This window comes from Oreochromis aureus, linkage group 3, assembly GCF_013358895.1.
Source record: "Oreochromis aureus strain Israel breed Guangdong linkage group 3, ZZ_aureus, whole genome shotgun sequence".
NCBI classification, from domain to species: domain Eukaryota; kingdom Metazoa; phylum Chordata; class Actinopteri; order Cichliformes; family Cichlidae; genus Oreochromis; species Oreochromis aureus.
In genome coordinates this window covers 35,726,644-36,015,001 of record NC_052944.1, presented here as the reverse complement: position 1 = coordinate 36,015,001, position 288,358 = coordinate 35,726,644, and the positions used below count along the sequence as shown (strand labels likewise).

Sequence of the window (288,358 nt, the reverse complement as noted above, 5' to 3'; positions counted from 1 at the left end):
ACTCACGAGGAAACACACAGAGGGGCACACAGTCATGAGGGAGAACGCGACACTGAACTGAGGGAGACATGGACATAAATGCACAGAGGGTAAACGAGGGAAGTGGAAGCACATGGGGAACACAGCTGACACAGATAATTGTAACAAGACAGGGCAGGAGTGAACACAACATGACGCATACTGACGAGAGACTGTCAAAGTAAAACAGGAAGTACACAGAGGTTCAGACAGGAGGGGAGAGAGCACGGGGAGCGCACGGACATAACGGGCTGGGGAAAACATGGAATAAAACACAAGGAGGGGAAACAAGGGTTCACAGATACACAGAGGGGCACACAGGGGGTAATCAAATAAGGAACATCTTAACAGAACAACCTAGAAACCAGGGCATAAATAAAGAACCAAAATACAAAACACACGAAAACTAAGAATGCTGTGCCAAAATGGCCCAGGACCATGACAAGGGGTGTGTTTATCTTACACTGTAGACTGTAAGAAGTCCACAGGAGAGATGGTCGCTGATTAAACAATTGTTATGAGATAATAATAAAATGCAATTGGTGACAGCGCTTTGAATCATAAGGCAACAGATTAAGAAAACTGTGAGAAGATGTCTGTGCAGGTTTTCAGTCATACAGGTCATCGTCGTCTACGGAGCTTGGAAAGAAAAGCGTCTGGACATCTTTAAGTTGCTTGAAGACGTTTCACCTCTCATCCGAGAAGCTTCTTCAGTTCTAGGGTCACACCGAGGAGTGTCCCAGATTTAAACCCCGTGGGAGTAACCGCCCAAAGAGGGACAAAAGGACCCCCTGATGATCCTCTACCCAATCACATGAGCTAAGGTATGAGGACGGGTGTGGATCACAATCAGCCAGGGTTTCAGGTGAGTTCATAGTGAAACCTAGCCCCACCCTATCATGTGATTTCCTGAGGTCAGATGGCCCAGGGTGTGAGTGGGCATTAAGGCGTCTGGAAAGGGATTTCAAAACGGGATTATAGATGGCAGACAGTTGGTGTCGTAAACCACCGCCTCTGTTCAAAGATGGTCGCTCACAGTGGACATAGATGGCTTCTTTCACTCCGCTTTCAAACCATCTGTCTTCTCTGTCCAAAATGTGAACATTGGCATCCTCGAAAGACTGACCTTTGTCCTTTAGATGCAGATGGACTCCTGAGTCTTGTCCCATGGAGGTGGCTTTTCTATGTTGTGCCATGCGCTTGTGAAGTAGCTGTTTGGTCTCTCGAATGTAGAGACTGTGAGAAAACTGTGAGAAATAAACTAGGCTCTGCCAATGCAACAACTGACATTTGTTATTGTTGCCTGTGCTCTTTTTAATGCAGCTTCTGAGGGATCTACTGCCTCACACAGCTGCTTTTGTCACTTTCTCCTCCTCATGTCCTCACAGGGCAACAATGTTATATCATGAGTAAAAGTTTTTTGATAATCTATACACATAAAACACACACACACACTCACTCACTCACTCACTCACTCACTCACTCACACACACACACACACACACACACACACACACACGAAGTGACATTTTATACCTTCTTCAGAATACTGTATATATTATGGCCACAGGTTTCCATCATGATGCTGATCCAGATTTATGGGACACCTAAGATTTTTAGTTGATTTAAAAAAAATGATATTAGACCCCGCTCACACATCCCCATAAAAAAATTAAATAAATAATTTAATATACACATACACAAATAAATACATAAATACAATTGAATCTTTAAATAATGAACAAACTTCTTAAATAAAGTAATTAATTTTTCACCATAACTGTGATATACTGAGGATTGTGAAGTTGTCAGTAACATTCACAACATCCTTGTGAAAAAGCTCTGGGAAGTTAAGACTTGATGCTTTTTCTCACTCGTGGGCTTATTTCTGTTGTTGAGTCAAATGATTTAAAAATTTGAAAACTTATCATATCTTGTCCTGTAATAAAATTTTATGTTATGTGTTTAATGGTGAAAACAATAGTTTTTTAAACTGGCAGGAAACACTTTCACAGACCTTTAACTTTTTGGGATTAATTTATTCTAATGGCCAGCAGAGGGCATCTAATTACAAAAAAAAAAAAAAAAAAATAGTCACACACCACTGCCGACCTACACCATGACCTCTCTCTAAATAGTTTCACTTTTTTTAATTAATGCAAATATGTCTATTGTCATTTTTTAATTACACAATGCCCAATGCTTGATATTAAAGGAATATTATTATGGACATGATACTCAGTATAGTATAGTATAGTATAGTATAGTATAGTATAGTATAGTATGTTCTTATGATTGTTGTTAATGTCAAGTAGGAAGATAAGCAAGGTCTTATCTTTCCTGGAAACTGATGTTTCAATGGCCAAAAATCATTCAGTGCATCAGTTTCTCAGTGAGATCATCTCCTCATTTGTCACATCAAGTTTTTTTTGTACCTTTATTGTGTTGCAGCTATCTGCTTTTTATTCATGCCTACTACCTACATTTGGATACACTATGCTATAAATCTCTCCTTGCGCTGGCTCCCTCTTATCTGTGATTTATATGCGTAAAAATCACCACAAATACAGCTTTCGTTCTCACAAGATCATACAGTTGATTGTTCCGAAAATCAGAACACAACTTGGAAAAAAAAAAGGCTTTTAAATATGTTCACCCTGTTTCCTGGAATAACCTGCAGAAATTGTCAGAAACAGTTGCCTTGGGGGAGTTTAAGTCCATTTTAAATGAACAAGAGAATAACTCTTTCAGTCAGTGTGACTGCATATTTTTATGTTGCTCTTAATGATCTGACATTGGGAAATTTTCAAATGTTTACCCATTTTTTTGTATGGAATACTGTATTTGTTTTTAATTGTTATATTGCTGTGTCTTCTGTGTGTGTTTTGACTTTTGCTGACATGATTCCTGGTCTCTCTTAGAAATTTGAATCTCAATTAGATTTTTACCTGAATCGACAAGGGATTAATAAAAAAAACTGTAAAATGATCACTCATGTATGAGTTGTTGTCACGTTATTGGCTTTTTCCCTATACATACATGTTGTTTTTAACTGCCTCTCAAAGGTTAAAAAATTTATCCATCCATCCATCCATCCATCCATCTTCTTCTGCTTTATCCAGGGCCGGGTCGTGGGGACAGCAGCCTAAGCAGAGAAGCCCAGACCTCCCTCTCCCCAGCCACCTCCTCTAGCTTATCCGGGGGGAACACCAAGGCGTTCCCAGGCCAACCGAGAGATATAATCTCTCCAGCGTACCCCAGCCTTCTCTCATCACTCGCGAACAAGACCCTGAAATTGAACTCCTCCACCTGGGGCAGGAACTCATCCCCGACCCGGAGTGGGCACTCCACCCTTTTCCAGCTGAGAACCATTGCCTCATATTTGTTAAAAAATTTAAAAAGAAGTAAATGGTTAAAATGGTTCATTTCATGTATTTTCAAATATTAATGCATTAATATTACTGGTACTGCAGAATCTGTAAAAACTAAAACACAATGGCATAATGTTTTATTGCAATACCTTGTTCTAGTGCAGCAGCAGGTCCAGAAGCTCTTTTTAAATTGTTGATACCAGTCAGAGGTAACTACAATGACTTCTTGACATTTCTTGTTAACCTTCATTTTTCCTTGTAGAAAAATGTATCTGTGTTTTTATTGTTTGAATGTTCCAAACAAACTGTGATGCAATTGTTGTTAGAGCTGTTTTTTTAACCAGATATTGACCTGACATCTCCAGGAAAAGTAATGTTTCAAAGAAGCTCAATAGAAAGTGAAAATTATTCTTTTAACAGAATAAATAAATGTTTTACATTTCAAACTCTGGACACTTTTGGACAGTTCACTTTTCCTCTGGATTTTCTCATGTCTTCATTCAAAACACACTGTTTATACAATAGCATGTTCTTCAAGTTCAAATTCACATTTTTTTCGTCAAATACGCAGTCATATTGCCAGGGTTCCTGGGTCCGTGACCCAGTGTTTTCAGTTTGTTCAGGTTCAGTTTATTTCATCAGTCATTCTCATTTCCTGTTGTTCTGTTGCTGTTACATCTGTGTGTCATTGGTTCGATTATGTTCAGCTGTTCACTCACTTGTCTCCAATCAGTCATTATTCAGTTGGTGTATTTAAGTCCTCAGTTTCATCCTGGTCTTTGCCGTGTCATTGATGTTTTCTTGCCATCATTCCTGTGAGTGTTTTCAGCCTGCCAGTCAAACCTGCAGGGACACCGGCCTTCGTGGACTGAGATTGCCCACCCCTGTCCTAAACCAAAGATTGTTTACTGTGATTACATTCTTGACTACCCAATTGCCACTCATTACCATACTGCTTCTAAAAGGACTGTTTTAGCCTCAGAGGTTCCCATTAAAGACTTTAATGCCACTCAGGCTGATCATTTTTCTCAGATCACTATTTCTTCACCTATCTGTCAGCCTGTTCCAGTTTCATCACCCCAGGCCATTGTTAAAAATATTCACGCACCTAAACCTGTCAGTATGGATCATCCAGTCAGGACCCAACCTGACCTCCCTAAACGCTCAGCTGAGGCTCTCCAGGCATTCTCCTCACACACTGGAGGCTCAGAAGAGCTAACATGTCCACCTGCCTGTTCACTGCCTCATCCATATCCTCACCCAGCTTTTCAGGCCCTATAGCACAATCTCTAGTTAGATTTGTAGATCTGTTTCCAGTTTGCTGGGCACCAGGTTTGCTAGCCCAGGCTGCAGCACTGTCACCATCTCTAGCCCAACTATCAGCTCAGCCATTAGCTCCGCTAGCCTCAGCCGTCCTCCAGTTACCTGTAGTGAGCTTGTCCTCCAGCCACCTGTGGCTCAGTCTCTTGTCCTCCTGCCACTCCAGTCTGTCGCCCAGTCTCCCGTAGCTCAGTCGCTCTTTGCCCTATCCAGTCTCTGGTCCAGTCTCTCAATCACCCTCCTGTTCAGTTCCCTAACCTGCAGCCATATATGGAGGACCACAAGTGCCACATGCATCGAAATAAATAATTCTGTGCTTAAATAATGAATTATAGAATAAATTCTGCTTTCATTCAAATTCATTTTTGAATTCCAATCTAAAAAACTGATTTTCAAAATGCTTTTAAAAAACTTCATTTCAAAAACCTTTTTCAAATTGCACTTTAATAAACTTCATTTCAAAAACTTTTTCGAATTGCATTTTAATAAAGTGATTTTCAAAATGCTTTTTAAAATGGCAATTCCACTCCTCATATTGTTAAAACCTCCCAATTCTTTCGATCTGTGGGCTGAAGGAAGGACAATACTCGGTGTATAAATACTCAATCATGCTCAATGTCAAAGGACTGTATCGAGACCGACTGCACCCGGATGCCAAGAGACAGTGCTTGGAAAAAATAGCATGCATTGGTAATGTGGACCCGTATGAAATACAGCAGTGGAGTAGAAACCCTGAAGACCTACCGCCTTTGTCCTACCCTGATACCTTCTCGTACCTTGTCTGTGGAGTCAGTGCATAAAGGGCGAATCATTTTCGGAATTATAAATCCCTGGAGGCGCACATCTAATTCACTTGGTGATACTTAGAGTTAAAACAACTGAGACAGACGGATTAAAATAACTGCTGTCAGTTCTCTCATTCGTTTTTATCAAGACTGGAGATCACACTACTAATTTCAGTTCATTTATTATGTGAGTGCACAGATTCATTCTCAACTGGACATAAATGATGAAAGGTTGTATATTTGATGAATTCATCAAATCCCAGCCTCTAACACAGTGCGCTGAATCTTAGCATTGAATGTCCAGTATATTCTGATCAGTACACTTTAAGCATTTATTGAACCTACAGTATCTACACCTGTGTGGCAAATGTGTGGTAAAGGCACAGATAATGACATTTAATTATTAATAAAATAAACATCATGAAAAACGAAAGCTGAAATTGATTCAGTTTAGTACTTTTCTCTGTATGCTCTGTGATTTTAAAGGCCTTAAATTCTGTTATATATACTGTAAATGATTTTCACAGAGGTCTTAAAGTAGTTAAATCACTGCTGATAGTCTGGTTATTTAAATTTTAAAGTTTTTGTGTCTGTAGGGCTGTTTGATGTTGATTTGGACTCATCTGGGAGAGGAGGACACACCCACATCTGTTCCATACTACAGCCATTGATGGTGTTACTGCTCTGAGACAGCTTTGGGGCATCAGACATACACTGGAAAACCAGCACCTGGACTTCATGCAGGAGAGACAGCCTCAGTGATGGTGGATATATATATATATATATATATAAAACCATCACAGTGGCAGATATCCAAGAAAGGGTCTCCAGTATGAAGAGTTGGACAGCACCAGGCCCTGACATGGTTCACGCCTACTGGCTGAAGAAGCTGACTGCACTCCACGAGTGCTGGCACAAATGAACCAGCTGCTAGCTGACGAGAGACACCCAAAATGGCTAACCGAAGGCCGGACAGTCCTGATCCTCAAGGACCCCCAGAAGGGACCGGTCCCCTCCAACTGCCGACCAATAACCTGCCTCAGTACTACATGGAAGCTCCTGTCAGGCATCATAGCGGCTAAGATGAACAGGCACATGGGTCAATACATGAGCGGGGCACAGAAAGGGATAGGCAAGAATACTAGAGGCGCAAAACACCAGCTACTGGCAGACCAAGCAGTCAGCCGAGACTGCAGGACCAGGCTGACCAACCTGTGCACTGCCTGGATTGATTACAAGAAAGCCTATGACTCAATGCCCCACACCTGGATCCTGGAATGCCTAGAACTATATAAGATCAACAGGACCCTGAGAGCCTTCATCAGGAACTCAATGGGGATGTGGCGGACAACACTGGAGGCCAACCTCAAACCCATAGCACAAGTCACCATCAAGTGCGGGATCTACCAAGGAGATGCTCTGTCCCCACTGCTGTTCTGCATAGGCCTGAACCCCCTCAGTGAGATAATTGACAAGACTGGCTACGGATACCGACTACGGAACGGAGTGGTTGTCAGCCACCTCCTGTACATGGATGACATCAAGCTGTATACCATGAGTGAATGAGACATTGATTCACTGATCCACATTACCAGGATATACAGCAATGACATTGGGATGTCATTCGGGCTGGAGAAGTGTAGTCGGATGGTAACAAAGAGAGGGAAGGTAGTCAGAACGGAGGGAATCGAACTACCAGAGGGCAACATTGCAGACATAGAGGACAGCTAAAAGTACCTGCATCCCGCAGGCATATGGAAACCAGGAAGAGGCCGCTAGGAAAGCTGCAACCACCAAGTACCTGCAGAGGGTCAGGCAAGTCCTGAGGAGTCAGCTGAACGGTAAGAACAAGATCCGGGCCATCAACACCTACGCCCTACCTGTGATCAGGTACCCTGCTGGGGTAATAGGCTGGCCAAAGGAGGAAACTGAAGCCACTGACATAAAGACAAGAAAGCTCCTTACCATGCATGGAGGGTTTCACCTCAAGTCCAGCATCCTGAGGCTGTACGCTAAGCGGAAGGAAGGAGGCCGGGGAATGGTGAGTGTCAGCACCACAGTCCAGGATGAGACAAGGAACATCCACGAATACATCACAAAGATGGCCCCAACTGACAGCGTACTCAGTTAATACCTCAGGCAGCAGAAACCCAAGAAAGAGGAGGAAGGCGAGGAACCATCATGGAAGGACAGGCCCCTGCACGGTATGTACCACCGGCAGATAGAGGAGTTGGCTGATATCCAGAAATCCTACCAGTGGCTGGACAAAGCTGGACTGAAAGACAGCACAGAGGCACTAATCATGGCAGCACAGGAACAAGCACTGAGCACAAGATCCATAGAGGCTGGGGTCTATCACACCAGGCAAGACCCCAGGTGCAGGCTGTGTAACGATGCCCCCGAGACAATCCAGCACATAACAGCAGGGTGCAAGATGCTAGCAGCGAAGGCATACATGGAACGCCATAACCAAGTGGCCGGCATAGTGTACAGGAACATCTGTGCCGAGTATAACCTGGAAGTCCCGAGGTCAAAATGGGAGATGCCCCCAAGGGTGGTGGAGAATGACCAAGCTAAGATCCTGTGGGACTTCCAGATACAGACGGACAAAATGGTGGTGGCTAACCAACCGGACCAAGCACCCAGGCCTCTGGTAGAGGACCCGAGCTTGAAGGATTAACCGCCCACAGGGGCGAGTGGGGATTTTTTGTTTTGTTTTGTTTTGTTTTTTATGAATCATTTAGCTTCAGCACTATTTCTATTCATCTTATGAGTTCCAGCCTAATGTCAATTCACTGTTGGAGTTCAGTTTTGGTCTTAAACTCCAGAGAATACCACCTGGTTCAACAATCTTTTTATCTGATTATTGGCAAAACTGTTTTCTTCTGAGAGATGCTCCTGAGGCTGAAATTGAGCCCAAAGAAACAAAAACAAAGTCTATTTCCTCTGGATTTTCCATGCAAAATTGTTTTATCACTCATCCAAGTGACTTCTCCAGTGTCACAGATGAGTGATGAATGTATCTCCCAGTGGAAACCATTGTGTCCAGTTAAAGTCAATCGACTTTTTTAAGGAGAGTTGTTAGATGCTGTGCTCATGAGGACAATGGGTTTTAACTTGCAGCACAACACAAAGCTGCTATATTGGATCAATATAGGACACATCACACATGACCCAGAATGCAAGCTTTCTTATTGGAAGTTTCCACAGCTGCCAGAAAGGGAGAGAAAGGGTTTTTTGAAGTGAAGTTTTTAAAAACCCATCTCCATTGAGACTGTGTCAGCTCCCAAAAAGACAAAAAACAAACCAAAAAACCAGCAATAAACAACTTAAACATAAAAAATCACAAAGAAAGAACAATACAGTATCCACATCTGAACCAAAGAGTAAAACAGTGAAATGTGGATTATTAAATATTAGGGCTCTCTCCTCCAAGTCTCTGTTAGTACATGACTTAATAATTGATCAACAAATCAATTTACTCTGCCTTACAGAAACCTGGTTGCAGCGGGATGATTATGTTAGTTTAAATGAATCAACACCCCCGAGTCATTCTAACTACCAGAAATCTCGAAGCACAGGCCGAGGGGGCGGTGTGGCAGCAATTTTTCACACCAGCCTATTAATTAACGGAAGACCAAGACAGACTTTTAATTCATTTGAAAGCCTGATGCTTAGCCTCGTCCACCCCAGCTGTAAAACTCAGAAACCAGTCTTACTTGTTATCATCTATCGTCCACCTGGGCCTTACACAGAGTTTCTCTCTGATTTCTCAGACTTTTATCTGATTTAGTGCTCAGCTCAGATAAAATAATTATTGTGGGTGATTTTAACATCCATGTAGATGCTAAAATGACAGCCTCAACATCGCATTTAATCTGTTATTAGACTCAATTGGCTTCTCTCAAAATGTAAAAGAACCCACCCACCACTTTAATCACACTCTAGATCTTGTTTTAACGTATGGCATAGAAACTGAACATTTAACAGTGTTTCCTGAAAACCCTCTCCTGTCTGATCATTTCCTGATAACATTTACATTTACAATAATTGATTACACAGCAGTGGAGAGTAGACTTTATCACAGTAGATGTCTTTCTGAAAGTGCTGTAACTAAGTTTAAGAATATAATCCACCCACTGTTATCATCTTCAATGCCCTGTACCAACATAGAGCAGAGCAGCTATCTGAACACTACTCCAACAGAGGTCGATTATCTTGTTAATAATTTTACCTCCTCACTACGCATTTACTCTGGATACTGTAGCTCCTGTGAAAACTAAGGCCTCAAATCCAAAGTCCCTGACTCCGTGGTATAATTCTCAAACACGTAGCCTAAAGCAGATAACTCGTAAGCTGGAGAGGAAATGGCGTGTCACAAATTTAGAGGATCATCATTTAGCCTGGAGAAATAGTTTGCTGCGTTATAAGAAAGCCCTCCATAAAAGCCAGAACATCTTACTATTCATCACTGATTGAAGAAAATAAGAACAACCCCAGGTTTCTCTTCAGCACTGTAGCCAGGCTGACAAAAGTCAGAGCTCTACTGAGCCAACAATCCCTTTAACGTTAACTAGTAATGACTTCATGAACTTCTTCACAAATAAAATTTTAATCATTAGAGAAAAAAATTACCAATAATCATCCCACAGATGTAATATTATCTACAGCTACTCTTAGTACCACTGATGTTAAGTTAGACTCTTTTTCTCCAATTGATCTTTCTGAGTTAACTTCAATAATTAATTCCTCCAAACCATCAACGTGTCTTTTAGACCCCATTCCTACAAAACTGCTCAAAGAAGTCCTGCCATTAATTAATTCTTCGATCTTAAATATGATCAACCTATCTCTAATAATCGGCTATGTACCACAGGCCTTCAAGGTGGCTGTAGTTAAACCTTTACTCAAAAAGCCATCTCTAGACCCAGCTGTCTTAGCTAATTATAGGCCAATCTCCAACCTTCCTTTCATATCAAAAATCCTTGAAAGAGTAGTTGTCAAACAGCTAACAGATCATCTGCAGAGGAATGGCTTATTTGAAGCGTTTCAGTCAGGTTTCAGAGCTCAGCACAGCACAGAAACAGCTTTAGTGAAGGTTACAAATGATCTTCTTATGGCCTCTGACAGTGGACTCATCTCTGTGCTTGTCCTGCTAGACCTCAGTGCTGCATTCGATACTGTTGACCATAATATCCTATTAGAGCGATTAGAACATGCTGTAGGTATTACAGGTACTGCACTGCAGTGGTTTGTATCATATCTATCTAATAGACTCCAATTTGTACATGTAAATGGAGAGTCCTCTTCAGACACTAAGGTCAATTATGGTGTTCCACAGGGTTCAGTGCTAGGACCAATTCTATTTACATTATACATGCTTCCTTAGGCAGCATCATTAGAAGACATAGCATAAATTTTCACTGCTATGCAGATGACACGCAGCTCTATCTATCCATGAAGCCAGGTATCACAGACCAATTAGTTAAACTGCAGGAATGTCTTAAAGACATAAAGACCTGGATGGCCGCTAACTTTCTGCTTCTTAATTCAGATAAAACTGAGGTTATTGTACTGGGCCCTGAAAATCTTAGAAATATGGTATCTAAGCAGATTCTTACTCTGGATGGCATTACCTTGGCCTCCAGTAACACTGTGAGAAACCTTGAGTCATTTTTGACCAGGACATGTCCTTCAACGCACATATTAAACAAATATGTAAGACTGCTTTCTTCCATTTGCGCAACATCTCTAAAATTAGAAATATCCTGTCTCAGAGTGATGCTGAAAAACTAGTTCATGCATTTATTACTTCCAGGCTGGACTACTGTAATTCTTTATTATCAGGGTGTCCTAAAACTCGCTGAAAAAGCCTTCAGCTAATCCAAAATGCTGCAGCAAGGGTACTGACAGGGACTAGAAAGAGAGAGCATATTTCTCCTGTTTTGGCTTCCTTCATTGGCTTCCTGTTAAATCCAGAATTGAATTCAAAATCCTGCTCCTCACATACAAGGTCTTAAATAATCAGGCCCCATCTTATCTTAATGACCTTGTAGTACCATATCACCCTATTAGAGCACTTCGCTCTCGCACTGCAGGCTTACTTGTTGTTCCTAGAGTATTTAAAAGTAGAACGGGAGGCAGAGCCTTCAGTTTTCAGGCCCCTCTTCTGTGGAACCAACTTCCAGTTTGGATTCGGGAGACAGACACTATCTCTACTTTCAAGATTAGGCTTAAAACTTTCTTTTTGCTAAAGCATATAGTTAGGGCTGGACCAGGTGACCCTGAATCCTCCCTTAGTTATGCTGCAATAGACGTAGGCTGCGGGATTCCCATGATGCATTGAGTTTTTCCTTCCAGTCACCTTTCTCACTCACTATGTGCTAATAGACCTCTCTGCATCGAATCATATCTGTTATTAATCTCTGTCTCTCTTCCACAGCATGTCCTTCATCCTGTTTTCCTTCTTTCACCCCAACCGGGCGCAGCAGATGGCACCGCCCCTCCCTGAGCCTGGTTCTGCCGGAGGTTTCTTCCTGTTAAAAGGGAGTTTTTCCTTCCCACTGTCGCCAAAGTGCTTGCTCATAGGGGGTCATATGATTGTTGGGTTTTTCTCTGTATTTATTATTGTGCTATCTACTGTACAATATAAAGCGCCTTGAGGCAACTTTTGTTGTGATTTGGCGCTATACAAATAAAATTGAATTGAATTGAATTGAAAAAGCATTTTGAAAATGGGCAGCATGGTGGCACGGTGGTTAGCACTGTTGCCGCACAGCAAGAAGGTCCTGAGTTCAATTCCACCATCAGGCCGGGGTCTTTCTGTGTGGAATTTGCATGTTCTCCCCGTGTTTGCGTGGGTTCCCTCCGGGTACTCCGGCTTCCTCCCACCGTCCAAAGACATGCAGTTCGAGGGGATAGGTTAATTGGATAATCCAAATTGTCACTAGGTGTGAATGTGTGAGTGAATGTGAGCGTGAATGGTTGTCTGGCCCTGCGACAGACTGGCGACCTGTCCAGGTTGTACCCCGCCTCTCGCCCTATGACAGCTGGGATAGGCTCCAGCGCCCCCCGCTACCCTGGAAAGGATAAGCGGAAGCGAATGGATGGATGGATGGATTTTGAAAATCACTTTAAGTGGAATTCGAAAAAGGTTGTTAAAATGAAGTTTTTGACCGCTCCTCAGCCAGGGGTTTCCGCACTCACTGGCCTTGGGTGTCTTCAGCTAGAGGTTTCCACACCTGGTCCTGCAGCTGATCCCACGCCATCGCCTGCAGCTGCTGTTCTGCCGCCGCCATCTCATTGTCCACCATCGTCCATTTGGCATGACTGGACTTTGTCGCCGGCGGGGTTGGCCTCTGAACCTGCGCAGTCGCCGCCACTGCCCTCCGTGTGGTCGGCCGGACCTGCTCAGTCGTCACCACTGCCTTCCGCATGGTCAGCCAGACCTGCTCAGTCGCAGTCCACTGCCTTCCGCATGATCGGCCACTGGACCTGCTCAGTTGCCTTGGCCGCTGACCATGCGGCCGCCCACCTGAACTGTTTTATTTTGGACTCCGCATACTGAACTTTTTTTTTTTTTTTCAATTTAATGAATTTCATAAATACACCCTTTTTGCACAGGCTCTTTTCTACTCAGTAATGTTGCTGTCAATATTCTTGATATTTATTTATTATCACCTCTGTCAATCCTTGATATTTATTGTTGAGTGATTTGTACATATTGTGCTATTTCTTAAATCTGTAACATATTGTATTGTTAAATAGTCTGGTTTGTCTCTGTTATTGTTACTGTAACAGAAACAGACTGTAACCCACATAATTTCATTGGGGATTAATAAAGTATGCTGATTCTGACTGATTCTGAAAGCCTTTCAAGCACAAGATGTATCAGGACTTTGAATGTTAACCCTAGAACACTATCGCTATAAATAGTAACACAATCACTAATGCCGGGTGATTTTTACCCGATATAATATAACCAATAAAAAGTAATCAAATATATCAATATATGACAACACATGACAAATTAGAGTGGTCTTCTTTTACTTTCAACTGTGCCATGTCTAACAAAATGAAAAAAAAAACTCTCCTAAAACAAAATAATGACTCTGGAAAGCTGGTCTTTGGTCCAACCATTCCTGGGAAATTTGAGACTTCCCTGGTGAAGGCACAGGCTCCTCGACACGCAAACAGCTGCAGGAGAGAGAAATCATGTAAATGTATTTGCTCGGGTGTAAATCACCCGGCGATAGTGTTCTAGGGTTAAGAAATATCTCTACCTTCTCTCTCTTTAAGTCCCAACTCAAAACCCACTTGTTCAAAATAGCTTATCCCACATAACCTCTCCATTCGACTATTTTAAATTTGTTTATGTCTTATGCTTTTATGATTGTGTAAACTCCTTGCTTTTATCTTGCTTTTTACTCTACTGTGTACAGTGACCTTGAGTGTTTTGAAAGGCGCTTTCAAATAAAATGTATTAAAATTAATGTACAAACCTGCTAAAGGGATTTTAAAAGAAATTATTTCTTATTTAAGAACATTGTATGATAAAAGTTTATTTTTACATGTAATCTTTCTGCCTTTTACATTTTAATGTAAATGTTTTTAAATAATAATTACTCATGTTTTCTCATAGGACACTTAGTTTTTACAGTTTTTCATTATCAAGCATTGTAAAATATCAATCATTATACATAGTTGGCACAGTTTCACAGTTTACAGAAATATGTGTGACTCCTTAACTTACATCACAAAAACATCCCCTATTCTTAGAAGAAGAAAAGCTCTACTATATATTCAAAAAGAAACTAAAGAATTGTTATTGGAGTTAACTCCAATAACAATTCGGATCTGCCTTGCATATTGCTTCAGCAGGATAGATATTACGGAGACAGATCCTCTTCTGAAAGTCACTGACCTGTCTTTACAATTACTATACATTTTTTTTCACAGGGAGATCAAGGAGAACCACTCATGGTGAAGAAAGGATCAATCTGGGTTCAGAGTGGAATTACGAGTTATGGTTATTGTGGTGGACTATTAGTCTACACTCGTGTGTCCCAATACCAGAAATGGATCAGTGACACCGTCACTGGGACACCACCTGATTTTGTTACCTTCACCTCCCCAGGAGCTGACAGCGACTCAAACTTCACCTGCCTAACATCACCACCTACAACCATCCCTGCACCTTTAAACACCACCGTCTCTACCCCTTTAAACACCACTGTCTCTACCCCTTTTAACACCACTGTCCCTACCCGTTTTAACACCACTGTCATTCCTACACGTAACAATGGTGAAAATCTGACCCATTTCACTCACTTTACCTCTCTCTGTGTTCTTGTTGTGTTGCTCCATCTGTTTGGTGGAAGTGGAATATAATTCAGCACATTTACTCACATCATGTACACAAATACAAGCTTGAAATACTATTACTTTACCCAAGTCCTCAGGTTTCATAAAATTTTACAACTCTGACTAACTTTAAAAGTGCATTTATTCTAAAAGATGTGAACAGTTAAAAAACAAAAGTATGGTGCTTTCTTCTACATTAAATGATTAATAGATGCAAACTAAATGAAACAGATAGCAGAAAAAAAGTTCTTTTCTTCTTTCCAGTTTCCTAAATATAGTGATTTGCTATCATTTCTTTCAACCAATTTGTTTACTTAATTTCTAATCATTTTTAAATTTTGACTACATGTTGGACAAACTGAGGACTAAGAAAGGGATTGCTAAGTTTGTCATTTTTATTAACAAATCAAACCCCTTTTTTAATAATTCTGGAAAGTGAACTGATTTTTAAAAAAGTTGTTATACACCAGGACTTTTGGTCATTTCTGATACAATCTGATGAAAATCTTCTCAAATCTTGTTGTGGTGAGGGATTTGTGGGGTCCAAATATTTTTCGTTATTAAAACATGTATCATTTTAAAGAAGAAGATTTGATTGTCATGTATTATTTTGTTTTAAATTTATACACTTGCAGACAACAGGAACAAACTCTCACAAACCATAAACTAACTAAAGTGCACACATTGTATGTTTGTGTATCATATCATACGCATTTGTAATGAACCTTATTCGCAATCTGTAGTCACACATCAGTCTGCTTCCCAGGTGTTTGCGGCTAATCTAAGTTTTACATCACTTCCACTTTCCCACCTTGTCAAGCTGATTGTGAAATAACTGGTCCAGTCCAATCATGTTTCTGCTGGCCTTCACAGGTCAATCAGCCTTCACTCTGCGTACTCACTGTGCATCTATCATTCTTCCTTGCAGACACCTTTGCGCAATCCACCTCCTCCCCATCACTGCCTCTCCTTCATCACTCAGGTTTCATTCAAGCCTCCATCTCCTCCACCAGCATCTAGACTCCAGGGGGCCCTACTCTAATCCCTATCACCACTGGGATTCCATTCTGCTTTGAATGGCCCTCGGAGTCTAAGCACCAAATACCTCAAATTGAATTCTGAAGATAAATGAATCATGTTCAGCTCCTAATGATCTCTCCTTACTGAAATTTCTCTCCATACTCTGCTCTCCTGCTTAGGCCTGAAATCTGTTTTGCTGCTGTGCTCTGGATTTCACTCAGTCATGGTCCTCAAATCTTTCTGTGTGTTTCCAACATTTCTCACTCTCACCTCTTTCATTTACCTCTCTCCCTCACAGGCTACATCTACACTAATCTGGATAAATTTGAAAACTGCGTTTTCGCCTAAAAACACTCCACATCCACACTATTGTTTTCAATCATTTTCAAAGAGTTGTTCATCCACACAGACACGACCTAGAATGCAAAGGTTCCAGTACTGGGCATGCATGTAAAATAAGACGATCCGACCCCTGCCTCATTTCTGTCTTCCGTTTATTTACTTTCCAGTTCTTTGAAACGTCGCAGCAAAATGTCGAGGAAAAGCACCGAGTTTTTTAAATGGACTGACAATACACTTTGGTGCCTTAACATATGCTACTTAGGGTGGGGATACTCCATTATAGCACTTCGTTTCCAGTGTGATATTCGCTCCTTGTTTATGGTCGGGTTTTCCAAAATAAGTCAACCAAATAGATGAATCAAGCGTCGATTTACATTTCTCAAGAATTCTTGGGTGTTTACCAAATATATCTGTAGATGATGTTCATCGAATTGTCGATATTTTTTTCGACAGACAAAATGAGAGAAAATGAGAGAAAGTATTAAAATTTTATATTTCTCAGTATTTGTATACAGTAGTCCCTTGTCGCAGGTGTTATGTTCTAAAAATAACCCATGATAGGTGAAATCATGAAGCAGCAAACTTTATTTTTACAGTTATTATAGATATTTTAAGGCTGTAAAACCTCTCACTACACATTTTAGACACTTTTCTCAGACAGGCATGAACATTTTCACACTTTTCTCTCTTGTTTAAACACTCTCAAAGTTCAAACCTAGAAAAATAAGTCCAGTATTATAGAATTAAACCAAAGATCAAACCTGTTTTCAGGTCCAGAACGTGAGAATATGGCAGCTGCGAGAGAATTCAAACTCACTGAATCATTAAAAAAATCAATGAATTTTTTGTGTGATGGTTATCTTCCTCTGCCTTTTGGGTGCTACTGCAGGTGCCTTTGATGGTGCAAAATGTTTCGTCGAGAAAAGTACAGCACTTCAGAGTCACACTACTAGCGATCAATGTAGCGATTCTGTACTGCACAGGAGAGACGGCACGGAGGAGATCGGCAAGCCGATCAGGACGGAGAACACAATGCGCTCTAAAAAAGTCATCATGCATAACTGCACTAAAAGAAATCTGCGAAACAGTGAGGCCGTGAAAGGTGAACCATGTTATAGCGAGTGACCACTGTCATTTTGAAGGTAAGTCACAACATACCCTTCGTAAATACTAATATATAGAGACCCTTACAAGCAATCATTCATTTATTTTTTTCTGGCTTTTTTTCACGGTTTGTTGACATTCTGTGTAGGTGTGTACTTTAGCTGACATTGACATAACGGGGGAAACCTTTGACTATTGTTCACCTGTAGTTTGAATGCTGAGCATTTGCCTGTTCTGTAACAGTAACTATAAAGAGATGTGCTTCTGAATGTGGATGATGTGTCTTCTGATTTTGTAATGCAGTTCTGCTTGTGTTGAGTGATGTAAACAACCAACCCATCCACACTCTTCAAATGTCAAAATTGATCATTTAATTCTCTTTATGACACAGCAAGGGTGACTGTTCCCACCCTCTGCTCTTTGTAGAGCATTGTTAGTCCATTTAAAAAACATGGTGCTTTTCTTCAACATTTTTCCACAACATTTCAAAGAGGCGGAAAGTAAATAATCGGCAGACAGAAATGAGGCAGGTCAAGCTTCTTGCGTTTCACGCATGCGCAGAACCTAAGCGTTTTCGGCCGCTTCAATGTGGACACGGAACTCTGTGAAAACGACTGAAACTGCTGGTGTAGACGTGGAGCGTTTTCAGATGAAAACACCATTTTCAAATCTATCCGGGCTAGTGTGGATGTAGCCTGAGCCTCAGAAGCTCAACACGGTGTCTGTTTAGGGCTTCCCAGCCCTAGTTTTCACCTGGGTCTTGTCTAACAGTGGTGGTTTTCTCTTTGGCGTCTTCATGAGAAGATTTCTAATGTCATCAAGATTTTTAATTGTCCTTACCTCTATTAAGGATATTTGTTTGTGGAAACACTGGAGCTCTGGAAAGCCTGGATGCTTGGAATCAAACCCCTTGTTGGATTTTATAAATAAAAGACTCTTGAGCTGTGAAAAACCAAAAGACTTTTCATATAGCACAATTCAACATCATTGTAAATAAAATCACTTGCACAACAAAGTTATGCGTTTGAGTTCGACCACACATATTACAACACGATAAAATTTTGGTGAAAGCTTACATATGACTGTACAGTGTGATTTTGAAACTGCAAGAACCACAGGACAGATGAAGTTTGAAGATGAAACTTCATAAACCAATGTTTAATGTTAAGTTTGTTACATCCCTATTAAATTGAAAAATATACAGTTTTGTTTGTCTTTTGCTGCTATTTATCAGCTGAATTGTTTGTTTGAAAAAAAAAAAGCATTTATTTTGTTTAAAACAGACATATCAGAAAAAAGTTTTTTAGTTTTTGTTTTATTTTAATCATTATGAGATGTTTATGTTCAGGGCCATGCAGAGATGTTTGAAGGGGCTGGTGCTCAAAGTTAAAAAAGGGGGCACATAGAACCAGGTTGAATAAATTATATGGAATCGCATCATACTATATCACTGTCATCAGGTGGGGACAACGCAAAGCTAATATAGCCTATGTTTTACACTAATGGGGTAAAATGTTGCTGTTGAGTGGTTACCGCTGATAATGCTGGAGGGCAAGGGTGTGTTAATCTGAGACTGAGACAAAAAATACATTTGCATTTTAAAACAGGGCCATCCAATTCAGTTTACCGCGGTCATCTGGCCTTTAGAGCCTATCCTAGCTACCACAGAAGGCAGAGAACACCTTCGTCAGGTCACCAGTCAGGGCTTGTACAAACAATCAAACCTTTTCCACCTATGTGCTACATTCACCAGCTATGGGCAGCTAACCTAACCCCACTAACTGTATGTGTTTAGACTGTGGGAGGAAACTGGAGAACCTGGAGCACCCACACAAACTCCATAGAAAGGCCCCAGCCAGTAAGTGGATTTGAACTCAAGACCTTCTTGCTGTGAGGCAGCAGTGCCAACTCAAAATGTGAATTTACTGTTTCCCAGTGGAAATGTTGCTCTTCCTGTTAAACTTAATCTGGACAATAACTATTCCAAGAATCATTGACAAAGTATGTACATAACACTGTTATGTAAACAAACTGTGTTTATATAAACTGCTGGACAATAACTATTCCAAGAAGCATGTGTGTGACCTCTGCAAAAGAAATGTAACACTGAATCCAAAAATCTTGATTGGATTGAAAGTAAAAAGTAAAATATTAAAAATAAAATCTTCAAACTGTGAAGAAGATAACTCTTTTGGGTGTGACAAATAATATTTTAAAACTGATATATTATGATATTGTTGTTAACTTGCTCATTATAATATTGTGAAAGTTATAGGCCTACTGTGAATCTTAAAAATTGTCATTTAGACATTAGGTAATTTTATGTAATCTATTATGGCACAATGTTTTATTGCAATACTTTGTTGTAATGCAGCAGCAGGTCCAGAAGCTCTTTTTTCATCATTGATACCAGTCAGAGGTAGCTAGAATGACTTCTTGACATTTCTTGTTAACCTTCATTTTCACTTGTATCTGTGTTTTTGTGGGTCAATGTTCCAAACAAACTGTGGTGAAATTGAAAACAAACAGTAGGAGGATGTTGCAATTGTTGTTAGACCTGTTTTTTTTAACCTGATATTGACCTGATATCTCCAGGAAAAGTAATGTTTCAGAGAAGCTCAATAGAAAGTGAAAATTTTTCTTTTAACAGAATAAATGTTTTACATTTCAAACTCTGGACACTTTTGGACAGTTAACTTCACTATTCTTGATATTTATTTATTATCACTGCTGTCAATCCTTGATATTTATTATTGAGTGATTTGTACACATTGTGTTATTTCTTAAATCTATAACATACTGTACTGTTAAATAGCCTAGTTTGTTTCTGTTATTGTTACTGTAACAGAAACAGACTGTAACCCACATAATTTCCTTAGGGATTAATAAAGTATGCTGATTCTGACTGATTCTGAAAGCCTTTCAAGCACAATATGTATCAGGACTCTGAATGTTAAAAAAGGGCCGATATGGTGACTAGCCACTATATTTCCATCTAAAAACTTAAGTCCAGGGAATTAACCAGGGTGGGAACTACACATAACAGGCAACTTAGCAAGGAATCCATTTTTAACTCCATACAGCCTGTACAGTTAAAAACAGATACTTTGTTACCAGCAGAAAGCTGCCTCAGAAAGCTCATGGAAAATGCTCAACTGCTATCACTTTAACGTGGACCAGAGGGACACACTCTTGCCCAACCACTCGACCCAGGTGAGTCACAGTTGCCCTGTCAAACGATCAAACAGTGCCCTAACTCTCTGTATATGAGAAACCCAAGAGTCACTGTAGGTCACCAAGTTTTTATTCCTCAAGCCAAACAGCACCACTTCGTAAGAATACAGCCCTGATGGACTAATAAATGTTTGCCCTTTCTGTTCTCTTTTTGACAGAGGAACCTGCCAATAGCCTTTCAGCAGATCAAACTTACTGACATCAGGGGCGATTCTAGGATCAGAGATTTGGGGGTGCTGAGAGAGAGAGCTGACCAGCCAGGCAAGAAACTTTACTCATCGGAGTTTGAGACTTCTTCCCTGTCTCTTTCAGTTCCTGCATCCTTAAATGTCTCCAGTTGTCCCGAGTTCCCTCTGACTGTCTCCTTGGTTTATTTAAACCCCTGTTCCTCCCTGTCCTCGTCATCTGTTGTCATTGTCTCTGTTATCAGTCATCATAATTTTACCATCTTTGTGCAAGTCTGCAAATTTCTTTATTAAATCATAAGATTCAAGTCAATTCATCAAGTCTCTCTGTGCCTGGGTCCTCGTGATAAAACATGGCATCACTGTTTTGTACATTTTAACACAATTTAATCCCCAAATTTTGAAAAGTCTGTAACAAAACCATCAAATCTGATAAAGGTTATTTAAATGTTGCAAAAGAAGAATGGATTGGAATAAAAAAATACAAATCCTAACTTTAATTACTGGGGGAGAATAATGAATGATGCTCATAGTGAGTAAAAACTAAACTGAGTGCATTTTTGGACAGAGATTCACTTTTAATGTGTGTGTATAATATAGTACAGATACATAAAAATACACTACAAAAACAGAAGAATCCTTGAAATCTACAAATGTACAAAATAATGATAAAAGAATTATAAAAATGGAGGCAACTCTGCCTATGGTACAATGTATACAATGTATGGCTCTGCAGAGTTTTTATTTTATTTTAACCAATGTGACTTTTCATTTTAGAAACAGATTGGAATTTTTTGTTGTAAGATTTATGAGTTTCATGCTTTCATAGTGGTACTTGGGAGAGCTTGACATTTTCTCAGGTGGCACACACTGTGAAAAGTTAAAGAAACACTGATAAGTGTATGTGTGCTTTTGGAAAACATTTAAAGCTGCTGTACAGAATCTTTGAAACAAGCTCGCTGAAAACATTTTTAGAATATAAACTGAGCACTCTGCTTCTCTTTACAGCTCCTCACTCCACCAGGGCTGTTTGGCACTTTCTGATAGTGTGCAAATGTGGTGAATGTACTGCGGCAGTCATACAGACAACTAGATGATCCAAAAGTTGGCCTACTTATTATTGGCTGAGGTTTTAGAGTCGTCGCTGAACCACATAAAAATATATAATTAAATTTATTCTCCCCAATCAATAATAATGTTATGTTGGAATGTTGTTAAAGCGGGTCAAAATGTTTCAACGAGATATCTATACTTTCGTTGTTAAACTATTACGTCTCAACCAAGTACTGTATGGTTTTTATATTTTTAGTAGTGTGTCACACAAACAGCAAATATTGTCAAAAAAGTAAGAAATGTTTGGGGGTGCTTTGATTCATTTTGGGGGTGCTTCAGCACTAGACAGATAAATAAAATTGTGTCAGAGAAGTACAACACAAAGTGAAGAAGATTGTTTACCAGAAAGTTTTAAAATGCAAACAATTCAACACAGAAAAGTTGAGTTGTGTGAATTTAAAGTAATTAACAGAATGTGGCTGTGATAAGAATCAGGTGAGGTTGATTGCAGCAGAATATCGATGTATTACTCATATCTTTAGCAGTGATGTTGATTGATGGTTGCAATCATGTGAAAACCTAGGGTGTGCCTTTATCCCTTAGAATTACAAAAAAAGCAGCCAAATATAAGGGATAAGGATAATTTGAAAAATAGCTTATTTATCCCTTGCTCAAGCAAAATTTCATTACCACTTGCCTGACTTTTTTTGGAAAGGTAATGCGACAGTGACAGGGTGGAGCTCTGGGTGGAGCTGAGAATAATCTTCAGGTACTTTAATGTAATTATACCATGACAGAGATTCAGTTAACAATGGCTCTCCATCAGTTTTTGTGCTGTATTGCTGTGATGACTATTCTCTCATGGAGAGGTGAGAAAGAAAGCTTTATTTTTCTTTAAATAATTTTGTTATTTCTGAGTTTTCCTAAGTTGAAGAAGTATTTGAGGAAGTAGAGGTATAAAAATTACCTGAAAACCCACTGGAAATTAATGGATTAATGGATGGTATCATGTATTGTCATATATATTATAATATTGTTATATATTTTTGATATTTTACACATTCATAATAGTAATAATATTGTTTTTGGACTGGATACTGAGAAAGGGTAGATTTGCGAGCAATGATTTCATTCCTTCAAATCTCTAGAAATCCAAGTTTATATAAACACAGTTTGTTTACATAACAGTGTTATGTACATACTTTGTCAATGATTCTTGGAATAGTTATTGTCCAGCAGTTTCCTGCAGTTTCCCATAATTTTTCTGTAGTTTGTTCCCTACTTTCAGGTCAAAAATATAAATTGTGTGGTTTAAAAAGTAAAACTGGGAGTGTTGTTTGCATAGTCACTCATTAAGACCAGGTTGAAATACAAATGTTAATTCTCTCCTGCCTGTCATCACATGGAGTCTTTCCACCTATAACTAAATAAATAAATACTGCGGTACATGTACCAGTTGTTGGATTTGGACTGTCCCTCTCACACCACTAAATTTTTGAGCCAGAGTGTTAAAATAAATTGCAAAGGTACCACTATGACTCTTAATTTATTTGGAAAGTGTAAATGCAGAGAATTATCATTAGTTTTATGCACAGTGCCAGAGCTTCCTGGTTAACAGCTATAGCAGCATTTTGTTGCTCCATTTGCGCGTTTCTCTTTAGTAGATGCAACGACAGTACCAAAGCTTTCCCTCTCCTGCACTACAGTAGCATTTCACTGAGGCCTAAAAAAATTTATAGCTGAGGCTAATGTATTTCTTGCGTATTTCATTATAGCAATATGCCGAAGCACGCACATTGTTGTGCTGTCATGGTGCTCTCTGTCTGACTTGCGTTTTTGTATCACATCTAACATACTTTGCTTAATTTGCTTTTACGTTTGATTTTCATTTTTGACTTAAAAAAACCTTGCAGTGCCAATTTGTCAGTGCAGAGCTGAAAATCTGTCATCAATCCACCAAGTATCTGCCATGGTCCTGTCAGGAATGAGGCGGCCATCTGGCTGTATTTGTATCGTTTTTTCAGTTGCAAGAAATTAGTGAAACTAATTTGAAGTATTTTCTTTCTCAGCGATGCAAATCATCACCTGCTGTTTTGTTTAATATGTTTATCTTAATCTTCTCATTTTTTAGGTTGTCAGTCACAACAGCCTGGTAAGTAAGTGAACGTAAATGAAAAATAAATAAATAAATAAATGAAAGCTATAAACTGAAGTAGTCGGCATATAGCTAGATACAGTAAGTTAGTATCTGTCAGAGATGATCAACATTATCGGTCACCTCTGAGTGGTTTTAATGTTGTGGCTGATCAGTGCACTCACTGTTTAACTGTTGTCTACTTCTGTCAGCCTGTGGCAGAGCTGTTAAAAACAGCAGAATCTTCGGCGGACAAGATGCAACACCAGGAAGTTGGCCTTGGCATGCCATTGTAGTAAATTATGGACCTTATGGATATATTCAGTGTGGAGGTTCCCTAATCACCAACCAGTGGGTCCTGACAGCTGCTCGGTGCTTACCATCGTGAGTCACTTTCAAACATTTTCAAAGTTTACATTTTTGGTAAAATAATGATGATTTCTAAATGTGATGTGTAGTGCACGACATATACTGTTTACAATTAAAAAAACAAATATTTTTTTAAACTTCTTTCCTGAAAACAGTCAAAAGGTTTTTGAATTGTTTTTCTACACAATACTAAAGACGTGGATGCTGAGGGTATAGCTACTGCAAGTAACAGACCCTATTAAGAGCTAGTATATCATGTAAAATAAAAAATGTGCTGTAATCAGATCAGTCAAACAATATGTGGAAGCAGTTTGTCTATGTCAGATCAGATCTCAGGCAGGTATAACAGCAAGATCACAGTCTAACATGGTGAATGAAAAACTGTGACATATCTGATTGTTTATTGATGAAGCGTTCGATTAAAAAATTTGAAGCATCCTTCACTTTACAATATTAAACACATTGAGACGACTGTTGCTGTGATTTGTTGCTACATAAAGAAAATTCATTTAAGTGAATAATACATTTATCATCATGAGCATTCTATTCTTAATGAATTTTTCTCTACTCTCTGGATCTGTCCCACTGGCCTTTAAGCATGCTGTAGTCCAGCCTATTCTGAAAAAAAAAACCGAATCTTGATTGTTATGATCTTTTGAACTATAGATCAATCTCTAAGCTTCTGTTTCTGTCCAAGATCCTGGAGCGACTAGTTCTTTCTCAGCTTCAGGCGTATTTAGATGCGAACAACATTGCACACAAATTTCAGTCTGCCTTTAAGCCACGGCACAGCACTGAAATGGCCTTGCTTAGAGTTCTCAATGACCTTCTTGTAAGCACTGATTCTGGACGCTCTGTGGTCCTGGTTTTATTGGACCTTTCCTCTGCTTTTGATATGGTGGATCATAACATTCTTCTACTAAGACTTGAGCATACTGTGGGTATAAGAGGCACTGCCCTTAACTGGTTTAAATCTTATCTTGCTGACAGGTCAATCTCGGTTAATTTGGGCAACTTCTCATCTTCCTCGGTACCTGTACGCTGTGGTGTGCCTCAAGGATCTGTATTAGCCCCTATTCTCTTCTCACTATATCTGCTCCCTCTTGAAGCAATTTTTGAGAAGTATAATATTGCCTTTCATTGCTATGCTGATGATATACAGATTTATTTTGAGATTACTGACGATCTTGCTATGTCTTTTCACTATTTTTGTGAATGCATGCGTGGGCTTAAAGACTGGTTCAGGAGTAATTCTCTTGTCCTGAACGAAAAGAAAACGGAGATCGTGGTGTTCGATAGTAAAATCCCCCGCGACCAATTGTGTGCTGCTCTGATGCCTTTTGCTAGCTCCCCTTCTGATTATGCCAGTAATTTGGGCATATTACTGGATAGCTCGTTTAAATTTGACAAGCAAGTGTCTGCCGTAGTGAGGTATTATTAGTGTATTATTATTATTATTATTATTATCATCTCTAAAAGCCATTTTTTTTCCTGTGTATGTCAAGTTCAAGTTACAACACTGTGGTTCATCTGGGACGCTACAACCAGTCAGGTTCAAATCCAAATGAGCTGACTCAGAAAGTGGAAAACATCGTCTGCCATCCTGCATTTTCATACAACTGGCTATACGATAATAACATTTGTCTTCTGAAGCTGTCAGCTCCTGTGATTTTCACAGACTACATTCAGCCGATCTGCTTAGCCTCAGGAAACAGCACTTTCTACAATGGGACCAGCAGCTGGGTCATCGGTTTTGGTTATGATGATAGTAAGTTACAAAATACTTATTTATTTATTAATTTAACAACAGTGATGATGGATTTGTTAAAAAGATTTTACCTTTTTATTTCCAATTAGATCAGCAATTTTCCAACATCCTGCAGGAAGTTAATGTGCCCATATTGGGAAACAATGAGTGTAGATGCTACTTTGGAGACTACAACTACTGGCTCTCGAAGATTACAGAGAACGTTACCTGCACTAGGCCCAAAGTTGGATGGAAGGGTCCATGTAAAGTAATGGTTTACTTTGAGTTGCACTTTGGTTTATTGTTTCTCTGTTTTTGTGTCAGTGATCAGCATTGTACAGTTATTGCCATCCTACACTCCAGTGGTGAGGTTTTACTAATATTTGGGTAAATAAATTCCTTAAAATCATTCTTTAAAAATTCTTTCAGTTACATCATGTAACTAATGATAATTTCATTATCTACCTTCTACCACTTGGACACATTCTCCGTAAATACAATATCCATTTTCACTGTTATGCTGATGACACCCAGCTTTATCTGTCCACTAAACCTGATTCTGCTCTTCCCCCATCCTCCCTCACCCTCTGCTTAGCTGAACTAAATTCATGGTTCTCTTCTAATTTTCTCAAACTCAATAGTAATAAATCCGAGCTCCTCTTGGTAGTCACTAAATCAACATTATCCAGAACCAACAGTTTCTCTATTACTATCAATAACTTGCCGGTCTTCGTTTCTTCGTTTCATGAAAAGTTTGGGTGTCATCCTCGACAGTACTCTATCTTTCAATTCACACATTAATAATGTCACTCGGTCTGCATATTTTCAATTGCGCAACATTAATCGTCTCCGTCCTTTTTTCACCCCACATGCCACTGCCATTCTTGTCCATAGCCTTGTTACTTCCCGGATTGATTATTGTAATTCACTTCTTTTTGGTCTTACTCAAAAATCCATCCACAAGCTTCAACGCATCCAGAATTCTGCTGCCCGTATCATCACCAGGACCCCTTCTGTCCACCACATCACTCCTGTCCTGCAGCAGCTTCATTGGCTCCCGGTCAAATATCGTATCAATTTCAAAATACTCTTGTACACATTTAAAGCTATTCATCATCTCTCTCCTCCATATCTCTCTGATCTGGTTAACATCACCGCCCCATCTCGTTGTCTCAGATCTTCTTCTTCCCTTTCACTCTCCGTCCCCTCCCCCCGTCTTGTCACCATGGGGAGCAGGGCTTTCAGCTGCTCTGCTCCACGACTCTGGAATTCCCTACCTCCTGATTTAAGAAATATCTCTACCTTCTCTCTCTTTAAGTCCCAACTCAAAACCCACTTGTTCAAAATAGCTTATCCCACATAACCTCTCCATTCGACTATTTTAAATTTGTTTATGTCTTATGCTTTTATGATTGTGTAAACTCCTTGCTTTTATCTTGCTTTTTACTCTACTGTGTACAGTGTCCTTGAGTGTTTTGAAAGGCGCTTTCAAATAAAATGTATTAAAATTAATGTACAAACCTGCTAAAGGGATTTTAAAAGAAATTATTTCTTATTTAAGAACATTGTATGATAAAAATTTTATTTTTACATGTAATCTTTCTCCCTTTTACATTTTAATGTAAATGTTTTTAAATAATAATTAGTCTTTTTTTTTTTTTACAGTTTTTCATTATCAAGCATTGTAAAATATCAATCATTATACATAGTTGGCACAGTTTCACAGTTTACAGAAATATGTATGACTCCTTAACTTACATCACAAAAACATCCCCTATTCTTAGAAGAAGAAAAGCTCTACTAGATATTCAAAAAGGAAACTAAAAAAAAAAGTCTCTTTAGTTAACTCCAATAACAATTCGGATCTGCCTTGCATATTGCTTCAGCAGGATAGATATTACTGAGACAGATCCTCTTCTGAATGTTACTGACCTGTCTTCACAATTTTTATGAATTTCTTTTCACAGGGAGATCAAGGAGAACCACTCATGGTGAAGAAAGGATCAATCTGGGTTCAGAGTGGAATTACGAGTTATGGTTATTGTGGTGGACTATTAGTCTACACTCGTGTGTCCCAATACCAGAAATGGATCAGTGACACCGTCACAGGGACACCACCTGGTTTTGTTACCTTCACCTCCCCAGGAGCTGACAGTGACTCAAACTTCACCTGCCTAACATCACCATCTACAACCATCCCTGCACCTTTTAACACCACTGTCTCTACCCCTTTAAACACCACTGTCTCTACCCCTTTAAACACCACCATCTCTACCCCTTTAAACACCACTGTCTCTACCCCTTTTAACACCACTGTCCCTACCCCTTTAAACACCACTGTCCCTACCCGTTTTAACACCACTGTCATTCCTACACGTAACAATGGTGAAAATCTGACCCATTTCACTCACTTTACCTCTCTCTGTGTTCTTGTTGTGTTGCTCCATCTGTTTGGTGGAAGTGGAATATAATTCAGCACATTTACTCACATCATGTACACAAATACAAGCTTGAAATACTATTACTTTACCCAAGGTTTCATAAAATTTTACAACTCTGACTAACTTTAAAAGTGCATTTATTCTAAAAGATGTGAACAGTTAAAAAACAAAAGTATGGTGCTTTCTTCTACATTAAATGATTAATAGATGCAAACTAAATGAAACAGATAGCAGAAAAAAAGTTCTTTTCTTCTTTCCAGTTTCCTAAATATAGTGATTTGCTATCATTTCTTTCAACCAATTTGTTTACTTAATTTCTAATCATTTTTAAATTTTGACTACATGTTGGACAAACTGAGGACTAAGAAAGGGATTGCTAAGTTTGTCATTTTTATTAACAAATCAAACCCCTTTTTTAATAATTCTGGAAAGTGAACTGATTTTTAAAAAAGTTGTTATACACCAGGACTTTTGGTCATTTCTGATACAATCTGATGAAAATCTTCTCAAATCTTGTTGTGGTGAGGGATTTGTGGGGTCCAAATATTTTTCGTTATTAAAACATGTATCATTTTAAAGAAGAAGATTTGATTGTCATGTATTATTTTGTTTTAAATTTATACACTTGCAGACAACAGGAACAAACTCTCACAAACCATAAACTAACTAAAGTGCACACATTGTATGTTTGTGTATCATATCATACGCATTTCTAATGAACCTTATTCGCAATCTGTAGTCACACATCAGTCTGCTTCCCAGGTGTTTGCGGCTAATCTAAGTTTTACATCACTTCCACTTTCCCACCTTGTCAAGCTGATTGTGACATAACTGGTCCAGTCCAATCATGTTTCTGCTGGCCTTCACAGGTCAATCAGCCTTCACTCTGCGTACTCACTGCGCATCTATCATTCTTCCTTGCAGACACCTTTGTGCAGTCCACCTCCTCCCCATCACTGCCTCTCCTTCATCACTCAGGTTTCATTCAAGCCTCCATCTCCTCCACCAGCATCTAGACTCCAGGGGGCCCTACTCTAATCCCTATCACCACTGGGATTCCATTCAGCTTTGAATGGCCCTCGGAGTCTAAGCACCAAATACCTCAAATTGAATTCTGAAGATAAATGAATCATGTTCAGCTCCTAATGATCTCTCCTTACTGAAATTTCTCTCCATACTCTGCTCTCCTGCTTAGGCCTGAAATCTGTTTTGCTGCTGTGCTCTGGATTTCACTCAGTCATGGTCCTCAAATCTTTCTGTGTGTTTCCAACATTTCTCACTCTCACCTCTTTCATTTACCTCTCTCCCTCACAGGCTACAGCTACACTAATCTGGATAAATTTGAAAACTGCCTTTTCGCCTAAATACACTCCACATCCACACTATTGTTTTCAATCATTTTCAAAGAGTTGTTCATCCACACGGACACGACCTAGAATGCAAAAGTTCCAGTACTGGGCATGCATGTAAAATAAGATGATCCGACCCCTGCCTCATTTCTGTCTTCCGTTTATTTACTTTCCAGTTCTTTGAAACGTCGCAGCAAAATGTCGAGGAAAAGCACAGAGTTTTTTAAATGGACTGACAATACACTTTGGCGCCTTAACATATGCTACTTACGGTGGGGATACTCCATTATAGCACTTCGTTTCCAGTGTGATATTCGCTCCTTGTTTATGGTCGGGTTTTCCAAAATAAGTCAACCAAATAGATGAATCAAGCGTCGATTTACATTTCTCAAGAATTCTTGGGTGTTTACCAAATATATCTGTAGATGATGTTCATCGAATTGTCGATATTTTTTTCGACAGAAAAAATGAGAGAAAATGAGAGAAAGTATTAAAATTTTATATTTCTCAGTATTTGTATACAGTAGTCCCTTGTCGCAGGTGTTATGTTCTAAAAATAACCCGCGATAGGTGAAATCCGCGAAGCAGCAAACTTTATTTTTTACAGTTATTATAGATATTTTAAGGCTGTAAAACCTCTCACTACACATTTTAGACACTTTTCTCAGACAGGCATGAACATTTTCACACTTTTCTCTCTTGTTTAAACACTCTCAAAGTTCAAACCTAGAAAAATAAGTCCAGTATTATAGAATTAAACCAAAGATCAAACCTGTTTTCAGGTCCAGAACGTGAGAATATGGCAGCTGCGAGAGAATTCAAACTCACTGAATCATTAAAAAAATCAATGAATTTTTTGTGTGATGGTTATCTTCCTCTGCCTTTTGGGTGCTACTGCAGGTGCCTTTGATGGTGCAAAATGTTTCGTCGAGAAAAGTACAGCACTTCAGAGTCACACTACTAGCGATCAATGTAGCGATTCTGTACTGCACAGGAGAGACGGCACGGAGGAGATCGGCAAGCCGATCAGGACGGAGAACACAATGCGCTCTAAAAAAAAGTCATGCATAACTGCACTAAAAGAAATCTGCGAAACAGTGAGGCCGTGAAAGGTGAACCATGTTATAGCGAGTGACCACTGTCATTTTGAAGGTAAGTCACAACATACCCTTCGTAAATACTAATATATAGAGACCCTTACAAGCAATCATTCATTTATTTTTTTCTGGCTTTTTTTCACGGTTTGTTGACATTCTGTGTAGGTGTGTACTTTAGCTGACATTGACATAACGGGGGAAACCTTTGACTATTGTTCACCTGTAGTTTGAATGCTGAGCATTTGCCTGTTCTGTAACAGTAACTATAAAGAGATGTGCTTCTGAATGTGGATGATGTGTCTTCTGATTTTGTAATGCAGTTCTGCTTGTGTTGAGTGATGTAAACAACCAACCCATCCACACTCTTCAAATGTCAAAATTGATCATTTAATTCTCTTTATGACACAGCAAGGGTGACTGTTCCCACCCTCTGCTCTTTGTAGAGCATTGTTAGTCCATTTAAAAACATGGTGCTTTTCTTCAACATTTTTCCACAACGTTTCAAAGAGGCGGAAAGTAAATAATCGGCAGACAGAAATGAGGCAGGTCAAGCTTCTTGCGTTTCACGCATCAAGCAGAACCTAAGCGTTTTCGGCCGCTTCAATGTGGACACGCAACTCTGTGAAAACGACTGAAACTGCTGGAGTAGACGTGGAGCGTTTTCAGATGAAAACACCATTTTCAAATCTATCCGGGCTAGTGTGGATGTAGCCTGAGCCTCAGAAGCTCAACACGGTGTCTGTTTAGGGCTTCCCAGCCCTAGTTTTCACCTGGGTCTTGTCTAACTGTGGTGGTTTTCTCTTTGGCGTCTTCATGAGAAGATTTCTAATGTCATCAAGATTTTTAATTGTTCTTACCTCTATTAAGGATATTTGTTTGTGGAAACACTGGAGCTCTGGAAAGCCTGGATGCTTGGAATCAACCCCCTTGTTGGATTTTATAAATAAAAGACTCTTGAGCTGTGAAAAACCAAAAGACTTTTTATATAGCACAATTCAACATCATTGTAAATAAAATCACTTCCACATCAAAGTTATGCGTTTGAGTTCGACCACACATATTACAACACGATAAAATTTTGGTGAAAGCTTACATATGACTGTACAGTGTGATTTTGAAACTGCAAGAACCACAGGACAGATGAAGTTTGAAGATGAAACTTCATAAACCAATGTTTAATGTTAAGTTTGTTACATCCCTATTAAATTGAAAAATATACAGTTTTGTTTGTCTTTTGCTGCTATTTATCAGCTGAATTGTTTGTTTGAAAAAAAAAGCATTTATTTTGTTTAAAACAGACATATCAGAAAAAAGTTTTTTAGTTTTTGTTTTATTTTAATCATTATGAGATGTTTATGTTCAGGACCATGCAGAGATGTTTGAAGGGGCTGGTGCTCAAAGTTTAAAAAGGGGGCACATAGAACCAGGTTGAATAAATTATATGGAATCGCATCATACTATATCACTGTCATCAGGTGGGGACAACGCAAAGCTAATATAGCCTGTGTTTTACACTAATGGGGTAAAATGTTGCTGTTGAGTGGTTACTGCTAATAATGCTGGAGGGCAAGGGTGTGTTAATCTGAGACTGAGACAAAAAATACATTTGCATTTTAAAACAGGGCCATCCAATTCAGTTTACCGCGGTCATCTGGCCTTTAGATTCTATCCTAGCTACCACAGAAGGCAGAGAACACCTTCGTCAGGTCACCAGTCACGGCTTGTACAAACAGTCAAACCTTTTCCACCTATGTGCTACATTCACCAGCTATGGGCAGCTAACCTAACCCCACTAACTGTATGTGTTTAGACTGTGGGAGGAAACTGGAGAACCTGGAGCACCCACACAAACTCCATAGAAAGGCCCCAGCCAGTAAGTGGATTTGAACTCAAGACCTTCTTGATGTGAGGCAGCAGTGCCAACTCAAAATGTGAATTTCCTGTTTCCCAGTGGATATGTTGCTCTTCCTGTTAAACTTAATCGCATGTGTGTGACCTCTGCAAAAGAAATGTAACACTGAATCCAAAAATCTTGATTGGATTGACAGTAAAAAGTAAAATATTAAAAATAAAATCTTCAAACTGTGAAGAAGATAACTCTTTTGGGTGTGACAAATAATATTTTAAAACTGATATATTATGATATTGTCGTTGACTTGCTCATTATAATATTGTGAAAGTTATAGGCCTACTGTGAATCTTAAAAATTGTCATTTAGACATTAGGTAATTTTATGTAATCTATTATGGCACAATGTTTTATTGCAATACTTTGTTGTAATGCAGCAGCAGGTCCAGAAGCTCTTTTTTCATTGTTGATACCAGTCAGAGGTAGCTAGAATGACTTCTTGACATTTCTTGTTAACCTTCATTTTCCCTTATATCTGTGTTTTTGTGGGTCAATGTTCCAAACAAACTGTGGTGAAATTGAAAACAAACAGTAGGAGGATGTTGCAATTGTTGTTAGACCTGTTTTTTTTAACCTGATATTGACCTGATATCTCCAGGAAAAGTAATGTTTCAGAGAAGCTCAATAGAAAGTGAAAATTTTTCTTTTAACAGAATAAATGTTTTACATTTCAAACTCTAGACACTTTTGGACAGTTAACTTCACTATTCTTGATATTTATTTATTATCACCGCTGTCAATCCTTGATACTTATTATTGAGTGATTTGTACACATTGTGTTATTTCTTAAATCTGTAACATATTGTACTGTTAAATAGCCTAGTTTGTTTCTGTTATTGTTACTGTAACAGAAACAGACTGTAACCCACATAATTTCCTTAGGGATTAATAAAGTATGCTGATTCTGACTGATTCTGAAAGCCTTTCAAGCACAAAATATATCAGGACTCTGAATGTTAAAAAAGGACGGATATGGTGACTAGCCACTATATTTCCATCTAAAAACTTAAGTCCAGGGAATTAACCAGGGTGGGAACTACACATAACAGGCAACTTAGCAAGGAATCCATTTTTAACTCCATACAGCCTGTACAGTTAAAAACAGATACTTTGTTACCAGCAGAAAGCTGCCTCAGAAAGCTCATGGAAAATGCTCAACTGCTATCACTTTAACGTGGACCAGAGGGACACACCCTTGCCCAACCACTCGACCCAGGTGAGTCACAGTTGCCCTGTCAAACGATCAAACAGTGCCCTTACTCTCTGTATATGAGAAACCCAAGAGTCACTGTAGGTCACCAAGTTTTTATTCCTCAAGCCAAACAGCACCACTTCGTAAGAATACAGCCCTGATGGACTAATAAATGTTTGCCCTTTCTGTTCTCTTTTTGACAGGGGAACCTGCCAATAGCCTTTCGGCAGATCAAACTTACTGACATCAGGGGCGATTCTAGGATCAGAGATTTGGGGGTGCTGAGAGAGAGAGCTGACCAGCCAGGCAAGAAACTTTACTCATCGGAGTTTGAGACTTCTTCCCTGTCTCTTTCAGTTCCTGCATCCTTAAATGTCTCCAGTTGTCCCGAGTTCCCTCTGACTGTCTCCTTGGTTTATTTAAACCCCTGTTCCTCCCTGTCCTCGTTGTCTGTTGTCTTCATCTCTGTTATCAGTCATCATAATTTTACCATCTCTGTGCAAGTCTGCAAATTTCTTTATTAAATCATAAGATTCAAGTCAATTCATCAAGTCTCTCTGTGCCTGGGTCCTCATGATAAAACATGGCATCACTGTTTTGTACATTTTAACACAATTTAATCCCCAAATTTTGAAAAGTCTGTAACAAAACCATCAAATCTGATAAAGGTTATTTAAATGTTGCAAAAGAAGAATGGATTGGAATAAAAAAATACAAATCCTAACTTTAATTACTGCGGGAGAATAATGAATGATGCTCATAGTGAGTAAAAACTAAACTGAGTGCATTTTTGGACAGAGATTCACTTTTAATGTGTATGTATAATATAGTACAGATACATAAAAATACACTACAAAAACAGAAGAATCCTTGAAATCTACAAATGCACAAAATAATGATAAAAGAATTATAAAAATGGAGGCAACTCTGCCTATGGTACAATGTATACAATGTATGGCTCTGCAGAGTTTTTATTTTATTTTAACCAATGTGACTTTTCATTTTAGAAACAGATTGGAATTTTTTGTTGTAAGATTTATGAGTTTCATGCTTTCATAGTGGTACTTGGGAGAGCTTGACATTTTCTCAGGTGGCACACACTGTGAAAAGTTAAAGAAACACTGATAAGTGTATGTGTGCTTTTGGAAAACATTTAAAGCTGCAGTACAGAATCTTTGAAACAAGACAGCTGAAAACATTTTTAGAATATAAACAGAGCACTCTGCTTCTCTTTACAGCTCCTCACTCCACCAGGGCTGTTTGGCACTTTCTGATAGTGTGCAAATGTGGTGAATGTACTGCGGCAGTCATACAGACAACTAGATGATCCAAAAGTTGGCCTACTTATTATTGGCTGAGGTTTTAGAGTCGTCGCTGAACCACATAAAAATATATAATTAAATTTATTCTCCCCAATCAATAATAATGTTATGTTGGAATGTTGTTAAAGCGGGTCAAAATGTTTCAACGAGATATCTATACTTTCGTTGTTAAACTATTACGTCTCAACCAAATACTGTATGGTTTTTATATTTTTAGTAGTGTGTCACACAAACAGCAAATATTGTCAAAAAAGTAAGAAATGTTTGGGGGTGCTTTGATTCATTTTGGGGGTGCTTCAGCACTAGACAGCAAAATAAAATTATTTAAGGGAAGTACAACACAAAGTGAAGAAGATTGTTTACCAGAAAGTTTAAAAATGCAAACAATTCAACACAGAAAAGTTGAGTTGTGTGAATTTAAAGTAATTAACAGAATGTGGCTGTGATAAGAATCAGGTGAGGTTGATTGCAGCAGAATATCGATGTATTACTCATATCTTTAGCAGTGATGTTGATTGATGGTTGCAATCATGTGAAAACCTAGGGTGTGCCTTTATCCCTTAGAATTACAAAAAAAGCAGCCAAATATAAGGATGAGGATAATCTGAAAAATAGCTTATTTACCCCTTGCTCAAGCAAAATTTCATTACCACTTGCCTGACTTTTTTTTGGAAAGGTAATGCGACAGTGACAGGGTGGAGCTCTGGGTGGAGCTGAGAATAATCTTCAGGTACTTAAATGTAATTATACCATGACAGAGATTCAGTTAACAATGGCTCTCCATCAGTTTTTGTGCTGTATTGCTGTGATGACTATTCTCTCATGGAGAGGTGAGAAAGAAAGCTTTATTTTTCTTTAAATAATTTTGTTATTTCTGAGTTTTCCCATTTTGAAGAAGTATTTGATGAAGTAGAGGTATAAAAATTACCTGAAAACCCACTGGAAATTAATGGATTAATGGATGGTATCATGTATTGTTATATATATTATAATATTGTTATATATTTTTGATATTTTACACATTCATAATAGTAATAATACAGTTTTTGGACTGGACACTGGGAAAGGGTAGATTTGCGAGCAACGATTTCATAAATATTGAATTTTATAATGTATTTGAGGTAAATTACTTGGTTCCTTCAAATCTCTAGAAATCCAAGTTTATATAAACACAGTTTGTTTACATAACAGTGTTATGTACATACTTTAAGTCAATGATTCTTGGAATACCAAATAGTCATTGTCCAGCAGTTTCCTGCAGTTTCCCATAATTTTTCTGTAGTTTGTTCCCTACATTCAGGTCAAAAATATAAATTGTGTGGTTTAAAAAGTAAAACTGGGAGTGTTGTTTGCATAGTCACTCATTAAGACCAGGTTGAAATACAAATGTTAATTCTCTCCTGCCTGTCATCACATGGAGTCTTTCCACCTATAACTAAATAAATAAATACTGCGGTGCATGTACCAGTTGTTGGATTTGGACTGTCCCTCTCACAGCGCTAAATCTTTGAACAAGAGTGTTAAAATAAATTGCAAATGTACCGCTATGACTCTTAATTTATTTGGAAAGTGTAAATGCAGAAGATTATCATTATTTTTCTGCACAGTGCCAAAGGTTCCAGGTTAACAACAACAGCAGCAATTTGTTGCACCATTGGCCAGTTTGTTTGTTCGTTCTCTTTTTTATATAGCACCAAATCACAACAACAGTTGCCTCAAGGCGCTTGATATTGTACAGTAGATCGTACAATAATAGATACAGAGAAAAACCCAACAATCATATGACAAACAAGTTTGTCTACAGTAGATGCAAGGGCAGCACCAAAGCTTTCCCTCTCCTGCAGTACAGTAGCATTTCACTGAAGCCTTAAAAATTTTATAGCTGAGGCTAATGTATTTCTTGCATTATTCTTTATAGCAATATGCCGAAGCCACACATTGTTGTGCTGTCATGGTGCTCTCTGTCTGACTTGCGTTTTTGTATCACATCTAACATACTTTACTTAATTTGCTTTTACGTTTGATTTTCATTTTTGAATTAAAAAAACCTTGCAGTACCAATTTGTCAGTGCAGAGCTGAAAAGCTGTCATCAATCCACCAAGTATCTGTCATGGTCCTGTCAGGAATGAGGTGGCCATCTGGCTGTATTTGTATCTTTTTTTCAGTTGCAAGAAATTAGTGAAACTAGTTTGAATTATTTCATTTCTCACAGATGCAAATCATCACCTGCTGTTTTGTTTAATATGTTTATTTTAATCTTCTCATTTTTTAGGTTGTCAGTCACAACAGCCTGGTAAGTAAAAGAAAGTAAATGAAATGAAAGCTATAAACTGAAGTAGTCAGCATATAGCTAGCTACAGTATGTTAGTATCTTTAGATCAGACCTATTCTGTCAGAGATTATCAACATTATCGGTCACTTCTGAGTGGTTTTAATGTTGTGGCTGATCAGTGCACTCACTGTTTAACTGTTGTCTACTTCTGTCAGCCTGTGGCACAGCTATTAAAAACAGCAGAATCTTCGGCGGACAAGATGCAACAGCAGGAAGTTGGCCTTGGCATGCCATTGTAGTAAATTATGGACCTTATGGATATATTCAGTGTGGAGGTTCCCTAATCACCAACCAGTGGGTCCTGACAGCTGCTCGGTGCTTACCATCGTGAGTCACTTTCAAACATTTTCAAAGTTTACATTTTTGGTAAAGTAATGATGATTTCTAAAAGTGATGTGTAGTGCACGACATATACTGTTTACAATTAAAAAAACATATATTTTTTTAAACTTCTTTCCTGAAAACAGTCAAAGGGTTTTTGAAGTGTTTTTCTACACAATACTAAAGACGTGGACGCTGAGGGTATAGCTATTGCAAGTAATAGACCCTATTCAGAGCTCATTTAGCATCTAACATACAAGAACATGTCACTGATCTGATCACAGCACGATCAGATCAGTCAAACAATGTGTGGAAGCAATCTGTCTCTGTGGCATCAGATCTCAGGCCGGTGCAACAGCAAGATCACAGTCTAACATTGTGAATGAAAACTGTGACATATCTGATTGTTTATTGATGAAGCGTTTGATTAAAAAATGTAAAACATCCTTCACTTTACAATATTAAAGACACTGAGGTGACTGTTGTTGTGATTTTTCGCTATATAAACAAAGTTTATTTAAGTGAATAGTTAATCTACCATCTCTAAAAGAAAATTTTTTTCTGTCTCAAGTTCAAGTTACAACACTGTGGTTCATCTGGGACGCTACAACCAGTCAGGTTCAAATCCAAATGAGCTGACTCAGAAAGTGGAAGACATAGTCTGCCATTCTCAACGTCCCGATTACTACTACTACTACTACTGGCCATACAATAATGACATTTGTCTTCTGAAGCTGGCGTCTCCTGTGAATTTCACAGACTACATTCAGCCGATATGCTTAGCCTCAGGAAACAGCACTTTCTACAATGGGACCAGCAGCTGGGTCACTGGTTTTGGTTATGATAATTGTAAGTTACAAAATACTTTTTAATTTATTAATGTAACAATACTGATGATGGATTTGTTAAAAACCTTTTACCTTTTTCTCTCTGATTAGATTATCAATTTCCCAACATCCTGCAAGAAGTTAATGTACCAATATTGGGAAACAATGAGTGCAGATGCAACTTGGGTGACTACAGCTACTGGCCTCCCCACATTACAGAGAACTTTACCTGCACTGGTCCCAGATTTGGATGGAAGGGTCTATGTTATGTAATGAATTCCTTTTAGTTACACTTTGGGTGAGGGGGCTCTGTTTCTGTCTCAGTGATCAACATTGTATAGTTATTAAAATCCAACCCTCCAGTGGTCAGGTTTTGTTGATATTTGAGTTTCACTAAATTCCTTAAAATCATTTCTTCAAAAAAATTTTCAGTGACATCAGATAACTAATGTAAAAACCTACTAAGGGGACTTTAAAATATATTATTTCTTATTTTTATGATAAAAGTTTATTTTACATGCAATCTCTCTGGCTTCTATATTTTAATTTAAACATAATTAAATAATAATTACTTATATTTTTTGTTGTGAGAAACGTTTTTACAATTTTTCAAAATCAAGCATTGCAAAATATTAATCATTACACATAGTTGTCACATATCACAGTTTTCATAATTTACAGAACCATGTATGACTCATTAACTTACATCACAAAAACATCCATTATCTTAGTTAGAAGACCCAAATGCCATGTTGCAATATTACTATGGGAGCCAACGTTTCAAATGCAGGTTTGACATGTTTGTGAGTGCACACTTTATCCAATACCTAGTGACGGTTACTCATCCTTGCCAGTGGATGGCTGTAACTCAGGAAGTAGAGCAGATCACCTACTGATCGGAAGGTTAGTGGTTCGATCCCTGGCTCCTCCAGTCTGCATCTCAAGAGTCTGGATGTGTAAAAAATAGGAAGCACACAGTTTAGAGGAAGTGTGTGATTGGGTGAATGTGGAACGTTGTATAGTGCACTATGAGTAATCTGGGAGAATAGAAAAGCGCTATATGAGAGTCAGTCCATTCACTATCTGGCCAATGTGTGGGCCACATCTGACAAACCTGATCTGGGCCACCAAAGGGCCGTCATTCTTGCGGCCATGAGTAAGAACATTGTGTGGGCCAGATCCAGGCCATACCAATTTTGCTATGTGGGAGGTTGCTTCAGTGGCAGCTTAAATTTTCAGCCTTGAAAGCAGCCTGTTGGTAAAATGATTCATTGATACATTTGTCAGTAGCTTTCTCGCTGTCTCAGTACAGCTTGTAGGACAGGTTCACACTTCCTTGAAGACAATACTTTGCTTGCAGCCTTCTCTTTCATCTTGTTTCCTTTTAATGTGCTTGTAAAGCACATATACAGGAATTGCCTTGAGGCAACAGTGATGTGGTTCTGTATGAATAAAAATTGAATAAAACAAATAAGGCCAATTACACCATAGACCGAGTAATTGAATACTAGCTCAGATCTCAAATTATCAATCAATATCAATATATCAAATTTTCTTCTACCTGCCTTCTATTCAGAAGTAAAAATAACAGGTTATTTTGAAGTTGATAAGACTATTGCTTCAGCAGGATAGCTATTACTGAGACAGATCCTCTTTTGAAAGTCACTGACCTGGCTTTACAATTACTATAAATTTCTTTTCACAGGGAGATCGAGGAGAACCACTCATGATGAAGGCAGGATCAGTCTGGGTCCAGATTGGAATTACTAGTTATAGTGCTTGTTGGGGACCTTCAATCTACACTCGTGTGTCCCAATACCAGAAATGGATCAGTGACACTGTCACAGGGACACCACCTGGTTTTGTTACCTTCACCTCTTCAGGCTCAGACAGCGACTCAAACTTCACCTGCCCAACATCACCACCTATAACCATCCCCGCACCTTTTAACACCACTGCCCCCACCCCGTTTAACACTACTAACCCCACCCGCTTTAACACCACTGTCCCTACCCCTTTTAACACCACTGCCCCCACCCCGTTTAACACTACTAACCCCACACGCTTTAACACCACTGCCCCCACCCCGTTTAACACTACTAACCCCACCCGCTTTAACACCACTGCCCCCACCCCGTTTAACACTACTAACCCAACCCGCTTTAACACCACTGTCCCTACCCCTTTTAACACCACTGCCCCCACCCCGTTTAACACTACTAACCCAACCCGCTTTAACACCACTGTCCCTACCCCTTTTAACACCACTGCCCCTACCCCGTTTAACACTACTAACCCCACCCGCTTTAACACCACTGCCCCCACCCCTTTTAACACAACTGTCCTTACCTCTTTTAACACCAATGCCTCCACCCCGTTTAACAACACTGCCCCCACCCCATTTAACAATACTAAACCCACCCTTCTCAATACTACTGTTTTTGTCATTCCAACCACACGTAACAATGGTGAAAATCTGACCCACTTCACTCACTTTACCTCTCTCTGTGGTCTTGTTGTGTTGCTCCATCTGTTTTTTGCAAGTGGAAAGTAATTCAGCACATTTACTCACGTTTTGTACTTAAATACAAACTTGAAATACTTTTACTTTACCTGAATACTCAGGTTTCATAACATTTTAGAACTCTGAGGTAAATGTTAAATGTTTTATTCCAATATATTTCTGGTAACTTTAAAAGTGCAATTTTTATTAACTAAATATATCAACAATTTTTAAAAAAGGTATTGCGCTTTTGTGAACATTAAATGATTAATAGATACAAAAAGAAACAAAACATTTTTGCCTTTCCAGTTTCCATTTGTTTACTTAATCAATTTCTAATCATTTTTCATTTTTGACTACATGTTTGTAATTGTTATTAACAAATCAATTCATCTGGACGTAGCGTTTTGTGGGAAAAACGTTTCGTCACTCGTCCAAGTGACTTCTTCAGTCTCAGCTGACTGCAGGTTTCCTCAATCTTATAAACAGTACATTTGCATAATGACTGAAACCAGCCCACTGAAGGAACAATGGGCTGGGGGTGTTCCCTTAATCTTAATTACGCAAATTCTCATGACCATTGATCAACAGCCACTGATCAATGGCCATGAGTACAATTCACAGAGAGTTGGGGAATGGCTGCAATCACAGCATTGTAAGATGGTGAAAGATGTACCCTTAGGCCCCCTCCTCGATTCAGAGATGGTCTTTCCTTTTCACGTAAATGGCCTCCTTGACTCCAGCTCAAACCAGCGTTCCTCCCTGTCCAGGATGTGTACATCCTCATCATTGAAAGAGTGTCCACTGGCCTGTAGGTGTAAATAAACTGCAGAGTCCTGGCCTGACGAGGTTGCTCTTCTGTGTTGTGCCATCCGCTTCGCCAGAGGTTGTTTGGTTTCCCCGATGTATAAATCCTGGCAATCCTCCTGGCACTTAACAGCATACACTATTGTCGTGATCCTGGGTCGCTGACCCAGTGTTTTGTGTTCTTTTTGGTATCATCTTATGTTTTGTGTTTATTCCGATTTTGTATTAGTTCTTAGGGTTGGTTTTGGTTTCAGTGTTTTATCATCTCAACCTGTGTCTTTCCTCTGCGCTCTGTCCGTGTTCCAGAGTTTTGTGTTGCAAAACAGTCTGTGTGTTTCCTGTTTTACTTTGTAGGACTGTGTTACTCTGCATTATTCTGTGTTGCTCAGTGTTTCCCTGCATATCTCTGCTCTGCTTTCTTCGTGACTTTTCTGTGTGCCTCCGTGAGTTATGGTTTTGTGTTTTGCTATTATTAGTTTTGCCCAGTTTAGGTTTATGTTCAGTTCTGCCCTCACCATGGTTATTGTTCACTGTAAATAAACCTCAGTCGCACCTCCACCGCTGTCTGCAACTTGGGTCCTCATTCTTTCCACCACACGACTGCTGCCTCAGCCGTGACAACTATATTACTCTGTTTGTGTCGGGGGACCCGATCCTTGGGGTGGACCAATTTTTGGTGCAGCATGTTTTGGGATTTAAAAGTCACAGAGACACGGTGTTTAGAAAAAATGTGTCTCAACTAATCCGATACTCCTGACACATATGGGATCACTACAGGTTTTCGCTTGGGCAGCGGTTGTCCTTCTCTCCTGGATCGGCTGGAGCTTTCTTTAGGTGCCTTTCCAGCTTTGACAAAAGTCCAGCTGGGATAACCACATTTACTCAGGGCCTTCTTGATGTGCTGTTCTTCTGCCTCCCTGGCCGCTGTGTCAGTGGGGATGGTGTTCACTCTGTGTTGTAGCGTCCTGATGACACCCAAAATGACAAAGCGCTACGTCCAGATGAACAGAATCAACTTTTGGAGATTTACTTACCTGGATGATTGAGCATGCATCAAGACTCCTTTTTAAATAATTCTGCAAAGTGAAATTATTTTTAAAAAGTTGTCAGACACTAGAGATTTTGATACAATCTGATGAAAATCTTCTCAAATCTTGTTGTGTTGAGGAATTTATATTAACCAAATGCTTTAGTTATTAAATCATGTATCATTTTAAAGAAGCTTTGGTGGTCATGTATCATTTTGTTTTAATTTTATTCACTTGCAGACAACAGGAACCAACTCTCACAAACCATAAGCTCATAAAGTTGCAGACAAATCAGTGCAAATCATTTGTATATTTGTGGATCATATCATACAAAATTCTAATGAAACTTATTCGTAATTTTAAACAGGAAGATCTGGAGTCACAAGTCAATCAACCTTCACTCTGCATACTTTAAATCTCACTGCACATCTATCATTCTTCCTTGCAGACACATCTGTGCAACCCACCTCCATTTCCACCTCCACCTCCAGCATCTAGACTCCAGGGGGCCCTACCCTCCGGGGGAGGGGCTACCCTCTTCCCTATCACCACTGGGATTCCATGTTTATGTTCAGCTCCTAATCATTTCTCCTTACTGAAATTTCTCTCCATACTCTGCTCTTCTGCTCAGTCCTGAAATCCATTTTGCTGCTGTGCTCTGGATTTCACTCAGTCATGGTCCTCAAATCTTTCTGTGTGTTTCCACCATTTCTCACTCTCACCTCTTTGATTTATCTCTCTCCCACTTAGTAGGCTCTCTTGTTACTGTGTGTGTGTGTGTGTGTGTGTGTGTGTGTGTGTGTGTGTGTTTACTTACCCCACCTTACCTTACAGGGTAACACACTGACCACACCTGATGCAATCAACCTGTGAGGTATCTGTCAATCAGCTGACTACTATTGAAGCTGTGACCTGGCCTTCAGTCTTCACTAGTGATGGGCAAAGCAAGGCTTCATTAAGCACTGAAACATTCAAAGCATTCAAAGAATTGTATTTAGGCTTCAAAACAATCTGAAACCCATTTCCACAGTGACATCTGCTGGCCAATTTGGCTATCACCACATCTTGAAGATGCTGTTGTGAGAAACAATTGTGTGTACAATTCAAATCAATTCAGATAATACAAACAGGGACCCTTAAAGTCACAGCAAAATTAATAATGAGAAAGAGGGTATTGTTTTCTTTTACACATGCATAATAAACAGAAGCAGCAGTCATTTATTCAGTAATTACAAATGGTTAATTAAACACTGAAATGCTCACACCTCGCAATAACTGAAAGCAGAGGGTATGCCGCCTGTCAAAACTAGCGTGAAGCTTGTAAAAGCTTTGTTTGCTCATGGTCATGTGACCTGGGTGTTTTGTTCAGAGCAGTTTTTCAAAACAGCTGAACCTCAGAAGCTCAACACGGTGTCTTTTTAGGGCTTCCCAGCCCTAGTTTTCACCTGGGTGTTGTCTAACTGTGGTGGTTATCTCTTTGATGCCTTCGTTAAAAGATTTCTAATGTCTTTTAACAACATCAATTCAACATCATTGTAAATAAAATCACTTGCACAACAAAGTTGTGGTTTGAGTTCGACCACACATATTACAACACAATCAAATTTTGGTGAAAGCTTACGTATGACTGTACAGTGTGATTTTGAAACTGCAAGAACCACAGGACAGATGAAGTTTGAAGATGAAACGTCATGAACCAATGTTTAATGTTAAGTTTGTTACATCCCTATTAAATTGACAAATATATGAAACTATACAGTCTTGTTTGTCTTTTTTTATGTGTCTTTATTATATGTTTTTTTTAAAAAAGCATTTATTTTGTTTAAAACAGATATATCAGAAAAAGATTATTATAAAATGAGACTGAACAAAACATTTTGAGTTACAATGTCACAAAACTGTCACGGTCCTGGATCTTCAAGCATGTTTTTTTAGGAGCACCCACACAAACTCCACAGAAAGGCCCCAGCCAGTAAGTGGATTTGAACTCGAGACCTTCTTGTTGCGAGGTAGCAGTACCAACTAAAATATCAAAATGTGAATTTAGTGTTTTCAAGTGAAAACATTGTTCTTCCTGTTAAACTTAATCGTGTGTATTTGACCTCTGCAAAAAAGACTGAATCCAAAAATCTTGATCGGATTGAAAGTAAAAAGCAAAATATTAAAAATAAAATCTTCAGACTGTGAAGAAGATAACTCTTTTGGGTGTGACAAATAATATTTTAAAACTGACATATTATGATATTCATGTTAACTTGCTCATTATAATATTGTGAAAGTTATAGGCCTACTGTGAATCTTAAAATTGTCATTTAGACATTGGGTAATTTTATGTAATCTATTATGGCACAATGTTTTATTGCAATACTTTGTTGTAATGCAGCAGCAGGTCCAGAAGCTCTTTTTTCATTGTCGATGCCAGTCAGAGGTAGCTAGAAGGACTTCTTGACATTTTTTGTTAACCTTCAGTTTTCCTAGTAGAAAAATGTATCTGTGTTTTTGTGTGTGAATGTTCCAAACAAACTGTGGTGAAATTGAAAACAAACAGTAGGAGGAATGGTGCAATTGTTGTTAGACCTGTTTTTTTTTAAAAAAAAAAAAAAAAAAAAACCTGATATTGACCTGATATCTCCAGGAAAAGCAATGTTTCAGAGAAGCTCAATAGAAAGTGAAAATTATTCTTTTAACAGAATGAATGTTTTACATTTCAAACTCTGGACACTGGACAGTTCACTTTTCCTCTGCATTTTCTCATCTCTTCATTCAAAACACACTGTTTATACAATAGCATGTTCTTCAAGTTCAAGTTCAAATTCACATTTTATTCGTAAAATACATAGTCGTATAAGTACAACATGCAGTGAAATGCTTGTGTCCAGGGAGGGGGGGAGGGGGCTGCAGACAAAAAGCATTTGTCAACATTTTTTTTTTTCAATTTAATGAATTTCATAAATACACCCTTTTTGCACACGCTCTTTTCTACTCAGTAATGTTGCTGTCAATATTCGGATATTTGTTTATAATCACCGCTGTCAGTCCTTGATATTTACTATTGAGTGATTTGTATATATTGTGCATTTTCTTAAATCTGTAACATATTGTACTGTTAAATAGTCTAGTTTGTTTCTGTTATTGTTACTGTAACAGAAACAGACTGTAACCCACATAATTTCCTTAGGGATTAATAAAGTATGCTGATTCTGACTGATTCTGAAAGCCTTTCAAGCACAATATGTATCAGGATTTTGAATGTTAAAGAAGGGCAGATAGGGTGACTAGCCACTATATTCCATCTAAAAACTTAAGTCCAAGGGATCATCCAGTGTGGGAACTACACATAACAGGCAACTTAGCAAGGAAACCTTTTTTAGCCAGGTAAGTCACAAAATCACATTTCACAAGATCCACTGTGAGCTTCGCCTCTGTCAAACAATCAAACAGTGCCCTAACTCTCTGCATATGAGAAACCTAAGAGTCACTGCAGACCACCAAGTTTTTGTTCCTCAAGCCAAACAGCATCACTTCATAAGAATACAGCCCTGATGGAATAATAAATGTTGCCACTTTCTGTTCTCTTTTTGACAGGGGAATCTGCCAATAGCCTTTCAGCAGATCAAACTTACTGACATACTTGGCTGAAACAACCTGTTCCACGCAGTCCTCCATCTGAGGCAATGGAAAAGACTTTGGTCTTGTGACCCTGTTAACTTTTCAAAAGTTATTAAGAACCTGGGTATGTTATCACGTTTATGTACCAACAAACATGACGATGCCCAACTAGAGGCAGAAGGTTTTTTTAATATGTTTATTAAGATTTTTGATTTAAAGAAAACAAAACAAAACAGACAACACAACAACAAGGGCAAAAAAAACATAAGGCAAAAAAATTACACTGCATCAACAAAGATACTACTTCAACACTGGCAAGATACAAAAATAAAACACTGGGGTGGTAGACTGAATTATCAATCAAAGAAAGCTTTGTTTTAATACATGATCTAAAAATGGCTGCCACACATTAAAAAACTTACTAAGTTTGCCCTCTAATCCATCTTGCTGTGCGGCTACCGTGCTAACCACCGTGCCACTATGCTGCCCTTGTTCTCTAATGTATACCTAATTCTCTCCATATACAGTAGAGCAGTCAGTTCTGTCAGCCACATTTTGAATTGAGGTACAATGTCAGATTTCCAGACAGTCAAGATAATTTTCTTAGCAATTACCATTCCAAACAGAATTGTAGTTTGTACAGCAGAGCTGAGGTGTAAAGGGGAAGAGGAGGATCCAAACAATCCAGTTATTGGGTATGTATGGGCAGAAATCTGTGCCATCTTAAACTGAATTTGAATAAGTTAAATTCGAATTTCAATTGCTCGGATTGAATCTGAATTGTAACTTGAATAAATGCTTAATAGATTAGTAGAACTATGTTTTACTAGCGGACCAAAAGTGTTACTGACGGGAATCTACAGCATCTTGAGCTGAATTCAGACTTCAGAAGTCATTCGTCATGTCGAATGACCAGCGGATAAACTCTCAGGCTGGTAATAAATGTATTACATGTATAAGAACAAGCGTCATGTTAACAAATGATAGCCGTACTGTAACTTTTATGCTTATTGTAGCTGTTACCTAAAATGCTAATTTAGCGTAGTTTGCCCTGGATTCAGCTTTGACAAACAAATATGATCGACTGTTTCTTGTAGAATTCCAAAGTTGTCATCTTGTACCCTCTCAGAGCCCTGTATGCTTGCAGAGACCCCTACAGTAGTTAAACATGCAAAACAGTGTCCAAACCTTTGTATTTGAGCTTTATTTATGTCTTACACAGCATCAGGGGGTGGCTGTAGCTCAGGAGGTAGAGCAGGTCACCTACTGATCAGAAGGTTGGTGGTTCGATCCTTGGCTCCTCCAGTCTGCATATCAAGTATCCTTGGGCAAGATACCAACCCCAAGTTGCTCTCCGATGCATCCATCGGAGAGTGAATGTGTGTGAATGTAGTTAGATAGCACTAAGTATAGATAAAGTGCTTGTGAGAATGGGTGTGATTGGGTGAATGTGGCATGTTGTATAGAGCACTTTGAGTACTCCGAGAGAGTAGAAAAGCGCTATATAAGAATCAGTCCATTTACCAAATAAAGAAAATCAGTCCAGTCCATCCCAACACTTTAGCTAAAGTGAATAGTTAGTCTAATTCATTAGTGCAGCATTACTGGATCACCTCTGTTTGAAGTGATATAATACAACTATCACTGAAACAGCAAACTTTGTAAATAAATAAACAACACTTCTCATTCTGTAAACGTTTGGCCACAGCTGTAGATTACACTATCAGTGCTTGTTCACTCTTGACAATTTTCAAAATATAAAATTAAATTTCAATTTAGTGATGATCATTTTCAAATCAATAATTTGAATTTCACATTAGGCTAATTCAAATTCAGTTTCTGAAGGCACAGATTTCTGCCCATAGGTCTGGCTCTAATGTGCAGTTGTACATATCAGAAAAACATTTAAAGATGTCCAACCAATAGTTATGCAATTTGGGACAGGTCCAGAATAAATGGGTAAGAGTGCCTTCTCCAAGTTTACAACGATCACATTTTGGACTAATATGTCTATATCATGTCCTAATATGTCCATATCATGTTTAAACATGTACTCCACCTCGGCATTCAGATATTCATGCTTCTCAGAAGTAATCCTATAGAAATGCTAGCAAATAGCCTGTGTCTCCCCTACATTCATGGTGATCGTGGCTCAAAGAGTTGGCAGTTCATCTTGTAATCGGAAGGTTGCCGGTTCAAGCCCCGGCTCAGACATTCTTGGTCGTCGTGTCCTTCACCCGTTGCCTACTGGTGGTGGTCAGAGGGCCTGGTGGCGCCAGTGTCCGGCAGCCTCGCCTCTGTCAGTGCGCCCCAGGGTGGCTGTGGCTACAATGTAGCTTGCTATCACCAGTATGTGAGTGGGTGGATGACTGAATGTGTAAAGCGCTTTGGGGTCTTTAGGCACTAGTAAAGCGCTATACAAATACAGACCATTTTACATTGATAACATGCTCCACCCAGTCTGTACAAGAAAGCACATCACCAAACGAACCTGAATACTTGAGATAAGGTCGTTAGTTTAGCCACCTGAGCATTAGTTAAATGACCCAGATGACACCCCAAGTTCTTAAGGGTCTCTTTGTGAAGTTCTAGAAACATAATGACATTAAAGAAATACATCTCGAGTACCTTCTAAACATTTTGAGTAAATCATGAACTCTGTGCCATTTTTGTACAAATTAGTATGATTAATATTTAAAACAAGACATTTTCAAATTATTCTTGTAACATATGTACTAGTCACCAAATCTATTGCATTTTAAACAAATCATTGCATCTTAAGATTTTTTGAGATATTTCTTAAATTTTTGTAGAATACTTGAGTTTAACACTCGTGCATACATATAAACATCAGTAAGATGTGTTCTGTGTTTGTTCTACATGAAGTTCATGTCAGAAAAGGATGATTCAGAAAGATAAGCTGAACCAAAAAGCCAGGCAATTTCCATTGCTGCTGGGCATACACCTTTGTACAGACTGGAAGTCTGAACTCCTAACTTTAAGACCATCAGGATGCAACAATCTCTACCTGTCGAGCATTCAAGTTAAACATTGCACTTAGCTGCTCAGCAATTCATGTTATGTCCACTTGGATGAAAGGATCTCAAATGAATTACACAAGTGTTTTGAGTTGATCAAAGTCACAAAACCCTTGCCCAGGTCTGTTTATGATTTGAGACTCATAAACAGATGTCTTTATAAACACAGAGTCATAGAAGGTCTTTAAAAGCGCTCCCTGTACTCCAAATGACCTCAGCCGCCTCAGCAGGTAGAGTCTGCTCTGACCCTTCCTGTAAAGAGCATCGGTGTTGTGGCTCCAGTCTAGCTTATTATTCAGGTGAACACCCAGGTACCTATACGAGTCCACTATCTCAATGTCCACTCCCTGGATGTTCACTGGTGTCAGTGTGGTGGGTCTGCATCTCCGGAAATCCACCACCAACTCCTTGGTTTTCCCGGCGTTGATCAGCAGGTGGTTCTGCTGACACCAGTCCACAAAGTCCAGAGTCCACTGTCTGTACTCTGAGTCGTCCTCACCTGTGATGAGGCCGACTATGGCAGAGTCGTCAGAGAACTTCTGTAGGTGGCAGCGTGGGAAGTTGATGGAGAAGTCTGCAGTGTAGAGGGTGAAGAGGAACGGTGCCAGCACAGTTCCCTGTGGGGCCCCCGTACTGCAGACCAGCGTGTCAGAGACACAGCCCTGTGACCTCACATACTGTGGACATTCTGCGAGGTAGTCCAGTATCCACTGGGACATGTGGTGGTCCACTCCCGATAGCTCCAGCTTGTCCCTCAGAAGTCGTGGCTGGATGGTGTTGAAAGCACTGGAGAAATCAAAGAACATGATCCTCACAGTGCTTCCAGGCTTCTCCAGGTGAGTCAGAGCTTGGTGCAGGAGGTAGATGATGGCGTCCTCCACCTCAATGCCAGGCTGGTAAGCAAACTGCAGCAGATCCAATGAAGACCTCACCAGGGGACGCAGATGCTTTAGAACCAACCTCTCGGGGGTCTTCATCAGATCTGATGTCAGGGCTACCGGCCGGTAGCTGCTGAGGTCCTTGGGATGGGTGGTCTTTGGTACCAGTACCACACAGGTCTTCCACAGCGGTGGTACTTTCCCCAATGACAGGCTCAGGTTGAACAGATATCCTAGGATGCTACAGAGTTCATCTGCACAGCATCTCAGGAGCCTGGAGCTGACGCCATCTGGACCTGCAGCCTTACGCACCTTGATCTTGCAAAGCTCGTTCCTCACTTGAAGTGCTGAGATGGAGAGAGGGGATTTTGGGGGAAGGGGGTGTATGTTGGAGTCCACAGAAGCCGGGGGTGGGTGTGATGGCTGGGAGCTGAGATTTGTGAAGTCCTGTGATGAAAGACAGGCAGGCCCTGAAGATGAGGGAGATTGCAGCAGGGGGGACGATGCTGGGGGAGGGGTGGGTGGTTGATCAAAACAATTAAAATATTTATTTAGGTCATTCACCCACCCCAAGTCTCCTGCACCCTGGGGGGCTGGTTTTTGTCCTGAGATTGTCTTCAGGCTGTTCCAAACCCCTCTGATGTTATCCTGTTGCAGCTGCTCTTCCATCTTCCTCCTGTAGTTTTCCTTTCTTTGCCTTATCTTCCATTTCAGTTTCTTCTGCACAACTCTCAGCTCCTGTTTGTCTCCAGATCTAAAGACTCTCTTCTTCTCCTTGAGGAGAGCCTTAATTTCAGGATTTATCCATGGCTTGTTGTTAGAAAAACACTGTACCTTTTTGATGGGTATGGTGTTGTCCACACAGAAGTTCATGTAATCCGTAGTGCAGTCTGTGATGCTGTTGAGGTCATCCTCCAGGGGGCTGCAGAGGTTGTCCCACACAGTAGAACGGAAACAGTCCCTCGGGGCCTCTTCAGTCTCTGCCGACCATTTCTTTACTGTGCGTTTCACAACTGGTTCTCTGTGTACTAAAGGTTTGTACACAGGCTGGAGATGAACCAGATTGTGATCTGAGCTCCCCAGTGGAGGGAGAGGTGATGAGCTGTATGCCTCCTTGGTGTTGGCATACAATAAGTCCAATGTTTCATTGTCTCTGTTGTGGCAGGTAACATACTGGGTGAAGGTGGGGAGAGTGGAGGACAGGGAGATGTGATTAAAATCCCCAGAGATCAGGAAAAGGGCCTGAGGGTGCTGTGTTTGGAGTCTGCTGGTTACAGTGTGCAGGACCTCACAGGCTGCTGCAGCGTTAGCAGAGGGCGGGACATACACAGCTATCACAATAACGTGTGTAAACTCTCGCGGTAGATAGTACGGTCTCATGCTAACTGCTAGCAGCTTAATGTCCTTACAGCATAGCGTCTCTTTGATAGATAAATGCCCAGAGTTACCCCATCTATTGTTCACAAACACAGCCAGACCCCCTCCTCTCTTCTTACCACTCTCCGTTATTCTGTTGGCCCGGATCAGATGGAAACCGTCGATGTTTATGTGTGAGTCCAGAGTTAGCGCAGTTAGCCACGACTCAGTGAAGCACATCACGCTGCACTCCCTGTAGCACCTCTGATGTCGGGTAAGAGCCGCCAGCTCGTCTACTTTATTGGGGAGAGATCTCACGTTTCCTATAATAACAGATGGAATCGCTGGCCGGTACCTCCACGCGCTCTCTGGACACAGATGCCATGAAGAATGTTATAAAAAACACGATTGTCCATAGAATTCTTAGCTCCATTGTGGAGTAGTACAGTCCACAATAAAAAAAAACTGAACAAGAAACACAATAACAACAAAAAAGAGAAAAAGAAGGACTGGTCAGGTCGGAGCTGCTGATACTTGCTGCCAGCTCGGAGCGGCGCCAGAAGTGTATCAGTTTCAAATCTACATTAGTGCAAACGTTATGGGTTAAAAAAAGAAAGAACAGCCATTTTTTAACTTCAGAGCTCAGTTTGACTAACAACGTAACAGGAAGGTTACTCGAAAATGCATAGTCTAATGGTTTAAGTAAGTCAGTAGGAATGCTGTTAAAGTGGGCAAATGGCAACATGGAACAAGTTTCCCAACACTGTTTATATTCAGAACCATCCATTCTAAGTAGTGTCAGAATTGTACCTAGTAGCAGACATGAAAGTAAAAGTAATGACACAAATGTTACTAGACCAGTTTGGTGTTTTTGTTTTTTGCTTCTTGACAGCATTCCCCCCCCAAAAAAATAAAATTGTTTCAGAGAAGTACAACACAAAGTGAAGAATATTTTTTTTAAATGCAAACCCTTGGACACAGAAAAGTTGAGATCTGTGAATTTAAAGTGATTAACAGAATGTGGCTGTGATAAGAATAAGGTGAGGTTGATTACAGCAGAATATTGTATTACTCATATCTTTAGCAGTGATTCTGACTGATTGTTGCAATCATGTGAAAACCTAGGGTTTGCTTTTATTCCCTGGAAATACAAAAAAAGCAAGTCCCCATTATCCTTATAAGGATAATTTGAAAAATATTTTATTCACCCCTTGTTCAAGCAAAACTTCATTACCAGCTCTCTGACTTTTTCTTAGAAAGCTAATGCAACTGTGACGGGGTGGAGCTCTGGGTGGAGCTGAGAATAATCTTCAGGTACTTAAATGTAATTATAACATGACAGAGATTCAGTTAACAATGGCTCTCCATCAGTTTTTGTGTTGTATTGCTGTGATGACTATTCTCTCATGGAGAGGTGAGAAAGAAAGTTTTATTTTTCTTTAAACACTTTTGTTATTTCGTTGTTAGGTTGAAGAAGTGTTTGATGAAGTAGAGGTACAAAAATTACCGGACAAACCACTGGAAATTAATGGATTAATGGATGGTATTGTGTATTGTTATATATATATTATAATATTGTTATATATTTCTGATATTTTGCACATTGATAATAGCAATAATACGTTTTTTGGACTGTTCGCTATGAAAGGGCAGAGTTAGCAATGATTTCATAAATATCTAATTTTATAATGTATTTGAGGTAAATTACTTGGTTTCCTTCAAATCTCTAGAAATCCAAGTTTTTCATGTTTACTCAATTCAGTAAATTCTTTTTTTGTTAAGTGAATCATTCTCAGAGTACAGACATTTCACATTAGATAACTTTTTATTTTACATTTCCCCATTTGCCTTTTAAACTATATTTACTATTTGATAAATCATTGTTTAATTTACCATTAGCCTTTCTGTGTGGTTATTGTAAAGCCCTGGTGATGATTGTAAAACCTAATACATATAAATATGTTATTCTAAGGAGCTTGGAAAGAAAAGTGTCTGGACTTCTTTAGGTTGCTTGAAAACGTTTCACCTCTCATCTGAGAAGCTTCTTCAGTTCTAGGGTCAAATGGTGGAGAGTCCCAGATTTAAGCCCTGTGGGAGTATCCCCTCCGAGATGGACAAATGGTCCTCCTAATGATCACATGAGCCAAGGTGTGAAAATAGGTGTAGGTCACAATCAGCCAGGGTTTCAGGTGAGCTCACTGTGAAACCTAGCCCCACCCTATCATGTGATTTCATGAGGTCAGATGGCCCAAGATGTGAGTGGGCGTTAAGGCGTCTGGGATGAACCAGTTTTTGTCTGAGTGTGTTGCTCGAATGGTTTATCCGAAAGACAAAACTCCTAAACACAAACTTAACAATGTAGTGTATGCTGTACAGTATAGCGAGGAATGCCCAGACCTCTACATTGGAGAGACCAAACCGCCACTTCACAAGCGCATGGCATGACATAGAAGAGCCACCTCCATGGGACAAGACCCGGCGGTCCATCTGGATTTATAGGACAAAGGGCACTCTTTTGAGGATGGGATGGTTTGAAAGAGGAGTAAAAGAGGACATTTATTGTGAGCGACCATCTTTGAACAGAGGCAGTGGCTTACGACACAAACTGTTTGCCATTTATAATCCAGTTTTGAGATCCCTTTCCAGACACCGTAACACCCACTCACAAATGGGCCATCTGACCTCAGGAAATCACATGATAGGATGGGGCTAGGTTTCACAATGAGCTCACCTGAAACCTTGGCTAATTGTGACCTACACCCGTTTTCACACCTTGGCTCATGTGATTAGGGTAGAGGATCATTAGGGGGTCCTTTTGTTCCTCTTGCGGGGATACTCTCACGGGGCTTAAGTCTGGGACTCTCCACCATTTGACCCTAGAACTGAAGAAGCTTCTCAGATGAGAGGTGAAACGTTTTCAAGCAACCTAAAGAAGTGCAGACGCTTTTCTTTCTAAGCTTCTTAGACTACGATGACCTGGATGACTGAGAACCTTCACAGACATATGTCAGTGTTAGCATGCTGAACCCTATGCTGGACCAGCAATGGGAGTTTTTTTAAAGGTCTGATTCACCAACAGCAAGATAACTTTAAGACATTTGTCCAATTAATCATGGATGGAACTAACAAAAGGTTGGACAGCATTCAGCAAACTAAAAGAGTCTGAATTGGCAGTCAGCAGCATATGCGAGGAACACAAAGAATCAACAACCAAGATGGATTATTTATTTATTTGTCTATTTGATTGATAATTGTTTAATTATCAACCAAATATCAATAATTGTGGATGGTTAATGTAAAGCTCTGGTGATGATTGTAAAACCTAATACCAGAGGTGTGGACTCGAGTCACATGACTTGGACTCGAGTCAGACTCGAGTCATTAATTTTATGACTTTAGACTTGACTTGAAAAAAGGTTGTAAGACTTGTGACTTGACTTGGACTTTTACACCAGTGACTTGGGACTTGAATTGGACTTGAACCTGTTTACTTGAAAAGACTTGATATTTTACCCAAATCTAAAATTTAACATACATATTATATAAAAAGTGCGGACCATTAATTCACTTTATTCATTCATTCATTCTTACCACACTCCGTATGTATGTGAGCGTGGGCTGTAGCACAGCCAATCAAATTAACCAGATTTGAAAAAAACAAGAACAAAAACGCCGAGCCAAAAATGCTCCCAAGAGTAATTTCTTTCGGTACATAAACTACTAAGTAGTCAACAAAAACGAAATGCAATATGCAAAACATGCAAGAAGAGAATCACAGACGGAGATGGAACAACTTCCAACTTTGTCCGACATTTGAAGTTGCATAAAGAACGGTAGGTGGTGCTTTTTTTTTTTTTTTTTTTTTTTCTACGATGAGACAGCTGACTTAGCTAACTTCATCTTATTAGCAAATGTTCTTCGGCTACGTAGATGATACTGTTTGGCTTTAACAGGTATGATATGTTTGTCATGCTATTTTAAATCCGTCCTGCAAGCGCATCCAAGAATAACATGCAACTTGTTAGCTCAGAATTGTCGGTGAATGGTGAGCAGGGTCCGTTTCAGAAAGTGGGTTCTGTAGCTGTACTCAGTCTCTCTCGTCTCCTCCCATCATTAACCCCGTAGATTTAACCCAGTTTAGACTGACAAATATTTATTTTAACATCACATCACAATTCAAAATCACTGTGTTTAATTTGCAATTAGTGGTCGTAGTCGTGTTTAACTTTTGCATGTCTGAGCCAGGGAAAAAAAATTTTTTTGGTTAGAAAATCTGGCCCACCTTAGTGTGTAATTGAGTAGTCCTGCTATACATGGCCTTTTTTCTTCTGTCATTTATGTCAATACATCAAATAAAATACTTTGATCTTATATTATTAGCTGTTGTTTATTTGCAAAGGTTATTCTCAACAGGGATGCTAGACAAAAACGGCGTTTTCTACAGACAGCCTAGCATACGCTCTCCACTTGCGAGTGAAAAGAAAAGAAAACACCCCTTCCCTATTGGTGTTAGAGTTTACCATGTCAGCCAATCAAAAAAATGATAAGGCAACATGTGACATTTGGATGTTTAGGGAGAAGGGAAGTTTTAGGAGTGACACCACACGGAAAGCGGGCGAGCGAAAGAAAGAGAGAGAGCGAAGTTTTCATATGTGAGACATTAGTGACGTTTAGCGTGTTTGGAGGCTGTAGTTAGTTTGTTGTGTAGTTATTGTTTTGTATTGTGTGTCGGTTAGACTGCTGAATTTCATATTTGATCTAAAAAGCTGTCAAAGGCAGATTCCAGTGTAAACGCTGTCTCCACATAGAAAACTGGACTGTTGCACCTCCAGTTGTCAGACCTGCAGGGTTTAGGCCTGTGGTGTTCTCCTCTGTCTTATACTGAACACAAACTACATGTTTTGGACTGGCACAAATAATTTGTGTGCCTTCTTATTTGATGCAGCACACCTGATTGTTCTGTAAATAGATTTAAATGGTTATATAAAAAACGCCTGAGGCCTTGGCTGCATTTTTAGGTAAATAGTACCATATAACTTTGTTGTTTGCAAAACTTGTGCATAATTTTTAGAAATGCACAATTTCTATTTGCATTTCAAGTTATGAAAATGATTCGTTAAACATGTAAAAAAAATATAACTTTTTTCTACTCGGATTCTGAATTTTTTGTCTGAATTTAGATCAACTGTGCTAATATAGTATACCAAAATGAAAAAATAACTCAAATTTCAGATATTTGAGGTTGTGCTGTAAATAATGATACCAAACAAGGCAAGAAAAACATATTTTAAAGGTGAAATATAGAAGTAAAATCAAAAGTAGTCAAGAACGGCCAATTATACCCGGGACCCCAGAGGGTTAAAAAAAAAGACTTGAAAGGACTTGAAATTCAAAGTTTCGGACTTGGGACTTGACTTGAAAGTTGTCTGTCTTGACTTGCGACTTGACTCTGACTTGCTTGACTTTACTTGAGACTTGACTTGTGACTTGAGGATAAAGACTTGGGACTTACTTGAGACTTGCAAAACAATGACTTGGTCCCACCTCTGCCTAATACATTTAAGTATCTTATGTTTAAAAATAAGCAATCATAATGGGAAAATAATTTTTATCTTTTTTTTAAACATGTAATAAAGCTCTTAATTATATCCTTTAAAACTTAAGCAAAATGGCTGTCTCCAAACAACACTTTGCATGTTGACTGAAATAGTGATGGGACTTCCAGCTCTTTTTAGAGAACCGGCTCTTTCGGCTCGGATCACTAAAAAGAGCCGGCTCTTTCGGCTCCCAACTGGCTCGTCAGGTTGTTTTGTTGCTTTAATTAATTTATCATTAACAACAATATTAAAGTATGCACAAAAGGAATTACTAATGTAAAAAAAAATGGTTTTATTTATATATGTTTATATATAAATATATACGGTGGCCCCTAGAGACAAAGCACGTACAAACTCCAAAAAGCACGTACAAACTCCAAAACACATTTCTAGCATTAACTGAACTTCCAAAACAGAGCTACCTAGATCACTTAAATTACACAATTGAAAGCATATGTGTATTGTTTGTGTATGTATACACAAGCACTCATATATATTCAAATAATTTAAAAAAATGTTCATTTACCTGTTACTACCACACACCAAATCCGGTCACTGGTACTTCCTGGCTTGTGTAGCCACTAGGTAACAAAAGCTCAACACTGCGCCGAGCATCCTGGAGCAATTCTGTTGTCTTTTGTATATGTTTTGGAGTTTGTACGTGCTTCTGAGTTTTAACGTATTTTGGAGTTTTCACATGTTTTGGGATTTGTACACGCTTCGGAGTTTGTACGTGCTTTGTCTCTAGCGTTCACCGTAAATATACTTTTATTTATTAACTTCACATAAAATTTAATAAATAAATCATATAATACAAAATACAACTATTTACATTTCAACTTTTAACTATTTAAATTTTCAGCTTTTTTCTGTTAAACAAATTTAAAGTGAAACAGCACAAAACACTGCAAACCACAACACAATTAAATATAAATTAAAATATGAAAACAAAAAGAAGATGCACATTCTCTGTCATATGGGCCTGCATGAATAAACTTTCTAAATCCTAATCCGCAACTGACAATAGTTGTGGATGATTACTATACCTTTCTAATGTGGCGTTGTTGTCCCTGGCTCTCTTTCTCTCTCTTTCCCTCCGGCTCTGTTCCTGTGCTGCTGCGAGTGTAACTACTGCCCCTCCCCCCTCTTCCCAGCGCAAAGCACAAGGCTCGCGTGCGGAGTGAAGTGAAAAAAAAGTGCGAGAGAGGGTGAGAGAAAAAACCCCCCCACGTCGTTCACTTCAAAGACCCGGCTATAAGAGCCATTTCGTTTGCAACCGACACATCACTACACTGAAATGCTTTGACAAGGAGTGCTAATTGATGACCTGTGAATCACCCAATCATGTTAAAACTGCATTACAAAGCAAAAATGAAAAACAACTTTTTTATAAACATGGTCATGTAGTGGTTAGCACTGTCATTATATTATTAATGAGTGAATTGTCAGAAATTATTTTATTTATCGCATTAAATTGTAGAAGTTTTAACAAAAATCAAGTCAACTAATTAACACCGGCTGAAAAACAAGCACTAAAATAAGTAAAGCAAGAATCCCTCATTTGACCTTTGTCACAAAGTTTGGAAATATACAAAGAAAATGATTGTTTACATAACAGTGTTATGTACATACTTTGTCAATGATTCTTGGAATAGTTATTGTCCAGCAGTTTCCTGCAGTTTCCCATAATTTTTGTGTGGTTTGTTCCCTACTTTCAGGTTAAAAATGTAAGTTGTGTGGTTTAAAAAGTAAAACTGGGAGTGTTGTTTGCATAGTCACTCATTAAGACCAGGTTGAAATGCAAATGTTAATTCTCTCCTGCCTGTCATCACATGGAGTCTTTCCACCTATAACTAAATAAATAATTACTGGGGTAAATGTACCAGTTGTTGGATTTGGATTGTCCCTTTCACGGCACTAAATTTTTGAACCAGAGTGTTAAAATAAATTGCAAATGTACCGCTATGACTCTTAATTTATTGGAAAGTGGAAAGTGTAAATGCAGAAAATTATCATTAGTTTTATGCACAGTGCCAGAGCTTCCTGGTTAACAGCTACAGCAGCAATTTGTTGCTCCATTTGCCAGTTTGTCTACAGTAGATGCAACGACAGTACCAAAGCTTTCCCTCTCCTGCACTACAGTAGCATTTCACTGAGGCCTAAAAAATTTTATAGCTGAGGCTAATATATTTCTTGCATTATTAATTATAGCAATATGCTATAATGCTGTTATATTTAAAGAAACCCTGGTTATTGCAAAGAAATGCATGGATTTATGTGTAGAAAGTGATGGAACTTCCATAAGCACTGTGACCACTGGTAGATGCACAAGATATTACAACTGGTTTTCATAAGCAGGGGATATCATTCACAGATATCATGGATCAGCCCCCAATCAGCCGGGAATCCACCAAGTATCTGTCATGGTCCTGTCAGGAATGAGGTGGCCATCTGGCTGTATCTGTAGCATTGTTTCACTTGGAAGAAATTAATGAAACTAGTTTGAACTATTTCCTTTCTCACAGATGCAAATCATCTCTTGCTGTTTTGTTTAACATATTTAATCTTCTCATTTTTAGGTTGTCATTCACAGCAGCTTGGTAAGTAAATGAAACAATTTTACAAGATTTTCAAGAAACTGGAGGAAATATAGACTTTTATGACTATTTGTTTCCAAGACAAAGAAAATATGCTGACTCAAATTTTCTCAACTTTTCATTTAAAGCAGTGAAGTGGTAAAATTGTATAACTCATCTATATACCACAGTTTAATTTCACATTAACAACTGTAAGATGTAGGGAGTAAGGACCTTTCAAAGCTAAAAAGTAGTCAGCATATAGCTAGAAAAGTTTGTATCTTTGGATCAGACTTAGCCTTCCAGAGTTGATTAACATTATCGGTCACCTCTGAGTAGTTTTCATGTTGTGGCTGATCAGTGCATTCATTGTTTAACTGACATTGTTTTTCTTCTGTCAGCCTGTGGCAGAGCTGTTAAAAACAGCAGAATCATGGGAGGTCAAGATGCAACACCAGGAAGTTGGCCTTGGCATGCCATTGTAGTAACTTATGGACCTTATGGATATATTCAGTGTGGAGGTTCACTAATCACCAACCAGTGGGTCCTGACAGCTGCTCGGTGCTTACCATCGTGAGTCACTGTTGAACTTTTGAAAGTTTACATTTTTGTTGAAAATGATGATGATAGGTATTAGTAGGGATGGGTATTGATAAGATTTTAACGATTCCGATTCCATTTTCGATTCTGTTTAACGATTCGATTCTTTATCGATTCTCTTATCGATTCTTGTTTTTAAAAAGGAGAACACTAAGGTCAATTAGCTTAGAACTGTTTTATATCTTCTCTTTCAACAAGATAGAAATTTAGGAGTAACATGGCCTTACAAACCCAACAGTGAGATCTTAAGAGATCCAGCCTATGGCTCTTCAATGGGTGTCACAGGGTCCCCGGGAAAATTGTAAACGTAAAATAATAAAATAAATATTCTTCTGTAGCAATAACAAAGTATAACATAAATTATTCTGTAGCAATTACACAAGAATATCCAGTAATGTCCCTGTCTACAATTAAACACATTCACTTACCATCTGCTGTGGAAAATGGCTGCAAGGTTTTGACCACAAACTAGTCACTGCTCGGTGACATGCGGGCCTGAAAAGAGACGCTACCGGTAGACTGCAGCGACAACTGCCAGCGAGCGCCAGCCAGACTCTGTCTGTCTGTCTCATCATGGTCACCTAAATGCACAATGGCAGGTTTTGTAATAAAGCAGATCGTGCTAACATAATATGCACTGTTAGTTGATTATTTACCTGCCGCATTAACGGGAGACGACGTGCAAACGTTACCGCTGCTGCTGCTGGGTTGAGATTCATGAGTCCGGAGCGGAATTAAAGACATTCATTTGAGTTCATCGCGTGTTTTGTGAGCAAATGCTTTTGCATATTCGTAGTATTTCCTCCCTTAATGAAATATCTACTTTGCAAGTATTGCAAGTTGCCCTGAACGGATGACAATCCGTTGTCGTAAAAATATAAACAAACTTTTAAGCGCTTTGAGCCGCTTAGGCACCGTGTTTCCTGCCAGGTACGCCTCCGACGCTCCGCAACGTGGTGACGCTCATTCGGGCGACTGAATGATAAGGGAATCGTTTGCAAAAATGGCAAACGATTCCAAGGAATTGAAACAGTGGGAACCGGTTCTCAACAAGAACCGGTTTTCGATACCCATCCCTAGGTATTAGTAACTGTGAAGTATAGTGCAAAACGCTTACTGTTTACAATTAGCTTGACATTTCTTTACAGCCAGATTTTCTTTTCCTTTTTAACTTCTTTCCTGAAAACAGTCAAAAGGTTTTTAAAGTGTTTTGCTACGTAATACTAAGGCTGTGTACGCTGAAGGTGTAGCTATAACAAGTAAGAGACCCTGTTGAGAGCTATTATAGCATGAACATGTAGAATGTGCTGTGAACAGATCAGTCAAACGATATGTAGAAGCAGTTTGTCTCTGTGAGATCAGATCTCAGGCAGGTGTAACAGCAAGATCACAGTCTAACATGGTGAATGAAAACTGACATTTCTGATTATTTATATATTTATATATTAAACACCTTTAGACAACTGTTGTTGTGATTTGGTGCTAAGGATATAAAGAAAATTCCATTTGACTGAATAGCCCATTTATCATCTATAACAATTTTTTTTCCTGTCTGTCTCAAGTTCAAGTTACAACACTGTGGTTCATCTGGGACGCTACAACCAGTCAGGTTCAAATCCAAATGAGCTGACTCAGAAAGTGGAAGACATAGTCTGCCATTCTCAACGTCCCGATTACTACTACTACTACTACTGGCCATACAATAATGACATTTGTCTTCTGAAGTTGGCGTCTCCTGTGATTTTCACAGACTACATTCAGCCGATATGCTTGCCCTCAGAAAACAGCACTTTCTACAATGGGACCAGCAGCTGGGTCACCGGTTATGGTTATGATAATTGTAAGTTACAAAATACTTTTTTATTTATTAATGTAACAATACTGATGATGGATTTGTTAAAAACCTTTTACCTTTTTCTCTCTGATTAGATTATCAACTTCCCAACATCCTGCAAGAAGTTAACGTACCAATATTGGGAAATATTGAGTGCAGATGCTACGTTGGAGACTCCAACTACTGGCTTCCCAAGATTACAGAGAACGTTACCTGCACTGGGCCCAAAGTTGGATGGAAGGGTCCATGTTATGTAATGGATTACTTCTAGTTACACTTTGGGGGAGCAGGGGTCTGTTTCTGTGTCAGGGATCAACATTGTATAAACTAATAATGTCTAGTTCCATTATTTATAATAAGAAATACATTTTTTAATATGGCAGATCGAAATTGGCAATGTAGTTAAATGAAAGTTAACTTCACTGCCAATTTAACTCCTGGCGTGAATTTTTTTCAGTTTTCCATTTTATCAAATGGTGTGCTAAACTGAATGTGTGCCAGGTTATTGGCTAATGCTAACAAACATGCTTTTGCACGGTCCATCCATACACCATATAACTGGGTCTCAGACTAATGCTTCAGCAGGATAGATATTACTGAGACAGATCCTCTTCTGGAAGTTACTGACCTGTCTTTACAATTTTTCTTTTCACAGGGAGATGAAGGGGAACCACTCATGATGAAGGCAGGATCAGTCTGGATCCAGATTGGAATTACTAGTTATAGTACTTGTATGGGACCTTCAATCTACACTCGTGTATCCCAATACCAGAAATGGATCAGTGACACCATCACCGGGACACCACCTGGTTTTGTTACCTTCACCTCCCCAGGAACTGACAGCGACTTAAACTTCAGCTGCCCAACATCACCATCTACAACCATCCCTGCCCCTTTTAACACCACTGTCCCTACCCCTTTTAACACCACTGTCCCTACCCCTTTCAAAACCACTGTCCCTACCCCTTTTAACACCACTGTCCCTACCCCTTTCAAAACCACTGTCCCTACGCCTTTTAACACCACTGTCCCTACCCCTTTCAAAACCACTGTCCCTACCCCTTTTAACACCACTGTCCCTACCCCTTTCAAAACCACTGTCCCTACCCCTTTAAACACTACTGTCTCTACCGCTTTCAAAAGCACTGTCTCTACCCTTTTTAACACCACTGTCTCTACCCCTTTTAACACCACTGTCCCTACCCCTTTAAACACTACTGTCTCTACCCCTTTAAAAACCACTGTCTCTACCCCTTTAAACACTACTGTCTCTACCCCTTTAAACACTACTGTCTCTACCCCTTTAAACACTACTGTCTCTACCGCTTTCAAAAGCACTGTCTCTACCCTTTTTAACACCACTGTCTCTACCCCTTTTAACACCACTGTCCCTACCCCTTTTAACACCACTGTCCCTACCCCTTTAAACACTACTGTCTCTACCCCTTCCAAAACCACTCCAACCACACATAGCAGTGGTGAAAATCTGACCCAATTCACTCACTTTACCTCTCTGTGTGTTTTTGTCATGTTGCTCCATCTGTGTGGTGGAAGTGTAATGTAATTCAGCACATTTACTCAAGTTCTGTACATAAATACAAGTTTGAAATACTTGTACTTTACTTGTGTTCACAGGTTTCATAAGGTTTTGGAACTGTGAGATAAATGTTACATGTTTTACTCCAATATATTTAAAAGTTAAAGTCATTTTTTCTCAACTAAAAACATGAAAGCTAAATAAAATATTGGGCTTTCTTTTAAATTAAATGATTAATTAATACAAAATGGCTAAAACAGGAACCACATAAAAAGCTGTTCTTTTTTGTCTTTCCAGTCTCCTAAACATTGTGATTTTCTATTTTTATGTTTCAACCAATTTGTTTACCTAATTCATTTTTGATCATTTTAAAGTTTTGACTATATCTTGGACAAACTGTGGACTAACAAATCAAATCATTTTTAAATAATTCTGGGAAGTGAAATGATTAAAAGTTGTCAGACGCCAGGGCTTTTGATCAATTCTGATGCAACTTCACTTAAATCTTCTCAAATTTTGTTGTGTTCAGGAATTTATGATATTGAAATATATAGAATTATTAAAACATGCATAATGTTAGAGTAGCTTTAATACTCATGTACCATTTTATTTTAAATTTATGCACTTGCAGACAACAGAATAAGTATGAACACTCTCATTGTCTCAAGATGGCGTCACGGATGGCAGCCTTGGTACTGCACTCTCTCGCACTTTTGTTTTTTTTATTTTCTGCGCTTTTCGTCACTTTCCACATCGCTTTCTCCAGAGATCAACAGCTAAACATGAGGCAGTCATCTCAAAATAGTTCTTTTCCTTTTTTCATAAACCCAGAAAGTGTTTTGGAGATTTTAGTCGGAGGCGCAGTGGCTCTTTGTGGCTCTCGGAGGAGACGCAGACGGGGGACTCGTGCTGGTGAAACTACATTGGCGGGGATTCCTCACGGCACTCCCCTCCATTCACCTCGCTCTCTTCCAAACAAAGTTGGCAAATTGCTGCTTTTACACCGGATTAACAAGGACATTGCACGCTCTGCTGCCCTCTGCTTCACTGAAACCTGTCTCAGTGAGCGAATCCCAGACGCTGTCTTAAATTTGCAGGGCTTTGAACTTCACCTGGCGGACTGCGAAACAGAGCTCTCAGGGAAAACAAAGGGTGGTGGAGTCTGCTTCTACATTAACAATGGTTGGTGTACTAATGTCACAGTATTACAGAAATACTGCCGCCCAAACCTGGAAACGTTTTTCATCACCTGTTTACATCCCTCCTCAGGCTAATGCGAACAACGCACTGTGCAAACTGACTAACCAGATCACCACCCTGGTAAGAAAATTCCCAGATTCCTTTACAATTGTCCTTGGGGATTTTAACAGAGCAAATCTAAACCACGAACTTCCTAAATATAGACAACATATAGACTGCCCCACCAGGGACAACATCACACTGGATCACTGTTACACCACTTTAAAAGATGCCTATCGCTCTGTCCTCTGGGCAGCTTTGGGACATTCTGATCACTGCCTGGTCCATCTTATTCCAGTTTACCGACAACAACTCAAACATGCCAAGCCTGTAGTCAAAACTGTGAAGAGGTGGACTAACGCTGCAAAGCTGGAACTGCAGGACTGTTGACTGCACTGATTGGACTGTTTTTGAAGCTGCATCTGAGAATCTGGATAAGATGACTGACACAGTGACGTCATACATTAGTTCTTGTGAAGATGTGTGCGTGCCAATCCAGACCTTCACATACAACAACAATAAACTATGGTTCACTCCTAAACTCCAACAGCTTCGTAAGGCCAAGGAGGACGCCTACGGAAGTGGTGACAGGGCCCTGTACAAGCAGGCCAGGAACACACTGACCAGGGAGATCAAAGCGGCTAAAAGGATCTACTCCCAGAAGCTGAAAGAACAGCTCTCAGCCAACGACCCGTCAGTGTGGCCTCATTCAGGATGGTGATGAGTCTGAATACCAGCAGGAAGTTGAGCGGCTGGTACTATGGTGCAGTCAGCACAATGTGGAGCTGAACACGTTTAAGACTGTTGAGATGACAGTGGACTTCAGGAGACATCCCTCAACACTGCTCCCCCTCACCATATCAGATAGCCCAGTGTCAACTGTGGAGATCTTCAAGTTCCTGGGTACCACCATCTCCCTGGACCTGAAGTGGGAGACCAACATCTCCTCCATCCTCAAAAAGACAAAGCAGAGGATGTACTTCCTGAGACAGTTCTACACTGCAATCATTGAGTCTGTCCTGTGCTCCTCCATCACAGTCTGGTATGGTGCAGCCACTAAAGAGGACAGGTGCAAACTGCAGTGGACTGTACGAGTATCAGAAAAGATCATTGATGCACCCTGCACCTGTGGGTGTGGCCAGTCCTCCAGCAGGGCCCCACCCACCAGGCCTGAAGGTGCTTGTAACTTGGCCCACAGAGAACAGCTGCACACACATACACACATGCCTGCCTACATACAAATGTGGACAGAACAGTAGCACAGAGCAGAAGACACACACATCAAATAATAATGATGATCGTCCTAATAATAATAATAATAATAATAATCCACACTGCTCACGGACCCCGAGTCCCCGGAACCGGGTCCATGACACTCACACTGCTAGACTGCAACAGCACCTTATGTACATTCTGTGGTATTTATTCACTTCATTTCTGTAATCCTGTATTTTATGTATATAAGATTTAGATTGGTTATTTATGGTTGGTTTATACACCTTTGTGTATGTATGTGTGCATATGTGCATGTGTATGTATATATATATGTATATATATATGTCCAAATCCAAAATCCAAATCCAAATTATTTATATAGCACATTTAAAAACAAAGTTTGCCCAAAGTGCTGTACAGAAACAAAGGAGTAAAACAGAAGATAAAACCACTGACACTTACATAAAAACATAATAATACACATACTAAACATATCAACCCACATCAGTCTGAACGTATAGAAAAAAGGTGTGAATCACAATTCCCAGGCCTATTAAAATCCGATCATATTTAGGCACAATGTCAGCCAAAAAACATCAAAATTCATTTAAAAAGTCTTTGTTAACCTTCGGTGGGCGGTAGATTACCGCACACACAACGGGTTGAGAATGTCCCAGTTCAAACATCAGAAGTTCAAAACTAGAGGGGGAAACGAGTACATGGAGTTGCTTGCAGTGAAAGTTATTTTTAAAAACAGTCAATATTCCTCCTCCTCTACCTGATATCCTTGGAGCATTTAAAAATGAGCAGTCGGAGGGCAATAGTTCAGAAATGAAGCTAGACTCACCAATTTTCATCCATGTCTCAGTCACAAAAAGGAGATCAAATCCATTTGAAAAAAAGAAATAGTTTATGGCAAACGTTTTATTTGCTAAGGACTGGGCATTTATTAAAGCCATCCTCTTTGGAGCTGGAGTCTGGGCAGAAGTAGTCTGTGAAGACCAAGTTAATGGGCGCAAATTCACAAAGTTTATTCCACAACTCCCAAGACGTGAAAAACACCAGTGAGCAGGCTCACGTCCACCCGAGCCTGCGACAGGAACCAGACAAGGGGCAACAGGATCCAGGAGACGCCTTGGGATGCAATGGAAAAGACAATAATCCACTGGAGCAGCCGCTAGAGAAAAAGAAGGCGAGCTTTAAGCACGTTTACCGCGGCATGTGCGACGATGCGTCGGGGCAGGAGGAAGCGCTCTGCGTAGCAGGTAAGCGGGAACATCAGCCAGGGGTGGTGGATACCCTGTTGTTTGTCCTTGCTGATTAGTGGGAAAATATTGAAGATCCAAAAGTTTTTGGCCTTCATATACCAGTCGCGAGTTGATTTGGGTGGCACAAATTTTAAAAAACAAAACAAACAAAAACAAAATTGACAGAGACAGATGGCAAGCCACACACTCCATCTTTGTCTCCACAAGCAAATGGGAACTATATATATATATATATGTATATATATATATAAATATACATATAAATATATATATATAAATATATATATGTGTGTGTGTGTGTGCGCGTGATGTGTGTATTGTGTTGTTATTTACGTTGCTGTGAACCAAATTCCTTGTATGCTTGTATTACCTCCTCAACATGTCTTAAAGTTCCCCAGATGCCTGGTAATGAACGAATCTTTTGATTCAGGTGTGTTGACCCAGGGTGAGATCTAAAACCTGCAGGACACCAGCCCTCGAGGCCTGGAGTTCGACACCCCTGACTTACCTGGATGATTGAGCATGCATCAAGACCATCGTTAACTACAATTCGGTTGTCATAGATTTCTAATACACAAACCCTTCACCCAGTGTTGTCATTATTTGCAGGTCTACCTGTCATAGTATTTCACATATTTTTAAATATCTTATTAATTACAAATGTCTCGTTAGTTTATGGTTACACAATTAAAAGTTATTTGGTTAGAGTTGGACATTAAACTCTACTTGATTAAATTTACAAAAATAATGTTTGTCATAGTGACACCTACCTCACTTTTCTACAACAAAAAATACAATAAAATAAAGACAAATAAAACAAAATACATGTCCTATTGAAATGCATTACTTCGTAGTTAATAACAAACACAAAAAAACCTGACTATTTCACTAACTTGCGTGAGACCATACTGGAAAAACATACGGATGTGTGATCACATGTAACTTCTGTTTTGGCATCACTTCAGTGGCTTCCAGTGCAGTTAAAAATAGAAACTTGAAGAACTTAAAAAAACTCCTTTTGTTGACTTAACAAATATGACTTACCATATTTGTCAGCATGTCAATGACATGCTGACAAATATGTGAAGGGTATCAAATAATTGAGTGCTCACAGTTGTTCTCACAACTAATGAATAAATAACCTAAAGGAGATTGCATTGAAATGTTGATTATACCTTTATGTGAAGAGATACTCAACTATTTAATTAGACATTAAAGCACAACTAGAGGATAAAACACTTTCATTTCCATTTCGCAATATAAAACCTGGAAAGACATGCTCAGTAATTATCTGCTGACACACACAGTCCCTGTAGGGACTGCGTTCGTTTGTAGCTTCACTTTGGCTCCACCTAAAGGCAAATTAAAACATAGTTTAAAAGGGAAACCCCACCATTAAATAATGAACTTGTTGTTTCTTCTTTTCATGTAAAAGATAAACTCATCTAGTCATGTGTTTATTTAAATATTTATTTTGAATACATCGAAAATAAAACCTATGAAAATACTTCTCGTGGGCAGTAAGGGTGGGTTCTGGCCACAGTAGGAGTGGTGTAGCGTCATGTAATGAGTAGCTCTGAAACAGGTTTACATGCTCCTGGATTAATGCATAGCTTACCACAAATATATTGATGAGTCAGAGTCAGACATTTGATCCAGAGACAAATTCAAGGGCTGAAAATGAAACAAACACTAAGTGCAAAAGTCTGCAGCTGTTCAACTGGAGACTTGACGCAGTTCTGAAATGAACAACCTAAGACCAGATGTAAACATGTTTACAGCCTGGTATCAAATGTGCCATTAGGTGGAGCCAAAGTGAAGCTACAAACGCAGTCCCTACAGGGGTGTGTATGTGTTTGTGAACAGGAAATTACTGAGCATGTTTCGTCTTTCTAGGTTTTATATTACAAAATGAAAATGAAACTGTTTTATCTTCAAGTTGTGTTTCAAAGTCAAATTAAAAGTTGAATATGTTTCAAACATTTTAATGTGATCTCCTTTAGGTAATTAATTAGAAGCATATATTAAATTGTTTTGTGTCTGTTGTTTTAATTATTATTGAATCCAATTACACTTAACAAAAATATAAACGCAACACTTTCGTTTTTGCTCCCATTTTCCATGAACTCAAAGATCTGAAACATTTTCTACATACACAAATGGCTCATTACTCTCAAATATTGTTCACAAATCTCTCTAAATCTGTGTTAGTGAGCATTTCTCCTTTGCCGAGATAATCCGTCACACCTCACAGGTGTGGCATATCAAGGTGCTGATTAGACAGCATGAATATTGCACAGGTGTGCCTTAGACTGCCCACAATAAAAGGCCACTCTGAAATGTGCAGTTTGGTCACACAGCACAATGCCACAGATGTTGCAACTTTTGAAGGAGTGTACAATTGGCATGCTGACTGCAGGAATGTCTACCAGAGCTGTTGCCCATTGCTGTTACCATAAGCAGTCTCCAAAGGTGTTTCATAGAATTTGGTAGTACATCCAACCGGCCTCAAAACCACAGACCACGTGTAACCACACCAACCCAGGACCCTCACAACCAGCATGGTCACCTCCAGGATCATCTGAGACCAGACACCCGGACAACTGCAGCAGCAATCGATTTGCATAACCAAAGAATTTCTGCAAAAACTGTCAGGAAACTGTGCCAGAGAGGCTCATCTGCATGCTTGTTGTCCTCATCGAGGTCTGGACCTGACTGCAGTTTGTTGTCGTAACTGACTTGAGTAGGCAAATGCTCACATTCAGTGGCATCTGGCACGTTGGAGAGGCGTTCTGTTCACTGATGAGTTCTGGTTTTCACTGTTCAGAGCAGATGGCCGACAGCGTGTGTGGTGTCATGTGGGTAAGTGGTTTGCTGATGTCAGTGCTGAGTATTGAGTGGCCAATTGGGGGGGGGGGTTCTGGTATGGGCAGGCGTATGTTATAGAAAACAAACACAGGTTTCTGGCACTTTGAATGCACAGAGATACCGTGACAAGATCCTGAGGCCCGTTGTTGTGCCATTCACCCGCAATCAGCTTTGAATGTAAGAATTTTGTAAATGAAATAATAAGGCTTGTTATTGTTAGACAAAAGCAGTCTGTGCACAAGTTTAAACATAACATTCTATCTGGGTTCAGGTCGCGGAGGCAGCAGTCTGACCAGAGAAACCCAGACTTCCCTCACCCCACCACCTCCTCAAGCTCATTTGCAGGGAAACGGAGACATTCCCAAGCCACCCAAGAGATGTTAATCTTGTCAGCAAGCTCTGGGGCTTCCTCCTGGCAGGGGATGCCAGGAATACCTCACATTGGCGCTTCCAGGAGTTCTAGTAGTCAGATGCCTGAACCACCTCAACTGGCTCCTTCAGTTGTGGAGGAACAGCACCTGTACTCTGAGCCCCTGTTCTCACTGTATCTCAAAGAGAGAGACTCATAGCCTTGGCCAAAGACTCATAGCCTTGGCTAGCCTAGCCTACATTGAAGAGGTACACCAGAGAGATAGAAGGCAGGAGAATAAACCAGTTGTTCTCCACAGCACCAGCCAAGGTGTACTCTCAGTCGCAGGGGATCAATATGAGAACGGCACCACCAAGGCTGGAGACGGAGCAATACTGGAAGTGTTTATTGTTTATTTATAAGGAACCTCATTAGCTTCCACAACAGTGGTTGCTAGTCTTCCTGGGGCCCAAACCATCAAATAAAATATCACACAATAAAGTGGATGCAAAATATCCACATAATTTGGCTCTTACATCCACAGTGAGGTTTTAAAATTGTGAAACTATGAGCATATAAATATAAATAACACTGAGACAAAATACACAAATTTCCATTACAAATGGCATTGATCTCTTACAATAATTACAATAATTAAAAGCTGTGTAAATAGGCTTTTAAGGGATTTTTGAAATTATGAATAGTAGCCAATTCTGTAATTGCATAAGGCAACTTATTCCACTTAAAAGATGCTCTAAATATAACAGTTTTTCAAAGAGAGAGAGCGAGAGAGATATATACATACATGTATGTATGTATGTATGTATGTATATATATATATATATATATATATATATATATATATATATATATATATATATATATATATATATATATATACATACATATATATATATTACACACTTCTATGCGAGGAAAATCTGATTAGATGACATCCTGTCTCTGTTTGAGCCTCAAATGCTAATCCCACTAGAATCAAAATAAATGAAAGAAACACGCACTATAAACCATCTCCACTTCTTTCGCCTTGTGTTTTTTTTAAAAACTTGACCTCACATGAAAGCAGCACTTACCACCAAACCAAATATTCCAGCTCAGAGTTTCTTAGAATAAAACAAGGCCGAGAGGAATCTGACCAAAACGAAGTCCTCGTGGTCTGGATGAAAGGTGGGATGTCTGGGCATGCCCACATCTGTTGTCTCCGTCTTCTTTGATTCTCTATCACTTCTCCTTCGTTTGTTCTTTCTATTGAAACACAAAGATAGACACTCATACACACACGTGTAGTTAAATGCATTGCAATTTGGTGGCATTCCACAGCTGTGATTATCTATAGTCCAATCATTTCTGTCTGCAGGGAGAGTGTGGGAAAACTTCAGGCTACAGGGAGCAGACTGGAGACGGGAGCATGGCTGCGAGATCAGGCAAGAGCGCATTTGTACAAAATAATTGTTTCTTTTTAAGTTAAAATACAGAAACTCTGCAGAATACAGTTTGAAGTTGGGAAAGCACGTCATTTCATGTCAACAGACACTGCGGTTTGTGACTTTTATACTATTTGTGATATTTTGGGTGAATTAATGACCAGATATGAACAAATAATATAACGTCTTGATGCATTCTCAATCATCCAGGAAAGTAAATCTCCAAAAGTTGAATCTGTTCATCTGGACGTAGCGTTTTGTGGGAGAAACGTTTCGTCACTCATCCAAGTGACTTCTTCAGTCTCAGCTGACTGCAGGTTTCCCCAAACCTTATAAACAGTACATTTGCATAATGACTGAAACCAGCCCACTGAAGGAACAATGGGCTGGGAGGTCAGTTCCTTAATCATAATTATGCAAATTCCCATGACCACTGATCAGCAATCACTGACCAAAACCCACTGATCAAAGAACACTGATCAATGGCCATGAGTACCATTCACAGAGAGTTGGGGAATGGCTGAAATCACAGCATTGTAAGATGGCGAAAGATGTACCCAGTTATCCCAGCTGGACCTTTGTCAAAGCTGGAAAGGCACCTAAAGAAAGCTCCAGCCGATCCAGGAGAGAAGGACAACCGCTGCCCAGGCGAAAACCTGTAGTGATCCCATATGTGTCAGGAGTATCGGAACAGTTGAGACGCATTTTTTCTAAACACCGGGTCTCTGTGGCTTTCAAACCGCAAAACACGCTGTGCCAAAAACTGGTCCACCCCAAGGATTGGGTCCCCCGACACAAACAGAGTAACATAGTGTACGCTGTTAAGTGCCAGGAGGATTGCCAGGATTTATACATCGGGGAAACCAAACAACCTCTGGCGAAGCAGATGGCACAACACAGAAGAGTTACCTCGTCAGGCCAGGACTCTGCAGTCTATTTACACCTACAGGCCAGTGGACACTTTCAAGGATGAGGATGTACACATCCTGGACAGGGAGGAACGCTGGTTTGAGCGCAGAGTCAAGGAGGCCATTTACGTGAAAAGTGAAAGACCATCTCTGAATCGAGGAGGGGGCCTAAGGGTACATCTGTCACCATCTTACAATGCTGTGATTTCAGCCATTCCCCAACTCTCTGTGAATGGTACTCATGGCCATTGATCAGTGTTCTTTGATCAGTGGGTTTTGGTCAGTGATTGCTGATCAATGGTCATGAGAATTTGCATAATTATGATTAAGGAACTGACCTCCCAGCCCATTGTTCCTTCAGTGGGCTGGTTTCAGTCATTATGCAAATGTACTGTTTATAAGATTGGGGAAACCTGCAGTCAGCTGAGACTGAAGAAGTCACTTGGATGAGTGACGAAACGTTTCTCCCACAAAACGCTACGTCCAGATGAACAGATTCAACTTTTGGAGAAATAATATAACTGCATAATACATTTTATGTGTTGGAGCTACCAGTTTTGATAGCATGTACACTGAAAACCCTGAAAGAATACTGTACAGTGTACTATTTTAAAATTAAATACATTTTTTTCTTTTTTAAAAATATTTTTTGACCACAGATTCAATTTTTGCAATTGACCATACACAGAAATTCTCAAACGTCTGCAGGAAAAAAGATAATGTACTGCCAAAAAATTACAAGAACATTTTCTGTCAATTTTTTATACAACCTTTGTTTTTTTTTCTTTTTTGCTGTGTAGTTATTTTCACCATGTGTGATACCTTATGTAAGAAACTTTGGGGATTATTTGAGAGCACAATTATTGTCTGGGTATGGTGTCAATGAGGAATAAAAGTATCTAAATGCAGTTAATTAGTATAGTTTTACCCTTCACTTAACTTATACTTAACATGTCAGACATTTTTCATGCCTTTTAGTGGCCTCTTTGGCTGTTTTCATCGCTTCGTATGTTATCTGTTAGATATTTTTAATACATCTGACTCAAACTAACACCCCAAGACACATGGGAACATGTTTATTACATTCACAATAACTGTTTATGTATAATATGCTCATTTCAACCTTTAGATGTGTAGTTAGGTGTACTTTCCCCCAGGCAGAGCTAGAGTAGCTAACTGCCTTCTCTGAGTCTTCATGCTAGACTAGGATTTAAACCAATGTCCATGTGTGACATTTTTTTCAAGACACACTTTAACAAGATGTTAAACAAGATGCGGTGTGTTTTTCTTACACCACACCTTTGACTGGTGGTGTTTTCTCGATTGATTGTGTCTTAGTACAGCTGTTATATAAGAAGACTGGCAAGAATTTAGAAATATGCGGGATGTGATATGAAATGTTATTGTTGGCCTGCAAGCCAGCATAATTAGGTGCTCGTGTAGGTCTGCAGAGCTTCAGGGTGGAGGGTGGAAAGTCTTTGTTTTGATAGGTATAGAAGTCTGTGAACAGAGTTAAGATCTTTTCATAACAAGCCAGACTTGGATGTTACATCTTCAGCATTTGAGACTGAGCAGGAGTGTCTGTATGTCTGTCAGCATAATGCAGAAACACAACGGATAACCTGTAAGTGTGTTTAAAGTGCACTCAGAGATTCCTTTCATAACTTCAAATGACTGATGACTGAAAATAGTTTCCTCCAGCTGCAGATAAGAGAGCTTTTCAATATCTGGATTGAGTGCTAATTCACACTTTTCCCATTCCTTTAGTAAGCTCCGCCTCAACGGGAACAAGATTGTAAATTATAATGTGCAACTTTTTATACACTAAAACAGAGAAAAGAGTAGTTTATTACACATTGGCAGTTTATCAAATTATTTAAAAAAAACATATTTAACTATAAAAAAATTTCATTAAATGCAATGTATATTAATAAAATAAATAATGCATATGATTAAAAATTTACTTTATTAAATTAAATATATATTTATTAAAATAAATAGAACTTTATTAAAATATCTCAAATGTTTCCAGCAATGTCCAGACCACATAAATGAATCTTTTATAAAAATTTTATATTCACTTCATTATGGTATAAAAGATGGTTTATTATGTCACTCACCTGCCTGTGACTTTCCTCTCACATTGAGCAACTTTACATGTCACTTGAATGAGTGACGAAACGTTTCTCCCGCTAAAAACGCTGCATTCAGATGAACAAAATCAACTTTATGGGATTCCTTGGCTAGTAAATCAAGACAAATTGAACTTAGAGACGTCTGTACTTTTTCTGTCTTTCTCAATATTTGCTAAACAAAAGTGTTTTACAGTTTAACACCCCCCCCCCCCAAAAAAACCAAGCAGCTTGGTTGAAAGCCACATCCTCTATGGCAAAACAAACATTTATAGGCAGAAAACATATACATTTGTAGTAATCTTATTAACATAGTCCTTAATAAGTAGTGATTTCACTTGATATGGCTAAAATCTGCTCTTCAGAGGCCTGCAGTATTAAGTTATAGAGCAAAATTATAGTGAAGCAGCTCTCTTGCATTAAATCATGCAATTATATGTGGAGATGGCGGGTTAAAATGAGCTGATAGTTTTCGCAGCGGATCTCCTGTTTCAAATAAAAGACCAGGACTCTCCTCTCGTTCTGCTGCTTACCGCCTGATGCTGTTAACAATACAGCGGTGGGCGCCCTCACAACTCCTGCCTCTTTGGCACATCGTATTGGAAGATACTTCCGAAAGCCGCTCTCTCATTGGCTGAGCTTTCCATCGATCAAATCGATGCGTTTGGCTAGTGGAAGAAGTGCCCGCCTACCTCGCGTTGTAAAAGTTTTCCCAAAGTTTGTTGCCGTGGGAATTTTGTGAATATTAGACCGGAAATAGGTTGTGTGGATATAAAAATAAAATGTAATTTAATGGGAAATTTTCGCGTTAAAAGCCAAGTATATGAGGTGGTATTACCAAAAGATGATTGTGATACGTTATAACACAAACCTACCATTATAGCATTCGACTAGAAGTCACTTTGCGGTCATTTTAAACACTTTAACCGGAAGTAGAAAGCGACATGTCACTGTAACTGTTGCTAACTTTGAGCCCCGCGTTAAAACTTTCTGCCCTCCCCCTTTTGGACTCACTCCCTCCGTCCTTCTTGCTCAGCCAATCCATCCGTTCCTCGTTGATGTTACAGCGGTGATGGAGAAGCAGGGGAACCGCCACCGGCGCCGCTAACCTCAGTAACAACACAGAGAGCAGGACGAAGAAAACGAGAGGGATAACGGATACACGGAGCGGAAGGAGAAGGATGGAAACCGTGGAGCAGCTCGTCTCCTTCCACCACATTCAGGTCCAGTTGAGCGGGGGCGCGCCTTGGGGGTTCACGTTGAAAGGAGGGCTAGAGCACGGCGAGCCGCTCATCATCACCAAAGTGAGTGACCATAACAACTGACAGCGTATATACGTGTGTTTGTGTGTGAAAACTCCCCGTTTGGACGCGCTGAAAGTGTGTGTAAAGTCGCTTATGCTGCACTGTGTTAAATGCACGCTGCGTTCTGTGAAGTTTTCTGCACAGATTTAGACCCTTGGCTTGTTACTTGCATGCCAGTGCACTCTCATTGGATGTAGGAATTGGATTTCATAAGGATGTGGCTGTTGCAACAGGCCTGACCCAACAGAGCAGCGGTTGTGGTGGTTATTGTCGCAGGTCTGTGTAGCTGCTCCCTGGGTTGCTGGTTTGAACTTTCCACTGAAGTGATTGTGCACAGCTTAGTTTAAAGTCCTCTTTCTGTGAAGAAAATAAAAAAAACCAAGTGATTCTCCAAGGCTAAAGCAGATATCCGGTGCTGGTTGATGTTTGTCAGCTGTCACTGTCTTTGATTCCCCCAACACACACACACACACACACACACACACACACACAGAGTGTAATGCCACTGTGCTTTCAAACCTGGAGGTCAAAGGTTCCTGCCAGGGGTGCTAAAAGTGGTTCTCAGGGGGGATCCTGGACGAAAGGAGACTGTTCATCTTTCTGTTACGTCATTTAATTTGAGGTGAAGACGCCCAAGTGTTGACAGACGTCATACTTTAGGTGACTTGGCCTGGGCCATAAATAATCCAGCGTGAGGCTGTTTGTATGATGTAGGAATCCTTGTAAATGAAATCCTGTGATTCTCTGTGCTCATTGCATGTTCCTCACATGGTTTCTAAGATGCTTTTACTTGAGTTTGCACCGGTGCGGTGTGATGTTGTGTCCGCACAGATTCAAGAAGGCATCTAAAAGTATTTGGTTGCATTCCTGCATCCACAACTTGTGATATAGCCTCAGCTTAAATCACAATATTTTAAGGAAGTTTGCTACTGTGATATTTATGAGGATATTTGTATGTTTTTACAAACAAACAAAATAAAGGGCATTTTATCTTTTTTAATTTATTGCCCCGCCAGCAGCAGCAGTATGATATACAGTGATCCATCCATCCATCCATCCATCCATCCAAAGTCAGATCGCAGTAGCAGCAGGGTATTCCAGACATCCTTCTACCCTCCTAAACTTTCCAGTTGCTCCTGGCAGATCCTAAAGCGTTCTCAGGCCTGACAAGCGATATATAATCTCTCCAGTGGGTCTACCTCAGGATCTCCTCCCAGTTGGGTGTCGCCAGAGAAAAGAAAACCTCTAAAAAGGAGGCATCCTAACCAGCTGGCTCCTTTTTGACACGCCCTCTGGATATCTCTAAGGCTTAGCCTAGCCACCCTATGAGGAGGAAACTAATTTCTGCGTTACTCTCTTGGTCAATACTCAGACTTCATGATCCTCGGTTGGGGTTGGAACGAAGACGGCCTTTTGGCTCAGCTCTCTTACTGCTGCAGCAGTCCACTATGATGTCTGGTTTACTGCTGACACTGTGACAATCCGCCGGTCCACCTTCCCATCCCAAGATGTAGAAAGCTACTCTGTAAGGTTTGTGCACTGAAAGCTAATCAGCTAAGTTGAGACAGTTTAATCCATTTGCTTAGTCTTACGCACAGAACAACAGTTGCCTTTTTTTCTCCAAAGCACTGGTCCCCTCTGAAGAGTCTTAATGCACTACAGAATCTATTACTCTGTGCTGTCAAGTAAGATGAACGAAAATGTGTAATAAATGGTGGCGGGCTGCATCATTGCCGAGAAACGCCACCTATCTGAAAGAGATGTTCAGCAAGCTAAAAACAACAGTTTTACCTTCAGGCTTTCAGATGCTGACGTGACCTCATGCTGCGAGATCAAGTCGCTTGGTGGGGGCAAGGTTTCCTCCCAGCCTCTCTTCTCACAGTTTGATGCCACGGGTGGTGAGCCGGTAGAACCGAGGAGGGCGTCTTTGAATTACTGCAAGCAATTATTGCTGTGTGTTCTGCTGGGGGTGGTCCGTGCATAAGTAGGACATGCAACCTCTGCTCCCAGTGCCTCTCGTGCTCGCTCTCTCTGTCTCTTTCCCACTCTGTTGAGAAGTCGCAGCAGTGGTAGTGGTGTAAATGTTGGCTGGTGTGCGTCTAAATTGACCACAGCGGGGGAATGGAAAAGCCTGGCTCAGTCATCTGGAAACACAGTAACATAGCCCCTGGGAAAATGTGACTGAGACCGCTAAAGGAGATAAAAATCAAAACTGGGCTCTGTGGCTGTTTTGTGTCCGGTGGCAAGCTGAAACTCACACACAGATGGACACACAATAAAATCAGCTCGGAAGGTGAGTGACGGACAAGGAAGTGTGGTGCTGCAATGTGTTTGGGGTGTTTAATGATTAAGTGTTAAGTCCTTGAAGGAAAGGGGAGAAGGGCAGGCAGAGCGAAGGTAAAGCTGAGGTGAGTGTGGAATGTGTTTTAGGGTCAGGGAGGGCCTGCACACAGAGCGTTACGGTGTCTGTGTGGACCACAGATTTAGAGGGATGAGCACTGTGTGAGCCTGTGACTTTCTTTATCTTATCTATTTACTGTCTACAGATTTCTGTTTTACAAAATAATCTTAAGTCAAGGTCCCATTCCAGCTTTCTAAGATTGATACCAGCCTGTGTTGTGATTGTGCTTTAGTACAAAGCAGCAGGTTACAGGTTGATAAATGAAGCCAATGCATAAAGACAAAAACCGCAATTCTTCTAGTGGCCACTTGAGGCTGCTTTGAAAATGTATAAATCGCCATAGACTCCCATGTTAAAATGGAGCAGAGATAAGTAGGTTAACAGCCTCATGTGAAAAACAATTTGATCTTTATTGCTAGTTTCTTCCTTTGTAAGAATTCTGAAGGGGTGATTTGTTCTTTTTATTAACGCCACTTAGGTTTTGTTGAGGCTTAAAAGTTATTGATCACCTTCGCTGAACTCAACCTCTCTGTGGCATTTTAATGAAATTACCTGACAAATAATGTGCCCTGCTGCGTTGTGCATGGTGCAACTCTGGTGATCTGCTGCACAACCAGATCCAGAAGCAGGTGGAGAGCTGGGACTCGTGCTACACCGAGTTCACTGCTGGCTCCATGACGTATGAAGCGGGATTCTCATCTGTAGCATCAGAGGCTCACTGGAGCAGAACAAGGGCCGGGGTAGTCAGCTACAGTCCGGGATGGTGGAGTTAGAGTTCGTCCGTGGGTTGAGGAACTTGGCGGCGAGGCAGCTGATCATTGATTTGATATATGATGTCAAAAAGTCAAGCATGGGCGCACCTTCTTTCATTTTGCTTGCTTATATGCTGAATGCCATTGTCCCCCACTATCCTCAGCTCCCGCTCGGGGTGAGATCCCAAGGCACTCCCAGGTCAGATGAGATAGGTAATCCCTCAGGCATGTATAGGTTATGACAGAATATCTCTATTTAACAAGCAGTTAATGAAAAATGAGTGAGGCAACAATAGGTCATTAAATCATTGTTTGTTTCAGGCAGATCCAGCACACTTCTTACAGGCTTCTAACATTTAAAAAGTTCCCTTTTCTCAGGATTTATCCCTGAAAAGCTTTAATGTGGATACAAGTGTCATTCAGCAGTGTGTCTTTATGGAACAGCCTGGTGCCCTTTTCACAGTGTCTGTGTTTTGAAGAATGTGTGTGTGCTGCAGGAGGGGGAGGGTTGGCTTCTCCAGTCTGAGACAGCAGAGGGATGTAAGCCATTTGGTCAACATTTCACCAGGAGCATAACTAATTGCTACTCTCTGTGGGTGTGTGTGTGTGTGTGTGTGTGTGTGTGTGTGTGTGTGTGTGTGTGTGTGTGTGTGTATGGCTTTCCTACACACATTTCCCAGACTGGAATTCTATGGTGTCCTTTCAGCCAGTGATCAGCTGTGTGATGACACGGTGAGTTTGAGGTTTTGTTTAAAGTTGGTCGGTCACTCGTTGGCTTTGCTGCTCGCTCAGCCGTTCAGCGACTCGGTCTTTGAGCCTCTTACTAGTGCTTTTCAGCCAGTCGGTCAGTCGAGACGTAAACATGCTTTGGTGAAAATAGAGGTGAGGAAAGAAGAGTCATGGTGCATCTGGGAAAACCTAAAGGCGAGTCAAAAGCAATTTATTAGTTTGTTTTTACATCTTCATGTGTTTAATTGGGGCCATGGCACCGATGGTGATGGTTTATTGCTATGTAGGTAAGTAAATCAGATTTTTGAGAGCCTATAGCTCAATAAAGGCTTGCGTGTTTAGATTTGGATGAGACCCAAAGGGGACCTGTTTGTCTCTCTATCTGGAATCAGACTTGCAACCTTTTGCTTGTCAAGCGAATGTGTAAACCACTAGGCTATCGCTATAGCTCAATGACGTAGAGGAAAATGGTGAAATTAAATAAAAACTTAATAAGTGATAAAATGCCATGTAAAAAGCTCAACATACTACAGTAAGGAGTGAAAATACGAACAAAGTAAATAGAAGTATTTTAGTTTGAAGCTGGAAAATGTCCTCCATGTGGTAGGTGAGCTGAATCGGTGTGCCAGAGAGGAAGGAAAAACAAAAACTTGAACGGTTAAAAGCCTTTTCACCACCTCATTATTTTAATCTTTCCACTCGACTTTTAAAATAAATACAAAGCCCGTGAAGAGGTCTTAAATTAGCACCTGTTGGCTGCGGACATGATTTAACTTGGCGCACTTCAATGGTGCACAGAAGAGAGAGTACAAGAAGGCCCGCCAAGTCTTCGACAAACACACTGGTTATCCATTAAGGCGATGTATTTACCACAATAAAAATCCAACATCAGACACTTTTTCAAACTTTTTAACATGTTGACAGAGCATCGATTTAATGCCAAGCTTTGTTTTTCAGGTATTTTGAAATATTGCTTTTCAAACTTCAAGAAATTTCCTGCCACACGTCATAGTTTCCTGAGAAATGTAATAATAAAAATTCAGTTAGCGGAGATTAAACTGAGTAAAAACACATAGAACGCAGCCAAAGAAGCATGAACTTTATGTGCAAATGGTGGAAACTCCTACTTACAGTCACACAGGTGTGTTTTAGGGTGACGTATCATTAAAAGCCCTACTGGTTGTCAGACACGTATGTTGTGTGACATTTGTTATGTCCTTTGTGGTTTTGGAAGACTAAGTGATGAGTTCCTTTCATTGTTGTGTTTGACAGAGCAGCTGCCGCGGTGCTGTCAGCTCGCTTTCATGTGTGGTTTTATGATCTACTGCGAGCTGTCTGCTGTTTCTGTCTCTGTGCCTCCTCAACAGTTTTTTTTTAAGCTGTTCTGTGGTCTCTGACCGTGAGACGACGCTCCAACGGGATCGTTGCACATCTAAAAGAAATCCATCTTTGGCTTTAAAGATCTTGCTTTGGTCACAGTTTGAGGGGCGGTTTTAAGTTATAGTGACTAATTGAGTCTTTTTGCATACAGCACGGTAATTGGTTATGCTCAGAATTAAATTAAATGGCTCATGTTTTCAACTCTGCTGAGGTTTTTAGATGGATACCAGTTGCCCATGTTACTGCTGTGGTTTTTTTCCCACCGAAGCTCTCGCAGACCCGACATGTTTGCTATCTAGAACATCTCAGACTGCATTGTGCAACTTAGCATTTTTACCCAAATGCCTCCAAATTTTGACCTTGTATGAGGTGCTCCATTGCAGACTGTGTGACTGGGGTGTCAAACTCATTTCACATTGTGAGCCAAATACAGACCACTTTGATCTTAAATAAGCCAGACCAGTGAAACTCTCCTTTCTGTCAGTGCAAACAAGATTAACTACACATTCAATGCCTGAGAAATCTGAATGTTACAAAAGGAAGGGCAACAGTTCATCTGTTTTTTTTTTTATGTGATAAAGAAATCCTGCTGGAGAAATAAATCTCTCAGCACGACTCTTTGGGCTTAAATTATAAGAAACTTTTTTTTTGTACAGAAAATTTTTTGTAAAAACTTTTTGTAATTTAACTTTTTTCTGTAAAAAAAAATTCTTCTATAAAAACAGAAATTTCTATAGCAGATAGTGAACAAACATGAACTTTACTATTATTTAATTATTTATCTGCTACTTAATTATTTTGGTGTCATATGTTCGTGGGAGAGGTCTTTATCAGTTGGAAAATACAGTTAAATGGACGCCCTCTTTCACATTTTCCAGACCTGTCCAGTGGGCCGGATTGGAGCCTCTGCCGGGCCGATTCTCAACCCCAGATCTGGTTTAGGTATTTTGTGACAAACTGACTTTTCTATGTCTCCCATTGGATTACGCTTTATTTATGGCAGTGCTGAGGTGGTGAGTCCACATACTGATTGGTCTAATCCTTATTCGAAAAGCTGGATTGGATAGCATCTTTGCCTGATCCGATACATTTCATTCAGTTGTTTGTTGTTTACTACACTATACTTATTAATCTCTGGCTCTCTTTCACAGCATGTCTTTTATCCTGTCTTCCTTCTCTCACCCCAACCGGTCGCAGCAGATGGCCGCCCCTCCCTGAGCCTGGTTCTACCGGAGGTTTCTTCCTGTTAAAAGGGAGTTTTTCCTTCCCACTGTCGCCACAGTGCTTGCTCTTAGGGGGGTCATATGATTATTGGGTTTTATGTATTGTTGTAGGGTCTACCTTACAATGTAAAGCACCTTGAGGTAACTGTTTTTTTGATTTGGCGCTATAAAAATGAAATTGGTAGCTATATAAATACAATTGAATTGAAAAAAATACATCAGCATCTTGAGAGCTAGCCTAACATGGTTAGAGACCAGTTTGTGATGGGCAACAAGAGCTTGGAGGTTGTAGGTACATCATCAGCCGTGCTTTGTGGGTTTTCACATTTCCAGGAATTTATACTGAGTTTTACTTCATGAGGAGGATGTTTCGGTTCATTTATAAGGCAAAAACAGAGCAAAAATGTCAAAAATTCATTGTTTACTGCTTATCATGTACAAATATTTGCTATTTTTTTAATCCATAACTTAATCTTCTTAATGTTTCGACGGTTTTTCAGACAAATCTGTCTGAATGAGTCAAACCAGACTGGTCGCAATTTCAAAAACAATCTATGCTCATTCAGGTTGAATTTCTTGATAATAAATGGAAGCTTTCTTTTAGCCAGCTGAGGGGAAAAAAATCCCTTCAATTCCTCCAAAAAAACACGGTCACTGAGCGTGTCTTTTAGCCAGATGTACACATAGTTGTACCTTTAATAATGTTAGAATTTGGTCATTATAAAGAACACCTGAAGACCGGATTCAGATCATAGACTAAAAGCTGGTTTCAGCTGCTCCCTTATTCATAAGGGGTCACCACAGCGGGTAGCTCCGCATATTTGATTTGGCAGCGAGTTTTATCCCGGATGCCCTTCCTCACGCAACCCCCAAGGGATTTGTGTCTCCTCCCGAGATCGAACCAAGCTGTGGTCAAAGCGAGCAGACGTGATGCTTTTCTGTCTCCTGCTGTCGTTACGCTCGGTGTAACGCTAGTTTGGAAACTTTTACTGGAACATAATGTGTTGTCACCAAGGCCATTAACATTATTTCACTTCATCTGTCTCTGGTTAGTTCCACACGTGACGTATGTGTGAGGACAAGTAACAGGAGGTGCACTGAGACTGAGAGAAGGAGAATCTAGCCTGAATAAATACAGTAACAGGAGTACGCAGCAGCGGAGATGCAGGGACAAATAAATAAAAGTGAATAACATTTAAAAAAAAATTTCATTCAACTTCGTTTTCTCCCGTTGTCATTTATTATCTTAATCATAAATACCAGTAAGTAAATGTTTAAGTCGAGCCTGATGATTGCCAGTCTCTTTTCTCAGACTCAGGAGCAAAGCTTGAGTTAACACTTGCAGTGATCTGTGGTTCGGCTTGGCAGATATCGGACTAGAACTGGTAAATGTTGGATTGGTGTGCGTGGTAATGCAATGGCTTGTGCACACAGAAGTTGCACCCGTCCTGTTTATTAAAAAAGAAAATGAATAAATCAAACAATAGGAATGAAATAAGCTGCTTTTGCTGAAAGTTCCTCATCCCACGGAAGGACTTCAATTCAGTTCAAATCTGCGTTGCAGCCTTGTTGAGCACAGTGTAACCTCCGTAGCCTGCTCATCACCTTTTATAGCTAATATTCTATGGCTGTATTTGCCTACGCATAGTGAAGGATTATGGGTATGCAACCCATGCACACGTTTTTACATACAGACCTCCAAAAGAAATGCTAACGTGCAGCTCGATGTGGAGACATTGTGGGTCAGTCAAATCCTGATTGGTTGAGAAGTGGACTGGAAGATAAAAGGGAAGTACAAAATGTATGTTTTAACTTGCATGTTATAATTTCTCTGCGACTGGCTGTAGGACCAATAACAGCACAAGCTTGAGTAGCCCACAGACCGGTTGTTTGTCACACCGCCCTCTGGTAGCACTTAACAGCTACAACATGTAGATAATGGTCTACAAAACTGTGTGTAGACTCAGCACAGCATAAATGCACAGCCAGGTTTGAGCCATTACAAGTGCTGGTTGGAGTGACCCTCCAGCTCCCAGTGGACAAAGACAAAAAAGGACTGTGAAGTTGTTGCTTGTCCACTTGTCCAGGCTATGAGAGACTTGTGACTGACATCACTGAAATTGAGGACCTTCAAAGCAACAACCTAACCAGGTTTCCTTTAGTAAAACACTAAATAGGAAGGACCTGAGTGAACAGATTAGCAGTTACAAGTCAATAGCATTGTCCAAATATATTTTACAAGATACTCTTGGTCCCAAATACCTTCGTCGACAAGCACTCAAAGCACTTAACCACCATCAGGGTCCATCTCAGCCTGTCCTCCTCTGTCACACCAACCCTCTGCATGTCCTCCTTCACTACATCCATGAGTTTCTCTGTGGTCTTCCTCTTTTTCACCCGTCTGGCAGCTTCATCTTCAACACCCTTTGTCAAATATATCCACTGTCACTTTCAAACTTTGTCTCCAAACTGCTCGGCCTGAGCTCTCTCTCTGATATACTCATTACTGCAAAAAAAGAAAAGTTGTAAAAATAGTTTGATTAAAATTTTAAGAAGGACTCGTGTGAATGTCCAGCTGGGGTAATAAATGACCACAGTCTATCACTTGAAGGTGAAGCATGCCAAAACAAAGATTAATTCAAATTGCACGTTCAGATTGCTCTGGTGTTCCTTCAGTTGTCAGCTGAGGAAAAGAGTTCAGAGCCCGTACTGTTCTGGGAGCTGTACTCTTGCTTGTTTACAGTCTATTTTCATTGTGGTCCACGAGTTGCATAAAGCTGGGTCTCCATCTCCATTCTCCTCTCAGTCAGCCCGCAAACTATCGGCCAATCTCCCAGGCCGCACAACCACCGAAACCAGCAGCGCTGCACTGACCGGCAGCAGGAGGTAGCTTTGGCGCTGTTTTTTCCAACGGCTGAACTCTGACCGAGCTGTTTTTAAGTTGGGCTCCCTCAGAGTAAAATTATGCGGAGCTTTGTGGAGTCTTCACAAACCCAGCAAAGACTATGATATGAATCCTGCAATGGAGAAAATTTCATTGGGTATTTCTTTATTTTTATCTGATTATCATCCTACTGGCTGGTCATGAACTCCTGCAAATTTCACATGGCCTGTTTTTGCACTAATGTCTCACTTTTTTGTGGATCTGGATGACTTTTGAAGTTAATCAGGAGTAATTAACAAAGTTTGGCATTAGCACGTTAGTGTACTGAATCTATTATTTTCACAACAGTTGAGATCATAAGGAAATCTGGGAAGCCCTTAACTGATCCAGGATCTAGATTTAATGGATTTATCACAGGATAAATAAGGATATAAACTGGTAAAACTCCTTTAAATGATCAGTTCTGTCTGCTTAAAATTGTTAATCTAGTGCAGTGGAAGCAGAGCAGGCAATGGCTCATTGTTGCAGGGTTTTTGGCGCTTTAAGACTGTCTCATCTTAATCCAGACTGTAAATCAGTACATGTTGGCACAAAGGGGTGAGCCTCCAAAAGAGTTTGATGTTTTCGATTTGTGGCTGAGAGGGATTTTTCTCCTTCTTCTTCTACTGCTGGAAATCAAGCTGTGTTTCTTGTGGGGAGCATTCCAGCAGAATGAGTTTCAAAACAGCAAGAATCTGAGTCTCCCAGCTGATATCTTTTTTGTTTTGCTTTTTGTTTTGCTGGCGACAGAAAGAGAAAAGTCAGGGATTTTTACAAAGGCATGTTTTGACATTTGGTCAGAGGTATGCAGCCAGCTGTCTTGGGGTTGTATACAGCTGGTGTGTGTGTTTTTTTTCCCCCTGCATTCCAGTAAAGGTAGCCTCCAGTAGCAGTCTTCTCAGAGGGGGGTAGATAAAGATGCCATCAGATAGAGATGCTATTGTCCCTACTTTCTCTCTGTGTGTGTGTGTGTGTGTGTGTGTGTGTGTGTTTGTGTGTGTGTGTTTGTGTGTTTCCTGTCCACTGCCCTGCTTTGCTAACTGTCCTACCTAACCAAAAACATATGTTGTGCAGTAACATAGTGCACAGTAGAGCGCATTGATGAGAGGGCGGCAGGAAAAAATGTAGGAGTATTCATATTTCCAGCAACTTGTACTGAGCTTTACTTTATGAGTTTTTTTTTTCTTTTTTGTTCATTTATGAAGCAAAAGCAGAGCCAAAAAATCCACTTTTTACTGCCTATCAGATATGAATATTTGTTGTTGGTTTTTAGCTTTTCTTCTTAGTTTTTGGACCATTTTTCAGACAAAACAAAACAAAATTGAGTCAAAACCTGACGATTTTAAAATCAAACTCTTAACATTCTGAAAAAATACGCTATAATTAGTCAGTGAAAATGAACAACATGTTTTAATTTGACAGTGTAACAGTTTTTTTTTTTGTGATTAATTGAGTTTCCTAAATATAAATGCATGCTTTCATTCAGCCAGCTGAGAGAATAACTTTCCCTTCTTCCAACATAACATGGCCACTGATGGTGCCATTCCACCAAAGGTACACATGACATGATAACGTAAAAATCAGATTCAGATAAGGTGAGATAACTTTGGCTCTGTGTAAGCACCTGCACACACAACATGCTAAAGTAAAGCTAGCCAAGAACTCTGAGTGAGTTTAAAGCTGAGTGCATGCAGACTCCAGCCCAGCAGCCAGAGCCTGAGCTTCAGCAGGTAACAAAGGCAGAGATGAGCAGACAGGCTCTTGAAGAACTGTAGTTTAAGGCTATGTCTGTGTAGATTCTCTATCATCCAGGTCCCAGTGGTCTTAGGAACTTGGAAAGAAATCGACTTGACTTAAAGTTTGATAAAGACATTTTCACCTCTCATCCTCTCACGACAGACTGCCACATTTCTAGTGTGTATCTAATGATTAAGGTGCAATAGTAAGGACACAGCATGAGTTCACTTTTCTGTTTCCTTTCTTATTTTCTCATGGAGTTACTTCAGCATTGCATTGCTCTCTCTGATATTACGGGACGAATTCCTGATATTCACTCAAATGCTCATGCAAGAAACTGGTATAAACACCCCAATTTTCTTGCCTTTTTTCTTTGTAGGTTATCGTGTTTCACGGATGACTTGTAGCCACACTGTGAGGCCTGACCGCAGAAAATAATCCAGATGGAGTTAACACATGAAATGTTTGAGATAAACGGTTGGTTGAGGGAAACATGTAGCTTGTGAGTAGGTGAAGTTGTAGACAGCTGTGTGCATGTGTTTGGGTGGGGCTGGAATGCTTCTGTTTCTGATCTGTGGAGCCTTTGGTGGTTTCTTTTAGGCTACGTCTGGAGGCACACACACACACACACACACACACACACAGAGTTTGTAGATATGTGAGGATCCGTGCTGATATAATGAAGCCCTTACCTTAAGCATCACAAATAAGTGTCCAACAATAACCTACACCTGAATCATAAAACATATCCCAATGTAAGGGCCTGCCAAATGCTAATGAGACCAGTGCTCACAAAGAAAACCCCTGTTTGTGTAATGAAACTTGCCTTCGAGCACCCAAAATGTATTATTGCAGTTCCGAGGCTGCTGCAGTTCTTGTTATTTTTGTCAGACATTCCCCCTTTTAGCCTCTCACTTGAGGGGCAGCACACACACACACACACACACACACACACACACACACACTCAGCCATCTTTTCTTAACTCAGATTACACATGAAATGTTGATATGATGGAAAACAATTTTTGACAGCAATCACTTGAATTTTAATCCGCCTTATGTTTGCAATACATCTGTCACCTTGTAAGACTTTTAATTTCACGTCTTTGGTTTCATTTAAGAAAATGCCAGCAGGCTTTATAGCTGTAGTGTAAAAACCTTTTAAATCATCATTCTCACAGCTCACCTTTACATTCACCTTTATAGAGCTTCAGTAAACCTCAACACTATTACTGCCCTGTCACCTTAAACACATCATGCCTACAATCATGAGGAACTCACAGTAACAGTCACTCCTCTCCTGTCAGGCCCCTGAGAGCGCAGCGCTCCTCTGTTTGGGGAAAACGCATGCAAATAGATGAAGCACAAGCAAATTAGGCTGTTCTCCAGTTGCAGTGCACCCTCAGGGTGATTGCAGTCTTTATCGCTTACCTACAGCTTTCTCATTTTAGTGACTTTGTTCTTGTTTAGGATGCTCAGAGAAATAAAAACAAAATTTTTAAAGTGTGCTCTGTTATCAGAGTTCAGTCATGAAATCATAATGCAGCGCCCTGAGTTAAGCTGACTGTGCTGAGATTCAGCACCAGAGCTGAGACTGAGGTTGAAGGAGCAGCAAACTGAAATGAGTCACGTGCTCAGAGTGCATGCAAATGTGTTTCCTTGGCATCTGGATCCCACAGAAGAAGACACAGCAGTGCTGTTGGTGAAAGAGAGAGACATAATGAGAATATACAAGTGAGGGGAGCACTGAGTCATGCCTAACCTTGTTTCTAAAACAACACACACAAAAGGGCACAAAAGTATGCCCTCCCGAATTTAACCCCTCACGCTGCAGATAAACTCCAACACTGTCCTCATGCACTGTGGCCAGCAGTAAAGCAGCAGGTGGAGAGCTGTCCACCTGCTGCTCGTTCGAGTCGCTCTAAAATGACTCTAAAGTGAGACAATCAAGGATCACCATAACAACGGCCTGGCCAATGAGACAGCCGATAGGAAAAACATAAGATGGGAAGGGCTGGGACTAGCTTGTTCGCTCCTGAACTTTGAAATTAAGTGTGAGGATGGTGTCATTCTAATTGATTGATTTTTAAAAAGGAAAAAAAGTACTTAAATACTGCCTGAGTAGGTTTGGCATTTTTTTTAAAGCAAACTGTGTGTAGAAACACTAATAATCATAATAATGTATAATTTAAAATACTGTCAGCACTGAACGAGTGGACAAATATCAGGTGAACACATAGGGGGTACAGACTAATGTTCACCTGTTTTTTTTTTTTTGTTTGTTTGTTTGTTTGTTTGTTTTTTCAACTTTTTCTTTGGTGTTCTGCTCAAAGATCCACCATGTCACCCTCAAAGTGGTGATGTCACCATTACAGCAGGGCGATATGACCAAAAATATTTATCACGATATACATTTGAAAATTTGCGATAACGATATAACTGACGATATAATTGACACTAGACAAAATACTTTACAACTCCACAACTTTATTAGTGCAATAAAAAAAAACACATCAACGTATTTTCACTTAAACAAGCAGCTGTTTTTTTATGTGCATTAAAGTTATATAAAAATTTAACAGTGTAAATGCAAATTCCTTGCTGACAGTTTAACCAAAAGGCATTTCCAGTGGAAATTGGCCGACATATCCTCAGCATAACCATGTATAATATCCACAAAACTTAAAAAGAGGTTATACACACACAATACGGTAATATTATGTTGAAGCACAGTACGTATCACTCCGCGAGGCTCCTGCCTACGATAGCCGTAATGCTCCGACAATCCATCAAGCGGTGCGGCTTCGTAGCTTAGCAAAGTCGTACTAAAACATTTGACAGATTTTCGAGCGTCGTGTATCACATAAAATCGTTTCGAGGTCAGTAAACACAACCAGAATTCATACATAAGGCGTACGGGATTATAAGGGGCACTGTTGATTTTCAGAAAAATCAAAGGATTGATTTTAAGTTTGCCGTATTTTCCAAACAACACGGTAATAACGACGGTCCGCTAGCATGCGCTACCAAAAATAGTGCTTTGTTGTGTATCTGACGGATGAAAGCCAAACCAGTTCCACACCACTGAAGTTGCAGCATTTTTACAAACCAATTCTGGTTCATCCGTTTCATTCAACGATACGCTTTCGCCCTTCTGATTCTCCGTCGCCGGTACCCCTTTTCCTCCATGTGCGTATGAAAACAAAGGCACTGCGCATGCGCGTTTTACCCATATTCTATCGCGATATTTCATTTTCTTATCATTGCCCGACATTATACTGGTATTACCGTGAATGGTATGATATGGCCCAGCCCTAGTCACCATTTACTCCAATGCTGCAGTCTGCTTCCGGACGATAGTGGTCACTACGCAGACAAAACCTCTGCGTCAGCCAGAGCATCAGCACTGGTGTAGGAGGAGAAGTCAGGAAGTCAAAGAAAGTCTCATCTGTTGTGATTTAAAGAGCACAGAGATTCTCTGAGCTTCTGAACTGACATATCCTTAAAAACCAATCATACACACTGAGGTCCAGGACCAGCTGAAATGGCACCAAATAGTCACTTGGGCACGCAGATGTGATGTCACTTCTGGTATGTGCTGCTGTTCATGAAGGCGACAGCAGTAGGTGTATTGGCTTCACGGTTTACCGGTTAGTACATTCGTCGAACAAGCAAAAGTTTGAATCAGTTTGGAGACATAAATCCCATAAGTCAGGAAGGGCGTCCAGCGTAAAACTAAACTGCCAAATCAAACGTGGTGCTATCCTCTGTGACGATCCCCTGCGAATAAGGGATCAGACCAAATGCATTTTCTTTAAATCACACAGACAAAATTAGTTATTTTAACAGTTGGAACTTTTTAAAGCAAGTTTTGGCAAGCCAGTTTTTAGCTCCTCCAGTGTTGACAACTCAAGGCCCACTTATTATTATTATTATTTTTTTTTTCAGTAACATGGTTAAAAAATGTTTATTTTGGGAAACATGAACTGAAATTAAAACCTGGAGATATTAGTGACACCATTATCTGATTCTAGCCATTCATCACTGCAAACTGAACCCTTATAAATGTTGGTACTTTAAATGGATAAAACAGGATATTTGATGAGGGATATTTTCTGATCTTCAATAGACCAAACACTTGATTGACACATGAGTGAAACAATGGTCACATTAATGGACAGCTGCTTTCTGATCGCAGTCCCAGTTGTTTCTGGTTGCAGTCCCAGTTTACCTCATTTCACAGTTTATTGAAGTGGATTGCCTCGATTACCGCGTCCCTTTAATCCCACCTTGTTCCTGGCTTTCGGCTCCTTTCTATAACATTTTCCACCAACCGCAGCGCAGCTATTTTCCTCAACTCTTAGAAGCAGTTTCCGAGCTATTATGTCGGATTAAGAAGGGCTGTTACAGGATTAATTTGTGTGCGTTTCTCTGCATCTGTGTTTATATGTTTACAGTTTATTGCAGCGTAGCCATGCCCCAAACCGAAGAATGTACCCCACACACAAATTCCACCACGCAATGCGGTCCATACTTGTAGCTAGCCTGGCGAGGCGACTCCAGTTTGAGGTCTAAAATGACACAAAACTCTCTTTGTGCGATTGCTCCTCTGTCGTCGTCCCTCCTGTCTCTCATCGGTGGCGTCTGAAGCAAAAAGTCCTTTCATCCCTTCGTCTTGCTCCTCCGTCCTTGTCAGGCGACGTGGGTTACTCAGAGGGATGGTAAGTGGGATTTCTCCCCTCATGTTCTATCTTCATTGGAAATGGGACGAGTGGAACTTCTGAGCAGGGAACCAAAGTCTGTGGGTACAGGGAGGAGGGCAAAAGTGGGTGTGTTGCATTCCTCTAGGTTAGGATTTATGAGGAGTTTTGCCCAGATTGTTTATTCATCTGCTGGGTTTCAGTTGGAGTCTGGTTTCTGAAAGCTGATTAAAGCTGCTGATAATCAATATTCTGTCACTGTGCCCAAACAGAGAAATGAGAGGGATTGTGGTCTCTCAAGTCTTTCTTTCACAGTAAAAAAAACTGCCTCAGACAGCATGTGGACCATTGTGGGAGACAAAATAAATACTGAAACAACTCTTACTGACACTAAAGCTACAGCTGTGATAAATTTAATGACTAAAATAACCAAAACTAGAAAATATTGCAGGTGCTGTTGTTGTTATAGTGGGAAAAAGTGGTTTTTGAATGTTAATTAAATCAACCAGTCATATAAATACATTTTTTTAGAGGAAAAGATGAAAGACTACACTAGACTGCATCTTAAATTATGTAGTGGTGTAAAAAAAAAAACCTTACATAACTTTGAACAATATCCATCTAATGTTTCCTTTTGTGTGACAGATAGTGCAAACGCCCCAAATTTAAATTATTCCTTTTGGGAACTTGTCTTGAAAAGGGAGTTATTTGTTGATTAACTCATCATTGCAATTCTAGATAAGATTTAAACTTAGCTAACTGCCTCCATGAGCCTCAAAGAGAAGGTTTTAGATGTAGAAGTATGAGTTCAGTCATTTCACTTGACAGTAAACCTTGCACATGTACCAATTGTAAGGTTGGGCAGGGATAAGAATCATAAGAAGTGATGTATATGGGAGTGAAATGTAGGAAAGATGGATAAACTGGGACCAGACAGATGCTTAGAAATGTAAGAAGGGAGGAAGATGGTGGATTAAGGAGGATAAAAGGGTGAATGAAGAGTAAAGACAGAGGCAGGATGTGTCATGCCTACAAATATGTCAAAAAGACGTCAGCTAAGAAGAGTTGATTTAAGTGGAAAAAGGGGGGGACCGGGGTCGTTTGCGGTCCCTTTAGCTGTAGGGTGATGAATGGATAACAGACGGATGGAGAGATAATACATCAAAAGATAGAGGAGGTGGAGAAAACTGCAGAGGAAGGAGCTGAAGGTTTCAGGTTTCTGAATACACTTCGCTAAGTATCCACTGCTATGAGTCCTTGAACACATCGCTGGGAAACACATAAGTTTGGATTTGTGTCTCTGAGACAAGAGTTTTTTTGGACCTTTAACAACAATTTATGCAAACAAATACTCTTCCTAGCATTTTTTTTTTTTTTTTTTTTTTTTTTTAGAAATGTTTGGAAGCTGTTTTGGCCAAAGGAAAATCATAAGTGCCAAAATGATAAGAGCTGAGAATAAAAATAACAAATCAAACACACTCTGAATGAGCTTGAACAAGCAGCACATAAACTTCAGTATAAAATCTTTGATTTTAGCACTCAACTCATCTTTCAGCCATAGCAGCTGTACTTTGGATATTTTGGATAAACTAAGGATTAACTTTTATTTATAATGGCAACATCCCCATGTACTTTGACTGTATATTAATTAAGCCAAATGAACAAGAAAGTTGTCACTTAAATACTTTCACGTTTTACTTGTCAGAAAATTATGCAGCCACGAAACAAACAATGCTCCTTATGACTAATTTAGGTTATTTCCAGGCTGCTTCTCTTCACTGATGTGAAGTCATAAGACCAAACTCCCTTCACATAGATGAAAATCTAAAGCTTGCAACATTTGAATGTAAAATGTGTACTCAGAAAGTTAGAAGCCACATTTGATTAAGCGCTCCGTCACACAGGCATAGAGACCTGTAGGCAACCATCTGGCCACCACCAGTTGCCAGGGAAACATGTATTCCCTAACCTGTTGCGAGTGGTTGCTGTAGGTTGTTCATTGCGTAACTACGCTAAAATTCATGGAGTCCTATAGAGATGGGTCAGTTGCCTCCTGGTAACCACCAGTAGCTAGGGAAAAGTGTGGATTCCCTGAGTGGCTGGTGGAGGTTGTTAGCGATTGCTAGCATGAAGTTATCACTAAAACATATATAGAGCTGAACTGAAAACCTTCTTGTGATTGTTTTGGTCAGTTTACTGTGGTTGGCAGTAGTTTGCATTGAAGATGCTTACCTGTCAGTAAACACAAAGTACCTGTGAAGTGTGGCACCAGAACTGGAGAACATTGATCTTCAGTGGGCCAGGTCGCCCCCTGGTGGGCTGTGGAGGTACTGCAGGTGGGCAGTACAGTTAAGTACTCATTTAAGCATCAATGAAATGGCACCAATGAAGTGAATTATAGCTGGTAACAGTAGGTGGTTAGTTTGTGATATTGCTCATTATTGTGACCTAACATTAATAACCTTGTATTGAAATTTGTATTCCACATCAGGTGGGTCACACAACACTTGCATAGCTACCCATGCCTATGCGTATGACTGGCTAGCATTTAAATTTACAGCCAACAGCCTTTTGTTATTTATGTTTTTAAAAAAAAAAATTAAATATTCAAGAATGGCATCACTTGTATTTTGATGAGAGTGAAGATTTAAAATTGGATGGGCCCCAGGGGATTGTCTGGTTGGCAGAAGTATTTGCTCGTCTGCCTTTACACACATATGAAACCACCCTTTGCAGATATAACAGCTTCAACTCTTCTGGGAAGACATTCCACAAGGAAATAACCAATTCCATGAAGTTCTCTAAGCTCTCTGTTGAGCGAATCTGAAGGCTACGTGAAGTTTGGAGGTCTGGATTGATTGACTCTGCAGAAAGTTTGTGACCTCTGCACACTTTGTGCCTCGGCATCCACTAACGCTGCTCTGTGATTTTATGTGGCCTACCACTTCATGGCTGTCATTTTGAAAGCTTCCACTTTGTCATAATACCACTAACAGCTGACTGTGGAATATTTAGCGGAATATTTAACGACTGTTCTTGATGCAGGTACCACGCTGTAGTTCCCTCAGCTCCTGAGAGCGATCCATTCTTTCCCAAATGTTTGTAGAAGCAATCTACAGGCCTAGATGCTGGATTCGATACACTTGCAGCAATGATTATGACAGAAACATCTGAATTCAATGATTTGGATGGGTGAGTGAATATTTTAGCAATATATTGTATATTGAAAAAAATGACATTGATGATGAGGACTCAGAAACTTACCTTTTTAGTTCTTAAATAAAATTGTAGAGATGTTTTTTCTTACCCTATAAGCTCATGCAGCTCATGTTTCGTCAGATATCCAACAAACATGCATGTTAGGTGCCACCTTAGATATTGCTGCTACCCCTTGATAGAATCAGTGTCAGTGGTCCTGGAAAAAAAACAAGTGGAAAAACGGAGGTGTTTTTGGCCTTCAAAATAAATAAACAGAGCTGTGGCTAGCTATTAAAAAAAAATTCAGAGTAGTTTTCCATTGGTGATTTCAAAGCAGTAAGTGTTAATTGGAGATGCTTTAAATCTGTCTTCAGCTGTTAAATTAACTGGTCGAGACTGTTTTGTTGATTTTTGAGGTTTGTTTTAATCCCCTGATGACAGGTTTGCTGTGAGCAAGTTGCTGCCAGCTAATCGTTTTCATCTCCAGATAAAGGCAAACAAAAAGCACCATTATTCCTCCCTAATAAGCTGGGACTTAATACGTATAGGAACTCAATCTCTTCCACTTGCCAGATGCCAAAAAGCTTCTTCATCTGTGATCAAGCAAAATCTTTTGTGATTTCGATCTGATCGTCAGCAAAACTCCATCTCGGCTTTTTCCGTGTGACATGTTGTGACTTCTATAAAAAAAAAATACTTGACTGGCAGTCCAGAGAGAGAAGCAGCTTTGATGTGACAGGAGTAAAAACGTACACAATACACCCTCTATCTGTGGTGCTCGTAAACACACAAAGCACATCCAGTGCAGAGAGTGAGAAATCGAGGGTGGGTGGGTGTAGGTGGGGGGCAGAGGCAGGTTTCAGCGGAGAAGGGCAGGGTCATTTAGTGCACATTAAAAAGTTAATCTTTCACTCATATTTAAGTGTGTGTATGTGAGAGAAACACAAAGAGTCTCTCTTTATGACACTGATGGATCAAACCGGCCGGCCTCTGGTCCCACCAGGCCGCCAAGCCCTTTAACCTTTGCTGCTGTGAGCGCTGGTCACCGGAACTAATGGCTTCCATACTCCATCAGAAACACACAGCTGTGTGTGTGTGTGTGTGTGTGTGTGTGTGTGTGTGTGTGTGTGTGTGGACAGTATAAATATCAAAACTTCATGAAAACAGAGCAATAACTTTCCTGTGAGTGTGTAGAATAATATGACAATCAGAAGTTAAATTTATCCATACAAATACAGTGTGTGTATTTAGGAAACGTTTGAAACGGCCAATCACATTCTCCAGTAATTGAGTCGTATTTTATATAAATGTCTCTGGAATATGCAGCACCCTGCACTGTGTGTATCATTGCACACGCACAATGTCAGATTAGATTGCTGAATGAAGCTAATTTTAATCTGGTTATATGGCGGTTTATTCTGACACAGCCTACATAAATTCGTTCATTTTCTACATCAGAGGACTGGAGAAAATTCACAGGTTGTCAGTGGTCTTGCTTTAGAGGCAGAGTCGCTGCTGCGGCCCGACTAGTGGAGGGTTGTCTAATGCATGGTTGTCTTAAATCTAGCATTTAAAGCAGTCTGCAGTGTCACAGTGATTACTGAACACTACGCTGATCTTCTTATTATCTTCTTTTTTTTTCAGTTTGCTGGTGTTTGGCTCGAGGCTCGTTTTGGCGTTAAAAATTGTGTGCATGTCTTCCAAATGTCACAAGAAGAGTTGAATGACCAGAGGAGCCACACTCTGTGCTTTGTGTGTGTGTGTTATCAGGCAGTGTGAGGGTGTCCTCATAAAACCTCTGAGCTGAACTGTTTTCATTTGTTTATCTGTGTCATCCCCATATCAACCTGAGCTCAAATCCATTCCCAAAATTGACTTTTCCCCCCGTTTTGGTGTGTACATATACACACACTTGCCCCTGTCTGTTTATACATCTTTGTGAGGACCAAAAATTGGAATGCTACCATACTTGTGGGGACCAGCAGTCCCTTATGGGGACAAAATGCCCTTCCCAGGAGTTTGAAGGCATTTTTTAGGCTCGAAATGTGGTTCTAGTGTCAGGGTTACAATTAGGTTATGGTTAGGTTTAGGCTAAGGGTTAGGGTAAGCGGAAAGCATTTTGTCAATTAGATGTCTCCACTAAGATATGAAAACCTGTGTGTGTGTGTGTGTGTGTGTCTCAGCCTGAAGGTCGCACAGTCATAAAGTTTTTGCTGTTTCTTTGTGCGTGACGCTGTCGCTTTAGCGTGTGAGTGCCTTTAAATGTGACAGTTTGATTGTCAGGATTGTGGTGGATTATGGGATTTGGAGGCTTGTTGTGCTTTGATGATGTATAGATCTTGATGACGACTGAGGGTTAAAGTTCGACAGGTTGGGTCGGGGGTTAGCGTGACGCTGCTGGGCTTCCTGAGGATTGTTGGGCCGTGGAGCTTTGATGTGGTTCACAGCTTGGAGACTGTAATGAGGGGCTTGCTTTCCCAGATTAGGCGAGATTATGACGGCTTTACTGGAGTTTAAGGTGGTAAGAGCATCTTTGGTGTAAATGCATGTGGGGGAATTTCCAGAAGTCACCTGCCAGTCAAACATTATGGGCGGTGCATTTCTTCTTCTTGTCATCCTGTTTACCTAACAGCACTGGCACTTTCTTTTGTTTAGTGATCCTCTTGGTTCAGGTGATATTTTTTTTTTTTTTTTTTGAAGGAAAAAGTTCAAATATTTATACAACAAACTACATCAAACTTTAAATCCTAAAGCAGCTCTTTAGTGCAGCCTTTTATGGGTGAAAACTGTTTATAGCCTCATAAAACTGATAAGAATACAGTTTCCCCCAATTATTTATGCGCTTTTCCTCTATTTGCCCTTATAAAAAGTGAAATAACGTGAATGTTAAAGCTTCTGCAGAGACGTGGGACTTGATAATAACATTTAAACATCCTGCACGCTTTCCACTTTTTGTATTTTATTTCTCATCGTTTTTAAGCCATCGCGGCGCCTGAGCTGGTGACTGTGTGTTTTCATCCTGTCTTCATCGTCACATCTTCTTGGCATTTCTTCAAACGTGAAGAGTTGGTTTTTTTTATTTTTTTTTATTTGACTTTAAAATATTTAGTCTCCTCGCGGGAGTGCATCTAATAAAAATATACGAGTGGGGAGACCCACCAGAAAGTGGCTGCGGCACATTTTAAATAATTACTGAGAACGTTCTGGATTAAAAACAAACAGAAGAAGCCACCAAGACGGATCACATGTACATATGTTTGGGTGTAAGTGGAGGAATGTGCCAACTGGTTTCAATAAATGTCGAGCAGACACACATCTCATGGCAGGGCAGAAAGTCCACTGTGTTTTGTTTTCCACAACCTGTTACTAACGTGCTCCACGGTGAAAGCAATTTAGCTGCAAGTGCGGTTATTTGGTGGGTTCTGTGGCGTATACGGAGCAGCGTACTGGACCACAGCAGTCTTTACAAACGAGTGAAAAAATGAGCCGTTCAAAAGAGCTCATTGAATTCGAGCGCACTGCCACTGTTGCAGCAAGGCAGTTTGTGAAACTAGATACTCCAACATCAACTGTAAGAGGTATTATTGCAAAGTGGAAGCGTTGAGGAACCACAGCAACTCTGAAAAGTTACGCACAAAGTTACTACGAAGTGACAGATCACGTTAAGTCTGCAAAGCGCCAAACTTCTTCTGGAGTTAACATCTGCACAACAACTGTGTGCTGGGAGCTTAATGGCTGAGCAGCTCCTGTCTGCAATGTGTTGGTGTCCCAGTGCAATTGTCAACATTATGTATTGCAGGGGTGTCAAACATAAGGCCCAAGAGCTAGAATAGGCCCATCAAAGCCCCCAATCTGGCCCTCTGGACAGCTTTGGAAAATGTGAAGGAGTGCATAGCTTTTGAATGTTTTTACAGCTTTTCCTACTGATAAAGAATCACAGAAAGTTCCCGTTTTTCCACTATAGAAATGACTGTATTTTATATTGTCGGCCACTTCTGCTTCCTAAAAAAAGGTGAGGATTCAAGCCTGCCATTGTGGTTCAACACCGACTCTACCTTTCATCAGGCCTGCAGATGCCTGGAGTAGGTCAGCATGAGTCTCTCTGTGATTTCTGGAGGACTTCATGCTCTGCCCCAGAGACCAAAGTGCGATGACAAAGGGAAATTACTGAAGCCATAATTGAAATTGGAGCCTCATAGGATGACGCAGAACTTGGGCTTACGGAGGAAACTTGAGGTTTAACGTTTAATTTTCGTTTTTGGTGTTTTGAAGTGATTCAGTTCTTCCGGGGGTTTCCATGGTAACTTGTGGTAAATGATAAATCAACAGGTTTGAAATCACAGTTTATAAAACTCTCTTACACACTCGCATGCACAAGCAATAATTTAATGGGATAACAAATATAATCCAATAGATTCTCCCGTTTCTTAATGATAGACTTGTGAAACTGATAAGTCTGCTAACTTACTCAGTAAGCATTTTTGTTGGCTTCCTTTCCGGCTTCAGGTAAGCGAAACCTTTGTTAATGCAGCTCAGTCTTCCTGAGCAAAGAGCTTAAAGTGTACACACTTCCACAGAGCACCTTTAATCCTCTAGTTTTCGTGTCAAGCTCACTCACACGGCTGCACTTACTGCAGCAGGTGTGTCGTTTTCAGTCTGCATTGTATGTTTAATCTCATCATATTATTGTAATATTATAGTTTTATCTTCCTTTATAAACTTTTCTTCTAGAAGATGTATTCTTGTTGGGTAAACACTGGCCCCTAAACGTGGCTTGTAATTAGACTGCTTAACCCTAGGTGATGTTCACTTCCTTTGTCGTACGGGGTCTACATAAATAAATTCAGGTGCATCAGTCAATTGGCCAGTTTCCAGCTGATCGTCCGTGATTCATGATTGGCCAGTGCCTTCCAGAGGAGACTGCAAATACTGGGATGAGGATTGAGCAAAAAACACCAGACAGGGAGAAGATGAGTCTATCAGCGGATTAACAAAGATGTGTGTGATTCGCTTCCTGTCTGGGCTTCGTCAGGTCCAGGTCAGTTAACCAGAGTTTGTCCAGGACTCGAAGAGCATTTCCCCTCTAAGAGAAGCACAGAGAGAGAGACGACTTGTTCACAAGTGAGAGGGCGTTTGCTCACATGCTGCAGTTCATCCATGTGACGGAGCTCGCAGGATGTTTCTGTGGTTTCGAGTCTTAATTCAGGATGGCAGCGATTAGTCAGTGTTCGGATTTTGACTGACTTAAAAATAACCCAAAAAGGCATTGGGTTTCCTTTTTTCCTTTCTTTTACCTCTCTCTTGTTGCCTTCCTCTCACTTTTCTCTTCTTTTTCCTTTCCCCTGCTACCTTCACACTCCCATTTTGAATTTGATCCAAATGTGTCAGTGACCCAGGGGTCTCTGCTCTCCTAAACAGGCCAAATCAGTAGAACCTCACCCAAAAAAGGACGTGCCTGTCTGGGGGGGGCATTGTCTTGTTTGTGCCCTTGGGTTCTTCCATGGAAAAAAGACCATTTAAGGACAACACCACGGATCAGTGGAGCTAGACTCCTGTATACATCATGCAAACGCACACATACGTGTGGCTGTTGGCGCTTTCGGTGTGAGCGTGGGAGCTTTTTTTTTTTTTTTTTTTTCCATCCCTGCAGCTCCCCTCCTTCCCACCCTGATAAAGGAGGCCTTGTGTGAGCGTGGGTGTGAGGAAGGGAGGAGAAGCTCACAAGGCTCAGAGTGGAGGGCAGAGGTTGATGAGGGGTGTGTGCAGCTGTATGAGAATGAGTGAGAGGAAAAAATGAACATAACATGAAATGTTGGGGACACAAGAAGAGAACTCTTAAATATGCTTGTAGTAGTGCTTTAAACTTGTGGGACTCACCCTGGGGTCACAACTTGAAAAGGATGGGTCCTAGAATAAGTTTAGAGTTTTCATGTTTTCTAACGCATTTTCTCCTATTCCACTAATCCACGAGTTAAAACATTCAAATATAGATTTACTTCACACTGCGTCGTTAAAAAACCCATCAGCTGGTGTTCTCCTGACTCTAATGGCAGTTGTAAATGGAGAACAAGCTTATTGATGCTATTTGAGGGTAACTGAAGCTTCAGTGTTCCACTTCACGTTTATAGAGACAAAGAAACAACGAGAGGGCCTAAAGGGAACAAAACCGTAGAAGTTCATGATGTTACTTGGCTGATAAGGAGAAAATGTTTGTGGGTTTCTCGAGCTGCTTTATTCACCAAATCAAATCAAATCACTTTTATTGTCATATCACATGTGCAGGTACACTGGTACAGTACATGTGAGTGAAATTCTTGTGTGCGAGCTTCACTGCCTAAAGGTTAGCTAATGGTTGTTTTCATCATCATTCAGTTTTTCAGCTGTTTATTGATTAATCGGTTCCCCATTTGTCTATAACTGGAAAAATCCTCTGAAAACTAGAGGCGGACCAGGGATGGATTTTTGTACCTAAGTGAGTACATTTAATTGCAGCAACACATCTAAAACCAAAGTCCTTTATACAAAAAAAGAGGTACACCTTTAAACATACTTTTTCTAACTTCCCTTTTTTTAAAAATAGTTCAAAAACCTTCCAAAATGCACTAGAACCTGAACAATATATTGCTACATTGATATCGTAGATATTAGCGATTTTCCGATATATCCGTGTCGGCCTTTATAAAGACCATTAGATTACATTTTAAAAGAAACAGCATGGCAAACACCATTCAAAGATATTATGTTGCATAGACCTCAACCAGAGGGCACTCGGCAACGTTCCTGTGGGCAACACATGAACTTACAAAAAGTACCTTTAAAGGTGCAGCTGTTTAGCTGTCGGTAACAACTTACACCAATAAAGTGAATGCTAAATATTTGCACCTTTTCTTTTAGATCATATGGTGCAAAATTAGAAAATAGTTGCAGCAGGAAGGTTCTGGGTTCCCCTCACAGTGATCAGACTTACATGTTGGGTTAACTGGTGATTCTAAGTTGGCCACAGGTGTAGATGTGTGATTTAAAAAAAAAGCTTTAAATGGTTAGTAAGACAAGAAAAGCGCTGTATAAAAATCAGTGAATTTTCCCAAAGTATGAATAAGTAATAGTTAAAGTATATAATATGATTGTATACCTAATTTTGCACTTGTTTAAAAAGGTGCAAATTGTCAACTTGTATAGCTATTGACTGTCAAGGGTACAGGAGCAGTTCTTTGGAGCAGTGATTTCCAGTGTGGGGACTGAAAAGTCACTTACAATAAATACATTTAAATGACAAAACTTTTAATTTTCAATTCTGGCATTTAGTTGAACATTGCCAATAAATATTTTATTTTTTAATCTTTAACTTGTTATATATGTTGTCAGTATTACAAAAGAACAAAAAGAAGCATTGTCAAGTGGTAGTAAAGCTTTGAATGGAAAAATCAGCACACCAAAATGAATCAAATGAAAAAAACGCAATGAAATAAATTCCTGGATTTATCCTGTGCGGTTGCTCAAATGACAACTTGTGCACCTCAAAAGTACCAGAAAATGCTTTATTCTTTATCTTCTGTGAGTTTTGGGAGTTCTGGAGTCGTTAGCGTCTTGCTTATTTTCTTCACAGTGCTTGATCTCGTTGCGGAGGTCAAACACAGAGTGATTCAGACTTGTGGCTGTGAGAGGCCCAAATACGAGTGGAAAAGGTGGATTCAAATGTTATCATAACAGGAAATGTGGGAGAAACTGGCCTCTACCTTCAGAACTGCAGAAAGAACTGGCAGCTCCCTCCGAGTCATGTTTCCATGTTTCAAACTGCTGTTTCCAAATTTACTCCTCAGTGCATCTGCAGGCATTCGGTTTGGGAGATGGAGGAGTAAACAATAGCAGAAGCTCAAACCTGGTGCACAGCAGGAGGTCCTGAGAGGGTGTTTCTCCTCCCAAACACCCCCCACCCACTTCCAGGGTCTTTGTCCTTGGGATCCACTCAAACATGATTGGGGGGGGGCAGGGTTCATGAAGGGTCTTGTGTTTACCTGTCATGTTGATGGCTCTATTTAGGGCCTTGACACGGAGGAGACGCACCACTGAGCATCATTCAGTGCGTTTCCATGCACACAAGAAACCAGCTAACTCAGTGAAATCATCGCCTTTCCTGCCACGAGGAAGCAAAGTTTCTGCTGTGATCAGTCATGAATGAATAGAATAGAATAAAACAGAATGGAAGAGAAATATCCTTCATTGTCCCTCAGTGGGGAAATTCACGTGTTCCAGCAGCAAAGTGACAGAAAAGTAAAGAATATAAAATAAAAAACAAGAGACTGTACAAGGCAAATTTACAATGCAAGAAAAAAAGGGTACTGTAGAGTACTGCAGAGAATGTAGCACACGGCGGACATTTTTCACCACCTTGTTGAACTATTTGGCATACCTTAAGTTATTCTAATGACACAACTCAATTGTTTTTGAATGAAATCAATAAATGTGAAATTTTACTTTAAAGACCATTCCTGGTTTTTAATGTCCATTTCCATGATTGAATATGAGACTATAAAAAGTCTTGTACTTCTTTGTTCCCCCTCCTTTACATCTACGTCTGTTTTCATGGTAACAACTAGGAGAGATTTTCTGAGGTTGGGCAGTATGTCAAAAAACAGGTTGGACAGTTTGACAGATGATTATGTTTGCAGACGACATTGTTGTCTGTAGTGAGTGTAGGGAACAGGTTGATTATAGTCTGAAGAGCTGGAGGTATGCACTGGAGAGAGGAGGAATGAAAGCGAGAAGAGGCAAGAGAGAACAAATGTGTGTGAGTGAAAGGGAGACAGGTGTAACAGTGAAGATGCAAGGAGTAGAGGTAGTGAAAGTGGATGCATTAAAATACCTGGCAACCATCCGAAGCATCAGACAGTGCTCAAGAGAGGTGAAGAAGAGAGTAGAGTGGGTGGAAACGAGTGTCAATGATAATTTGTGACAGAATTATAGCAGGAAGAGTGAAAGGGAAGATTTACAAGATGGCGGTGAGTATGATGTATGGTTTGGAGACAGGAGGCTGTGCTGGAAGAGAAGAGTTTAAGGCTACGTCTACTCTAATCCAGATAAATTTGAAAACGGCGTTTTCGTCTAAAAATGCTATCGTTTTCAAAGAGTTGTATATCCACATTGAAACAGCTGAAAATGCTCACGTTCCAGCACTGCACATGCGTGAAACGTAAGACGATTCGACCTGCCTCATTTCTGTCAGCCGTTTATTTACTTTCCGGCTCTTTGAAACGTCGCGGCAAAATGTCGAGCAAAAGTTTTCTAAATCAACTAACAATGAGGTGGAGTTGTTGCTGCGAGTAACACAAAAGTACAAAGTTGCAAAAGCGAGTGAGAATTAAATAATTTGAAGAAAAGCTATCTGGAGCATGTACAGACTGATATTAATCTTTAATAGGGCTGTCGAAATTGAGAGCAAAAAAAACAGCTGCTGTATAATGCCCTCCGCTATCTTAGTTTAATTGGTCACGTGACTGCATCATATAACTAATATGCGTCATCGTTTCCTAAAGCCTGTGGTTACGCTGTCCACACTGGGACGCAAAAACGGCGTTTTCAAATGTATCCACTTTGGAGAGCATTTTCAAAACGCTGCGTTTTCCTTGAGCAAAAACGGCATCTTAGGGGGAGGCCAAAACGGAGAGAAAAAGATGCGTTTTCAAATGTAAACATATTAGTGTGGACATGGCCTAAGATACTTAGTTTCATTAGGAGTTAGAGAGGAAAGGCTGAGATGGGTTCGACATGTGCAGAAGAGGAATAGTGGATATATTGGATAAAGGGTGTTGAAGATTGAGCTGCCAGGCAAGAGGAAAAGAGGAAAATTACATGGAACAAGATGCAGAGGGTGGATGTGACAGATGCTGGGGATAGGGTGAGATGGAGGCAGATGGTCTGGTCATCATCATAGTTTTTAAAGCTATTCTTTCATTTTTATAACTCCTTTATGAAATTAGCCTATTAAGGCTAGATAAACAAGACAATTATCAACATATTGCAATTCGTAATTGGAAAAGCGACTTCATTATTATCATTATTTTTCCTCCTCGCAAAAAAAGTTGTCAGTCACATTAATATTTTCCATCTTCAAGTTAAAATAATTCCATTTATAGTAAAATTATATACAAGTTTCACCCCCCACGTTGTTTCCATTTGTGAAAGCATAAAAAACTTTTTCATTTGTCACATGGCCAAAGAATAGAAGCAAAATGTGTTGATCCCTGTCAAGTGTTAGGTTACTAAAGGAGCATGGACACATGGTTATTATTTAACAGTTAGCAAAGACTTTTAGAAAGCTGCTGTGACACTGGTCGCTGGTGTTCACCAAAAGAGGGGCAGGGGAGGAAGATGTGGGACTTTCTCAGAGCAAAGCAAATTCTTAAGCCCTTATTGCAGCAGTTTGTGACCTCATCTAAAGACTAAAACTGAATCTGAATCATTTCTTAGATTAGGAAAACTGCTTCAGTAATAATTGGGGTTTGTTCATATAAAACACAACAATAGGCGTCCCTCGAAGCGGTTTTGGCCACATTTGTAATAAAAATACTTATGTTAAACAGAAAAATGCTAAACAAGGTAACATAGATTCAAACTATGTGTTTATGTGCATAGCTGCCCCCTAAAGTGCATTTTAAAACTTGAAAAACTCCACTAATACTGATTATTATTTAGTTATCATGTACTTAATATATTCAGTACACTTAAGGGATAAATAAGGTGTTTGACGCTCTAAAAGTGGCTTATTATAATCACACAATGATCAACAGCACCACACTAAGACAAACGTTTACAGGTCATTGGGCAAAAGGATTTTGTCAGGCTCGTTCAGCTTCATGTTTGCGCCCTCATCCTCTCTTTGTGTGTGTTCTTGCATGTGAATGTTACATGCACCTCAAACCCAGCTTCTGTCACATTCAAACACATGACACATCAACTCCGCTCTCAGAGTCCTCCCTAAAAGAAAAAAACCCTAAAAAAACCCTGTTATATTCTCTCTGGACGTCTTCGTGTAAACAATTGAAGAGTGGTTTCCTTCTCTCGCTTCTGTTGCCAGCAGTGAAAGAAATGACACAGCTTTTCCCAGACTCTGCTGCTGTGTGCCAGCTCTTGTTTTTTCTTTTCTTTTCAGAGCATCTTTGCTTTTACACACAAACTTTCTTAGAGCTTCTCATTTTCTCTGTCTCGTCCTTTCTGCAATTTGAGGTTTTAAATGCACATGTTCCTGCACTGCCTCGCCCATGGTAGGCACACAGGCCTGGTTTCAGAGGACCCTGCGTTGACATCTATTTAACGGTAACCACCTGCAACATTAAACCAAGTCTTCCCCATAACAGAATGATTAACATGATGAGGCCAAAATAAGCCTCCATGACTCAGCTAATACATGTGTTTACACATGCACATGCGTCTCCTGCTGGTTAATATTGCAGTGCACATGTTTCCTGTGTTAATCATCTCTCTCACACACACATACACACACACACAAACACTGTTGCAGTTAATAATCTTCAGTCTGAAGCTAATCGTTCCAGTTTTTGATAAAGGGACTGTTGTTCAGCGCAGTCAGGTGATAGCTGAGTGATGACAACCTGTGACTAGCATGTGGGGGGATTCCCGTCTTTTTCCAGGGCACAGCAGTGGGCACTGTGCCACAGTATAAACACACACATACACACACACCTCGAGGCTGTGAAGTCACCACTTGAATCTAAATATAAAAGGGTGTGTCTGACCTGTGTGTGTGCGTGTGTGCATGTGTGTGTGTTTCAGCTCACAGAGAGGCCATTCTTCTCTGACTCCTCAGTGCCTGGAGTGACCTCACCCTGTCTGGACATCCCACAGCAGCAGTTCTCACACACACGCACACACACACACACACATTGCAGACATGTAGGTCAGACTGGAGTGAAGCTGAGCTGTGAAACAGCTGAGAGGAGGCGTATAGATACATACAAAGTGAGGGGAAAACCCTTTATCGAGCAGGGTGTGACAGATGAGAGATGTTTTGGCCTTTGTGTGCAGATTATGTCTCTGGAGCTGTTTCATTTTGTTTTGATTGTTTTTCTACTGTTTGGCACATGCATGATGGCACGCTGGATCATCATTTCAAACAATTATGCATGAGTAAAAGTTATTCGACTGTGGGTCTTCTTCTAGACCTTGTCAAAGTCTTGACAAACCGTCACCCTTGAATGAGAGGAAATTGGTCCCAATGTTCAGGAACAAAACAGAAACCACCAAGGCTTATTTATTAAACAAACAAACAAAGAAACAATAACACCTTCTGTCCATTTTTTATGAGGGAGAAACGAAAGAAATCAAAAGTGGGACCACACTATAAATGTGTATTTCTGCTAGAAATGTGGACATTTTGACATTGAAGTCTATGGAGCCTCAAGTGGCCACTTGAGGAACTGCATTTTACAGTTTCATTTTCTTCCCACCTCATACCTCATCGTTTGCTACAGCTTTGACTATTAGATGATCTTGATTAAACTGGCATGTAAAGGTCTAAATTCAGAAATAGATTGAATGTTTGTTAGTTTTGAATAAATTTGACGTTATTTAAGACAACCCAAAAATAGTATGATGATTTAATAACAGTGTGTGTGTGTGTGTGTGTGTTTTTGCCATGAAGCTGTCCAGCGGCAGTAAATGTGAGGAGGGCACAAGGGTTGGCACAGGCTCGCTTTTGTTATGTTCGGTGGAGCTGAACTAAACAGTGAGCCTGAGCTTCTGTGAAGGACTGAGAGTCACTCTCAGACAAAATGAGAGCGCCGCTGCAAAGAAAGAAGTGCAGCAAACGTCAAAGCCAAATTTGTAATTAAAGTTGACATTTGATTATAGATTATCAAGCCAGCGCCTTGTATCTCCAGGAATGTTGCTTGAGTTTGTCTTCATGAACTCTCGATTAATGTGGAGCCTGAAGCCGACGTCTTTGTGCTGTATATTTTTGCTACCGATCGTCGGTCAACCTTTGTGGAAAGTTGGCTCTCTGGCAGGATGATGTCAAGCACCTAGAACGAAAAGCTTGTCAAGAAACCCGCACTGTGTCAAGAAACGAGCTCTGGGTAATGACTTCAGCCTCCCACACATCTGCCTGCTCTGTGCGTAATAAACTCTCTTAATACCGCTCTCTAATTATGCCCCACAAACCCACGTGCTGGGGTTTAGTATGTAAAACCCACAGGTGTGTGCGGCAGATTACAGCACGCCGCCCTCAGGTCGTCTCCTCCCTCCCCTGTTTCTTCTCCTCCTGCTTCCTTTTGCTCATCCAGCTTCTTCTTCCTACCTTCCTCATACCTCCTGTCCTTCCTTACTTCTTCTCTATCTACATAACCTATTCTCTTTTTAAGTTTCTTCATTATTAATTATCCTGCTGTTATCTGTGTATTTTTCCTTCTTTTTCTTTCATCTTCTTGTTTGAGTTCCCATCATCCCATTTCTCTATACTCCTACATCCTACACCCGGCTCTCATTTCCCTTCTTCCACATTTCTTTTTTTTCCAGTCCTCCTCCCTTATACCTTCATTTATTCCTCATTTTTTCCTTAATCTTTCTTCTTTCCACCCAAACCTTCCTTCTTCCTTCTACCGTTACCTTTGTTTACATGCTCCTTAATTCCTTATTCCACTTCCAACACACATCCTTCTTTTAGTCCTTTCTCTATTCTCTTGTAAGTTCCCTTCCTCTGTTGTTTTTCCTTTTTTTTGTTTCCTCTCTTCTTCATCTTGTTTGGATCTGATCTTAATCATCTTTTCTCCCTGCCCTCCTTCTCACTTATGCTCTTTAGCCTTCATAAGTTTCCCGCCTGTTATGTCCTGCATCTTCTTTACTTTGTGTTTTTCTACCATTCCCTGTAAGCTATTCCTTCAGGTTTTCCCCATTCATTCCCATTGTGCTTCCTCTCTTCTTCTTCTCTGTTTTCCACCTCCATCTCCCTTTCCTTTGATACTTCTTTATAACCCTCTTTAAACATTAACCTCGTTAGATCTCCTTCTTCTTTCATTTTTCATGTAGATTTTTTTCCCTCTTCATCTCCTTTCTGTTTGCTCTTCATCCAGCCCTTCCCTCCATCCACCTCCTTTCACTTATTCTCTTTCTATACATCTCACTTTATTCCTCCTTAGTTCCCCTTCTGTTTTATTTCATCTGTCTACACTATTTCACCCTCTTGTATATCTCCCACCTTCCCCCTCATCTTCATCTCTATTCCTGTTTAGATTTCTTCAGGCACTTACCTTTTGGTTTATTTAAAAAAAAAATCATTTTTCCTTCCCTTTTTCAGCGCATGCTGCCTTGCTTTCTCTAAACATCTTGTCTTCTTCTTCATCATATTGCCATCCTACATTTCCCCCTCTTTTTTTCCCCCTCCTCGTTACCTTCCTCCGCTCTGCTCCGCTCCTCTTTCATCCATGGGAAAATGACAGATTACTCCTGAAGCTTAACGGCACACTGATAGTTTTAGCAGAGCCAAGCGCCGACCAGAGTGTGTTTTAATCTTCCAACAGCACTGTTTATTTCATTAGAGTCCAGCATTTATTACATTGCTGGATAATTGGGGTTCATATTATTGCTGTGTATTTGAGTTTCTAAACCATGCGTGTTGTGCTTTGGACACTGTGTGTGTGTGTGTGTGTGTGTGTGTGTGTGTGTGTGTAACAGTGATCCTCATTGTAAGCAGTGTTAAACATCCCAGCACTGCAGCCATTTCTGCCTCTGGTTTGTTTTCATAATGAAAAACTCATTAGAAACAAGTGAACAGAAGTACTGTGTCACATGGGTTCAACACAGCCTGCCGGCCTTTTTGCATACGTGTGTGTATGTGCGTGCATGTGTGTGTTCTATATTTGACATTAATGTGTGTGTGGAAATGGCTTCAGTAGACACAGTTCAGTGTGATGTACATTGCATTTCACTGCTCCCTGTGAAAATGTTTTGTGTTCTCACCTCTGTGTAGGGGTCAAAGGAAAACTTTAGCTTCAAAATGATGCCCTGAAGCTGTTATTGTGGTTTTAGCCACTTACTAATTAACTGGTCTCTGCCTCTCGTGCTCTTCATTTTTTAGTTTACAGTGGTGCTTTGCTTTGGCATAAACTCTATAAACTATTTATGTTTCATTATCAGCCTTTACAGCTTTTTATTAGCACGGTTCAAGCGTAACACAATTGAGTTTTTAACAGCCCAGGGTTTTTCACTGTAAATAATCCAGATCAAAATCTTATCTTCCTTTCATGTAATGATATTTATCTCTGCCTCTCAGGGATGCTCAACATGCTTTTACTGAGAACAGTTTAACATTCATCCTACAGCTTCCCTGTGCCTTACTTTCCTGTAACCCTAGTTTTATAGGGTTAGGCTAGTATAAATGATCTAACCCAGCTTCACTAACCATCCATCTTTAGCTGTGAGTGGTGCCACAGTGTTTGTTTGCTTTTTGGTGACTGAAGAAAAGTTTCAGTGGTTATAGGTCGGGAGGTAGAGCACGTCATCTGCTGATCACAAGGTTGGTGGCTCCATCCCTGGCTTCTCTAGTCTGCATGCCAAAGTGTCGTAGTGCAAGACACTGAAGCCCACGTTCTTGCATCCATCAGAGTGTGAATGTGCGTGAATAGAAACAAGTGCTTCCGTGAATGTGTGTGAATGGCTAATTGAGACAGGTTGTGTAAAGTGCTTTGAGTGCTCACGCTGAGTAGAAAAGCGATGTATAAGAACCAGTCAATTTATCATTTGCCCTGAAATGACTAGTAACATCACACTTCAAAAGATGATGTTAATTGAAAAGAAAAAACAAAACAATAGGACATTGTGGATACATGGTATTAATGAAGAGGCTAAAGACCAGCCATCCAACATGGACTGTTGCTCACTATTAGTACTTGCACGTACTGTTTGTCTCAAGGAAATTAAGACTAAGGTGGGGCTCAAAGTGTTTTTCCTGGCTTGCAATGGCCCTACACTTGTGAGCATCAACGGTCTGTTTATAGTTAGGACAAAAAGTCTGTGCTACCTTGTTTAACTAAAGTTGGTGCGTATTCTTGATACTTTGGCCATTTGATTAGCAATTTTTTTAATCTTTCAGTACTGTGCAAAAGCCTTCACCCACCCCTCAGGTCTGTATAGTTTGGTAGGATAATGGGAAATTACTGCAGTCATTTATTGAAACGTACATGGAAATATAGGATAACAAGGCACAAACAGAGTTTGTAGATTTCTATCCAGTTTGAAAGTCATTATTAATAAGTCAATAATACCTTTGTTCTTCAAAACAGCCCAGACTCTCTTAGGCAGCTTTCTTGTAATTTCTTTAAGTAGTCTTCAACAATAGTTCTCCAGGTTTCTTGAAGGACAGTCAAACCTTTTTTTCGGATGTTAGCAACGTTTAGATCAGTGGTTCTCAAACTTTTCACAATGAGTACCACCTCATAAAATATGGCTCGTGAAGTACCACACTTATGACCCACCCAACTCCCCACTGCTGGCCGCGACGGATTACCGCTCTCTCGCAGAAGAAGCGGATCGGATTCTCCTGGCTACCAGGAGCTTCGGCATCCAGGCAATAGTTCCCAACTTACCGACGGCAACTCCCGCCCCCCCCACCAATTCTCCTGGGGGCGTCTGACTCATCGATGGTGGCTAGGATCTCAGCACGGTGACACTGCGGAAAAGGGCTGTGTTTTTACCATCAGCATAACAGCGCCGTGCCACCTTTGCAGTTTCAAGGCCCAGGGAAATGAGCCCACCAGCGCTCCGTAGCGGCCTAGACAGCTGGCGATAAGTAAAGGCTGCTCTTCATAGAGGACTCACGCTCGGGGAGACGTTTTCTGGTCGACCCTGGCTCCCAGAAGAGCCTCAGGAGCTCTTGTGTAGTCTTTGCATACCTCTACAATGGTATATTATTTAATCTTTAAAAAAATTGGAGATTTCCTGCATACCACCAGAGAGAGTCCAAGTACCACTAGTGGTACACCTACCACAGTTTGGGATCATCTAAATCAGTAATTTTCAAACTGCTTCAATAATGTTGAGGTCCTGGCTCTGGGGAGGCCAATATCGGTCATGGCCAATCCATGACCGATAATATTTCAGTGTTTTTCTGTCCAGTTATGTTTTTTTTAATGCACTGGCAGTGTGTTTGGAATCTAATCAGATAGTTTCAGCATGGTATTACAGGATGGGTCACAATCTGTTGATGTTTTTGTGACAGGCTGCTAATAATAAAATGCCTAAAGATACAATTTGAAATTGGTTTCCTGCGAAGTTAACTGTTATGTGCAGAATTAAACAGGTTCATCTCTTGAGTTAGGTGCCCTTTCTTATCCTTGAATGATTAATAGTTAAATAATAAGTCATAAAATTATTCCTGGTCAGGTGCAAGGAAAGGACTGAAAGTGAGTGAAAAAAAGGCAGCCAATGCCAGAGCACTGTTGCTTAAGACCGAGTCCTTGGAAGCAAATACAGTGGAACCCAGACGAAATTAATTCATTCCCGAGGGTCTTTTGTAACTCGAAATTTTTCGTAAGTCGACGCACCCATCGCGCCTTTTGAGTGAACAATACTGCAACAACAATACGTCGTTCAAGTGGAACAGCGAAGCACAAGTACGAAAGCCAAGGGGGTTGTCACGTGATTCGGAAGGCATTGTGGGCATTGGCTGAGCCCAGAATGCCTACAATCAGAGCCAGCGGATTTCGCTACGCGGGCATTTTGCCGTAACATGGGCAGAAATATTGCCGTTAAGTGTCTTCGTAACTTGAATTTTTCGTTAAATGGGGTATTCGTAAGTCGGGGTTCCACTGTACAGTAAAATAAGGAGTGTCTTAAGACATTTGCAGGGTATAATTTGACAGCCAACCTGGAAAATCCTATATAATACTTACCTGAAAAAATTATGACTTAAGAGAGTAATACCTCAATCTGCCAACCTGACCCCACCTTCATCACCATTGATGTTACTGTTTTAGGTCCTTCCACAACAACTGTTAATAGATGCTCCAGCAGGGTTTTCCAGAGGGGTGTTTTTTGTCATCTGTGTGCTATAATTAGGGATGTTGATAGAAAAACAATTTTCTGGCATTGTTCCACTCAGGTATGATAAATGGACACAGGCAAATGCATATTAGAAAGACCCGACTTACTCATTATAAGTTATCATTCTTAAATTGGACTCTTAAAATAGTTTAAAAACAGCATGGAAACAGAGTGCTACCAAAACCCAAAGTTGTGATAAAAGTGTCCCTTTCAAATGTGACTAACTGCTTAAATTTTTTCACGTTTGGATGAAAATATTTAACCTTTGAAGTCGATGACAGCATCAGACCCAGGAGAGCTCGGCAGAAAGAATGAGTTAATATGTGAAAGATCTCACTTTATGTTTGAGTTGGCTCGCAGGGCTGAGTCCCCCGCTGCGTGTCTGTAAAATCCTGAAACCGTGAAATCAGACCTGTGTTTCCATGACACGCATTCCTTTGATTTTTTTTTTCTGAAGCAGTAAAAGCAAAAGAGTGAATGAATGAATGAATAATGAAAGGAGGGGCAGGTCTGCTCTCTGTTTCCACCCTGGAATATATTCCTTTGCGTTTGCCCCAGAGACATCTTTAAAGAGCTTTTATTCTGTGTTAATAGTGGAATTCACCTGGGGTTGATATCTGAAAGTGATGGATAATAACACCAGCCTCAAGCTGCCTGGTGACCTCTGACAAAGCCAAAGAAGGAAAAGGATTTCAGTCACTATTTGGCCTTCACAGTAACCATTTAAACCTACATGCCCCTGCTGTAATCGAATAATTACATTCTTACTAAACTCTGTATTAAGTGACTTTACTGGACAAAGACCCTTTTTAGAGTTTGTCAGATACATACCGACAGCATTTTATCACTTATCTCTGAAACAAAGTTTTGTGTTTTTAGATTACCCAGTATCATCTTCAGTGTCTTAGTTTAACCCTTTAAACCCTAACCTAATTTAACCCCCCCCCCCCCTTTAAACCAGGGGTGGGCAACTCCAGGCCTCGAGGGCCGGTGTCCTGCAGGTTTTAGAGTTGTCCTTGATCCATCACAGCTGATTTAAATGGCTAAATTACCTCCTCGACATGTCTTGAAGTTCTCCAGAAGCCTGGTAATGAACTCATCATTTGATTCAGGTGTGTTGACCCAGGGTGAGATCTAAAACCTGCAGGACACTGTCCCTCGAGGCCTGGAGTTGCCCACCCTTGCTAAAAATGCTGACGGGTTAGGGTTTAAAGCGTTAAACACATATAAATTAAGACACTGGTGTGTGAACAGAAATCTGTTGCCACCTTCACCTGTGGTTTTCTTTTTTTTTTTCTTTTTTTTTTTTGTTTATTTGCTAAAAGGTAAATTTCTAAAACTGTTTTAGCTCAAGAGGCAGTGAGAGAAAAAATGTTTGTGTAATGCATGACAGTGCCAAGATACCTATCAAAGATGACAGAGTGTTTGAGTTGACCGATTAACACACATCCAAAACTTGAATTCTTTCCCCTCATAAACACGATATTTGACGACCTCACCTGTGCGTCACCTGTAACAATGATTTTTGACACCTCAGCATATATCAATAAAGATGTGTTTTAATGACCTTTAGAATAGTTTCCAAGGGTTTTCTAAGTGTAGCTGCATAGGCAGAGACCACCCTCACTAACTTCTGAGTTACACCCAGTCATTTTGTTGTATAACCAGGACTAAAATATGACAGAAACCACTCAGTTCAGAAAAAAGAAACGCAGGTCACTCAAAGTAGGCTCAAAGTTGTTCAAGTCTCATGGCTTCTAAACCAAAGTACTGGACAAATATTCAATTCATTGCTGCAGAACAAAGATCAAGAGATGTATGAGCACCAACATAGTGAAGGTGGAGACTGTGGGATGAAATCCTCTGTAAAGAATAACATAACAAACAACCACACTACCAGATTGGCCAACAAGCTTATCCAGTTGAGAAAATGCAAGATGAGATAAGCGTTCGAACTTTCAAAATAATGCTTGTCCACTTAAGGTTGTCCACTGATTCTGTTCTGGCGCGTTGCGTTGTACATGATGGCTGGTCACTAAAAGACTTCCTCCCCCCTCTAATGCAGTGGTTATCTGTGAGGTATGCAGGTGGGGATGCAGACAGTCAGCTGAAAAATACGAAGTAATCATTAGAGTGCGTTCAGACTTGCACCACTTTCTGATTAAAACGAACTTGTTTTACTCCTTGCTGTGGTTTGTGTGTGGAGATCGGACAACGGCAACTGCACAGTCTCTGTCAGGTTTCGAATCTAAACTCTAAAATGGTTCGTTTATAGAGAGAACCTGGTCCAGCCTCAACTAAACTACCAGGTGTACGTCACAGGTCTGAGCAGAACAGCAGGTATGCTTTGCATCGGGGATGCCACAGAGTACTGCACACCTGGAGAGTACACACACTGCAGCAGTAAGCCATTAAATCAATGACTTCCTGTATTTGCTTTGTTCACAGCTAGCCAATAAGCAGACATTCTCATGTGGCTTGTAGTATGGAAGCCATACTGTGACTTTTGTCATCAGAAACGATCCGGTACTTTGTGATGCAAAAGTTCTGACAACTTGATGATTTGATACTTTTTAAAGTTTTAAGAGAATTTACAGTAATGTTTCTGATGACATGGGAAACAACAGTTTTATTGATGCTCCCAGGCTGCAGCATTTTTAAGTGTAGGGTAAACAGCAGGCATTTTCCATCCTGCTTTTCCAATGAGCTGCTGCCACTGGTGACACACTACCTACAGTATGTTGAAGTGCAAAGCGTTATAGTGCATTTGCAGTGACATGCATATTTGTTTTTTATATACATGAGCATGTTGTTCCAGTACTTCACTAAATGTGGGAATAAAACCGCAGCAAAAAAAAGTACAAAAAAAAGACGACTTGAACCCTCTTCTGATTTTTCTGTCATTGTTGGCCTGACTGTCTTCCTGCCGGTGGTCCGCTCAGTAAGCAGGTCATTTGCCCCGTCCATCTGTGTGTTCCTGTCTTTTATTTCTTTCATGCTTTCTCCTCTTCCTGTGTGTGTGTGTGTGTGTGTGTGTGTGTGAGATTTATGGCTGAATTGAAACCTCTCACCACACTGCACCGCACAATCGTCAATGTCTCACTTCTCTGCAGCCTAAAAAACACCCTGAAACATCCCAGCAATGCATTAACGGCACAGCCTTCACCACTGTGTGACCCGCAGTCACCTCTGTGCCAAACACACACACAGAGAGAGTCTATTACAGAGGAATGTGATGGGTTTCTGTGGGATGTTTGGTTCGGGCTGTTTTTGGAGATGCTCTTTAGGGTGAAGTTGCCAGGGGGACAAAGACAGTTTAACAAAAAATGTCTTCAAAATGGGCTTTAAAGGAGTCGTTCTGGCAGCGCTGATGTGTCTTTGAGTGACTTTTTTATTATTAGAATGATTTTTTTTTTTCTTGAATGTTCTTCTGTTTGCCTTCCAAGTATCCTCTTTCATCTCAACCAAATTGTGTCTTTGTCTGCAGATCGAGGACGAAGGGAAGGCTGCCCACTGCAAGAAGCTGAAAGTTGGTGATGAACTCATTAACATAAACGGATCCGCCCTCTACGGCAGCAGACAAGAAGCCCTGATCCTCATTAAGGGATCCTTCAGGATACTGAAGCTCACAGTCAGGAGGTAAACACTGTGAGAACTACACAGATCCATGAGAGGTTCATGCTAGGGTTAGGAGACAGAGCTGTGGGTGGAGATGTCATTTGACAAAATCAGAAGCTACACATACCTCTCACACACACTCGGATTCGGTGCTGCTGCAGAAGCAGCGATACCAGCATTCATGAGAGTTCCCGTAAATGTTTATTTAAATAAAAGTTTGCAACGGTGAGAGGAACTGAACAAGAACAAGCTGAGATAATATTATAATGTGTAATTACCTCTAACAAACAACCTCGACGAACGGGCTCACGAATGAGGTTATCACTGCAACATCGTCCAACAAAGTCCCCCTACGGTTTTGGTAAAGATAATGACTTTGCTGTGATTCTTGGCTGTATTTACATGTGAAATTATGCTGAGAGAGAAAGTCAGAAGAACCAGAAAAGCTCTTACTTTGTTCTCAGAGCAAGGGCTCCATGTGTTTGCAGCTGCTGAGCAGTGGGAAACCAACGAGTGCAGGAGATCGGTTACAGAGCAGTACTGTCAATTTTTTTTTACCCGGTGCCCCTTTTCTGGGGAAGACAGCTCTAAAGGAGAATGAAAAGGCACCAGTTGGCAACAAGGAGGTGACCTGAAGGGTCACTGCTGACTAAGGTTTGTCAAAATAAATCAAGACTCAGATACTACTTGATTTAACTAGTTTATGTCAACATCATTAAAGTACTGAACAGTTAGCACAGCTCTTAACCTGGTCAGTGCATATTTTTGAAGTCCGTACACTTCACCTTTAAGGTAAAGACCCCACAATATTAGAAAGAAAACCCCAACAGTCAGACTGTCCCCTATGAGCAGCACTTGGAGACAGTGGGAAGGAAAAACTCCCTTTTAAAAGGAAGAAAGCTCTGGCTGAACCAGGCTCAGGGAGGTGTAGCCAAATGTTGTGACTGGTTTAACTATTATCAGTTACCCGATAGCCACATTATGGTATCATTAAGATCAGCGGTCCCCAACCTTTTTTGCGCCACAGACCGATTTATGCCCGACAATATTTTCACAGACCGGCCTTGAAGGTGTCACGGATAAATACAACAAAATAAAACTAGTACCGGTACCGAAAAAAAGAAGATTTATTCATAAGACACGTGAAAAGAACCAGGAAAACCGAGTTAACGATGAAAACGATAACAAAATAACGCTGAAAACTGATAAAAACCCTGAAAACCATACATTTCACACCTGAGCCTCAACTCTCGCGGCCTGGTACCAAATGACTCACGGACCGGTACCGGTCCGAGGCCCGGGGGTTGGGGACCGCTGGTTAAGATAGTGTGTTTCGGCGATGGTTAACTGTCTTAGTTTTTTTTTTTTTTATTTACAAAGGGTCATTACAGCAGGTAGCTCCACATGTTTCATTGGGCTCATTTTATACTGCATGTCCTTCCTGATACATCCCTAAACCCCTAACCCCCTGATTTGTGTCTCCTCCTGTGTCTCCTAGGAAAATGGTGTTGAGTATTGAGTATTTTTCTGGTTATCAGTATCATGTCTGAAATTCCTACCTCTCACAGGCATTGGTGTACATTGCCCCTGTGCTTTGCAGACTGTTGTGTGCATGCTGTAACAGTGTACTATCACTAGGGGGCAGTGTCAAAAGAGTAATGCGTTTAACGCTTATGATATTGTTGGGCCTTTAGTTTAGCCTCTGTTGCAGAGAAGACCAATGTTCTTCATCTTAGAAATGAGATGATGTGAAACTCGATTTAATACGTCCATTTCAGCCGCTGTCATTGCCCTTCAAGGCACATCTTTGTGTTAGTTTTTTTTTTTTTTTGGCTTCTTTTTCTTCATGGTAAACAAAGCTGTCACTTCCTTTCTCTTTTATTTTTCAGCCATTCAGCATTCGGCCTATTCACAGCATCATCCCTGTCAGCCTCTCTGCTTTTATTTCGAGGCATGTCAAGCTCCCAAGCTAAGATTGCAGATTTCCAAAAATAATAATAATTAAAAAAAACAATCATAATACATGCACAATGAATGAATAGTCGAATAAACGCCACTCATACAAAAACTTCATCAACAAGTAATTTCGTGGCTTCACAGTGAACGTTGGTTCATTCGTCTTCTTTGACTTGTTGACCCGTAATATTGTGTTTAGTTTGATTCTCAGCATTGGTCGCTGTCCTTTTCCCCGATTCATCGACACCTAAAAGCTGCGTTCTCACACATAAGATGTTTTTCACAGGAAGTCACCTTTGACTTTCAGGGTGTCAGAAAGGAAACTGGTGAGCAGTGAGGGTTGAGTATAGGTGACTCTGCTTGTGTGTGTGTTTGTTGGCATTTAGACCAGCAGTTGTATATCCTCAGTGCTTTATTTAAAAGTCATAATTGCCATTATTCAAAAACTCACAGGACTGTGTACACATCCAGCAGATTTTAACTGACACTGGCTCTGACTTGGACTTCTGTGTTCACTTCATGGTTGTAACTCTGACGTCAACTCCCTTTAAGCACCGTTTATGGTCCTATCCAGAAAGAACAATGTTGCTGTATAGCAGATAAATCCCACCTGTGTTTTCTGTTTATCATTTAGGAGGTTCTAGCCTGCTTGTCAGAGCTTTCTGCTAAAAACAGCTACCTATTATTTCTCCTAAGAACTTTAATGTTTGATTCATGGGATGTGTGGGATTGTGTGTAGTCTAAGTCGCAGTCTACAGCGCAGCTCTGTACCCTACACTGTAGCTTGACATGCACCTTCACAGAAGTGTAACTGCAAGTTGAAGCGGTGCACACTACTCAGCAGCTTGAAAGGTCTGTTTAGTAGTAATGTACAGTATAAACACGCTCTATTGATTAACACAAGGATACACCTTATTGAGACATAGTAAAAGGGTAGAAATTTCTGCACAAAAACACACAAACGCGCAAAGGGAAAAAAACCCATCATTTGTGTTTTGGCTTTGCAACTGGAGCTAATGATGGGAACAGTTTCAGTCTGTCAGCTGAACTCCAGTTGGCATCTCAAGGTGGATTGAAAAAGTGCAGGGTGAAAAGAACAGCAGATCTGAGCTCTGACATTTAAATTGGCAGGAGCTGGACTCAACCGATTGCTACTTTGATTGAACTGTGAACTTCAGCTATTTATCAAGTTTTTTTTACAGTGAGTTCAGATATGAAATCTGATTTAATTGCGTGTCAGGTTTTTGTTTTCACTGATGTTTCGACAGCTGTGAATATCAGTATAATAAATCGACGCAATGACAGGAATTTGAACTATAATTACATTTTAATTGTAATTATTTCTAACAAAAATTCTTTTAATCTGTTCATTCTGAAAACACACCAGAGGCCAGCATGCTCAAAACTGTTTTTAGAAGCTTGCTTTTGCGCTTGTGCTGCACAGCCATCTGTCTTTCGCAAGAACCAGCAGTAGTCCACAATCACGCCCGGATCAAAATTTCCCTGATATCAGTTTTCCATCACTTTTCTATCTTACATCAAATCTGTCCTGCTCGCTAACATCTCCAAGATTTGGTGGAAAAACACTTGAGGTAAGTACATCTTCAGTGTCATTCTGGCACTCATGAGCTGATATATTTTCATTGTGTTATCCACAAGCTCAGCATAATTCTCTGCTCTGTGATTGCCAACAAAACTCTGGATAACCTGTGTTAATGCTTCCCATTGCTGCTGATTCAGGACCAACAAAAACTCCCTTACCTATACCTGGCGTCACTTTCCTTGAGACCAGACTTATTTCTTGAATGCTGAAGAGCATCACTGTTTCTGTCCAGCCATCCTAAGTTGTCCAACAGTTGGCATATCATAACTGGGGAAAAAAACAAAAAAAACCAAAAAAAAAACAAGGTGATGAAATGATGAAAACGAGTTCGCAAGTGATGTCAGCAAGTAAAATTTGTTAAAGTACAGTTGACTCCCAGCAGCAAAATGCTCGTTGATCGATCTAATAAAGTGTTTAAACAATGGGCGCTCTGTTATGGGGACTCGTTCAGGGAGGCCGAACCTGTTTCTATGACTGCAAACAAGCAATTATTTCAGAGCACACAGAATGAGTAACTGGAGTTGAGTTAATCGCTGGCCTGATACTTTGAAACATTTTGGGGCCACAGAACCAAATTTTCGAGTGACCTTCTAATCTCACACAGATTAGTAATAGTCATACAACCATTTGTATCGTTAAATGTCATTAAGAATACATTCATTTTAAACCTTTTTAACTTTAATACTTCCAACCCATGTGATGACACGTCACAGTCTTATCAGCGATTTGATTTGAGGATATTTGTTCTAGTACCTTTGTTGGATTGATTGACTCTGAGCCTACTTTGAGTAACCCTTGTTTCTCTCTGCTGACGTGAGTAGTTTCTCTCATATTTCAGGCCTGCTTTTACAACAAAATAGATGCCTGGTGACCTCTGACAAAGCCAAAGAAGAAAAGGAGGGGAGCTCATCTTTATAGGGGAAAGGGTTAAGGGCTATTTGTATAGACTAAACCTATATGTTTCATCTTAAATTGCTGCTCAGACAAATTAAGCAGCTAATAAAATCAACCAGAGCTCTGAGAATTGCATTAGAACAACAAAAATCTGACATTTTGCCAAATAAATGAAGAAACGAGCTGCATGTTTTTCCTTAACTTCTGAAAAAGTTTTAATTTTAAGCTCTAAATATCCAGAAAGTCTGAAGCTGCTAACTTGGCAGTACTATATATATTTATATATATATCTATGTAACAGATCAGACTGTTAGTGTTGCGTGTTTAGCATATGTGTGGACACATGTTGGCTCTCACACAGCTTTGGGAAAGCCCCAGCAGTCAGACATGCAACACATACCAGACACCAGCACCCACTGTGGGTTTCACTGGGAGAGTTATCATCGCCAGTTACATTCCTAAAGACATTTCTGTCTGTCCACTGGTCAATCTGTCAGCCTGAGCCTGCTGAATATGATGTACAGTGTAGTACGCATGTGGGTGTAAATACTGTTGTGTGCATGCCTAACAGAATTAATCCGCCTGCTGCAGAAACAGGAGCAGAAAACCCGGAGGTGCTGGACGGCTGATCTGGTTTCAAGGCCAGAACAAGGCGCGTTGCTGCCAAACAGCTGTCTGAAGCTGTCCAAGGAGACAAAGCAGTAGTTGTACCACTAATATCTTGGATTTACATCTTAAGTAAGTTAGGTAGTATGGAAAAATCAACGCCAGTGTGAGAGAAAAGTTGATAAAAACAACAAAGCGTATGGAAACAGGGAAAGCTTTTTCTTTTCTCTCCCTGCAAAAAAAAGAAACTATTATATATAAACATGTGTTAGATTTCAGCCTTCATCCACTAAGTGGCAACAGTAAATGTGCGCTTGGCAAACTTGCACATGAAGATGTCATTAAACTGAACAAAACCTATGAAGTAATCCATCTATCTAAAGCTCAGATCCTGCTCTTATTTGCTATGAAATTTGCATGGACAGTATGTATGCAAGCTCAGTGTGGATTGTGATTGAGACTGGATGGATTGGTCCAGTCTGGTGACAGAGAGAGATCTGAACCTGAAAAGCAAGCATTTCATCTACGTTCCCACCCTTGATTTATCATTGAAAGAATGAGATTGCAGATACAAGTTGTGGCAATGACAACTTAGAGGCAGGATGGGGAGCTTGGCCATTTGGTAGGGGCTCAGAGTCAAGCTTGTATTCCTCCACATCGAAAGGAGCCAGTTGGGGTGGCTCACGCATCTGACTAGGGTGCTTCATGGGTGAGGTGTTTCAGGTCCTGGGGCTGATAATCTCTTGGCTGATTTGGGGAAACACCTTGGCCTCCCATCAGAAGGGCTGGAGATTAATCTTGGCATCTGTTGGACTGTTGCACGTCAGACCTGGATAAGCGCAGGAAGATGAAAGGATAATGTTTACAGTGTGGGTGACGGCATAATATGCAGCAATTGGCAGGTGGAGGAAATGATCTTCCTCTAAAGGTGGTCTGTGCTCAGAATGCACATGATTTTTGCCGTTACAATGGTCACCATGTCTGAGGAAGCAATTATAGTCATAAAATATCACCGTTTTATCTCAGAGACAGACTATACATTGGTTGTTTGTTTTTTGTTGAATTTGCCATTCTTCACAATATGCATGGAGGCTTTAGGAAGGATTTCTCTGGAAATCATGTACAGCAGCTAAAAGAAAAAAAAGTTCCACCTAAACATATGTCCACCTCTTAAGGTCTAAAGGGGCACTCTCTGCTCATAATTGCCAACTTCACCGATGTGAGAATTGAAAAAAAATTGGGTGTTCAGATGTAGCGTGTGTTTTTGTATGAGTTAGAATAATCAAATGTTGTTAATAATGGCCATCTTCCACTGCAGTTTTATCATGCAGTCTGCACCCTCTATTAGAGCTGGTCTCTTAATTGGTGGGAACACCTTTATGTCCCAGAACAGCTGACACTGTGGCCAAGAAATAGGTAGCCTTCGGTTAGAAAATGGATGAATTAACTAATTAAATGAACTTTAATTAAAGATAACATTAAAGATTTTCCCCCTCACCCTCTTCTCTGATTGTTCAGGTGGTTAAAAATGTGGCCAAATCTCATCTTAAAACTCATAAAAACAACATAGCCTTGTAAAGATGACATTCAGTATTATAACCTCCTTCAATCTGTGCAAGCTCCTCTGAATGAATCAGCATTTCTGTGCCATTAGCCTGCGTGTTCCTCTGTCTGTGCCCATAAAGAGGTATTATTTGTTTTTTTGGCTGGAGTGCTCTTATTTTGGCCACCCACACATAAATTAAACCCCCTGTGATTGACACGCTACTGACACTAATGACCAATCACAGCCTCTGTATTAGGTGGGACTCTGTTGCACTTTGACCCTGACGCTGTGCCAGTCACGTCACCCGCCTGCCAGTCTGGTTTTAGTCATTACTGTACAGGAACAAGGAACCCTCTGAAAGTACTGCACACACACACACATACTGGCTGGCCAGGGATGATGAAATACTCACATTTGCACACTTGGCTCTGCTTGTATAGTTTTAACAGTGGAAAAGGGCCCTTAGTCAAAAGCCAAAACTCATTACCACCTCTTTTAGTAACACATAGGGGCTGTTGGTGCAGAGATGTAAATGGATGGACGTTCGTATTTCTTAACTACATTTTTACTGGGAATGTGTAAAAAGCGTGACATGCTGCGGTTTGGTGGGACAGATATTTTTGGCTTGGACTCGGTGATGCCAAAAAGTGGCTAGCTGGACAGAAAGTCCCTCTTTTGCCATTAGTTTCACATCAGACTAATTTAGTAGCATTACAGTGTTTGTATGAATACTTGAAACTGCAAAATGTGGAAGATTAGTTCACAGTTTCAGTTAACTCAACACCCATTTTTTGTTTGCTTTCATTATTAAAAAAAAAAAAAAAAAAGAGCAGAACAGCAGTGTTTTCCTGCACATAGATGTTGCTTGGGCTGGTCACCAAGGTATACAAAGGCCTACCATCTTTTTTTTTTTTTTTTGTGGCACTTTTGGCATTTCAGCATCTTTGTATCCATTGGTGCCTCTGGTGATGCAGTGGTTTCCACAATTATTGGTTTATTCTAGCTGGAGACACAAATCCACTTTGGGGTTGCGTCAGGAAAGTCATCCGGTATAAAAGCATGCCAAATGAAACATGCCGAGCTGCTAGCTGTGGTGACCCCTTGTAGCAAGGGAGCAACCGCAAGTAGCTTATAACATGTTTTTATCCATCAGAGTTACAGGTAGTGTCACAAAGCGGCCGGAGGCCGAGCACCAAAAATCAAACCCACGTGCAGGAAACCCAAGGCGGAGGCAGAGTAAAGGGTTTAACAAAGGTTTATTGACTAACACCAAAATGACGTTCACGTTAGTACTTGATTTAAGGCTTGATATATGGGGCGTGAGGGTCTTGGCCAGGGGAGAGGGATAAGCAAGGGGACCGGTCCAAGAGAGCAACGGCAGCTGCTGGTGATTAGGTACGTACTGGAAGAGAGGAGAGCAGTGTTAGAGCGGTAGCCAATGAGGAGTTTTGGAGAGAGTGGAAGCTATGAAAATCAACATCTTACTGTGCAGGTGGGAGATGGAAGCGTTGAGGGAGAGGTGGTGCGGTCCAGGTGGGTTAGGTGGTGTGTGGCAGCTGTCCTGAGTGGTGAAGGTCCCGAGGTGGTATAAGGGCAGGAGGGCAGGCAGGTGAGGCAAGGAGATGATTCCGAGAGCTGGCGGGTTAACCAGTTTTCCAAGATGAGTGGTCCGGTGTGATGGAGTTTTCCTGGAGTAACTAGAGCACTTGAGATTCATGAACATGAAGCGTGAGGCCTGGTTACCAACATAGGGTAGTTGACGAACTGGCGAGGAAGCAGTGTCAGCAAGTAGCTTAAATCTCCAACCTGATTGCCTCAATCAGCTTCAGGTGAGGGAGGCTGTAGGCCCTGCCCATGGGTGGATACCAGGGAGGTCCAGACCTTCAATGGAATTTTACAGCCACACACCCAGACCATGACAGGTAGTGTAAAAGCATGGACGTAGCCACTGTAACGTTACATAATGACCTTTGGACACATTTTGAAGCCTCCATGTTAGTGTTTTGGCCACACCATGTTAGTTTTTAGAAGCTAGAATTTACTATATTTGGATAAGAAGCTATTGTGCTAATCCAGCGGTTAGCTAGCTTGCTTATGCCCCAGTTACACAGACCTCGAGACTTGCTGGCAACTACTTGGTAACTACTGGTCATTAGGGAAAAAATAAGTATTGCAAATGGTTGCAAGTAGCTGCTGTAGCCCCATTTGCATGGGCTTAGAGATCAGTCAGTTGCAAAGAGGTATACGAAGTATATGTGTCGATTGCATTGAAAACGACACATTGTAAATGTGAGCAGTACTTATAAAAAGCTGTACAGGCTGAGAATGACAGCTGAATAGTTTCTGAAGTTTGTGTCTTTTTCTCCAAACAAAAAAAGATGAGGGCCTCATCAAGCACAGGAAATGCTTCAGGTTGATAAAGCCCAGCCCTATCAGCGCTTTACAAGCTGATAGTCTGACAAGGCCTGAACAGCGCCCTCTTCTGGAGCCTAAGCTTTTGCCCGTTTTGTCTTTTTGCTTGGCAACCTGAATGGAATCTTTCAACCAATCATCTTGTTTTGTAAAAATTTGGTACAACTACATTTAATTTCTTTTTTTCCCTGCCAAACTAAAGCACTGCTATGTTTTTACATCTGTATGCACATGTGTATGTGTTTAATAAAGGTGAGAAATTATCCTGCACACTCGTTCTGTTATTCTAAGCTCAATTAAAGCTCAAATGGTCTAAACGGCCTTACATGGGGAGTAGTATTGTGGATTATTATGTGCTCAACAGGTTTGCCTGTGGAAACATCAGGAAGTCACTCACCAGGGTTCCCCTGTACAGTAGTGGCCTCTGAATAAATGGTCTTTTCAGCTGATGGGGCCTGTGGGGAAAATGTACACACTGTGTGGATTTAATTATGAGATGTAAATTCAGTGGAAGGAAATGTGGAGTTGGCGAGGAGAGATGATGATTTTGAAAATAGTGCTTTTGTGCAACTTTTTTTTTTTTGCACAAAAGCACTACATCTTTTTTTTTTTTTTTTTTTTTTTTTTTTTGCTAAACTCTGCTTGAAATAGAGGCTTGTGTATGATTTACAAAAGGGCGTATTGTGTCTGACAGCTTTCCATTGCATTTACAGTAAGGACTTCACTCTCGTGCCTGTCAGCTGCTACAGAGATGTTGCATTTAGTCTGTTTTCTATCTGTTTCTCGCCATTCTTAGCTCCATTGTTTATTCTTTAAATAAAACACATTCAGATCAGACCTACTACATTGTCCTGTTGCTGAAAGAGGAGCAGGCCAAAGGAAGGCCCACAGGCTAAATCTGGCAAACCGCAGGATTTTACTGGCCTGCCCAGCAGTTCAGTGGAGGGTAAGAAAAGGGGAGTGTGTTTGGGTCCATTTTAGCTTTTATTTTCAGGAGCGATGCTTTATGGCTCCTTTAACAAGCCAGCTGAGGGTGAAAGAGACCCATGCTGTTGTTAACTAGTGCTGTATTTTCTCTTAATTAAGACAACCACTGTCTTTAAAAATGCTTCTTTTAACAGAAAGGCAAAAAACATGAATTTGAACATCACTTTATGAAGGACAGGGCAGTAAAGAGCATTTTTGTCCTTAATTACCCCAAAACAGCCCCAGAATTAGCCACACTATATAATAAAAGTCACACTAGCATACATGAAGACATGCTTATGTAGACATGATCATTTGCTACATATTATATAGGGGAGTTCTTCATGTGAATTGAATATGACTGGCATATACTTCTTTTGACGTGTCAAAGCAGGAAAATGCCAGTGTAAATAACAACGCTAGCTATCCATATGGAAACAGTTTGCTTTATAATCTATTTTACATAAATGTGAAAATAATTTTCAAAGTGAGCTCCATGTGGTAATGAAGCAGACATTAAATAAGCGATTTAGATCATAAACTCACTAGAAAGTTTTTTACTGAGATTATAAATCAAGAATGAAGCCAGTAATTTTCCCAGACTTCCATGCAACCTGAAGTCTCTTTGCAGATAGGGGAGTTGCCCCCTGCTGGCCATTCAAAAGAATCCAGGTTTAAGGCACTTCTGCATTGGCTCCACTATGTCTGTCTTTTATGAACAGTCTGTAAATATAACAGAGCCATTTTAATGTTCCACCTTCCACTGTGGAAATTACCTACGCCTCTGTAAACCTGTCTTACTGGACTTTGATGACGTTCAGTAGACATTTTGAAGCTCTAATCCCTCTTTTCTAACTCATAAATATGTTTTGCATAAAAGGTTAGCTTCATACATCTATAGGAACATAATTTCCTCTGCTGCGTTGTTGTATCTGTTAAAAAATTAAATGAACATCTCATTCACACATTTTCCTACATACATGAAACATAGGAGCTTTTTTTTAACCCTCTGTGTTCTCTGATAAGAATAGTTTTCCGTTTCTACGCTTGCCAGCCCTCTGCCCTCCTTTTCAAAGTGTTGTCACCTCGGAGTATTTTTGTCTCTTTACATATTTTGGGGTGTTTTTAAGCGAGTGATGATTTTTCCAATATATTTCTGGAAGTGAAGTTTGGGGATGTTTTGTTGGCCCGACCTGGAAATGTCTCTTCTATAGTACTTCCTGTTTTCAGAGACCTTTTGTTAACTTCAGCTGCAGTGTGTGTGAGTGTGTTTTAGCTTCCCTCAGCGGTGGGCAGCCACGGAGCTAGCAGGAGGACATTCTTCAACTTTTGGATCATTATTTCCTGTTCTTCCCAGAGTTTCCCGTCCCTGCTTCCTGTCCAGCTAATGTGTTGGCAAGATTTGTGTGTTGGCTTGTGTGAAAAGCAGCGTCTTTAATGGGAAGCGGACAAAGACCAAACAGTTTATTTACAGCAACTGATGGAATAGGAAGCTCCTCTGTACATGCAGGTGTACATGCGCCTATGTTTATGTTACGTTTGCCAGCCATGATAACAGTTACATGAACTTTGAAACCCGAAGAAGCATTTAAAATTTTAGTTTTATTCAACCATTTTTATGTGTCCAACTGTAAATGGAAGCACCAAATCTTTAGAACTTAAGTACCAAAAACCTGTTTAGGGGGCGCCAGTGAACTACACATAGCATGAATGTTAACTGGTGCGAAACAGAAGCGATTAATTCCACGTCAGTCAAACTGCTTGACTTTCTTTGTTGCATCTTACTTAAGCTATTTTGAGTGATTCCTGTATGAAGAATATGTATCTGTGTGAATTTAAGAGGAAAAATCATTTAATAAATGTGCAGCAGTAACAAAATATTTTGGTAAAAGAATTTGACTTTACAGATAAAATGTACTGTGTCTTGAAAGTCTGGATAAAACTGTGTCACAATGTAAAAGGTGGATGTAGGTAGCTTCCTGGTCTAAAAAGTGAGCCTGCATTCTTTTTCATGCCCAGCAGGGGGCGACTTCTCTGGTTGCAAAAAGATGGGAAACGTTCATTATTAGAGTCCAAGGTGTACTCACTGACTAATGAATGGTACATCACTAGTTGTTACCCAGTGAACACGCTGTGTCTTCGGTTACACGTAAACCTCTCATTCCACATGTCAGGTTTAACAACCAAGGTGGTGAAGGCAAAATTTGGTGTTTTTTGCTTTTAAAACACTTTATTTAGATTCTGCTGCTCATGGGGTGGCTCAGTTCATCCCATATAGCCTCCCCCACTTACTGCAAATCTGCAGACAGCTTTGCAACCCACCTCCGCCTCAGGCCTGCCTTTCATACAGTTAATGGCTTATCTGTGCTGTGCTCGGGTCTTACTGCTGCTTTCCACGTACAGGTTTCCCTTTATCAAGAGGAATATGGGAGGTCTCAGTACAGAGGCATAGAGCTCTTTTTCTCTATGACGTTGCAATAATGAAGAAGACTTGCAACATTTTGCAGAGTAAATACACACTGTAGAGCAGAAAGAGCCAAAGAAGTAAAGCCTGGGTTTGGGTTCAGGTCTGTAATTTGGCAGCTTCGGTTGGGTCTAGGTGCTCTGGTTTCCTCCCACAGTCCAAACATGAATGTTAGTTTAATTTAATTAGAAAGCCATTGGTGTGGATGCAGGCATGAGTCTGTCTCTCTCTGTGTTAACCTACCTTTTGCTGAGTCTCTCCGCTCAGATAAAGGTTTTCTCACTCTTTCATACCCAATTTCATTTTTATATACGTCTCTATAAATACTCTGTCAGCAATCTGGTAAATATCCAAAACTCAGAGATGAGACGACAGAACAACAGGAAATAACCACCGACTTAGCGAGGCAAAGGCTGGAGTTACGTGGCAGAAGGAGAATACGTAAGGAAATTAAAATGATAATTACAAGAGAGCCTGACATCACGTTTGACGATTTTGACAGCATAAACACAACTTTATGACAAAGCCCTTTCATCTCGACTCACCCTTTCATCTGCGCTTCACATTAGTCAAACATTTGTTTTTAACCGAAGGCCGCAGGGAGAGGGAGAGGAGATGAAAGGATGGAAAAGAATGGAAACAGTGAAAGTGGCTGGGGGAGAAAAGAATCCGGGGTTTGTGGGACTTCTCTGGTATTTAGGTGAAAGAAAATGCTGACATGTTTTGACATGATTCCTGACTCAGATAGGAACGTGAGTAAAGATGACATGTAGCAAAGCTGCAAGATTTAGGCCATTCATTTAACAGGAAATTAACTAGTAGTTAAATCAGGTCATATGAGCTCGGTTTGTGTGCATTGTCCCTGACAAATAAATGGATGGCTGGATTAATAGGGTGGCTGTCAGGAGGTAGAGCAGGGCATCTACTGATTGGAAGGTTGGTGGTTTGATCCCTGGCTCCAGTCTGCATGCCAAATTGAGCAAGACCACAGATACAGTGGGCATTAAACCAGATGCTTCCATCTAGGTGTGAATGTTAGCTAGAAAGTAAGTAAATAACTTACTCTTCTAGAATAAAGTGCTTGTCTGAATGGGTGTGAATGGCATGTTGTAGAGAGTAGAAAAGCAGTCCATATGTCCATATGTATATCAGTCTATTTACCATTTACAAGTAGATAGGTAGATCTGTCAGTAGACACATAGTTGATGCATGGATCAATGGAAAGATGTAGGGATCAATTGATTGATATGGATATAAATAGGTAGATGAATGGATGGATAGATGTTAGCTAGATCAGTTAGACCAGGGGTGGGCAATCTCAGTCCACGAGGGCCGGTGTCCCTGCAGGTTTTAGATCTCACCTTGGGTCAACACACTTGAATCACATGATTAGTTCGTTACCAGGCCTCTGGAGAACTTCAGGACATGTTGAGGAGCTAATTTAGCCATTTAAATCAGCTGTGATGGTTCGAGGACACATCTAAAACCTGCAGGGACACCGGCCCTCGTGGACTGAGATTGCCCACCCCTGAGTTAGACTGATTGTGGATGGACTGATAAGTAGGTAGGTGATGATATATGATAGGTGGGTTGATATAAATTAATAGATAGAAATATGGATCAATAGATCTAGATGGATTGATGGGTTGGTAGATAGGTTGATTGATCCGTAGTTTATGAATGGTTGTACATGTATATGAATAGGTTGATGACAGCTAGATAGGTCGATGGCTAGATAAATCAATAGATCCATGAATCAATAGATGGATTGATAGAACTGGATGTGTGGATGGATGTGAAGGTTGAATGATAGATTACTAAATATCTCTAACTGTGCAAAGAAGTGGTAGAGTGTGCCGAGCCTTTAATTATATTGTTTTATTTTGTTATTTGACTAAGCCTCTCCACAGCCGCACTGCACATCAGTTCGTTCACATTTTGAGAAGATAATGGCTTCAATAAGTGCTTGTTAATTTGACCCAACTGAAACCAGGTTGCCATGTGCTGGCTCCACTGTGGTTTTTAACGTCAGCTGTTCACAAACAGAGGTCAAGTGTGTTTCTTACTGAGGTCTTAGTTTGTCATATCAGTGGTGTACTTTCATGTACATCAGAAATGCTCACATGGGAAATGAGTGAAAAATAAATAAAAACTAGAAACTTTACAAAAATAGAGAACTGAAATAATGTTTTTGTGTTTAACTAACTACAATAAAATAAAAGTACAGAAGAAGTTTAGTCTTTGCTGGTTTCAGTTTTGTTATGACAAAACTGATGACGTGCTTATTGGACCTCACGATGTCTACTTCACTGTGAATCAACCTTTCCCAATATGCCTTGTTAGTATGGTAATATTTATTCTGAACTTCTCATGTTTCACCCTTCAGCTAATACCTTTATATTATAAGGTTTAAAAAGATTAAATCTAACATTGAAACTAATGCAAACTAAGCTTAAACTAAAACTTTTTAAACAATAAAAACTAAGCTGAAACTAGCAAACCTACCCTGGAAAGTACCTGAAATAACTGAAACTAATGTGAATTGAAAACTAAACAAAAATGAAACAAATATTTTTCAAAATGCAAAACTGTATTCACTGAGGCCTCAGTCATCCAGAGAGCCTTGACAATCTCTAGTCAAAAAATGTGTATTCCCCAACCAGTTGCCAAGTGGTTGATGGCTGTTTCCCATGACACTGGCAGGTGTGGTTGAAACATTACGGTTCCTTGTTGTGCAATACATGGATTAAGCTGGAGCTGTTAGTTTTTTTTACATGTATTCTTGGCCCATATCCTGCTCTGTCTCTGCTGTTGGTTTATTTTTCTACATGAAACCTTCAGGATCATGTAACTCCTTAAAACTTCAATATTAATACCAGAATCGATGTGCTTCATCAGAGTACAGTTAAATAATTTAATTTCAGCTCACAAAAGTGCCTCTAATTGTGAGTATTAAGCTCTATTAGTCTTGATTGTTTTGGGGGATTGTAATTGAAGTGTGTTGACGGGTAAAAGAGGGCATGATTACCTGGACATTCCCATTTAAATTAGCTGTAATGTCAGTGATATCCTGCCTTAGCTGCATATCTAGTCTAGCTCAATCAGTTGTAGTGTTGTCTGAATGTTTTACAGATTAAAACAAAATCTCAAATCAAACATTTCACTTCCTGCCTCGCTCTGCCATAATCTCTCTGATTTTGTCCACAGGCCGGCTGTTTTACCAGTGCTACTCTATTTCGCAGTTTGTTTGTTCGTGTTCATTTGAAACGTTCTTCCTGGAAGAGAGTTTCTCTTCTGACAGCCGGGCTCATCTCACTCTACATGGCGAGCGGTTTTGTTTCTTTTGTTGTTTTTCTTGTTAGTGAATGCTTGTTTGACTCTGTCACAAAGGGATTTGTGGGCCCAGACACACACACACACTCAAACATAGTCGATTCTGAGGGGGAATTTTCCACAGACAGATAGATGGTTAAAAAGTAGACTCACACACACACATACACACACATCCCGTTGTTTAGATTTTTTTTTGGTACCACATGGCCCCTGGAGACCGGCGTAAGACTGAGATCTGCGGTGCCAAGAACCATGAAACACAATAGTCTGCCCCCCATCACTCCTTCCCAAACTGAACAATAGACATTCTTGGCATTCCTCAAAAACCTCTTCCTCACACGCAGATAAACACACACATACATAGACTCTGGGTCTGATTAGAGCCCCGACTGCAAATGATTTTGGATCTGACACTGTTTAGCATGAAATATCGACACTGTGAACAGAACAGAGCGTGTGTTTATGTGCTTTAGTCTGAGGGTTACTGCTCTCCTGGAAAATGTTAAATCAACAGGATGGACACCAAGTGGAGACGGTGGTAGCCTCAGGGAGCCAAAAAAAAAAGCCAGGTTTACAGACTAATTCAGTAAACGATAAAAGGTGCAACTTTTAGGTTGGAGTTCACTTGACACAAGCAGAGTGGCATGCAGAGCTGGTACTGAAACTGAAAGGTCTTTGTGACAGTGATGGTCAGATTAAAACAATTATAAAAGTAGCACCCTGCAGAAAACTGCAGGTAATTGTGACAATCTGCCAGCAGCCCTAGCAACTGGTGGTTATATCACTATCAGAGTAGCTTTGTATAATCCACAGTTAAAAATAATCCCTAATTATCCAAAGCTTGGAGTTGTGCAGTCCGTCACTTATTCATTTGTTTGAAGCAAGTTGTTATAACTTCTCCCGCTTTGACCAAAGTATATTCTAATTGGCTGCCCCTCGCAAACAGAAGGTTTAAGCAGGAGGTGTGTGTCGCTGCTGTGCTTCAACAGCATTCAGAGTTAAGTAAAAACAGAATATTCAGAGCAGTGTAAAGCCTGATTCAGAGAAGTATGTTAATATTTTCTCTTTAACCTGTTTAGACGCCAATATGCTATGAGGCTAATTTGGTGGCATGGGTTCAGTACGCCCCATGCTACTGCTCTCTTTCCTACTTTTCCTGCCAAGGTAAGAACTATATATTAACTGATTTGAGAACCAGTTTAATATAATTTCCAACCAGTCCGAGACCCATGTTTTGGATTATATTTTAATGAGGTATTTTTTTCTTCTTCTTTGCTTATATAAAAGTAAAGAGAAATTTTACAGATCTGTGGCTATCATAGTTTCATCAGCACTATACTAAGCAGATTGATATTGGAAATAATGATTAGCTGCCCTAACACTGTGTTGTATCAGCATTAACATGTGGTTGAGTCTCTCCTAAATGCGTGTGGTCTGCTACAGTTTATCTGTCTCCTCCGGCCTGCTTTTTATTAACTGGCCCATTAAACTGTGATACATGACACCGGTTTGACTCCCCCCAACAGACACACACACACACACACACACACACAGATGTATACATACATACACAGATGGACAATGTCGTCTCAAATTAAAACAAATTCCTAGGGGCCAATGTGGACATGAACCAAGACCTTAAGTGTGATCAGCTCAGCTCCAAACTTTAATTTTGGAGATTTCCCCCAGCTTCTAAAGTTTATGTTTAGTCCATCAACAGCCAGGGAGGTAGTGGTAAAAGATGGAGAGACACTGTGATTGGAAACAGGTTAGAAATGGAAGTAGGAAAGCTCAGGTTGTACAGGAGCCATACTAAGTGAACATGATGTTCTCAGGCTTTGGCTGAGGCAGCTGAGACTCGAGTAGGTTGAGTGGTGTTCATTGACATGCGGTGACAGATGAACCACAATGTACTATGTAGTGAATTTACTGTTTTCATTTTTATTTCGTAAAATCCCTGTTTTACTTCAGACTTGGTCTAAATAAAATGAATCCAGTTAAAAACTTCACTTGATTCAATTTAAAGATGACTTATTTCTACTCATTTTCTGCTCCATATTTTTTATTCTTTCACTCTATCAGAGAAGCTTTGCATGACTCAGAGTCCAAAATAATCTGTATTCATCTTATACTGGGTCATGATGTAACTCCACCAGTTCATCCTCTGAAACAAGCCGTTCCTCTCCTTTAAAGCCACTTTCAACCTGACTAAGAGTGTCAGAAGACTCACAAAATAATCCTACAACTATTCCTAATCTGTCTGCCTAAACACTGACGTCAGAAATAAGCCCCTTATTTCAGTTTGTTGATCTGCACACACCAGAGCTGGTGTCTGTGGCATCCTGCATTTAAGCAATTATGTGCAAACTTGTTGGCTTTGAAAGTGATGGTGGAGCTGCTGTAATGTGTGGCGATAGAGAAGAGCAGCCACACTCCTGAGTGAAAAGATAAACCTGACTGTCATTCACAAGTTAGTCTGCTGCAGAACACATTAAGATAAGATAAGATAAGATAACCTTTATTAGTCCCACATGTGGGAAATTTGTTTTGTCACAGCAGGAAGTGGACAGTGCAAAAATTAGAATAAAATAAAATAAGAATAAATACAGTACACAACTGTACAGAATAGAATAAAATAAAATACTATATACAGTAGAATAAAATAGAATAAAATATACAATAAGATAAAAATAGAATACAAATGCTATATACAACTGAGTAAAAAATACAACGATGCCAGGAAGATTACAGAGCCAAATCTTTTTCACATACTCGTTAACTCTCAAATTTAACAATCTAATGCTGATTTCAGTTCATTTACATTTCCTCCTTGCCAGTATGGATATTTGCAGATATGGTGCGTTGTGTTACAGTTTGCAGGATAGCACAAAAAGTCTGTCATCAAAGCAAACTGTTTTCTTAAGAATCTGCTGTAAAGAAATATGTTTTAATTATTCGTTTTAAATGCACACCCTCCTTTACCCTGCTTGACTCTAATGGGGAGCATAATTTACAAAGTTAACTTCCTGTTGTTCACGAAGACTTAAAGCTAGAGACTGAAACCAATGATAGGAGTTAAGGGCAGCTGGACTTTTGAAACCAGAGCCATCACCTGGTCGCCATTAAAAGGAGTGCAGGTTTAATTCACTTCCATAATAGCTTTACTTTAAGATCTGGAAGCTACGTGCTCTTAAACACACATTATGCTTTGACAAATTGAAAACTACTTTTCTATTGGTTAATTACATGGCGATACAAGTTAATGTTTAAAAAGCAAATCTATATATTCAAATAGTTATTAACTGAATCCCCTGAGCATTCATTCACATGAGAAAATGGTTTAAAAACTGCCCATAAGTCTAAAAAAGAGAAGTTAATGTACAGAGCACTGATTTTGATAGGGTGCAAGTGTTTAGGTGATACATTGTGATGGAAAGATCAGAGGTGATAAAACTAGTCTCATCCTTTCATTCACAGTAAAAAACCTGAATTCGAACAGGAAATGTTCTCATTGTCTCACATGGTTGTTTTCTGATGATTTCTTTCCTTTGCTGTTCTTTGCTTGAAATATAAATACAACAAGTCAGCTAAGAGTGTTTTCTGTCTCTGAAGGTTTAGACTAGCACTACATAAGCTACTTTCAGCACTTTCATTTGAATTAACTGCTGCGTCTTTCAGTATTTTCTGATAGTTTCAGATCTTATTACCTGAACTTTCAGCGTTTCAACCACGTTTCAGATTATACTTCATCTGACATTTCGACTCTCTTTGGCACTTAAACAGTGTGAGTACCAGACAGTTACTCAGTGTTTAAACTAGAGATGGCACGATACCACTTTTTTATGTCCGATACCGATATCATAAATTTGGATATCTGCCGATACCGATATGAATCTGATATTGTGTTTTTTAATCAATAAAACTGTTTTCTTAATATCTTGCTGCATTTTGTATAAGTTCATACTCAAGTTTAAATAAACAACAACACTAAAGCTATTCTGTTATACCTGTATGCAAAAAATACACTGCACCCAAAATATTTCATAGTTCAGCAACACTGATCAATCTAATAAACTTAAACCTACTCCATCCTCCCTATTCTGGTATTTTAAAGAGTACTTAGCAGAAATATTAAGCAACCTAACTAATAGGGTTGCAAACTCCCAACAAAAAAAAAAAAAAAAATACGAACCACCCCCACCCTCCACCTCATGATGCTTAATCGATGTAATCAACTTTAATTTGATGCAGGGTGAAAAAAATGCACAGAAATAAATTATTTTCAAGAATAATTAAATAGATTCAACATCTTTCTTCAACAGAATTGCAGAATTCACAGATGGTACCTTCCCAAAGGAAAAAGTACTATAGCTTACTAGGGTATATTAGACTTAACAGTTACTATATACAGTAATGGACTTCTATACATTTTACATCAGATTAAAACTTTGGGTGTAAGATTCAGATAATTATTTATTAAAAGCTAGATATTTTAAATGAGGATAAGAAAGAAAAGTATGTCTTTGTGCCCCCTTTTCCCTGTTCATGCCCTATCGGGCCCCCTGGCTAAACTTTGCTAGATCCGCCCCTGCACAGTTACCAGCCGTCAGCTACGTAGAAAAAGATCCTGGTGTAGAAAGTATTATTAAATAAATTCTAACAACAGCTTATCAAGGTTAAACATGCTGCTGTTGTTCCGCCGCTGGTTTCCTCTTTCTGGTGAGAAGTGGGCCAAAAACAAAGAAGAGAGACGGACTCGCGACAGAAAAGCCGATCAGCTGATCATTAAGCAGTTTCACGATTGAAGTAGCTGCAGGAGAGAGAGAGAGAGAGGCAGTCGCTCCATATATCGGTTGTTAAGCTTAACGCGGGAACGCTTTACAAACATTCAGAGATGAACTTACACACTTGCTTTACTTCTCTCTGGGATAACTTCCTCGGAGATGAAATGCCAGTTTGGTAGCGAGGCTACAAATACACACAGCCGCTCTATTACGTGATGCATACTGCTCCTACATGCTACGGTTATGAGCCGAGTTACGCCGTGTCGCAAGTTTTGTGAGGTGCTTTTTTGATATTTAATGGATCGGATTACATTTTTTATTTCTCGCCGATATCCGATCCAGTAATTTACGTCAGTATCGGACCGATACGTAATATCGGATCGGTCCATCTCTAGTTTAAACTTTAGCTCCCTTATATGTCTCATCGTAAGCTGTTACTGCCATTCGAACACATTTCATAACATAAGAATCTGTCATTTAAAGTTTTACTGCGCATCAGCAGGAAGGACCTTTTACTTCTTAGTTACAAACCACAGTGATGTTCTTTAAGAAAAATGTTGCTTAACATATTCGAGATTGCTGAATGTAGTAAATGGTACCATAAGGCTGATTTCAGAGACATTTCAGCAATATACACAGGAACTGAAATTAACAGCTTTTAACTTACGTTTGATTTTTCTTTAACACCCAAAAAGGATTGCACCACTTAAATGTACATCAATCAGATAAAACCCATTTGTTGTTAGGGTGGACTTAAAATGACAGTAAAACTGATAAGTCTGCATGTAGCTAAGGCATTGAGACTGTGTCATTATTTGCCAGAAGCATATTTATTTTCATATATTTCTGAACATTTAAAAAAAAATCAAAATTTGAGTTGGCACAGTGGACTAAAGAAGTCAGAAATTAGTCAAGGACAACATTCAACTCTTAAAGCTCATTTTCTGTTCAGGAATGCATGTAAATAACTGTAATTTGGCATCTATATCAGAAAATAATGGTCTTTACTATTTTTATTCATTTTTGTGAAATTGTTAATTTTCACATTCATGAATAACATAATGGTACAGTCCCAAACAAAAGTTTAAGACCATTTGAAAAATGGCAAGGGTTAGATCTTAACAAGGTTCCAAGTAGAGCTTCAACATGCAAAGAGAAGAAAAACATTTTTTTTGAGCATGCAATTTATTGAAAACAACACTTAAACTGAAACAGGCTGTTTTACTGCTGATCAAAATGCAAAAATGTGAATTCATTGTCATTTTCTGTCAGATAGTCACACTGTCATGACATTCTGATGGCAAAGGCAAAAAATGTTTCCCTTTTTGAACGTGGTCGAGTTGTTGAACTGCATAAGTCTCTCGCAACGCACCATTGCAGCTGAGGTGGGACGCAGTAAGACAGTCATTTGGAATTTCTTAAATGATCCTGAGGGTTATGGAACAAAAAAGTCAAATGGAAGACCCAAAATTTTTTACCAGCACTGAGCCGGACGATCCAATTGGCTGTCCGTCAAGACACCGGATTATCCTCGACCCAAATTAAGGATGTTACTGATGCCGACTGCAACCCCATAACCATCAGACAGCCTCATCTCCTTGAATGCAAAGAACTGACTGTTTGGACCGTTTGGAAGAAAGTTTTATTCTCTGATGAGAAAAAAATTTAACCTTGATGGTCCTGATGGTTTCAAACATTACTTGCATGAAAAGCAGATCCCACCTGAGATGTTTTCTACGTGCCACAGTGGAGGTGGCACCATAATGGTCTGGGGTGCTTTTTCCTTTAGTGGAACAATGGAGCTTCAGGAGGGCTATGTCCAGATGTTGCAGAGAGCATCCCTCATGACTGAGGGCCCTCATCTGTGTGGTAACGACTGGGTTTTTCAACAGGACAGCGCTACAGTACACATTACCCACAGGACAAGGGACTTCTTCCAGGAGAATAACCATCCTGCATGTTCCCCTGATCTAAATTCAATTGAGAACCTTTGGGGATGGATGGCAAGGTAAGTTCACAAACGTGCACGACAGTTCCAGACAGTAGATGCCCTTCACTACTTGGAGAAATGTTCTCTCTCACCTCATGGAAACACTTGCATCAAGCATGTGGCGACCAATTTTTGAAGTGATCAACAATAATGACTACTCAATACTGAGCTCATGTTTGGAACTTTGATTTCTGTTTTGGGGGGGTTTACAGGATTTTTTGGAGGTGTGGTCTTAAACCTTTGATCATAGCCTGTTTAAGCCTGTTTAAGCGTTGTTTTCAATAAATTGCATGCTTAAAAAATGTTTTGTCTCACTCCCATTTCTTCTTGTTGCATGTTGAAGCTCTACTTGGAACCTTGTTAAGATCCAACCATGCAAAATATGATGTTTTTGCTATTTTTCCAAGTGGTCTTAAACTTTTGACTGTATTTTAGCTACTGGTGAATTAGCCATTACAGAAACATAAAATGGTTTTGATAATTAACAGTACTGTTAATTAAGTCCCACTATAGCATAAACCTTTACATTGGGTGGTGGCCTAATAAATGCTTCCATTCCAGTCACTGCTATGACCTTCATACCTTCATGTTTTCCACGTTTCAGGCCATCAGTGTACATGGCTATGGGTTGAAACTTGTAGCTTTTTAACTCCTTCAAAGCTTCAGAAGTACACGAGAGAGCTACAATCTGAATCTTTTAGGGCAGAATAAAATAAATTTAAGCTCAGTTTGAAATTCTGCTTAAAACTGCAGTCAAATAAATTTTATACCCCTCTCAGTGTCACAATCTAAAGGGGGTCACAGTTTTGTTTTTCTATGACCAGTTTTGAGTACATATATCATGGGATACATCAGGATTTCAACAGGAAACTGCAGCGGTTTAATTTCCTCAACGGAGAGTAACAGAAACCAGCATCGGTACCTTGGATGTTTTTTTTTGTTTTCTGATAGTTTCACTGGAGAAAACTTTGAGAAGTGCTTTTTGATAAACTTTGCAAGTTCATACCATGACGTGAGATGGGTTACCAGTCAAAACGAAGTTGCATCATATGAAAGGTCTCTTTCTTACCTGCATTCTGACACTGGGCTCATCTTTATTCCTTCTGTGTTAAAATAATTTTCTAATGTAATATTTTTTAGTTATAACAACTAGAGATGGACCGATCCGATATTACGTATCGGTATCGGTCCGATACTGACCTAAATTACTGGATCGGATATCGGCGAGAAATAAAAAATGTAATCCGATCCATTAAATATCAAAAAAACACCTCACAAAACTTGCGACACGGCGTAACTCGGCTCATAACCGTAGCACGTCGGAGCAGTATGCCTCATGTGATAGAGCGGCTGTGTGTATTTGTAGCCTCACTACCAAACCAGCATTTCATCTCTGAGGAAGTTATCCCAGAGAGAAGTAAAGCAAGTGTGTAAGTTCATCTCTGAATGTTTGTAAAGCGTTCCCATGTTAAGCTTAACAACCGATATATGGAGCGACTCTCTCTCTCCCTCTCCTGCCGCTACTTCAATCGTGAAACTGCTTAATGATCAGCTGATCAGCTGATCAGCTTTTCTGTCGCGAGTCCGTCTCTCTTCTTTGTTTTTGGCCCACTTCGCGCCAGAAAGAGGAAACCAGCGGCTGAACAACAGCGGCACGTTTAAGCTTGATAAGCTGTTGTTAGAATTTATTTAATATTACTTTCTAAACCAGGATCCTTTTCTACGTAGCTGACGGCTGGTAACTGTGCAGGGGCGGATCTAGCAAAGTTTAGCCAGGGGGGCGATATAGGGCATGAACAGGAAAAAGGGGCACAAAGACATACTTTTCTTTCTTATTCTCATTTAAAATATATAGCTTTTAATAAATAATTATCTGAATCTTACACCCAAAGTTTTAATCTGATGTAAAATGTATAGAAGTCCATTACTATATATAGTAACTCTTAAGTCTAATATACCCTAGTAAGCTATAGTACTTTTTCCTTTGGGAAGGTACCATCTGTGAATTCTGCAATTCTGTTGAAGAAAGATGTTGAATCTATTTAATTATTCTTGAAAAATAATTTGTTTCTGTGCATTTTTTTTCACCCAGCATCAAATTAAAGTTGATTACATCAATTAAGCATCATGAGGTGGAGGGTGGGTGGTTCCCTATTTTTTTTTTTTTTTTTTGGGAGTTTTGCAACCCTATTAGTTAGGTTGCTTAATATTTCTGCTAAGTACTCTTTAAATACCAGAATAGGGAGGATGGAGTAGGTTTAAGTTAGGTTTTAAGTTAGGTAAGGTTTATTAGATTGATCAGTGTTGTTGAACTATGAAATATTTTGGGTGCAGTGTGTTTTTTTTTTTTTTTTTTTTTTTTTTTTTTACACAGGTATAACAGAATAGCTTTAGTGTTGTTGTTTATTTAAACTTGAGTATGAACTTATACAAAATGCAGCAAGATATTAAAAAACAGTTTTATTGATTAAAAACACACTATATCGGATTCATATCGGTATCGGCAGATATCCAAATTTATGATATCGGTATCGGTATCGGACATAAAAAAGTGGTATCGTGCCATCTCTAATAACAACAGGAGGCACTGATGACTTTTTTAAATAGAATTATCCAGTAATAACTACTTGTTACTTAAAATTAAATATTGGTATCCTGTTTGTATTGCACATATTATCTTATTTGCTGTAAAAAAAAAAAAAAAAAAAAAAAAAAAAAAAAAAAAATGCTTGCAGGGGGCTTATTTTTAATCTAACTGTTCCTGTGAGTCAAAAAGTTAATTTCAGACTCAGCACGCACACAATTGAAGGGATCAGGCGGTAACAAACAGCACATTGTGCTGCAGAGGCTAAAGTGGACTTCACCCTTCCTGCCATCAGCCTCTGGTATGGGCCTAGTCTCACTGTACTGATTACCTGGTATGCGAAAGCTGTGTGTGTATGTGTGTGTTTAACCCTTTGGAATTAGCCTGCATGTTTGCATGCGTGTGTCTATGCAGTAAATGCATGCCTACGAGCGGGTACCAGTCAGAAATCCATAATCAATGGTGATGAGGGGCTGCAAGGCAAACAAACAGGGGTCTGATTGCATGCAGACACACACAAGAGAGACCCATTAAGCAAACAAATAGATTCTTATCATGCGAACACAAAGGGATAGAGGGGAGGAGGTGAGCTTGTTTAGGCTTTCTAGCATAGTTGACCCTTGACCCTGACGGAGCAGACAGGGAATGTAAGGAATCTCCCCACATGCATGTACACAGCGTGCTTTCCGTGGGGTCTGCAGGAGATATACGTCTCTGGGAAGTCCTTTGAAGCCCACAGAGGGCCTCATGTTATTAAGTATCAGCGGTTGTGTGCTTGGTTAAACTTTAACACCGTTCATGCTGGACACTCACCTCTTGCTGTTTGCTCTGCAAGCTTCATGTCTGGTCAGTATTGAGGGGATAGTGACATTGATACACTTTAAGCTAGACACTTTAAGCTGGTCTGTTGCTGCATAGAGCAAACAGTCCAACATTTTTGAATTTTGACTATAGGTGGGTTGAGTTTTCCTCACAGTATCGGTAAAAAAAATAAAAATTCTCCCCAAATCTGAATTGATTTAAAATGAAAAAGTGTCCACTTTGACCCACAAGCTGCATTCAACCTGACACTTGAGTAATCAGTTGATAGATTAATCTGAAAAAACATGTTGGAGGGTAAATCACTTTAGTTATTTTTTTTTAAAGAAAGGAAAATCCTGACATTTTCTGGCCTCAGCTTCTTAAAGGCAACCACTGTAAATTTAACATCTGCTTAACATCTGGTTTTTGGACTGTTTATAACGGCAATTCAAAGAACCTATCAGAGGTTATTCTGGCTTGTTTTGAGAATTTGGGATTTTCCAACATTTTATAGGCTAATTGAAAAAGTAATTTTGGTATCATCATCATTAGCTTTAGTTTAAAAGTATTTCAGCTGTCATGTTCTGTGGATTTTCAATTGTGTATTTCAAGTATAAATGGTCTTTCATGCTTTCCTCTAGAAGCGCATGGTTGAGAGTTGACATGAAATGAGCGATAAGGCAGTACAGTAATGACATGCATGGCAAGTTCCCAGCTAGAGTCTAAACTGGGAATGCCATGATGGGATTTTTGTGTGGTTGGTGCTTTTTTTTTTATTCTAACAACACTTGAATATAATTTAAGCTACTAGAAACCTACTGGGAACAGTTAGGTTTGTTTGTTTGTTCTTTTTTTTGTAGTATATCCAAAGCCCACTCTCCAAAAATAATCATCATAAGTCAATTTTATTTATATAACATTAAAAATTAAAAACCAAGGTGCTCTAAATGGAAAAAAAACCCCCACAATGTATGAAGATATGATTGTAATTAATGTGTTGTTGTTGTAACCCATTGATACATACTTTAGCAAATTGTAAATACTAGTATTAAATTGCAAATTACATTTTAAGTTTATTAGGTACAACTTATTACAGCTTATCTAAGCATGAGTCTGAGACAGCTGTACTCTGCTCTCTGCTTGTAGTACTCCCAAGTTCTTTTAGCAATCACAGTTTAAGGTGAAACTTACATTGAATTAGTTTGTTCTTTTACAAAGGGGCAAAATTGCACCACTGCAATGGAAAAAGGTACAAACCAAGGCAAAACTTTGAGATCATAATAGTCTTTTTTCCCCCCATTAATCCTGTTTCCTGAATCACTGGGAGCCAAAATTGAGACAGAGGCTAGAATTTGACCTATTTTTTTTCTCCTGCCAACTGCTTTGTCCTTTAAGTAACACTACAGCACAAAGTTTGAATTGCAAAGGATAATATTTCTTATCAGTAGCACAGTGTTTTCTCTCCTGTCCATCCATCACCACCTCTCATTGTGTTTGTCTATAATTATTCTGCAGACCTCTCCATCCTCTACTACGTTCCCTTTCCTTCACCACATTTTGTTTTTCTCATCTCTCTGCAAAAGCGTAACACCCCCCCCCGATCTCTCCAGCACTCTCTGCTCTCTTTACTCTTTCGATGTCTTTTTCATGCTCTGCAAACACACGTGTGCACTAACACACAAACACACACACACACAAGGAGGAAGTACCTCTGAACACCCCCTGTCAGACAATAACAGTGTGGAACTCTGGGTATTATTCTAGCAGCCGTGCACTACTTTATCTGCCCTCCGCAATACTTCCTCTCTCACTGACTCACACATCCTGCCTGAGAGGGAGCGAGAGAGGCAGGGAAAGAATGAGATGGGAGAGAGAGAGGCAGGGAGAGGGAGAGGGAGGGAAGTAAGGAGAGAAATGCAGATTACAGGAGGGAGTAATAGTCATGTTTTGTCTTCCAGCAAGAGGAGCAAGGGAGGAGGTAGAGAGGAAAAGGAGGGAGAGGGGAGATGATTCTTGTCGGTTGGTTTTTCCCTCCTGGTCAGAACCTGCCACCTACTTTACCTCCTCAGATGGACAACAAGCTCTCTGGCTTGGACTCCACTTTCAAGTCACACATCGACTCTTATCAGACCTCAGCTGGCTTGAGGACGAATTTCTTTCCAAATTGTGACCATAAAAGCAAGAGAGTGTTGTGTATGGGATTTAAAGTGGCCGAGTGTCTTTGAACTTGGACTGTGGCTGTCAGGGAAGCTGTGAAGAGACCCAATCAGTTTGACAGTGGGACGCTTCAGCTTGGGGAGTCTGGTAAGTTTGACAGCCTTTATGCAACATTATTTTCAAATTTACGAGGAATAATCTGAACGTTTGCATCCTCAGGCTTATTTTAAAATCACCACTTCTTGTCGCTGTGAATCTTTAAAGAAACTGAATCCATCCTCTCCCCAAAGCAAAGTGTCTTCAGTCAGTTTCAGTCCTCACTTGTTTGTCCGGCCGCCTGTCTGGCATTCGGTCTGTACTGTATTGAGACAGTGTGTGTGACTGAGATTATGCGCTGTGACCTTTGCGGTATCAGTCAGCTGTTGCCGTTGCTGACCATTAAGTGGGACATTCCAGCAGATCCTCTAATAGAGGCTCATTCAGAGTTGAGAATTTATAATTTCTCGGCCTTTGACTGCTGTCGCCAGCTTGTGTCCTCTTTTCATCTCCTTGCCACTTCTCTCATTCTGTCCAGCTCTTCTGTTTAAGATCCTAAAAAGCCTGCACAACTCCCAGAGAATACATTTTGAAGTAGAAGCTCGCTACGTGGAGCCAACTTGATTGAATTTCCCAATTGGTTGCAGTCGAAACGGAACAATTATCATCTATTATCTCATTAACTTTGACTCCACGTCAAGGACAAGCTGCTGTTCAGGGTGTGCCAGGGAATTATTTGAAAAATGTGCTTCATGTGATTCCTCTTTGCTTGTTGTTGCCAGTTAGGGGACAGGTAGCCAATTGGGTTACAGTGTCAGGAACGGGAAAGTGGGAGTTCTGTGGATTTATTATTAACCCTGTGTCGTTGATCCAGGTCTTTCAGTCACCGTGGTCAAAAGGACAGTAAGACCCGGGTCCTTTGTGTGTTTCCTGTTTTTCATAAATAAAAGAGTCCCTGTGGATGTTACTATAATGTAGTGCTGACAAGCACTCTAAACGGCTTTTAAATATTTTGCTGTCCAAATAGACTTTCTGATTTTGATAATATCTTTAAAAAGGTGAATGTGCTGCAGAGTTTAATGAGAAAGTCAAACCAACTCTTGAGTCTTCTGGGGCGAGTCGAACTCTAAAGTCAAATTAGGAAATGCCAGTTTTAAGTGCATTTAAAAACCAAAGGCTACTATTAACACTTGACTTATGACGCCATTTTTCAATGATGATAGAAAATGTCACATCAAACGCGACATCAGTGTTGGTTGCAAAAGTGAAAATCAAGCACAGATCCTGAACAGTTTTGAGTAAAATAGGTTAAAGTTTTTGCCTTTTTTAGCCAAAAAGTCCAAATAAAAAAAATATAAACAGAGTAGATGTGATTTCTGAATTCAAAATTGGTTTTTTTTTTAGATATTCTTTGACAATTTGACTCTGGTTCAAATTGGACCCAGTGTTTGATGTGTGGTGCCAAGCTGGGGGTTCTTTTCCCTGGGACTTTTTGTTCACTTCCTGGGTAGCCGTTTTTGTTATGGTCAGTTTCTTGTTGGGGCATGTATATAAGGTATATATACCCTTTGAGTTTTTCTGCTGTTTTTTGTGCATTTCCTTACATCCATTCCAATCGTTCAGAAACTCTCCCTCCAGGAAATAGATTACCCATAATTCTATGAAGCTGCGAGAAAGCATCTGAGAATGAACAGGAGAACTCAACGGATGCGCAACTGGCCAATCACGGTCATTGTGGGCTGCATTGATGCGACATGTAGATTTCTATGGAGGTCCATGTCAGATAAGGATGTAGGACTTCCTAAGAGTTTTCAGTTAAAACCTACCTATGGTGTATAATTAACAGCAATGTCCTTTGGGAGTTGTTTCATTTTTTTGTAACTGACATAAACACAGCTTTTAATTTAAACCCTATGTTTCAATAGTTGGTTTGGGAAACTTGAATTAAACAGTCTTCTTCATTGTAAGTAATCTTTGACCAAAATTTTATGATGAAATTAAAAAAAGCAGTTTTCGTAACAGCTTTGAACCTTTTCTCCCACTGTAACATTATCAGAAGAAGTACTTGTTATTGCTCTGCAATCGGCATTAGAGGGTAAGGGAGGCTGTGCTTTAATGGCGGCTTTTCCAAAGCTTTTTTTTTTTTTTTTTTTTTGTATTAGGCTTTTCCAAAGCTTTAGAATAGCCTCACAGTCAGTTTCTATGCTGCATGGAGACTTACAGAAATTATTCAAACATATGTTTTCCATGTTTTTTTGTTTGTTTATATTTTTTAGCGGAGATTTTTTAAATATATATTTTATTACACAGTCATCCAAGTTTTCGTACTGTGAAACATTCTGTTTTGGTTTTGTTTTAAGTTGTACAGCACTTTAGTCAGGTTTGTAAGAACACTTATGTATTCCTGTGTTGGAGGTGCAGCTCTTCATGCTGTAAATCCCCTAATTTGATCACTGCTGCCCTCTCGGCCGCTGCTCTCAGCATTTTGGAAACGCACTGATTGGCTTTGTGGTTTTGGAGAGCTTTTCCCTTCTCCCCTGCATTGCTGCACAACAGCAGATTAGCTCTCTGTTTTCTTTTAAGCTGCAAGTCCTCACATTTTTCCTTTCTTTTTTACCCTTTATCATGCATACCATCTCCATCTGACTTTGGCATCACTTCATTTGATTTGTCACAGTAATCAATCTCTGGAAGCTAAACTTGGAGAAACTGAGGAGGTGGCAGTGAGAAATGGGGGGTCTGCTAATGGTTGTGGTTTGTTCAATAATGGTATTTTGTCTGGTCAAGTTTGGATATTTCCCACACAGTGCAGCATACACACAGGAGCATAGACGCACATATGCAGGCTCTGCATAAACTTTCTCAGGGGATAATTTAAGGACATTGTCAGCAGAGTTGAACAATCAGCGGGTTCAGATAGAAATCCCTCTTAAGGAGTCAGAATCAGGAAACTGGAGTGTTTATTTTGGAAATGGGTCTCCTGCCCCTGCTTTATCATAAACAATAATATGCAGAAATGGTCCTTTCCTTTCCCTCTTGGTGCCAGGATCTGCATTCTTCTCCCAAAATTGTACCTCCCTATGTTTTTCCAAAATAGTCTCATTTTACGTTTTTTGTACTTTGTGCTTGATGACCTTAATAGTCCTCTCATTGGGGTGTTGTTAGGAATTAAACTTTGGCCCTTTTTTTGTCATAACTATCCTGTCATCCAGTTGGTTTTTCGGGTGTTTTCAGAATCACTTTTAAATCTTTTGGGACAAGTCAAGCTCTCGAGTCAAGTGACGAAATGCCAGTCAAGGTTGAAGTGTATTTGAAATCGGAGCGAACCAAGTTTAGCTTTTGTAAAATTTTAGGTTAATTGAGATGTTATTTGACTGATGATGATATGTCAAGTCAAACAAGACGAGTCAAATCAGTGGCAAAAAGTCAAAATGAAGTAAAATACAATGAAGAAAATCATTTCATGTGATGAGATTCATGAGATTTTCTTTGGTTTAAAAATCCAAAAGCTTCCCTTTGGTTCCAAAAACACTTCCTTTTTACTAAAGCTTATTAATTAATATACTCTATATTTAAGATTTTTGCACCAAATACTTGAACGTTTTGTCTTTTTTAAAGTCAGTTTCTCACTGGGTGAAGTCTCTCAGCAAATTCCCAGCTTTTCTGACTTCAGTTTGATTCACGCTCACACCTCTTAGTTCCTGTTCTCTATAGAGGAACTAGGAGTATGTTATTTCCATCCAGCAGCAGTATTTCCAAGTCAGTGTTATTCTTAAAGATATGATTACCACCATAAAGGTCCATTCTCATTCTCTTCTCACTCTTTTTTTTTTCTTCTGCTCAATCAGCCCATCTCGGCAGTCTGTCTGCAGGGGGGCTGAGCTGAATCTGGCGAGCATATGTGATCGGAAGTCTGAACAAGGGACTTAGTGAATATCTTGGGATACACTGGAATGCCTGGCTTTAGATCAGACCGGAGGGCTTACTGTACACGTTAGATGAGTTTTTAATGGGAGCGCGCTGAAGTCCAAACAGCTTGCGAGGAAGCCGTTTCCACAGAATTTAGGTTGGCAAGGCGCTGCCGCTGTAGGGATACATTTTATGTGAGCTCTTACGATCCAAGACACTTAGGCTTGTGGTTGCAAACAAGCATGTCATCTTATACATTTTGCTTATATTAATCATATTCAGACATCTTGCTTAGAAGTGGTGGTTAAAAAGATCCCATAGACATGAAGTAGATAGGAAAAAGGAAAACCGGCCCTATTAAAAACAAGGAAATCACATTAGTTGCCAGGGGAAAAGCATGTTTCACATTTATACAGACACACTGGAAGCATCCGGGCGGGAAATACAACACCACAGCAGCTTCTTTATGTTTGACCAAAATCTCAGGAGTCCCCTAAATTCAACTGGCCTTCAAGTGGTGCTAAAGGATGTTTCTGGATGTGTTTTAGTAGAAGCAAGCAGCATCCCTGTAATACAGGTACACTGCAGTAGGTACCATTGAACTGCCGGTAAACTGGCTATCAGGGCCCTGTCACTTTCCTCTCTGATCAGGTGATTGATTGATTAAACAACTGATTCTCACCTGTTTTTTTTGTTTGTTTGTTTTTTCCTTTACAGACGTAGTGTCCCTCTCATCAGGCCTCACTCCTGGCACCTGGCAAAGCTGTCGGAGCTGCCCTTTCCTCCCCCTCCCCCTCCCCCTCCTCCCCCATCCCCTCCTCCAACACCACCCTGCCTCCCCACTGCCGACTCCCCCCCTCTCCCCCCTCCTCCACCCCCTCCACCTGCCATGCAGCTCCACCCCGGCCCTTACACACTACCCTGGCACACGACTGACAACAGGTGAGCTAACGTGTAAACAAAGTTTTTATGTATCTCGTAAGCAGGTGGCGCTGTTTAATTGCATTTTCCTGAGAAGTGGGGAGTCAGGGTCCCTCCTTTTTCTGACAATTTTTCTAGCCTTTTTTTTATGGTGGGTTTCATTCAATGAAATCTTCCGAGCTCATGTGAAGTTCTGTTTGTGCTTTACGGGGGATTTTCTATATTTGATTGCAGTTACGTGATTATATCACTACGGGGAATTGCTTTCATAATTAAATTAATTATCGTAATGAATATATTAAATGTTGAATCTAAAAATAAGTTTGTGTTCCAAAGTAAAGTCTGCAGATTTCTTGCTTTGTCTGATAGAAGCCAAAGAATTCAGTTTGCAGTTATGTAAAGCAGTAAAAGACAATGGCCTTAGTATTTTTTAGTGATGCAAGTCTTACATATGTAGAATGTGAAACTAGCAGGAGTTTTGTGTGTTTGCTTGAAAGGTGATTTGAGCAATAAATCACTTGGTTTAATAAATATTTACATACTTTCGAAGTGTACTATAGCGCTTAAGGTCGAGGTAGACATTCATCATACTGACTGATATTGTTGATAGTGACATTTGGCACTGGACTACATAAGTCTTTATAGCATGAAGCCTGTGAGCGTGATGTTTATGGGCCTTTGGGCTAATGACGTCAGGGTTTCCAATGGTGCACAAACCCAGTGGTCTGCTGGGTCTGAGCTGAGCCCCGTGAGGGAGTCAAGATGTTTTTTCAGATATAAGATACAACACAAGAGCATTTGTGTTCTAGCTCCATATTTTTAATATTGCATTCGGTTTTGGAATACATCTTATAGTGAGCCTTAGTGCAGACCCTCAGTTCATCATCTAGCTGAAATAAGCTGTTTTAGCACCTTTTTTTGAAACCAACTTTTTTCTGATTGGCTCATTGTTGTCTGGTGCCGTTCACAAGTCACCTCGTCACAGGTGTAAAATGGGCCCAAGCAACTGAAGAGGTCAGACAAATTCACTTTATTTCCTTAATGACTATTAATGACAATAGACCTTTTACCGATAACGTTTATGCAAGATGTTTTGACGTAGTCTTGACGCAGTGTGTTTCACATTATCTCCATGTTAAGCTATTGTTTATATGGTGTGCTAAGTGATATGTCTGATTTTAAGGTCCTTTTGGGATTCGTTTTTCTCCTGGCTTTAATTTGTCGCTTCCTCAGTGAGAGGAAGAGTAATTACAAGCTGGGGAATAAAAGATGAGCATCTTCATCTGAATTACAGCAAATCAGGTTTTGCAGCTCCACCAGAAACATCATGCTTTATATTAGTTATACAGTATGATCCCATTATCTGCAAGTCACCGCCTGGGATTTTTGTTTTTAATTTTGCCCCCGTGACTCTGACTGTGCCCCTAAAGCCAACAATTGCCAGGAAACAGGTGACATCACTGTTTTAATGTCAACATGGCCCACACAGGACGCAGGGCTATTTTTGGCTTCTATTTAAACATTCCAAAGCAATAACCAATCAGATCTCTCTGGTGACCAGCTCTTTGTTCGTCTGCTCGCGGGGGACAAGTGGATGTTTTCTGCTGCGGTGGCAAATCCATTCAGAGCCCTCGGGGTTTTAAACAGTGAAAAGGATGCAACAACAAGTCAGATGGATTTCGTTTGGTTATTTGGCCTTCTGCAGTTAATAATTGCAGTTTAAATCAAGAAGTTTTAAGACACATGTAGAATAACACTAAAATGGGGTGGAGTGGAAACTGGTTTAAGTAGTTCACCTTTCATGTTGAGATGTTGATGAAAAGTGATTTTAATTCAAAAAAGAGTTTATGTAAGTTGAAGTTTTCTGAGTATTTTAATTTTTTGCAAAGTGATCAGGTTACCACTAATCATACATAGCATATTTTTTTTTAGCAGAGTTTTTAAAAAGTGGTGGCGTTTTGGACACCAAATATTTGAATGCTTCATGAAAGAGTCACACTTTTTCCAGTGTGGTCTTTTTCACAGCGACTAATCCAAATCACGCAGCAAAGTATTAATGGCTAACCTTGTTTTTCTGATGGGTTCATCTCAGACGCCCTCTTGGCTAAAGTTTGGTGTGTTTTCAGTATCATATCTTCCTGCCATGTGGTGTAATTAATCTGTACCAATTACAGATCTTCAGACTCCAGCAATTGTTCATTGAGCTATGAGATAATAGATCATTATATCATTAAGCCCAGCTTGCTAAACATCTAAATTGTGGAAGTATTCAGGTTTCTCTTTTTATTACTAAATCATAAAAGTCCTGAATGACTTCATTCAAAATTACTGCTAAATTAAATCCCACTTTTCATGGATTTGACGTTAAACTTATCTGGCTAAATTAAAACATGAGAAACATGCTGCTGAATTACCTTAAACTCACTGAATTCAATATCGACAGCATTATTTTACAACAGCCAGCCCAAAAAACATCGAAAGATTCCTTTTTTCTTTTAAAAGAATCAAAGTTTGCTGTCATTTTAGGTTAGCATAAAACATGTCTTAATATGGACTCCAGAATGACAGTTTTGCAATCATTAAAAGTGAATATTTGAAGTCACAATAAATGCCTTCATCTATAAAAGAATATAGATAATAATGATTTTTTAAGTAGTGATCCTGTTAAGGAATATGAACATGTACATTAAATGACTTTTGAATGTTTCAAACTGGTTTAACTCTAAAATAAAACAAAAGACTAGGAAATTATTTACTATACCGCGCAACACATTGACCACCCATTGTCCGATGTTAAAATATGCAGCACAGACAGCTTTTTATCCATCACTTGGGATCTTGCAATGTTCAAACTCATGACAGAAAATATTTGTTTGTGAACATAATTGGAATAATAGGTTAAACAGCAGTCCAGACTCATTAGTCATTCCCCTCCAAATTCATTAACATGAAGCTGCCTTTTCTTGAATTTCTGGCCCTCTGACAGTGTTTTGCCCATGTTCCCATATAAAATATCAGGTGGGAAACCAGTGTATGTAGTTTTGCAGACACGTGACGAGTCAATGTGATGTTTTCTGACATATAGATATCATGGTGCTCATGCTGACAATCTAGGATCAAGTGACTAAGCTCCCACTTACACAGGCCTAGAGACTGATCCATGACCATTTGGCAACCAAGAGAGAAAAAATAGTGTTCCCTGATCAGCTGTGAGTAGTTTCCAGAGGTTGATTGCAGTCGATGGGATTGCCCAAGTCCCAGTCACACAGATTTTCAGACCAGTCAGTGACCCACTGGCAACCACCTGCCAGGGAAAAACATGTGTCACCCAACTGGTTGGCAGACCTTCTTGTGATTGCTTTGATTGCTAACATATTGCTGTGATCATAGTTTGAAATTTCACCCAGCGAGACCCAGAAACCCCCAGGAACCACTGCCAACCAGTTGGGGACTACACATTTTTTCCCCATCAAGCACCGGGTGCAGCACATCCAATATGGTGGCCAGCTGTCAAGCAACATGTGTAAATGACTAATTATTTAGTGAAAGTGCTACTTTTTATTGAAAATTTCGCTAATCCATGAGTATTACTTCAGCTCTGAATCTAACTATGGGATTTTTTTCTGCTACTGTAATACATCAGTGACAAATAATTGAATCGGCTGGTCAGGTTGAATAAAACTCTTTGTATTAGAGTGTGATCTCACCGAGCTACACTGTAATCCTTCAAAGAGCACACGGAAGTCCCCTCCGCCTGTATATTGACTCACAGTAAAAATAGCCTTTATGTCTTTGTTTGTCAGTTGTTCTCCTTTTGATAGCAATCAGTGATCTAACGTACCACTGTTTTAATAGTCCCACATGATGTGTGCGTGTTTGTGTGTGTCGAGGGTTCTTATTCCCACAGTTCTCCCGCCTGATCTCATCAGTTGGATGAGGAGGCAGCTCCCGGCATAACTCTGGACAATGTCGTGTGACTCCCAGAAAATGTGGACAAAGAGAGGAAGACGTTCAATAAACTGTGTTTGTGTGAAGGAGAGTACATTTTGTACAGTCCGTGTGTGTGTGTGTGTGTGTGTGTGTGTGTGTGTGTGTGTGTGTGTGTGTGTGTGTGTGTGTGTTTTATTTCTGCACTAACCATGTGTAAGCAATAAGTAAAGTAGGGGTAAAATATCTCCAGCTTTCACATTTACAGGAGTGTGTATGCCTTTTGTAACTCTCACATCATGCGTTTGTGTATTCGTGCTGGTGCGTCTTCGTCAAACCTCACACTCACATGTTCCACATTGCGTCTGATTGGGCAGGAGTGACTGTCATTTCCTCTCCAGCTCCCGTCTCATTTCCTCTCTTCCTCTCTCTGTCACCCAGGTCAAACCTATACAGAAGCCTCTCCTCTCCCATCCATTGCTCACTTCCCTCAAAGACTGTTTTCTCATGCAGATAATGAAGCGTACTTTCCACCCTGCCAGTCAGAGTATTGTGTCTCACTGTTTTACACCCGTGATCTTACTGAGAGATTTATGTACTTATATTGCACCACTCCCAGGGCTCTCATTTATGTCATTATAGTACTGAACGCTTGAGACTGATGAACATGCCTGAACATGTCTGGATGGACACTAGAGAAGCTCCAATTGTTGGCATTTCCATGTTAGCTTTATTTTGCAGAGCTGTTGTTTGCTGCTTCAGTTTGGTGCGGTTTCATAACATTTTCACATAACAGATGAAAGATCTTTGGTTTGAAACTGGGAGTTGGCACAGATCCCTGCATCAGAAATGGCATCTGGTGTAAAAGTCCATCAAACCAAATATTCAGTTCAATTGAATTTTATTTATATGGCACAGTAGGACGGTTCCCTCAAGGCATTGTTTGGATCCACATATCCAGATATGTAGCTCTAAACAGCTTCTGTTATACAGCATATTAATGAGTTAAAGGTCAGTTGCAATAATTTTATTATTGACTTTAAAGTCTTGACTTTATTACCCCATGATCATTATATAAAGGACATAAATTCCTCTTCATGTTCCAAAAGCCATTGAAGTTTTAAGAGTTGGTTCATATAATTCTTACATTATACAGCCATACTGGAAAACAGTAGCTGTCAAACACAGAAACAATGCTTGTCTAATGTAAGAGACACCATGCACATAGAGCCTACTGGTAAGAGCATGGAAAGGAAAATGACCTATACAAGTACTACAAATCATCAAAACATTGGAATACACGAGCATAAAATCGTATTTAGCGTAAAAGAGTAAGTTGAGGTTGAATAGTTTACAACTGAAGTTTCTGAAGCAAAGAATTGTAAACCATGAATACCACAAGCAGCAGCCTGGAGATAGTCTGCTGGTTGTCTTGCCCATGTTGGTTTGAGATCAAAGCCCTTCAGAAATTTCTGTCTCCTGTAACCCCTCCTCTGTCTCCTTGGCAACTTTCCCCATTGTTTGAATAAGACACCAAAGAAATAACAAAAGGGTGACTGACCACTCTCTCCTCTTTACAGGAAAAAGAAATACCACAATAAAAATGCCTGCAGATTTTTGTTGGAGCTTTTATGGCACTGGATTTGAACCAAGCACATGAACACTGGGTGCCCTCAAAGCCCCCTTGATAAGACAATATGTGCGAAGTGTATTTTTCTATCCTTGCTCCCTAAGCTCTCCTTTTGCTCCCTGTTATTCTGTCTCGTGTGGTTTTCTCCATGAAGTTGAGATGGTTGAGAATTCTTTTGTTCTTTTTCCTCTGTGTCATTTGGGGGAAACGGGGTCATTTTTTGGCCTAATAAACAGTCGAAACTACTAGGGGGGCCAAAGAGCTCGAGAGGATGATGTGTAACATGGGTCACAGGTCAAATTCAAACCCAACATTGCGGTTGAGTGGCGGGTAGTTGAGTCCATTGAGCAACATTTGATATACAGTACGTATGACATTTATTGCATGTCTGTCTGCCCTAGAAGGGATCCCTCATCTGTTTCTCATCTGCCTTTTTTTCTCTCTTGATTCAGCTGGAGGAGTATTTTTTCTTATCTAAATCAAATGTGCTAGGATAGATTATATTGCACAGACGCTTCTCTTTTTTGGTTATAGATTGTTTTTAATTGTTTTTAGGATAGTTATGTGAAAGTAAAATGGTTTTTAAAAGCTATATATATGTGTGTGTGTGTGTGTGTGTGTGGGGAGGGGGGTAAATATTGTGCATTTGATGTAAAGAATTTGGGACAGGGTAGGACAAAAATCGGAAGAAAGGAATGAAAGAGGAAGACGAAAAAGGATGAGAGGAATCAAGGAATGACTTAGACATTTTGACTGTAGGCAGTGTGAGTTGATGAGGAGGAAATCCCTCTCTGCCTAAAGAGGCTTCCTCTGAGGGGCTTTAAAATGCATGGGGCTGCCGTGGATCTTCAGCTCAGCACTGATAGAAAACAGATCCCCCAGCTGTTCAGTGGAAATGTTGTATGGATGGGATGTGAAGGGAGGGGCAATCGTAACTTGCAGCATGGAAATTAAAGATGACTTAGTGTATGTAGCTTTTAAAGGCATTAACTGTTTTGTCAGTCAAGAAGTAACATAGTGTTCTGGAAACCACATGAATTTGCTTAGAGCACATTAAAATTTACTTTGATTTTGATACTATATTGATTTTCCTCAGCCTTTCCCTGCAGTTGTTACAGTTCAGCTCCCCAGCAAAAAGTGAGCTGTATGAATTAATACTTGTTAACCTTTAACTACTTTAAATGAAGCTGGTAGGCTCAACCCATCCAGAGTTAGAGTAAATGAGGCCATTTTTGGCAGTGGCTTTTTTTGTGTCGGAAAACCCAAAGGGTAAAGTTTTTAATCTAGTAAAAATTCATAAAACAGGAGTGAATGTTAACCCCACCCTAATCTTTAGATGAGTCGCCAATGACGTGCTGGATGTGAATTGTTTGATAATTAATAATGGCAAGTAGCTTAACCCTAAATCCATAATGCTGTTTAACTAGAATATATTGGATGGCCAAAAAGCTAGTCAAAGAATAGTTGAACAGTTCCCCAAAACTTAATAATTCTAATAAAACTACCTCTGAAGTCTTCAGTGGTAATGACTCTAAGTCTAGATTTAACCCCACCCCTAACCCTATGACCCCACCCACACGTACATCGATATTTTGGTGCACGTGTTTTGGTGTACATTTCTGCAGGCACTGGGGAAGAGGTGTGTGTTTCTAATCAGCAGCAATGGCTACACCTGGGCCCATTGCATACACCACTGATCATATTGACTACACACGCAAGGTTAATTTTGCTTTTAAAACTAAAATGAAGCTGCATTTTAATTGGCCATTGAGTGCATTTCTCTTTTTGTCTTTATCAGACTGTGTGCTGTGTTACTGCTTTATGGTTAGGGTTATATTTTTACTTGTTATTTTGCCGTAATCTTCACAGCACTTGAAACAGGTGAATAGAGAGATTTTTCAAAATGAATACAGAAAAGTCCTTGTTTTTTAAAAAAAAAATACCTTCTGGGAAAAAATCGTTTTTTTCCAGAAGAAAAAAAAAAAGTTTTTGATGGTGTTCCCAAAGATCAAGTTGGCATTAGTTTGCTTATTTAGTCTGCAAAATAACCCAAAGCACCACCCAATGTCTGTTTTTGAAACATTTCGTTTGACCTTCTGCATCTCCATCTCTCTGCAGTGATTTGTCCATGCAGTGGAGTCAGCTGTCCAGACCTTACTCCTCCACTGACCGAAGCAGCTCCCTGGGCTCCATGGAGAGCTTGGACACACCTACACCCACCACGCAGCCATACTCCGACTCCCATAATTCACCAGTCGATCCCACCCTCTTCAACAATAAGAGAGACTCTGCCTACAGCTCCTTCTCCGCCAGCTCAAACACATCTGACTACGCGACAGTCCCTCTGAGACCCGGTGAAGCCAACTCAATGGATAACCTCTTGTCTTGTCAAGGCTACCCTGTTAGAGACACCTCAACCCTTTGTGAGTCACCTAGTGAGGGCAAAGATGAGGCACCGCTGATCACACAAAAGTCCAGATCACTGACTAGGCCAAGACCAAGGCCCATCGAGGTAAAAGAGAGACCTTCGTCCTGCTGCTATGAGCAGGAACGGAGGGGTGGAGGCTTTGAGATTCTAAGAAATGGAGAAACAGGAATGGAGAGAAAAAGGAACCCTCCTCAGCCTCCAACCAGAAAGGATAGTTTTAGGGCAACCCGGAGTCGTCCCAATTCCACCAACCCACGTTGTGCTTCTGCTCCTATTGAAAGTTCTGGTGTTTCTTCTTATTATGAGGAAAACAAGCTCTCGCTTAATCTTGAATCAGGAATGCATAATGGCTTCCCTGTACCAGGAGAAGGAGGTCAAAGTGGGAATTTCGAGAAGGATACTTTAGATACGCACTGTATCCAGACGGAAGATATTAGACGTATAAAATGTGACACTAGTGCTCATAAAGACTACAACTCAGAGAGCACCTCAGAAAACCTCTCTGAACCACTGACAGCTTCCTTAATGCCCAACCTCCCCTCTGATTCTGACGCCTTGCCTGCAGAAGCCTCCACCGAGGTTCAAGAGCAGTCCCGTATCTCCCACACTCAGACCAAGCACTGCTCTACTGTGCTACACAGGCACAGCGCTCCCGAGAAGCTCCTTGCTACACAACTTCAATTGTTGCAGTTTAACAGTGACAGCCCTTCTGTGGAACCTTGCAGTCTATCAAACCCTTCTGAGCCCTCTTTGTCTCCCTGCAGCAGCCAGTGGTCCCCTTCATCACTTCAGCCAATGAGTGAACACCAAGAAGCTTCTCAAAACCACCTTCATGCCACGTCAAACAAATGGGGAGGTAGCCGATGCTCAACCCCAGGATCTGTGTTCTTCGAAGGAGATGGTGATGACAAAGATTCAAGAGAGAGGCTAAATGTGAATGGCGGTTCTCTCACACCGGATCAGCATCACATGCCATGGGGTCGCTCTGTGAGCGTGCCAGGGGAGAGCACAAGATCGTCAGCACAGGAAAGACTGAGCTCTGACCTGACGCTTGAGCGGGACTTTGAGCCTCTTAGTGCTGCTGCAAGTATGGATACCTTACTGGATGAGCAAAGAGTAGTGGACAGAGGAAGAGGTGAAGAAAAAAAACAAGAAGTTGTAGAAGGTGAGGCAAGTGCAAAAAAGTCGAACTCTTCCAGGAACCATCGAAGGAACCGCCGGCGCAGCGAGAGATTTGCCACCAACCTGCGCAATGAGATTCAGAGGAAAAAGGCCCAGCTTCAGCGCAGTCGAGGTCCAGGAGGGTTACTCTGTAGTAGAGAAACTGTCCAGGAGGAGGATCCAGATGTCAATGAGGAGGGAGATGCAGAACAAACGGCCCAGGAAGAGGGTGCCAAGGCTACATTTGCCACTCCTTCTCTTCCCCAAGATTCCCAGACCTCAGAACCAGTCATACCATCAAACACCTCAAGTGAATCAGACCATGATGTCTTGAAGACTCAGTCTCCATCCCTAACCTACCCTCAGAACAATAGTTTGTCCAGGTCTGTCCAAATTCTGGACCCAGGCGTCCCGAGTTTTGGTGTTGGCATCCGAGTTGTGGAGGAACCAGCTCCCGCTGGCAAGGCCCGCCGTTGGCGTTGGACCCCTGAGCATAAACTCCAACCAGAACCTGATCAAGACAGACAGTGCAGAGTTTCCAGTGAGAGAGTTTTAGGAGTCACAGGGTCTCGTCATGGAGTTTGTGCTTTCACCTCATCATCTACATCAGCTTATGGCCGCTCGTCTTCAGGTTCTCGAACTGAGGATTCTGATATCCTTCCGTTTGCAGATAGAATGAAGTTTTTTGAGCAAACAAGCAAGGGCGTGTCTGTTTCAAATGCCCTGGGGTCTATCCGGAGCACCAGAGGGGGAGAGCCTCCAAACCAAAGGAGATATTCCTATCAGGGGGGACAGCAGGAAAGCTCCCTCCCTTCAAATACTGTGGAGGCCAGGAGGCAGTCTGTGAGTAACAGCAGGGAAAGGCAGAAAGAAAAGGAGAGGGAACAAGCGAGAGAAAGGGAGGAGAGGTTGAGGGAGCGAGAGGAGAGGCTAAGAGAAAAGGAGAAGCAGCAGGAAAAGGAAAGACAAGAGATGGAACTGGAAATGGAGAGGGCAAGGATGAGGGAGATGGAGCGGGAGAGAGAGCGAGAGGAGCGGGTCCGGCAGTGGGAAAGGGAAAGGGAGCTCGAGCTGGAAAGGGAAAAAGAAATGGAGAGAGCCAGAGAAAGAGAACGACTCCAAAATCAAAGAGAGAAAGAGCTTGAGAAGGAAAGGGAAGAAGACTGTCAGCTCACCTCTCATCAGGAGTTTTATCGTAGCTGTGGCTTCACAGTAAAAACTCAAGACTTCCAACAACACAAGGAGAACTTCCACAACTTCCAGCCCAAACCTCAGATATTCTCCCACAGCCAAACCCATAGTCACGTCCCACGATCAGCTTTTTATCCAGTCAGCACCCCTTCCCAGCGACCAGAGAACCGACAAGCTCTGCACCCGGGATTCTCAGCACAGAGCTACACATCTGCAGAGGTAAGAGGGATGGTCCATTGGGTCTACTCCATTTTTTTTTACCTTGCCCCAACTAAGTGAGCAGGAAACATGGTAATACCCCAGATACGACTATACAATAGCATCAGCAAGGTAGAATTCGTTTATTGTCCCCTTTTAAAAACAAAACAACCCTCATTGACTTCATATTTTACTCGTTCACTTTATATTTTGCCTCTGCCTCACCTGCAGTAACTCTACTACTAATGGTTGCTTTATGTTGTAAGGTGAAGACTCCAAAATTTTAGAAAGAAACCCCAACAATTAAATGACCTCTATGAGCAAGCACTTGGCTACAGTGGCAAGGAAAAACTCCCTTTTAACAGGAAGAAACTCCAGCAAAGTTTCTCTCCATATTTTAATTCTTGGCCTCTGTTAAAGTATCTCTGTGGGATTACGGTTTAAAATATAATAATAAGGTAATATAATAATAGTAATAATAAGGTATAAAACATCTACTTTTCCTATAGGGAAATTACAGGTGAAACATTTAAGAGCAATTGGAAAGAAAATAAAATTTAAAAAAAAGTAATAACAATAATAATAATAATAATAAATAATAATGATAATAATGATGATGACGATGATGATGATAATGATGAATAGCCAGGAAGTGTTTTTTAATTTTTTATACCAGTTTTGCACAATAATAATATGTAATACTTTTTTTGATAGCTCTACTAACTCTTTTGTGTTGTTTTTATAGGTGTAAAAGTACTGGCAGCAGCCAGTGATACTCCTTCAAAGATTTTTCTAAACTCGTCTGAGATTTTTAATAATTATACCTATGTTATTAATTTCAGAATCCTAGGGTAATTTCCTTATGGAGTTATCACATTCACATGATTTTCAGAAAATTTGACCTCTGTCCTTGACCTTGAGGTCTGAGATTCGAACTTGTCTGCGAATTTTAGTAGATACAACTATAGTATCAGATTGAATCTTCGTTGTCACTTCGTTCTCAAGTTGTTGCTTACACAAATTTGGGTGTCTGCATTGCCTGCTCATCACATGACATGTGCACCTAACCGTGGCAAAAAGTTAGTCTAGAGTGCTGATTTTAGTCTGGAGGGGTGCTTGCTGTACAGTGGACAGGAAATGCTGAAATCCACAGATCAAAGTGACGCCTTTTGATTTTATCTTTGTGTTTTTGCTTTTTAAAGCACCATAGTTAACGTTTAAACTAAGCAAATATGTTATTTTATGCTTGAGTAAGTTAAACCTCGCTTTAAAATAATGGTTAAAAATACTTATCTTAGTCAGTCAGACTTTATGATTTTTCATTGGGTTGAATGCCAATTTATTTTGCTTTTTTGTGTAAAACACCTTTTTATGCATTCACAAGTGGCGCTCCAGCTAAACCATTGTTCGCCATCATTACCGATAAACTCATTTCTGTGTTTATGCTGCGTTATCATATTGAGGCGATGATCCTGAGAGGCAGCCTGCCTAAGTTGCTGCTGGAACACAGCCCGTGTTCCAGCAGCATTGAAACTGAGTACCTCTTTAGAGAGTGAAAAGTAAACTTTTCTGCTGGACCAAGCTGAGATGACCACCGGAGACCGAAAACTATCTCGCTCCTTTCAACCAGCACCACAAAGGGATCGAGTGGCCTCGCTTGGATGTTAGAGCTAAGTGGCCGCTCGGTCCAAGTGCTCCGCGGTTGAACAGTCGGTTTGAAGCCGAGCCTCTCATCCTGCATGCGGTCACAGTCTGATATTCTCATTCAGCTGATTGTTGCAGCAGAACCTAGAGAGAGAGAGAGAGAACGAGCGGCGGCAGGACACTTGTGTCAGCGATAATAGCGGCGTAGGGTTACATCTTTACCACAAATTGATTCGACTTGGGGGCGCAGACCCTCGTCTGAACTTTTGCTTCTTCTGTGAACTCGGGCACATTCGTGCCCTCATCATTCGACACCAAGCAATCCACAATGACGTTTGTTTTGGACTAAATGTACTTTGACTTCAGCATATGTTTGGTTCAGGACACTTCTGTGAGGGTTCGCCACACCGAAGCCTCCGGGGAGCCGTGAACCTCGGCCTCCTCCGTGTCGGCATTCTTCTCAAGTCAAAGGTTGCCGGTTTGATGCCACAGCGATAACCCCGTGTGTTTAAATCTGCCGCTGACAAGGTCCATTGTTTTTTAGTCGTAACAGATGTGCTGGATGGGTGATAAGGGGAAACCTTAATATCCAGGTGTCAGTGTGAAAGTCAGCCTTAAAATTCACTCGTTTCACGCAGTTCCCGTTTGTAATGAGAAGCGAGGTTTATGCTGTCATTAAGGTGTGTGTGTGTCTGTGTGTGTGTCTGTGTGGTCATGTTCCTGTGTTTGTGTGTTTTGGACACAGGAAGGAAACCAAAATCTTTGCGGCCGCTTTTATTATTTGTGGTCTGTCGCTGAGTGAAAGGAGGCCGGCTGTGCCTTTAACTTCAATTGATTTTTTACAAAATCAGATTACTTTTTTTCCTTCTAATTTTACCTCCCACGTCATTACAAAAACACAGAATCTACTCTTTGAAGCAATATATCCTTCCCCAAAGGCCGTCAGTTGTTATTTATACTCAAAATGAAATAAATTCATGTTAATCACTGAGCTGGCAGCGGATTACGTTCAGTTGGAAGACTTGACTTGGTTATGCAATTATTTTTAGATGAAGATTTTTTTTCTCAAAGATATTTTTATTGAATTGAACCAACAAAGAAAAACAAATACACACAGAATTGTCAAACACCAAACAAGCAAGTTTCACAGTGACTGTTTGAACTGAAATATTAGAATACAGATTAATGAAACACTCACATGTCTTTTAATCAGTTTATCCCCTACCCACACTACTTAGAACCCCTATCCCTCAAGGCCAGGTAGGAAAAAACCAAACAAACAAAGCAAGAAAAAAGAAAACAAACAAACAAACAAACAAACAAAAACAACATCGCAGATACAACAAGAACAAAATAAGATAAACACACAAATGGCTAAAAATAAATAAATAAATAAATAAAAAGAAGAAGAAGGGGGGGGGGGGGGGATTTACTGAGTAATGCTGGAAGTCGGGTTCGCAACCTGGAGGCTGGAAAAATATTTCAGGAATTGCCCCCACACCTTGTAAAACTTACCGCTGTTGTTACTAATCGCATACCGGATCTTTTCAAGGCTCAGATAGTACATAAGGTTCCTCAGCCATTGAGCCTGGGTGGGCAAAGGGGCACCCCTCCATCTTAGTAGGATTGCACGTCTAGCTACAAGGGAGGCGAAGGAGAGCATGCAACGCTGTGATGAGGCTTTAGAAAGTTATCCATTAAAGTGTTTTCCTGCGGGAATTCAGAGGTGTAAAGTTGGGAGTAAAAAGCCCTAAACGTATCGTTAATTTTGGAAGGATCCGAAGTGATATTACCATTAGCCATTCTAATCTTTGTGATATGTTGTTTTGCCTGGAAGCCCCTTAACTGGCTGGCAAGCATCCTACCCGATTTGTCGCTATGAATATAAAACAAGCTCTTACTCTTCAGGAGCTGACGTTCCATTGAGTGCGTTGAGAGGAGCTCAAATTTAGTCTGAAGCTCCACGCGCTTATTGTATAGATCTGGGCTTTTTACCTTAGCATAGAGCAGGTCTACTTCTTTGATTCGGTTGACTAAATCGAGTCGTTCTATACGGGCCTTTTTCTTCATATTAGCAGTATAGGAAATAACTTGTCCCCTGAGAAAGGCTTTTAGTGTATCCCAAATTATTAAGCTAGAAGTTTCTCCTGTGGCATTTGTTTTAAGAAACAAGGTTATTTGTTCTTTCATGAATTCCAGGAAGTTTACATCTGCCAGGAGAGTCGAATTAAAACGCCAGTGTCATCTGGATTGACGGATGTCTGGGAAACTCATTGATAGCACAACAGGGGTGTGGTCTGATATTACTATGGTCTGGTATTCACAGGATTGGACCCATGGAGTCAGCTGCTTATGAATTAGAAAATAATCGATCCTAGAATAAGTGTGGTGTACCTGTGAAAAAAAAGAGTACTCTCTTCTGTGGGGGTGTAAACAGCGCCAAACATCAGAGACACCACAGTTAGATAAAAAGGATTGGATGAAAAGAGCAGATTTACTGACGGTGCAGGGATTCGGGGAGGATGGGTCTAACACAGGGTCCAGCCAGCAGTTGAGGTCACCACCAAGTATGAGAGAATATGAGCTCAGATCAGGCAGCAATGAGAAAGCACGCTGGAAGAAAGCTACATTATCTATATTGGGGGCATATATGTTGGCCAACACAACTTTCGTATTATAAAGTTTACCCAAAACAAAAACGTACCGGCCACTCGTATCAGAAATTACATTATGTTTCTCAAAGGGAATATTTTGGTCAGTTAGAATAGAAACGCCTCTGGCCTTAGCCTGAAAGGTGGAATGAAAGTGCTGCCCTGCCCATCGAGACATAAGACGAGAGTTATCCGAATCACGGAAATGTGTTTCTTGTAGAAAGACAACAGCTGCATTAAACTGCTTTATGTGTGAGAGCACCTTCCTTCTTTTCACAGGGTGGTTTAAGCCTTTGACATTCCAGCTTACAAAGTTTAAACGACTACCCATAGTCCTGCACTGAAAATGTAAGAAAACAAGTGCAGCTGAAAACAGAGTACAAGAAAGATGACAAGTAAGCGACTAAAACAGAGAGTAGAATGGTTTCCGGATCCCCCAACTTGACAAAATAACACACAACTACCCCGGCTCTGAAGGATGTCTCCCCCCTCCCCCCATTCCCCATCCACCCCCCTACCCACAAGACAGCTGCTAAGGAAAAAAGCAGCAAGCTCTCCAAAACACACATTGTGTACCCTCCAGAAAAATAAACTCTTCCTGTCTAACACTAAGAACTGACTTTAGCTCCCATAACGATGATTTCAGTAAACACAACACTCCTATATAAGCAGTAGAATTTTGTTAAAGCACTCAGCATAGAACCACAACACAACCAATGACCAACTTTGGGGACAATAGAAGCAATGAGATATGAATAGCCTCCCTGCTTGTAAATAGCAGACAAGAAGGAAAAAAAAAAGAAAAAAAAAGAAGAAGAGACGTCCGTAATGCCTCAATATGAACGAAAGTCCTTGCATATCCCAGGAGACGAAGATAGTCAGGACATTCTACTCACAGGGCTGTCCTGCGGACAAACGTCAAGACCAGATAAGCAGGCTCTCAGGGTGATGCGGCTGTAGCGGGCAGGTTGTCCAAGTATCTCCTCGCTTCATCAGCCGAATGAAGCCAGCGTCTTGCGCCGTCAGGAGACGTGATGCGAAGTTGTGCAGGATACAGCAGAGCGGGCTTGAGACCTCGTTTATACAGCTCGGACATCACTTCACGGTACTCCGCTCGCTTGCTCAAAACTTCCGGGCAGTAGTCCTCCACCACGCGAATCTGCCGACCATGGTATTCTAGTTTCCCACCTCGCTGGGCCTCTCGGATAAGAAGGTCCTTTACCTGGTACCGATGAAGGCGTATAATTACGAGGCGCGGTCTCTGTCCTGGGGCTGGCTTAGCGGCAGGTATACGGTGGGCTCTGTCGATCTCCGGGCGGGTCGGGAGCCTCTCCTTCCCGAAAACCTTGCAGAGCAAATCTGCAAAGAATTCTGTGGGATGCCCACCTTCAACGCTCTCCTCGAGTCCCAGGATACGCAGGTTTTGGCGAATACTTCGGCTTTCTAAGTCCGGAACTTTAGCCAGAAGTTTAGTGTTAGATTCGCTGAGATTGGAACAAACGTTCTCGAGTTCTCTAACCCGCTGGCTTAAGTCGTCCGCTGCTAGCTCTAAAGATCCGAGACACTGGCCATGATCTTCCACTGCAGAGCGGACTTCGTCAAACTTTGACTCCAGTAGGCTAAAAGATGTTTTGAAGTCGCTGGCCAATGCCTCCCTATGCTGCTCCAGAAGGGAGGAGATGGCCGCCATCTTCAGCTTAGGTGCGTCGTCCTCCTTTTCTGCCGCTTTAATGCGTTTTGAGGCCATGTTAAAACGAGCAAAAACCAATTTCGGAACCCGTAAAATAAAACGTACGCAGTTCAATAGTTTTGTTGTGAATTGGCTGGTTTAGGAGTGGAAAAGGTAGAAAAGTTAGCGGAGCAGTCTTCTCCTCTACCTGCTACATGCCCCTAGCGACCGGAAGTCCTAGATGAAGATTTTAAATCTGTACAGCCGTGTTTCCAGCTTAATATTCTTCTATCAGTCTGTTTTTAGCTTTGGCATGATTTTATACATGAGGTGATGGGGAAAATGGACCAAGACCATAGCATCCACTGAGGGATGTCTGCGAGGTGGGAACAGGGCGAGGCTGAGGCAGCAGTAGAGTCGTGAGCTTTGAAAGATCTGCGCGGTAGCCATGTAAAGAATGATGACGAACCGAACAGCATCACCCAGAAAGCAGACTGGGTGGGAGTCGATGACAGATGGACAAAAACAATCTTTTTACCTGTTCCCATCCACCACAGGTTTTTTTACAAAAGTCGCAAAGCTACAGAATAAAGAATGTAAACAACCTGGTTAAATGACAGCAGCCGTCAATTGCTCTGTCACTGCAGATTCTACAGGGGTGTGTCTAGAGGGAGGGCATGGGGTGCACTCCACAAGATTTATTTCACAGCTTAATGCATTATACTGCAATTTCAGACTTCCTGTATAAAAATGTTTCTCTTGTATAACAATTATGGCCAAAACGTGTCATAAATACTGTTAAGTCCCTTTTAATAATAAGTCAAAGAGCCATCCAAGTGCTTGTGAAATAGAGCTTATTATTAGTTATCTTTTGGTTTTATGCTCTGCTGACATCAAGTGACGGCCAAATATGTAAAATTAACTTCCAGCTGTGCCAACAGAAAAACCATCTGAATGTTCTGATTTGCATCACAGACAGTCAGAAAATATTCTCCCACAGCCGTGTGTGTGTGTGTGTGTGTGTGTGTGTGTGTGTGTGTGTGTGTGTGTGTGTGTGATGAGAGTGCAGTGAGTTCGCTCAGTGTTTCCCTTGTGTAGTCAGAACAATTTTGGATGCTTCTATTGGCTTCTAGAGAATTGTGCAAAAGTCTTAAGCCACCCCTTCATATGTCTTCATATTATTCCACCTGACACCTAAGTTCACAGCCTGAAGTGTCTTAGGAAACTAACTTCTTTAAGTAGTCTTCAGGAATAGTTCTCCAGGCTTCTTGAAGGACATTCAAGGCTCTTCTTTGGATGTTGGCTGCCTTTAGATCAGGGGTGTCCAAACTTTTTTCACTGAGGGCCACATACATACAAATATAGGAGGGGCTGGGCCACTTACTAGAAATTAGGTATATAACCTTAACTGTAGTGTATTAAAGTTAGAAAAATCATTTAAAATTGGTCAAATGTGTTATATTGTTGAATATAATTAAAGACAAAACAGCTTTGGTAGCTCATTCTCAGAACAGCAGCAGATTTCTTCTTAGACAGAAGATTTACAGCACAGAAAAAACAATAAAGGGGAAAATAGGACGGGTAAATTTCAAGCTTGTTATTTAAGTTCTTAGACTTAGCAACACACCTGTTAACGTTCGTTTGAAACGATTATCAGCATTAACAGACTGAACTGGACTTAATAACATGAGTCCATATAATTTTAGTAAATTATTCTGGTGAGTATCAGCTGCGCTGGGTATGTAAATTGGGCCATCCAGCTGCGGTGCTCATCGTACGCCACTCGTGCCAAAAATCCAGACAAATGTCACTTGATCAAGGAGCAGATCTGCATCAGATGAGATCAGCTGACTTTGCGTGTGCGTGCGCTGTGCACAGCAGTGTGTACTCTGTGTGTTAACAAGAAAAACGCATATAAGAAAGTGGTGCGCAAAAGCAGGGTAGTGACAGAATTGATGCGCATTATTGATATTTGAAGCATGTGTACCTGCACATGCATGCTTATTAACACACGGGTACTGTGGAATGTAGTTTTTACTCACCTAAAGTGCTCGTGCTCTTGTCCACTCCCTGCAAAAAAACATTAGCAGCTGTGCGGTGTCTGTGGCATCGGTGCTCGAATCGCATGTGATGGAGTAAAAATCAAAAGCACAGCTTTATCAGACAGTTGCAGTTTAATGTTGGCTGACGAGTCTTCAGTGCGTGGCATAACTGTATTTCTGGACATGCTGACGTTGTTGAAGTCCTGCACTTTTTTCGGGCCCATTATTTCGGTGACTTTAACGAGGCAGCGTTTTATGAGGTCTCCATCTGAAAAAGGCTCACCATGTCTTGCGATGAGTTGGGCGACCTCATAGCTGCTATTGGAGCCTTTTCCTAGACAATTTGAGCACGAAAAAAATACTGTTGCTGACCCCGCAGGACAGCTAGCATTTGCTTTAATTTCTGCTCTCGCTCAGCACCAGTGTAGGATGCATAGGCCTGATGTTTGGTTTCATAATGATGTCGTACATTATACTCTTTCATAACTGCCACAGTTTCAGTGCAGATCAAACAGACACACTTCCCCTTTAATTCTTTGAAGAAATATTCACTCTCCCACCGTGTCTGAAATTTTCTGCACTCACTTTCTACCTTTCGCTTCTTTGGTTCTGCCATGTTTGGTAACTTGGGGGTAAATTTCTTCTGTGATTGTCCTTTTTGGTAGAGCAACTGCCTTGATCAACAGTAGCTCCCCCTGGTGTTAAAACTAAGAAGTGCAATACACTCAAGCAAAAGTTGAAGTGCGGGCCATATTCTATTCTATTTATAAAATTACTTGAGGGCCAATTAAAAATGGACTGCGGGCCAGACTTTGGACACCCCTGCTTTAGATGATCCCACACTGCTTCAAGAATATTGAGCTTTGGGCTCTGGGGATGTCAATCCATGACTGATAGTGTGTCACTTCTGTGTTTTCCTGTCCAGGTATGCTTTACTGCACTGACAGTGTGTTTGGGGTCATTATCATTATATCATTCATTATAATGAAGTTGTTGCCAATCAGACACTTTACAGATGATATTGCATAGTGAATCAAAATCTGATGGGACTTTCTGTTCTCATTATTCCATAAATTTTGACCAGATCTCCAACACCACTGGCTTAAACGCAGCTCCCAACCAAGAGGTTTTACAGATGGCCGTAGACCCATCTCCTGACTTCCTCCGTACATATTGTCAGTGATTTGAACCAAAAATGTAAAAAATTGGATTCATCACTCCATCAGACCTGTTTCCACTGATTTTCAGTTTTCAGTTTCTCCCTGTTTCGCTTAAGAAGGTCCACTGAGACATTTCTGATGAGGCTTCAGTGAACAGTAGATTGATCAACTGAAGAACTGAAAGCCCTTCAGAAAGAAAGAAAGAAGACCGATTGCTCAAGACCAATTTAAAAATAAGTCTGGCTCCTTGGAAGCAAAATATGTTTATTTTACTGACATGAAATAGTGGCTCTGACTGTAAAATAGACAACAGTGCAGGAGATGAAAGGAGCGATCCATCCTATCTAAATAAAATCTTAAGTGAACAAACAAATCTACAAAAGTTAAATGTACTACAAACAGAAACATCCTGCAATAAAGCGAAGATGAGGTTAGCAATCTCTTTAACTGCATCCCAGGAAACTGTTACGTGCAGGGAGAAAAGGACCCAAATGCAGGAGTCACGGAGGTGAACGAAAAGTCCAAAATCTAGTTCTTTGTTATTACAGAGCAAAAAGAAGCAGAACTCAAACACAGAACGACAACGAGGCACGCAATCCAAGCAGAGAGCAGGAACAGTCCATCAAAAATGTTGTACACAAAAAAGACAGCCAGAGGAGTTTACTGCAAAGGATGATTCGCAGCAAACTGACTTCAGGGTAAACCCTGTGTTTTCATTGTTATGAAGGTCCCGCTCCCTTCCCTTCCATTGCAAAAAGCAGCCTTACTAAACAGTCCTCACTCGGGCACATGTGAGATGATGAAGACAGCAAAGAAAGAAAAGTTATAAATAGGAAGACAACAAAAAAACTCGGAGTGGAAAAAAGTACAGATGAAGAGATTTAAATTTAAATCACACAAAATAACACAACAAACGTTAATATAATTATTAAAAGTCAGATAGACAAATGTGTTTTTAGAAGACAATTTAAATAAGGTAGAAATGGAGAATATATTAAAAACAAAAGTGCATTTCAATCTATATAACAATAAAAAGTTGACTCATTGTAGCTCATCAAGTTTGGTTTTAGACTTATAAATGCTTCACACTCAGCACAAGTTACCTCCACCTCTCTAAACCCCGTCACCACTGCAGGGTGGAGTAACACACCAATTTCCCTTCAGCTGGGACGTGTGCTGAACATCACTTAGCTCCAAATTGAAGCCTTCCTTCATTCCTTTGGTGTTATTAACCGGCATTAAATCTCTCCACAGACGTATCCCGCCAGGCAGCAGGAAACGAGCAAGCTCAACAGGAAGTACAGCCTGACCGAGAGGTGAGCCGCTTCCTTCTTCTCCCGCACCTTTTTTTTTTTCCTTCTTCTTTCTGACCTGGTTATCTTCACGTATTTGCTCCTGGCCTTTCTTTTCACTTGCTCCATCCTCTGTGTGGTTCTCCGGAGGCGTTTAGGTGCGGTCGGGCCATTGTGCACTGGCGGGCGGAAATCCCACTCAGTCATGCCCGGCTGTGATTTGACTGTAATGAGCTCTAAGTGTGTGGAGTAATCACGCGTGCTCGAAATGTGACCATAATGATATGTGGTTGGATGTATGTTAGCGGGAGGGGCATTTAGGACGCACAGTGCTCGTTAAAGGGCCTCTGCTCGGATTTGACCAGAGACAGAAACAGTTCAGTGAGCGTGGTATGCACAAAGGAAACATTTACTGTAATTGAACCACTTTCACTGTCTCTGTGTTTTTGTTCCTGATGTGCTTTTTTTTTTTTTCAGGAATAGTTCCTCTGGAAATGTCCATCTTGTCTTTTGTTACTCGAACTGTGATTGTTTTTATTTAGAACTTTATTTTAATAGTTTCCAAAAGCATTTAAAGACTTTTGCAGTATGCACACTTTACAGATATATGATGACAATGTCATCAGAAGAATTTGTGAAAAACGTGGCATTTGGAACCAATTCAAACCAAAATTTTCAACCCAACCTGCTCTAAACCACCTTTTCTGTTCAGTTAGAAGGTTTGAACCACGTTTTCTCTCAGCAGAAACCCCCGTCTTTCAGTTTTAAATGGAGTATCATAGATAGATGCGCTTAAAATCATTGTTTTGTGACGTGCAGCTGTAAGAAAATCCTGCCAGCATGCATAAAAGCAAGCACAATGTTCACGATTTCAGTCTGCACAAGTGCAGTCGATAACTGGCGCACACTTTATTTTATTTTTGCTTCTTTGATAAAGGAAAACATCACTACTTAGGGTGTAGTCAAAGATTTTCATGGTCTTGGTGTCAAATCATACATATACGTTCACCAGACACTTTATTAAGTACACCGTGCTAGTACTGTGTTGGACGGCTTTTGCCTTCGCAACTGCTTTAATTGATCATGGTGTAGATTCAACAAGCTGCTGGAAACATTCCTCAGAGATTTGGGTCGATGTTGGTATGACAGCATCACACAGTTGCTGCAGATTTGTCAGCTCCACATCCATGATGTGAATCTCCTGTTCTACCACATCCCAAAGGTGCTCTGTTAGACTGAGATCTGGTGACTGTGGAGGCCACTGGACTGCAGTGAACTCATTGTCATGTTCAAGAAACCAGTTTGAGATGATCTGAGCTTTGTGACATGGTTTGTTGTCCTGCTAGAAGCAGCCATCAGAAGATGGTACACTGTTGGTCATTAAGGGATGGACACGGTCAGCAACAATACTCTGTGGGGTTTAAATGATGCTCAGTTAGTACTAAGGGGACCGACATGTATCCACACACTGTTACACCGACACCAGCCTGAACCAATGATACAAGGCAAAACCTCAGCCTGCCATCTGAATGTCATGTGAATTGTAGCCTCAGTCTCCTGGTCTTAGCTGACAGCAGAGGCACTCTGTGGTCTTCTGCTGCTGTAGCCCATCTTCTGCATACCTTGGCTGCGACGAGTGGTTACTTGAGTTGCTGTTACCTTCCTATCAGCTTGAAGCAGTCTGGCCATTCTTCTTCACCCACCCACTGTTTTCCTCACTGGACATCTTCTCTTTTTAGACCATTCTCTGTACACCACAGAGATGGTTGTGTGGGAAAATCCCACACAAATCAGCTGTTCCTGAAATACTCAGACCAGCCCATCTGGCAGCAACAACCATCCCAAACTGGTTGATGATGCTCATCCCAAACCCATGATGCTCAGTTCATGCAGTCTTTGGACTGCAAAGCTTTTTGCAGTCATTTGGTGTTTAAACTGAACAGTTTCTTTTTGTCTAAATTTGAAAAAAAAAAAAACTGAAGAAGTTTTTAAGTTGTAAATGTCAGGCTTTGTCAAAGTCAGAAATATAGAAATCACCAGCAAAGGCTGAAAATTCAGGTGGCGTGAATGTGAGAAACAGCTAGGCTGCCTCTGTCTCTGATTAGTGTTGACTAAGCCTTTCATCCTCAAATCTCAGCTGAGCTCTGTTACAAGGAATTTGTGTCGCGATGTTTCTGAACTCTTCCTTTATCTATAGGCTTGGCTTGCTCTCTATTTATTTATAAAATACATTTTAATTTTCTTGTGTCACTCCACTTTCTCCACAACAAAAGGGACTATCCAAGTTGGAGGCGGGAGTCCAGACCTCCAGAGAACATCGGTCAGTACCAGCAGCTCCTCCACCAGCCTCGATGGGGCCTCAGACACACGGACAGCAGCACCGATGACCACAACGGCTACGCCTTTGCACCTCCGCCGGCTCCTCTTTATCTCAGAGGTCGAGCCATGTCCGAAAACGACCTCCGCTTCGACAGCAGCCAGCGCTGGTCCCCTTCGATTTCCATGGCAACCAGCCAGACCCTGAGTGAGGTGGAGGAAGGCAACATGAGACGTGGAGATGCATCGAGCGTTTCCAGGCAAAACAGGAAGAAGACACCCCCTCCTCCAAGACCACCACCCCCGAAGTGGGAGCAGTTCCACCGCCGGCGAGCATCTCACCACGCCCTGTTCTCCTCCTCATCTGCTTCTGCTGCTCCTCACTCCATCCCTCCCTCCTTCAACTCTCCAGGGGCTCACTATTCAGCTCACTCGTCCTCCTACATCCCTCCACCTGACACCTCCAGGCAGAGGTCCTTCAGTCTTCCTCCAGAGAGGCAAGAAGTGGTGGAGGGCGGGTGCCCAAGATGCAGCTGCAGTCAAACCCAGGAACGCACAATCGCCCCGTCCTATCAGAATCAGCCTCAGTTTCAGGAACGCCTCATTACTGTTGCTCCGCCTAGCCCCATGTTCTCCAGGAGGGGATTCAGGCCGGTGGCTCCGCCCCATAGAGAAAGGGAGGCTGAATCACCTCTGCCGCCTCCACCGCCGCCTCCTCCTTCAGTAGCAAAGGAGAACAGTGTGAACAGGTGAGACCGGAGGAAATGCTGAGGTTTATAAATAACTTTGTTTTTTCATTAAATGCTGAATTATTTGTTTTAGAAAAGTCAGAAAATAGAGAAGAAAAAAATGTTGCATAACAAAACAAGAAAATGATCTGATCCTGTTCTCAGGCATAGAAAACCAGTAAAGATCAACATTTGATGGGCTAATATGAGTCACTGTTAACTTTTTAATAGACTCCTAATTCCCGTGCTTGGTTTACTGATGTGTCAGATTATTTTAATTCTCTTGTTTCTCTGTAGTTCATCTGCGACGGACGTCAGCTGCAGCCCAGACCACGACAAAATTACAGTCAAACCTTACAAACAGCAGCCTGGGGTGAGACCTGGAGCCGAGTGGGAGAGAGCTTCATCCCCCAGGGTTCACAGCAACACGGCGAACCCTCCTGTTTTAGAAAACAGAGGTGTCATCGAGGCTTCCGATAGATATGCCAGTCAAACCGACTGCGAGCAACTTCGTGCGGACAGAGGCTTCCAGATGGAAGAGCAGCAGAAGATCATTGAAACAGGAACCGAATCAGAGACGACCCTCAGCCCGAGCCCGGAGCACAGCCTGGAGGCTGACCTGGACATCCCCCTGGAGACCGACATCGATGACTTTCAGGAGGAGGAGCTTCCAGGAGAGGACATTCCCATCACCAGCGAGCTCCCGTGCTTCGCCCTCCCTGTCACGGTCCTGGAGACGGACATCGACACGCTCCCGGATTCTGAGGCGTCGCCGTCACGCAGGACGAGGGCGGAGAGCAGCTCCCTGGAGGAGGAACTGGAGGGTGGGGAGAGCAGCAGCAGAGAGGGGCTGAGCCTTGAGGAGCTCTTCCCCCAGAGCAGTGAGGGCGAGTCGGGCACGGAGAGCTGGAGAGGAGCGCAACCCGCAGAGCACAGCACAGACAGCCTAGATAGGTATAAGAGAAGAGTGTGTGTGTGTGTGTGTGTGTGTGTGTGTGTGTGTGTGTGTATGTGTGCATTACACAGACCATTTGATTTGTACAAGACTTAACTGTTCTCATCACTAAGCTCATTCTGTTTCCCACAACCTTTCCAAAAGACTAGGTTCTTCTCTGTTAGGTTTACAGATGTTCATGATCACAGATGCAGATGCATGATGGGTAATTAGCACCACATAGAGCACAGACGGGTTCATTTTTTAATCTTAAAACTGAAGAATCAATAAAGAAACATTTATTTTTCCTTTTTGTCTTCACTTTTTTTAACGAAGTGTCTTTATTGTCACTGTATTATGAACAGCAATTTTAAATGCAATCTCAACAGTCCTAAAAAAATCATATAAAACTATATAAGATATAAAAACGCATAAAAAAGGGAAAAGCATAAAAACAGTTTTTTAGTCTGTTTGCCCTTTTAATTGCTCTGCCCCACCTGATGGTCACAGATTAAACAGGAGGTGACCGGGCTGGGAGAGGTCTGTGATGATATGATTATTATATTAGGCTTTCTGAGGCAGTGGGAACTGTGTAGGTCCTCACAGTTTCCAATAATTTTAACCCTTGATAACATTGATAACCCTCTGGACCTTTTTCTGTGCCACTACGCAACGAGGAAACCCCATGTGGAAGCAGTATGTTAAAATGCTATCTATGGAGCTGAAGTAGGAAACCAACAGTCTCAGAGGGCTTTTCTTCCTCCTGAGGACTTCGGGAAGTAAAGTCTCTGCTGTGCTTTCTGGGATCAGATCCTCCTTGATGTAAACTAAACCAGACGTTTGTGACTCGCCTCCACACAGTTCCTGCTGATAATTAAAGGCAGCACCTTTTGTCATGAATGTGTTTAGGAGCAGGTTGTTATCTCTGTGAACCGACACAATACCCTTCTTATCTTTAATTTCAACATTGTACGAAGCTTTCCAAAGGCCTGGACTGGACCCTGACAAGGACAAGTTGTTTGATTTAACGGTGAAAACTTTTGTTGTAGTTTAACTTTAGCCCAGACAAACCCATATAGGTGGAAGCGGGTCAAGTTACTCAAAAAATCGTAGTTAAATTAATTGTAAAATTGCAAGTCATGGTTTTATTTTTAATATTTCAATCCGTTATGTTGGAAAAGAACTCCCCTAAGCATTACAGTGTTGAAAAAGCAAAAAAGCATAGACGACATAAAGTTTAAAAAGTTTAGAAACACACATGTTTAAAAGTAAACCTACAAATGAATCGTCATTTTTTCTTTACCGTCCTCTCATTTGGCATCATGTTTAACCGTTTTGGAGCAGAGTTGTGCCGAGATGCCACTCGTTAATGTCTTGCCTCATTAAACCCACGTAATTAATTGCACTTCTTTTACATGCACCTGTAATCACTGTATTTTTACAGCTTTGTCTGTTTTGCACCTCTGCCTTTTTTGTCTTTTATCACTGTGTGAATAACATAAACTCCCCTGCCGGTGCCTTCTCCACAGGCGGTCAGGAGCAAGCTCCAGCTGTTCGTCCTATTACAGCACCTCAACGGCCAAGGCTCAGATCCTGTCGCAGATGAAGGACTTCACAGATAACAGAGAGCGCGACGAGGATGACGAGCTGACCTACAAGGTAATTCAGAAGGCTGCTGTTTGAAGAAGGGGTGTGGTGGAGAAGGGAGACGACCGCTCCTGGTTATTGGGCTTTAAGGAGTTCTTCCTCTGTTGTGCAGAAACAGCTGATGGAGAGCCTTCGGAAGAAGCTGGGAGTGCTGAGGGAGGCTCAGAGAGGACTGCAGGAGGACATCAGAGCCAACGCACAGCTGGGAGAGGAGGTGAGGACGAACTCATTCATCTGGTCATTATGTCAGCACAGAACAACGCACTTATTAACATGTTGTATTTTTCTTGTTGAATCAGTTTAAAAGAAAATCCTGATTTCACTAGTGTAACTTTTTCTTTTTAAAGCGAAGCTGCTTATGGCTTTGTTTTAGATGGTTTGTTTTCACTCTCAGCACAAATTAAACACAAGAGATCTAATGTGCTAAGAAGAAGCGTGATGTGTAGCGCTGCAGTAACTGCACAGAGATGAAGCTGATGAGGTGATGAAAGCGCTGTTGAAGCTTGGCTAAGAAGGGAGGTGCTCATCAGTGAGCGGCAGTTTGCCTTCATTGGCTTCTAGAGTACTACACATGTGATGTTTGCTTTCTTGTGTTGATGGAGAAATGCAGAGAAGGTCAAAAGGAGCTGCTCTTTGTGGATCTAGAGAAAGCATATGATAGAGAGAGGAGCTGTGGTCCTGCATGAGGAAGTCAGGAGGGGCAGAGAAGTATGTGAAGGTGGTGCATGTATGAGGACAGCAAGACAGCGGGGAGGTGTGCGACGGGAGTGACAGATGGGTTCTTGGTGGGGGTGGGATGATATGCACGATCTGATATCCTCATGTTGGTGTCGTTCCTGATTTAAAAAAACCCAAAACAAATTCTGGTCCAGGTTCACCATTGCAAGTGACCAATCACATTGCAGTGATAGGGGTTAAGGTTAACCAAACTATAACCTTAACCCCAACCACAACTGCATCCTAACCCCCACCCTGAGCCTGACCCGAACGGCCTCTCCTCCTAAGTGGATGTCATCAGCATTTTAGTTTTCTGTGACATCATAACAGTGTGATTGGTCAGATGCAGTGTTGATCCTGGACAAATATTATGATGATCCAGGAACAACACCAACACGAAGATATCACAGCTCTGAGCCCCTTTTTCTATTGACTGATGAGGACAAGCAGAAGTCTCTGGACTGTGATGTTTGCAGACGACGCTGTGATCAGTAGTGAGAGCTGTGAACAGGTGGGAGAGATCCTGGAGTGATGGAGATGTGCTTTGGAGAGGAGGGGAATAAAAGTCAGTGGGAGCAAGACAGAATCCATGAGTGTGAATGAGACGGAGGCAGGTGGATGGGTAAGCATGCAGGGAGCCGAGGTAGAGTTTAAATACTAGGAAAAGAGGAAGGTCACAGAGAATGTTTATGGATAGTGAAGGAGGACATGCAGAGGGTTGGTGTGACAGAGGAGGATGGTAAGGATAGGATGTGATGGAGGCAGACGAGCCACTGTGACAAACCCTAAAGGAGAAGGCTTTTAAGGAAGTGTTTAAGAAACACAAATGAACAGTGTAAATATAAGTGAGTGTAAGAGTGTGGGGACCTTTAAAGCTAATAGGTTTTTTTCTTCACTTAAATTAGCACATTGTGTTCGATTTTCTAACCAATAGGAGGCTACGAAAACCAGAAAGGTTTATTTGAAAAGTTCGTGGCAGTTATTTGTTTAATAGCATCTTATGGATGCAGAATGAAGAAGAGTGTTGATGCTGGGGAAGATTTCACATTTACCTTCTTGAAACTGCATCAGCTCTGTGTTTCATCAGCTCTGTCCATCATGTCACTGACTTACAGTAAATCTGCTCTTGGTGTTTGCTCTCAGGTGGAGAGCATGGTGGTGTCGGTGTGCAAGCCCAACGAGGTGGACAAGTTCCGCATGTTCATCGGCGATCTGGACAAGGTGGTGAGTCTGCTGCTGTCGCTGTCCGGGAGGCTGCTAAGGGTGGAGACCACGCTGGACACACTGGACCCCGAGACGGAGCACCACGAGAGGGTGAGGAAGATGAGGGTGGAGAGAAACGGGGACAAGAGCAGATTTAGAAAGAATGGACTTGTAGTGCATCAGGTTTTGTTTTTAAAATGTGCCTGTTCTCCCTCTCCCTTACTCTCTGCCCTGTAGCTCCCCCTGCTGGAGAAGAAGCGTCAGCTCATGAGGCAGCTGTCCGAGGCTCAGGACCTGAAGGACCACGTAGACCGCAGAGAGCAGGCTGTGAGCCGCGTGCTGGCCCGCTGCCTCTCTCCAGAGCAGCACAGGGACTACAGGTGGGATATATGCCCAGTGTGGCAACATAAACAAACCCAGAGTAGCCGGTGTGGAGTTCTGGTGAGAGCTGACTTTTCTTTGTGAGAGTGTAGTCAGGAGTTCTGGAGTGGGTTCGTCCAGAGAATGGAAAGTGTCACAGTTCCAGCAGCGTCTGGTGACTTCTCGCTGGACCTTTTAATATCCAGTGGAGATGGTCTAAAGTATCATGCCAAACCATATCCAGGTCACCAAGGCATATAAGTGAAGCCAGGAAGCCAGACATCGGGATGACTCTAAAAAGTCTGGGTCATGTGCGTAATGTGTGTTATGTGTGTTATGACCTGGGTTTTCAGTGGCGTTGTCTCTGAGCATGCACCTGAGCTCGTGCAAACCACAGGAATCTGACCGCTTCACTAAATATAAGCTGAGCTCAATACATTTTCTTGCATTGAAGGGCAGCGTGTAACAGGCACTTAAACATGTTAAAGTTCACAAAACTCCATAAATCAAAGTATCAAAGCTCAACATTCTGCCCCAAACTTTTTAATAATATTCACTTTGGTTTTTTTGTGTTTTTCCCTTCGGCAGCCACTTTGTGAAGATGAAGGCTGCCTTGCTGGTGGAGCAGCGGCAGCTGGAGGACAAGATCCGGCTGGGAGAAGAGCAGCTGAGGGGGCTGAGGGAGAGCCTGGGACTGGGGCTGGGAATGGGCATGGGCATGTCAATGGGATATGGACAATATTAGGAACAACAAAGTTTGAAAGCAGAGAAGAAGGAAGTTTTTTTTTTCTTCATATAGACTTTATTTGGATAGGAAGAAAAGGAGATTTGGTGATTACCATTTCATCTGTCCAAGAAAAGGATGCCATCTCTGATCAATTTTTGTCGTGAACCTCCGCTCTTATTTTGAAAGATGCTCCCCTCTCTTTGTTTCCCTTACTGCAAATTGGATAACTGCATCACTTGTTTTGAGACCAAGTATGAAACCATTGCTAGGAGCTGATTAACTTGGAAATAACTGGACTGGCTCCATCTGCAGCTGGCGAAATCGTCTTCTTGTCTAAAACTCACTGCCTCACAGATTTCTGACGTCTTCGTGTAGCTTCACATTTAGCACCTCGAACTGCTTTTTTAAGGATTAGCAGACCTGTACGCAGAGAATTCAGGTCCAACACAAACAGCTGAATCAGCACCCTGCAAGGCTTTAAGTAGGTGGGAAGGAATGGAGGTCTCTCAACAACAGAGACCAAGAGAAAGGCAAGAGTCCAAGGTGTCAAAATGAAAAAAGACAGGGCTGACTTCCACCTCTGCAGGGAAAAAAAGACTGTTATTATCATTAACTACAGACTGCAGTGGATGGATAAATCTGAAGATCTACCAAAACATATCAACAATCAATCTCCCGGATGTGCGATCTGAGAGCAGAGAGCATGCTCGGTGTTGGAAATGGGGGGCGATCTGTGAGTGAAACAGCTGGTGAAGATTTGTAGTGAGCGGCTTCTCGTGGACCGAACGGACACGTGAGAAAATGTTGTACCCTCTGCTTCACATTATGAACCACGTACTGTAACATTTATTGTCCTCTAACCAGTATCGCGCCACGCTGCCAAAGACATTTTCGCTTGATGAATGTGTCATTAAGACGCTGCTCACTTTGTTGTTGTTGTTGTTGTTATTAATGTATTTAAATCTCCTGGTTCAGAGAATTAAAGGAGGATTTTTTTGGTGCTCACATTAACCACACTAAAGCCAATATTGTGAAATGCCATTTGCAGCATTATTAACAGCTAAACATGTCCTTTCTACGGCCTTCAGCAACACATATACTGTTTTATCTAAGCGTCATATTGTCATATCACTTTATATTCTTTTTACTGTAATGTCTGTGGCTGTAAACATGTGTTACTGTGTGGAGTTTGACACTTCACTGACTTGTTCTGCCACAGAGTGACCGTTATGTACAGAAGATGCGTGTTTATAATGTATATAGCAGTTTTGATATTTGAAATGACTGGAATTGGTTGTAAAAGATGAGCGAGAAGACCAGAAGGAGTTGAAGTTTACTGTATATTTTGGCAGTGGATGAATCCAGAGGAGTGTTTGGTTTGTGCTGAACTAGACTTTGTTTATTGTTTTTCATTTTTTTCTGTCCAATAAGCTTGTTCTAGTAACTGTAAAGTTTTACAAATGTTTTTAAATCCACCATTTTTGCCCTAAAATTTGTATTTGAGTCCCAAATGTTATATAAATTTTGGCTGTTTTTGATAAGAAGATTCAAACCCTATCAAACCCCTTCAGTATATAAGGTTACATCTAGCAGCCGGTTAGCTTAGTTTAGCATAAATTGCAAGCTTGACTCTTACTCTGCCAGCAAAATTAAATAATTAACACGTTGTATTTTGTTTATTTAATTCATAAACAAAGGATTGAAAGTGTGAAAACTGCAGTGTTTTAAAGGTCTACCTATTGATGCTAATGGAGCTAGCATCTTGGTATTTAGGATTTAGCGGCTAATTGTTTTAGGTTGTTTATTTTAGCCTTGTTTTAAAGTTCAGCTCAAATTAAACAAAACCAATCTACTCGGTGAGTCATAATATAAATGTTAAACACAGTTTAACATGAATTATTATAAAAGCATAAGGTAAGTATCACAAATGATACTGGAACAAAAGTGTAAAGACCTAGCTACTTAACACATGCGTAGTTGTTTTAGCTTGTTTTGGTTTTGTTTTAACTTTTAGGTTGACCACAAAAAACACAAATTAAACCATAAATAACCATTAAACTCTTTAAATATAAATTAAATTATATGAATTTAAATTATATGAATAAAACAAGCTGGATACAATGTGTTAAATATTGAGCTTTAAAGTGCGGTTGGTACACATTAAACAAACGAAATGCAGTGTTCCCTTGTTTCAAGTCTTTCTGCTACGATAAGTTAAGCTAACAGGCTCTTGGAAGTAGATTGATATATGTGGTGTCAGTTTTCTCATCTACATTTTATCTAGAGAGTAGATACAGCCCGTTTGAAAACTGAATTTTGTGGTTTTTGTTGACAAAATGGAGCGAATTCGGCTTTCCTGAAAGGGGGAGTTTAAAACAGAACGTCTAGTTAATTGTTTACTGTTACAATCCTCCATTAAACTTTAAAACAACTTCTGTCTTGTAATTTTCAGATTTGCTGCCAAAATCTTCCAAGCTTTATCCCCTGGCCTAAACTTCAGGAAGGAGTCCAGACCTGCCTGTCTGAGTAAATCAAATTCAAAACTAGAAGAGCGAACCCCAAAGATTTCTAAGAAAAGTGATGCTGAAGTGAAATGAAACAGCTCTAAAACGCTTTGGTCCAATCTGTTTGATCATTTAATTATTGATCAACTGAAGCAAAGAACAAACCTACATTTTATTCCGTTATCATTTCGTTTTCTTAAGATGTCCAGTTAAACTTAAAACTTTGTTAATCCCATGTTTTGTACATATTAAATGTATTCCTGTGCTAAAAATTGACTGGAAATGTACTGATTTGAAAGGAGAGGGACAAAAAGTTGCTTATTGGACCTGAGAAAGAGAATAATTCTTCTGTTCATGTTTCCATCTGTCATTTTGATTTAATACAAACCATTTTTTTGTCTCTTTTTGTAAAATGCATTACTGAAAAGGCCTGTTTTATAACTGCAAAAACACTCATCTGAGGAAAAAGTACCATAAATAATAATAATGATATTTTAAACCAGCTTTGCATCTCCTGCTGTGATTTATGCCCTTGTGGGTAAACGCTCTCTTTATGTCAACTTGGTGTCCGGTGCTGAAATGTGTTTCCCTCTCGGGGGCGGGGCTGTTCTTCAAATGTGGTTGGACGGTTAAGTAAATACGGCTTGGGGTAAATGGAGGTCGATGGATGACGAGTGGAGTCATTCAGCAGCTCTGCGGGATCTGGGGAGTTTTCCTGAAGGGAAGTGAAGTCTCTGCGTCATTAATACTGATGCTCTGTCTAAATCTCTGAATGGAGCTCTAAAAGCAAGCTTCATTAAAATCTATGGATGTCAGGGGTATGGAGACCAAACCATAAGAGACCAGAGAATAAGAAATCAACTAAATAAAGAAGCGGTGGTCCAAGGAGTAGGGATGGGTATCGTTTAGGTTTTATCCATTACCGGTGCCAAACCGGTACTTTTGAAACGGTGCCGGTGCTTAAACGGTGTTCGAACCGGTGCTTAAAGAATTGAGAACACAAACTTTGTCCAAAAACCTCTCATGTTTTTATTTTTAGCAGTCTTTTTTTTCTGCAAAATGATAACCAAGTTAGCCTTTTCTGTTGATACAACATACCTTCTTTGGTTGGAACCGGTGCTTAAACAATGGAAAACACAAACTTTGTCCTAAAACCTCTCATGTTTAGCTGTTATTTTTTTTCGTAAAAAGATAATAATGTTAGCCTTTTCTGCAGCTATAAGGCATATATGGTATCACTCTATCAAACAAGAAGACAGCCGCATGTAACTACAATGGTGTTTGCTAGTTCACCTTATGTGCATTAATTTAATAACGTGGTTAGCCTACTCAACGTAAATTACACACGAACAACATGAAGCTACTGACCCAGAGAAGAACGGCTGCTGCTGCCATCATCATCCGTCATCAGTTCTGCTACGCTGGCAGGGCTAGGGGCCAGGACTCTCCTCTTTGGGTTCTTGGGGGATGTTGCTAACTCCGGGTCCGATAACAGGCACCACACCCGCAGTAGATGTGCTCAATGTGAGGTCTTGCAGCAAGCTATCTAGCAGCAAGTATCGGTACCCATCCCTACCAAGGAGAAGGTATAACTTTAGTGTATTTTTTTTTAAATAACTAACAGTGTCATGAGTTGTAAGGGCATGAGTTAAGGGCAAAACTGCCCCAGTTTAATGGCCATGGTGTTGATTAACACTTCTGTTTGTAAGTAAAAATGACATTTAATTTTATCTAGCACCTTTCAAAGTGAATATCTCAAAGTGCTTCACAACTAAAAACTAAACACATAAAGAAACAAACAAAAGAGTCCACGGACCATTAGTTAGGCAAGCAAATCTCAACCAAACAACCACTGAACACACTTAGCTTGACAAAGCTACCTCCTATTCAGAGTAAATGGCTCACACAAGAGTAAAAACAGGACAGCAGCCTCCATACATCTATAAAAAAAAAGAAAAATTGGCTGGCTGGTGATTGTAGGGCTGTTCGATATACTGTTGACGATACGAAAATGTCTATGGTTTCATATTACGCTATCGTTTGTTTCGTTGTGTCGAAAATAAAGTGTTTACGGCTATATTTTTTCATCGTTTTGATGGTCACTGTAGTAGCTATATTAATTTCTTAAAGTTCTCTCTTTCTCTTATATTTGAAATAACGACTCTACGAACAGACAAACGACTGTTTTTACGCGTTATCGTTAGCAACAACGACGGTAAGCCCAGCGTGTGGCTCCGCCGTCCACCTGTTTATTTTCCATATAAACCTTTCACAATAAAGCTGAAGATCCTTGAGATTTTTCAAAATATTCTGAAATGATGACAAACAGAAGGAGCAGTCAATACAAATCGAGGACCTTATTTCTAAACGAGGGGCTACCTCTGTAGCATGGACATGGTTTGGTTATGAAAAGTCTGGCACGGACCAGAAAACTGTACTATGCAAATTATGCAGGAAACCAGTCCCCACCTCCGTCTCAAACACGGCAAACCCCAACCACCTACGCAAGAATCACGTGAAAGAGTATGGAGATAGTTTAGGGACGAGAAGCAAAACAGAGCCGTCAGGTGCTCAAAATAAACCTTAGACTGCGGTGGCCGTTACAACTCATGTCTAAAAATGTATAGTTTCATGCATCGGTCAAAACACTCAACTCCAGGTGCACGACGCCCAGCTGGAAACACTTCACGCAAGTCAAGTTGCCCGAGATTCACAGAATTTACAGAAAATGTCAAATTTTTGTGATATATATCGTTGTCGGGACGATAAATGTCTTATATCAGGATATTAGATTTTGGTCATATCGCACAGTGCTAGGTGATTGCATTGGACTTTTTTATCATTCTGAAAAATTCAATGCTATACAAGAACGTGAGAACATACTTCCATGTAATCATACATTTACCCATTTATTTTATTTTTATTGGTGGGGTCCATATTCATTCAGAAAGGAAAACAGATTTTTAGCTTCTCAGTTTTTCTGATCTTATTTTAAAATAAACCCATTATGTTAATTTTTAAGGCCCATGTTTTGGCTCTTGGACTCTACTTAAATGGCTGTAATGATTCACAGTTTAAAGTAATCCTTATCTCACACTGGGCCTTTGGTAAGCTCATAAGTTTCGACTCTGTCTAAAATAAGGCGAGGCACCTGTGATGACCATATTAGGGATATCTTGACATCATCGAGATGCAAAAGTTGAAAATGGCTGAAGTTCTGTGTTTAGAACAGTCTGCGACCTGAGGTTACAACATCAATCACAGAAAATAAGAAAAAGCATTAAAAAAGTGTAAAAGTGCTTTCCTTAAAAGATGTGGCTTAAAAACTGGTTTTCCACTTTATAAACAAAGGTCACTATATTCACAGGTCAATAAATGCCAAGGAATCAGCGTGCCTCGGACCAAAGGATATAGTAAGGAAATAGCTGCTAAAACAGAAGCAGGGACAGACTTACTGAAACATCAGTGTGTTAAATTGTGTTATTGCACTAGGCGGCGCCAAAGTGAAGCTACCAAAGCAGACGTGTGAGAGCGGAAAATGACTGAACATGTTTAGGCTTTGCACTTTTTGTACTGCACAGAGAAAATGAAAATCTTGGATCCCCAGTTTTAACCTGACAGCTAAAAATCAATGAAGTTTGACCACGATTTTGCATGACAGTATCATCAAACATATTATTATCGAGTCTAAAATTACTTGTCTGTATTATTGAATAAAAGATGTAAGGAAAGAACGTACTGCAGGATTACTTGTTGTTCCTAGAGTATTTAAAAGTAGAATGGGAGGCAGAGCCTTCAGTTTTCAGGCCCCTCTTCTGTGGAACCAGCTTCCAGTTTGGATTCAGGAGACAGACACTATCTCTACTTTTAAGATTAAGCTTAAAACTTTCACTGGTTCTGCTGTTACCAGGAATGAAAAATAAAATAAAACACAACAATATATATTTAATTACACAACTTTTACCTGGACACCCAAAAAATCCATCACAAAAGAAGATTTGAAAGGATTTTAATTAATTTGCATGAGATTTTGAGCAAGCAACAGAAATAAGTGAATGTGTGATAGCAACATCTTAACATTTCAGGTTTGATTTCTTAATCATTAGGTCATTAAAACAGTTTAATGCAAATGCAGACAGATATATAGAGAGAAAAATGATAAAGTTGCTAAAGAAAAACAAACCCTCCTGATGTCCCTAAATATAGTGGAGTGAAAAGTGTAGTGTTCAACTTAAAGTTGTAAAATAAAATGTCAGGTAAAGCACTTCATGTTTGTACTTGAACTTGAGTAAATGTGTTTAACTACTTTCCACCAGTTCCAGCAAACACATGGAGCAACACAACAAGAACACAAAGTGAGGTGAAGTGGATCAAGTTTTCACCACTGCAAAACAAACTGTCACATATCGGAGCAGTGGTTGGTGCAGTGGGATGAGCAGTGGGAGGGGCAGTGGTTTGTGATGAACTGTCTGGGGAGGTGAAGGTAACAAAGACTGGTGGTCTCCCTGTAACTGTGTCGCTGATCCATTTCTGGTACTGGGACACACGAGTGTAGATTTTAGGAGCTCCAGTGCAGTCCAATACACTGTAAACTCCACCTTGGACCCAGACTGAATCGCTTTCGGTCATGAGTGGTCCCCCTGTGGTCCTCTGTAAAAAGAAATATTGATGATATTAAGACAGATGTGTATCTCTTAGAGGTCGACCTTTTTCACCTGCTAAAGTTTTAATTTTGTTGTAAATTTTTGTTACAAACTGATCAGATAAATTAAGGAAACACTTGATCATCACAGTATAACACACAGTCAGTTAAACTTCATGGATATCAATCTGTCCAGTTAGGAAACATGAACCACTGGGAATCTGTTTCAGCTGCTTTGGTGCAAATGAAAGTGATGACAGGTGCACTGAAGACGCAACAACAAGAAAACCCTACAAAGGGACTGATTTCTCAGGTGGTGGCCACAGATCATCTCTCTCTCCTTATCCCTCCTGACTCCTGATTTTTCTGTATTTTAACTTTTTCTCAAGATCCTTGTCACTGTTGGCAGCATGAGACGTAACCTGCAGCCTATTCGTGTTTCAAAGGTAATCCAGCTCCTCCAGGATTTCACACCCATACATGCCGTCCCAAGAAGGTTTGCTGTGTCTCCAGAAAGTATAACAAATACAGACAGAGAGAAAAAAAAATCAAATTTAAATATTAAAGTTGCTAAACTCTCAAGACTGTGTTGGAGATACCAGGAGATGGACAGTTACACAAGAAGAGCTACACAGGACTGTAAAAGGACTTCAACCCAGCAGCAGGACCAGTATCTGCTCCTTTGTGTGAGGAACATGAGGGTGGCATCATGTCCCAGTATCTGTTCTGTTTACAGACCAGGGCTCTGCAGCTCCACTGGATTTAACAAAGAACACCAAAACTCGCAGGTCCTCCACTTTTTTCAATTCGCCTCACAGATGATGTTTCAGGCATTTTAGCGTTTTAGCATTTTGTCATGTCCAGACTCTTTCACATCTCTCACGTGTCCTCAGTTTTGAATCTGCTCTCATCTGTAGTGAGAACAGGACACTGATGTCCAGTTCTGCTGCTCTGTGTTAAATTGCATTCAATCTGCACATTGCTGGTACCACAGAAGGATGCTGGGCCCTCACACCACCCTCATGGACTCTGTGTCTGACAGTTTGGTCAAAAACATAAACACGAGCAGAAAGCTGGAAGTCATTTTGTAGGAGGCCATTTAAGCTCATCTGTTGTGATTCCAAACTGGACAGGTTGATATCCATGAAGTTTGACAATGTGATGATCGCGTGTTCCCTTATTTATTTACTTTATTTTTGAACAGTGTAATATTTCAAATAAATATATAAACATATTAGCACACCTGACCAGGACTTCTCTCACAACTTACTTCACCTTGATTTGATGTCAGAACATTATTAAAATGATGGGTCTATTGTTGGTTTAGTTTTAATTGGCACAAAAACAGGAAGCAAGAGTTACTCTGAAACAGTCCTTGGTGTACCTGGATAGCTCACAAGCTGTAGTTCAGTTTTTGCTCACAAGGTGTCAGTCTTGCTTTGCAATCTTGCATATCAAACCTTTCAAGGATTTTATCCAAACTTTTTTTCTGTGACATCCTTACATATTTATCACTCAGGTCAATCAATACCAAATGTTTCAGTTTACCCAAATCTTTCATTTCAAATTTTCTTCAATCACCGCTTTTTCATCGCTGATAGCAATGATAGGGAGTTTTAACATCCATCTGATGTAAAACTAAGTTTTCTTGTGCTGCCTTTTGTATCAACACTCTGATACTGGTCACATTAGCAGTGGGTGAAATCATTTCTTCATAGTCTACACCACAGGTGTCGAACTCCAGGCCTCGAGGGTTGCCGTCCTGCAGGTTTTAGTTGTGTCCTTGACCCAACACAGCTGATTTAAATGGCTAAATTACCTCCTCAACATGTCTTGAAGTTCTCCAGAAGCCTGGTAATGAACTAATCATTTGATTCAGGTGTGCTGACCCAGGGTGTTATCTAAAACCTGCAGGACACCGGCCCCCGAGTCCTGGAGTTCGACACCCCTGGTCTATACCAATCTTCAGACTGTATCCTTTGAATAGAATAGAATCGAATTAAATTCAACTTTATTGTCATTGCACATGTCACAAGTACAAGGCAACGAAATGCAGTTTGCATCCATCCAGAAGTGCTTTAGCCATAATATAGATATATTACAAAATATATATTAGCAATAATATAGATATATAGATATATTACAGAAATGGGTCTGTTATAGGTATGAGGGTACAAAAATGGGTCTATTATGGGTATGTTACAATGTACACGGTATGAAGGTATGTTATGAATATGCTATAACTATAAGTATGTACAGGCTGTAGTTGGTGTACAAGCTATGGCCACGTTTTGCACCTTCAACATTGTTTTTGACTGCATACACCCATGTACCTCCCACTGTTTTCTTCCCCTCAGGCAAAGTGGTTAAGGTAAATGTGTCATTTTCACTGGCTGATTGCATTTCTTTATCCATTGCAGTTCCCCACTTCTTTGAGGTAGAACAGGTCACTGTTTCCTTGAATGAGGTTTAAGCAGAGTGCCAGATGAGAGTTCTCTTTCTGCACAGCAATGAATTAATTCATGTTTAAATTTCGATTTTACATTGTATAAAAGAACATTAGCAACACAGTTAAATAACCGCTTTGTGCTTTAATGTTCAAAAGGTCAACAATAATAATATAGTGAAAGCATCGCTTTCTGTCTTGTGCTGCTTGTTTGGTGTGCAAAACCTCTATTATATTTGCTGCCAACATATATCCATATCAATCAAATCAAATCAAATCACTTTTATTGTCACGTCACATGTGCAGGTACACTGGTACAGTACATGCGAGTGAAATTCTTGTGTGCAAGCTTCACAAGCAACAGAGTTGTGCAAAATACAATAACGTGCAACAAGCAAAATATAAAAATGGTTAATCTAAAAGTAATAAATATATGTACCATATATAAAGGTATATACATTACTGAATGTGTGTACTAAATATGTTTTTCTACGTGTGTGTGTGTGTGTGTGTGTGTGTGTGTGAGTGTGTATATACATGTTTTACAAATGAAATAGAGTAAACAATAAAATAAGATATATAAAATATAAAATATACAGAGGTAGGTATGTGCAAAACAGTGGCATTAATGTACAGTATGGAGTGCATAATGTTGAAGTTCCAGTAGTGAGGGTGAGGTGTCTATGACGTGTTCAGCAGTCTGATGGCCTGGTGGAAAAAGCTGTCTCTCAGTCTGCTGGTACGGGACCGGATGCTGCAGAACCTCCTTCCTGATGGAAGTAGTCTGAAGAGTTTATGGCTGGGGTGACTGGAGTCCTTGATGATCCTCCCGCTTTCCTCAGGCACCGCTTCCTGTAGATGTCTTGGAGGAGGAAGCTCACCTCCAATTATCCGTTCAGCACACCGCACTACTCTCTGGAGAGCTTTGCGGTTGTAAGCGGTGGTGTTGCCATACCAGGTGGTGATGCATCCAGTGAGGATGCTCTCAATGGCACAGCGATAGAAGGTCCTGAGGATGCGGGGGCTCATGCCGAATCTTTTCAGTCTCCTGAGAAAGAAGAGGCGCTGCTGCGCCTTCTTCACTGTCTTGTTTATGTGTACTGACCACGTAAGATCCTCAGCCAGATGTACACCAAGGAAGCGGAAGCTGCTCACTCTCTCCACAGCGGCGCCGTTGATGGTGATGGGGGTGTGTACTCCTCTGCACCTCCGGAAGTCCACTATCAGCTCCTTTGTCTTTGCGACGTTGAGGGTGAGATGGTTGTCTTGACACCAGTGGGTCAGGGCGCTGACCTCCTCCCTGTAGAAAGGCTCATTCTGTTATAATTATAGAATCCCTGAACAAACTTAAAAGGTATAAACTTTTTTAAAAAGTGATACAAAAACTGAAAAATGTCCTATGAAGACAGACTGCAATAAAGTTTGAATTAAATATAAAGTGTTAAAAGCAGGAAAACGAACAAAAGAACTGATATTATTTAGTAAAGGATCATCTGGCGTCTCCAAATATTGATTTTAGTGAAACTACTTTGGCTGGCTTAACTGTTGGAGTAATTTTTTTTACCTAATGTGTTGGAATTTAAGAAATTAATCAGCTTTAAAAAACACAAAAAACTTTACTGTTTGGCTGTCCATTGATATTAATATTATCATTAATGCTTTACCAAAGTGTGATTAAAAGCAACAGATTATCAGTCAACAACAGATTACATAATACATTTTTTTTTTAAAGTGTGGTCACCGAACATGAATCCTCGTCTCCAGCACAGTTCATATTCTCTGTAATCTTGGTATAGCTCCCTTGATAGATGCATTTGCACTTGTTGTTTCCCATTATTGGTACTTTTGCCTCTTTCAGGGTTTTGGTGAATGAACCATCATCTAACTGGAGAGAATTCAATGAGCAGGCCTTCCTGAAGACTCCAACACAATGCTGTAAAAGCAAACAAACATTTTATAACATATATTAAGACCCAAACTGATGATCCAGCTGCTGGTCAAAAACACACAAAAAGCAAGCACAAAATAAAAGTTTATTTTTACAGTGCCTCATACTGATCATTATCACAGTGCAAAGCAGTCAATGCCATGAGTTTACTTTTTCCTTTTACTTCCTTGTCTTGAATTTGTTTGTTTGTGTGTGTGTGTGTGGTCTAGCCAGCGTGTTATATTTGCGTCATGGTGGTTAGATGTATACATAACACCGAGTTCATATTTCATGTGCTGCAGGCTGCCATTGATTCCAGCTGGATTCTTGCTGAGCCATAAGAAGATTACGCCTCAGGCTCTGCTTATGTCCGCAACACACACACACATCCTGTTTCTTTCTGATTCCTGTGACGGGTTCATGCTACAGATGTCAAAGTTTGGAATCTAGCTAATGTTTCAGAAGAGGACCGAGCATAAACAGAGGAATGTTTTTTCACTGGCGGGTGATTTGAAATGCCAGGCCGTGTTGAATGCAACTTTTCAAGCAGCTCAACAAACATCAGCAAACATATAAACTGTGTGTGTGCAGTTCGTCATACACTGCGTATGGGAAGAGACAAAACTCGAAACTTGAAGAACAGTGAAAATGTTCGGGCTGCTCTGAATGACAACCTGAAAAGAAAGGTAGAGTTGTATCTGTCTTTTCAGTTAAACTAGTTGACAGAAAATGCTGTGTCTTTTTTAATACAGATTTAAATGATGATCAGATGAACACACTGAGCACAACTTCTCCAGTTTCAAGCAGTCAAACAGAGCTCTGCTTCAGAGTGAAATGCAAAATATCCTGTGATGGTGGGCAGGATCTTTTAGAGATATAATTTAATGCACTCTAAAAATCATGTGCAGATATAATTTCGCATTGTAAACCAAAGTTATGAACCCCCAAATTTATTAACCAGGTAATGAAATGTAACTATTTACCATTTACATGCAGCCTGTCTGACTGGTTACTGTGCACAGAGTAGACTTGGGGCAGCCAGGTATCCCAGCATGCATTTCAAATCACAAGCAGCAATGGTGGTGGTGCTCTAAACTGTAAGTAAAGTTTTTAAATACTCTGTTTGTCTGTCACCTACTACACTTTTAATATTGTTTTAGCCAAGAATTTAGTGGCCTAATCTTCATGTATCTGGTCACTTTGTCAAAATGGAGCCTATTTGCAAAAATATTCTGATATGTAGGGCTGGACCAGGTGACCCTGAATCCTCCCTTAGTTATGCTGCAATAGGCATAGGCTGCTGGGGGACTCCCATGATGCGTTGAGGTTTTCCTTTTCAGTCACCTTTTTCACTCACTATGTGTTAGCAGACCTCTCTGCATTGAACTGTACTTGTTATTAATCTCTGGATCTCCTCCTCCTCTGCCTTCCTTCTCTCACCCCAACCGGTCGCAGCAGATGGCCGCCCCTCCCTGAGCCTGGTTCTGCTGGAAGTTACTTCCTGTTAAAAGAGTTTTTCCTTCCCACTGTCACCAAAGTGCTTGCTCATAGCTGAATGTATGATTGGCTTCTCGTGTATGTTACTGAATGGAAATAGGAATAACTTATCATTTCTCATGTTTAGTTTATTACAAAATCATAAAGGTGTGGTGGGTAGTGATGTTAAAGCAAATTTAATTTAATTAAACAGGCTTTTCTTATTTATGGGAACATATTGAAGTTGTGAATGACAAGTATATAAAGCAGTAATCGAGATGAGGATATATGAGACAAAACTGGAATTCCAAAATGTTTAAAAATAGTCTTTGTATAAATTACAGAATATTCAAGCGAGAGATCCAAGTGAAGCATTATTTGTGTAGATTAGATCATTCCGTTTGATGTAATTTGGCGAGGTTTAGATGTAGAGTTAGTCGCAAAGTTAATTCAGAGCTTAAAAAAACATTCCCCAAAAACATAAAAAAAACTTTTTTCAAGTTGTTCAAAGAACATTTTGAAAAAAACCTTCATTAAGCCCACAAAGCACTTAAAAAAAAAAAGAAAAACTAGGTGAAAATCTGTCCTTTCTTATGCAAAATAAAGACAATATATGAAAGATATATAAGGACTGGGGAAACTTGCAGTCAGCTGGGACTGAAGAAGTCACTTGGATGAGTGACGAAACGTTTCTCCCACTGAAAACACTACGTCCAGATGAACTGAATCAACTTTTGGAGATTTACATGGGACTTTTTTTTTAAATTTTAAATTTTTAAATTCAGTTTTAAATTTTAAAAATAAAAAAATGACCAAACTATTGGCTGACAATATTTTTCTAAATGGACCAACAGATAAGATGAGATAACAGATGATCTTATAGATGACTATCATGCTTTGGTATTTTGTTTGTTACCAACAAAATATACAAATGAATGAAAAAATGGCGACTCCTGACATGTACTGCCAAAACACAACTTTGATAAAGATCTGGAATGGCTGGTTCTATGAAGTGTTATGTATAGTGAATGCATGTTATAAAGTGGCCAAACACAGCACTCACACACACATAACAGGAGGGAGGGAGATGAGTAAAGAATGGTAAGAGAGAGAGAGAGAGAAATGGAGGCTTTGTGACATCATGTTGAATTTATAATAAGGTGTAACTTAAAGAAATGCAGAAGTCATTTCCACATGATGGAATGATCTTAGAGGTCAAAATATGTTTATTTAGGTCTTCTCAGTCACAGAAAACAACAACAGTTTATGAAATTCACATAGTAGTCTAGACGCCATTTTATCCATAGTCATTTAATGTCCCATTTTCTGGAAGGCACCATGAGGTTGCTTGTTTGTTTGGTCAGTCTTGTTGCACATTTTCCAAGACATCATTCCAGCCCTCAAGAAACTTATCCCAAACAACTAATAAGAATCAAACACCCACGCACATCCAATACACTTGGTGGAGCTTGAACCACCACTTCCATTACTACATGGTGAGATTTAAGACTGACTTCACAAAGGACCTATCCCAACATGTAGCAACGCTTAACTATCAGTGGCTGAAGATAGCTACTGTGCTGGACCCACACTTTAAGGATTTAAGTGTCTGAAGGACCCCAAGTTCTGTCAGATGCTTCTGGTGTGTCAGTCATACGTAAGGTGTTCTTTGGTGTTAGAGCCTGGTCATACCAAAGTAATGCTGGAGATAATACAAGCTTAGAAACAATTGTTTTTGTATCTGAAGTTTTGACCACCTGTCTGTGAAACACCTTGATTTATTATTTATTATGTCCATTTGATTTATGTATTATAACCTGAGATGGCTGTGGTCATCCATCTGTTCTGTTCTAATAAAATAAAATTTTAGAAACGCTTTCTTTAGATCTGTTCAGTTTTATTCATATAACACAGCTTAACAGTCAACAAATGGTGTCTCTTTGTAAGGTACAGACCCCACAGTGTTAATCTGGGAGAAATGTTCTCTCGGATTCATTGATGAAGTGAATTTAATTTGGTAATAAAAAATATGAAAAGTTTTTATTTAAAGTGTGGAGTAAAAAGTATAACATTCACCTTAAAATCATACATTTCATGAAAGGAAAAAAAAGGGGCAAACTGTTTAACATTTTTCATGTTTGCATGTAATTATGGAACAGAGCAAATGTGTTGATCTACATTTTACCAGCTCTAGCACATATGTGCAGTAAAACAACAAGAATGCAGACTGAAGAGAAATGAGTGAAGTAGATCAGGTTTTCATCACTGTCAAACATGTTGTCACATATTGTGGGAAGTTGTAGGGAGAGTGGTGAGTTTAGTGGTTGGTGATGTTGAACTGCCTGGGGTGGTGACAGGAACAAAGCCTGGTGGAGTCCCTGTGACTGTGTCGCTGATCCATTTGTGGTACTGGGATACACGAGTGAACACTGAAGGTCTTCCCAAAATACCACATAAGGTATAACTGAGAAGTCCATTCTGGACCCAGACTGACTCTTTTTTGGTCATGAGCGGTCCCCCTATGTCAAACTGTGGAACGAAATCAATAAACATTATTGAGACAGATTAATATCTCTTAAAGGGGACATGAAACACTACAAATATAAAGGTTAATTTACACAAGTTGAGCTGGACATAGCATTAACTCTGTCTGTGAAGCTGGATTTAAGAAATAAGTGCTTGAAGTTAAAGTTTGAAAAACGGCGTCATCTTCTGTTATAGAACATAATGTCACGTGGGTTGTTGGTTGGTTGCAGATAATGGACTTACATTAGTTTATGTTAGCTAACAGTGACAGAATCGATAACTCAGAGGAAAATAACGAGACTAAAACTAAATGAAGAGAATCACTTTTGGTAGCTCCTGGCTGCAACAATGAGGGTGACTTAAGAAACCGAGGATATACTGTCAGCTTTCACTGTCTGTCTCTTTAGCAGTAGGTGGCTGTTTGCTGTTTGACTAGCTGCAAAAAGGGAAAATCCAGCTGTTAGTCATAATGTTCAGGCTTATCAAGCACTTTATTAATAAGTGCTACTATAAAGATCTAAAATTTAGACTCATCAGACCAAAGCACAAATTTCCACTAGTCTAATGTCCATTCCTTGTGTTTCTTTGCCCAAACAAATCTCTTCTGCTTGTTGCTTTTACTTAGTAGTGGTTTCTGAGCAGCTATTTGACCATAAAGACCTGATTTGAACAGTCTCTTCTGAACAGTCGTTTCTCTTTACGTTTTTGTAAAAAAAAAAGTTTTGCTGATTGCTTCTTGACATAATATGAATTCTAACAGTTGTCAAATAAGACTATCAGCTGTTTACCAAACTGACTTCTGCACAACACAACTGATGGTTCGAAACTCATTAAGAAGGCAAGAAATTCCACAAATGAACCCTGACATGGTGTTCGCTCTGTGTTGTAGCATCCTAATGACACCCAGTTTGTGCTCCAGTGGATGATGAGAGTGGGGAGAGGAGAGGAGGGGGCCTAAGGGTACATCTGTCACCATCTTACAATGCTGTGATTGCAGCCACTCCCCAACTCTCTGTGAATGGTACTCATGGCCATTGATCAGTGGGCTTTGATCAGTGGTTGTTGATCAATGGTCAAGAGAATTTGCATAATTAAGATTAAGGAACTGACCTCCCAGCCCATTGTTCCTTCAGTGGGCTGGTTTCAGTCATTATGCAAATATACTGTTTATAAGGTTTGGGGAAACCTGCAGTCAGCTGAGACTGAAGAAGTCACTTGGATGAGTGAAGAAACGTTTCTCCCACAAAGCGCTACGTCCAGATGAACAGAATCAACTTCTGGAGATTTACTTACCTGGATGATTGAGCATGCATCAAGACAGAAATTAATTAGCTATAAAAATAACTAATAATAATGATTAATATACATTTTTATGGACAACTACAGCAAAACAATAAACCAAAATAAAAATAATAGATTATGACTGTGACAGTCAACAACAGATTACATGACAAATAAACAAGAAGATGTGTTTACCTGACATGGATCAATGCCTCCAGCCTCGAAGCCAGCACAGATCTCGTTCTCTGTCACAACGGCGATCCTAAAGTAGTCTTCATTAGTGTTGGGTAAGTTACTTTAAATTAGTAACTTAGTTACATTACTAGTTACTTCTCTAAAAAAGTAACTCAGTTACTTCAAGTTACTCGTTACTTTCAAAGTAACTAGTTACTAGGGAAAGTAACTTTGGTTTTACTCAGAATTCTCTTGTTAATGTGTTGCTTCCGTAACTGGATACCCAGCCAGATTGCCAGTCTTCTAGCTTGCTTACTTGCCACAAGTGCACTGTGCCACCTACCAACAGAAAGGAAAAAATAATGTGCACATTTCCACGAGAGAAATCCCACGCCTGGACCGTCGTTGACCGCCGCCATGATTCTAGCCTGCTTTTTACATCCAACACAAAAACTGCAGTCGTGGTGCTTTTGATTGTACTCAGAACTTGGAAATTCTGCCTTCTGAATAGGAAGATGTAGGTAACACCAGACTGCAGATGAGCTGCATACAGAGCTGGACTGGGACAAAAAAATCGTCCCGGGCATTTTGACAAGAGACCGGCCCACCATTATAGGAAAAATCATAAAGCCTTTGAATGAAAATAAACACTGTTGTGACAGTGATGTACACTGTTCTGATGGTATATATGTATCAATCTATCAATTGTTTGTTGTAAGACTCAGATAATTATTTTTTTTAAAAGCGAGACATTTTAAATGAGAATAATAAAGAAAACTATTTCTTTGTGCCCCCCTTTCCCTGTTAATGCCCTACCTGGCCCCCTGGCAACACTTTGCTAGACCCGCCCCTGCACAGTTACCAGCTGTCAGCTACGTAGAAAAGGATGCTGGTGTTATTTGTCTCTCAGAAACAGTTCATAACTTCCCTTCAACTCATTCATGTCACCTAAAAGGTAAACCTGTTTCTCCATCACCTGTTCAGCTCTGATGATTCAGTAAGGACATCTCCTGGTTTCATCTGCATGTTTCCCTCTCACCAGATATCCAAACCAACATCATGACCAGCAGCTTTACAGCTGTGGCTCCAGCAAACATCAGCTGATACTAGCAATTAATATTAAATAAATTCTAACAACAGCTGATCAAGCTTAAACGTGCTGCTGTTGTTTAACGCGACATCCGCTGGTTTCCTCTTTCTGGCGCAAAGTGGGCGATAAGCAGCATACCGAAAATAAACTCCACCTAAACTTGGTTTATATCTGACTCAGATAGACTGCAGGTCATAACTTCTTACCTGAAGTTCAGTTCACCTGACACCGGCGGCCGCTTCGGGTCTCTCCTCTTGCCTCCCTTTTCCTTCATCCACCTGCTGGCTTCCACCACTTGCTAATGTTATTGAATCTGTGGAAGCTCCGCGATATCCACCACACGAAGTAACGAGTAACGAGCCTATCTAAATCCCAGTAACGAGTAACGCGTTCCTGGTTTTGGCATAATAACTAGTTACCGTGCTCGTTACCACAATAATAACGTAGTTACTGTAACGCGTTACTTAATAACGCGTTAGTCCCAACACTGGTCTTCATAGATGAATTTGCACTTAAAGTTTTCCACTATTTTTATTCTTACCTCCTGCAGGGTGTTGGCGAGTGAATCGTTACCTAATTGGAGGGAATTCATAGATCAGGCCTTTCTAAGCACAAATGTGTGTAAGAAAATAAATATTTTATAACTTACCATCGTCACCAAAACTGATGACCCAGCTGCTGGTCTCATTGTCGAAAGTGCTGTTTTCTGAGGCTAAGCAGATCGGCTGTATGTAGTCTGTGAAATTTACAGGAGCCGACAGCTTCAGAAGGCAAATGTCGTTCTCATGAGTCGATGAGTTGAATTCAGGATGGCAGGTGAAGTTGACCACTGACCGATTCACCTCATTTGGGTTTGAACCTGACTTGCTGTGGCGGCCCAGATACACCTCTATGCTACTGAAATCACTTCACACACACACGCACACACACACGCACACACACACACACACACACACACACACACACACACACACGGATGATTATGTTTATCTTGGTGTTACATTTAATTACAATAATCACATAAAAAAGGCTAATAAACAAGTAGGACAGGCTTAGAAAAAACTCTATAGTTTGTTAACTAAAGCTAGAGATCTGGACTATCTGTTGAGACTCAGGTACAGTTGTTTGACCAAATTGTAATACTGTCAAGGGAAAATCATGTATATGTGATCAGCTAACATGAAATGTGTTCTTTTATTGATCACTAAGCAAACCACATGTCTACGTGACTTTTCACCTAATAACTTTTGACATGAACTCTTCTGTGATAAACAACTTGCAGCTTCCTCTTTCTGTTTTGGAACATACAGACTTAGAAAAGGGGAACCTCAGCTCTGAGTTCTGAGAATAACTCTGTTATCTTTGTACACACACACACACACACACACACACACACACATACAGACACACAGAAAAGTATAAATAAAGCACGCAGACAGTGATGAGACGCAGATCCTGCTTTCCATGGCTGCCCTCGCGAGTTAAAGAAAATCTGCAGTGTTTGTGTTTTCTAACTCAGATGTCTCAGCTGAAGAACGGCAAGGTGATTTAAAGAAATCCCCTGTCATTTAAATTGATCCTTCGAGCTTAGCGATGGAAACAGACACGTTTCTGTGACTCCAATGCAAGGTCTGACTGCTGCATCCTGACGCCGTGAGAAGCCAGCACAAAAGTCTGTCGACAGCCCTCTCTAGGTAGAGGTGAAAGACCTGGGACGTAAGAAAAATTCGGGTCCAGGCCGGTGTAATCCGGTTGTTCAGTCTGACGTCACTGGCCGTGTCTGGGCCTAAACTCCGCTGCAGGTCCATATATCAAACGATCACTGTGGCATTACTGAGAGTTGAAAAACTGTCTAAAGTCTTTCATCTTTAATAAAATTATCAGTGTTCTGCTCTACCAGGTGTAACAATTGAGTTTAACATCCAGGCATCCATGAAAATGGAATTTATGACATTTAACGGCGTTAGAAGTTAGCAGGAAGTTAGCTCACTAGCTTCTATCTAAATACAATATAGCATGTCCTGACTGCGGGGATTTGGAAAAAAATTCAAACGTACAGCTCTGCTATCACTTCCAACATAAATGAAGACAGAAAACTAAACAGCAGTGACGTTTGTAGGGTTACTGAAGTTTGGCTAGCTGGTATATAATAATGTGCTACGTGACCGCTAGCGACACAGCTATGTTAGCATAACATAAACAAGCTAACTTTTTTTCCACTCGATAAAAGTTAACGTGAGTGTTCTCGGTGGTCAGGAACAAATGTAATCGCATGGCAGGATGCTGTAAAAGGACTAAACTTCAGCCAGGAGAACAAGTGAGATAATCCATCCACAATACGAGGTTAGTCATTATACTGCTGCATGGGCTGTGCTGTAGTTACATCGTAAGGTTTTAAAAGCTGAGCTTAAATAAATGATTAGCGGTAATAAAAGCCGAGGGAGGTCAACAGTGATCACTGACTGTTTTAGGAGCTTTTTGAGATTAAATAGAAGAAAATACAAAACATTAAACATGTTAACAACACAAAAGCCATATTAAACGCAGACTGGTTTAGGCCCGGAAGTAGGATTCGTCACGTCATCACTGAACAACCGGATAGTTCTGGTCCACGACGGTGGGATTCAGCCAGATGACCTGAACAACCAGCAAAAGACGACTTAGGGTGAGAAAACACTGAATGAAGGTCTAACCTGCCGCAAGGGTTTGAAGAAAGAAACACATGAAATAGGTTTGAGTTCGCCGGAAGGAACTAAGTTTAGATTGGTTTCAGAAGTAGCCGAAAATACTTCGTGACAAATCAGCGCGCAAATGTCTATCTGTGTGTATGTATATGTGTTTTGTGTATGTCTTTGGAAGTAAGTTGATTTTACAGCACACTATGCTGCTGAACTACTTCCATTGTTTTTATTGTTTTCTTTGTGTATCCTGCATAAGCCCAAGTACTGGTGGTAAAAGGGAAAGGTTGAGCTCTGTCTCATAAAACTGACACCGCCCTGTGGATAGCACAGGGCGTGTCAGCAACCACCCTGGAATCTAGTACCAGAGAAAGCTTTGCAGTTCTGTGATAATGGGGAATCAGCCCACGAAACTCACTGCTGACGAGCAGTGGTTAGAAAAGAAATGTCCGGGCGCCGGACAAATTAGTGCTTGTAGATGGAGAAATCCTAAGAAAACAAAACGTCCCACTATACATTCACTCATATCAGGAAGAACATAATAATCCCTCATCAAGTAAAAGATTAGAGATCAAAGTTTAAAAAGGGCTGGATACAGACCCAACTGAATACATATAAATACAAGAGGAATAAAGTGGAATAAACAAAAGGCTAAATTAAATTAGAGCTTATGTATTCAAACTAATAATAGGAAGGATAACAACCTGTAAATTGGTACTAACAAATGAAACAAAATTGGGTAGATAACCATGCCCAGAATGAATAGAATGAATGAAAGCAGATAATTCACACGAAAACATATTAAACAAAATAGAGAGATGCATAAGGTATATTAAGGCTGTGTCATTGTTCAGCCAAGGAAAAGGTAAATGTCTCCAGCTTGGGGGGGTGAAGCTGCAGATCACCCCCAGCCCTCGATGGATACATAATAAAATATAAAATAATAAACTATTGTATATTAATAGTATAGTAGTATATTGTAATATACTAATAAATATTGTAATATGCTATTGCTGTCATAAAAAACAAAAAACAAAAACAAAACAATGATAACATTAATAATGACATAATATTAATAAGAAGAGGCACCTCAGTCAGTTATGATGTGAGGTGGAAGATTGTTAAAAGTAGTCTGATTCAAGCTTAAGGTTTGCTCAAACTCAGTACAATGATATATGAAATGAAGAAAATAAGGAAAATACCTAAACTAATCAGGTGCATAGAGACACTTGACCTGATTGAAAACCTGTCATCCTAGATGAGACATTGTTGAGATATAGAGCACTCCTATACTAACAACTACTAAGCCAAACCCTGTATACAACAGCTAAAGCTACAGGTTTGAGAAGCTGTCAGGCCTGAGAGTGATTGTAAATAAAAGACGTCTGTGTAATATAAAAGAGACTGTGTGTGAATGTGAAAATGCAAATGAGTAAACTGTGACCTGTTTAAACCACCGTTGGTTTCACAAATAATGCTGCAAACATTGTCGAATGCGTGTGTTTAAGACACCATTTATGTTTATTAGAGGCCTATAAATAAAGTTTTGAGTTGTTGCAGTATGTATAGTAATTGACCGAGCTTTGAGTTATATATATATATGTATGGAGTGCATTGTATATACTTAAGACTAACATATTACTTTCAATATTAACATTTCTTAAGCAATATATGCTGGTGTGTTTATTTATTTATTTATTTTTTCCATTTTATGTGTGTCCTGTGAGAATTAGTGGAGGTTTAAATTGTTTTTCTTTGACTCGCTCTTTCTGATTATGAAAAGCATGTCTGATAAAATACTCTTAGGAAAGCATATTTTGAGTTATTTTAAGTGTGTGAATGCTGTGAGTAGTAGGTTTTGAGTGATTGGGTGTGATTTGTACAAAAATAATAAAAAATAAGTAATAATAACACTACAAAGGTTCATAGTAGAGTGAGTGAAAAAGTGGAAGTTTGAGAGAAAAGGCAGAGTGTGTGATGATTCCTGATGTCTGAAAGAGCTCTATTTAAAAGTGTGTGCGTGAAATAAAGGTGTATTGTTTTTAGATCAAGATTTAGTAGAATTAAAGAGGGTTTGTAGGCTATAAATACAAAGAAAAAAACAAAGAGTTCGATTAGTCTGCAGGAACAGGAAATATGTGCCTGTGGTGCGTCTGTGACAGGAAATCGTGTGTGTAACAGGAACTACATGCCCATAAAAGGAGCTGACTGCGTCAAGAAAGCACACAGAGAGACAAACAGACGAGTTAAACTCTAGCCAGATGAAATGAATGGATATTTTCAGAAAATAAATGCAAATGATATTAATTCCATGCTTTAGTGTATTAATACAGTTGGATTTCTCTCAACCTGGAACCTTGAGTACAGCGACAAAAAGGATAGAGTAACAATTGGGGAAACAGGCCACTTTTTGGCTAAAATTTTATAGCTTGACCTCCCACTTTGTCCTCGACCCTGAGAAGAAGCTCAAAGGACAGTTAATCTCATGATGAAGACCGACAGAACATCGTGGACTTGAAGAATTAACAGCAGGCAAAAGACAGTGCAAATAAAATAAGACTGACTGACGACTCCAGAAGCAGAATGAAAGAAACCACGTGATGAAAACATGCACGGGGAAACTGCAGGCTGTTAAAGAACAGTGTGATATGACTGTTCGAAGGCACTGAATGTGATATTTTGCCGGGCTGGAACCTAACTTAAAAGAAGAATACTGAAAGATCAAAACAGAGAAGAAACAGACTGTGTTTGTTGGAGCTTTGAAGGCCACACAAGGACACTGTGAAAAAAGGGACGAGGACCGATGGGAGGTGAAGCAGGACAAGTTCGAGTGCGAGAATACAGGATATAATTGGATTAAAGTTGAAGCCTGAACTCATGATGGTTTAGAGATGTCCACCACGTCACAAACAAAAGAAGGTAAAAATAATGACAGAAATAACTGACAACTATATTAATGAATAGAAAACACACACACAGATTGTTACATGTGAAATTATTTTTGGAAAGAGTCAGAAGTGAGATAGTTTGAATTTAGAACTCAGTGAAAAGATGCATGAATTAAACCTTATTGTAACAAATACTTGCAATGAAGAAAGCAGCTTACACTCAATTAACATGAACGCAAGGAACACGCTTACATTTATACACTTGTACACATGACATAATGGGTATTTCTGACCAGAGAGAGAGAAACGGGTCGTTTAAGCACCAGATAATAATGAAAATGTCATAGTTGTGTTATTTTTAGGCGCAAAGCAGACCTGGACCAATTTTCCACATGCAGCTGTCTGTGAGCTCAGTTTTTTCCTCACACTTCTGCTTTGTTTCTGGCAGCAGTTTTTCTTTTTGTTTCCTGACTCATGTGTGTAAAGCCTTGATGCCATAGGCAATTTGTTTTTGTTTTTGTTTGTTTGTTTTGTTGGCTTGAAAAACAAATTTGTGATCATACTTGTGGATCACAATGACACATAATGATTAGGCATATGATTTACTAATGTCTAGTTTTAGAGCTGTAAGCAATGCAAAGTTTTTTCCTAACTTAAAAGTTTGAAATATGTAAGATGTGTGAGTTCTTTGAAAAATAGAAATGACCTAAATGCCTTAAGTAAAAATGTAGTGTTCTCAGGTGGTAACTGGCGTCTCACTACTGGCAACGGCTCTGCTCATCACACTATCCACCCAGGAAGAAGGAAGAATTCAAACTCTGGACAACTGGACAAAAGGTACTCAACTCACTCTTCCTGTGGGCAGGAGTTGGGAAAACGTGCTCTCAGAAGTGAGATGCTGGACTACAGATTCGGCTTGTTTCTCAAAGCATCCTGGAAGGTCAACGAGGGACAAAACCAAGAAATAGACGCTCTCAGAATTGCTGTAATGCAACATCGTGTAGCACTGCACATGATCCTGGCTGAGAAAGGAGGATTGTGTGTCTTATTCAACACCACATGCTGCACTTACATATCAGATAATGTACATTCTTCAGACATGACTTCAGATTTTAAAGAGACTGTTGATTGTCGTTGGATTTTTCCTGATTTTATTTTGTTTTCTTTATTTGAGTTATTCCTTGTTTAAAGCTGTAATTTCACAGATGATAAGTTTATCATTCACAGCATACGCAGATGTACTGAAATCAATGAAGATCATGAAGACTTCTTTTCCTATTTGATAGATAAAGATGAAGTGTAACCAATGATGTAGTAACTGAGAATGTGAAAGACAAGTAGTTACTCACTGATGAATTGTACATTTCATTTCGTGATCAACAGGAGGGAATGTCAAAGGAGAATCATGTATATGTGATCAGCTAACATGAAATGTATTCTTTTATTGATCACTAAGCAAACCACATGTCTACGTGACTTTTCACCTAATAACTTTTGACATGAACTCTTCTGTGATAAACAACTTGCAGCTTCCTCTTTCTGTTTTGGAACATACAGACTTAGAAAAGGGGAACCTCAGCTCTGAGTTCTGAGTATAACTCTGTTATCGTTGTGCACACACACACACACACACACACACACACACACACACACACACACACACACACACACACAGACACACAGAAAAGTATAGATAAAGCACGCAGACAGTGATGAGACGCAGATCCTGCGTTCCATGGCTGCCCTCGCGAGTTAAAGAAAATCTGCAGTGTTTGTGTTTTCTAACTCAGATGTCTCAGCTGAAGAACGGCAAGGTGATTTAAAGAAATCCCCTGTCAAATACCTATATTGTTGTACAGGTCAGAGATGTGGGGCCATGAACAGATTTCATCTATTCAAGCATAAATCAAAATATTACACTGCAATCTAACAGAAAAAAAAATAAGTGCTCAAAATTCAAACAGAGGTCTGAAGAAGTAACAACCAAGCAAACAATAGGCTCAATGAAAAATGAAGTTCTACCAGTCTCAGAAATAACCTCCATGTCTGGTTTAAGATCTGTGGAAACGTGTGTGCAAGAATATTATTTTTCTGTTTTTAATTTTCTTTTAAATTGTTTCTATTTATTTTATTAGATTGAGATGGAAGAATAAAGAACAGTTTAGTGGAAATAGTTTTGGTGATTTGCACAATAAAATGTCTGAATCTTCAAACTGACTGCTAAGTTTTATGCATTTATTTTACATTTTAAAAGCGTAACTTTAAGTTTTTATATTTTAATGGGTGAAGAGGTTTAAGAATGAGAGAGGAATGTAAATTCAATTCAGGTTTATATTCTACAAAAGTGTAAACTTGCAGCAGTGACTCACAATAGTGTGATGGATGCAGTTGTCAGCACCCACTGGTCGGTGATTAGAGACCCTCCAAAAAGAGAGTTTACTTCAGCGTACCAGGGCCAACTTTCTGGTGTTGCATGCTGACCTCCTGTGATGCTGCTGCTCTTCACAGCCCTGCTGCCACATGCTGAGTAAACAAAGGGACGACAGTTAAACAGTGAGTAAAACCACTCAGAGATGACAGATAACACTGAGCTATACAGTGCTCTTCTGGGAAATCATGAGTAATGACATTCATGTGGGTTAAGAAGACTAAACCTAAATCAACTGAACGTCTGAACAGTGTAATTTACACATTATAAACTGGTTCCTCCAGTTTCTCTGCAAAATTTCACTTTCCATTTTACTGAAACAGAGGGGTCCTCTGTATCAGGAAAATAGAAACTGTCATTTTACAGCACAAAATAATTTAGTATAGTTTAAAGAAACAACAAAACACAGCACACTGAGTCTTTGTCACTTAAACAAATGTGGATATTACTCTGTATGTTTTCCAATTACTGTGCAGCTGAGAGAAGGAAATAACTCAAAAACACAAAACTTGAAGAATAGTAAAAATGTCTTTGGATGCTTACCGGGCTGCTCTGAATGACAACCTGAAAAGAAAAACAGAGACAAACATGTTAAACCAGGTGATCACTTGCAATTGTGAGAAAGTGAAAATTACTGATTTCACAAAATGATCTCAGTACGCTGCAACTTATAAAATAATTCTGTGCTCACAATTTTTCCCACTGACTACTTAATAATGTTATACTCTTTATGTTTGTTATCACAGTACATGCATTATTTATCATATCAAAACTGATAACAGACAAATAAGAAAACAGAGAACATAGTTAATGTAAACTCATTGGTGTTGTTTCTTTGTAATACAGGTTTGAGGGATGATCAGATGATCACACTAAAGCAGAGCTCCATGAGAATGCTTAAGACTGAAGAAGTCGTCCTCAGAGTCACATGCAAAGCATCCTCTGATGGAGGGCGGGACCTCTTAGAGATATAATTTAACGCACTTTAAGAATCATGTGCAGGTTTAATTTCACACTGTAAATCAAACTTATGAACCCCGAAAATTATTAAGCAGGTTATGAAATGAACTATTTAATATTTAATAAACATCTAATACTTTAATAAATTCGGTTATTGTAAGGTCTTACTGAATTCAGCACAACCAGCAAAGATCTTTCATTTCATTTGCATCTTTGCCAAGATAAACAGAAACTCAGTCACCTCTGTTGTTACCTTTGACATGAAACTTTGACCTCAGTGTTTAATGATCAAATGATTCAAAAATGTTTTCACAATTCACTCAAAAAAACCAGCAAAAAACAAAACAAAAATCAGGATATGGTCAAGTTTATTTATATACCACACTTTTCCAAACAGTCCATGCTGCACAAAATGCTTAACAATGTAAATGCCACTAAAATAAAAAAGCACAACAATGATGCAGTAAAATATAGAAAAACAAAAGAATAAATAAATAAAACAACTCAATAAAAACAACTAAAACAACAACAACAACTAAGGCTGTTAAAACCTATAAAAGTATTTAGGTCAATGTGTGTTAAAAGTCAGAGCATTAAAATGTGTCTAACACGTATAAAACATCAGTAACTGTAGATATATCATAATAACTGATGACATATGCAGTTACTCTGCTGAATTTGAACATTGCAAAAAAAACAACACGACAAAGTAAACTAACGAGCTCGAGAACATGAAATGTCTTCACTTTATAAGAGAGAGAAACTGACTAAATAGAGCAGAAAATGTTGATATCAAATAAAAAGTGTGGATCACTGTGAACATGAAGCAGTCCAGTGACTGACTGATTTTCTTTGATTATACTATATTAATAGATATGACACTGAATGACATCAATGCTAAATGGACTCTTTTCTTGTATCCAGGTGAAACATTTCATTTAGAATAGTCACATTTGTACCTCTAATTAATCTCGTACTTCTTCCACCCCTGATATAACTTCAGTAATGAGAAAATATCTCAAGAAAAATAAGCTTTTTACTTACCTTTGCATAAGGAAATGATCACCACAGTGAAACAGCACACACACTGTTGGAGAGCCATTGTTAACTGCAACTGTTTCAGGTATATCTAAAAAGTATGTTTAGCTCTGCCCACTTCTATATGTTGCCAGGGCCTCGCCAAAGAATCCAGTCAGACTTGTTGGTCTTTGTGGTTGTTCTTCAGAAATGTGATACCTGTATTAACCAAATTGTTGTGTAACGTTAAAACCAAATTCCCCTCCTTAACAGACTTTAACAGACCTGATCAGTTTCTTTTCTCCTCAAAGGAGGTTATGTGTTTGGTAGCATTCTGTCTGTATACGTTATGTACACATCAAGAGAAAGAAAAACCCTTTTACAAATAATTGTTATCCTGTTAAATTAACACTGCTTTTTTCTATAATTTGGGTACATTTTTGGTTACTGTGCACAGTAATTCAAGACAGGTTGAATAAAGCCTATTTGCAAAGGTGTTCTGATATGTTTGGAGATGCCAACATTGACTGCCCCTTAATGATTTGTGGTAGTGCGTGAATATTTCTTTCAAAATAAGACACACGACTACAACACGGGAAAAGACCCAGGGAAACCGAGTTAACGATAAAACCCTGAAAACCATAAATTTCACACCCGAGCCTCAACTCTCGCGGCCCGGTACCAAACGACTCACGGACCCGTACCGGTGATAACTGTGGACTTTGAGCGGATGGATAGATCAGGTCAGACTTTGGGAAGTACCCCTGATGTCTTTTTGAAATTAAAAAAGTTCATTCTTCAACTTGTGCAGCTAGTTTTACAGGATGGTCCTGCTGGAAAATTGCAAATCACATGGACAGGAGATGGGCGGTTACACAAAAAGAGCTACACAAGGCTGTAAAAGGACTTCATATTTTAATTACTTACCAGCGTCATCCAAACCAATGACCCAGCTGCTGGTCTCATTGTCGAAAGTACTGCTCTCTGAAGCTAAGCAGATTGGCTGAATGTAGTCTGTGAAATTCACGAGGCAACAGCTTCAGAAGACAAATGTCGTTCTCACGAGCCTACGAGTTGAATTTAGGATGGCAGGTGACATTGACCACTGACCGATCCACTTCATTTGGGTTCAAACCCGACTTGCTACATCAGCCCACATACACCTCAGTGCTACTGAAGACTACTTAAAGAAGTTTGAGTTGAGTTTTAGAAGATTGGGGAAACCTCCAGACAGCTGAGACTGAAGAAGTCACTTGGATGAGTGACGAAACGTTTCTCCCACTGAAAACGCTACGTTCAGATGAACAGAATCAACTTTTGGGGATTTGCTTACTTGGATCATTGAGCAGGCAGCAAGACATTCACATGGGATTTTTGTTTTAAATTAAAAAATTAAAAAATGACAAAACTATTGATTGACAATATTTTTCTAAATGGACCAACAGATAAGATGAGATAACAGATGGATGATAATAATGGATTGGATTTATATAGCGCTTTTCAAGGCACCCAAAGCGCTTTACAATGCCATTATTCATTCACGCTCACATTCATACACTGAATGTGTATGAATGTGAATGATCTTATAGATGACTATCATGCTTTGGTATTTTGTTTGTTACCAACAAAATATACAAATGAATGAAAAGATGGCGAATCCTGACATGTACTGCCAAAACACAGCTTTGATAAAGATCTGGAATGGCTGGTTCTATGAAGTGTTATGTATAGTGAATGCATGTTATAAAGTGGCCCAACACAGCACTCACACACTCTCTCACACACACACACACACGCACGCACACACACACACACACACACACACACACACACACACACACACACACACACACACACACACACACACACACACACACACACACAGAACAGGAAGGAGGGAGATGAGTAAAGAATGGTAAGAGAGATGTTTTTTTTATAATCATTCACATGGGATTTTGTTAAAAAAACTATATGACAAAAATTAATTATTGATTAATAATTTGTGAATGCCATTGATCACAAAACATTTGTCTGATTTTTAAAAATTACTTTTAAAAACCTATTTTTAAAAATGTACAGTTCAGAGAATTTTACTAAAACTGGTGTTAAGGCGCGTAAACTTTTTGACATCATGTTGAATTTATAATAAGGTGTAACTTAAAGAAATGCAGAAGTCATTTCCACATGATGGAATGATCTTAGAGGTCAAAATATGTTTATTTAGGTCTTCTCAGTCACAGAAAACAACAACAGTTTATGAAATTCACATAGTAGTCTAGACGCCATTTTATCCATAGTCATTTAATGTCCCATTTTCTGGAAGGCACCATGAGGTTGCTTGTTAGTTTGGTCAGTCTTGTTGCACATTTTCCAAGACATCATTCCAACCCTCAAGAAACTTATCCCAAACAACTAATAAGAATCAAACACCCACGCACATCCAATACACTTTAATTTGCATGGTTCCAAGGTTCAAGCTCCACTTTAAACTTGGAACCATGCAAATTAAAGTGGACACCTATTCAAAGACTGTTTTCTTGTATTTGTGTCAGTGTTGATGGTGTATTTGCACATAAACCACTACATTGGACACTGATGTATCACTCCATGCCATGCAACCCACTGGTCATTTAATGTTACTATAGATGTATGACATGTTTCACTATAATTATTGTTACACCTTTCATGCCTAAAGTTGAAAAAAATAGTTAAGAAAAAAATCCTGATTGAGGTTGTTCTAATTCATGCATGAAAGGATTAAAAAAAATACTAGGTGAAAGTCTAGCCCATGGCTATTCAACTAAAAAGTTAGTTGGGCCAGATTTTCAAACCAATGAATTTATCTGGGCCATATATATATATATATATATATATATATATATATATATATATATATATATATATATATATATATATATATATATATATATATATATATATATATAGTAAGCAGCAGATTACGATAAATTTCAAACCAACACAAATGTATTGAATAACAAGTAATGCTTATTCACTGTTTCCCTTTTAAATTTGGTGACCTATCACAAATGCACACCTATAGGTCCATTAAAAAAACAATAAATGAGCTATAACTGAACTTTTTTTTTCTGCACATTTGAAATAAAAAAACCCAAACATATTGACAATTCCCTTTCAAAATAAAATAAATATTTTGCTGACCCAGACACATAAAGGACAATGGTCACATCTGCTGTTTCTGCTTTTTTTGTGCCTGCTGTTGCAGAGGAAAGTTGTGATCAGAAAAATGCTCCAGTGCCCTGCTCAAACCGGTGCTTAAAGAATGGAGAACACAACATTGGTCCAAAAACCTCTCATGTTTAGCTGTTATTTTTGTAAAAAGATAACAATGTTAGCCTTTTCTGCAGCTATAGGGCATATATGGTCTCACTCTATCAAACAAGAAGACAGCCGCATGTAACTATGACGTTGTTTGCTAGTTCACCTTACATGCATTAATGTAATAACGTGGTTAGCCTACTCAACGTTAATTACACACGAACAACATGAAGCTACTCACGCAGAGGAGAACGGCTGCTGCTGCCATCATCATCTGTCATCATTTCTGCTACGCTGACAGGGCTAGGGGCCAGGACTCTCCTCTTCGGGTTTTTGGGGGATGTTGCTAACTCCGGGTCCGATAACAGGCACCACACCCGCAGTAGATGTGCTCAGTGTGAGATCTTGCAGCAAGCTATCAAATACGGTGCATTTCTCGGCTTTTAAAAAAACGCTATGTGTCGCCAGGTGTTTCATCAGATTTGAGGTGTTACCTCCTTTGACAGTATCACAGTATCAGCTTAAAGCACTTGTTGCAGGCTGCTGAGTTTGCATCTTTTGCTGTGAAGTACAGCCAGAATTTTGATCGCTTCGCCTTGGGCATTTTACGTTTCCGAGGATAGTAGGCGGGCCCAGGTACGTACGTTCTTTTAGAGCAGAGCTACAGATTAAAAATAGCAAAGCCCAGTATTTATGTACTGAAACCAACTACAGCCGTGTGGCAGATTAAGTTAAAATTGATGTTTAATTTTCAGACCAATTAATTTTTTGGCACTGACTCTGTATATATTTTTTGTTTTACTGAGATTGTTTCAAATATTCAGGATAAAAAAACACTCTGAATTAATGTTAATGAGGTATGTTCACGGGTATGTTCAAGTTATATGTGCAGTACTCTGTACAGCTTACATCCTTTAAGAAAAATAATTTGTAGCATTAATATTTGTTTTTCAGTACTCAGGCAGCAGCTTAAACGCTCCTGATAATACAGCTGCATGTTGGTGATGCAGCAGCAGACTGAACGAGGACTGGAAACCTGATGAAAACAGTATAAATCTTGAAGTACCACCAGGGGCGATTTTAGCCCATTTTTGGGGGTGCTTTCAACAACAAAAGTATAGATACACCCCCCCCCCGCAAAATGGTTTGTTTCAGCTCGCCTCTCCCCTACTCTGGCTCTAGCACCCTTGCTGCCAGAGCGATGGTGGCTGAAACGCAGCGGAGTGGAGGTGTAAGTGACTGGCTTAAAACAGGACATATTAGCTGCATTTAACCTGCAGTTACTCTTTATATAGTTAGGTAGGAGTCAGGCCATGTTTCATTATAGCTTAAAAACATTACACCAGGTAACCTGCAGTGTTGAAAACTTGTTTTCCGTCGATGTTTGCTACCCTACAATCCGTCCTGCTCTGTAGTAACATCAGCGACATTTGACCATCCTGTTGCTCCCATTGAAATGTATATAGCCTGTTTAAAATCTAAAACTTAAAATTGTCCGTAGCTTCTGTTGTTACCACTGTCCTGTTTGAAATGGATACTAACTAGCTAACTGACTGAATGCCCATTAACCTTATAACTCCTGGTGTGTGTGTGTGTGTGTGTGTGTGTGTGTGTGTACAGAGAGACAGTTCATAATGGATATAAGGAAGTTTTTTCAAAAAAAGGAGCCACATTCAGGTAAAAGTGTAAAATCAAATGATCCGTCAATCAAAAATAATGTTGGATCAGTGTTTCAATATTTATATCTTTTATTAGATGTTCATGTGGTTTGGTTATTTGCCTTTTGGTTGAAAGTACACTGAGAGAGGACTTTTCATTAGTGATCTTAATAGTATTTTTTTCATATTAATGTAATTTTTTTCATCTATTTGTGTATGATTGTCAGTCCAAAGAGGGAGAGAGGAAAGAGGGAACATGAGGAGAAACAAGGTCAGGAAGAACCAGGTAAGAAAACAGACCGGGCAAAACTGAAACTGTTAAACTGACAAAGAGAAAAAACCTGATTTTACTCACACAATCAGGAAGTTGTGTCCTCCCTATATTAAAGCTGCTATACAGAATCTGCAAAACAAACTGGGTTGAAACATTTTTGACCCTCTTTAACAACATTCCAACATTATCATTGATTGGGGAGATTAAAATTAATTATGCATTTTTATGTGGTTCAGCCACAACTCTATTAAAACTTCAGCCAGTAATAGGTAGGCCAATTTTTGGACCGTCCAGTTGTCTGTATGACTGCAGTACGTGCACCACATTTGCGCACTATCAGAAAGTGCCAAACAGCACCCTGGTGGAGTGAGGAGCTGTAAAGAGAAGCAGAGTGCTCTGTTTATATTCTAAAAATGTTTTAAGCTGGCTTGTTTCAAAGATTCTGTACTGCAGCTTTAAATGTTTTCTAAAGGCACACATACACTTATCAGTGTTTCTCAAACTTTTTACAGTGTGTACCATTGGGAAAATGTCAAGCTCTCCTAAGGACCACTATGAAAGCATGAAACTCATAAGTCTTACAACACAAAATGATTATTATTAAATTAGTAAAATTAGTGTCTGCAGTAAAGATTTTTTCATACATTGTATACATTCTACCACAGGCAAAGTTGCCTCCATTTTTATATTTTTTTAATTAATATTTTGTAATAATTTATTTGTAATAACTTATTCTGTTTTGGGAGTGTTTTTTATGTATCTGCATTATATTATACATACTCATTAAAAGTGAATCTCTGTCCAAAAAATGCACTCAGTTTACTTTTTACTCACTATGAGCATCATTCATTATTCTCCCCCAGTAATTAAGGTTAGGATATGTATTTTTTTTATTCCAATCCATTCTTCATTTGCAGCATTTAAATAACCTTTATCAGATTTGATGGTTTTGTTACAGCCTTTTAAAAAAGTGTTTTGTTTTTCTTTCACAAATGTGGGGGTTAAATTGTGCTAAAATGTACAAAACAGTGATTTCATGTTTTGTGACGAGGACCCAGGCACAGAGAGACTGGATGAATTTAAGAATCTTATGATTTAATGAAGAAATTTACAGACTTGCACAGAGATGGTAAAATTATGATGACTGATAACAGAGACGAAGACAACAGAGGACGAGGACAGGGAGGAACAGGGGTTTAAATGCACCAAGGAGACAGTCATAGAGAACTCGGGACAACCTGAGACATTTAAGGATGCAGGGACTGACAGAGACAGGGAAGAAGTCTCATCATGACGTGTAAAGTTTAGTTTGCCTGGCTGGGCAGCTCTCTGGGTGCTCAGCACCCCCAAAGCTCTGATCCTAGAATCGCCCCTGTTTGAAATATAAAAATAAAATTATATGTTATTATTTTTCATCGCTCGTATAGACCACACCCGCCGAAATGCCGTGCATTTATGGAGACTTTCAACCCCAGGCAGGCCAAGTATGGATCTTCAGATCCACATATGTATTTGAGCAGCTATTCTCCACCATGAACTATGGTAAAAACAAACACTGCTCACGCCTCACAGATGACAGCTTACAGTCCTGCGTAAAGATGAAGTGACTTCATACAGCCCTGATTTGCAGACACTGCGCGCAGAGGGTCGGGAGCAGAAGTTCCATTGTAAACATATCACGGCACACCCGATGATGTTTGCATGTACATCGTTTTTCTTTATTGACCAATTTTCACACATGGTTGCTGTAGCCACACAGCCAGCTGTAGCTTTCCAGTTCACAGCCCGACACATACCAACACAACAGCAGAGAGAGCACAGACTTTAAGGCGGCGAGGCTTGATTGCGGATGCCGCTCAGGTGTGTCCGCCTCCCCTGCAGCGGCACTGCAGACCACGCCCTGCCACACACATTAACCACGTAAAATAAATATTTGTGCAGATATTTTGCAAATATTTATTTTTCATTTTTTTTAACAGTTGAGTGATTTTTTTCCAATTATTTTTAAAATTCAGGTCAAGGCTCCACTACAGGCTGCAAAATCTCACTACAGTTTTTGTTTGGTAGATGAATAATTTAAGTTCAACTTTTTAATTCATTTAAAAGAGACCTTCAACTAGGTGTCTTTCCTTTTTGTTATAGTTTTTAAGAGTTCAAAATGTGTCCATTACATAAATAAAATTTCATTTTCTCTCTAGTAATTCATGGATTTCGTAAGCAACACACTTTAGGTGTTTATACAAAGCATAAACGTAAAAAACAATAAGGGTGTTATCTTCATTTTAGATGTCAAAAAGTATTTGCGGCTCCCAGTGTTTTCTTTTCCGTGGAAACTGGGTCCAAATGGCTCTTTGGGCATTAAAGGTTGCTGACCCCTGCCCTAGATAAAAAGAACTTGCAACAAAAATTTGTGACGTGACGTTGAATGATGGAGTAATCTTAGAAGTCAAAATATGTTTATTTAGGTCCTCAGGAAACTCTGGAAATCAACAATTCATTTCAACAAAATTTTAATACCAGGTAGGAAAATTGTACATTTATAGAAATTACACAGTAGTCTAAATGCCATTTTATCAGTAGTCTTTTAATGTCCCATTTTCTGGAAGGCACCATGAGGTTGTTTGTTTGGTTGGTCAGTCTTGTCGCACATCTTCAAAGCCATCACCCCAGCTCCAAAAAAACTGATCTAATATACTTTTATTTGCACGGTTGCAAGGTTAAAGCAAAGCTTGAAAAAACATTCCTCTCTGAGGTATGAAGACTGGAAATAGTTTTGGTGTTTTACAGTGTACAATGCCTGAATGGTCAGACTGACTATGGCGTTTTATCCATCTATTTCCATCTATTCATTTTCAAAACTTAACTTTAAGTTTTTATATTTTAATAGGTGAAGAGGTTTACAACGAAAGATTTCAAAAGAATGTGAAATGCAACTAAATTCAATTTTATTTATAGCGCCAAATCACAACAGACACCTCAAGGTGCTTTATATTATAAGATAAAGGCCCTACAGTAATACACAGAAAATCTTTCCATAGGTTACTAAAGCGCCATCTCGTGGTGACACTATAATTGAGTTAAAAGTGCATGTTGATAGTGGAAGGTAGATCTGAAGACAAATGACTGAATCATTATGACAGATGTCCAAATATTATTTCCGAGGTTCACGACACATTATAAACTGTCTAGAAAGAAAAACCAGCAGCAGCTTTGCCTTAACTATTCACACAATGTTAATGGTTCGCAAACCAATTATTAGCCAAGGATTAAACATTTTTATTGGAAAAATGAAGAAAATCTACTATAGCTGACTGAATTAAGAATCAATCATTAAATAAATCTAGCTATTATAAAATGTTACTGATGGTGTCTCCATAATGTAGTAAGTGTGAGGAAATAATTAACTTAATTAATTGTTATTAAACATAATGTAATGTTTAATAATAAATTTTAAATTCATTATATAATTAAGTATTCGTCAGGGTTTGTCAATGACCACCCTGCAGTGATAAACTCGTCACGATCACCACAGGAACACTGGTCTGTGTGCCTGTGGGTCACCTGACCTTCACCCACGCACACACCTGCGGCTCATCAGCAGCTGATGAAGCTCAGTGGGATTTAAGGCCTTGTTTAATGCTGTTGGAGTGTCTTACTTGTGTATTTTCTTGTGTTTCCTTGTGCTTTATTGACACCTCTCTCCAGCTCCTCGTTTAGATCTCCGTGGACCTGCACCTAGTGATGATGAGATGAAGCCTCGTGATGAATTGAAGCTTTCCATCCAACTGGTCGACTCATGGTTCGAAGCATTCTGATGAGTCATTTGCTCTACTGCGCCACCAAGTGGACAAGTCAAGTGAAACAGGCTCAGTGATTATAATGATGTGATGTGTAAACCTCTAAACTGAATAAATAAATTGTTTTCATGGTTATTTATCACGAATATTGTCTCAGTATGTCTGATACAAAACAGAAAGTGGAAACTATCAGGACAGAGTTTTGGTATGATTGTGTAACTGTGTAATCATGTTTATGTACATCTGGATAATGACACAAACTAGTGTGTGGCGCTTTACTTTTTAATAAACTAAAAGACAGAAATCAGATTATAGGATCTGTAGTGTTGTTTATTTTTATTATGGTACTCATCATTTGTGATATTTATTACTTTGTGCATAGCTACTTTATAAAGAGAGATGAGATTTAAAAAAAATAAATCTCTTCCTTGCTGGTTCCATCGAAGAAGAAATGCTCAAGTAACTATGTAGCACGTACGTAATCCAATTCCACGACACAGTGTGTTGGGGGAAATCAGCTGTGTTTTGCTGTCCATTTTATTTCTAATCTGGCGCGGACCGGCGAGCCAGTTCCTCAATCAGTCACATGGTACGGACTGCCCGCGAGGCCTCGAACGTCACTGCATATGTAATCAAAGCAAGCCTCGATACGTGCTTCACAAAAACTCCCTTGAGATTACCCGACATACGCTTCGAAGCTTCGACACACAGGACACATCACTACCTGCACCTGTTTTCCCTGGACCCGATCTGAAAGAGTGTGAGTGGACATGGTATGGGATTGGACTGAGTGAAGAGACCCCTTTTTTCCTATCACTGTATGTATGTACTTAATATCACTGGTGTGTAAATCAACATCTGCCTGACTGCACAGTTGGAGTCCTGCTTTCGAGTCCAGCCTCAGCATCCTTGACAGTATTTAATTGATTCATATTTGCACTCCTGTCCCTGCTGTTGTGTTCATGAATTAATTTTATCTATCAGCCTCATCCATCAAAGTGAGGGGGCGGGGTTAACGCTGCCACTGCAGTTTATCTAACATCTGATTGGTTACCGTGTGGCTTTTGGTCAGTCGGGTATCCCAGAATGCATTTTATATCCCAAGCGGCATTGCTGGTGGTACTCTGAAGTTTAAAAATACCATTGTCTGTCACCAGCTATTTAGCTGGTGTATATATCCAATATTTCCAATATTTTAGCCGAGAATGTATCTATCTATCTATCTATCTATCTATCTATCTGTAGCCCAGCTACACCCCGCATTTTACGTATAAAACACCTGTGCGGATGTGAAACCGGTGATAGTTTGATTGGAATGCATCTCAGAGCGGACTGAAGCTGGAGATATAGTTTCTCACGTAGAGAACCAGGATTACAAAGTGCAAAGTACAAAGGGTGGCTGTAGCTCAGGTGGCAGAGCAGGTCAGCTATTAATCAGAAGGTTGTTGGTTCGATCCCAGGCTGCCTCCTGGCTGCATGCCAAATATCCTTGGGCAAGATACTAACCCCATGTTTGCCTACTGGTGGTGGTCAGAGGGCCCGGTGGCGCCAGTGTCCGGCAGCCTCGCCTCTGTCAGTGCGCCCCAGGGCAGCTGTGGCTACAATGTAGTTTGCCATTGCCTGTGTGTGAATGGGTGAATGACTGAATGTAGTGTAAAGCGCTTTGGGGTCCTTAGGGACTGAGTAAAGCGCTATACAAATGCAGGCCATTTACCATTCTCTTTCATAGACTATCTCTCCCCTCCGTTACATATTCCATATGTACGGGGAAACTCTTTAAGACGGGTCTGAATTCTTATTGACAGTCACAAATTTTGTGTTTTCTACTAACTATAGCGTTTTTGTATAAAAATACAGTACAGTATGCTGTATAGTAGTGAAACATTTTTCCCCCTGTTTCTTCAGTATCGCAATGCATTCTGGGAGCACGAATCCCAAAGTGAGGGAAAAGTACGTTTGTTTGGGGTTTTGTTTTTTTGGGGGGGGTGGGGGGTGGGTTGTACAAGGTTTGGACTTCAGAGCTGAAGAAACTGCCGTTATGCTTCCGAGGTAAATAGTACATTATTTTTAATAGGGGGTTAGGGTTAATGTGTTTAAAAAAACAAACAAACAAAAAAAAACATTGCTCTACTTTTTTAATTTTGTGTTAACTGGTGTCATTCAGGACTTTGTCACACTGGTACATGCAGAGAAGTACCATGAAAACATGTGCACAAACATCAGTTTTGTCTTATTGTGTTATTTGTTGCGATTTAGTCTGTGAGCACAAGCAAAGGTTAGTAACTGTAAAGTAACTGTGACCTCATTTTCAGATGCTTCTCTAACATTTAACAGTTGTGTATTATGTCAAACTTTTCTTCCCTACATAAAGTTAAACAGTTGAGAAATTGAGAACAGCAAAGAAAAGGTGGCACAGAGGATGATTTTGAACCACTTTTTTAAAAATAGAAAATGAATGCAAGGACCTCAAGTTCTGTCAGATGTTTCTGGTGTGTCACTCATATGTAAGGTGCTCTTTGCTGTCAGAGCCTGGTCGTACCAAAGTAATGCTGGACATAATAAAAACTATAATAAACTATAATAGAAACTATTGTTCTTGCATCTGAAGTTTTCACCACCTGTCTGATTTATTTTTCTTTACATTTTTTATTATGTCCATTTTATGTATTATATCCTGAGGTGGCTGTGGTCATCCATCTGTCCTGTTCTAATAAAATAAAGGAAAATTTTAGAAACACTTTCTTTAGATCTGTTCAGTTTTATTCATATACTGCAGCTTAACAGTCAACAAATTGTGTCTCTTTGTAAGGTAAAGACCCCACAAATAAAATCTGGGACAAACAACACACTCTCACTCCCAAAGCGTAACATTTTACATTAGATGACAAATCATTGATATATTACGCTTCCGGGCACCCAACACGTCCCTATATTACGAGATCAGAAAAGTTAGGAAACATGAGAACTGTTTGGAATGAATCTACACATGTACGTTTGATTTACTTAAATCGCTTTGGAAAACACCATCTAACATCATTAAAGTGTTGGTTAAGGTTAGGGATAATGTTAGGGCTGGAATACATGGCTGGAACGTGTATTATCGCGGGAGCATCATTCTACTGGATTTCATCCATAACCTGGCGCGTTGCATAAGAATGCGGAAGGTCACCTTTCGCGTTCCTCAGGAATGCCTTGGGACTTGACAAATCATCAGTATATTACGCCTCGGGAGTGAGAACGGGCTAGGACAAATGTGGTACGGCAAAATGCCCGCGTAACGAAATCCGCTGGCTGACCCCACAATGCCCACAATGCCTTCTGAATCATTTGATAACCCCTTGGCTTTCGTACTTGCGTTTCGCTGTTCCACGTGAAAGACGTATTGTTGTTGCAGCGAGCTATTTCGTGTGCTTTTCGTTTGCAATTAGCCTATCGTTCATTCATAATGGGGCTGAAAAAACTTTCTGCAAGTGATTCGAGTGAAAAGAAGAAGCGTAAAGTGCTCTCGATGGAACCAAAGAGAGAAATTATTGATAAATATGAGCGAGGTCCTCCTCCACCAAGAACTTAGTCTTCAGCCAGCATCGCCTTACTCAAAAAGCGATGGAAAAAGGTGCTTCGACTTATGAAAATTTTGACTTACGAAAGACCCTCTGGAACGAATTTATTTCGTAAGTCAGAGTTCCACTGTACTTTATTTTATATGCTGGAGTATGCAGAAAATAGGTTTAAATGTTAAAGATTTCCTTCAAGTCAAAGACAGTTGCATATAATTCAATTTTTGCTTAACGCAATGTGCATAAAAATAAAAGATTAAAACTCATAAAACAAATTTTATAAAGAGGCTTTCCATTTTATTTTATTTTATTTCATATGATGGATTATGCATAAAATAGAATTGGGCTGAAAGGTCCATTGCGTATTCAGGTTGTATCATGTTTTTGAAAAGTAACTAAGTAACTAATTCCTTTTGAAAATAAGTAATCAGTAAATTAATTGGATTACTTTTTTGAAGACGTAATCAGTAATTAGTTACTAATTACTTTTTTCAAGTAACTTGACCAACACTGGTGATGATGTGCCCATCAAAATGAAGTCCTACCTCAGTCTGCATGGATTCTCAGCAGGAGCAGCTGAAGAGTTCCACGACAGGAGTCGAACAGCAAACATAATAGTCTCATTGGGTTTATTAATAGTGGACTGAAAGCTATCTTCATAAATAAATGTTCCTTTTTGTTTACGTGTGATTTTTCCCATTTTTTTTTAATAGCCTATACACCCTTATGCAACACTTTGTTGTAAGTGGGCGAGGAACCAGATATGTTCACTTCATTGACCTTCATTTAACATAAAAAATGATACACTTTGGAAAAAAAATTACACCCGTTTAAAAAAAAATAAATAAAAAATCCTGTAATCTGCTCCAATAACAGTCTAGACGTGGAATTCTGGATTTCCCTGCATTTCAGTGAGTGTCCTATAACCCACGCAGAGCCCATATTGCTTATTATGTTGCTTTGTTGCTGATGGTGGGTCATCAGTGGACATGGTTGCCATGGTCATCCTCTAATGAATTAGCACTCTCTTTGGTAGTCGCTTCAGTTGCTAGCTGTGATGTGACATATGAAGGGTTGACCGAGAATCTGAGTCTTGCTTATAGACTAACGACTTGTCAATCACGAGGTAAAATGTATCCTTTTTATCCTCCTCTCTGACTCTTCAGGGAATCATATCCTAAAAGAAAACTTGATGTTTTATTAAATATTAAATTAAATATGAACTGTAAACTTGCCAGATCACTGAGAAAATCATCAGCAGTGTCATCTTCCCAGATTTTACAATCTGAGTCGCCTCATGATGGCCATTAGAAATATGACTTCAAATGTTAATGTGTGGAAGTCTTTTCTGCTGGTTCTCTGTTTGCAAGTGAGAAAAATTAAATAAAACAAAACAATATGTACTTAGTCACACAAGTATTATGAATAAGGACACGAAAAGAAAATTATTTTTATTTGAAAGGATTTTAATTCATTTGCGTAAGATTTTGAGCAAATAATGGATACAAGTAGGGATAACAACAGCTTAACATTTCACTCCTCAGAATTATGTAAGAAGTGTTTGATTTCTTAATGAAAATCATCAGGTCATTAAAGTAGTTTAAAGAAGGTAAAGCAAATACAGACAGACAGAAAAAACTGAAATAAAAATAATAATCTTGCTAAAAAATAAAACAAACTCCCGATTTCTCTAAGTATAGTGGAATAAAAGGTATAGTGTTCAACTTAAAGTTGTAAAATAAAAACTTAGGTAAAGTACTTCATGTTTATATTTGAACTTGAGTAAATGCGTTGATCTACTTTCCAACAATTCCAGCAAACACATGGAGTAACACAACGAGAACACAGAGTGAGGTGAATTGAGTGAAGTGGATCAAGTTTTCACCACTACAAAACAAACTGTCACATGTCGGGTCAGTGGTTGGAACAGTGGTAGTGGGAAGAGCAATGGAAGCAGTGGTTGTGGTCCTGGGGGAAGCAATGAGAGTGGGAGGAGCAGTTGGAGTGGGAGGGGCAGTTGGAGTGGGAGGGGCGCTGGTTGTTGATGAACCCTCTGGTGATGTCTTTGTAACTGTGTCACTGATCCATTTCTGCACCTGGGACACACGAGTGTAGACTGAACGAGATCTGGGAGTATAAATGCATTGAGAGAAACCCAAGACTCCAGTCTGGACCCAGACTGATTCATTTTTGATCATGAGCGGTTCCCCTCTTCTAGACTGTGGAAAGAAAATAATGAAAGTTATTAAGACAGACGTGTATCTCTTTTTTAAAATTGCGTATCTCTTAGAGGTTGACCTTTTTCACCTGATAAACTTTTAACTTTCTTGGTAAATCTTTTCTTTACAATTAAAGGCAGAAAAAAAAGAAAAGGGGAGGGGGTTGAGTGATTATAAATAAACCGTTGCACACACAAGACACTTAATTCAGACTATATCTCACATTATCCTCATGCTGAAGACACATAAAAACAAAACTCTCCCATTGCTCTGTTACAGTCTTTGTTTTGTTGCTCAATTATCCCAGCATTTTCTTGTATGCCACATTTTCAGTCATGCCCAGTGTTTAACACTGAAGCCTGCTTTATTGGCTGTGGCAACTCCCCTCTATGCCGCAATAGGCTCATTCTTGGTGATCTAGGTAACCTAAATTTCACCCAGCTCTCTATATATTTGAAAACGATTTCCCATAGTGGGGAGACCAATGGACATTCCCACAAAGCATGCACTAGTGTACCTTTTGCTTCTTGGCACTTCCAACACAAGCACCCTTTACTAATTCCCATTTTATAAAGTCTCGTTGGTGTGTAATACCAGTTGAGAATTTTATATATTGGAGAGATTTACCTCTAGCTTCCCTGATGTAAAACCCATTTTCAGAGATAATTGAATCCCATGTTCCCTTGTCAAAGGAAAAATCCAGATCTTTTTCCCAAATACTTTGAAAACTTTTACACGTGTTGTGTTTAGCCCGATGGCATAAATTATACCATTTTGATGGCTTTGTAGAAGTAGAAGGAAATTCTCTATAAGATTTGTCTCCTGAGACAGTTTCATTTTATCTTACAAACAATCTCTAATTTGTAGATATCGTCAGAAACGCCGGGTCGTTCCAAAGTAAACTTTACTGTCAGATCACTAAAAGACATGACAGTGTTTTCTTCATATAAATCACTAATTAATCGTATGCCTTTTTTGTGCCATTGTGGCTAATAAATTGTGTGTTCACCTATTTTTTATTTTTGGGTTGTGCCACAGGGGTGCATAGTGTGGGGACAGATTACAGCTCTTGTGAACCTCTTACCGCACCATTTTTGAAAACTTTAAAATAGGATTATCTACTCTGTTCCCTTTGTTGTCTTGTTTTTAGGCAAACACCTCAATGGGGGTGAACGGAAAGGCCAGTTCTCAAAGGAAGTGTTTTATCATATTATCATATCTTAAGAGAATTTGTGGTGAAATACAAATTGGTATCATTCCAATGAAATTATTTATCAGAGGAGCTACTACCATCTTTATTTTACTTTATTGAAAACACTAACTTTGTTGTTAATTCTTGTTATAAACTCCTCAAATAAATTAAGGGAACAATTAAAGATCACAGTATAATATACAGTCAATTAACCTTCAGGGATATCAATCTATCTGTTTAGGAAACATGAACTGTGAATCCATTTCAGCTGCTTTGGTGCAAATGAAAGTGACGACAGGTGCACTGAATTAGCAGCAACAAGAAAACCCCACAAAGGGAATGATTTCTCATGTGGTGGCCACAAACTCTCTCTCTCCTTATCCCCCTTGATTGATTTTTCTCTAGCATAACTTTTTGTTAACATCCTTGTCACTAATGGAGCATGAGATGTACTCTGCAGCCCATTCAGCTTTCAAAAATAATCCATTTCCTCCAGGATGACAGATCCATACGTGCTGTTACAACAAGGCTTGCTGTGTCTTCAGCACAGTCTCAAGAGTGTGTTGCAGCAGTGTGCAGCTCGACTGGATTTGACATGGAACACCAGAACTTACAGGTCCCCCACTAGTTCCCTGTTCTCTTCACAGATGATGTTTCAGGCATCATAACATTTGTCATGTCCAGACTCTTTCATGTCTATCACATGTCCTCAGTGTCAATCTGCTCACATCTGTGATCAGAAGAAGACGCCAATGGCCGGTTCTGCTGTTCTCACTATCCAGTGTACCTGGATAGCTAGCGAGCTAATCACAAATGCACCGTTTTTGTAAAGCACCAAACTTTGGGGCTGAAAAATTAAGCCAAACACTGCAGCTGTTACTTTACCTTCCACATCGGTTCCTAGACTGTTAAAATGCCCAGCTTCAGCACTGACAAAGAAATGCTAGAAATGTCCCCTCAGCTAACCAGCAAACATGTCCCTTTGTGGCCCACATGGGCAACAGTGTGAGCCAAAACAAGACAGAGGAGAAAGTACTAAAATAAGTCAAATAAATTGATATAGATATAAAATTATAGATGATCACCGTGGCAGTCATCAGCAGATTGCAATATAACTTAAAAATAATGTTACCAAACATAAATCTGTCTCTCCAACACAGATGATGTCCCCTTGGACCCATGGGTAGCTGTCTCTGCACTCATTGTCTCCAACTATTGCTACCTTTGCTTCCTGGAGGACATCACCTAATTGGACAGAATTCAAAGATCAGGCTTTTCTAAGGAATCCAACACAATGCTGTAAAAGGAAATAAATATTTTATAACTTACTATTATAATCCCAACCAATGGCCCAGCTGCTGGTCTCACTGTTGAAAATGCTGTTTTCTGAGGCCAAGCAGACCGGCTGAATGTAGTCTGTGAAATCCACAGGAGCTGACAGCTTCAGAAGACAAATGTCGTTTTTAACAATCGCCGCGTTAAATTCAGGGTGCTGGATGATTTCTTCCACTGTTCGAGTCACTTCATTCGGGTTTGAACCTGAATTGCTGTTGTGGCCCAGATGGACCACTGTGGTACTGCCAACACTTTACACAAACACACACAGGTTATTTTTATAACACCACAGTGCAATGGAGTCGATGTCATGAATTTCCTTTTTTCTTTTATCTTGCGTGCCTATGTGTGCGTGTGATCAGGCTGGCATGTTACATAAATTGGTTAATTCTACCACATAATGCTAGCTTTATAGTGTTTGGATATCAGCCATAGAGCTTATGTAACATCTGTTTATATTTTGTTTAACTTAGCAGTGAATGTGAAGTGAAGTCAACTGATCACAGCCTGCACACAAAGAAAACTTTACTAGCGCTCACAAAACAAACAGTCATGTAACTTATTTCTCACCGAGTCTTTTCTCCACACTGCATTGCTGCACCTGATCTTAGTTTTCCCCAGCATGTGTTCATTAATGAACCTTACAGATGTGCATAGTTGTATTTAATTGCAGCAACTTCTCCATTTAAACTCTTTATGCTAAACTAAGCTAGCCATCTTATCATCTGCCTAGTCACACTAGCCAAGGTGTGAAAATGGATGTGGGTCACAATCAGCCAAGGTTTCTGGTGAACCCATTGTGAGACCTTGCCCAACTCTATCATGTGACTTACTGAGATAAAGTGATCCAAGATGTGGGCATTAAGGCATCTGAGGAAGGATCTCAAGGCAGATTAGATGATTAAAAGTGGGTCAACAGCCATCTTAGAGACTCTCCCAATAGGGCTTAAAATCTGGGACTATTTAACGTTTGCTCTTAGAACTGAAAAAGCTTCTTGGATGTGAGTGAAACACCTTCAAGAAACTTAAAGAAGTCCAGACGCTTTTCTTCCAAGCTCCTTAATGTGACATGTTATTTCAATTGTTGTGCAGACAATGCTGTACTTTACAGTTCAGCACTTTGGTCAACAGCTGTTGTTTTCAAATGTTAAAAGAAGTGCCATCTGAGCTGATTTTGAAGAAATAAAAAACATATCTCTGATATTTATTTACTGCACATACATGTTACACTTTATCATCATCATCATCATCATCAAGTGTAAACTTGCACTAGTGACTCACAATAGTGTAGCAGATGCAGCTGTCAGCACCCACTGGTCATTGATCAGAGACCCTCCAAATTGATTTGGACCTTCACCTATAGCAGCGTACCAGGGCCAATTTTCTGTGATGCTGCTGCTGTCCGCAGCCCTGGTGCCACATGCTGACAAAACAAAAGAGAGCACAGTTAAACAGTGAGTACACTGACCAGCCACAGCATTAAAACCACTCAGAGGTGACAGATACCACTAATCAGTGCAACACTCTGCTGGGAAATCTTGAGTACTGGCATTCATGTTAATGTGATTTTAAGGAGGATCAACAGAAACCAGCTGAACATCTGAATATTAGACTGTGGTATCCACATGATACACAAATGCTTCCTCGAGTGTTAAAGCACAAAATAATTTCATAGTTTAAAGAAAAAAACTAAAGTCGGTGCAGTGTTTCTTTGTCACCGAAACGAATGTGAATATTGCTGTGTATGTTTTGTAATTACTGTATAACTGACAGAAGGAAAAGAAAAAATTGAACCAAACTCAAAATGTGAAGAATTTGAAAAATGTTTTAGGATGCTTACTGGGCTGCTCTGCATGACAACCTGAAAAGACAAACGGAGACAAACAGGTTCATAGAAAATATGCGAAAGTAGGCAATGATTTTTTTTTTCAAAGTAAGTGGTGTTCCAGATATTTACTTCTGTTAAAACCAGCCAGTTTAGGTCTAGTTTCTATATTTTAAATATATACATATAATGTTTTTTGAAAATGTGTCGATGGAAACTCATTTGTGCTGTTTCTTTGTAATACAGGTTTCAGTGATGATCAGATGAAACACTGAGGACAACTTCTTCAGTCTCAAGCAGTCAAACAGAGTATTCAAAGTATTCTCTGATGGAGGGCGGGACCTCTTAGAGATATAATTTAATGCACTTTAAGAAACATGTGCAGATTTAATTTCACACTGTAAATCAAACTTATGAACCCCTAATTTATTAAGCAGTTGCTAAAGTTTAATTAACTATTTACCCTTTCACTTCTGATTATCCTTAAGTCTTACTGAATTCAGCAAGACATCATTATGTTCGTTAACCCAGTGCAGGTGATTACTTGCATTTGTGAGAAATCAGTCATGTGAAAGCTAGCAGTGATTTCCTCTTTCTTAAAAAACTGATCACATACTAAACCGAACATTTTAACATCGACTGTTGTTAAAACCTTTAAACATTAACCTACCAGTTAATCTTTAAGTCACATTTCTACGTCTTTTAAAGAAAGAAAACAAAAATTTGTATCTTTAAAGACTCCAACTCAGCATCACCTCTGTTGTTACTTTCGGCATGAAACATTTACCTCGGTGTTCCTGATCAAATAATTCACACATTTTCTTACAATTCACTCAAAAAACAATGACTGCATAGAACAGAAAATGTTGATGTTAAATAAATAAGTGTGTATCACTGTGAACATGAAGCAGTTCAGTGACTTTGATTGGATTATATTATTAGATATGACTCTGAATGACATTAATTCTAAATTGACTCTTTCCTTGTGTCCAGGTGGAAAATTTCATTTAGAATAGTCACATTTGCACCTCTAAATAAATCTCGTACTTCTTCCACCCCTGATATAACCTCAGTAATGAGAAAATATCTGAAGAAAAAATAAAATGTTTTCTCACCTTCGGATAAGACAATGATCCCCACAATGAAACAGTACACAAACTGTTGGAGAGCCATCGTTAACTGCACCTGTTTCAGATCATCTTAGACCTTAAATATCTAACAGTATGTTCAGCTCCACCCTTTTCTAAAAATTATGAGGGCCTCACCAAACAATCCAGTCAGACTTGTTGGTCTTTGTTCTTGTTATTGAGAACAGCAAAACATATATTTACTAAAAGATTGTGTAATGCTGAAACCAAATTCCCCACACAACTCCTTAACAGACTTTAATCAGACCTGATCCATTTGTTACTTCCTCTAAGGACGTTATGTTTTTGGTAGAATTCTGTCTGTGTACATCATGTAAACTTTGAACGAAAGTGTACAAAATGGGACCTCCATCTGGGACCTCACTCGTTCTCCTGTGGGCTTGCAGATGTCATTGAGTCTCAGATCTTTGGTACTCTGCAGATCGCGCGGTTGTCCTGGTTCCATCTCTGTCTGCTTGCAGGCTTCTGGGGGGCTTCACTGCACCTTACAGCCCTCATTATCAAGCATATTTATGACAAAGACACATGCACTCTCACACTCACTCACTCATACACTTTCTCTCTCACACAGACACACACACACACTCTCTCTCTCTCTCTCTTTCTCTAAGAACAATGATTTGTGGATATTTGTATTTTCTAATTTTTTCTTCTTACAGGTGCAGCTGTTGCGATACATTGTACATTTCCTCATGTTTCCATGAACCCCCCACCAACACCACCTCTTCTTCTTTTTCCCCCCTCTTGCCTGTCTTGACTTAGACCCCATCATAATTTACCACATATAATGTTATATCTGAATTATGACAAATAGAAATTAATAAATAAACAGATGAACAATTCACATGAACAAGACAAGCATATAGAGATTCCACAGAGCTGTTCTTGCAAAAACAAAATGTGTTCGGCGCCATTCATGCATTCAGACCACGATTCTGATTGCAAAAGCTGCCCGTCAGGATTGATCAGTTGTTTTTTTTTTAAACAGACTGACTGAAAATAGATGAAGATTATTGATGACTATCTTGCTTTGGTATTTTGTTTGCTCACAGAGAAATGTGCAAGTGAAAGCTGTCAATTTCTGGCATTTACTGTCAAAACACACCTGTGACAAATATCTGGAATGGCTGGTTCTGTGCATGGACAGCCTTTGGAGTTTTCAAATTGCTTTTTTTGCGACGTCTTTAGCAATTAATGCTTGACTGAAACCAACAAACTGCACTCAAACAGCTACCTCAAGGTATGAGGTGACTTTCAGTAGCTGCTAATTTTCCCCATTATTATGTGTGGTGGGAATATTATTTAAACTAGCTTTGGCTGAGAAAATACAGCAACACCAAGGCTATGTCCACATGTACAGGGTATTTCTTAAAACTGAGATTTTCCATTTTTGTTTTTAATAAAATCCCGTCCACACGTGCAGTTTTGAAAACATATCCCCATGTAAATGCCAAATGCTGTCAAGAAGATGCCAAATCCTAACCGTGTAAAATTTTTGGCCAATCAGAAGTCTAGAAGCCTGGGAGGGAAAGAGCAAACAGGGTTTTGTGCCCTCGCAAAACCCTGTTTGCGCTCCAAGCGGTCCAAAATGCCACAGCAAGGCTTTTATCCCACAGTCATAAATTCTCCCATATCACCCCGTGTTAAAATCCTTGCACTGGCTTCCGGTTGAGTATAGATATCAGTTTAAAATCCTCACTTTTACATTCATGTCCCAAGAAGGTGAGGCCCCCACTTATATCACTGAGCTTCTCCAACCCTACTCTCCAAACCGGATCCTTAGATCCACTGATAGTGGTCTCCTAACAATTCCACGGACCCGTTGAAAACGAAGGGGGATTGCGCTTTTCAAACCCTGGCTCCAGTATTGTGGAACAGTTTACGTCCCCCGCTACGCACCATCAACTCTGTAGCTTCTTTTAAAAAACAGCTCAAAACACATCTGTTTAGACAGGCATTTAGGTATTATTCATGTGTAGCAAACAGTTTTATTGGATATGCTACTATACCCTCTTTATAGGGTTTTATTGTTTCGAATGATATGCTTTATACCTTTTTGATTGTTTCGTTTGATATGCTTTTATTTCCATGTGAAGCACTTTGAAATAACTTCCTGTTTTAAAAAGCGCTATATATAAATAAATTTTACTTACTTACTTAAGTACTTCTGAAAAGCGTTTTTTTGGAAAGGCAGCTAATTTTGTGTTACGTTTCAAGTGCCTTCATCATTTCAAATGTTAATAACTAAAGACAGTATTTTGTATTTTGTCTCACAGGCTCAGAGTTTATTCAATAAAGAAAGAAACTGAAGCTTTTAAATAAGTCTGAGTGTTTCATAATCACAACTCACAGCGCGCTGAAATATGGCTGGTGTAGACTTGTAACTTAGGAGTGGACAAAATGCATACAGCATACATTAATTAAATTTTTAAAAGTTATGTTTATTCAAAACTGACGGCGACGTTGGCGTCAGGATTTGGGTTGTGAGAGTGTCTGTGTTGAATGTTTAAGTTCCCTCTGACGCCCCTGTCTTTCTAAATAGAGAGACAGTAACTGCTTGTGTATATGTAAGCGTTTAAAAACTGCAGATAGCAAGATTAACAGCCAAAGTATTTTGTCTATATCCGCCAAATGTGGCGGAAATGTAACCTGGCGCACAGCGTGACGTCAAAAAACCCACACACCTTTGACTAAATCTCAGTTTTACTTCATCCACACATAAACGCAAAAACTTAGTTTTTGAAAATCTTCACCCTGGCAGGAGATTTAAAAAAAATCTCAGTGATCCAAAACATGTGTATGTGTGGATGAAAGGCACAAACATATAGAAAAAGCTGTGTTTTCAAAAATACCCATGCAAGTGTGGACGTAGCCTTAATCCGTAACGAGAGTGGCATCGTGGATCCAAAACCACGGGACCCATGAGAATAACTCCAAACCCCTCTCACTCCTCAAAACATTTTTTGTCTGGGTAATCACTCACATGGGGTTTGTTAAAAATAAATATGTACAGGAATTTGCAAAAGTTTTAGGTGTGAAAGATGTGAAAAAATGCTGTAAACAAAGAATGCTTTCAGAAATATAAAAGATTGTTTATTGGCCCCAAATGTATTCTGCAGCAGGACAATGACCCCAAACATACAGCCAAAGTCTTTAAGAACTATCATCAGTGTAAAGAAGAACAAGAAGTACTGGAAGTGACGGTATGGCCCCCACAGAGCCCTGATCTCAACATCATGGAGTGTGTCTGGGATTACATGAAGAGACAGAAGGATCTGAGGAAGCCTACATCTACAGAAGATCTGTGGTTAGTTCTCCAAGATATTTGGAACAACCGACCAGCCGAGTTCCTTCAAAAACTGTGTGTAAGTGTACCTAGAAGAACTGATGCTGTGTTGAAGGCAAAAGGTGGTCACGCCAAATACTGAGTTGATTTAGATTTCTCTTTGGTTCATTGACTGAATGTTGTTAAATAATGAAAATAAATGATTAACACTTCCATTTTTTTAAAAAGCATTTTTTGTTTACAGCATTTTTTCTCACATGCCTAAAACCTTTGCACAGTACTGTATGTGATTAAAGTATTGTTTATAATATTGCACAAAGTGGACTGACAAAAAAGATGAGATGACAGATAGATGAGCTTACAGATGACCATCTTGCTTTGGTATTTTGTTTGCTACCAAACTAATATGCAAATGAATGAAGGAGAGCACCTTTTCATTTATTTGCATATTAGTTTCTCTTGCTCTTCACCTGTGCTGCCATACACACCTGTGCTGCCATACACACCTGTGCTGCCAAAACACACCTGTGCTGCCAAAACACACCTGTGACAAATATCTGGAATGGCTGGTTCTGCACATGCAGAAATTCTCTGAAGTCTTAAGTATATGATGCATGCCTCTCATCCTGGAGATTTTACCAGATCAAGTGGCCAGTCTGTTTGCTGTTTTGAATTTGATTACAGCAAAAAATTTGAAAAAAAAGAAAAAAAAAGAAAAAAGGGGGTTCTGCCATTTATACTACTGTTTGTATGTGTGTGAGTGTTTTCCCCCAGCATTTGGCAGGTGATATTAGTGTTATGGCAGATCATTTCATCATGAGCTAGCCTTTAATGTTTAGACCATGTGTAGTGTTACATGCTTTCATTCCAACTTTCAGTCCCCACACAAATGTGTAAACATGGTATACACACACACACACACACACACACACACACACACACACACACACACACACACACACACACAAAAGCAGAAGGGAGACAGCTGCTACAAAGTCAACAAGCTGAAAAGGTGAGAAAATGAGAGGGAGACAGTAAAATTTAGATGCACTTCAGTCACACTCAAATATGAAGACCAGACCTTCTGTGTTATAAATGTAGTCACTGTTTCCCCTTTCACAAGACATTATATGCCAAGGATATGGAGGGCCAGGTGTGACAAAATAAATCAAATACACCATAAATTAACTAAATAAATATTTAAATAATTAATTAAATGGCCATTTATTTTGATCTAAAACACTGAAGAAATTATTTTGTCATTTATTTATTTCCAATATTATTAAATGAATAAGACATTTGATTAATTAATTATATATTTAATTAATTAATTATTGACACATTTAACTAATTATTTAATGATGCATTTGCCTACAGTAAAACATATACTGAAGTGCCAAAACTAATTCATTTTGGCACTTCTAACCATGGAGCTGTGTTCTTGAATTATTTTTATCTGTCAGCCTCATCTATTCACAGCAGTTTATGCAGTAACCATGCATAAGCTGGTTACCACCTTTTATTTTAAAATCAAATTTAAAACCTTCAATCTTTATATTTTAAGCTTTTTTTACTAACTTGTAATTTCAAATTGTTATGCACTAAACATGTATCACATCATATAAACACTATCAATTTGACTGAGAGAAAGTTCGTCCGCTCACATTTAAATCTAGTTTATGTCCAATTGTGCAGATTTTGGTATAAACAACAGCCTTTGCTTACCTTTATTTGGAAGGCCTTCTGTGAGCAGAAGCGGAGCTATCGTCTCAATGTCTCCTCTCTTCCGAAAAGAAAAAGTTGTGCTTGAAATTGTTGTCGTGTGAGCCGCCTATCACGCAAGCTGTTAACTATCAGAAACTTGTCCTCTCATTTTGTGTTCCCTGAAAAAGGCCTATTTGTATAATCCTGAAATGTATATTAAGTTTCAGTTTTGGATAACTTTGCTTTTTTTTTTAACCTCTGGCAGTTCACTACTTACCTTTGTACCATTTCAAGCTATTCATTGGACTTCAATGACTTGAACTGCAATAAATGATAAAACTTTTGACCGGTAGTGTACTCAGTGTGTACTCAGTGCATGTTTTACTGTAGGTAATTGTTCTTCAGTTGGCCCATTCAAATACTGTGGCAGTTTACTTACTGCAGAACTGAAATCTGGTCTTGTTTATCTCAGACCCTTGCTAGTCCTATCCCATATCTCAAAGTCATCATCATCACCTGCCATTATGTCAGTTTGTGCCTGCCTTTTCACGGTTGTTTTGATCACAAACTTCACCATCTGTCCTTCTGTTAAGATAAAAAAACAAGTATGCTGGACTATTTTTGTCATATCCATCAGAAATTCCTTTCTCACATCCTGAGTCTAGATTTCTCTTGTTCTATCTTTAGACATGACAGGTTGTTCCAAATTTTCTCATTTGGAAAGGTTTGGTCTTCTTCCTGTCAGCATCAAATAAGGTGTCTGTCTTGAAAATTTGTTAAAACATCATAGGTCCATAATTCCTTAGTTAGCTCTCTATTAACATACACCTGGCCTTGCCAAAATGTGTGCGCCAGTTTTGCTCAGCTGTACCATTTTGATGTTGTGAGTTTGGTGCTGAGGTGCTGAGGTACTCAGGTCTCATGCCTGATGGCATTTATATAATTTCCATTTAACAAAACAAACAAAAAAAAACCTAAGGGGTACCACCAGTTGATGTAATGCTATTTTTTTAACTTCACATTAAATATTGTTGTTGTTGTTGTCCTTCAAAGCTGGCTGGATTTAACTTAAGTGAACTTAAATATTTAGTCACAGTATCTTACTGGAGATAGTTATCACCTCCTTCACCAATGATCGTGAAACGTCATCCATGACTGGACTTTGATATGGGTGTTAAATTAGAGAAAAGTGCCAGTGTCAGTAAAAAATTGTTTATGTTTTTCTTATATACACTCTTTTTGGAAAAAATGTTTATTCTAAGTGTGCGAGGAACCAGATATGTTCACGCCATCGACCTTCATTTGACTAAAATTTGAAACATTTTGACAAAAGTCATACAAGTAAAAAAACCTCTGTAACCTCTGTGACTTCATATGTTAATGTGTGAAAGTGTTTCCTGATGGTTCTGTTTCTAAGAGTGAAAAATAAAATAAAACACAACAATATGTATTTAATCACACAGGTATTCTGAATAAGGACACCCCCAAAAAGGATTTTAATTCATTTGCATTCATTTTGAGCAAACAACAGAAATTAGTCAATTTGTGAAAACACCTTAACATTTCACTCCTCACAATTATTTAAGAAGCGTTGGATTTCTTAATGACAACCATTAGGTCATTAAAATAGTTTAAGGAAAGTGTAGCAAAGTTATTAGGACAGTTGTGTAACTCTTAGAGATCAGTCACTGAGAGTCCTCCTTCCTTCCCTCGCGCCGTATCTACTTTACACCATAAACACACCCCTCTCATTCAATTGCAGAGTGTCACCAAGAGATGGCGCTTTATTCAAAAAATCTTTGACTTGGATAGCAAGCTACAGATAATTTTCTCAGTATTATTGTAGGGTCTTTACCTTATACTGAGGCCACTGTTTTGATTTGGTGCTATATAAATGATAGTGAATTGAATTTCACATTCTGTTCATAGCTCTTATTCTTAAACCTCTTCAACCATTAAAATATAAAAACTTAAAGTTTTTAAAATGTAAAATAAATGGATAAAACTTTACAGTCACTTTGACCATTCAGACCTTTTATACTGCAAATCACATAAACTATTTCCAGTACAAAGTTCTTCATCCATCCATTTCAATCTAATCTAATAAATCAAGACAATTTAAAGGAAAATTGCAACAAAAAAAACAAAAACAGAAAAATAATATTCTTGCACACGAGGTTCCTCATAGATCCTAAACCACATGTGGAGGTTGTTTCTGGTATACCAGAACATTAAAGAAATAATTTTAAAACATTGGCATATCCTTCAAAATGACCCAAACTTATTAGGTACCTTTAAAGAACCACCAATGATAACCTATAGGAGAGGAAGAAATATTAAAGATAGGCTTGTTAGAGCTTCCCAGGACTCTAATACTCCAGATAAAACCCCGATAAGCCATAACCTACAAGGTAATTTCAAATGTGGGTCGTGCATAAATTGCCAATACACCAAAAATGTCAAATCATTTAAAGTGTTTATAAGTGACAAAACTATTGCCATAAAGGGCTTCATCACATGCAGGACTAAAAATGTAATCTACATGATACAGTGCCCATGCAATAAAATATATATACAATACAGTTTTTTTATAAATAAAATATATTATTTTTTATAAATAATAAATAAATAAAACTGTCACATAGCCGCACAAACACTGCCACTTGATCCAGAGGTAGATATTCTCCTCCTCTTAGGCCGTGATATAATTCAGGCTCACAAGGTTCAACGCCAGGCAAATGGGCCCAATGAAGCACCTTACACCACACAGCTTGATCTTGGATGGGTAATTGTCGGGGACGTTTGCCTCTCGGGAGCTCACAGACCCACAGTGAACTCCTACAAGACAAACATACTGCATAATGGCCGCCCCAGTTTTTTCTCTCCTTGTAGCAACAGAATCTACACAAAGGTAAAGATCACAGAAGAATGCCCCCTTTTAGAGAGCACACAGGTCAAAGATGAACTGGGCAAACACATCTTTGAGCAAACTACTGGTGATGACAAAATGGCACTCTCTGCAGAAGACAAGTCGTTTCTGAACATTATGCACAAAGAGTTTGCTAAAGATGATGCAAATAACTGGGTCGCCGCGCTGCCCTTTCATCATCCCTGACATCGCTTACCCAACAACAGAGAGCAGGCTCTCAACCGCCTCATGTCCCTACGAAAGACATTAAAGAGAAAACCAGGGATGAAAGATCATTATGTGGAGTTTATGAAAATGACGCCCATGACAAAGGTCATGCAGAAAGGGCTCCCCCTCTCAAATCCCACCAAGAATGCTGGTATCTCCCACACTTTGGTGTTTACCACCCCCAAAAGCCAGCAAAAAACAGAATAGTCTTCGATTTAAGCGCCCAGTTCGAAAATGTGTCTCTGAATCAAGTGCTGTGTAAGGGCCCAGATCTCAATAACAGCCTTTCGGGTGTGCTTCTCAGGATCAGAGGTGACCCACATGCTGTGATGGCCCACGTGGAGCAAATGTTTCACAACTTCATGGTCAGAGAGGACCATCGTGATTATCTGCGTTTTTTGTGGTTCCGCGATCATGACCTGGATGGAGAATTGGACGAGTTTCACATGACAGTCCAAGGTTTGGGAGATTTCTGTTAAAAACTGTCTCCAGACTGCTGCACATTGCCAAGTCATTTAAAGGTGAAAAAGAGAGCGCATGTCGTGGATGGCTCAAGTGCAACAACTATGCTACAGAAGAACAGCTTCAGCAGGCCAAGGTCACTATCACTCGTGAAGTTCAGAGAGAGGTGTATGTGGATGACATCAGGCGCATGGAGCAGAGTGAGTCCATTCGCACACAAAGTCCACTTAGCAAGCTGAGTCCCTTCATAGATGCTGATGCAATTATAAAGGGACTCAGCCAGCTGAAGAGAGTTCAACTGTCAACAGATGAGACACACCCCATGCTCATTCCCAGTAAACACCACATAACTCAGCTCATAATCAGACACTTTCATGCGCAAGTATGTCATCAGGGCAGACACTTTACGAAAGTGCAATCAGAGCTGGAGGTTTTTGGATGGTGGGTGGGAAAAGAGCCATCAGTAGTGTTATCTTGAACTGTGTCACATGTCGCAAATTAAGAGTGTTAGGATTGAAAATTTTTGATTTCTCTTACCAAAATAAGTGGTTATAATCATTTTCATACATTTACTGCAAATGTGCTCATAATGAGTTGGTACTCAGTCTTCTGAAGGTCATAAGCTTCGTTCGGCGTGACTGTCTGGACTGATATATTGTAGGAAATGACTTAGAGTGCAGAGGGGTAAATGCAAACACGCTTACACACATAGATTATGATTAGAATAAGTCTCTGGGTCAGAGAGTTACGAATATGATATTCTAAACCAACTTTGACTCACTAGAAGAACAATGGATAATAGCCTTAGATTATCAAGGCTAGGCAGGGAAGTGTTTTCCTTTTCTGTCTCTTACAGAGGAGGGTGCAGATACCAGACGAGGTCTGAGGTATGAGGATGCTTCACAGCAGACACCAAGACTGCCACGTCCGTGCGGGAGAACGATAGCTGCTATAATCTATGTTTTTGTCTCACTATATAATGTTGTACAGCCCGTTTGAGGGTCATCCTTTTTGTGAAACAGGCTCCTGGTTCACATACAGGTCCACAGTGCTGTGTAAGCTTGTAATTTCAACTGCCAAAAGCAAAGTAAGTCCTTTTTTAAGAGACAAACCTTTCTCGTGAGATTCCTTCCAAAAATTCTGAACACAACAACAGGCAAGCAACAAGAGCAGATTATGTCAGATCTACCAGAAGACAGAATGTCTACAGACCCTCCTTTCATGTGTGAGGGCCTAGATGTTTTTGGTCCATGGCCTGTTACAGTCAAAAAGACACGAGGAGGTCATGAAGAGGCCAAGAGATGGGCAGTGATCTTTACGTGTATGAGCACTCGTGCCATACATATCGAAGTGATAGAATCAATGGACACTTCATCTTTCATTAACGCTCTGCGCTGTTTCTTTGCCATTCGAAGTGCTGTCAAACTGCTCAGATCCGACTGCGGCACAAACTTTGTGAGCGCTTGCAGAGAACTTCAAATTGACAAGAAGGGCTGTCATAACGACAAAATCAACAAGTATCTTGGAGACAGAAGCTGTGAGTGGCAATTTAACCCTCCTCATGCCTCACACATGGCTTGATCTTGGGAGTGCATGATTGGCGTCAGTCGGCGGATCCTTGATGTAATACTGCAGCAGCACGGAAACGCAAAGCTCACACATGAGGTGTTAGTGACTTTCATAGCGGAGGTCACTGCTATAGTTAACTCAAGGCCACTTACTACAGTTTCTGCCGACTCAGAGCATCCTGAGATTCTCACTCCTGCCATGCTACTCATACGAAAGGTGTGCCCCCAGTGCCACCGGGCCAGTTCCGTGACCAGGACCTGTTTAGAGCACAATGGAGATGTGTACAGTACCTGGCCAACGTCTTCTGGGGACGATGGAGGAGAGAGTACCTCAGTGTACTACAAGGTTGTTGCAAGTGGAGGGCACCAAAGCCCAATCTACAAATTGGAGATGTGGTCCTGCTCAGAGATGGATGAGAAAACAGGATTGACTGGCCACTAGGGCTAGTCACAAAGACCTTTCCCAGCCAAGATGGCAGAGTAAGGAAGATCAAAGATCGTCCGCAGCGGCGAATGCAGAGTGTACCTGAGGCCCATAAGTCAGGGGTCCCCAATCCCAGTCCACGAGGGCCGGCGTCCCTGCAGGTTTTAGGTGTGTCCTTGATCCACCACAGCTGATTTAAATGGATAAATTACCTTCTCAATATGTCTTGAAGTTCTCCAGAGGCCTGGTAATGAATTAATCATGTCATTCAGGTGTGTTGACCCAGAGTGAGATCTAAAACCTTCAGGGACACCGGCCCTCGTGGACTGGGATTGGGGACCTCTGCCATAAGTGAAGTCGTCTTGCTGGTACCTAAGGGCTAAGTCTGAAAGACTCTTAATATCGTTTGAAATAGTGGGATTTGGTTTTAGTTGGTGTGACGTCTTGCAGACGTCAGGCGGGGAGTATTCTGTCCCTTGGGTTATTTCTGAGGTATGTTTTTTATAAGTTTGTTATACGATGGGTCATAATCATTCGTTCTGTAATTAATTGTAGCAACATGTCAGTAAACATGTTTATTCCTGATCTTTCCATGGTAAAGCCTGGCATCTAGTGGTTTAACAGGGGAAGCGCCATGGAAGACCTCAAGCAGTGGTTTTCTCCCAGCGCTCGACAGGGAAGGTCCATTTCTCCGTGTCTCTGACAATTCCTGCATCTGTTGCTCTTAACCTTAACCTAAAAGGCTTAACCTGTAAGTGTGGCAAAACGGTTGTTTGTTCTCACTTATTAGTATCTTTTTGAGTGACGTGATGACTTTCTTGTGTGTTTAGTGAGTTTGTTACGTTACTAGTGTAAGCTAGCTGTTGGTGCTTTGTTTAGCCTGTGTTAGGGTTCAATGTTGAGAGAGGAATCCATAAATAACCACAGATCCAGGCGTGTGCAATTTAGACGACATTTTAATGAACACATGTGTGAGTCCAACAACCCAATCAGTATTGAACTGCTTTACCATATTCAGACAAGGGTTTTATGGGGTTAAGATAGTACAGCCCCCTTTTCTGTTGCTAGGCAGATTTAAACAAAGCATACGTCACTCCAAAACCACAATGACTCTTAACATAGTCTAAAACAGAACATCTTCTTCGGGTCAACGGCAGGTGCTTCCTGTCAGCCCGCCTTCGCTGTCGCTTATCTCCTGGGACATCTGGTGCACTTCCTGTAACAGACTACCACGTACGCCTCGACTTTGCAGTTATAAACTCTTACCTACATGAGTCTATCAAATATGTGTGTGCGTGCACGTGCGGGGGCGCGTGCATGCTGTGTACTGCGTACGTGTCATGACCTCTCACTATTTGTGTCTGTATGTGTGTCTCGCCCTTAAATGCTCTCACATCTCACCCGTTACACTTCTGACCTTTCACCAGAACAGAGGCTCATCCTTACATATAATAACCTAACTGGAACTATATATGTAATCTACTGAATAAATGTTTTAATCAAAAGCCTCTACTAAAAGCTTAAATCAAAGATAAATGCATAATAAACACCCTACTCTTTGGCTTGCACTCACTCTGCTTTCGGTTTCACTTCTGCAAAACCTGCAACTTCAAAAGCCTATAACTTCCTGTCTCATTTCGGTTTATAGATTCAACTCAACAGTTTAAAGTGGTTCTTACTGGACCTGTAATAAAGACTAATATGATACCAATATATTTGAACATTTGAATGCAATATCAATACCTCTTGTATCAATACTTCTTGTATACATATGCTTGCTATATGTTTATGATGCAACAGTAATGACAGTAATACCAATAATAACAAAATAATAAATCAAAATGACAAAACATACTACTTCCTTCTCCACACCTGCTAGCATGAAACATACCAGCATATGGTGTTAGCTGTATTTCTTGACATGCAATGCATGTGTTATAGTCGATGTTGAGATTGTGTAGTGACTGTTTACTAATGACAACAACGCTAAATGTAAAGTTTGTGTATTTGTATGGAGACTAAATACAAAGTATTCTGTTTCTGTTATGACAGTTTTACAAAAAAAAATAAGGATCAGTAATGCTCTGAAGAATGCGACATGGTCTCCTGAGTGTTCACTGAAGCCATTTAATGTTTAGCTTTCTGCATAAGCCGGATAGAGACATTCAGCTGAGGACAGAAGATTCACCTTTCTAAAGTGAGAAAAACAAGCAACAAATAGAAAGCACGTAAGTGGCCCACAGGCTCACACTACTCGCTAGTACCTGGCAACACAAATCCACACTACTCCCACAAACACAAATACAAAACACATCACCGGACATTCCTTTGCCTTGGTTTCACACGCTAAAAGGAGAAGGAGCAGAACAGACAACCAGCAACAACCCTCACCTAGCCTTTTTGAAATGTCTGAGTTAGTTAATTCGTCGGGTTAGTGAATAAATCATCAAGGCACTGACTGTGACTAATTTTTTGTGTATAATGACTCACATGGATTACTTTTTAAATTTTAAAGAAAATTTAAAAACTATTGATTGATAATATTTTTCCAAATGGACCAGCAGATAAGATGAGAAAAGAGATGACTATCTTATTTTGGTGTTTTGTTAGTTACCACGAAATATGCAAATGAATGAAAGATGGTGACTCCTGACATGTACTGCCAAAACACGCCTTTGAGAAATATCTGGAATGGCTGGTTCTACACATACAGCTCCTCTGAAGAGCACACACACAGAGGAGGGAGGGAGACAAGTAAAGGATGGTAAGCGAGAGAGAAAAATGGAGCCTCCTTTTTACTGAACGCATACAGTGTTACTAATGTTTTCTCTTTTTAATAATCATTCACACGAGAGTTTGTTAAATAATATATGACAAAAATGATTGATTAATAATTTGTGAATGCCATTGATGTGTTTCATCCATTATATAAATTATAAATTTAATCACAAAAGATTTGTGTGATTTTTTTCGATTACTTTTAAATTCCAATTTTATTTTTTTTTATTTTTTTTATTTTTTCAATTTTAAGTATGCATGTCAGAGTATTTTACTAAAACTGGTGTTAGGGTGTGTAAACTTTGTGACATCATGTTGAATTTATAATAAAGTTTAACTTAAAGAAATGCAGAAGTCGTTTCCATGTGATGGAATGATCTTAGAGGTCAAAATATGTTTATTTAGGTCCTCTCAGTCACCAAAAACAACCACAATTTATTTCAATAAAAGGTTAATACACAGTGGGAAAACTGCACATTTATGGAATTCACATCCGTAGTCATTTAATGTCCCATTTTGTGGAAGGCACCAAGAGGTTGCGTGTTTCTTTGGTCAGTCTTGTTCCACATTTTCAAAGACATAATTCCAGACCCCAAAAAACTCATTGAAAGCAACTAATAAGAATGAAACAACCACGCACATCCATTAAGTTAAAATGAATACACTTTCATTTACATGGTTGCAAGTTTAAAGTGGAGTTTGAAAAAATATCCTCCTCTAAGGTACAGGACTGAAAATTATTTAAAAAGCAGCCAATGTCCAAAGAACAACTTTGAAATACCTTTAAAAAGCCAAGAGAATACAAACTACTATGTGAAAGTCTGGCCTCTCTTATGCAAAACACAGAGAAATGATGGGTGGCTCAAGACTTTTGCAGAATATCAGAGTTTTAAGCAATTTAAAGCATAGATCAGAATACAAAGTATGAACCTAACAGACAAAATGCATGGCATCCTGTCATGGTGCTGGATCATTGACCCAGCGTATTGTGTTTGGCAATGTGTTTATTATTATTAGCTGATCTGATGTTTAGTTTCTTCATGGTTATCTCTATTAGTATGTAGGTTTCATTCTCAGGATTTCCAGTTCTAGGTTTATTTTCTGTGTCGTTCCCCTGGTGCTTTGTTTGTGTCCCTGAGTTTGTGTTTGTGAATTCCCTGTTTTACTTTGAAGGTCTTTGTCTGTTATCACTGTGTTAGCTTGTGTCTTCCTGTCATCTTGTGAATTAGGATCAGCTGTGCTTCCCTCCTGTGTGTCATTACCTGATTACCTTGTGTGTGTATATTTAGTGGGTGTCGGTCTGTGCTCCTTGTTGGCTCGTCTGCTTTTCATGGTGTTTTTGTTCCTTAGTCTCTCTGCCCTTCACGTTTCTTTATGATTTCAGGTTTGCTCTTTAGTTTTCCCATTTTAGGTTTGTTTCTTCAGTAACTTCTCATGCCTCATTGCCTGTTTTTGTCACTCTGCCACTTTGTAAATAAATGTCACTCATATCATCATTCTTTTGCCTGCATTTCGGGTCCTTTTCCTCCAACACCACATGGCTCGCCCCGGCAGCCGTGACACATCCTCATAATTCAAACAGAATGAATAAATAAAAACCCAGCAAACAATAAATAAAGAAATAGTTCAACCAGTCTCAGAAATAACCTCCACATGGTATTTAATTGTCTTTCAAGTTGTATCTATTTATTATTTTGGATTGAAATGGATGAATGAAGAACTGTTTACTGGAAATAGTTTTGGTGTTTTGCAGTGTACAATACCTCAGTGGTCAAACTGACTGTACATTTTATCCATTTATTTAACATTTTTAAAACTTAACTTTAAGTTTTTGTTTTTATATTTCAACAGTGAAGAGGTTTAAGAATGAGAGCTATAAAAAAACATCGTGAAATACACTGGAATTCAGTTTTAATTACATAGCACTAAATGAAATCACTACCTGCTGACCATTAGTTACCTATAAAATAGCTAAAACAGCTTCAAAGAAACTAAGAAGAGATGCAGAAAAATGTGTCAGGGCTGCTGCACCGTGAACAGTAGTACCATCAACAACTAGACCTCAAATTCACAGGAGGCTGCTGTTGCTACCACCAGCTGCTGTAGAAGTGAGAAAGAGATGGCCAAGAATGAAATTATGTAGTAAGAAAATAGATGGAGGGACATAATTAGGAAGGAAGACATTCAAGCAATCAGGTAAAAATGAATGGCTACTTTGACCATGAGCCACTGCTAACAGTGTAGCTTCTAACCATTGTTGCTGCAGTGCAACTAAGAAATAACCTAACAACTGTACCAAACTGATTAAAACCCGTTTCAATATCTATCAAACAAAATCAAATACATACATAATGTGTGTATTCATAATACATATGTATGAGTGATCATGTTTGGCCACATGGGTCGATTTTTTTTGTCCCAGTCCAGCCCTGGTTTTAGTTTAAAATCAGCTGGAAGCACCACATTTTTATTTACAGCAATATAGATTATATATGAGCAGCGCGTCAAGCCTGCTGTACTAAAACCACAGAATGAAGCACAAACAGTGCATAGCATTGTCACGTATATTTATTTAGTGATTTAGAAACTGTTTTAATGTTTTTCTACTTGGTTCTGATCTGTTGCTGAGTTCTTTTCACACTGCTGGAAATGCTGATGCTAGAACATCTGTTCAACCAATCACATTCATTTCTCTTTGATCTGCAACCAATTGAAGCTTTCATCTCCTGTCTTTTTTATAAGAGCACTGCATTTTCCTGTCATATTTTTATATTCTTTATAGATTTTCAATCCTTATTTCTGATGAAGAAATGATGGGAAGATTATTTTTTGTTGAAGAATATCCATATGACACCTGAAGTAGATTTGTAGACAACCCGTTGATTAGAGTTATGCTTCCAACACTTTCATGTGGCCGTGCTGGGAAACCCTGGGTTAACTTAGAGAGCTGATAACCAGCTTCGTGTGACCATTTATCCAGATAACGTAAAGATACCCTGCAAATGCTGATCACCCTTCTGGTACAGGATTCAGCTCCCTGAGTCAATACTTTGTAGAACCACCTTTTGCTGCAATTACAGCTGCCAGTATTTTAGGGTATGTCTCTACCAGCTTTGCACATCTACAGACTGAAATTCTTGCCCATTCTTCTTTGCAAAACAGCTCCACCTCAGTCAGATTAGATGGACAGCGTTTGTGAACAGCAGTTTTCAGGTCTTGCCACAGATTCTCGATTGGATTTAGATCTGGACTCTGACTGGGCCATTCTAACACATGGATATGTTTTGTTTTAAACCATTCCATTATTGCCCTGGCTTTATGTTTAGGGTCGTTGTCCTGCTGGAAGGTGAACCTCCACCCTAGCTACTGACTCAGGGGGCTGAATAATTACGCACACCCCACGTCACTTGGTGTTCGCTCGCTTTGTGGTAGAGTATCACTTCCTGTTCCTGCTCAAACACAGTGGTGTTTCTGAGTAGCTTTTCTGCTTAGCAATTTAATTTAAATCTTTTGATACATCCCTTTTTCATAGTATAATCTTAACGTGCTTCATCTGAATCACCCTTTCTGTATACTCACTACCTAATTTATAGCCAAAGTATTCACTCACTGTCTCTTTACTGTTTCGCTAGCTTAGCTTAGCTCGTAGCTGACTCGTTAGCACCATGGCTACTTCACCTGTCCCTCCTGCACTTTCCTGCTCATTGTGTCAGATGTTTAGTTACTCCTCGGCCTCCTTTAGCAGTAATGATACCTGTAACAAATGTAGCATATTTGCAGCTCTGGAGGCCAGGATTACTGAATTGGAGACTCGGCCGCACCCTTCATTCACCCGTAGCTAGCCAGGCCCCTGTAGCTGGTGCAGCCGAAGATAGCGTAGGCCCCGCTAGCTGTTCCCCGGCAGACCCCAAGCAGCTGGGGAAAGAGGCGGCGGCTGGGTGACGGTGAGGAGGAAGCATAGTCTTAAACTGAAGCCCCAGGTACACCACCAACCTGTTCATGTGTCTAACTGTTTTTCCCACTCGGCGACACACCGCCGGGGGTCAAACTCTGGTAATTGGTGATTCTGTTCTCAGACATGTGAAGCTAGAGACACCGCAACCATAGTCAATTGTCTTCCAGGGGCCAGAGCAGGCGACATTGAAGGAAATTTAAAACTGCTGGCTAAGGGTAAACGTAAATACAGTAAGATCATAATTCACGTCGGCAGTAATGACACCCGGTTACGCCAATCGGAGGTCACTAAAATCAATATTGAATCGGTGTGTAACTTTGCCAAAACAATGTCAGACTCTGTAGTTGTCTCTGGTCCCTCCCAATCAGACCAGGAGTGACATGTTTAGCCGCATGTTCTCCTTAAATTGCTGGCTGTCTGAGTGGTGTCCCAGAAACGATGTGGGCTTCATAGATAATTGGCAAACCTTCTGGAGGAAACCTGGTCTTGTTAGGAGAGACGGCATCCATCCCACTTTGGATGGAGCAGCTCTCATTTCTAGAAATATGGACCAATTTATTAAACCCCCAAAATATGACTATCCAGAGTTGGGACCAGGAAGCAGAGTTGCAGTCTTACACGCCTCTCTGCAGCTTCTCTCCTCCTGCTACCCCCAAAACCCATCTCCATTGAGACTGTGTCAGCTCCCAAAAGACAAAAACAAACCAAAACCAGCAATAAACAACTTAAACATAAAAAATCACAAAGAAAGAACAATACAGTATCCACATCTGAACCAAAGAGTAAAACAGTGAAATGTGGATTATTAAATATTAGGTCTCTCTCCTCCAAGTCTCTGTTAGTACATGACTTAATAATTGATCAACAAATCGATTTACTCTGCCTTACAGAAACCTGGTTGCAGCAGGATGAGTATGTTAGTTTAAATGAATCAACACCCCGAGTCATTCTAACTACCAGAAATCTCGAAGCACAGGCCGAGGGGCGGTGTGGCAGCAATTTTTCACACCAGTCTATTAATTAACGAAAGACCAAGACAGACTTTTAATTCATTTGAAAGCCTGATGCTTAGCCTCGTCCACCCCAGCTGTAAAACTCAGAAACCAGTCTTACTTGTTATCATCTATCGTCCACCTGGGCCTTACACAGAGTTTCTCTCTGATTTCTCAGACTTTTTATCTGATTTAGTGCTCAGCTCAGATAAAATAATTATTGTGGGTGATTTTAACATCCATGTAGATGCTAAAATGACAGCCTCAACATCGCATTTAATCTGTTATTAGACTCAATTGGCTTCTCTCAAAATGTAAAAGAACCCACCCACCACTTTAATCACACTCTAGATCTTGTTTTAACATATGGCATAGAAACTGAACATTTAACAGTGTTTCCTGAAAACCCTCTGCTGTCTGATCATTTCCTGATAACATTTACATTTACAATAATTGATTACACAGCAGCGGAGAGTAGACTTTATCAAAGTAGATGTCTTTCTGAAAGTGCTGTAACTAAGTTTAAGAATATAATCCACCCACTGTTATCATCTTCAATGCCCTGTACCAACATAGAGCAGAGCAGCTATCTGAACGCTACTCCAACAGAGGTCGATTATCTTGTTAATAATTTTACCTCCTCACTACGCACGACTCTGGATACTGTAGCTCCTGTGAAAACTAAGGCCTCAAATCCAAGTACCTGACTCCGTGGTATAATTCTCAAACACGTAGCCTAAAGCAGATAACTCGTAAGCTGGAGAGGAAATGGCGTGTCACAAATTTAGAGGATCATCATTTAGCCTGGAGAAATAGTTTGCTACTTTAAAAGAAAGCCCTCCATAAAGCCAGAACATCTTACTATTCGTCACTGATTGAAGAAAATAAGAACAACCCCAGGTTTCTCTTCAGCACTGTAGCCAGGCTGACAAAAAGTCAGAGCTCTACTGAGCCAACAATCCCTTTAACGTTAACTAGTAATGACTTCATGAATTTCTTCACAAATAAAATTTTTATCATTAGAGAAAAATTACCAATAATCATCCCACAGATGTAATATTATCTACAGCTACTTTTAGTACCATCGATGTTAAGTTAAACTCTTTTTCTCCAATTGATCTTTCTGAGTTAACTTCAATAATTAATTCCTCCAAACCATCAACGTGTCTTTTAGACCCCATTCCTACAAAACTGCTCAAAGAAGTCCTGCCATTAATTAATTCTTCGATCTTAAATATGATCAACCTATCTCTAATAATTGGCTATGTACCACAGGCCTTCAAGGTGGCTGTAGTTAAACCTTTACTTAAAAAGCCATCTCTAGACCCAGCTGTCTTAGCTAATTATAGGCCAATCTCCAACCTTCCTTTCATATCAAAAATCCTTGAAAGAGTAGTTGTCAAACAGCTAACAGATCATCTGCAGAGGAATGGCTTATTTGAAGAGTTTCAGTCAGGTTTCAGAGCTCATCACAGCACAGAAACAGCTTTAGTGAAGGTTACAAATGATCTTCTTATGGCCTCTGACAGTGGACTCATCTCTGTGCTTGTCCTGCTAGACCTCAGTGCTGCGTTCAATACTGTTGACCATAATATCCTATTAGAGCGATTAGAACATGCTGTAGGTATTACAGGTACTGCACTGCAGTGGTTTGTATCATATCTATCTAATAGACTCCAATTTGTTCAAGTAAATGGAGAGTCCTCTTCAAACACTAAGGTCAATTATGGTGTTCCACAGGGTTCAGTGCTAGGACCAATTCTATTTACATTGTACATGCTTCCCTTAGGCAGCATCATTAGAAGACATAGCATAAATTTTCACTGCTATGCAGATGACACGCAGCTCTATCTATCCATGAAGCCAGGTAACACACACCAATTAGTTAAACTGCAGGAATGTCTTAAAGACATAAAGACCTGGATGGCCGCTAACTTTCTGCTTCTTAATTCAGATAAAACTGAGGTTATTGTACTCAGCCCTGAAAATCTTAGAAATATGGTATCTAAGCAGATTCTTACTCTGGATGGCATTACCTTGGCCTCCAGTTACACTGTGAGGAACCTTGAGTCATTTTTGACCAGGACATGTCCTTCAATGCACATATTAAACAAATATGTAAGACTGCTTTCTTCCATTTGCGCAACATCTCTAAAATTAGAAATATCCTGTCTCAGAGTGATGCTGAAAAACTAGTTCATGCATTTATTACTTCCAGGCTGGACTACTGTAATTCTTTATTATCAGGATGTCCTAAAACTCCCTGAAAAGCCTTCAGCTGATCCAAAATGCTGCAGCAAGGGTACTGACAGGGACTAGAAAGAGAGAGCATATTTCTCCTGTTTTGGCTTCCTTCATTGGCTTCCTGTTAAATCCAGAATTGAATTCAAAATCCTGCTCCTCACATACAAGGTCTTAAATAATCAGGCCCCATCTTATCTTAATGACCTTGTAGTACCATATCACCCCATTAGAGCACTTCGCTCTCGCTCTGCAGGCTTACTTGTTGTTCCTAGAGTATTTAAAAGTAGAATGGGAGGCAGAGCCTTCAGTTTTCAGGCCCTCTTCTGTGGAACCAGCTTCCAGTTTGGATTCGGGAGACAGACACTATCTCTACTTTCAAGATTGGGCTTAAAACTTTCCTTTTCGCTAAAGCATATAGTTAGGGCTGGACCAGGTGACCCTGAATCCTCCCTTAGTTATGCTGCAATAGACATAGGCTGCGAGGATTCCCATGATGCATTGAGTTTTTCCTTCCAGTCACCTTTCTCACTCACTATGTGTTAATAGACCTCTCTGCATCGAATCATATCTGTTATTAATCTCTGTCTCTCTTCCACAGCATGTCTTTATCCTGTTTTTCTTCTTTCACCCCAACCGGTCGCAGCAGATGGCCGCCCCTCCCTGAGCCTGGTTCTGCCGGAGGTTTCTTCCTGTTAAAAGGGAGTTTTTCCTTCCCACTGTCGCCAAACTGCTTGCTCATAGGGGGTCATATGATTGTTGGGTTTTTCTCTGTATTTATTATTGTGCTATCTACTGTACAATATAAAGCGCCTTGAAGCGACTTTTGTTGTGATTTGGCGCTATATAAATAAATTTGAATTGAACTTTTCAGTTATTTATTTGTAAAAAATGTTTGGAATCATGTATGATTTTCGTTCCACTTCTCACGTGTACACCACTTTGTATTGGTCTTTCACGTGGAATTCCAATAAAATTGATTCATGTTTGTGGCTGTAATGTGACAAAATGTGGAAAAGTTTCAGGGGGCCGAATACTTTTGCAAGCCACTGTATACTATATCGTGAGACATGGATGTAAATTGCAACTTAAGTATTTGGCTGAGGCAAAACAACCTCAGCATTGATTTTAGCATGAAGATACTAATGAAATGTATGTCAGGTGTCCTGTGTGAAGGATAATCTTTGATGCCACATGAATGCATGTATATGAAGACATTTACATGAGGACAAATTGATTTCAGAAAAATAAAAATGCTCAAATGGGAAAGATTGTGAGTTATTTTGTTTATCTGTTATTTTGTATGTTAGCTGTTTAGTCATTTTTTTTGATGTGAGACATTAATCTAAAGATGGATGCTATCATATTTTATTTTAATGTTTTGGTTAAAGTGAATAAAAGGATAAAAGGACATTAAATGTAACAGTCTTTTAAAGTACAGCTGTTGTGTACTAAGCACAGGTTAATTTTAGAAGTTTACATTTAAGAATTTTGGGGTAAATGGTGTATTGAGTTGTAATTTTATAGAAATGTATGCTCAAAGACATGAAAAAGAACATTTAAGTTGTGGTGCAAGTAAATGCCTGTAATAAAAACAAAATTTTCCATTTTAGTATTAATAGAAATGTTTGTTAATTATACAGAAATTATAATGTAAATTTACAGAATTTTCCATTTTATGGAAAATTCCTGTGAACTTCTTTAAAAAAAACCCCATAAATACTGAAAATGCCCCAGCCGTAAATTACCAGGGCATTGTCTGTTTTGTTAGTTTTTTTTTATTTCTTTTTTTTTTTACTTTATACAGTGTGGAGTAAAAGTGTAAATTACCTTAAAATTAAAAATCTCATGAAAGCAAAAAAAAAAAGTGAAAAATTGTTTAACATTTTTCATGTTTCTGTGCAAATACAGAACCAGCTCCAGCAAATATGTGCAGTAAAACAACAAGAATGCAGACTGAAGAGAAATGAGTGAAGTAGATCAGGTTTTCATCACTGTCAAACATGTTGTTACATTTTGTGGGAAGTTGTAGGGAGAGTGGTGAGTTTAGTGGTTGGTGATGTTGAACTGCCTGGGTTGGTGACAGGAACAAAGCCTGGTGGAGTCCCTGTGACTGTGTCGCTGATCCATTTGTGGTACTGGGATACACGAGTGAACACTGAAGGTCTTCCCAAAATACCACATAAGGTATAACTGAGAAGTCCATTCTGGACCCAGGCTGACTCTTTTTTGGTCATGAGCGGTCCCCCTATGTCAAACTGTGGAAAGAAATCAATAAACATTATTGAGACAGATTAATATCTCTTAAAGGGGACATGAAACACTACAAATATAAAGGTTAATTTACACAAGTTGAGCTGGACATAGCATTAACTCTGTCTGTGAAGCTGGATTTAAGAAATAAGTGCTTGAAGTTAAAGTTTGAAAAACGGCGTCATCTTCTGTTATAGAACATAATGTCACGTGGGTTGTTGGTTGGTTGCAGATAATGGACTTACATTAGTTTATGATAGCTAACAGTGACAGAATCGATAACTCAGAGGAAAACGACGAGACTAAAACTAAATTAAGAGAATCACTTTTGGTAGCTCCTGGCTGCAACAATGAGGGTGACTTAAGAAACCGAGGATATACTGTCAGCTTTCACTGTCTGTCTCTTTAGCAGTAGGTGGCTGTTTGCTGTTTGCTTAGCTGCAAAAAGGGAAAATCCAGCTGTTAGTCATAACGTTCAGGCTTATCAAGCACTTTATTAATAAGAACGGTGTGGGAGAGACCAGATCCCCATCCTGACACAATCCCCAGTGGATGTATTCCCTCATCATGATCTTGATCTTGTTAGGGAGAGTGTTAAGGGAGTTTGTTAACCACTACATTGTTTTTATACACACAGACACTCTACCAGTTAAAAGTTTGCACAAAGCTTCTGATTTAGTGGTTTTTCTTTATTTTCATGACTATTTACATTGTAGATTCTCACTGAAGGCATCCAAACTATGAATGAACACATATGGAATTATGTTCAAGGTTCAAGGTTCTTTATTTGTCACATGCATAGTTATACAAGTATAACACACAGTGAAATGTATCCTGACACGATCCTCGACATGTGCAAAAACATGGGGGGGTAGAGGATAACATTATAAATATATATATATATATAGTATATACATTGGGTGAATGTGCAGTAGAAGCAGCAGCAGGTGAATTCTGTACATTAATATGAATAGACATCTGACTATTTTACAGAATGGACAATATAAACATATTTAAAGTTAAAGGAAGTTAAAGGAATTGAGTGTCTGGAGGAGAGTCTCAGTCAATTATAGATGATGTGAGATGGCGTGTGTGTGTGTGTGTGGGGGGGGGGGGTGTTGGTTTAGGGCCCGGATGGCCTGAGGATAAAAGCTCTTCTTGAGTCTCTCTGTCCTTGCCCGGATGATGCGGAACCTTCTACCAGATTGTAGAAGTTGGAACAGTTTGTTGCCAGGATGGGACGGGTCCTTCAGTATCTGCGTTGCTCTAGTCCGGCATCTCCTGGTGTAGGTGTCCTGAAGTGGGGGAGAGCAATCCTGCAGCAGCGTTCTGCTGTACGGATCACTCTCTGGAGAGCTTTTTGGTCCTTCACACAGCTGTTCCCCGAACCACGCTGTCATGTTCTGTGTGAGGATACTCTCCACAGCGCCTGTATAGAAGATCCTGAGGATCTTTGGAGAGACCCTGAACTTCCTTAGTTGTCGGAGGTGATACAGGCGCTGCCTAGCCTTCTTGGTCTGGACCTGAATGTGGGCAGCCCATGTCAGGTCTGAGGAGATGTGGACACCAAGATATTTGAAGGACTGCACCCTCTCCACTGGAGCTCCATTGATGAAAATGGGTTTGTAGTCTCTGTGCTGACTCCTTCTGAAGTCCACCACCAGCTCCTTGGTCTTGCTGACGTTCAGCTGGAGGTGGTTGTCCTGGCACCATGATGCCAAATTCTTCACTTCGTCCATGTAGGCCGCCTCATCGCTGTTGGAGATGGCACCCAACACCACTGTGTCGTCAGCAAACTTCACAATGGTGTTGGAGCCGTGGGTGGCCACACAGTCCGAAGTGTAGAGGGAGTAGAGCAGTGGCGAGAGGACACACCCTGTGTGGTGCTCCTGTGTTGATGGTGATGCTGTCGGAGACACACCCACCCACCCTCACCACCTGAGTTCTGCCGGTGAGGAAGTCCAACACCCATGCACACAGACTGCTGTTGAGTCCCAGGTCCCTCAGCTTTGTGAACAGTCTGCTGGGCACTATTGTGTTAAACGCTGAACTGTAATCAACAAACAGCATTCTCACATAGTTACCCTGTTTCTTGTCCACGTGGCTGAGGGTGGTGTGCAGGACATGGGCGATGGCGTCTTCAGTGGATCTGTTGGGTCGGTAGGCGAACTGGAGCGGATCTGTGGTGTCTGGGATGGAGGAGGAGATGATGTTCTTCAGCAGCCTCTCAAACACCTTCATGACTACTGAGGTCAGCGCAACTGGCGGTAATCGTTCAGGGATGAGGGTTTGCTGTTCTTGGGCACCGGGATGATGGTGGATCTTTTGAAGCATGTGGGGACCACAGACTTCGCCAGGGACTCGTTGAAGATGTAAGTGAACACACCTGCTAGCTGGTCAGCACAGCAGCGCAGCAGACGGCCGGTGATGCCGTCTGGCCCGCCGCTTTCCTTGTGTTCACTCTCCTCAATGCCGCTCGGACGTCATGCTCCGCGAAGCTGGTCACCGGTCTCTCGTTGATGACGTCATTGTCCTCGGTAGTCCAGCGGTAGATGGCATTAGCCGCCTGGCTAACCTCGAAATGGGCGTAGAACTGGTTCAGCTCATTGGTGAATGCAGAGTCGGCGTTGATCGGCGCAGTGTCCCTGGGTTTGTAGTCCGTAATGGTGCGTAGTCCGTGCCACATACTCCGTGTGTCGCCCTGGTGGAAGCGGGACTCCACACGCTCCCGGTACCGGCGTTTGGCATCTCTCACCGCGCGCCGCACGCCGTATGATGCCGCTTTGTAGGCGCTCATATCACCAGTGGCGAGACCCGCGTTGTAGGTGGCGGTCCTGGCGTTTACTGCAGCGCGGATCGATCTGTCCATCCACGGTTTCTGGTTAGGGAATGTGGTGACTCTCGCAGTGGGGATAATCTCCTCCGCTAGCATGTTGACGAAGCTTACTGCTACTTCCGTAAACTCGTTGATGTTGACTGCGCATGCTCTGAACATGTCCCAGTCGACGCCGTCGAAAAGGCGTCCTGTAGCGTAGCTTCTGATTGGGCAGACCACCGTTTCACCTCCTTGTGGTTACTTCTTCCCTCCGTATGTTTTGTTTATACTGGGGATGAGGAAGATGGCGTTGTGGTCAGACTTCCCAAAAGCCGGGTGTGAGACGGCTTTGTAGCCCTGCTTGTATGGTGTGTAGCAGTGATCCAAAATTCGGTCCCCCCTCATCGGACACGAGACATGCTGGTAAAAGTTTGGCATGACTTGTCTGAGGTTCGCTTTATTAAAGTCTCCTGCTACAATGAGGGCTGCGCCCGGATCTTTGTTTTGAAGCGAACTCAGCACATCATGTAGTTCGGACAAAGCCATACCTGTGTCCGCTTGGGGTGGGATGTAGACTGCCGTGGCGATGACCGAGGTGAACTCACGGGGCAGATAGAAAGGGCGGCACTTAATGCTCAGGAATTCCAGATGTGGCGAGCAGCTGCTGGAAAGAGTAGAAATGCTCCTGGCATCACACCACTTTCTGTTTACCATGAAGCACACTCCTCCACCTTTTGTTTTGTTCGACTCTGCCGTTCTGAGCACAAAGAATGAATCCGACGGAGTTACGGCCTGGTCCGGCACGGTGGGGGTCAGCCATGTCTCCGTGAAGCACAGAATGTTGCAGTCCCTCATGTCACGTTGGAAGGTGACTCTTGCTCTTAGGTCATCGAGTTTGTTCTCCATGGATTGTACGTTGGCCAGTAGGATACTGGGCAGTGGTGCGCGATGCGCCTGCTGTCTCAGTCTGTTCCTAATGCCAGCGCGTTTCCCCCGGTGCTTCTTTGTTCTACGCCTCGGATGAGCGGCCCGTCCTTTGTTGTTCTCCGCGCCGCGTAGAATCTCTGGCGGCCAGGATGGGTCAGGTTTAAAAGTGTCCAAGATAAGATGTGCAACCTTGTCACCGATGTTTACAAGTGATCTGCCGTCGTATACTATAAGACTAGAGGATTTTGGAATGTAAACCAGTGCAAAAAATAAATAAAAAACAAGAAAAGTGGATAGTCGGAGCTGAGCGGTCAGGAAGGCGTCTGGACGTGGCCGCGCCATCTGTTCTCATGTAGTAAACAAAAAAGTGTGAAATAACTTACAACAGATTTTATATTTTCGATTCTTCAAAATAGCCACCCTTTGCTTTGATTAGCCACTTTTCCAACAGTCTTGGAGGAGTTCCCAGAGATGCTGAGGACTTGTTGGCTCTTTTGTCTTCACTCTGCGGTCCATCTCATCCCAAACCATCATTGGATTTTAGGTCAGGTGACTGTGGAGGCCAGGCCATCTGGTGCAGCACTCCATCACTCTCCTTCTTGTTCATATAGCCCTTACATAACTGGGAGGTGTGTTTGGGGTCATTGTCCTGTTGAACAATAAATGATGGTCCAACAAAACGCAAACCGGATGGGATGGCATGTCGCTGCAGGATGCTGTGGTAGCTATGCTGGTTCAGCATTCATTCAGTTTTGCATAAATCCCCAACAGTCTCACCCCCACACCATCACTCCTCCTCCTCCATGCTTCATGGTGGGAAACATCCATCCATCCATCTGTTCACCTTTTCTGCATCGGACAAAGACACGACGGGTGGAACCAAAGATCTAAAATTTAGACTCATCAGACCAAAGCACAAATTTCTGGTTTGATGTCCATTCCTTGTGTTTCTTTGCCCAAACAAATCACTTCTGCTTGTTGCTTTTACTTAGTAGTGGTTTCTGAGCAGCTATTTGACCATAAAGACCTGATTTGCACAGTCTCTTCTGAACAGCTGATGCAGAGATATGTTTGCTACTGGAACTCTGAGTGGCATTTATCTGGGCTCTAATGTGAGGTGCTGTAACTTGTGATTTCTGAGGCTGGTGACTCGGATGAAGCAATTTTCCGGACTGACTGACCTTCAGTTCTTAAAGTAATGATGGACTGTCATTTCTCTTTACGTTTTTGTAAAATAAAAAAAAAAGTTTTGCTGATTGCTTCTCCCCATAATATGAATTCTAACAGTTGTCAAATAGGACTATCAGCTGTTTACCAAACTGACTTCTGCACAACACAACTGATGGTTCCAACCTCATTAAGAAGGCAAGAAATTCCACAAATGAACCCTGACTTCAATCAAACTTGCTTTGGCTCTCGGAGGAGGCAGACGCACTTTTTCTCCTCTCCCTTATCTTCCCTGCTTAGTTCTCATGTCCTTGTCTAGTCTCGTGGTGTTTTTTGTATTACTTTCCCTGGAACACTCTCTCACAGTCTGTGTCTAAAACCTAAAAGAGAATTATGGATTTGATCAACTGGTCTCTGAATGCTATTGACACCCTTTTCTCAACGAGAAGTCTGGGCTCGGGAGAGCCCGAGTGCCCTGGAGGGACTTTCCCTGCCGGATACACGATGGACGGGTGGCAGAAATGGAGGATTGTGTGCCTGGCGGGACTGTCGATCGAGGACGCTGAAGATATCTGCCTATTCGGAACCATGATAACAGGGTTCTTGCTGATCGGAGCTGGCCTGGCCCTGGCTTATCGGAGAATTCAGAAAGCGGAACCGGCTGTTCAAACCCCCCAAAGGCTGCCCACTGGGATTGAATCGATGGGACGAGGCGCGACTTCTCAGAATGGGCTCACGGAAGGTAGCATGGTTAAGAGCTTGGAGGCGCTTGCGGCTGCAGTGAATACTCAGAATAACATCTCTGAGCGGATATTGGGATACATCAGGGAAGAATCTGCTCAGAACAACACCTCTGGGCGGAAGCTGGAATACATCACAGATCAGTTGGCTGTGGTCGTGAGGTCTCAGAATCTGCTCTGTGAGCAAAAGAGTGACAAGATCACGGAATCGACGGGCTAATAACATCATGGAGAACTCACAGCTATCCAACGGGAGACCAGTGTCGGAGTGTTAAAAACAGCTTGAAATTGTCATGAGTTGCTTGTAAAAGAAAAATCACCATCATAATGCAGCTACCCCTTCGGCACCAGCTGTGGGCTCAAGGCTGGAGCTGAACAAAAACTCCCTGATAATGGCTGTGTTGAGTCTGTTCCTTCCCATTCCATGCAAGGCCACCTGGGTTGGCTGGAAGACTGTTTACTTAGCCTGGCAGGGCAAAGGACACTGTCTCAGCTGAACTATGGACACGCACACACATACATACACTGATACTGATAAGCACTCACTGACGCATCACCCTCCCTACCCACCCTCCCTACCCAACGCCACCTCCAACGCTTACCTCCCCTCTGATGTGGACATCGGGTCAGTTGGAGGCGCAGTCGAAGATTGCAGCGGTCCCAGATCAGATGTACACACTGGAACACTCTCCCGTGTTGCTTCTCTGTGTTTATTGTGTTATGGTGTGTTGATATCTGTGCATTCCTGTATTATCCTTTTGTGTTACATATTTCAATGTTTTTTCCTTGCTACCTGGCCTGACCTGTCTCCCCAATGTGATGTTTGTATTGTATGTACAGTCGGCAAGGTCTGTCATCTCGGTTGTGGGCAAAAGACTTGCAACTGACAAATAAAGGCTATCTCATCTCATCTCATCTGACATGGCACACCTGTGAAGTGAAAACCATTTCAGGTGACTACATCAGGAAGCTTATTGAAAGAAGGCCAATGGTTTGGGCGCTGTCAACAAAGCACAGGGTGGCTACTTTGAGGAATCTAAAATATAAAACATATTTAGAGTTATTTATCATTTCTTTCTTTGCTACATATTTTCCATTTATCTTGCTTCTTATATTTGATGTCTTCAGTATCTATCTACAATGTAGAAAATAGTACAAATAAAGAAAACCATTAAACCATAGAGAGAAATTTTCACAAAATTATTAAAGGACGTTGTTTCATGATGGGAAAATTAATTAGCTATAAAAATAACTAATAATAATGATTAATATACATTTTATGGACAACTACAGCAAAACAATAAACCAAAATAAAAATAATAGATTATGACTGTGACAGTCAACAACAGATTATGACAAATAAACAAGAAGATGTGTTTACCTGACATGGATCAATGCCTCCAGCCTCGAAGCCAGCACAGATCTCGTTCTCTGTCACAACGGCGATCCTAAAGTAGTCTTCATAGATGAATTTGCACTTAAAGTTTTCCACTATTTTCATTCTTACCTCCTGCAGGGTGTTGGCGAGTGAATCGTTACCTAATTGGAGGAATTCATAGATCAGGCCTTTCTAAGCACAAATGTGTAAAAGCAATTAAATATTTTATAACTTACCATCGTCACCAAAACCGATGACCCAGCTGCTGGTCTCATTGTCGAAAGTGCTGTTTTCTGAGGCTAAGCAGATCGGCTGTATGTAGTCTGTGAAATTCACAGGAGCCGACAGCTTCAGAAGGCAAATGTCGTTCTCACGAGTCGACGAGTTGAATTCAGGATGGCAGGTGAAGTTGACCACTGACCGATTCACCTCATTTGGGTTCGAACCTGACTTGCTGTGGCGGCCCAGATACACCTCTATGCTACTGAAATCACTTCACAGACACACACACACACACACACACACACATGGATGATTATGTTTATCTTGGTGTTACATTTAATTACAATAATCACATAAAAAGGCTAATAAACAAGTAGGACAGGCTTAGAAAAACTATAGTTTGTTAACTAAAGCTACAGATCTGGACTATCTGTTGAGACTCAGGTACAGTTGTTTGACCTGATGGTCCTACAAACTGTATATTTTTGTACGGGTCAGAGGTGTGGGGCCATGAATAGACTTCATGAAACTTTCCATGTTAAATGTTTGAAGAAGCTTCATAAGTTAAATAAAAATGCGGCAAACTGGGCTGTACATGGAGATTTGGGTAGATTTAAGTTGATGACAACAGTTGAATGTAGGATGATTGGCTTCTGGTGTATGTTACTGAATGGAAATAGGAGTAACTTATCATTTCTCATGTTTAGTTTATTAGAAAATCATAAAGGTGTGGTGGGTAGTGATGTTAAAGCAAATTTAATTTAATTAAACAGGCTTTTCTTATTTATGGGAACATATCGAAGTTGTGAATGACAAGTATATAAAGCAGTAATCGAGATGAGGATATATGAGGCAAAACTGGAATTCCAAAATGTTTAAAAATAGTCTTTGTATAAATTACAGAATATTTAAGCGAGAGTTACAAGTGCTTAAAAAAACATTCCCTTTTCAGGTACAAGGACTGGACTGAAAATAATTTCAAAGCATCCAATGTCCAAAGAACAACTTGAAATAAACCTTCATGAAGCCCACAAAGCACTTAAAAAAAGAAAAACTTATATTGGTAAATATATGGGTCGCTCAAGACCTTTGCACAACATAAAAGTTTAAAGAAATATAAACCATAAATCAAAATATTACACTGCAATCTAACAGAAAAAAAAAAAAAAAAATAAGTGCTCAAAATTCAAACAGAGGTCTGAAGAAGTAACAACCAAGCAAACAATAGGCTCAATGAAAATGAAGTTCTACCAGTCTCAGAAATAACCTCCACGTCTGGTTTAAGATCTGTGGAAACGTGTGTGCAAGAATATTATTTTTCTGTTTTTAATTTTCTTTTAAATTGTTTCGATTTATTTTATTAGATTGAAATGGAAGAATAAAGAACAGTTTAGTGGAAATAGTTTTGGTGATTTGCACAATAAAATGTCTGAATCTTCAAACTGACTGTTAAGTTTTATGAATTTATTTTACATTTTAAAAGCGTAACTTTAAGTTTTATATTTTAATGGGTGAAGAGGTTTAAGAATGAGAGAGGAATGTAAATTCAATTCAGGTTTATATTCTACAAAAGTGTAAAGTTGCAGCAGTGACTCACAATAGTGTGATGGATGCAGTTGTCAGCACCCACTGGTCGGTGATTAGAGACCCTCCAAAAAGAGAGTTTACTTCAGCGTACCAGGGCCAACTTCCTGGTGTTGCATGCTGACCTCCTGTGATGTTGCTGCTCTTCACAGCCCTGCTGCCACATGCTGAGTAAACAAAGGGACGACAGTTAAACAGTGAGTAAAACCACTCAGAGATGACTAATAACATTGAGCTATGCAACGCTCTTCTGGGAAATCGTGAGTGCCAGCATTCATGTGGACGTTTATAACATTTATAAACTGAAACCAACTGCAAGTCTGAACAGTGCTGTTTACACATTATATACTGAACTGGTCGTCCATTTTATTAATATGGAAATGGAAATTTGCATTTTACTGAAACAGAGGGGTTCTCTGTATCAGGACAATAGAAAATGAAACAATAGAAACTGTCATTTTACAGCACAAAATAATTTAGTATAGTTTAAAGAAACAACAAAACACAGCACACTGAGTCTTTGTCACTTAAACAAATGTGGATATTACTCTGTATGTTTTCCAATTACTGTACAGCTGACAGAAGGAAAAAACTCAAAACTTGAAGAATAGTGAAAATGTCTTTGGATGCTTACCGGGCTGCTCTGAATGACAACCTGAAAAGAAAAACAGAGACAAACATTTTAAACCAGGTGATCACTTGCAATTGTGAGAAAGCGAATAGATGAATTTATTTAAATAACTGATTTCACAAAATGATCTCACTACGCTGCAACTTATAAAATAATTCTGAGCTTCCAATTGTTCTCACCGACTAATTAATAATGTTATACTCTTTATGTTTGTTATTGCAGTACATGCATTAGTTATCATATCAACACTGATAACAGAGAAATAAGAAAACAGAGAAGATAGTTAATGTAAACTCTTGGGTGTTGTTTGTTTTTAATGATCAGCTGATCACACTGAGGACAACTTCTTCAGTCTCAAGCATTCAAACAGAGCTCTGCTTCAGTGTCACATGCAAAGTATCCTCTGATGGAGGGCGGGACCTCTTATAGGTATAATTTAATGCAATTTAAGAATCATGTGCAGGTTTAATTTGACACTGTAAACCAAACTTATGAACCCCAAATTATTAAGCAGTTAATGAAATTAACTGTTTAACATTTAATAAAAAAATTATACTTTAATAAATGTGGTTATTGTAAAGTCTTACTGAATTCAGCACAACCAGTGAAGACATATTTATTTTCTTTATATGAGCTCAATGCAGGTGGTGACATCAATTTGTGAGAGAAAAAAAGTAAAAGTAGGCAGTAATTTGTTCTTTCTTCAAGAATCAAGCACATAATAAACAGAACGTTGTAATATTGATTGTTTTTAAAACCTTTAAACATTAACCTACCAGTAATTCTTTCATTTGTATCTTTGCCAAGTCAAACGGCAACTCAGTCACCTCTGTTGTTAATTTTGACATGAAACTTTAACCTGAGTGTTCCTGATAAAATAATTCACAAATGTTCTCACAATTTACTCAAAAAAACATAAATAATCAAAAATCAGAATAAGGTCAAATTTATTTATATAGCACATTTCCAAACAGTCCATGCTGCACAAAATGCTTAACAATGTAAATGCCACTAAAATAAATAAAACGCACAACAATGATGCAATAAAATATAGAAAAACAAATAAATAACTAAAATACGTCAATAAAAACAACTAAAACAACAACAACAACAAGGCTGTTAAAACCAAACTGTTTAGGTCAATGTGAGTTAAAAGCCAGACCATAAAAATGTGTCTAACATGTATAACATCAGTAACTGCATATGTCACAGTAACCTGTGACATATGCAGTTACTCTTGCTGAACTGCAAAAAAAAAATAACCGACATGACAAAGTAAACTAACGAACATGAGAACATGAAACATCTGCACTTTATAAAAGAGAGAAACTGATTGAATAGAGCATAAATTAGTTTGCGTCACTGTGAAAATGAAGCAGTCCAGTGACTGACTGACTTTCTTTGATTAAATTTTAATAATAGATATGACTCTGAATGACATTAATGCTAAATGGACTATTTCCTTGTATCCAGGTGAAACATTTCATTTAGAATAGTCACATTTGTACCTCTAATTAGTCTCATACTTCTTTCACCCCTGATATAACCTCAGTAATGAGAAAATATCTGAAGAAGAATAAACTTTTTTCTTACCTTTGCATAAGGAAATGATCACCACAGTGAAACAGCACACAAACTGTTGGAGAGCCATCGTTATCTGAAACTGTTTCAGGTTTATCTAAATAATATGTTCAGCTCCGCCCACTTCTATAAGTTATCAGGGCTTCATCAAACAATCTAGTCAGACTTGTTGGTCTTTGTGGTTTTTGTTGAGAACAATGATTCATGTATTTCCTAAAATCTTGTGTAATGTTTAAACCAAATTCCCCACCCAACTCCTTAACAGACCTGATCAGTTTTTCTTTTCTCCTCTAAGGACGTTATGTGTGTAGTAGCATTCTGTCTGTATTCGTTATGCACACTTTAAGGGAAAGAAGACACCTTTTAACACTGCTTTGTTCTATAACTTGGATTCATTTTGTTTTTCAAAGGACTCAAAGCAGACACACATGAACAGTTTTAATGAAAACTGGCACAACAAATAAAAGTATTAATATCGCAAACTTCACTTAGTCACAAAGTCCAAACTACTCGGCTCTTTATGGTTTGGAGATAAGCTCTTACCGACTTACCTCACATGAACAGTTCAACCTATCACAGGTTACATACTGCACAAGAATCAACTTATGGAGGGAGATAGGCACAGTTAATATTTAACCCTTTCACGCATAGTGGTCACTACAGTGCACAGCTGCTTTCTTGTATTTGTGTCAGTGTTGATGGTATACTTGCACATAAACCACTACATTGGACACTGATGTGTCACTCCATACCTTGCCACCCACTAGTTGTTTAATGTTACTATAGATGTATGACATGTTTCATTGTAATTATTGTTATTTAGCCCTGTCATGCATGAATTATGACAACCTCAATCAGGATTTTCTTCTTAAGTATTTTTATTCATTTTTTATGCCTAAAGATGAATAAAAATACTTCAGAAAAAAATCCCAATTGAAGTTGTCATAATTCATGCATGACAGGCTTAATCATTGATCAGATAATCATTTTCAAACTTTGCGTGATGGTAAACACCAATAACATCTCGAGCTGATTTAAATCGGATTAAGGTCAAAGTGAACGAAACACTGAATGTGAAAATCAGTAAAAACTTTATTGCTCTAGTTCAAACTTCACTTTAGCACCCAAGGCCAAAGTTGACGTGGAAAAAAACATTTCAAGAAACCATATTGATTAATACATCACATAAAAGTGCTCGGAGAGAGCTGTACAACACAAGCCATGATTACAGCCCTTTGCCCTTTGGGGGTAGTTGCACGCTCCAAGTGCTCTCGTTACCAATGGTTTCCAGGTCTCGTGAACTTTCTTAGAAGAATATATCGATATATTCTTCACATTGTTAGTGAGTTAACTCTGGATGTCTGTGGGTTTTGTCAACTTGGGGTGAACAAAATCAGAAAAACAGTAAAAGATGCAGACGGTGAAATTCTGGTTTATTTCATGAATACAATGAAACATTTTACAGTTCCAGAGCAAAGTAGCATACATGATAAATGGATACTACAACATAACACGCACAGTGAGAAGTAAAACTCATCATCTTACCAGCTGTTATATTCTTTAAATTTAAAATAAACCCTGAAATTAGAGTTTAGTGTTTTGAGTCATCTATTTAAAAACATGAGTCAACACTTCTTTCTCCCAGCAACATTACTGAAGTGACACTTTAACGTGCTGCTGATGCTTCATATCAAAATCTTTATGATGAAAAACATGTTGTCTCACTAGTAGATGTCTGCGCTGACACTTGTCATGAAAATGTCCAGAGCCTGGGTTCAAGCTTCCTCTTCAATTACCGTTGATCATTAATTGTGACCACAAAGGATTTGTCACATTATCCCCATAAACATGTTTTTTAAAGAAATCATTGTGACACAAATATTTAGATTCTTGTTTCACAATGTGCATGAACTCAAAATCTTTAGTTTCGTATTTATAAAGTGTCGAAAAGAATACATTTATTCCAATGTATGAACTACACGTCTTGTAAAAAGGAAAAAAGCTGATTGGAAATGCATTCAAAAAAAGTTCCTGCTATGACCTTCCTTCTGTGAGAGCACACACACACACACACACACACACACACACACACACACACACACACACACACACACACACACACACACACACACACACACACACACACAGATCATTAATACAAAGGATTGCTGCAGCTTTTGGATTTTCACTCTTTGTTGGAATTAATATGAAAAGTCACATAAAATTCATTCCATTTTTTTGCCTTTAAATCTATCGTACCTTTCTTGTTCAAAAAAGTTTACTGACATAGTAAAGAAGTAGCCGGGGAACTCAGTAAGTATGAGCAACAATAGTTTAAGGGCACTTTATCAAATAAAGAGGATTTCATCATCTGCAGTTTGTGGAAAAAAAAGGTGCCACATTAAAACAAATCAGTAGATCCACAAATTATGGATACAGACTCGTTTCAGCTATAGAGGTACGCTTCATGCACTTATCAACATACAGTTTAGAGGCTTGCATTCGAGTGCATTGGTGCACACTTGGGCATCGTTTATTTAACATGGTTACACCATTGTGATTTATTTTGCTATATAAATATACTCAAAAGTCTGTCATATGTTTGAGATCCAGCTAAAAACTTGAAAATATATATTTTAAATCAGTAATTTTGCGAATTTAGAGGAAATGTTTTTGGACAACAAATGAGTCACGTTTTAAACACGGTTTGAATAATTTGCGCTGACAGACAGACATTTATGAAGCGCATGCTATAACAGACATGCTTACCGTGTGAAAGAACCGCGGATGTCTTGGAGCAGAGAAACACGCTGTATTGTTGCTTTTCTCTTTTGCATAAGCAACGCCCGACTGTTAAAAGCGCTCTGTGCGGGTAGCAAAATCGGCTCCAACGCACGTCCAGGCATCAACCGGTCTTTCCATCGGCTGGCTGGTCCCTCAGCTTTCATGCTGGGATCTGCAGGACAACCTCGCACTGTCCACTGGGGCACGGCAAAACTTGTAAGTCCTAGTCTGGGTCTTCACTGCTCCCAGAGAATTAACAATTAAAGAAAGGGATCCAACAATAAACTCAAATCAAACAGTGCAGTCGGAATTGTCCACAACCACGCTCAGTTTCACAAATAAACAACAACAACAAAAACCTTGCACCAACCGTACTGTTCATACACACAGGAGGGAAAACTGAAAACTTCCCAGAAACTGAAATTGTAATAAATTAATCAGGCGAAAGCCGCCTCTACGCCCAGAGCCTTTATACACAGCATATGCCAAGCAGACTCAGTGGGACATAAATCATATGTAGCCTTAGAATTAAACATCTACAGTTTAAAGAGACACACAGGTCAGTACCTTCGCTATTGTCTCTAAACATTAAGATCCATAAAAAAATCCGTTTTATCAACAGAGGACGCATGAACGAGCAAAGCTGGCAGTTCTGAAGCGCAGTGCACGCTCTCCTTTCACAAGTTGGCCTACATTTTCCAGAAAGACAGAAAGACCACACAGTTCAAACCTGTAAAAATACTGAATTAAGAAAAAGTTTCACACTATGTTTCAACAAGTTAAAAACAAATCCAGCAAAGCTGCTTCTAACACAAACATTTATCTTTCAGATCAGTGTCTAAAAGCACCATTAAAAAATTTGATCCTGCATTTACAAAAGTAATTCCTGTTTGTACAAATTCACACTGAAAACCAAAATACACACAGCAGTTGACAAACAAAATTAAATAATGTATTGCACGTCTATGTTTTAAAGATGGCATCGAAAGTCAATGCGTATTTTGTCTAAACAATTTGAAATTTAGACGGTCAAATACACAAAATAACGAACATGTTCGTAGGTGTCAGGCTTAACCCCAAGGAAAGAGTTCGCTGGCTCTTATCAGACTTTATGGCTCCGCCCCTCCCCATCCTGAAAGACTCCATCTCCCCATTTCTCGAGATACACGGCGTCATAAGCACAGACCTTGGGGTATGTGTTGGAAAGCCGCAAGTTCGGCTTAACTAACCCATGAAAATCTGCTTGTAAAACACGCAATTTGCCGTTTCAGGGCGCCTGTCTAAAAACAAAGTCTTTCTATAAGGCTTACCCATGTTGTTAGGATAAAACAGGCGGGAGGTGTCACTTTTCGGATGAGTGAACGCGCGTGAATGAGCGTGCATGTGCGCGTGCTGGTACGTGCAGAAAATGTCAGTTCTGGAGGTCGCTGATGGGGGTGTGGGGGGCCCACTCCTGAAGACCTTCTATGACTCTGTGGTGGCCTCAGCCATCTTCTACGGTGTGGTCTGATGGGACGGCAGCATCTCTGCTGGGGACAGGAAGAGACTGAACAGGCTGATCAGAAGGGCCAGCTCTGTTCTAGGATGCCCTCTGAACCCAGTGGAGGTGGTGAGTGACAGGAGAATGGCGGCTAAGCTGTCATCCCTGTTGGACAACATCTCCCACCTCATGCAGGAGACTCTGACAGCACTGAGCAGCTCCTTCAGTGGCTGCGGCACCCACGATGTGGGATGGAGAGATTTCGCAGGTCTTTCCTCCCCACGGCTGTCAAACTCCACAAAGACTTTTGCAGCTGATCAAACCCACACATCCACACATGTGCAATAAGACTAAGTGCAATACTCTTCTCTGACAAAGTTGTATTTTTACTCAGTTGTATATAGCATTTGTATTCTATTTTTATCCTATTGTATATTTTATTTTATTCTATTCTGTACAGTTGTGTACAGTATATTATTCTTATTCTATTCCAGTGTTCTCTAATTTTTGCTATATAACTTTGCACTGTCCATTTTCTGCTGTGACAAAACAAATTTCCCACATGTGGGACTAATAAAGATTATCTTATCGTATCTTACCTCATACCTTGTACCTTAGCTCATCGAAGGATGAGCTAAGGTACAAGGTATGAGCCAAATAACCCATCATAACCAGATAAGAACATGTTTACTCTGTGTGTTTTCCAATTACTGTGCAGCTGAGAGAAAGAAATAACTCAAAAACACAAAACTTGAAGAATAGTAAAAATGTCTTTGGATGCTTACCGGGCTGCTCTGAATGACAACCTGAAAAGAAAAACAGAGACAAACATTTTAAACAAGGTGATCATTTGCATTTGTGAGAAAGCGAATAGATGAAATTATTTATTCAAGTGATTGATTTCACAAAATGATCTCACTACGCTGCAACTTATAAAATAATTCTGAGCTCACAATTTTTCTCACTGACTACTTAATAATGTTATACTCTTTGTTTATGTTTGTTATTGCAGTACATGCATTATTTATCATATCAATACTGATACCAGACAAATAAGAAAACAGAGAAGATAGTTAATGTAAACTCATTGGTGTTGTTTCTTTGTAATACAGGTTTGAGGGAGGATCAGATGTGAAATATGCAGTTACTCTCGCTGTAGTTACTCTTCTTCCACCCTGATATAACCTCAGTAATGAGAAAATATCTGAAGACAAATAAACTTTTTCTTACCTTTGCATAAGGAAATGATCACCACAGTGAAACAGCACACAAACTGTTGGAGAGCCATCGTTATCTGAAACTGTTTCAGGTTTATCTAAATAATATGTTCAGCTCCGCCCACTTCTATAAGTTATCAGGGCTTCATCAAACAATCTAGTCAGACTTGTTGGTCTTTGTGGTTTTTGTTGAGAACAATGATTCATGTATTTCCTAAAATCTTGTGTAATGTTTAAACCAAATTCTCCACCCAACTCCTTAACAGACTGTAACAGACCTGATCAGTTTTTCTTTTCTCCTCTCAGGACGTTATGTGTGTAGTAGCATTCTGTCTGTATTCGTTATGCACACTTTAAGGGAAAGAAGACACCTTTTAACACTGCTTTGTTCTATAACTTGGATTCATTTTGTTTTCAAAGGACTCAAAGCAGACACACATGAACAGTTTTAATGAAAACTGGCACAACAAATAAAAGTATTAATATCGCAAACTTCACTTAGTCACAAAGTCCAAACTACTCTGCTCTTTATGGTTTGGAGATAAGCTCTTACCGACTTACCTCACATGAACAGTTCAACCTGTCACAGGTTACATACTGCACAAGAACCAACTTATGGAGGAGATAGGCACAGTTAATATTTAACCCTTTCACGCATAGTGGTCACTACAGTGCACAGCTGCTTTCTTGTATTTGTGTCAGTGTTGATGGTATACTTGCACATAAACCACTACATTGGACACTGATGTGTCACTCCATACCTTGCCACCCACTAGTTGTTTAATGTTACTATAGATGTATGACATGTTTCATTGTAATTATTGTTATTTAGCCCTGTCATGCATGAATTATGACAACCTCAATCAGGATTTTCTTCTTAAGTTTTTTATTCATTTTTATGCCTAAAGATGAATAAAAATACTTCAGAAAAAAATCCAAATTGAGGTGAAAATCAGGTGAAAATGTGAAAATCAGTAAAAACTTTATTGCTCTAGTTCAAACTGTCACGCCCGCAGTGGCAGACGAGTGGAGGTTGGAAGTAGGACCCAAGATGCAAGCACTGACTTTGATGAGAGTGAGCTTTATTGTGACGGTGAAGGTACAAACAGCAAAGGAGGTGGCAAGTGCAGAACGTAAGATTAACTAAACTAGGAAAAACTAACACATACAGACCTGAAAGGGAGACTCGGGGAAACAACATAGGGTGATGCAGGGAAATAACACAGATGAACCAGCAACTAACAGAGGCAGACACAAGGCTTAAATACACAGAGGGATAACGAGGGAATGAGACACAGAAGGAGGACACAGCTGGGAGTAATCAGACATGACAGGACAGGGGAAACGTAAATTGAATACACTGACATCAGACACGGACCTTCAAAGTAAAACAGGAAACTCACACACGCAAAGACACAGACTCAGAGAAGCGGGTTAAACACAGACCTGACTACACTAGAGGGGAAACACAGAACCAAAACGTAAGAATAAACAAAGATACGTCAAGAAATCAAAGATTAATAATATCTGCCTATTCGGAACCATGATAACAGGGTTCTTGCTGATCGGAGCTGGCCTGGCCCTGGCTTATCGGAGAATTCAGAAAGCGGAACCGGCTGTTCAAACCCCCCAAAGGCTGCCCACTGGGATTGAATCGATGGGACGAGGCGCGACTTCTCAGAATGGGCTCACGGAAGGTAGCATGGTTAAGAGCTTGGAGGCGCTTGCGGCTGCAGTGAATACTCAGAATAACATCTCTGAGCGGATATTGGGATACATCAGGGAAGAATCTGCTCAGAACAACACCTCTGGGCGGAAGCTGGAATACATCACAGATCAGTTGGCTGTGGTCGTGAGGTCTCAGAATCTGCTCTGTGAGCAAAAGAGTGACAAGATCACGGAATCGACGGCTAATAACATCATGGAGAACTCACAGCTATCCAACGGGAGACCAGTGTCGGAGTGTTAAAAACAGCTTGAAATTGTCATGAGTTGCTTGTAAAAGAAAAATCACCATCATAATGCAGCTACCCCTTCGGCACCAGCTGTGGGCTCAAGGCTGGAGCTGAACAAAAACTCCCTGATAATGGCTGTGTTGAGTCTGTTCCTTCCCATTCCATGCAAGGCCACCTGGGTTGGCTGGAAGACTGTTTACTTAGCCTGGCAGGGCAAAGGACACTGTCTCAGCTGAACTATGGACACGCACACACATACATACACTGATACTGATAAGCACTCACTGACGCATCACCCTCCCTACCCACCCTCCCTACCCAACGCCACCTCCAACGCTTACCTCCCTCTGATGTGGACATCGGGTCAGTTGGAGGCGCAGTCAAGATTGCAGCGGTCCCAGATCAGATGTACACACTGGAACACTCTCCCGTGTTGCTTCTCTGTGTTTATTGTGTTATGGTGTGTTGATATCTGTGCATTCCTGTATTATCCTTTTGTGTTACATATTTCAATGTTTTTTTCCTTGCTACCTGGCCTGACCTGTCTCCCCAATGTGATGTTTGTATTGTATGTACAGTCGGCAAGGTCTGTCATCTCGGTTGTGGGCAAAAGACTTGCAACTGACAAATAAAGGCTATCTCATCTCATCTCATCTGACATGGCACACCTGTGAAGTGAAAACCATTTCAGGTGACTACATCAGGAAGCTTATTGAAAGAAGGCCAATGGTTTGGAGCGCTGTCAACAAAGCACAGGGTGGCTACTTTGAGGAATCTAAAATATAAAACATATTTAGAGTTATTTATCATTTCTTTCTTTGCTACATATTTTCCATTTATCTTGCTTCTTATATTTGATGTCTTCAGTATCTATCTACAATGTAGAAAATAGTACAAATAAAGAAAACCATTAAACCATAGAGAGAAATTTTCACAAAATTATTAAAGGACGTTGTTTCATGATGGGAAATTAATTAGCTATAAAAATAACTAATAATAATGATTAATATACATTTTTATGGACAACTACAGCAAAACAATAAACCAAAATAAAAATAATAGATTATGACTGTGACAGTCAACAACAGATTACATGACAAATAAACAAGAAGATGTGTTTACCTGACATGGATCAATGCCTCCAGCCTCGAAGCCAGCACAGATCTCGTTCTCTGTCACAACGGCGATCCTAAAGTAGTCTTCATAGATGAATTTGCACTTAAAGTTTTCCACTATTTTCATTCTTACCTCCTGCAGGGTGTTGGCGAGTGAATCGTTACCTAATTGGAGGGAATTCATAGATCAGGCCTTTCTAAGCACAAATGTGTAAAAGCAATTAAATATTTTATAACTTACCATCGTCACCAAAACCGATGACCCAGCTGCTGGTCTCATTGTCGAAAGTGCTGTTTTCTGAGGCTAAGCAGATCGGCTGTATGTAGTCTGTGAAATTCACAGGAGCCGACAGCTTCAGAAGGCAAATGTCGTTCTCACGAGTCGACGAGTTGAATTCAGGATGGCAGGTGAAGTTGACCACTGACCGATTCACCTCATTTGGGTTCGAACCTGACTTGCTGTGGCGGCCCAGATACACCTCTATGCTACTGAAATCACTTCACAGACACACACACAGACACACACACACACACACACACACACATGGATGATTATGTTTATCTTGGTGTTACATTTAATTACAATAATCACATAAAAAAGGCTAATAAACAAGTAGGACAGGCTTAGAAAAACTATAGTTTGTTAACTAAAGCTACAGATCTGGACTATCTGTTGAGACTCAGGTACAGTTGTTTGACCTGATGGTCCTACAAACTGTATATTTTTGTACGGGTCAGAGGTGTGGGGCCATGAATAGACTTCATGAAACTTTCCATGTTAAATGTTTGAAGAAGCTTCATAAGTTAAATAAAAATGCGGCAAACTGGGCTGTACATGGAGATTTGGGTAGATTTAAGTTGATGACAACAGTTGAATGTAGGATGATTGGCTTCTGGTGTATGTTACTGAATGGAAATAGGAGTAACTTATCATTTCTCATGTTTAGTTTATTAGAAAATCATAAAGGTGTGGTGGGTAGTGATGTTAAAGCAAATTTAATTTAATTAAACAGGCTTTTCTTATTTATGGGAACATATCGAAGTTGTGAATGACAAGTATATAAAGCAGTAATCGAGATGAGGATATATGAGGCAAAACTGGAATTCCAAAATGTTTAAAAATAGTCTTTGTATAAATTACAGAATATTTAAGCGAGAGTTACAAGTGCTTAAAAAAACATTCCCTTTTCAGGTACAAGGACTGGACTGAAAATAATTTCAAAGCATCCAATGTCCAAAGAACAACTTGAAATAAACCTTCATGAAGCCCACAAAGCACTTAAAAAAAGAAAAACTTTATATTGGTAAATATATGGGTCGCTCAAGACCTTTGCACAACATAAAAGTTTAAAGAAATATAAACCATAAATCAAAATATTACACTGCAATCTAACAGAAAAAAAAAAAATAAGTGCTCAAAATTCAAACAGAGGTCTGAAGAAGTAACAACCAAGCAAACAATAGGCTCAATGAAAAATGAAGTTCTACCAGTCTCAGAAATAACCTCCACGTCTGGTTTAAGATCTGTGGAAACGTGTGTGCAAGAATATTATTTTTCTGTTTTTAATTTCTTTTTTAAATTGTTTCGATTTATTTTATTAGATTGAAATGGAAGAATAAAGAACAGTTTAGTGGAAATAGTTTTGGTGATTTGCACAATAAAATGTCTGAATCTTCAAACTGACTGTTAAGTTTTATGAATTTATTTTACATTTTAAAAGCGTAACTTTAAGTTTTTATATTTTAATGGGTGAAGAGGTTTAAGAATGAGAGAGGAATGTAAATTCAATTCAGGTTTATATTCTACAAAAGTGTAAAGTTGCAGCAGTGACTCACAATAGTGTGATGGATGCAGTTGTCAGCACCCACTGGTCGGTGATTAGAGACCCTCCAAAAAGAGAGTTTACTTCAGCGTACCAGGGCCAACTTCCTGGTGTTGCATGCTGACCTCCTGTGATGTTGCTGCTCTTCACAGCCCTGCTGCCACATGCTGAGTAAACAAAGGGACGACAGTTAAACAGTGAGTAAAACCACTCAGAGATGACTAATAACATTGAGCTATGCAACGCTCTTCTGGGAAATCGTGAGTGCCAGCATTCATGTGGACGTTTATAACATTTATAAACTGAAACCAACTGCAAGTCTGAACAGTGCTGTTTACACATTATATACTGAACTGGTCGTCCATTTTATTAATATGGAAATGGAAATTTGCATTTTACTGAAACAGAGGGGTTCTCTGTATCAGGACAATAGAAAATGAAACAATAGAAACTGTCATTTTACAGCACAAAATAATTTAGTATAGTTTAAAGAAACAACAAAACACAGCACACTGAGTCTTTGTCACTTAAACAAATGTGGATATTACTCTGTATGTTTTCCAATTACTGTACAACTGAAAAAACTCAAAGGAAAAAACTCAAAACTTGAAGAATAGTGAAAATGTCTTTGGATGCTTACCGGGCTGCTCTGAATGACAACCTGAAAAGAAAAACAGAGACAAACATTTTAAACCAGGTGATCACTTGCAATTGTGAGAAAGCGAATAGATGAAATTATTTATTTAAATAACTGATTTCACAAAATGATCTCACTACGCTGCAACTTATAAAATAATTCTGAGCTTCCAATTGTTCTCACCGACTAATTAATAATGTTATACTCTTTGTTTATGTTTGTTATTGCAGTACATGCATTAGTTATCATATCAACACTGATAACAGAGAAATAAGAAAACAGAGAAGATAGTTAATGTAAACTCTTGGGTGTTGTTTGTTTTTAATGATCAGCTGATCACACTGAGGACAACTTCTTCAGTCTCAAGCATTCAAACAGAGCTCTGCTTCAGTGTCACATGCAAAGTATCCTCTGATGGAGGGCGGGACCTCTTATAGGTATAATTTAATGCAATTTAAGAATCATGTGCAGGTTTAATTTGACACTGTAAACCAAACTTATGAACCCCAATTATTAAGCAGTTAATGAAATTAACTGTTTAACATTTAATAAAAAATTATACTTTAATAAATGTGGTTATTGTAAAGTCTTACTGAATTCAGCACAACCAGTGAAGACATATTTATTTTCTTTATATGAGCTCAATGCAGGTGGTGACATCAATTTGTGAGAGAAAAAAAGTAAAAGTAGGCAGTAATTTGTTCTTTCTTCAAGAATCAAGCACATAATAAACAGAACGTTGTAATATTGATTGTTTTAAAACCTTTAAACATTAACCTACCAGTAATTCTTTCATTTGTATCTTTGCCAAGTCAAACGGCAACTCAGTCACCTCTGTTGTTAATTTTGACATGAAACTTTAACCTGAGTGTTCCTGATAAAATAATTCACAAATGTTCTCACAATTTACTCAAAAACATAAATAATCAAAAATCAGAATAAGGTCAAATTTATTTATATAGCACATTTCCAAACAGTCCATGCTGCACAAAATGCTTAACAATGTAAATGCCACTAAAATAAATAAAACGCACAACAATGATGCAATAAAATATAGAAAACAAATAAATAACTAAAATACGTCAATAAAAACAACTAAAACAACAACAACAACAAGGCTGTTAAAACCAAACTGTTTAGGTCAATGTGAGTTAAAAGCCAGACCATAAAATGTGTCTAACATGTATAACATCAGTAACTGCATATGTCACAGTAACCTGTGACATATGCAGTTACTCTTGCTGAACTGCAAAAAAAAAATAACCGACATGACAAAGTAAACTAACGAACATGAGAACATGAAACATCTGCACTTTATAAAAGAGAGAAACTGATTGAATAGAGCATAAATTAGTTTATGTCACTGTGAAAATGAAGCAGTCCAGTGACTGACTGACTTTCTTTGATTAAATTTTAATAATAGATATGACTCTGAATGACATTAATGCTAAATGGACTATTTCCTTGTATCCAGGTGAAACATTTCATTTAGAATAGTCACATTTGTACCTCTAATTAGTCTCATACTTCTTTCACCCCTGATATAACCTCAGTAATGAGAAAATATCTGAAGAAGAATAAACTTTTTCTTACCTTTGCATAAGGAAATGATCACCACAGTGAAACAGCACACAAACTGTTGGAGAGCCATCGTTATCTGAAACTGTTTCAGGTTTATCTAAATAATATGTTCAGCTCCGCCCACTTCTATAAGTTATCAGGGCTTCATCAAACAATCTAGTCAGACTTGTTGGTCTTTGTGGTTTTTGTTGAGAACAATGATTCATGTATTTCCTAAAATCTTGTGTAATGTTTAAACCAAATTCCCCACCCAACTCCTTAACAGACCTGATCAGTTTTTCTTTTCTCCTCTAAGGACGTTATGTGTGTAGTAGCATTCTGTCTGTATTCGTTATGCACACTTTAAGGGAAAGAAGACACCTTTTAACACTGCTTTGTTCTATAACTTGGATTCATTTTGTTTTTCAAAGGACTCAAAGCAGACACACATGAACAGTTTTAATGAAAACTGGCACAACAAATAAAAGTATTAATATCGCAAACTTCACTTAGTCACAAAGTCCAAACTACTCGGCTCTTTATGGTTTGGAGATAAGCTCTTACCGACTTACCTCACATGAACAGTTCAACCTGTCACAGGTTACATACTGCACAAGAACCAACTTATGGAGGGAGATAGGCACAGTTAATATTTAACCCTTTCACGCATAGTGGTCACTACAGTGCACAGCTGCTTTCTTGTATTTGTGTCAGTGTTGATGGTATACTTGCACATAAACCACTACATTGGACACTGATGTGTCACTCCATACCTTGCCACCCACTAGTTGTTTAATGTTACTATAGATGTATGACATGTTTCATTGTAATTATTGTTATTTAGTTTTAAACATGCATGAATTATGACAACCTCAATCAGGATTTTCTTCTTAAGTATTTTTATTCATTTTTATGCCTAAAGATGAATAAAAATACTTCAGAAAAAAATCCCAATTGAAGTTGTCATAATTCATGCATGACAGGCTTAATCATTGATCAGATAATCATTTTCAAACTTTGCGTGATGGTAAACACCAATAACATCTCGAGCTGATTTAAATCGGATTAAGGTCAAAGTGAACGAAACACTGAATGTGAAAATCAGTAAAAACTTTATTGCTCTAGTTCAAACTTCACTTTAGCACCCAAGGCCAAAGTTGACGTGGAAAAAACATTTCAAGAAACCATATTGATTAATACATCACATAAAAGTGCTCGGAGAGAGCTGTACAACACAAGCCATGATTACAGCCCTTTGCCCTTTGGGGGTAGTTGCACGCCCAAGTGCTCTCGTTACCAATGGTTTCCAGGTCTCGTGAACTTTCTTAGAAGAATATATCGATATATTCTTCACATTGTTAGTGAGTTAACTCTGGATGTCTGTGGGTTTTGTCAACTTGGGGTGAACAAAATCAGAAAAACAGTAAAAGATGCAGACGGTGAAATTCTGGTTTATTTCATGAATACAATGAAACATTTTACAGTTCACAGAGCAAAGTAGCATACATGATAAATGGATACTACAACATAACACGCACAGTGAGAAGTAAAACTCATCATCTTACCAGCTGTTATATTCTTTAAATTTAAAATAAACCCCTGAAATTAGAGTTTAGTGTTTTGAGTCATCTATTTAAAAACATGAGTCAACACTTCTTTCTCCCAGCAACATTACTGAAGTGACACTTTAACGTGCTGCTGATGCTTCATATCAAAATCTTTATGATGAAAACATGTTGTCTCACTAGTAGATGTCTGCGCTGACACTTGTCATGAAAATGTCCAGAGCCTGGGTTCAAGCTTCCTCTTCAATTACCGTTGATCATTAATTGTGACCACAAAGGATTTGTCACATTATCCCCATAAACATGTTTTTTAAAGAAATCATTGTGACACAAATATTTAGATTCTTGTTTCACAATGTGCATGAACTCAAAATCTTTAGTTTCGTATTTATAAAGTGTCGAAAAAAGAATACATTTATTCCAATGTATGAACTACACGTCTTGTAAAAGGAAAAAGCTGATTGAAATGCATTCAAAAAAAGTTCCTGCTATGACCTTCCTTCTGTGAGAGCACACACACACACACACACACACACACACACACACACACACACACACACACACACACACACACACACACACACACACACACACACACACACAGATCATTAATACAAAGGATTGCTGCAGCTTTTGGATTTTCACTCTTTGTTGGAATTAATATGAAAAGTCACATAAAATTCATTCCATTTTTTTGCCTTTAAATCTATCGTACCTTTCTTGTTCAAAAAAGTTTACTGACATAGTAAAGAAGTAGCCGGGGAACTCAGTAAGTATGAGCAACAATAGTTTAAGGGCACTTTATCAAATAAAGAGGATTTCATCATCTGCAGTTTGTGGAAAAAAAAGGTGCCACATTAAAACAAATCAGTAGATCCACAAATTATGGATACAGACTCGTTTCAGCTATAGAGGTACGCTTCATGCACTTATCAACATACAGTTTAGAGGCTTGCATTCGAGTGCATTGGTGCACACTTGGGCATCGTTTATTTAACATGGTTACACCATTGTGATTTATTTTGCTATATAAATATACTCAAAAGTCTGTCATATGTTTGAGATCCAGCTAAAAACTTGAAAATATATATTTTTAAATCAGTAATTTTGCGAATTTAGAGGAAATGTTTTTGGACAACAAATGAGTCACGTTTTAAACACGGTTTGAATAATTTGCGCTGACAGACAGACATTTATGAAGCGCATGCTATAACAGACATGCTTACCGTGTGAAAGAACCGCGGATGTCTTGGAGCAGAGAAACACGCTGTATTGTTGCTTTTCTCTTTTGCATAAGCAACGCCCGACTGTTAAAAGCGCTCTGTGCGGGTAGCAAAATCGGCTCCAACGCACGTCCAGGCATCAACCGGTCTTTCCATCGGCTGGCTGGTCCCTCAGCTTTCATGCTGGGATCTGCAGGACAACCTCGCACTGTCCACTGGGGCACGGCAAAACTTGTAAGTCCTAGTCTGGGTCTTCACTGCTCCCAGAGAATTAACAATTAAAGAAAGGGATCCAACAATAAACTCAAATCAAACAGTGCAGTCGGAATTGTCCACAACCACGCTCAGTTTCACAAATAAACAACAACAACAAAACCCTTGCACCAACCGTACTGTTCATACACACAGGAGGGAAAACTGAAAACTTCCCAGAAACTGAAATTGTAATAAATTAATCAGGCGAAAGCCGCCTCTACGCCCAGAGCCTTTATACACAGCATATGCCAAGCAGACTCAGTGGGACATAAATCATATGTAGCCTTAGAATTAAACATCTACAGTTTAAAGAGACACACAGGTCAGTACCTTCGCTATTGTCTCTAAACATTAAGATCCATAAAAAAATCCGTTTTATCAACAGAGGACGCATGAACGAGCAAAGCTGGCAGTTCTGAAGCGCAGTGCACGCTCTCCTTTCACAAGTTGGCCTACATTTTCCAGAAAGACAGAAAGACCACACAGTTCAAACCTGTAAAAATACTGAATTAAGAAAAAAGTTTCACACTATGTTTCAACAAGTTAAAAACAAATCCAGCAAAGCTGCTTCTAACACAAACATTTATCTTTCAGATCAGTGTCTAAAAAGCACCATTAAAAAAATTTGATCCTGCATTTACAAAAGTAATTCCTGTTTGTACAAATTCACACTGAAAACCAAAATACACACAGCAGTTGACAAACAAAATTAAATAATGTATTGCACGTCTATGTTTTAAAGATGGCATCGAAAGTCAATGCGTATTTTGTCTAAACAATTTGAAATTTAGACGGTCAAATACACAAAATAACGAACATGTTCGTAGGTGTCAGGCTTAACCCCAAGGAAAGAGTTCGCTGGCTCTTATCAGACTTTATGGCTCCGCCCCTCCCCCATCCTGAAAGACTCCATCTCCCCCATTTCTCGAGATACACGGCGTCATAAGCACAGACCTTGGGGTATGTGTTGGAAAGCCGCAAGTTCGGCTTAACTAACCCATGAAAATCTGCTTGTAAAACACGCAATTTGCCGTTTCAGGGCGCCTGTCTAAAAACAAAGTCTTTCTATAAGGCTTACCCATGTTGTTAGGATAAAACAGGCGGGAGGTGTCACTTTTCGGATGAGTGAACGCGCGTGAATGAGCGTGCATGTGCGCGTGCTGGTACGTGCAGAAAATGTCAGTTCTGGAGGTCGCTGATGGGGGTGTGGGGGGCCCACTCCTGAAGACCTTCTATGACTCTGTGGTGGCCTCAGCCATCTTCTACGGTGTGGTCTGATGGGACGGCAGCATCTCTGCTGGGGACAGGAAGAGACTGAACAGGCTGATCAGAAGGGCCAGCTCTGTTCTAGGATGCCCTCTGAACCCAGTGGAGGTGGTGAGTGACAGGAGAATGGCGGCTAAGCTGTCATCCCTGTTGGACAACATCTCCCACCTCATGCAGGAGACTCTGACAGCACTGAGCAGCTCCTTCAGTGGCTGCGGCACCCACGATGTGGGATGGAGAGATTTCGCAGGTCTTTCCTCCCACGGCTGTCAAACTCCACAAAGACTTTTGCAGCTGATCAAACCCACACATCCACACATGTGCAATAAGACTAAGTGCAATACTCTTCTCTGACAAAGTTGTATTTTTACTCAGTTGTATATAGCATTTGTATTCTATTTTTATCCTATTGTATATTTTATTTTATTCTATTCTGTACAGTTGTGTACAGTATATTATTCTTATTCTATTCCAGTGTTCTCTAATTTTTGCTATATAACTTTGCACTGTCCATTTTCTGCTGTGACAAAACAAATTTCCCACATGTGGGACTAATAAAGATTATCTTATCAGTATCTTACCTCATACCTTTGTACCTTAGCTCATCGAAGGATGAGCTAAGGTACAAGGTATGAGCCAAATAACCCATCATAACCAGATAAGAACATGTTTACTCTGTGTGTTTTCCAATTACTGTGCAGCTGAGAGAAAGAAATAACTCAAAAACACAAAACTTGAAGAATAGTAAAATGTGTTTGGATGCTTACCGGCTGCTCTGAATGACAACCTGAAAAGAAAAACAGAGACAAACATTTTAAACAAGGTGATCATTTGCATTTGTGAGAAAGCGAATAGATGAAATTATTTATTCAAGTGATTGATTTCACAAAATGATCTCACTACGCTGCAACTTATAAAATAATTCTGAGCTCACAATTTTTCTCACTGACTACTTAATAATGTTATACTCTTTGTTTATGTTTGTTATTGCAGTACATGCATTATTTATCATATCAATACTGATACCAGACAAATAAGAAAACAGAGAAGATAGTTAATGTAAACTCATTGGTGTTGTTTCTTTGTAATACAGGTTTGAGGGAGGATCAGATGTGAAATATGCAGTTACTCTCGCTGTAGTTACTCTTCTTCCACCCTGATATAACCTCAGTAATGAGAAAATATCTGAAGACAAATAAACTTTTTTCTTACCTTTGCATAAGGAAATGATCACCACAGTGAAACAGCACACAAACTGTTGGAGAGCCATCGTTATCTGAAACTGTTTCAGGTTTATCTAAATAATATGTTCAGCTCCGCCCACTTCTATAAGTTATCAGGGCTTCATCAAACAATCTAGTCAGACTTGTTGGTCTTTGTGGTTTTTGTTGAGAACAATGATTCATGTATTTCCTAAAATCTTGTGTAATGTTTAAACCAAATTCTCCACCCAACTCCTTAACAGACTGTAACAGACCTGATCAGTTTTTCTTTTCTCCTCTCAGGACGTTATGTGTGTAGTAGCATTCTGTCTGTATTCGTTATGCACACTTTAAGGGAAAGAAGACACCTTTTAACACTGCTTTGTTCTATAACTTGGATTCATTTTGTTTTCAAAGGACTCAAAGCAGACACACATGAACAGTTTTAATGAAAACTGGCACAACAAATAAAAGTATTAATATCGCAAACTTCACTTAGTCACAAAGTCCAAACTACTCTGCTCTTTATGGTTTGGAGATAAGCTCTTACCGACTTACCTCACATGAACAGTTCAACCTGTCACAGGTTACATACTGCACAAGAACCAACTTATGGAGGGAGATAGGCACAGTTAATATTTAACCCTTTCACGCATAGTGGTCACTACAGTGCACAGCTGCTTTCTTGTATTTGTGTCAGTGTTGATGGTATACTTGCACATAAACCACTACATTGGACACTGATGTGTCACTCCATACCTTGCCACCCACTAGTTGTTTAATGTTACTATAGATGTATGACATGTTTCATTGTAATTATTGTTATTTAGCCCTGTCATGCATGAATTATGACAACCTCAATCAGGATTTTCTTCTTAAGTTTTTTTTATTCATTTTTTATGCCTAAAGATGAATAAAAATACTTCAGAAAAAAATCCAAATTGAGGTGAAAATCAGGTGAAAATGTGAAAATCAGTAAAAACTTTATTGCTCTAGTTCAAACTGTCACGCCCGCAGTGGCAGACGAGTGGAGGTTGGAAGTAGGACCCAAGATGCAAGCACTGACTTTGATGAGAGTGAGCTTTATTGTGACGGTGAAGGTACAAACAGCAAAGGAGGTGGCAAGTGCAGAACGTAAGATTAACTAAACTAGGAAAAACTAACACATACAGACCTGAAATGGAGACGCAGGGAGACTCGGGGAAACAACATAGGGTGATGCAGGGAAATAACACAGATGAACCAGCAACTAACAGAGGCAGACACAAGGCTTAAATACACAGAGGGATAACGAGGGAATGAGACACAGAAGGAGGACACAGCTGGGAGTAATCAGACATGACAGGACAGGGGAAACGTAAATTGAATACACTGACATCAGACACGGACCTTCAAAGTAAAACAGGAAACTCACACACGCAAAGACACAGACTCAGAGAAGCGGGTTAAACACAGACCTGACTACACTAGAGGGGAAACACAGAACCAAAACGTAAGAATAAACAAAGATACGTCAAGAAATCAAAGATTAATAATACAGAACAGAAAACACTGGGTCACAGACCCAGGATCATGACGCAAACTTCCAAATGCTTAGCCAAAACTAGGTACTCAGCCAAACTAGCTAGTCACCGCCTAGTTTGGCTAAGCATTTGACCTTGATCTTCACTGTTAGCACCCAAGGTCAAAGTTGACGTTGGAAAAAACATTTCAAGAAACCATATTGATTAATACGTCACATAAAAGTGCTCGGAGAGAGCTGTACAACACAAGCCATGACTGCAGCCCTTTGCCCTTTGGGGGTAGTTGCACGCTCCAAGTGCTCTCGTTACCAATGGTTTCCAGGTCTCGTGAACTTTCTTTCTTATTGAATGCATAGAATGGTTACTAATTGTTACTTATACTTTTGTATGATCACTCACATGGGGTTTTGTAAAAACGAGTAAAGTGCAAAACTGAAAACTGCTGCCAAACACACTTCTGGCATAGACAGCTCTGGGAGCTTTTAAACTGCTTCCTTGTTACTATTTAAATGTTTTAAGATTATAACACTTTATAGTCATCACACAATATTAAGAATTAGGAAGGTATTAATAAATCCACAAGCCATATTATATAAAGCCTTACTCCTCCCTATGCAATTTATAAACCCCACTATAAATGTTTATTCTTGGCTTTATTTATGAAGTCAAACAAAGCGATTAACAAAGTATTTTCATGCACACACACATTTTAATGGGAAAATAGTTTTTATCAAATGTCATTGAAAAAAATTCTATTCCGGCGCCGCTGAGCCCCGTTTATTAAAGAGGAGCCACCTGCTCCTCCTCCTTGTGTTACGCAACCTTCCAAAAAACATGATTATTAGACCACATGATTAAATTATCATGTGGTGTTTCAATCAATATGTCAGTTTACAGTTTTGCTTCCTATATGATAGTTAACACAGTTACATTTTGAGAACTCTTTCCAAAAAGAGCTTATCATCCATCTTCATTACTGTCTTTTTTGACAGGTCTATGGCTGAGGTAAACTCAGAAAAGACAAGAAATAATGGCTGTTTTGTGAGTCTTAAGGTAAGAAATAGTTAATTTTCTTGACCTTTAGGATTTAAAATGGGTTCCACTGCCAAAAATATACAACAAATCTCTCTAATTATGGGATTTTCAAACTTTGAACGGTTTGTACTGTTTAAAAGTCATAACTCATAATAATCACCAAGGTGTCATAAAACAAAACTGCCCATACTACCCATTAGTACAAATTATCGGCTTATAAAACAACAGCTGCACAGCAGCAGGTGTTCGTGTATAAACAGTATAACATGAACCAGAGCCGGCCTGCCCCTAAGAAACATTTTTTTCTTAGGGTTTATGTGAATCTTTGATCATTCTTCAAGAAGCACATTGGTGATGTCAGACACTGATGTTGAAAGAGAAGGCTAGGCTCACAGTGTCAGCTTTAATTCATCCCAAAGGTGTTCTGTCGGGTTGAGGTCAGGACTCATGTGCAGGATGAGCTAAGGTATAACCAAATAACCCATCATAACCAAATAAGGACATGTTTTGCTGACTGTCCTGTTCTTATGTGATTTCACTATAGTCCTGCTACTTCATATAACCAAGTTATACATGCTATTGTCAGAATATGTGATCAGTGCACTAAGGAAAAATAAATTACCATCACACATATCAAACATCCTTGAAAGAGTAGTTGTCAAACAGCTAACAGATCATCTGCAGAGGAATGGCTTATTTGAAGAGTTTCAGTCAGGTTTCAGAGCTCATCACAGCACAGAAACAGCTTTAGTGAAGGTTACAAATGATCTTCTTATGGCCTCTGACAGTGGACTCATCTCTGTGCTTGTCCTGCTAGACCTTAGTGCAGCGTTGTTTCTGAACTTCTGAACTCACTTTGGACATAAAACTGTCAAAAAAAACCCTTAAAATGATGGATTGGAAAAATAGCTACAGTTTAAACGTAAAACCTCTTATAAGTACAAAGGCAAGGGATGGAAAGTTACCCAGCCGCAAGACGAGGGGTTGTGAACTCCTATAAAGGAAGGGTCACATATGCCCCCACTAGCTTTTTCTGTCTGTGGCTTTGTGTGGCTCTGCTGTTTGTGGGCTCTACATCCTGGGATTTGCTTTGCTATGTGTTGCCTTGCTCTTTTGTGTGTTGTGATGTACTGTTTTGCTGTTCATATAACTCTGTTTAATAAACTCTATTCTTTTCCAGAGGATCTTTTTGAGTGATTTGATTTGAATTGGATCTAAAAAGCTGGATTTCCACTTGATTGGCTGGTTAAAGTTTATCATGTTGGCTTTAAAATTTGCAGCCCAACCATACTACTTCATGACTGAGTTGCTGTCATTCACAGTTGATTACACTTTGTCTTAATACCACTAACAGTTGGCTGTAAAATATTTAATAGTGAGGAAATTTCATGACTTATCTGTGGGGCCTGTGGTCATAACACTGAAACTAACGGTCATAAGTTGATGAAACCCAAACATCATTAAGTTCAATTGTTGTTCTAAATGTTGAGGCTGGTGTTGTGTTGGATTTGTAGACATCAGTGGCATTTAAATGGTGGCACCATATTTGATCAAATACCCTGCTCACCTAAGACTGGCACAAGTGATGACGAGTTCTTTTTAGACAATCAACCATCTTTGTGTTATATCCAAAACCCAACCTACTCTATTATAAATGTTGGACAGTGGTAGTAAATGGTATACTGGACATTAGCATTATAGAGGGATCCAATGAGAAATTTATCCCAGTTGTTGAAGTTTTATGGTTTTTTAAATGACCTTATTGCAGTTTATTTTTTCAAAATCTGCATTTAATTTTTTTTTAATTAAATATATGACAAATTACATACAAAAAAAAACTAAGGTGTACCACCAGTAGTAGTGGTTTTACATCATTTTATATATTTACAATTTGTATTCAATTCAATTCAATTTTAGTCATACAGTGTGAAGTCACAACAACAGTGAGGTTCTTCTACGTCAACATATTTTGTTTTGAGTAGATTTACACGTTATTCTTGCTGTTGTCCTTTAAAGCTGGCTTCAAACATATCCTCGCTTTTCTTTTCATTTGCAGCTGTCTGCTCGACTCTTTCATAGAAACCAGCCCATCAAATACCTTGTCATGAAACACCCCAACCTGTATTTGGGTGTCTACGCGCTCAATTCAGTGAATGAACCTAAGTGTTTGAAGAAGAATATAAATGTTCAGTCACAGTAAATCATTTCAGAGTTTATTAACACCTTACAGAAGTCCCACCAAGCTAACTCTCTTCATCTGGACATTGTGTTTACTGATGGATGAGTGAAAGATTTCTTCCACTATGTCCCGATGAACAGAATCAGCTTTCTGGGATTTGCTCTTCTGGACGATTGGGCATGCATCAAGAAGCCTTCACCAAGCAGCGGTCAAGAAAATGTTCATAAATAAATGTTGCTTCACATTTAAGTGTTTTACTATGTTCTTGTATGCACCCTTTTTGCAAATATGTTTTTTAAGTGGGCGAGGAGCCAGATATGTTCGCTTCATTGACCTTCATGTATAAGATGAAAGTGAAACATTTTGAAAAATGTCAGACAACTAAAAAACAAAATCCCAAACTCCAAAAACACTAGAGTTTCAGTGAGTGTCCCATAATCCACACAGGGAGCAGTTTGCTTGTCCTGTACTGCTTTTTTGCTGATGCTTAGTAGCTACTAAACACAGAACGGTCTAATGTATTAGGATCTCTTTAATAGTCGATTCAGTTTCTGGCCCTGCAGTTGAGAAGGGTTAGAGGATTGATCAAAATGAGAAAAGAAGCATACTTACAGGCTGACGACTTGTCAGTCCCAAGGTAAAATTGATCCTGTTTATCTTCCTTTTTCACTTTTCAGGGATCATATCTTATCATATGATTTCATGTTTTATTTAAAAAAAAATGCTGAATTATATAAACCATAAACTTGTCAGCTCTGTGAGCAAATCATCAGTAACATCATCTTCAAATTGTTTCTTCTACAATCTGAATCGCCTCCTGGTGGCCATTGGAAGAATCATATTTAACCTAATTTCAGATGTTAACAGGATATGATAGGATAGGATATGTTTCCTGCTTCTTCTGCTGTTTGCAATTGGTGAAAATAAAATGTTTCCTTAATTATAGTTCTATTAAGCATCTGAAAACATCACGTCACAAAAAAATTGAAAATATTTTTTTGAGTTGCAAAAAATTTTGAGCAAACAGCAGAAATAAGCCCATGTGTGATAGTAACATTTTACATTTCACTCCACAGAATTATTTAAGAAGGGTCTGAATTCTTATTGACAGTCACAAACTTTGTGTTTTCTATTAACCATAGCGTTTTTTTTTTGTTTGTTTTTTTTTGTAAAAATACAATACAATGTGCTGTATAATTGCGAAACAATTTTTCCCTATTTCTTCACTGTTGCAATGCATTGTGGGAGCAAGAACCCCAACGGGAGGGAAAAGTAAGTGAGTGATATAAACATTTTATTGTTAACGACAATGTTTGTTAATGATATAGAAAACATACTGTAAGTCTACAAAATTTTCCAATATAACAGAAAAGCCTGTAAACTTCTGTAAAAAAAATCAGAAAATGTCCCAGCAGAAAATTCCCAGGGCATGATTTTGTTATGGATTTTTCTTTTTTTACAGTGTGGAGTAAAAAGTGTAACATTCACCTTAAAAGTTTTTCATGAAAACAAAAAGGGCAAAAAAGGGAAAATTGTTTAACATTTTTCATGTTTGCATGTAATTATGGAACAGAGCAAATGTGTTAATCTACATTTTACCAGTTCCAGCAAATATGTGCAGCAAAACAACAAGAACACAGACTGAAGAGAAATGAGTGAAGTAGATCAGGTTTTCAACACTGTCTAACACACTGTCACATATTGCGGGAAGTTGTAGGGAGAGTGGTGAGTTTAGTGGTTGGTGATGTTGAACTGCCTGGGGTGGTGACAGGAACAAAGCCTGGTGGAGTCCCTGTGACTGTGTCGCTGATCCATTTGTGGTACTGGGATACACGAGTGAACACTGAAGGTCTTCCCAAAATACCACATAAGGTATAACCGAGAAGTCCATTCTGGACCCAGACTGACTCTTTTTTGGTCATGAGCGGTCCCCCTATGTCAAACTGTGGAAAGAAATCAATAAACATTATTGAGACAGATTAATATCTCTTAAAGTGCAACCAGTAGCCTTTCTATTAGAGCTCAGTAGTAAAGTAGTAATAGTCGGGTAACAAGGCAGAAACAGAATGTAATTATGTGGTTATTTCCAAGGTATTACAACTACATTCTGGAAGTAATAACCAGTTAATATCTGAGTAATATCATCATAGTAACAGTGGTTACAGCTGAGTAATATTGTACTCAAATTTATGTAATAGGATAATAAGAGCCCCAAAACTGGGGGTAATAATGTGGAAATAAAGACATGCCCATGAGCAATTAGTAATGGTTGTGTAATACCTTGGTAATAATATGATAACCTGCTAAAATAAATATGTAAAACTTATATTTGCAGAACTGACTGGAAGCTCTCTTATAATTTATTCCATACTGATCTGATGTGAAAACATTATTAAACTTTGTTATTTGAATTCCCAAATGTTGAACTAATAAAGGGTATCTTTAGGGTGATCGTGGCTCAAGACTTGGAAGTTCGTCTTGTAATCGGAAGGTTGCCGGTTTGAGCCCCGGCTCGGACAGTCTCGGTCGTTGTGTCCTTGGGCAAGACACTTCACCCATTGCCTAATGGTGGTGGTCAGAGGGCCCGGTGGCGCCAGTGTCCGGCAGCCTCGCCTCTGTCAGTGCACCCCAGGGTGGCTGTGGCTACAATGTAGCTTGACATCACCAGTTTGTGAATGTGTGTGTGAGTGGGTGGATGACTGAATGTGTAAAGCGCTTTGGGGTCCATAGGGACTAGTAAAGCGCTACATAAATACAGGCCATCTACCATTTACCATCTCAAAGCAATGGGTCTATTGTAGGTTTAGTTATAATCAGCACAAAACCAGGAAATAAGAGTAAATTTGAGTAACTGTGAAAAATTCTGCTGTGTACCTGAATAGCTAGTGGGTTCGCATTGCAGCTGAAGCTGTTAATATACTTATGCTTCACTTCAGCTAATTGCCATTTTTCTTTAGTGAAATTTATGTCATGAAATTTGTTTTGTTTAGCATCAATTAACAAGTATCTCTGTCTGTATATTGCACCAGTACATCCAGTGGTTGCTAACCAAGCTTCTTGGTAATTTAACACAGTCTCTCTGAATTCAGTCATCTGAAGCTCCAAAAACCAGAAAGACAGAGACAAAAGTA

The 288,358-nt window shown here is 39.9% G+C and overlaps 9 protein-coding genes and 1 long non-coding RNA gene across 11 annotated transcripts in view; 4 read left to right on the top strand and 6 right to left on the bottom strand.

The window, feature by feature from the left end:
- Nucleotides 1-22,595: 22,595 nt before the first annotated feature.
- LOC116316499 (chymotrypsin-like protease CTRL-1) lies at nt 22,596-29,072 on the top strand. The gene is made up of 6 exons (XM_039599989.1): nt 22,596-22,664; nt 23,927-23,947; nt 24,142-24,313; nt 25,804-26,066; nt 26,156-26,308; nt 28,013-29,072. The coding sequence occupies exons 1-6, from the start codon at nt 22,607-22,609 to the stop codon at nt 28,141-28,143; spliced, it is 798 nt and encodes a 265-aa protein (XP_039455923.1). The 5' UTR covers nt 22,596-22,606; the 3' UTR covers nt 28,144-29,072.
- An 8,776-nt stretch (nt 29,073-37,848) lies between these two features.
- On the top strand, nt 37,849-41,540 carry LOC116327784 (putative uncharacterized protein DDB_G0290521). The gene is made up of 4 exons (XM_031749446.2): nt 37,849-38,014; nt 38,580-38,857; nt 38,947-39,104; nt 40,541-41,540. Exon 4 carries the CDS (start codon nt 40,562-40,564, stop codon nt 41,387-41,389), a length of 828 nt encoding a protein of 275 aa, XP_031605306.2. The 5' UTR covers nt 37,849-38,014; nt 38,580-38,857; nt 38,947-39,104; nt 40,541-40,561; the 3' UTR covers nt 41,390-41,540.
- An 11,881-nt stretch (nt 41,541-53,421) lies between these two features.
- Nucleotides 53,422-64,680, top strand: LOC116316498 (prostasin-like). Its single transcript, XM_031735052.2, has 6 exons — nt 53,422-53,468; nt 60,231-60,251; nt 60,629-60,800; nt 62,390-62,667; nt 62,757-62,914; nt 63,317-64,680. Exons 1-6 carry the CDS (start codon nt 53,447-53,449, stop codon nt 64,223-64,225), a joined length of 1,560 nt encoding a protein of 519 aa, XP_031590912.2. The 5' UTR covers nt 53,422-53,446; the 3' UTR covers nt 64,226-64,680.
- An 11,278-nt stretch (nt 64,681-75,958) lies between these two features.
- Nucleotides 75,959-183,129, top strand: shroom4 (shroom family member 4). Of its 2 annotated transcripts, XM_039610081.1 has the most exons (12): nt 75,959-76,926; nt 117,508-117,659; nt 150,397-150,621; nt 158,276-161,156; nt 171,556-171,617; nt 173,867-174,658; nt 174,935-175,591; nt 177,101-177,230; nt 177,331-177,432; nt 179,079-179,249; nt 179,376-179,518; nt 180,087-183,129. In XM_039610081.1, exons 1-12 carry the CDS (start codon nt 76,804-76,806, stop codon nt 180,241-180,243), a joined length of 5,595 nt encoding a protein of 1,864 aa, XP_039466015.1. In that variant the 5' UTR covers nt 75,959-76,803; the 3' UTR covers nt 180,244-183,129. The 2 variants fall into 2 exon arrangements, with proteins under 2 accessions (XP_039466015.1, XP_031590909.1); XM_031735049.2 differs by lacking the exons at nt 75,959-76,926; nt 117,508-117,659 and adding an exon at nt 145,536-145,881.
- Nucleotides 183,130-194,415: 11,286 nt separating this feature from the next.
- LOC120435276 lies at nt 194,416-197,426 on the bottom strand. The gene is made up of 2 exons (XR_005609609.1): nt 197,223-197,426; nt 194,416-195,749 (listed from the first exon to the last, which is right to left on the bottom strand). It is a non-coding gene; the product is annotated as an uncharacterized LOC120435276 (long non-coding RNA).
- Nucleotides 197,427-198,743: 1,317 nt separating this feature from the next.
- LOC116316495 (prostasin-like) lies at nt 198,744-208,476 on the bottom strand. Its single transcript, XM_039604541.1, has 5 exons — nt 208,290-208,476; nt 206,829-206,849; nt 206,227-206,380; nt 198,941-199,197; nt 198,744-198,864 (listed from the first exon to the last, which is right to left on the bottom strand). The coding sequence occupies exons 1-5, from the start codon at nt 208,345-208,347 to the stop codon at nt 198,767-198,769; spliced, it is 588 nt and encodes a 195-aa protein (XP_039460475.1). The 5' UTR covers nt 208,348-208,476; the 3' UTR covers nt 198,744-198,766.
- A 13,823-nt stretch (nt 208,477-222,299) lies between these two features.
- Nucleotides 222,300-228,604, bottom strand: LOC116318619 (chymotrypsinogen B-like). The gene is made up of 6 exons (XM_031737692.2): nt 228,532-228,604; nt 227,432-227,452; nt 226,873-227,014; nt 225,586-225,842; nt 225,389-225,501; nt 222,300-223,064 (listed from the first exon to the last, which is right to left on the bottom strand). The coding sequence occupies exons 1-6, from the start codon at nt 228,587-228,589 to the stop codon at nt 222,642-222,644; spliced, it is 1,014 nt and encodes a 337-aa protein (XP_031593552.2). The 5' UTR covers nt 228,590-228,604; the 3' UTR covers nt 222,300-222,641.
- Nucleotides 228,605-250,081: 21,477 nt separating this feature from the next.
- On the bottom strand, nt 250,082-263,283 carry LOC116318618 (prostasin-like). Its single transcript, XM_039610456.1, has 6 exons — nt 262,421-263,283; nt 260,831-260,851; nt 260,210-260,363; nt 258,627-258,883; nt 258,394-258,551; nt 250,082-251,368 (listed from the first exon to the last, which is right to left on the bottom strand). The coding sequence occupies exons 1-6, from the start codon at nt 262,476-262,478 to the stop codon at nt 251,120-251,122; spliced, it is 897 nt and encodes a 298-aa protein (XP_039466390.1). The 5' UTR covers nt 262,479-263,283; the 3' UTR covers nt 250,082-251,119.
- A 7,141-nt stretch (nt 263,284-270,424) lies between these two features.
- On the bottom strand, nt 270,425-275,817 carry LOC120439271 (prostasin-like). The gene is made up of 6 exons (XM_039610074.1): nt 275,013-275,817; nt 273,423-273,443; nt 272,796-272,949; nt 271,201-271,457; nt 270,967-271,124; nt 270,425-270,619 (listed from the first exon to the last, which is right to left on the bottom strand). Exons 1-6 carry the CDS (start codon nt 275,068-275,070, stop codon nt 270,587-270,589), a joined length of 681 nt encoding a protein of 226 aa, XP_039466008.1. The 5' UTR covers nt 275,071-275,817; the 3' UTR covers nt 270,425-270,586.
- Nucleotides 275,818-286,504: 10,687 nt separating this feature from the next.
- The window catches only part of LOC120433667 (testisin-like), a 21,126-nt gene continuing 19,272 nt past the window's right edge, over nt 286,505-288,358 (bottom strand). Inside the window, exon 5 of the mRNA XM_039600348.1 lies at nt 286,505-287,170. Within this exon, the coding sequence (XP_039456282.1) occupies nt 286,922-287,170 (249 nt within the window). The 3' untranslated portion in view covers nt 286,505-286,921. The remainder of the gene's footprint in view (nt 287,171-288,358) is intronic.

Coding starts and splice junctions, on each gene's coding strand:
- LOC116316499 (XM_039599989.1), top strand. CDS start 22,607: ATGGCTCTCCATCAGTTTTTGTGCTGTATTGCTGTGATGACTATTCTC. Junction 24,314..25,803: donor GCTGCTCGGTGCTTACCATC/GTGAGTCACTTT, acceptor GTGTATGTCAAG/TTCAAGTTACAACACTGTGG. Junction 26,309..28,012: donor AGTTGGATGGAAGGGTCCAT/GTAAAGTAATGG, acceptor TTCTTTTCACAG/GGAGATCAAGGAGAACCACT.
- LOC116327784 (XM_031749446.2), top strand. CDS start 40,562: ATGATGAAGGCAGGATCAGTCTGGGTCCAGATTGGAATTACTAGTTAT.
- LOC116316498 (XM_031735052.2), top strand. CDS start 53,447: ATGACTATTCTCTCATGGAGAG. Junction 53,469..60,230: donor GACTATTCTCTCATGGAGAG/GTGAGAAAGAAA, acceptor TCTCATTTTTAG/GTTGTCATTCACAGCAGCTT. Junction 60,252..60,628: donor TTGTCATTCACAGCAGCTTG/GTAAGTAAATGA, acceptor TTCTTCTGTCAG/CCTGTGGCAGAGCTGTTAAA.
- shroom4 (XM_039610081.1), top strand. CDS start 76,804: ATGGAAACCGTGGAGCAGCTCGTCTCCTTCCACCACATTCAGGTCCAG. Junction 150,622..158,275: donor TGGCACACGACTGACAACAG/GTGAGCTAACGT, acceptor ATCTCTCTGCAG/TGATTTGTCCATGCAGTGGA. Junction 177,433..179,078: donor ACGCACAGCTGGGAGAGGAG/GTGAGGACGAAC, acceptor GTTTGCTCTCAG/GTGGAGAGCATGGTGGTGTC.
- LOC116316495 (XM_039604541.1), bottom strand. CDS start 208,347: ATGGCTCTCCAACAGTGTGTGTGCTGTTTCACTGTGGTGATCATTTCC. Junction 199,198..206,226: donor ACTGCATCCATCACACTATT/GTGAGTCACTGC, acceptor GTGTGTGTGAAG/TGATTTCAGTAGCATAGAGG. Junction 198,865..198,940: donor CATCAGTTTTGGTGACGATG/GTAAGTTATAAA, acceptor CCCTCCAATTAG/GTAACGATTCACTCGCCAAC.
- LOC116318619 (XM_031737692.2), bottom strand. CDS start 228,589: ATGGCTCTCCAACAGTTTGTGTACTGTTTCATTGTGGGGATCATTGTC. Junction 227,453..228,531: donor GATCATTGTCTTATCCGAAG/GTGAGAAAACAT, acceptor TTGTCTTTTCAG/GTTGTCATGCAGAGCAGCCC. Junction 227,015..227,431: donor TTGTCATGCAGAGCAGCCCA/GTAAGCATCCTA, acceptor TTGTTTTGTCAG/CATGTGGCACCAGGGCTGCG.
- LOC116318618 (XM_039610456.1), bottom strand. CDS start 262,478: ATGGCTCTCCAACAGTTTGTGTGCTGTTTCACTGTGGTGATCATTTCC. Junction 260,364..260,830: donor TTGTCATTCAGAGCAGCCCG/GTAAGCATCCAA, acceptor TTGTTTACTCAG/CATGTGGCAGCAGGGCTGTG. Junction 258,884..260,209: donor ACTGCATCCATCACACTATT/GTGAGTCACTGC, acceptor GTGTCTGTGAAG/TGATTTCAGTAGCATAGAGG.
- LOC120439271 (XM_039610074.1), bottom strand. CDS start 275,070: ATGGCTCTCCAACAGTTTGTGTGCTGTTTCACTGTGGTGATCATTTCC. Junction 271,125..271,200: donor CATCGGTTTTGGTGACGATG/GTAAGTTATAAA, acceptor CCCTCCAATTAG/GTAACGATTCACTCGCCAAC. Junction 270,620..270,966: donor GAGGCATTGATCCATGTCAG/GTAAACACATCT, acceptor TTTATATTTTAG/ATTCCTCAAAGTAGCCACCC.